Genomic DNA, 288,358 nt, shown 5'->3' on the forward strand with positions numbered 1-288,358 from the left:
CTGGAATTAAAGCATCTTCACTGGGGGGGGGGGGGGATTTTGGCCTTCCATTACCATCCATTTGGAACTACTTCCAACAGTGCAGTGTTACCAGAAAGGGGGGGGGGGTGTACTTTAGGGTGACCGACGTTTTGAAGAGTCCTCCATTGTTTACTTTGTTGATACAGGGTTTCCCACAGGACTGACTCTGTGCCGCACCAAATGTATTTGTGGCGGTATTAAACGTATTCAAGGCAGACCGCCACAGATGAATGAAGGTATGGAGAACCCTTATGAGGGGGGGGGGGGGCTTTCATTGCCATTCATTTGGAACTACTTCCAACATAAACATATTCAAGGCAGACCGCCACAGATAAATGAAAGTATGGAGAACACTTATTGGGGGGGGGGGGGCTTTCATTACCATTCATTTGGAACTACTTCCAACATAAACATATTCAAGGCAGACCGCCACAGAGAAATGAAAGTATGGAGAACACTTATTGGGGGGGGGGGGCTTTCATTACCATTCATTTGGAACTACTTCCAACATAAACATATTCAAGGCAGACCGCCACAGATAAATGAAGGCATGGAGAACACTTATTGGGGGGGGGGGGGCTTTCATTACCATTCATTTGGAACTACTTCCAACATAAACATATTCAAGGCAGACCGCCACAGATAAATGAAAGTATGGAGAACACTTATTGGGGGGGGGGGGGCTTTCATTACCATTCATTTGGAACTACTTCCAACATAAGCATATTCAAGGCAGACCGCCACAGATAAATGAAGGTATGGAGAACACTTATTGGGGGGGGCTTTCATTACCATTCATTTGGAACTACTTCCAACATAAACATATTCAAGGTAGACCGCCACAGATAAATGAAGGTATGGAGAACACTTATTGGGGGGGGGGGGCTTTCATTACCATTCATTTGGAACTACTTCCAACATAAACATATTCAAGGCAGACCGCCACAGATAAATGAAGGTATGGAGAACACTTATTGGGGGGGGGGGCTTTCATTACCCTTCATTTGGAACTACTTCCAACATAAACATATTCAAGGCAGACCGCCACAGATAAATGAAGGTATGGAGAACACTTATTGGGGGGGGGGGCTTTCATTACCATTCATTTGGGACTACTTCCAACATAAACATATTCAAGGCAGACCGCCACAGATAAATGAAAGTATGGAGAACACTTATTGGGGGGGGGGGGGCTTTCATTACCATTCACTTGGAACTTTGTGCCGCACCAAATGTATTTGTGGCGGTATTAAACGTATTCATGGCAGACCGCCACAGATGAATGAAGGTATGGCGAACACTTATCAGTTGGCGCCATCCCCCGTATGGCCTGGCTGTGATGTCACGCTACTTACGCCGCCATGGCCATTCCAGATCCGGCTTAATCGCCTTCCGCTATCCGTCGTATTTGTTCACCAGGCGCAGGAAGTCGGCAAAGCGGTCAAGCTACGGCGAGCCAATTTGTGCACTCGGCAATCACACCTCCAGAGAATGTGATCATTAAGCACATTTATGCAAATAAAGGCGGTGGAAGGAAGGCGCGAGGGGATGTGCGGCGGCATAATCAGGCATGTAAGGTCACCAGAAATGATGGAGCAGCAATTCCGCTTCCCTCTCTCTCTCTCTCTCTCTCTCTCTCTCTCTCTCTCTCTCGCCCTCCACGGGACGATAGCGTGCCACCTGGCTCATCTATCACCGCTGGAAGTGCTGAGAGGCTGAGAGCTGCCAATAAACAGCCCTCGCCAAAATAAAATATAAATAAATAATAAAAATGGAGCAAAGTCCTCCAGAGAGAGAGAGAGCGAGCGAGAGAGCGAGAGAGCGAGAAAGAGAAAGAGAAAGAGAGAGAGAGAGAGGTTTCCTCACATCTCAGCTGTAAACACTGTGCTCATTTACTGTAATGGTCTGCAATAGTGCACGTGCACGTGCACGTGCGCGTTTGATTGCATTCCCATACAACAACCTGAATGAAAGCCTCTGTTGCCATGGAGACCAACATCCTCTTCCCCAAATGAAAGCACTTTCCCGTGACTATATTACCCCGCTTCCACAATATTCGGCGTTGACGGCGCGCTACGCGATTATGGAGTTGGGCCGGACGCCGTCCTGTCCCTGCAGAGCGTCATTATGTGGGTTTGTCTTCAAAAAGTGTGCGTTCCTGCCGTGGACTCGCAATTGGGAAGCTAGCTCGCTAAGCGTCATTAAACAAGAAAATACAAACACAAGAAGCGTAAACACGGGGCAGATGGCGGCGAGCAATTTGTCGTACAGACGCTGCCAGACCCTCGTAGCGCCGTTATTGTGTATCCAATGTGTCGACAATAATAACACTAGGCCCTCGTCAGCACTAACGGGGCACATGAAGACCATCCCAGACCACCTTTTGGAGACCCAAACATTCCTATGGATAGCATTGAAAAGGATCGACTGGTCCGCAAAGGTTGAATGGAAGCAACTGGACTTTGACTGGACTTCACCCCCCCAGTCTACATGAGTGGCGTCTCCCTGATTATGTTTCTGGTGGGGGCGTCCCCCGGGGCGGCCGCAATAGGGTTGTCGTGGGCAACAACCGCCTTGCATAACAATACGTCGTTCACCTGCCCCTTGGCAAAAACAGCTCGTTAGCGGCCACCCCATTCGTGGAATGACACAATCTTGGTGGGGCGGATGGCAGGACATTGTGGTAAGGAAAGGGGGTGGCGGCAACCCCCCCCCCCCTCTGTTTAGAGATGGATTTAAACCAATTATTATTGTGACTGGACTCTCCAATGTAGTTTTGTACTTTAACCAAGAAGCCCTTATGCAAAACCTTTAAACCAATTATTGTGACTCGGTCTCTCCAATGAAATTCTGTACTTTAACCAAGCATCCCTTATACAAACCCTTTAAACCAAGTATGACTGTGACTTGGTCTCTCCAATGTTGTTCTGTACTTTAACCAAGCAGCCCTTATGCAAACTTTTTAAACCAATTATTGTGACTTGGTCTCTCCAACGAAATTCTGTACTTTAACCAAGCAGCCCTTATACAAATCCATTAAACCAATTATTATTGTGACTGGTCTCTCCAATGAAATTCTGTACTTTAACCAAGCAGCCCTTATACAAACCCTTTAAACCAAATACTGTGACTCGGTCTCTCCAATGTAGTTCTGTACTTTAACCAAGCAGCCCTTATGCAAACTTTTTAAACCAATTATTGTGACTTGGTCTCTCCAATGAAATTCTGTACTTTAACCAAGCATCCCTTATACAAACCCTTTAAACCAAGTATGACTGTGACTTGGTCTCTCCAATGAAATTCTGTACTTTAACCAAGCATCCCTTATACAAACCCTTTAAACCAAGTATGACTGTGACTTGGTCTCTCCAATGTTGTTCTGTACTTTAACCAAGCAGCCCTTATGCAAACTTTTTAAACCAATTATTGTGACTTGGTCTCTCCAACGAAATTCTGTACTTTAACCAAGCAGCCCTTATACAAATCCATTAAACCAATTATTATTGTGACTGGTCTCTCCAATGAAATTCTGTACTTTAACCAAGCAGCCCTTATACAAACCCTTTAAACCAAATACTGTGACTCGGTCTCTCCAATGTAGTTCTGTACTTTAACCAAGCAGCCCTTATGCAAACTTTTTAAACCAATTATTGTGACTTGGTCTCTCCAATGAAATTCTGTACTTTAACCAAGCATCCCTTATACAAACCCTTTAAACCAAGTATGACTGTGACTTGGTCTCTCCAATGAAATTCTGTACTTTAACCAAGCATCCCTTATACAAACCCTTTAAACCAAGTATGACTGTGACTTGGTCTCTCCAATGTTGTTCTGTACTTTAACCAAGCAGCCCTTATGCAAACTTTTTAAACCAATTATTGTGACTTGGTCTCTCCAATGAAATTCTGTACTTTAACCAAGCAGCCCTTATACAAACTCTTTAAACCAATTATTATTGTGACTTGGTCTCTCCAATGTAGTTCTGTACTTTAACCAAGCAGCCCTTATACAAACCCTTTAAACCAGTTATTATTGTAACTGGACTCTCCATTGTAGTCTTGTACTTTAACCAAGCAGCCCTTATACAAACCCTTTAAACCAATTATTATTGTAACTGGACTCTCCAATGTAGTTTTGTACTTTAACCAAGAAGCCCTTATGCAAGCCCGTCTCCATAAAGATTCCTCTCCTACATACGATGGATTCATTCTAGTCCATTGCTAGCATGGAATGGATTCATTCTAGTCCGTTCCTAGCATGGAATGGATTCATTCTAGTCCATTGCTAGCATGGAATGGATTCATTCTAGTCCGTTCCTAGCATGGAATGGATTCATTCTAGTCCATTGCTAGCATGGGATGGATTCATTCTAGTCCATTCCTAGCATGGAATGGATTCATTCTAGTCCGTTCCTAGCATGGAATGGATTCATTCTAGTCCATTGCTAGCATGGAATGGATTCATTCTAGTCCATTGCTAGCTTGGAATGGATTCATTCTAGTCCATTGCTAGCATGGACGCATTCGGCAAGTCGAGCATTTTGTTGTCATTTTTCCAAAGTATGATGAAACCTTCTCTTGGCCGTGTCTCAGTGAGCCCATTCCGGCGCCATTCCGGCGCCATTTCTAACGCGTCCAAGTGCTGAAAGTGCAGGGAAGTTTGAAAGCGTCTGCCAAAAGCGGTGAGACTTAAGAGGGGTTCACCGGCGAAGAGCAAAGCCTCTCCAGGGCCCCTTCAAAGTCTCCCAGGAAGCCCCCCACCCCCCGTTCCCCCAAGGCCAGGGGAGGATTGTCTTCTTTTGTTTGGTCTTGAGCCAGGAGAGATCACAAAGTAACGTTTGGACCACATAAAAGTTGATTCTGTAGAAGGTGACAGTCGTTCCGCGTCACATCTGCTTTAATTAGACGCGAGCGCGTGGGAGGTGACGCTAGCTATACGCTAGCTATATGCGGCTTTAGCGACTAATGAATAAAACAACAAAAGCCCACGTTGCCAAACAACCTTGCCTTCTTTTCCTTATTCTTTGCTCTCCATCGCACCATGAAACACCCCGACTCTTCCCCCTCCCCCCTACCCCCCCGCCGCCGCCTTCGCTCCGCCGAGCCTGTAATTAAAGACGAGGGCCTGGGAGATGCTCATAGATAGCGAGAGCGTCTCACGTGCTGTTTTTCATCATAAAAATAGACGGCAGGTGAAAGAGTTTGACTTGAATACTCTGTAAAGTCAACTGTGGGGGTTGGAAAGACACGTAATTAAAGACGCTCGCTTTTATCCTGGTAAAAAGCCTTCTGGTTCGCATGAGAAATACATTTTTTTGTCATTTCTGAATTATAATAAACATAAGTACTAAGTACAAGTCAAAGCATTAGCAACGTTTAGCAATCCGGTTCTTCCGTATCTTATTTTCTTCTTTGTAAATACTCATGACTCAACTATGGAAACGTAGCTTCAATTAGGGACGCGCCAATTGTTTGGCCGACTTGCGTTACTTTCCCGCTTCCCACTCCTGCAGCCTGCAGCGATTCCGGAAGATCCACGAAGGGTGCCGTCTTGTCCTAACCTCCTCCCACGTTCCTCCGCAATGCACAGGCGGGCCCAAACGTAAACTAACATGGCCGCCGTATGGAACTTGGAACTTATCTGCCGACACGTGCCTTAAAAACGTCTCGATTTAATATTTAAGAAAAAATACTACATTTCATTTTTCCATTTAAAATGTATTTAACCCTCAGATGCACAAGGGGGTCAAAAATTCAAATATCTTATCAAATATCTCTCTAAAATTTTTTATCATTTCATATTCCAGTTATTCCTCAAAAAACATGTTTTTGATATCATACCATTCATTTTTAACTTACCTTTTATACATTTTAAGAAATTGTAGTTTTTGTGTTACTACCCCAACCTTCCATAAGTGGGTCAAAAATTTTGGACCAATTTTTTTGGGTTAGGGTTAAGCGGCATTGAACTAAGCTAGCTTAGCATACGGCAGATATCTGGTGCTAAACCAGGGGTGGGCAAACTTTTTGACTCGCGGGCCGCATTGATATAACAAAATTTCCGGAGGTGGGGGGGGAGTGGGGGGTGAGGGCAGACTATGTATTTTACACGTAACAGTCCACCTGGTATTATTGTATCTGTGAAATTGTCATGCAATCTGCTATTATTATTTATTATTTTATATTTATATTTAAATATTTAAAAAATAATAAAATATTATAATAATTAAAATAAAATTAAAATAATAATTATTATATTATTATTATGTAAAATATGCAAATATAACAATATTATGATATTTAATTAATATAATAATTAGCATTAATATAATAAATATAATAATCATAATAGTTATAATAATAATATAATAATAATATATATATATAATATATATTTTAATTTTTATTATTATTATGTGCTTGTGTCTCTTTTTTCAGGAGCACTTTGTAAACAACAGACCATGTCAAACAACGAAATTGATACAACCATCAAAAGGTTGGCTCAGGCCATGATGCCAGGTTGTATGTTGACTTTAAATGAAATACTTTGGAAAGATTGGGCGGGCCGTATTCAAACACTTGGCGGGCCGGATGTGGCCCCCGGGCCGTAGTTTGCCCACCCCTGTGCTAAACTGTCCCCAAAAGTCAAAGTCAGTCGTACAAAGTCTCTGATCAACGGACCTCCAACTCACAACCATCCAAAATGTACCTAGATGTGGTTTTCTACTTCTCCTGTAGAAAAGTACAAGTGCCAAGTACAGCGCCCCCTCTGGCTAAGAACTGAAAGTGAATCCATGTAGCCATTTGTGCTAATGACAAATGCAATAAGCTGCTGTAATATTTTCATTTTTAGTCTGTACATCATTCTCTTTGCTTTCTATGGCATTTATAGCCAATTATATAACCATAAACCAGCCAAAAGACCCCCCCCCCCCAACACTTTAGTTCCTCTTTCCCTCCAATTTGTCCTCGTCCTTCAGTGGAATTCTCCCTCGGCTATTTTTCTCAGGAAGTCAAATGAAAGCGGAGCGTTTGCGCCGCCACATTTCTTGCTACAATTAGCCGAGGAACCGCTGCGGGTCAATACCTCAGCCAATCAGCGATGAATTATTGATTGGGCATGTGTGTAGCGCGTCTGTTTAAGTCGGACGTTGGCCTCTCGTCCCGGTTGACTGCATGCCAAACGTAGCGAGACAGAATCCAGAAAATGAGTCGTTTTGCAGGGGATGTGGAACGCGTATCATTTAGCGTGTTTGGAACTAGCATGCTAATTCCTGCACCTTCCAGAATGTTCCAATGTTCCCCGCCATGTGAGTGACTATTGATGGACGCCACATGGACTTGGCAAGGACATCATGAAAGTCCTTTGCATAAAAAAGCGGCGGCGGCGGCGAGGCGGCGAGTGCGACCGTGTGGCGGGTTTACGGGCTAAATCCACCGCAAGGCGCCACTCGGTTTCGGACATCACATTGATCCCCGTGCGCAAAAACAAGCGAGTGACGCAGCCTCTGAGCCAATCCTAATTAACTGCTGCGGCGACTCCTGGGGGGGAATGGGGGCGGGGGCGGGGGCGGGCGGCGGCGGAAATGAAAATAGTCATTGTGTTTTTTGGCGATTATTTTACGGCTTGATGAATGGCGGCCTTTGATGGCGGTCACCGTGGTAACCTTCAGCCCCGGCTCTTTGTCACTGTCACGTACGCCGCGTCCCAGCAGCACCGACATCTGGGCCGCCAGCGTGTCCGCGTGGCCGGGGCGCCACTTTGGTTGTCGCCCAAAATCTAAAATGACAGCCCCGCCGCGCTGCGCTGCTCTCCCCCCGCCGCAAACAATGTTGAAAAGGATAAATGAGGTGTGTGTGTGTGGGGGGGGGGGTGTTGTCCAAGTATTTTGAGGCTTGAGGAGACCACGAGACGGCATCAAGCGCATTCATTTGGGAACGCCGATTGATCCCGCCGACTAAATTATTGACGACACTGTCCATCAAAAGTCAACAAGTGGCGGTCAAAGGCGCCGTTTTTCGGCCTTTTAAAGGTCGACTGGGGATCTCAATTTGGCAGCCATTTAATAATAGATGACGAGAAGATATCGGACAATGAAAAATACATGCGTGGAATTCACGTATTCACTGCAGGGATAACATTCCCGAACGGGAACGTAGGAGGTGACGTTTCAACATTAAATTCAAGTAAATTTATTTATTGTGTTTATTTAAATATTGTGTCATTTTATTGGCCGCTACATTTAATTCTATTTAATTCATAAATAAATATATTTATTTATTCATTCATTCAATTTATTAAATTTTAATAAATTATTATTATTACATTATTAATTATATTTTTAATACATTCATTCAATAAAATTAACTTAATAAAATAAATGTTACTGTACACTATATTTTCATTTGTTCTCAAACTGTGGTATACCACAGTGGTACACGAGTATAGTACACAGAACTCCGGTGATATATTACTTCAATAAAAGTACAAATACTGTACGTATATGGGAACTATATACATGGAATGTGTATGAAATAATCATAGAAATTATAGCAAATTTGGCTGGTCGATAATTTTGCTATAAATTATTGTCAATCATCGCTACTATTGAGAGTATTTCCTCCTGAATTATATGACATAATAATGCGAGTACATTGTAGTAAATGCAAAAAAAATATTTGTTTGTCAAGAGTATTTAACATTGTAATTGGAATGTGGAATGTTTTGAAATACAATCCAGTAAACAAAACATTGTTATCAGTTTCTTAGGATAGGAAACGGGAATGCTCCAAAAAAAAGTTGGACCCCAAAGCGATTCTTTCGGCGCAAGTGTGAACCTACCACAGGGATTCGGATGTAGCGGAACGCTTCCGGCGGCCGCGATGGAGTCGCAATAGATTAGGTGGGAAAAATAATATGGTGAAGCTTTCTCGGAATGTTACTCCACCGTACCAAATCCCTTTCCGGGCTCATGAAGCTTCCCAAGCAATATTAGACGGCTCCCCGGTGCCCACGGACGCCATGTTTGTCTACTCATGTGGAAGATGAGTTAAAACAAATCAGAAAATGAGAGTGAAGCAGTGGGGACGGCCCCAGCGGTTATCTACAGACGGGCTCCGGCTGCTCTGGCTGATACGGCCCCCGCAGAGGGGCGCCTGGCGTCAGAAGCGGGGCGTCGCTCCACTCCTGGGGACGCTCTTTAAAGGCTGTGTTGAATTAATTAGGGGAGCCGCGTCTCCTGGTGGCCTCCACTGAGTCAACATCACGCTGCGACCGGCGCCGAGGTCGAGATCTAAACAGCGCCCCCGCTCAGCTTTTTTTGGGCGCCCACCTAATTAAACAACTTGCAGGATGGGAAATGTCCGACTCCACGCTATCACGCCTGAACGCAGCACAGAGTGGAGGTGGGTGGGGATGAAGTGGAGATAAGGGGGGCCACGCGCCCTTTCATTTGGTGTTCTTTGAGGAGCACACAGTCACATGGTGGGGGAGCGGGGGGGGGGGCACATGGCGGTCCCCACTCCACGTCAGCCATCTTCATTCACGACACGTCATAATATCCTCCTGAACAAGCTCAACAATAAGTCATATTTCATCTATATAGTATATGATGATCCTATATACCTCTAATGTACCACATTGATATCATATATACCTCTAATGTACCACATTTATATCATATATACCTTTAATGTATCACATTTGTATCATATATACCTCTAATGTACCACATTTGTATCATATATACCTCTAATGTACCACATTTAATGCTCTACACACCTCTAAAATACCACTATAACATCATATGTACCTCTAGTATACCACATTTATATCATATATACCTCTAATGTACCACTCTTACATCATATGTACCTGTAATGTACCACTATTACATCGTATATACCTCTAATGTACCACATTTATATCATATATACCTCTAATGTACCACATTTATATCATATGTACCTCTAATGTACCACTATTACATCGTATGTACCTCTAATGTACCACATTTATATCATATATACCTCTAATGTACCACATTTATATCATATGTACCTCTAATGTACCACTATTACATCGTATGTACCTCTAATGTACCACATTTATATCATATATACCTCTAATGTACCACATTTATATCATATGTACCTCTAATGTACCACTATTACATCGTATGTACCTCTAATGTACCACATTTACATCGTATATACCTCTAATGTACCACTTTTACATTGTATATACCTCTAATGTACCACATTTACATCGTATACACACCTCTAACGTACCACATTTACATCGTATTCACCTCTAATGTACCACATTTATATCATATGTACCGCTAATGTACCACATTTAATGCTTTACGCACCTCTAAAATACCACTATTACATCATATATACCTCTAATGTACCACTCTTACATCATATGTACCTGTAATGTACCACTATTACATTGTATATATCTCTAATGTACCACATTTATATCGTATATACCTCTAATGTACCACATTTATATCATATATACCGCTAATGTACCACATTTATATCATATGTACCTCTAATATATCACTATTACATCATATGTACCTCTAATGTACCACATTTACATCGTATATACCTCTAATGTACCACTTTTACATCATATATACCTCTAATGTACCACATTTATATCATATGTACCTCTAATGTACCACTATTACATCATATGTACCTCTAATGTACCACATTTCCATCGTATATACCTCTAATGTACCACTTTTACATCGTATACACCTCTAATGTACCACATTTCCATCGTATACACCTCTAACGTACAACATTTCCATCGTATATACCTCTAATGTACCACATTGATATCATCTAAACCTCTGATTGTGAGAGTTAGGAGAAGGTTGCAAGGTGACGAGAAGGTAGCAAGGTGACGAGAAGGTAGCAAGGTGACGTGACGTCTAGACAAAGGTGTGAGGGCGTGAGAGGCGGGGCTAACGTGACGTGCCATTGTGTCGGGAAAGGGGACACATGGGATTTCATGGGATGAATTCTCCAGTCGGGATTGAGCAGGACGAGCTAATTGGCAGCCAATGAGGCGGACCCTCGCCGGTCCCGGTCCTCATCTCCCATCACGCTTTGCATAAACATGCAGGATCATTTGGATTTTCTAATGGATTTGCCTGGGAGACCTCGGCTCTGCCAACATTTCAATTTGTGCGGATACACGGGAAACATTTCCAAATGCAAAGAAAGGACTTTTTTCCTCGCCGTGTCCTCGTCAACACCGGCTGTCTCCTCCAGGAATGACCATTTGTTCCTGAGCGACCCATCATCGGGCGGGATTGACGGATACAAAGAACTGCAAATAACGTTGTTAAAGGGGTCTGGATTTTGAACTAGCCGGGGTCTGGAATTCCAGCTGGGCGATACAAACATTGGCCGAAAGCAACGCACCATGTGACCAGGAGGCGTGTCCTGTTGCTTGGCTTATTCACCTTTAAGACTGGGTAGGTTAGCTTTAGCCTGCCGGGATGCATTTAGAGGTGAAAACAACATGAAAAGCAAAGAAGATGGAAAGACAACCACAAGCGTTGCATACACATTACTCCCAATTAGCTACTACAACCATAAATACTAAAACACAGGCGCATAAAGTACACTAAAAGTATTCTCATCACATTTGGACTTTTAGTACCACAATATCTTTTTTCTCCAAAAATCATAACGTCATTTTGCTTTGTTTGTCTCCCATTTTTTTTTGTTGGATCACTCCAGGGTGTACCCCACCTCTCGCCCAAAGACAGCTGGGATAGGCTCCAGCATACTCGCCGGCTTGTTTTTTCTTGTAAAATGTCTTTGCATAAAAATACTTTATTGCCATAATATTTTTCCTCAATGTAAATTTCCATAAATTGCAACTTTATTCTTGTTTTGTTTGTTTCTCGTAATATTACTACTGTTACGTAGTATATGTCTTTTCTTTCATATTCCTCATAATATTAAGAATTTATTGTCATAAGATTGGGACTTTTTTGTTGTTAAAATAAGATTTTTTAAAAAATCATAATTATTCGTCTTTATTCTTGTAAAATTACAGCAGTTTTTTTCCATGGCTGACTATTTTTGTAATTGTGACTTTATTTTTATATTTAATATTTGATATTTGATATTTGATATTTGATATTTGATATTTAATATTTAATATTTAATATTTAATATTTAATATTTAATATTTAATATTTAATATTTAATATTTAATATTTAATATTTAATATTTCATATTTAATATTTCATATTTCATATTTTACATTTTTCCACAACTTTCCATACATTGCAACTTTATTTGTTTTGCTTGTTTCCCATAATAAAAAAAAATAATAATAAAATTTGTTTGAACTTAATACTAACTTAACACCTAATACTTAAAATGACATAATTTTTCCTTGTAATATTACAATATTATTCTCATAAAATTATGTAACATTCTCTTTAGAATACAACTTTTTCTATTAATATTTGGACTGATTTGTTGCAATTTTTAGTTTTCTTGTTAAAGGATATTTTGAGAATGTGCCACAGGCCCAAAAACGTAAGAATAGTCATCCGTAGTTTTCCGTCAGGACTTCCACGAGGTATTCATGGAAGAGCACACAGGCGTGCCTCGCTCTTTAAACAATGGTAATGTAGTAAGTAATCTCAAGGATTTGAACGGGATTGTCCTGAGAGGATGGAATTGGATCCTTTAACGAGGGAGAAGCATTGATTGGCTATTAGCACATCAAAGAGCAGTTGTTAACTAATTGAAAGCGGCTTTACAATGAAAACATTCGCCCAGAAAGTCAATTACCTTGGCAGATATGACGCCTGAACGCAGCGGCCGCTACACGCACACGTGCGCCGGATGATGGGATATCCGGTCGACTGGAAAAAAGATCGATAGATCGCAGCAAGAACTCTACTGATTGTCATTTTACACTCACTTCCAACTTACACAACTTCCACGCTGATGTTTTGTTGGGAAATCAGTCCACTCGGTTCCAACTCTGCGTGGGAACAAAAACGATCAAGGTCAAGGCAAAAACCTGGGTTTCATTTTGGAAAACCGGGTCAGGGACAGAGGCTCGCTGACCTCAGCGGACTTAGTCGAGCGGTGGAAGGAATACTTTGAGGCCCTGTCAAAAGCCCCTGGCTAACAACGGTTTGGTTCTGGACGAGGCTTTCCTCCGTCCTCCGTCCCCGGCGGCCTCCCAGAGACGTCAGTGGCGCCGTGCTAGGCGACTGGAAAAAAGATCGATAGATCGCAGCAAGAACTCCACTTCCACGCTGATGTTTTGGTGGGAAATCAGTCCACTCGGTTGTGGCACCAGTCCACTCTTCAAACTCGTCCTTTCAAGTCACCTTCCAACTCTGCATGGGAACAAAAACGATGTTGATTCTCAAGTTTGTTTGTGTTTTAAGGGGAGGTCAGGGCTGCTGTCGAGCATGGATGGATCGGGGGTCTCCTGGCAGGGCAAGCGGCACGAGGCTTTGCGGGGGGTCAAGGCAAAAACCTGGGTTTCCTTTTGGAAAACCGGGTCGGGGACAGAGGCTCGCTGACCTCAGCGGACTTAGTCGAGCGGTGGAAGGAATACTTTGAGGCCCTGTCAAAAGCCCCTGGCTAACAACGGTTTGGTTCTGGACGAGGCTTTCCTCCGTCCTCCGTCCCCGGCGGCCTCCCAGAGACGTCAGTGGCGCCGTGCTAGGCGTCCATGTCTTTGTTTACAGCGTCGCTTCAGACTAATGAGTCGCAGTCGCACTGACCGGGCGACTCAAAAACACAACAGCAAGTTTGATTAGGATGCGGCGGCCGACTCTCTCCGATCGATCGGGAGTGGAGGATCGGTCTTTATTAGTCGACAGCACGGACACGCGTTATAAAGTCGTCAAACGGGAAAAATGAGGATTTCTTGTGGCGTTCGTCGACATCATCACATTTGTCATTTCTTCACTTTTATTGAGTGCCGTGCTGGCACTTCTTCAAGGGACAGGCATTCATTTCTAGCCATCACAGCATTCATCTTCAGCCTCAATCAACCGCAGCTCTCACCCTGTCAGCGGGACTCGTGCAGTCTTGATGCTACAACCACCACTAGCTAGAGTTTATCTGTTACTATTTTTTATTATTTTATTGTATTTTTTTTTTAATCACAAAAAATAAAATGTACTCGTAAAAGCCATCCCCTAAATAAATGCCTTACTCCTCATAGATACCTGCATTACATCTTATTTTAACCATATGCCATGTTTATACTAAAACAATAACTTTCATTCATCATATAACATGATATGACATTGCTATAAATAGCCGACTCCACCAAGTAAATGCCGTACCTGCAACAAACGCATGTGCATACATCAAATTTATACAAAAAAAAATGTAAATTATTAAAAAATACACGATTTAGTACAGTATCTTTATAAAAGATGTGTTGTGATGTGAAATGAACACCTCCCTGCTAATAAACACCTTACCCCAAATAGATACCTGCATACATATTTTAGTCACATATCATGTTTATTTGTGAAAAATATGATATTTTGAAGTGGGTAATAGCCTAAACCTAAAACAAACACCTTACCTAAGTGTGTTGATAGAAATAACCACCGCCTCTAAGTAAATGCCTTACCTCAATAATATATTATATTATCATGTATTCATTTTAATTATCAAAGGAAATTTGTAAAAAAAAATATATATACATATATATATATTATTGAATGCTGTGTTGTTATTACAAAAATATGTCATATTAGTAAACACATATTGGAATCATGATTCATATTTATTGTCATATTTATTAGCAGAAAGAGTTTTGTTAAAAAACATAAATGTAATATTATATTATATTATTCATTCGTATCCATAAAAGCCCCCCGTATCACAACTTTCACTTCGGGGGGCCTGCGCCTTTCTGCAGTTGAGTAAATGAATGCTAACAATCACCACATGCTGCAATGGGCTAGCAGGTTTTTTTGTCCTTTTAGTTTGATGGGGCGCCACGTGACGCCGCTAGCAACGTTAGCAGCGCCGACGCTGACGGACGCGTGGCGGGCAGGAGAAAAAGGCGGAGCCCCCGCTGAGAGTTTGTCAGGCCTGAGGAGGAAATGATAGAGTTCTTGATGAAAGCTTTTAGTCACGCCGCGGTCAGCCTCTCAGAGGACGCGGCGGTGACATTTGCAGCACGTCCAACGCTCGTCGAGAGCGGCCGGGTCACGCCATACGAAAGGAAGTCATGGAAAGTTGGCGTTTTTTTCTTTGTTTTTGGGGTGGGGGGGCTGCAGAAACGCCTCTTCTGCATGTGTTCATCATCATTAACGTCGACCTGATCGATACGCTGATTGATAACTTGATGCGGCGCTAAAAGACTCTATTCGTTTTATTTCATTGTGCCCTCGGCCAAATGTTTTATCAATAATTGCTGCAGCCACGCGTGGAATGACAATGTGGGCAGCGTGCCGCACCCCTCAAACTTGCTGCCCATTCATTTTCTAACGGGTCATCTGTGAAGCGCTTCAAAAATAGCAGAGTGCACTCCTGTCACGTGGAGAAGATCTTTGACTCACGTTTAAGCGATACATTGTGGTCGTTACGTTTACACGACATAACACAGATTACCACTTGTTGTTTGTTTGTAAGACGGTACTCCATAATGGAGGGTCTTATATAGTGGTGGGGTCATACAGAGCAGGGGTCCCCAACCACCGGGCCGGGGACCGGTACCGGTCCGTGGCGCATTCGCAACTCACCGTCTCCCATCACACCAAGATGGGACCATCTCGTCTCAACGTAACAAGCTCAGGCCTCCCACTGAGGACCATTCAATTATTATTTATTATTTATTATTTACTACTATTTATTATTATTTATTATTTCTGCCGCACATTGCTGGCCCTTAAAAAAAAGACCCAAATCACACCGGTCCGTGGTGCAAAATTATTTATTATTTATTATTTATTATTTATTATTTATTATTTATTATTTATTATTTATTATTTATTATTTATTATTTATTATTTATTATTTATTATTTACTACTATTTATTATTATGTATTATTTCTGCCGCACATTGCCGGCCCTTAAAAAAAAGACCCAAATCACACCGGTCCGTGGTGCAAAATTATTTATTATTTATTATTTATTATTTATTATTTATTATTTATTATTTATTATTTATTATTTATTATTTATTATTTATTATTTATTATTTATTATTTATTATTTATTATTTATTATTTATTATTTATTATTTATTATTATTTCTGCCGCACATTGCCGGCCCTTAAAAAAAAGACCCAAATCACACAGGTCCGTGGTGCATATAGAGGATCTTTGATAAGGACTTTTGCGGAAGATTCTTTAAAACAACAGCCTGATCCGTCACGTGGAAAATCTTTGACGAACATGTTTGTAGTCCATTCTCAAAAACCATATATCATATCGAGGATCTTGGACCGGTGTTCTTGCGGTAGATCCTTACAAACACGAGGGTCCTGTCATATAGAGGATCTTCGACTAGTGTGTGTTTTTTACATTTTTGTTTTTTTTAGATTTTATTTGTGTCTTTCAGGCGGGCCGTGGGTGGACCATTTTGGAAATCCAAGGAAATCCAGCTGGAATAGGTGCAGATTCTGGAAGATCTAGATGAGCTTTGGGTTATTGTGTGTAGCTGCTCTATAGGAGTCACAACTCAATACAAAGGGCCCAAAATGAGCACACCAGGTCCTATTCAATGGAAAACTTTGGTCCTTCCAGGACCTGTGTCCAGGTCAGGTCCCGGAAGGACCAAGATGAGATATGAGAGCAGGAAAGGCGGTCGCTAACGATGAAGCGTGTATTTTGTCGGGACAACAATGGAGGTGCACTTAAGAAGAGCCGCTGTGATATTTTATTTCCTTTTGTGTGCGCGTGTGTGTTTAAAAGCCTGGGATTGATCGTTCAATCAAACGGACAGAGCGCCGTCAATTAGCGTGGGATTGTGAAAGCACGTCGGCGGCGTCAGTCGCTGCCAGCGCACTCGAGGCGACCTCACGTAGCGACGGAGAAAAAAAAGTTCATGAAAAGACAGCTGTGTCTTTTGAAAAGCCTTTTACCAGACGGCAGACTCCGGGCCTGAAATAGCTTTTTTTTTTGTTGTCGTTCATCGTGTCTTTCACTCACTCACTCACTTTTTTCACTTCTTTCTTTCTGGTGTTAACAGACCAAAGGCTTTTAAAATCAGAGCAACACCAATCAGTTTGTCTTCCTACGCTTTTTTAAATCACAAGCAGATTAAAGCGCGGTCGATGCTACGTTGCCTGGCAACCCCCGACCACACACACACACACACACGCACACACACACACACACACGCACACTGAACTTGAAAGCATCTTGACAAGATGATTGCTGATTATGATATTGCTCATCATGCCACACTTGCGGATGATTGACACATCACAGGTGGTCCTCGGGTTCCGTTCCTAGACCGTGATTTAAGTCGAGCATTAGTGTCACTGGGAACTAAATGATACCTGAATGAACTCCCAAGTCGCTCACACCGTTCACCGGGGGGGGGGGTCCCCCAACTTTCCCCAGTGAGAGCCACATACCCAAATATGAATGGATGCGACTTGCATGCTCATATGGCTCTTCAACACAACCAGGTATGATTTTTCACCATTTTGGAAATCCAAGGAAATACAGCTGGAATAGGTGTAAAATTCTGGAAGATCTAGAAAGCTTTGTGTGCGGGTTATTGTGTGTAGCTGCTCTATAGGAGTCACAACTCAATACAAAGGGCCCAAAATGAGCACACCGGGTCCTATTCAATGGAAAACTTTGGTCCTTCCAGGACCTGTGTCCAGGTCAGGCCCCGGAAGGACCAAGATGAGATACCAGAGCATAAATGATACCTGAATGAACTCCCAAGTCGCTCACACCGTCCACAGGGGGGGGGGTGCCCAATTTTGTTTTTAATGAGAGTCACATACCCAAATATGAACGGATGCGACTTGCATGCTCATATGGCGCTTCAACACAACCAGGTATGATGGAAGTAGCAGCGTTACTAGGTTCTGAGGACGGGGGGGGGGGGGGGCGGGGGGGGGGGGGGCGGGGGGGGGGGCGGGGGGGGGGGCGGGGGGGCTAGCCCCCTGGAGATGCACAGAATATGAATGAATGTAGTAGACATTAGGAAATCCAAAAAACAAATAACAAACAACAACCGGAATATATATTACAGTAAACCTCGGATATATCGGACTCGGATATATCGGAAATTTGCTCACAACGGACAGATAAAAAAGAACTGATTTTTCTGTAATGCATTTCCAATAAAAATTCATTGCATATATCGGATTTTTTATAACGGATTTCGCCTATTTCGGACAAAATCTCCAGTCCCGTTTCCATGAAATTTCCCTGGCATATATCGGATGGCCGCATCGTGGCGCTCCGATTCGCCGAATCGTGACAGGCTATCGCTATAGCGTTTGCAGCGTTGCCTGCGCGTCCAGGTACATTGGAAACATAGTCAAGGAAGTGCCTTTTTATAACGGATAAAATCCCATTTACGCATATACCGGATATAAATCCAATCCAATCCAATCCACTTTATTTATATAGCACATTTTATAAACAGAGTTTCCAAAGTGCTGCACAGACGAGTAAAAATAAAAAGTAATAATCCAAAACTAAAAGAGCATTTAAGAAATAAAATAATAAAATAGATATTAAAATATTAAAAACAAGAAACAAAGCAATAAAAGTATAAAAAATAGAACCAATTACAATAAAAACGAAGAACTAAAAGACACAGGACCATACGACTCACTCTGAGTTAAAAGCCAGAGAATAAAAGTGGGTTTTAAGACGAGACTTAAAGCTTTCGATATTGGGGGCCTTTTTTACTTGGGAGGGCAGAGAGTTCCATAGTTTGGGGCCGACCACAGAAAAGGCTCGGTCCCCCCTGGTCTTAAGTCTCGTCTTGGGCACCACAAGTTGGAGCTGGCCCTCGGACCTCAGTGACCGAGCTGGAGAGTAAACTTGGATGAGGTCCGAGATGTATTTCGGGGCCAGCCCATTCAACGCCTTAAAAACAAACAATAAAATCTTAAAATCAATCCTAAAACGAACAGGCAATAAATCCCATATATGCGTAAAACGGACATTTTCCGGTATACGCATATAACGGATTTCGCTTATATCGGACAAAACCAGTGGGAACAATTGAATCCGATATATCCGAGGTTTTACTGTATATGTAATATATATATTATATATTGACATCAGATCCAGATCCATCGGTAGTAGTGTATCTAGTCTCGAGGAGCGGTCTCAAACTCAACTTACCCGGGCTTAGTCTAACTTAGTCCAACCCTAACCTTGGAGTTACTACTGGCTGAGACGCCGTGTCAGTGGACGGATCCGATTTCTCCTGGAACTCCCAGCAAGGAGTTCAAACGATGGACCAACCTACCAGACTGTGTTCCGCTGGGGGCCGCCCCCGGTAGCTACCGGGGCACCGAGCCGATGGAGAGTCCCTGAGGGGACATGGCGGATCGGGAAGATCTGCAGCCGCAGCAAAGACAATCAGGGCTTGCAAGAGAATTTACGGGTCTCAGGTGGGTATTTACACGGATCTTCACCTGGATCCTTAAAGCCAGCCATCAGAGCATCAGACCGTCGGTGTTATCCCAATTATCCACAGCTGCCAGAGAAACAGTCTTGGGGTGACACTTCCTCCAAACGCCATGAAGAGACGGATCCTAACCCGTGCAGAGAGACGCCCCTGGGACGGCGCCCATGTGACACCATCTTAGGGGCTATCTACACGAAAACGTTTTCAGGCCAAAATACCTGAATACTAAATATGTCAAAATAAATAATGAATATTTAGACCGGCACGATGTCCTGATGCTCCAAAATGGCTAGCAGACGTCATTCCACTTTGCCCCAAGTGTAGACAAGACCTCGCAAGGCATAAACAAACAGACTTAGCTTCATTCTTTTTTTTTTTTATTTGGTGTGCCATGAGGTTCCATCTGTGTCTGTTCACAGCGCCACATGTTGGTGTTCCTTTTGTATGACATCATTTTAACCCACTGATCCGTTCATCTGGATGCAAACATTTACTAATCCCGCACAGCGTGCGTGCAGATTTTATTAAACCGCCAATTTCAAAATCCCAGGACAGGGCCTAAATTCACAGCCAGCATGTGTTTAGTTAAGGTTTTTCTTTTCAACACATCTTTCTTTTTCTCATCAGGCAGACAAAAAAGTGAGAACAAAATGGATTACTGATGATGAACACAATTCGAAGCTGAAAATAACGCTGATTATCAGTCAAAGTGCAAGTATTTTTTATAATGCCTCATATTAACTCACTAGCAAGATCTCATAGTGTATAGACTGGTCATATATTCATACATCTCATATTTCATATTATCTTGCAAACTGTATTTAATTGATTTAATAAACTCTGTTAATTTGTTAATACTTGGGTTGTTTATATTGTTTATTTTTTATATCGTGTATTTTGTACTGCTTAACTGATTCTGTTCTCTTGCTGCTGTGCAATGCAAATTTCCCCACTGAGGGACGAATAAAGGCATATTATATTTTATCTTATCCTAAAGAATAAAAAGCCAACGCCAACATTGAACTGTAATACCACTCCTGACCAGGGGCGGCAGAAGCGCGCCCTCAGTCGCAGAAGACAGCTTCTGAATGACGTTAGCAAAGCAATAAGTTCTTGTGGGGAGAAAGCGGCAGTGACAATACTCATCCAACAAATATATTCATCAAGCAAATATACTCATTAAACGGGAGGAAACTGTGAATGACTTACCACACCGAACGGGACAAACTCTCAATGATCGAGGACGAGGATACGAGGATACGAGGATACGAGAGGGTGAGTGTGTGCACGAGCAGCACCTGTCACGAGGGCTGCAGTCACGTGGTTACAGGTTCACCAAATTGAGCTAGAAATAAGTACTTTACTGTGTTTTGGGCTAAATAACACACTTAAGTGACGATATACTGTGTTTTTATTGCAAAATATCACAATCAAGTGTGAAATTGCTATGCTCTTGGCTAAATATGTCATCTTAGTAACAATATATCGTGTTTTCATGTCAGTAGACAACTTTTAGTTGGTGGATTGAATTCCGGTCCGCCACTTTTTAGACGTCCGTGTCAAACCAATACAAAACAATAAGAATTCCTTTTGTTGCAAAATATATAGCTTTCATGTCACAATATAACATTTTAGCGTGAAATCACTATGCTATGGGCTAAATATGCAATATTAGCATCAATATTTAATGTTTTCATGGCAAACTATAACGTATCGGTGTGAAATTGTTATTGAAATTGCTATGTTCTTTGCCAAATAAGTAATTCTAGTAACTATATTGTGTGTTTTCATGGATAAATCAAACAATGAGGTGTTAAATTACCATGTTCTCGGTCAAATATGCCATTTTAATAACAATATATAGTGTTTTCATGTCAGTAGACAACTTTGAGGTGTTGGATTGAAGTCCGTTCCGCCACTTTTTTGACGTCCGTGTCAAACCAATACAAAACAATAAGAATTCCTTTTGTTACAACATATACAGCTTTTATGTCACAATATAACATTTTGATGTGAAATCAATATGCTATGGGCTAAATATGCAATATTAGCATCAATATTTAATGTTTTCATGGCAAACTATAACGTATCGGTGTGAAATTGTTATTGAAATTGCTATGTTCTTTGCCAAATATGTAATTCTAGTAACTATATTTTTTGTTTTCATGGATAAATCAAACAATGAGGTGTTAAATTACCATGTTCTCGGTCAAATATGCCATTTTAATAACAATATATAGTGTTTTCATGTCAGTAGACAACTTTTAGTTGGTGGATTGAAGTTCGGTCCGCCACTTTTTTGACGTCCGTGTCAAACCAATACAAAACAATAAGAATTCCTTTTGTTACGAAATATATAGCTTTTATGTCACAATATAACATTTTGATGTGAAATCACTATGCTATGGGCTAAATATGCAATATTAGCGTCATTGTTTAATGTTTTCATGGCAAACTATAACGTATAGGGGTGAAATCGTTATTGATTGAAATTGCTATGTTCTATATGTAATTCTACTAACTGTATTTTTTGTTTTCATGGATAAATCAAACGATGAGTTGTGAAATTACTATGTTCTCGGTCAAATCGGCCATTTTAATAACAATATGTAGTGTTTTCATGGCAAAGCGGAGGTCCGAGGGGCCCCCATGTGTGGTGGGCTTGTTCTTCCACGCCAGGCTCCACTGAGCATGCCTGAAAGGAAGGGCCAATTAATCTGATTGATGAGTTGATTGTTATCACGTTTACTAAAGTGTCATTGTCGTGGTCGTTGCCCCCCCCCCCCCCCCCCCCCCCCCCCCCCCCCACACACACACACACAGTTGCTGGCAGACATATGTAAGCGTGCGCGTTGATCCAAGGTCTATCTCTTGCCGGGTGCCGAATGCGGAATGTTGAAGTATGACAAAGAGTATTTTCCTCCGTGTTTGACAGGGTCACCTGGTGGCGGCGAGGCTCTCACAGGCATGCCGTCGCCCGCCGATTGTGACAAATGTCCCTCAAAATGAGAGCGCGCTTGGCAATATATTAGCAGATTGCATCTCCCCCCCTCCCCGTCCCCGCCAAGGCCCAAACCCACCCAGCGAGAGTCACTGCGGCGTCCTCACCTGCCTCGGCCGTTATCTGCGGTAGAGAATAACACTTTGTCTGCAACGAGAGGGATTTATATGATGCTTAAGAAAAGAAATAGGAAGTGTGGGACATGCGTCCATTATGTACAAACGTAACACTCAACACAAGGACAGATGTGTTACACTCAAATAGACTTTTCTTTGCATTCACCTATCCATCTATACATCTATACATCTACTATAGCTATCATCTCTCCATCCATCTATTCACTCTTCCCTGCATCCATTCATCTCCCATCTCATCCTCTATATCGTCCCTGTGAAGGAAATGGTTGGATATAAAATGCAAAAACATTCGTCGAGCCTGAGTCTGATAAACTAAGCTAACCCGGCTAGCTTCCATTCACGCTCGGTTAGAGGCATTTTTCCGCCAACTCTCCCCGGTGCTTCAGGCCGCTGCATCAACATGTTTAGTTCGGGGGGTGACATTCCATCATGATTGAGCGGTCCGCCGGGGAAAAATACTTCCCCACACAAATGTTCCTTCTCCTCACGGTGACCTGTTTGGGAGAGGGACGGGAGGAAATATAGCTTCTTCATTCGGGCTGGTTGTGTTTGATTTGTGCTGATTCGTGCTTAGTGTGACGACGGGGGCTTTAGCGGAGCATGTAGGTGGGTAGGCCTGTCGGGATAATCAATAAATCGATTAAATGAAAGATTAAAAAAAAAAGTCTGGCTTAGGTTGCACTGAGCCCCCCCCCCCCCCCCCCCCCCCCCTTCATATAATGCTGAATAATTCCCACGGCTAATATAATGTTGGTTATTTTTATTTTTGGACCGATAAAGCATCGAACCGTAACAAAAATATATCAAACCGGACTGTGCATTGCGTGTATCGTTGCACCCCTAAGAAGCACCCGGCTAATGCTAGCTCACTTAGCAACAGTCCAAATAAATTTTCAACACACGACACACTTCCGGGCTTCGAAATAACAACAGCACGATCATGATAGTTTGTTGAGGATTTTGAAGGCAAAAATCTTCCTTATATGGGCATGCCCAGTTAAGTAATGGCTACCGGGAAATGTATTTTTTCTGGCGTGAGGCAGAGCTAACGTGGTTTTGCTTAGGCAAACATCAGACAGAAGTGGTTGACGGTTCTGATTCCTGGTCATCAAGAGAAAAATAAGCTTATCTGCAAACGGGTTTGTTTTGTGAACACGTCGATAAGACGCTGGATTAAACTGTTGCGCCAGATTGTCGCTGAAGTCCCACACCTTTCCAACGTTACTTGGTTGTGTCGTCGAGCTGTAAGTAACAATTTATCACCGTCCTAAGTGTGTGTGTAATCGAGGAAAAGGGTTTCGGCAGCTGTCTGGAAGTCCTCAGGAGCGCTTGGGAGTGTGACCAATCACAGCGGAGTGAGTGGCTCCGCTGTGATTGGCTCCCTGCCGGGAGCAGGGAGAGTTGCAGAGTATGGAAGATACTTTGCATGCGGGTTATTGTGTGAAGCTGCTCTACCGGAGCCCACAAGTCAATACAAAGGGCCCAAAATGACTTCCTCTAAATGTAACTTTTCATCTGATGAATTTAGCATTTGTTTGTGGCATTGTTGGAAGGCTGGGGGAGTGTCTGTGGGAACAAGTCATCATCCAGGACATTCAGACTTTTAAGGCATTTTGACAAAGTACATGCACTAAGTACAAGACAAAGTATGCACTATACTGCATTAGGCCGGAACCATCATTTACTCGATTTAGTGGCGCACGTCCCTTTTGTGCCAAGTACTGCATGTCCTTTTGTCACAAAAGTCCACATTTTTCTGACATTCTGGCACCCAAAGTGAACATGTTGCCTTTAATGAAGACAATGTATTCTCTTGGTCTTCTGTCAAACATTGGACTCGCTTGTTGTGCTTTTCCAGGCGTTGTTTGAGTGTGTTAGCAGTGCTCTCGGGTAAATGGCTGCAAAAAAAGAAACACTCTCTGCCGTGTCGCCACCACCTTCAGCCTTTTATGGCATCATGGGGGAAAAGTCAATAGACAGCATCAGGCAGGCAGATTGAACTGCTGCAGTAAAGGAAGGATGCACTTTTCTGTCAACAACACACAACCTAAAAGATGGATGGATGGATGGATGGACGGACGGATGGATGGATGGACTGATAGATGAATGGACAGACCGACGGATGGACGCATGGACAGATGAACGGATGGACAGATGAACGGATGGATGGATGGATGGACGGATGGACGAATGGATGAACGAATGGATGAACGGACGGATAGATGGACGGACGAATGGATGGACAGATGGATGAACAGATGGACGGATAGATGGACGGATGATGGATGGATGGACGGACAGACGGATGGATAGATGGACAGATGGATGAACGGACGGACGGATAGATGGACAAATGAATGGATGAACAGATGGATGAATAGATGGACGGATGATGGATGGATGGATGGATGGACAGACGGATGGATGGATGGACTGATAGATGAATGGACAGACCGACGGATGGACGCATGGACAGATGAACGGATGGACAGATGAACGGACGGACAGATAGATGGATGGATGGATGGATGGACGAATGGATGAACGGACGGACGGATAGATGGACGGACGAATGGATGGACGGATGGATGAACAGATGGACGGATAGATGGATGGATGATGGATGGATGGATGGATGGACGGACAGACGGATGGATGGACGAATGGATGAACGGACGGACGGATAGATGGACGGATGAATGGATGGACGGATGGATGAACAGATGGACGGATAGATGGACGGATGATGGATGGATGGACGGACAGACAGATGGATGGATGGATGGATGGACGGACAGACAGATGGATGGATGGATGGATGGACGGACAGACAGATGGATGGATGGACAGATGGATGAACGGACGGACAGATAGATGGACGGACGGACGGACGGACGGATGGATGGATGGACGGACAGAAGGATCGATGGATGGATGGATGGACTGTAAATAGTTGCTGTAGCATTAAGGTTCCTGTTAGCGTACGCTAACATGTTATGTTAAGTCAAAGTATTCTGACAATAGAGTCATAATAACAGCAGAAATGGGAAAAATAACAGCAGCCAAAAAATATTTATATATAATATTTTCATATATATTATTTTCAAAATAAAAACAAGAAAAAATTGCATCAATTTTACAAGAATAAAAATAAGAATAATGTCATTGTAGTTGCATGGAGTTGAAACATGAAAAAAATGCTGTTTATTTTTTTAAGTTGTAGCATGAGAAACAATTTTTGGGGAAAATCCGGTTAGGGAAAAAGTTATAATATGGGAATAAAGTGGATGAGTAAGCTGTGTGCTAAACATGCTAAACAATGCGTTGCTTTCTGTGTTTTTCTGGGTTGAAACATGGATGACCAAGCGGTACAATCTCCCGCTGATGCAATTCTCCCAACTTCCGCCCCAAATCCAGCTATTTTAGTCCATCGCCAATCCCCGAGGGACTGAACGAGGAGCAGTTTAGTGGAAAATGTGACTCAATCATTGCATTTTGACTTCCAAATATTGCCGTTTTGTGACTAAAGCGACATAGTGTTCTCCCCGGGACAGATTTGCGGCCACATGGTTGATTTTGGTGACCAAATTGCAGAGTAAAACCTTTTGTGGTTTGTTATGTTTGCGTTTTTTTTGTACAAAATGGAACCATTTTGAGACAAAATGTAGTCTTTTATGGACAAATGTTTTGGTCATTTGTGTGAAGTATTGCATTTTAGTGGACAGGGATTGTTGTGTTTCTTGTTTTTGTGGCAGAGTGATCCCTCGCAGCTGTCTTTTTACAGTTCGTCATGTCTGGAGAAAGTTATATGCAGTAAAAATACACAATCTATATTTAGATTTTATTTATTTTGAAAGTCAATTTAAAAGGGATTAAAGCTTTATGTTGGTATTCCTTGTTGGCTTTTTCGTTATTATTTGTTGTTTTTGTTTATGTTATTTAGTTTCTGCAAACGAGGCACGGATGGCCCCTGTGCCTCACTTTGGGACCCCCTACCTTTGTGGATCTTTGTCGGGGTGGGGCTTGTGGCGTGGGCGAGCGATGACGGTTGAGGAGAGAGAGGCTGGTCAGCGCTAATGAGCCTCTGTTTTGCTCAAATGAGCAGTGCTCAAGCTAATCAACTAATTAACAGACTCATCGTTCATCCCAATCAAACAAGCTAGCATTAGCATTAGCATGGTATCATTGTTAATATGGTAGTTAGCATCTTAGCATTCAACCATTTTATAAGCATAAACTTACATAAAGACCAAGCACTAGCATGCCGGATGTTAGCATGTTAGCTTTTTTCAACGATATGAATTTACATTACACCTGAGTGTTTCCATTTTAGGTGTTAGCATGCTACCTATTAGCATGTTTGCTTTTGTGCTATTTTCAAAGGTACAAACCTTTCATGTTCAGTGGTAGCATGCTAACAGATTGTATTACTCGTATGATAATGTTAGCATTTAAGCAATTTTCATATGTGTAAACTTACATAAAGACCAAGCACTAGCATGCCGGATGTTAGCTTTTTTCAAAGATATGAATTTACATTACAGGTGAGTGTTTCCATGTTAGGTGTTAGCATGCTACATATTAGCATGTTTGCTTTTGTGCTGTTTTCAAAGGTACAAACCTTTCATGTTCAGTGGTAGCATGCTAACAGATTACTAGTATGATAATGTTAGGATTTATGCAATTTTCATATGTGTAAACTTACATAAAGACTTAACATGCTAACATTTAGCATGCTAGCATCAGCATTTCAGTTCGGGTGACCCCTGATTTCGATGCTTAGGCTCCATTTTGACTTGCTTAAACTTACTTAAATGTTGTCTGTTGTTGCTCATAACCGTATGATAAAGCGCTAACATATTAGCTCGCTAGCTGTTCGTCCCGTTTTAGACTCCCGAGAGAAGGGTTTCCCTGGAAGACCAGCGTTTCGTACCACGTGAACACAGGAAGTGTGTTTTCCCCGCGAAAAGTGTACTTGTCCGCGTCGAGCTAACTTAAGCGGATGCTAATCGTTGAAACTTCGGGCCTTTTGTCTTCCTGACGCTGACGCTTGATCACGGAGCAAAGTAGGAGCTTTGCTTTTTTCCTGTTTGGGCGGAGGTCTGTGGGATCAACGTAATCTTTGACGCCTCCCTGATTGCAGCTTTGTCTCGGGGTCGTGTGAGTGGCACCCGGCGGCGGAGAGAATTTCATTTGGGAGAGTCGGCGCCGGGCAAAGTTTCTCGGCGGCAGATAAAACGGATGAAAATGAGTTCTTTTTTCAAAGCGGAGGTGTCCGTGTGCGTGCCAGCCAGTGTCCTTGCGGCTGAGGAGGCTCGTCATGTCTCATCAGTCGCCGTGACAACCGTCATCAGCATCAACAGTGACATCATCGTTGCAGGGAAACGTTGGTTTCTATTCTTTTTTTCCGCCAATGTATTCCATCTCCGGCGCCGGACTTTGATGCTGTGCAGGCGCTGATAAATAAAACAGGAAGCTTCTCTTTCTCCACAGTCGCCGCTCCAGCACGCCACGCCACCGACACGATTGGTCCTCTTGCACAAAGTCAACAAACGACATCTTTTATTTCATCACGCTATATTATAGACGCTATGTTTCACTTTAAATACTTTTTTGGTTGCCAAAAATACCAAAAATAGCTATCCTAGAGTCAATATATCTAGAGTATATCTATCCTAGAGTATATCTATCCTAGAGTATATCTATCCTAGAGTATAGTATGTATCCTAGAGTATATCTATTCTAGGATATATCTATCCTAGAGTCAATATATCTACTAGAGTATATCTATTCTAGAGTAGAGTATATCTATCCTAGAGTATATCTATCCTAGAGTATAGTATATATCCTAGAGTATATCTATCCTAGAGTCTATATATCTAGAGTATATTTAGAGTATATCTATCCTAGAGTATAGTATATATCCTAGAGTATATCTATCCTTGGATATATCTATCCTAGAGTCTTTAGATCCTAGAGTATATCTATCCTAGAGTATAGTATATATCCTAGAGTATATCTATTCTAGGATATATCTATCCTAGAGTCTTTAGATCCTAGAGTATATCTATCCTAGAGTATAGTATATATCCTAGAGTATATCTATTCTAGGATATATCTATCCTAGAGTCTATATATCCTAGAGTCTATAGTATATTCTAGGACATATATCTATCCTAGAGTCTATATATCCTAGAGTATATCTATCCTAGAGTATAGTATATATCCTAGAGTATATTTATCCTAGGATATATCTATCCTAGAGTCTATATATCCTAGAGTATATAGTATATCCTAGGATATATATCTATCTATCCTAGAGTATATATTCCTAGAGTATATAGTATATTCTAGGATATATATCTATCCTAGAGTCTATATATCCTAGAGTATATCTATCCTAGAGTATATAGTATATTCTAGGATATATATCTATCCTAGAGTCTATATATCCTAGAGTATATCTATCCTAGAGTATAGTATATGTATATCCTAGAGTATATTTATCCTAGGATATATCTATCCTAGAGTATATCTATCCTAGAGTATATCTATCCTAGAGTATAGTATATGTATATCCTAGAGTATATTTATCCTAGGATATATCTATCCTAGAGTATATCTATCCTAGTGTCTATATATCCTAGAGTATATCTATCCTAGGCTATATCTATCCTAGAGTCTATATATCCTAGAGTACATAGTATATCCTAGGATATATATATCTATCCTAGAGTATATATTCCTAGTGTATATATCTATCCTAGAGTATACGTATATTCTTAGTGTATATATCTATCCTAGAGTATATATTCCTAGTGTATATATCTATCCTAGAGTATATCTATCCTATGATATATCTATCCTAGAGTCTATATTCCTAGAATAAATATAGTATATATGCTAGAGTATATCCAGTGTATAATATGATATTTGTGAGTATATGTAAGTGGAGTACATACTAATGTGATACTTGAGTGGCATCCATGCAGTACACTGTGAGATACGACGCCGTGTACACAGTAATGTGATGTTTTAGTAGTAGTGTCTACTGTGAGTATTTGTGAGTGGATGCTGATGAGAGAGGCGGAGGATGCTGAGATGTTTCCACACTGTTGTGTTTCTATGGCGATGCACCCCCCCCCCCCATCCCAAACACGTGAATATGTCTTTGTCTTCATCTGGCGTCCTCCACTTTGACTTTGGCAAGCGTCTTGTCTTTGTCCTCTTTGGAGGAGCCAGGACCGCGTGTGGACGCCAGGATGAAGAAGAGGGCGGAGCTTAACGTTTGTTCTCATGAAGACAAGGACCGCGTGTGGACGCCAGGATGAAGAAGAGGGCGGAGCTTAACGTTTATTCTCATGAAGACAAGTCCCGCTCGGAGGACGGTGGACATCCTGCCAGCTTTTTTCAACCGACTTTGACGGCGACGGCGTCCTCTGCTCGTCCCGAGGGACGCCTCCGTCACACGGAGAAGGAAACATACAGTCGCAGGGCAACCAATACTTGTATAATACTCGTACAATACTTGTACAATACTACTCAATACTACCATAAAAATAACAACAACGTCTGCTTGGACATTGGTCAACGATATTTTACCACACCGCTCCTGAACTAACCACCAGAAAGTAGATGATAGCATATTCTTCAGCTTATAGTATGGAGTACATCATGTACTACCTGGGACTGTATATCCTCTATATATTTGGCAATATTCATTGGTAATAATGAAATGGATGATATTCTATCAAATAAAAGACGTTGCTGCCGGATGCCACAGAAATGGCCGCCTGTGGCTACGGAATCATACATGGGATGGAAATATTCTTATTTTATCACAAGAGCTGCTTCCTGACACACAAGTTAATATCCTGGCATAAAATATCTGCAATAGTTGACAATGAAAAGTACACAATATGTATCATATATTGCCTTTAAAATGCTTAATTTCACCACAAAAGGCAATATTTGGCATACAAATGATACATTTGGCCAAAATATTTTACCATTTGTCAATGGAAATTATACATTTGGCCAAAAAAATTAATATTTTTACAATTAGCATAGCTTTTCATGTCAAACAATCTAATATAGCTTTATTATTATTATTATTATTGTTGCACTTCCGTCCCCAAATGTAAACTTTTTAGAGACCTTAGAGCATTAGTGGGATAAACTACATGTTTATGCTCATACACTATATTATTTACACTATATTTACACTATACATTTCTTTCCTTCTTTCTTTCTATGCAGCATTCTGTGATAAAATTATGACCAAATATGGCATTTAAGGGCCAAATATGATGTTATATATATATGATATATATGTATATATACACCGTATTTTCCTGACTATAAGTAGCACTTTTTTTTCAAAGGTTGGCTGTTCCTGCAACTTATACTCCAGAGCGACTTATAGTCCAGAAAATACGGAAAAAAATATATATATAATATATATTGATATATATACAAATATGGTATTTTGTGGCACAATATTATGATTGATAGGGAAAATATGTCCAATGTGTATATATATATATATATATATTTTTTTTTTTTTGTGGGGGGGGTAATAGAGCATTCCATGATAACACATATATAATATCTGTGTCCAAATGGCATTTTGGGACCAAATATGTTTCAACGCCATGTTACGCGTTTTTTGGCGGCAAGTACTTTTTCTGGAGTATATTGTTATTTTTATAAATATGTCATTTGGGGGCCAAATATTATGTTTCAACAGCGTTTCTGCAGCCTAATACAACATTTATGGTCATATATATATATATATATAATATATGTTGATATATTTACAAATACAAGTATGGTATTTTGTGGCCAAATATTATGTTTGAAAGGGAAAATAGATGCTTCTGCAGTATTTTGTTGCCCAATGTATATATATATTTTATATTTTTTGGGGGGGGTAATAGAGCATTCCCTGATAACACATATATAATATCATTTTTGTACCAAACATGCCGTGTTACGTGTTTTTTTTTTTTTTTGGCACCAAGTACTTTTTCTGGAGAATATTATTATTTTTCCAAATCTGGTCTTTTGGGACCAAATATGTTTGGGAGGAAAATACCAAGCTTCTGCAGCATTCAGAAAATATTGCACTTTTACTGCTAAATATGTATTTTTCCACATCGCATATAAAGAGGAAATTATTTAGCGTGTATTGTTTCCAAATGCAACATTTGAACCCAATTATGAATCGGAGTCGCTAAAATAAAGACATTGTTGAATCCGTCAGACAATCAGTCAGTCTTGTCGGCTCTCCCCCTCCTGGTGGGTGGGAGGAGGCCGGATGGAGGCGGGAGAGGCTGTGATGCTGAGGAGGGAGGAGGGATGCGGGGATGCGGGGAGGCGAGGGATGCTGCTGAGTGGGTGAGAGTGGATGTCGGCTGCCTCACACGGTGGAGGGTGTAGCCTGTCGTCGTGGGAGCGGTCTGCTCCTCCGACGTCACACCGCTTCTCTCCACGGACGGCGGAGGATGAGGAGCCTCTCCTCCTCCTCGCCCGGCATCGCCGCCACATCGCCGAGACACTCTGCGGGGATAAGCAGCGTCGCGCGTCGCGGGGGGGCGGGAGAAACGCGCGGACAGACAGCGGGAAAGATGCTCACGCTCGCCTTCTGCCTGACTTTTTGCGCCTTCTGCGGAGCGTCTGCCGCCAACAACTGTGAGTAATTGACTCTTTTAGGAGGGGGGGGGGCTTCACCTGTGGGTTGCACGGGAAGAAAGATGCTCTGATGGTCGGCATCCAGCATCAGCAGCAGGAGATCAACTTTGGAGAGCATGAATAAGTTAGCATCCTCATGTAGATGCGGACACAGGTGGACGTCTCGTGTTGCCGCTGCGGGTGACACTGTGTTGGAGTGCATGTGTTCCGGTGGCCTGGGGGGGTGTGTGTGTGTGTGTGCGGGGGGGGGGGGGTCATTATGTAGGAGTGCATGTGTGCAGGCTGGTGTTGAAGAAGTGCTGAGTGGCCACAAAACACCGCAGAAGGTTACTGTTATTGGTCGATGCAGACGGCCTAATGATGCTCCCACGGCGACGCTCCTTCTCCTTTGTATTTATTTATTTATTTATCTACCCCCCCCCCCCCCCCACAAGCCCAGCTAAATTTCATTTATGTTGATTTGTTGGCGGCTTTGTCTTATTTCAGCCACTTTGACACGGTAGCATCCGTCCCCGCTCAGATAATGAAGCCCACAGAGCTTTGCCAAGGTAACGGCCCGCTCCGCTAATAGCAAACACCACCAGATATGCACGCAACAGGAAAAAACAAAAGATAAATGAGCTTTTTTTTTTTTTTTTTATTGAGTCTAACCTTGGTGTCGGAGATTGGATCAATAAATAAACAGCACAGCAAAATACAAGCCACCCTAAAACACACCGTAAAGATGACTCCACTCCTCCGTAGAATGGCTGCAAAAGCAATAAAAGCTTTATGACTTCTGTCACAAAGGTTAGCTTTATGGCGTGTACGTGTACGCGGCTGTCAGGTGTGTGTGGGGGGGGGGGGGGGGGGTGAAAAAAAAATTGCCACAACTCAAAAACAGCGCACTTGAAACAGACATTTTTTCCCATTGCTGTAGAATGGAACAATGGAAATGATCCGTTCCGGGGTCAAACTACGGCCTTTGTTGATGATGCAGGTGTTAGCGTTATTATTAATTTTGATACAAGTGTAAAAAGAAGTTAAGTCATTCAATCTCAGACTTTTTTCAGAAATCAACCCATTCGGTACTGGCCTTCGGTATTTCAGACAGCGTTGACCGATCTTCCAAGGCACACAGAATATCGACTTCTATGGCTGTAAACACATGGAACATACCAAAAGAAAGATTTGACTCCTGTCTTTCATCAGGAAAAAAAAATTCTTTCTAATGTTTTTCCGTTCCTTAGTAATCAGCAGTAGAACATAAGTTAGTTTCAGGGAAATATCAGTTCCCAACTAAAAAAAAAGTGAGATTTATTTAAGCATCATATTTTTTGCTTTTGTGACAGCTCAAATATGTAACCAACTATGCCAACATAAACAATCCAAGAAATGTTGTTTTGGTTGTTTTTATGGATAAAAATTGCTGAGGTGAAATCCATAAGTGGGGAGATGCATCATCGCCTCGTTTTACCTCTCGCCCAAAAGTGGTATATAAATACGTTGTTGGGATCGGGCGTCTTTGGGATTGAAAGAGTTAAGCACAGTATAAACTTAAAAATAGTTTTGTTGATGTTCAGACAATTTTGATACAGTTTTACCTCGGTTAAAGTCCGCCCCGGTTAGTGCCTTTTTCTGTTAACATCCAAAACCGTTGCTAAAATTTTGCCTTTAGCGTCCGAAATACCGTTCGCCATCTTGGATCACGCACCCAAGACGGACTCTCGAGATACTTGCACATGACGGTGCAATGCATTGTGGGTCCCGGCCGCCATTTTAGGACTACAATGTTTGTTTTTATAGACGTAACAAACACATGGGGCGCACCAAAGAGAAAGGTGATGGGCCGTACCAAGACAAGGGTGCAAGACTTGTCTCTCACACCCTGGAAATATAATATATTTGTGGCTGAATACTGCATTTCCCTCACTAAATATCATGTTTTTGCAGTGTAATATGTACAGTTGTTATGGTCGTACTGTACTTTTGTTGCCAAATACAGTAAACAACGATGGAAAATAAGGGAGGACATTTTGATGGTTTTGATGATGTTTATGGTCTGCATTTTGTCACAGCACTTGAGATTAAATATCAGGCTTATTTGGTTATCATGAAAATAAAATAATCGGACTGGACTAAATCAGGATTAGGGTTAGAGCCCAGGGTTGGACTTAAGGCTCCGTGTTTTGGTCCAAGTTAGGGATTAGAGCTTGGGTTGGGGTTTGGGTCATGGTTTGGGTCATGGTTTGGGTCATGGTTTGGGTCATGGTTCTGGTCATGGTTTGGGTCATGGTTTGGGTCATGGTTCTGGTCATGGTTTGGGTCATGGTTTGGGTCATGGTTTGGGTCATGGTTAGGTGATGCAGGTTTGGGTTACAACTATTGGTTACAGTTACTGGGTAGAGTTAAATGTTACAGTTAGCATGTGTAGTTAGCATTGACTTAAGGGTCCGTGTTTTGGTCCAAGTTAGGGATTAGAGCTTGGGTTGGGGTTTGGGTCATGGTTTGGGTCATGGTTTGGGTCATGGTTTGGGTCATGGTTAGGTGATGCAGGTTTGGGTTACAACTATTGGTTACAGTTACTGGGTAGAGTTAAGTGTTACAGTTAGCATGCGTAGTTAGCATTAGTCTGGCTAGTTAGAAGTAGAATGTGTGGCTAGAATGGGGTGTTCCAGTCAGCGTGTGGAGAGGTAGCATATCCACTCAATGTTTATTTACAGTCAGTATGTCGACTTAGCGGTTGCATATGCGGTTAGAATGGACATTTATAGTGAGATTTAGTATGCTAAGTTAGAGGTAGCATGTCTAGTTAGAGTTAGCATGTGTAGTTAGAGGTAGCGAATGCATGTCCAGACAGAGTTAGCATGTGTAGTTAGAGGTAGCGTATGCATGTCCAGACAGAGTTAGCATGTGTAGTTAGAGGTAGCGAATGCATGTCCAGACAGAGTTAGCATGTGTAGTTAGAGGTAGCGTATGCATGTCCAGGTAGAGTTAGCATGTGTAGTTAGAGGTAGCGTATGCATGTCCAGGTAGAGTTAGCATGTGTAGTTAGAGGTAGCGTATGCATGTCTAGTTAGAGTTAGCATGTGTAGTTAGAGGTAGCGTATGCATGTCTAGGTAGAGTTAGCATGTGTAGTTAGCGGTAGCGTATGCATGTCTAGGTAGAGTTAGCATGCGTAGTTAGAGGTAGCGTATGCATGTCTAGGTGGAGTTAGCATGTGTAGTTAGAGGTAGCGTATGCACGTTCAGGTAGAGTTAGCATGTGTAGTTAGAGGTAGCGTATGCACGTCCAGATAGAGTTAGCATGTGTAGTTAGAGGTAGCGTATGCACGTCCAGATAGAGTTAGCATGTGTAGAGTGAGATGTGACAGTTGGCATGAATAGCTCGAGGTAGCATCTATACTGTAGCTAAGAGGACAGTTATAGTTAGTGTTAGCATGTTAAGTTAGAGGTAGCGTGTCTAGTGAGGGTTAGGATCTATAGGTAGAGTGTTAGAGTTAGAGTTAGCACGTGTTGTTATCGGACAGGTAGCATGTGTATTTAGTGAGGTGTTTGAGTTAGCATGTCCATTTCGAGGTAGCGTGTCTAGAGTGAGGTGTTAGCATGTCCATTTAGAGGCATCATCATGGATGGACTGAGTTCTTCCAGAGGAGAATCAGGCTGCCATCATTTGTACCAAGCTCCTTGTTTAGCCTCACATATCTCCATGTGTGTCGCCCACCGTGTTTCCTCATTTGAATTTGTAATCTGGAGCTTGGCAGCTTCTAGCATGTTCTCTTGGGGCTTCAAAAACATGGAGGGAAAAATAAGGTGGTGACCTTTCTTGACAGCTTCAATTCCCCAAATGTCCATGTCTCATGCCTCCACTATGATACCATACCGCCACTATGATACCATACCTCCACTGGGACATCACATGTCCACTACGATACCATACCTCCACTATGATACCATACCTCCACTATGATACCATACCTCCACTATGATACCATACCTCCACTATGATACCATACATCCACTGGGACATCACATGTCCACTACGATACCATACCTCCACTACTATACCATACCTCCACTATGATACCATACCTCCACTACGATACCATACCGCCACTATGATACCATACCTCCACTATGATACCATACCTCCACTGGGACATCACATGTCCACTACGATACCATACCTCCACTACGATACCATACCTCCACTATGATACCATACCTCCACTATGATACCATACCTCCACTATGATACCATACATCCACTGGGACATCACATGTCCACTACGATACCATACCGCCACTACGATACCATACCTCCACTATGATACCATACCTCCACTACGATACCATACCTCCACTTGGACATCACATGTCCACTACGATACCATACCTCCACTACGATACCATACCTCCACTACGATACCATACCTCCACTACGATACCATACCGCTACTGTGACATCATATGTCCACTATGATACCATACCTCCAATATGATACCATACCTCCACTATGATACCATACCTCCACTACGATACCATACCTCCACTACGATACCATACCGCTACTGTGACATCATATGTCCACTACGATACCATACCTCCACTATGATACCATACCTCCACTGGGACATCATCATGCGTCCATGATGATATCATGAATCACGTGTCCACTGCGATATCATGCGTCCATTGGGACATGATGTCCTCTGGCCATCAAGCGTCCCCTGCAACATAAGGCGTCCACTCCGATATGAGCGATATCAAGCGTCCGCCGTGACATCATGTGATGTGAGCGATCTGCTAGTCGGTGTCTGATGCGGGGACGTAGACGCCACTCTCGCTAAAGCGGGAATTTGGCAGCGACTGAGCGCCCCTCGCTGACGGACGACAGCCGGCTGCTCCTCAAATGCGAGCCGTGATGGCGTCTGACACGTCGGCGGCGTGATGAATCGCCGTGGCGCTCCCAGGAGCTGCCCTCAGATTTAGCAGGCGTAAACAACAGCGAGGGGGGGGGGCGGTTGACGGTGGACATGCGTCATGTCCCCTTTGTGCCATTTTTACAGTTTTTTTTTGGGGGGGGGGGGTTGCCAAAGTGCGGTGGCGCATACATCAGCGTCTGACAGCACGGGAGATCATTAACACCTGATTGGTCGACCTTTACTGTAATTGACGAGGAGCAGGAGAGTTATTAGACCACGTAGTCAATCAATGATTCCTCCATGACTGTCCACTCCAGTGGAAATTGATTTCTCTTAGTGGGGCAGAACATCGCCAGGACAAAGTGATGAAGTAAATACCCGTGGATAATTTCACTCAGTGTGTCCACGCTATCTCCTCTTATAATATATATGTAATATCATTATCATTATCATGACAATAACTCAGTACTAATCATTTTATTCAGGTCAGATTGAATTGAAATTTCTCACACAGCCCAACAAGGCGGCAAAGTCGCAAAATTTGGTACACCCATTCAGGAGACCGACTAGCACACGTGTGTCAAATTTGGTCAAGATCGGTTGACAAACATGGCCGCCACGGTGTAAAACGTGGACTGGACTTTGTGTACCAACTTTAACATCGCGGCTGGTTGTGGTTTGTTTTGACGTTGCCGTATTTCATAATGTATTTCATAGCATATTTCATAGCATATTTCATACCATATTTCATACCATATTTCATACCATATTTCATACAGTATTTCATACGGTATTTCATAATGTATTTCATAATGTATTTCATACCATATTTCATACCATATTTCATACCATATTTCATACGGTATTTCATAATGTATTTCATACCATATTTCATACCATATTTCATACCATATTTCATAGCATAATTCATACGGTATTTCATACGGTATTTCATAATGTATTTCATACCATATTTCATACCATATTTCATAGCATAATTCATACGGTATTTCATACGGTATTTCATAATGTATTTCATAATGTATTTCATACCATATTTCATACCATATTTCATACCATATTTCATACCATATTTCATACGGTATTTCATACGGTATTTCATAATGTATTTCATACCATATTTCATTGCATATTTCATACGGTATTTCATAATGTATTTCATACCATATTTCATACGGTATTTCATACGGTATTTCATAATGTATTTCATACCATATTTCATACGGTATTTCATACGGTATTTCATACGGTATTTCATACGGTATTTCATAATGTATTTCATACCACATTTCATACCGTATTTCATACCATATTTCATACCGTATTTCATACCGTATTTCATATGGTATTTCAGATGGTATTTCATACCGTATTTCATACCGTATTTCATAACATATTTCATACCGTATTTCATACAGTACTTCATACAGTATTTCATACAGTATTTCATAACATATACTTAACTTTATAAAATGTACCCCTTTTATTTGAGTAAATCTGCGCCATTTTTCTGGTACATTTCCGACATTATTCTTGTACTTTGTACTTCCTTGAGAATGAACAACTTTATTGTCATACATTTCGTTTACATTTTACTGGTGTATCTTGTATTCTCATGACATCAAATAAGACACCAACAAGGGAATTGAACCATTTTGAAAGAATTGCTGTCATTTTTCCAAACGTTCCACCAATATAAGACGATAAGATTGTGTGTCATGGAAAGGAAATGTGGATGGGATGTGGATCTTTGGAACGCCATGTGATTCCGACTTTGAGTCGCTTAGATCGAGAGCCGCTGTCGCCGCCGTCGTCGTGTCCTCGCTGCGAGCATGTTCTCCATGAAACACATGAAACACGTGGACCTTCTGCGGCGAGGCGCCCCCCCCGTGATATTTTGGCAAAGAAGGCGTATTGACGAGCGACCGCTTCCTTGAATCGAGGCGGCTAATTGTCAGCCGATCCCTCGGCCGGCAGAGCAGAGGTCACCCGCCACCGGAGCCCGGCGGTTCACACGAGGTATCGAGTGGGCCGTGGTCGATAAAGCACGCGGGGTGGGGGGGGGGGGGGGTAGGGGTCCGGGTTACGCCGCCGCGTTACACGATACTGTTGCTGTGCCCTTTGATGTTATCCACGCTGCGGTTTCCATGCAGCTAGCTTGTCGTAGCGTAGCTCACCCGCCGCCAGCCGCCCCCCCACCGAGGTCATGTGACACTGTGTCGTTCCTCGACTTTAATGGACTCAACCCGAGTCTGCGTACCCCGACGTTATGGCTCAAATGGGCTTGTTTGTTTCTTAATAGTTCAACTTTACGCTACATTTTTTATTATAATATTACCAATTTATTCTCATAAAATTGTGCCTTTTTCTTCATATTTTGACTGAATGCTGTTTTTTAATTCATCTTCTAATTCATCTTCCCCACAACCTAAAATATATATCAAGTCTATGCTACTAAAATGGAGATTTTTGGGTTTACACCTATGTAAATTTTTCTTCAGTCTCGTAATATTTTGACTTGAATATTGTCAAATTACTGCTGATTTTTGTCTAAAAAAATTTTTTTGTTGTCTTGTTAAATTCAGACTTTTGTTCTCTCGTACATTTGCAACTTTATTCTTGTAAATTTTCGGTTTTATTTTTGTAAAATTTACCACTTTCATTTTCATAAATGTGTGCTATTTTTCTTGTACATTCGTGACTTTATTCTTGTACATTTATGTTTTCTTTTGTTGGTCAAAGTTAATGACTTTACATTTATAAATTCACAACTTGTTTTTTTACTTTTACGGGTTTATTGCCGTAAATTTATGTCTCTATTCTCGTAAAATTTACCACTTTTATTTTCATAAATTTGCACCATTTTTTCCATACATTTATTGTAATACATTTATGACTTTTTTGTTTCTTGTAAATTAACAACTTTCGCTCATAAATTTACAACTTTTTTTCTCTTACTTTTGCGAGTTTAGTCTCATAATTTTATGGTTTATTTTTGTAAAATTGCGCCTTTTTTCCCGTACATTTAGGAATTTATTGTTGAACATTGATTACATTTTGTTTCTAGTAAATTAACGACGTTACGCTTATACATTTACAGCTTTTTTTCTCTCATTTTTACAAGTTTATCTTGTAAATATATGGCTTTATTTTCGTAAAATTGCACCTTTTTCCCGTACATTTAGGACTTTATTTTGCTTTTATTTTTTAAAATCTTACTTAATTTTTCTCATAAATGTTTGCCTTTATTCTTGTAAAATGTACAACTTTTATTTTTGTAAATTTGTGCCCTTTTTCTTGTACATTTATAAACATTTTTTTCTCTTTCAGTCATTCTTCCTTGTTTGTTTATGTTAGCTTAATTCGTGTATGGCGCTAACTTATACTGCATATGATAATATTAGGACTTTATTACGACTTTAAGAAAGCAACACCCTTTTTGTTTCATATTTCAACTTTGCAGCACTAAAATGAAATTATTTATCCTGATAATTGCAGGTCCTTTTCTGCTGAGATTACAATATTTTTTCTTGTATTATTGCCAAATGACGTTCTATTTTCAAGCTGTGTGGCGAGCCCGCGAGCCCGCGGCGGCCTAAAGAGCGCTAATTGTGCAGAACAATCATTTTCATCGGTTTTGTCCCGAATAACGCAGGTCCGATAAAACCTGGCGCGGGCTGAAATCTAAATGGCGGGGTGTTTGTTTCACTTCCACGGAGCTGCCGGGCGTCTCCTGGGCTTTGCTTTGCAACGCCATGCAGAAAAAAGGAAAGAAGGAGCGTATCTGCGGGTCACTTAGAGGTTATTGTTATTTCCCCGGTTCAATAAAAGACGGCTGCTTGGAAAGAAATGTCTTCCAGCCAACTTTATGATTGCACCTGTGCATTTAAGACACGCAATTGATCCGCCCAGAGCCGAGGATTAGTCCGCTCCTCCTCGCTACGAGCCCGTCTCTATTTTTAGACTTTTTTTTTTTTTTTTGTCATACACTCAAACTGTTTCCGGAGACTGGATAGCTGCGAGGAAAAGCTCTTCTTCCTCGTATATCTGCTGGAGCAGGATGCTGATTTGATTTTGGACGTGAAATATTCATCCAATGTGGGCAACCAGAGGGAGAGGTCTGGACTCTGGGGGCGACGCCGCAGCGTTACCGACACGCCGCAAACGCTTAAGGGGAAGAATGCAAAGCCACATTTGTTGTCCCCCCCCCCCCAAAAAAAGCTCATTTCTAACATTTCCGTTGTTTAGTAATCAGCAGTAGAACATAGGTAAGTTTCAGGAAAATATCAGCTCCCCACTAAAAGAAAGACAAAAGCATCTTATTGTGAAAAGATACATTTATGTGAACTATATACTTATATATAGTATAGATATAGTATATATAATATTGTGTTCTATGGCTATATAATCATGCCCCCTCCCCCCCCAAAAAAAAGCCAAAAAGCTAATTTCTAACATTTTCCGTTGTTTATTAATCACCAGTAGAACATAGGTAAGTTTCAGGAAAATATCAGCTCCCCACTAAAAGAAAGACAAAAGCATCGTATTGTGAAAAGATACATTTATGTGAACTATATATTTATATATAGTATATATAATATTGTGTTCTATGGCTATATAAACATGGACCCCCCCCCAAAAAAAAAGCCAAAAAGCTAATTTCTAACATTTTCTGTTGTTTATTAATCAGCAGTAGAACATAGGTAAGTTTCAGGAAAATATCAGCTCCCCACTAAAAGAAAGAGAAAAGCATCTTATTGTGAAAAGATACATTTATTGTATTTGTATATACGTCTTTGGTCATCAAAATGTGGTCACCGTCTGCAAGCACGGCGCAGTACTAAAGGGCAACATAAAGAACATGTATCTATTTTTAGCTTTAGCTATAGCTTTATAACATCTCTTTGTTATTGTTTAAAAATGTATTTCAATATTATAATATATAATTTAACGACCATGCTGCCGACGCTAGCGCCATGTGTGCTACCCATGACGTCTACAACCTTACACGATTTATCGCGATGCATTTTATTTTGAAAAGCCTCCCCCGTTCTTCTGGTCTGGTACTCGGCCGCCGCCGTGCTCCGTGTCACGGCGCTTCATTTGCTTCCAAGATTTCAGGAAGCTGGCGTTGAAAATCCCAGAGGTCAGCTTCAGAGGGTTTATCCCCCCGGGAGCAGCTTTTTGCCGACAAATCGCCCCCCCTTCCTTCCGTAAGTCGCGGTGATCCCATGTTTGGCAGGATGCAGATTGGGAAGCGGAGCGGCGACGAGCTCTTCAACTCAACGCACACATGGCGCTACCGTGGGCGGCGCGGTCGTTAAACAAGCGCCCCTCATCCTGCCGATGAAGACCGATGAAGACCGATGAAGACCGATAAAGACCGATAAAGACCGATAAAGACCGATGAAGACCGATGAAGACCGATGAAGACCGATGAAGACGGTCGACGTTGAAGTGGCTCCACGAGTCCGCAAATCACGGAAGACGTCACGGACACGTTTGAAGAATACAAAGCGCGTCTATCCACTCGGGTCAGCTGGCGGAGACCAGAGTCCAAATGTTACGAACGACCTGTGGATGCTGCATTTGAGACCGCTGGGAAATCTCACCACTCAATCTGTCTGTGGAACATAAACTACAAACATGGCTGCCGACTCCTCTTGGCAGCAAAGATTTTTGGATCACATTGAAATACAGATTTAGTTATAAAGCTATAGCTAAAGCTAAAAATACATACATGTACTTGATATGTTGCGCTTTGGTCCTGCGCCGTGCTTGCGGACGGTGACCACATTTTGATGACCAAAAACTTATTTATACTCTTTTTGGGTTTTTATGTTCTCATAGTTCACACAAATGTATCTTTTCACAATAAGATGCTTTTGTCTTTCTTTTAGTGGGGAGCTGATATTTTCCTGAAACTTACCTATGTTCTACTGCTGATTACTAAACAACGGAAAATGTTAGAAATTAGCTTTTTGGCTTTTGGGGGGCAGGGGGGTCCATGTTTATATAGCCATAGAACACAATATTGTATATACTATACTATATATAAATATATAGTTCACATAAATGTATCTTTTCACAATAAGATGCTTTTGTCTTTCTTTTAGTGGGGAGCTGAGATTTTCCTGAAACTTACCTATGTTCTACTGCTGATTACTAAACAACGAAAAATGTTAGAACATGTTTAGATAGCCATAGAACACAATATTGTATATACTATATATATATATATACTATACTATATATAAATATATAGTTCACATAAATGTATCTTTTCACAATAAGATGCTTTTGTCTTTCTTTTAGTGGGGAGCTGAGATTTTCCTGAAACTTACCTATGTTCTACTGCTGATTAATAAACAACGAAAAATGTTAGAAATTAGCTTTTTGGCTTTTTTTTTGGGGGGGGGGGGTCCATGTTTAGCCATAGAACACAATATTGTATATACTATATATATACTATATATATACTATACTATATATAAATATATAGTTCACATAAATGTATCTTTTCACAATAAGATGCTTTTGTCTTTCTTTTAGTGGGGAGCTGAGATTTTCCTGAAACTTACCTATGTTCTACTGCTGATTAATAAACAACGAAAAATGTTAGAAATTAGCTTTTTGGCTTTTTTTTTGGGGGGGGGGGTCCATGTTTAGCCATAGAACACAATATTGTATATACTATATATATACTATATATATACTATACTATATATAAATATATAGTTCACATAAATGTATCTTTTCACAATAAGATGCTTTTGTCTTTCTTTTAGTGGGGAGCTGATATTTTCCTGAAACTGACCTATGTTCTACTGCTGACTACTAAACAACGGAAAAACTTTTTTTTTTGGCTTTTTGGGGGCTGCCGCTGAAGACGTTCATTGAAATGAATATTACTATGATATGAATAAAATATTACAATAATAAAACCCAACATGTTTTATCAATGACACACGTCAAACGATTTAGAAAGTAGGAGGAGCTTCATTTGACATCCGGAGGGCAACGACGCCTCCCCCTGCGCCTCCTCGCGCCAACGCTTTTATTCATCACGTTTCCCATTATGGAATCATTTCATGTGCTCTCTGTACTTCAATGAATTATGAATACATATACTGTATGTTTTAATATTTCACTGACTTTTTCTCCTCGTGTTGCTCTTTTATTTCCTTTGCACAAAAGCACATTTGCCTTTGAAATTGAAATGCGCTATGCAAATAAACGTCGCCCGTAGCGCTATCGCCCGAGCGAGGGCAAAAGTGTTGGGACGCAAACGCCGTTTATGCAGGAAACGGGAAGAAAAAAAATGCAATTTTTCTTCTCCCTTTTGCAGGTGAGGCAGCTTCCGCATTTTGGAGAAGACTTTTGATAAGATTTCGAGAAACATTTTGGTCCATTTGGGGATGTCAGAGGTCACTTTTGTTTTGGACTTGATAGAAAGCAAAGGGACTTAAGACGTTTCCCTGAGGAACCCCAAAAGCCCAAATTGTTGTTACATGGGATGGATCAAGGAAATCATGTACGTGACTTATGACTACAGTATAATTATATAGTAGTACAGTGGACAGAAGTATTCCACTGATATATTCCACCAGTGTATATATATATGTATATATATATGTATATGTATGTTTTCATTACATTATATCATTAATGTTTAATAAAGGCTTAAAAAATACTTTGCAAACACTCAAATTAAAGTAAGATTCACGGTATTATAATTTTTCTGAAGTACTCAAATGTGCTCTTTTAAAATATTTTTATTGAGAGGAAGTTAAAAAAAACAGCCATTTTTAGTTATTTCAACTAAAAAGAATACAGGAAAAAATATATAAATATATTAAAAAAATATATAATAATATAAAAAATATATATATATAATAATATATAACAAAAATGTATCTCTAAATACATTTAGACTATTTTGTTGGTTAAAAAAAGACGCAAAATGCAAATCAGTAGCTCAATCAGTAGCTTACATTTATGGAGATTATTTAAGGACGAAGGGGAAATATTTTTGGGAAAAAAAACACAAAAATTGGGGAAAACTGACACCAGAATATTAGGGACATATGAACAAAAATCTGAGATTTTGAGACAAAAAAAGAAGAAGAAGAAGCAACGCCTGAAACGACGGAGTGTTACAATTTTGCGAGCTTTTTAAGAATAAAGTTTTGAATTGAATTAAAAATGGCAGCTGGGAAAAGACAGGAGGAAGTGAGCTTGACTAAAAGCTTGCCTGAAGCGACACCAAACTTCTTCCTTCCAAGTTCCCACGTATTCCTGCAACGGGATTGGCCGTTTGGGATTGCTAAAAACGTTTAAAGTTGTCTTTGGTGTTGAATTGGTTAACGTGGAATCCCACCTTGGGGGAACAGCGGGGGCGGGGGGGGGGTGTAGCTGTTGTTCCCCGTTGTGGTCGGGATGGGAATACGGAATCCCAGGTGTGGTCGCGGCCTCGAGGCATCACGCTCCAAACGAGGAAGCGATAAGAAGAGCGAGCGGGTCTGATCCGGCCCGGATCAAAGGTGGGATGCGTTACTTTAGCCGATGTAGCGGCGGTAGCGTTGGCGTGATGATAACCCCCGGATGTGTCAAGATGGCCGACGGCACGCCAGCGCTCCGTTTTTCCCCAGCGAACATCTGCAAGCGCCGTGCGGCTCCGCCAACAATTTGAGTCCCGGGATAAGACGGCTTGATCCACTTTAGTCACACTTGGAATCGGGATTAGCGTGTGTGTGTGTGTGTTGGGGGCGGGGGCGCGGGGGGGCCTCTCTCAAGCGCTTCCAATCAAAGCGGGTCAGCGGGAATGCGGCGGGAGGCTGTCAGCGTGGCGTTGTTCATCAGATGGACGGCCTGTTGCCCCCCCCCCCCCGTGTTCCGCCTGACCGAGACTAATTCCGCATCTCGTAGCCTGCTGCCGAGGCCTCACGGGCCGAGGCGAGCGAAGCCAAGTGATGGAGTGATGATTGGAATCAAGCTGGCGCCAGTTTTCATTACACTCCTCCACCGTGCAACAACTCACTTCATCCCAGCCGGGAAGTCGCTGCTCTTATTGCGACGGGGGGTGGGGGGCATCAGACACGGAGATTGACGGCCTGTTGGATTGCGGCACGGGACGCTGATGTGCACACGTTGAAGGGTCATCGCGCGGGTTAATGGAGCGTGTGAAGCGTCTGGGAGAAAGCGGGATAAGCGTTGTTATTCTCCCTAATCCTCCCTTTCTACGCCGCACCACGCCGACGGGTAAACACGCACTTTGGGTCGACACGCTGAACCCATGAACCCATGGACCGCTGAACCGCTCGCCCGCTGAGTTTTACCTCCACGTTGGGGAAAAGTGGTTCAATCCAAGTCAGGGATGGAAAAGGAAGGGGGGGCTGGGGGCCGTGTACACGCATGGAAACATGGCGTCCGTCACGTGCTCGCCAGGACAGACGGCCAATTCATCATCACTTCCAGGGTCACAGGGGTCGTCATTCAGGGAAATAATTATTGGATATAATAACAATAATAATTGGAATATTATTGGAAGTCATGGAAATAAAAAGAATCTGTTCCAGGGTCAAACTGGGGTCATCATTCAGGAAAATAATTATTCAATATAATATTATTATGATTATTATTAATAACAATAATCATTGGAATATTATTGGAAGTCATGGAAATAAAAATAATCTGTTCCAGGGTCAAACTGGGGTCGTCATTCAGGAAAATAATTATTCAATATAATATTATTATGATTATTAATAATAATAATTGAAATATTATTGGAAGTCATGGAAATAAAAATAATCTGTTCCAGGGTCAAACTGGGGTCGTCATTCAGAAAAATAATTATTCAATATAATATTATTATTATTATTATTATTATTATTATTAATAATAATGATAATTGAAATATTATTGGAAGTCATGGAAATAAAAATAATCTGTTCCATGGTCAAACTGGGGTCGTCATTCAGAAAAATAATTATTGAATATAATAATAATAATAATAATAATTGAAATATTATTGGAAATCATGAAAATAAAAATGATCTGTTCCAGGGTCAAACTGGGGTCGTCATTCATAAAATGTATTGTAGAATAGGGTTAGAACATTAGAATTGTTAGCATGCCAACATTAGCAAAGTAGCACTTTCTGCCGTTTTTGACTATCAACATACTCAAGACACTCAACGCTACCATGCTCGGTGTTGCACGTTATCGTTAGCATGCTAGCATTAGCATAGTAGCATTTTATGCCTTTTTATGACCATCATAGTAGCATTTTATGCCTTTTTATGACCATGCTAGCTTTTATAACATTAGAATATTTAGCATACTAACATTAGCAAAGTAGCGCTTTCTGCCATTTTTGACTATCAACATACTCAAGACGCTCAACGCTACCATGCTAGGTGTTGCACGTTAGCGTTAGCATGTTAGCATTAGCATAGTAGCATTTTCTGCCTTATTATGACCATGCTAGCTTTTATAACGTTAGCATTGTTAGCATACTAACATTAGCAAAGTAGCGCTTTCTGCTGTTTTTGACTATCAACATACTCAAGACACTCAACACTACCATGCTCGGTGTTGCACGTTATCGTTAGCATGCTAGCATTAGCATAGTAGCAATTTCTGCCTTTTTTATGACCATGCTAGCTTTTATAACGTTAGCATTGTTAGCATACTAACATTAGCAAAGTAGCACTTTCTGCCGTTTTTGACTATCAACATACTCAAGACACTCAACGCTACCATGCTCGGTGTTGCACGTTAGCGTTAGCATGTTAGCATTAGCATATTAGCATTTTATGCCTTTTTATGACCATCATAGTAGCATTTTATGCCTTTTTTATGACCATGCTAGCTTTTATAACGTTAGAATTGTTAGCATGCTAACATTAGCAAAGTAGCACTTTCTGCCGTTTTTGACTATCGACATACTCAAGACACTCAACGCTACCATGCTCGGTGTTGCACGTTATCGTTAGCATGCTAGCATTAGCATAGTAGCATTTTCTGCCTTTTTTATGACCATGCTAGCTTTTATAACGTTAGCATTGTTAGCATACTAACATTAGCAAAGTAGCACTTTCTGCCGTTTTTGACTATCAACATACTCAAGACAGTCAACGCTACCATGCTCGGTGTTGCACGTTATTGTTAGCATGCTAGCATTAGCATAGTAGCATTTTCTGCCTTTTTTATGACCATGCTAGCTTTTATAACATTAGAATTGTTAGCATACTAACATTAGCAAAGTAGCGCTTTCTGCTGTTTTTGACTATCAACATACTCAAGACACTCAACACTACCATGCTCGGTGTTGCACGTTATCGTTAGCATGCTAGCATTAGCATAGTAGCATTTTATGCCTTTTTTATGACCATGCTAGCTTTTATAACATTAGAATAATTAGCATACTAACATTAGCAAAGTAGCGCTTTCTGCCGTTTTTGACTATCAACATACTCAAGACACTCAACGCTACCATGCTCGGTGTTGCATGTTATTGTTAGCATGCTAGCATTAGCATAGTAGCATTTTATGCCTTTTTATGACCATCATAGTAACATTTTATGCCTTTTTATGACCATGCTAGCTTTTATAACGTTAGAATTATTAGCATGCCAACATTAGCAAAGTAGCGCTTTCTGCCGTTTTTGACTATCAACATACTCGAGACACTCAACGCGACCATGCTCCGTGTTGCACGTTATCGTTAGCATGCTAGCATTAGCATAGTAGCATTTTCTGCCTTTTTTATGACCATGCTAGCTTTTATAGCGTTAGAATTGTTAGCATACTAACATTAGCAAAGTAGCGCTTTCTGCCGTTTTTGACTATCAACATACTCAAGACACTCAGCGCTACCATGCTTGGTGTTGCATGTTAGCGTTAGCATGTTAGCATTAGCATAGTAGCATTTTCTGCCTTTTATGACCATGCTAGCATTGTTAGCATAGTAACATTAGCAAAGTAGCACTTTCTAAAATAGTAAATAATGAAAATAAAAGGTAAATAAATGACCAGTGGGATGGGATGTTCCTGTGGGAAATAATGGAAATGGAAATTATTGAACTCTTATTTTTATTTGTTGTTGTTGTTGTTATTATTATGATATTAGTGGCATACTGTATGTTTGTGTGTTTGTGTGTTTGTGTGCGGTACGTATGCAAATGCGCCACCAGAAGGATTTCAAAGGCTTCTTCTAATACAAGCAAATTAGCGTGGTGTGTTTATGGGCTGCCAGCTCATTTGCATTGTTTACTGCCACTAAAAATAAAGTCTTGTCACTTTCCAGATAATTGCAACGCTCCTTTGGTGTCCGCACTGCCGCGATCGTCCTTCCTGAGCTCGTCGCAGTCGTCGGCGGGCTACGCCGCCCACAACGCCAAGCTGCACAGGCGAGACGGTGAGACGCCCGACGTCCTTTTTTTCATACTTTGGTATCTTTGGCATTGAAGTCCTCATCATTCCTTCCTTGCTTCCTTGCTTCCTTGCGTCCTTGCGTCCTTGCTTCCTTGCTTCCTTCCCTCCTTTCTCCCATTTGAAGGCCTGGCGCGAGCATGACTCCGTTGGTGCGATTATTAGCATCATTGACTGGTGTAACAAAACAACCTTAAAGCTCTTAGTTTGAAAGGATACCCGACCCCGGATGTTGCGGATAGCTGAGGTCAAAGGTGAAATCTGCCACCCGATTCTCATGAAAAGATTTTTATCGACGGCGTTAAGCGCCGACGCTAACCTCTGCAAGGTGATCCTGCAGCGGTGACTCGGCTTCAAACCGCAAGCCTCCACAAAATCAATCCTCCATCGATTAACTCGCGTCATATTTTTCTGTTTTTGTTTTTTTTTTTTTTGTTACCGTCAGAGGCGGGCGGATGGTCGGCGGCGGCGAGCGACAAAGAGCCGTGGCTCCAGCTGGACCTCAGGGAGCAGACGGAGGTGACGGCGGTGGCCACGCAGGGATGCTACGACAGCTGGGACTGGGTCAGCTCCTACCTGCTCCTCTACAGCGACACGGGGCGGGTCTGGAGACGCTATCGCCATGACGACGGCACCGAGGTGAGCCATCGGGGGGCGGGGCCTCACTTTGCGCACGCTAGGCGAGGAACGGCTGACATTTCTATCTGGCTCGTCCATCTTTCCCTTTCATGTCACGCCTTCCGTGTGGGCAAACATCACGCCGTCTTCGCGTTGCGTGTCCCACTTCTGTCAGGACGCGCTAACGAGCCGGTCCAGTCTTGTTTTTCACCCGTCAATCACATTAGCGGCGCTGTAATTGGCCGACGGCGCCATGACCAAGTTGATTAACCGATGGCCGCCTCTCCTTTGCCCCGTGTTGAATAACTTCTGTTGTGTTTTTGTGGAAGCCATGCGGGGCGATCCAAGCGGCTAGCTTAGCCGACAGTGGCTAACTGGCGCGGAGACACGCTTGGGGAGGAGGACGTTTAAAGGTCATTTGCAGGCTTCGCTACACGACTTGAAGCTCTGCCAGCTATCCCGTCAGTCAGCTACCGGAGCCATAAGTTTCTTCTGGGCTAACCTAGCATGATGTTGGTGCTAAAATGCGAGTTAAATGCCGGAAAGTCGATGTTAAAAGTTCAGCTAATGCTTCAAATGAGCACATCAGTGTAATTATTACGTGTTGTATGTCATCGTAGGTCACGTTTGTTGACATTTTCACACTTAGAGCTGTCATGCTAACTTTTACTGGTCAGTGTTAGCATTATTAGCGTGCTTACATTAGCACGGTGGAATTGTCTCCCACTTTTGTGAGTATTAAGATATGCAAATATACGCAAACGCTATCATGCTAACTTTTACTGGTCAGTGTTAGCATTATTAGCGTGCTTACATTAGCACGGTGGAATTTTCTCCCACTTTTGTGAGTATTAAGATATGCAAATATATAAGCAAACGCTATCATGCTAACTTTTACTGGTTAGTGTTAGCATTGTTAGCATGCTTACATTAGCCTGGTGGCATTTTCTCCCACTTATGTGAGTATTAAGATATGCAAATATACGCAAACGCTATCATGCTAGTTTTTACTGGTTAGTGTTAGCATTGTTAGCATGCTTACATTAGCCTGGTGGCTTTTCCTCCCACTTTTGTGAGTATTAAGACATGCAAATATACGCAAACGCTATCATGCTAGTTTTTACTGGTTAGTGTTAGCATTGTTAGCATGCTTACATTAGCCTGGTGGCATTTTCTCCCACTTTTGTGAGTATTAAGTTATGCAAACATACGCGAACGCTATCATGCTAGTTTTTACTGGTTAGTGTTAGCATTGTGAATGTGCTAACATTAGCTTAGTAGCATTTTATGCCTTTTTTATGACCATGCTAGCTTTTATATGATAACATTAAAATTGTTAGCATGCTAGCATTAGCATAGTAGCATTTTCTGTCTTTTTTATGACCATGCTAGCTTTTATAACATTAGAGTTGTTAGCATGCTAACATTAGCAAAGTAGCACCCTCTGCCGTTTTTGACTATCATCATACTCAAGACACTCAACGCTACCATGCTGGGTGTTGCATGTTAGCATTAGCATGCAAGCATTAGCATAGTAGCATTTTCTGCCTTTTTTATAACCATGCTAGCTTTTATAACGTTAGAATTGTTAGCATGCTAACATTAGCAAAGTGGCACCTTCTGCCGTTTTTGACTATCATCATACTCAAGACACTCAACGCTACCATGCTCGGTGTTGCACGTTATCGTTAGCATGCTAGCATTAGCATAGTAGCATTTTCTGCCCATTTTATGAACACACGCAGACACTTTGTCTTAATATTGTGACTTTATTTTAACTTTATTGTCATAAGATTATAACTTTTCCCCCCACAATAACTTTATTTGTTGTTTTGTTTGTTCGTCATAACATTACAACTTAACTCTTTAACATTTCACATTCATGCTACTAACATTTTTAATTGCGGTAGCAATATTAAAATAGTCATCCAATATTTCAGGAATAAAAGAGAAGCGTGAGCCCGTCCTTCCCCAAAGGTTTCAAATGACGGAAATTGAAAGTCGTGAAAGTACGTACGTCGCCAACGCTTGTGTCAAAACCTCTCGGAAGGTGACATCCGGGCGAGGACATCCTAACAGCTTCCTGCTCACGTTGTCACATGTCAACATGTCATATCGTTGGCGCCGCTGAGGGCGCAGGACGTAGCCTCGCGTGCGAGCGTCGTTACGAGCTTTGCGATTCGGGGAAAAAGACTCAGCTCTGCTCTTTTGTCACTTTTATGTTTTGGTCATTTTCAAAATATTTCAACTTTCTTCTTTGATAATCTCAGCTAATTTTCTCCTCCTAATATCATGACTTTATTCCCGTAATATTACAGCTTAATCCCCAAGAATAAAATAAAAAATGACAACATTATTTTTGTGCTGTTTCTTGTAATATTATCATAAAAAAATAACATATATATTTAATACATATTAATATATAACAGTATAATTAATAAAATAATATGAAGTATATAATAAAATTATATATTAATAGAAATGACCTTATTTTTGCTCATAATATTATAAGTTTATTCTCAAAAAATTGGGGCTTTTTTATTTTTTAGAATACAACTTTCATTAGAATATTTTTAGAAAAAAAATTCTTTAATATAATTTAATATATAATAATTATAATAATAATAATTTAATTTTATATTTCAGCTTTATTATTTTTAAATGGCATTATTAGTCCCCATAATGTTACGATTTTCTTTCTCCATAGTTTACTATTTTTTTCTTAAAATATTGACTTTATTGATTAATTTTTGCTGATTTTTTTGTTGTTGTTTTGAACTAATATTTCTTAAATGTGACGGTTAAAAACGCCCACACAAAAGAGGACACTTTGGCCATCACGGCTAAAATAGGTAAAAGCTGCCAGCGAGGAGGTGAACAAAGGGGCGCTAATGAGATGGCCCCCACCTCGCCGCTTATCGCCACTCCCAGCTAATGCGGCGCCAAATGACCTGCGCTAGAAAATGAGCTCCATAATAAAGGCTAAAGGTTGCAGCAGCATTTGAAAATGGCTATTTTGCTGATTGATTGATGAATAAGTTTGTCCTGAAGGTTATTGAAATCCTTTTACAGCGTTATCTAAAGGCCGAAATGTCAAAGATGCACTTTTTGCAGTGCGTTTAAGTGCTCTCGGTTTATGAGGGATCTCTTTTGGCTCGTATAAAAGTTAAAAGAAATAAATATTTCAAGTAAAAGCTTTGACCGTCAACCAATCAATCAGGCTGCCGAATGGCTCCATTGTTCTTCCAAGCAAGACATTTTGGACGCCCGTTTCTGCTCCCAGTGAAGCGGCGGCCATTAAAGACTGGACGGATTTCCTTCCCTCCGTCTACCAAACGGGCTGGATGACAAGAGGCTTCAGTCTGTGCATCCGTCTCCACACCTGGGCACGTTGGTTCTGGAGCAGAATGACCTGTCAGTCATTCAGTCTCTTTGTCCTAGTGGGGACAGGCGGGGCGCGGGGCGCGATGCGCTAGCGAGTAGTGTTGTGCGTCTATACGATTGAATACTTTATTCGTGACTGTTGTATATCAAACAAAATCTTTTAAATAAATAACGTCATTTCCAGACTATAGAGTGCACGCTATTTAAGCTGTACACATGCTAACAGTTAGCATTTTAGCTCCTCACAAGATAGCACTCGGCACCAAAAGTACCCAAGCAGGTCTGTAGTGTCCCTCATGCTATGTCTGTATTTGTGGGTAGACATGACGAAATTATGCTAAAATGCTAACATGATAACAGGTAGCATGCTAGCACCTAGCAAGATAGCGCTCAGCAACAAAAATGTCCAAGCAGTTCTATAGTGTCCTGATATCATGCCATGTTTGTATTTGCGTTTAGAGGCATGAGGACATGTGCTAAAATGCTAAGATGATAACAGGTAGCATGCTAGCACCTAGCAAGATAGCGCTCAGCAACAAAAATGTCCAAGCACTTCTATAGTGTCTTGATATCATGCCATGTCTGTATTTGCGTTTAGAGCCTCTATATGCTAAAATGCTAACATGATAACAGGTAGCATGCTAGCACCTAGCAAGATAGCGCTCAGCAACAAAAATATCCAAGCAGTTCTATAGTGTTCCGATATCATGCCATGTTTGTATTTGCGTTTAGAGACATGAGGATATGTGCTAAAATGCTAACATGATAACAGGTAGCATGCTAGCACCTAGCGAGATAGCGCTCACCAACAAAAATATCCAAGCAGTTCTATAGTGTTCCGATATCATGCCATGTTTGTATTTGCGTTTAGAGACATGACGACATATGCTAAAATGCTAACATGATAACAGGTGGCATGCTAGCACCTAGCAAGATAGCGCTCAGCAACAAAAATATCCAAGCAGTTCTATAGTGTCCCGATATCATGCAATGTCTGTATTTACATTTGGAGACATGAGGACATATGCTACAATGCTAACATGATAACAGGTAGCATGCTACCACCTAGCAAGATAGCGCTCAGCACCAAAAATGTCCAAGCAGTTCTATAGTGTCTCGATATCATGCCATGTCAGTATTTGCGTTTAGAGCCTCTATATGCTAAAATGCTAACATGATAACAGGTAGCATGATAGCACCTAGCAACGTAGCACTCAGCACCAAAAATGTCCAAGCAGTTCTACAGTGTCCCGATATCATGCAATGTCTGTATTTGCATTTAGAGACATGAGGACATATGCTAAAATGCTAACATGATAACAGGTAGCATGCTAGCACCTAGCAAGATAGCGCTCAGCAACAAAAATGTCCAAGCAGTTCTATAGTGTCCTGATATCATGCCATGTCTGTATTTACATTTAGAGCCTCCATATGCTAAAATGCTAACATGATAACAGGTAGCATGCTAGCACCTAGCATGATAGCACTCAGCACCAAAAATGTCCAAGCAGTTCTATAGTGTACCGATATCATGCCATGTCTGTATTTACATTTAGAGCCTCCATATGCTAAAATGCTAACATGATAACAGGTAGCATGCTAGCACCTAGCAAGATAGCGCTCAGCAACAAAAATATCCAAGCAGTTCTATAGTGTCCTGATATCATGCCATGTCTGTATTTACATTTAGAGCCTCCATATGCTAAAATGCTAACATGATAACAGGTAGCATGCTAGCACCTAGCAAGATAGCGCTCAGCAACAAAAATATCCAAGCAGTTCTATAGTGTCCCGATATCATGCCATGTCTGTATTTACATTTAGAGCCTCCATATGCTAAAATGCTAACATGATAACAGGTAGCATGCTAGCACCTAGCAAGATAGCGCTCAGCAACAAAAATATCCAAGCAGTTCTATAGTGTCCCGATATCATGCCATGTTTGTATTTGCGTTTAGAGCCTCCATATGCTAAAATGCTAACATGATAACAGGTAGCATGCTAGCACCTAGCAAGATAGCGCTCAGCAACAAAAATATCCAAGCAGTTCTATAGTGTCCCGATATCATGCCATGTCTGTATTTACATTTAGAGCCTCCATATGCTAAAATGCTAACATGATAACAGGTAGCATGGTAGCACCTAGCAAGATAGCGCTCAGCAACAAAAATGTCCAAGCAGTTCTATAGTGTCCTGATATCATGCCATGTCTGTATTTACATTTATAGCCTCCATATGCTAAAATGCTAACATGATAACAGGTAGCATGCTAGCACCTAGCAACATAGCGCTCAGCACCAAAAATGTCAAGGCATATACTGTCTTGATATCATGCCACGTCTGTATTTACATTTAGAGCCTCCATATGCTAAAATGCTAACATGATAACAGGTAGCATGCTAGCACCTAGCAAGATAGCGCTCAGCAACAAAAATGTCCAAGCAGTTCTATAGTGTACCGATATCATGCCATGTCTGTATTTACATTTAGAGCCTCCATATGCTAAAATGCTAACATGATAACAGGTAGCATGCTAGCACCTAGCAACGTAGCGCTCAGCACCAAAAATGTCAAGGCATATACTGTCTTGATATCATGCCATGTCTGTATTTACATTTAGAGCCTCCATATGCTAAAATGCTAACATGATAACAGGTAGCATGCTAGCACCTAGCAAGATAGCGCTCAGCAACAAAAATATCCAAGCAGTTCTATAGTGTCCTGATATCATGCCATGTCTGTATTTACATTTAGAGCCTCCATATGCTAAAATGCTAACATGATAACAGGTAGCATGCTAGCACCTAGCAAGATAGCGCTCAGCAACAAAAATATCCAAGCAGTTCTATAGTGTCCCGATATCATGCCATGTCTGTATTTACATTTAGAGCCTCCATATGCTAAAATGCTAACATGATAACAGGTAGCATGCTAGCACCTAGCAAGATAGCGCTCAGCAACAAAAATATCCAAGCAGTTCTATAGTGTCCCGATATCATGCCATGTTTGTATTTGCGTTTAGAGCCTCCATATGCTAAAATGCTAACATGATAACAGGTAGCATGCTAGCACCTAGCAAGATAGCGCTCAGCAACAAAAATATCCAAGCAGTTCTATAGTGTCCCGATATCATGCCATGTCTGTATTTACATTTAGAGCCTCCATATGCTAAAATGCTAACATGATAACAGGTAGCATGGTAGCACCTAGCAAGATAGCGCTCAGCAACAAAAATGTCCAAGCAGTTCTATAGTGTCCTGATATCATGCCATGTCTGTATTTACATTTATAGCCTCCATATGCTAAAATGCTAACATGATAACAGGTAGCATGCTAGCACCTAGCAACATAGCGCTCAGCACCAAAAATGTCAAGGCATATACTGTCTTGATATCATGCCACGTCTGTATTTACATTTAGAGCCTCCATATGCTAAAATGCTAACATGATAACAGGTAGCATGCTAGCACCTAGCAAGATAGCGCTCAGCAACAAAAATGTCCAAGCAGTTCTATAGTGTACCGATATCATGCCATGTCTGTATTTACATTTAGAGCCTCCATATGCTAAAATGCTAACATGATAACAGGTAGCATGCTAGCACCTAGCGAGATAGCGCTCAGCAACAAAAATGTCCAAGCAGTTCTATAGTGTCCCGATATCATGCCATGTCTGTATTTACATTTAGAGCCTCCATATGCTAAAATGCTAACATGATAACAGGTAGCATGCTAGCACCTAGCAACGTAGCGCTCAGCACCAAAAATGTCAAGGCATATACTGTCTTGATATCATGCCACGTCTGTATTTACATTTAGAGCCTCCATATGCTAAAATGCTAACATGATAACAGGTAGCATGCTAGCACCTAGCAGCGTAGCGCTCAGCACCAATAATGTCAAGGCATATACTGTCTTGATATCATGCCACGTCTGTATTTACATTTAGAGCCTCCATATGCTAAAATGCTAACATGATAACAGGTAGCATGCTAGCACCTAGCAAGATAGCGCTCAGCAACAAAAATGTCCAAGCAGTTCTATAGTGTCCCGATATCATGCCATGTCTGTATTTACATTTAGAGCCTCCATATGCTAAAATGCTAACATGATAACAGGTAGCATGCTAGCACCTAGCAACGTAGCGCTCAGCACCAATAATGTCAAGGCATATACTGTCTTGATATCATGCCACGTCTGTATTTACATTTAGAGCCTCCATATGCTAAAATGCTAACATGATAACAGGTAGCATGCTAGCACCTAGCAACGTAGCGCTCAGCACCAATAATGTCAAGGCATATACCGGCCTGGTTTTCGGCCATGTCTGTATTTACATTTAGAGACATTTAGAGACACTTTTGTGCTTTTACTCCAATATCTAAACAACTAAACTGCAACATAAACATAAATAAAAGAAAAAATAATTTTTCCAAACACGCACGTTTGTAAAAGTACGGATGCTACCCTCGGTATCGATACTACCGTACATTTCCAGGCATGGCTTTGAATAAAAAAACCCAAAAGCAACAGTAGGCAGGTCGTCTCAATGCTTCTTTCTCTTCTCCTTGTTGGAGTCAAGATGAAGGCTGTCTTCCCCCCCCCCCCCCCCCCCCCCCAACCCCCCCGATGGGAAATATAAAGGAGCTAATGAAGCCGTCTGTTCCGGTAACTGCAGTAGCCCCCAACTTATCTAGCAGTCGTTAGTATTCCACAGCAACATTCCCGCTCCGTGACGCCTGCTGTTGGGAAGAACAGAAGAAAAGGACGTGTTGGTTGCGGCACGGTGACGTGACAAAGTGTGGAAAAAAACGCCTGGGGGTGTTGAAGATTATCCTTGGGGGGGCGGGGGGGGCCCTCGTGAGGCCGAGACAGACGTAACCTCTTCCATCCTCATTCCCGCCCCGCCGCTCGCCGGGCGGGGATGACTTTTCCACGTGTTATTTATTGGGAGAAAGTCACACGGGAACGCTCCCCGATGCTGCCGGCGACTGACGCTGCCGGCCGCGTTCCAACACGTCACCGGCCGCGCTTGGAGAGCCTGAGGGAGGCTGAGAGCTGGGATTTCATGACCTTGCCGGGAGTCGCACGCTCTTCCCCGGGGGGGCCGCCGTAGCGGAGCTAACACTGAACCGCCATTAGTGTCAAATAAGGCCAATTCGACAACAACTAAACCTTCTCGAGACAAACGTTTACGTTTCTAAACTCATTTTCCATACAGGAAATAACGTAAGCTAATTGATCTGGAATGTGGCCATCACTGTTGCATCATCACGTGCCATAACTGCCATATAAGTGTAAAAAGAAGTCAAGCACTGTGTACAAAAGGCCCTTTTGTGGTTTAATGCGACATTTTAAGCAAAGATTTTGCCTTAATGTATCATTTTTCATAAAAATATATGTATATTAATGCATGGCATTTGTTGTGGTATGTAGTATTCTGCACTGGTCACTAGGTGTTACAGTAGTAATGTTACATTGTTGATACAATAGCCAACACAGGAAGTACATTACAGTACAATACAGTACAATACACAAAGGAACTCTCTCAATGCTAACATGTGAGGCGATAGTATGTCTTCAATAGAAAGTGAAAATAAAAAACACACTATATATATATGTACTAGACAGGTATGGTACATATGACCATTCCTCCAGTAGAAAGTGAAAATAAAAGAATACACTATATATATACGTACTAGACAGGTATGGTACATGTGACCATTCCTCCAGTAGAAAGTGAAAATAAAAGAATACACTATATATATATACGTACTAGACGGGTAAGGGAACCTGTGACCACTCCTCCAGTAGAAAGTGAAAATAAAAGAACACACTATATATATATACGTACTAGACAGGTATGGTACATGTGACCATTCCTCCAGTAGAAAGTGAAAATAAAAGAACACGCTAAATAGGTACTAGACAGGTATGGGTACATGTAACCCCTCCTCCAATAGAAAGTGAAAATAAAAGAACACAATTTATACATACTAGACAGGTATGGTGACCTGTGACCACTCCTCCAGTAGAAAGTGAAAATAAAAGAACACGCTATATATGTACTAGACAGGTATGGGGACCTGTGACCATTCCTCCAATAGAAAGTGAAAATAAAAACACTATATATATACGTACTAGACGGGTATGGGAACCTGTGACCACTCCTCCAGTAGAAAGTGAAAATAAAAGAACACGCTATATATATACGTACTAGACGGGTATGGGAACCTGTGACCACTCCTCCAATAGAAAGTGAAAATAAAAGAACATGCTATATACGTACTAGACAGGTATGGTACATGTGACCCCTCCTCCAATAGAAAGTGAAAATAAAAGAACACACTATATATTTATGTACTAGACAGGTATGGTACATGTGACCATTCCTCCAGTAGAAAGTGAAAATAAAAGAACATGCTATATATATATACGTACTAGACAGGTATGGGAACCTGTGACCACTCCTCCAGTAGAAAGTGAAAATAAAAGAACACACTATATATATATATACGTACTAGACGGGTATGGGTACATGTGACCACTCCTCCAGTAGAAAGTGAAAATAAAAGAACACGCTATAGACTAGACAGGTATGGGTACATATGACCACTCCTCCAGTAGAAAGTGAAAATAAAAGAACACGCTATATATGTACTAGACAGGTATGGGGACCTGTGACCATTCCTCCAATAGAAAGTGAAAATAAAAGAACACGCTATATATATACGTACTAGACGGGTATGGGAACCTGTGACCACTCCTCCAGTAGAAAGTGAAAATAAAAGAACACACTATATATATACGTACTAGACAGGTATGGGTACATGTGACCACTCCTCCAGTAGAAAGTGAAAATAAAAGAACACACTATATATATATGTACTAGACAGGTATGGTACATGTGACCATTCCTCCAGTAGAAAGTGAAAATAAAAGAACACACTATATATATACGTACTAGACGGGTATGGGAACCTGTGACCACTCCTCCAGTAGAAAGTGAAAATAAAAGAACACACTATATATATACGTACTAGACGGGTATGGGAACCTGTGACCACTCCTCCAGTAGAAAGTGAAAATAAAAGAACACACTATAGACTAGACAGGTATGGTACATGTGACCATTCCTCCAGTAGAAAGTGAAAATAAAAGAACACGCTATATATATACGTACTAGACAGGTATGGGTACATGTGACCATTGTCCTATAAGAAGTGAAAATGAAAGAACCCACTGGAGACTAGACGGGAAGGGGCACGTTTGACTGTTGGTCGTACAGGAAGTGAAAGAAAAGGAGCTCTAGTAGCTTCCTCTGTTGGTGAATTTACTCTTGAACTTTCTTCCCCATTGAACTCCTGTTCAACCGCCTTCTATCATCCTCATTGCTCCACACCTCCACACCTCCACCCCCCCACACCTCCACACCTCCACACCTCCACCCCTCCACCCCCCCCCCACACCTCCACCCCTCCACCCCTCCATCCTGGATACAATAAACAGTCCACTGTGGACCTAACGTACTTGGGCTCCCCTTGGAAAGAAGAAAAAAGGTTATGAGGTTCTTTATTGGCTGGCTGTGGTCTGACATATGACTTTGGACCCTGAGGACGGACGCTGCCGCAACAATGATTTTTCCACTCAGCTCACTCCGTGTTTCCTTCACGTGGTTTGAGCCCAGGCCTTGGTCTTAGCTTGTTTAGCCGCCGGCAAGAACTCCGCTTGACTCTCCAGAGGCGAGGCAGGGCTTTGGATTGTTTCTGCGGCAGATCTCCTCTGCAGGTTGGTAGCCGGATGGTGCGTTCAATGGCAGGGCCCCGGCTTGCATACGTCTCCAGGAAGTTAGTTTCTTTAGAACCCTGAGGTTAGGCCCTGAAACCGAGAGCCCAGTCGATGCGTTCCGCAGCAAAGGTCTAGTTTGCTTCTGTGGTCACTTTGCCCACTGGCTTCTTTCGTCAAAGGAACCGAGGTTCGGCTCCATGAAGCTTCCTTAGAGGCAGGTTCTAATCTTGCTCCCAAAGGTATCAGGACCCTGGTGGTCTGTTCTGTGGCAAGGCCCCATCTTGTTTCAGAAACAGAAACTAGATTGGTTTCCAAAGCAAAGAGAACCCAGATTGGTTAGGTTGGACTCCACAGGGTTTTCTAAGTCCAAGGCCTGATTTTTCTTCTCTGGTCAGTCGGTTTTAGGAACCCTGCTTGGTTCTCATGCGGTTAACCTCTAGAGGGTTTCATTCATTGGCAGGGTTTTTGTCTGGTGTCTCGGTCTTAGTTGCTGAAGGACCACAGAGATAGGTCCATAGGTTTCTTTCGGTGGTAAACAAACGGTGGTAACAAACCATTTGGTGCTTAGTAACGAGGTCTTTGTTGAGCTCCTTAGTTTGGCAATCTGGGGATCAGTTTTTCAGCCCTAGCTTACTTCTCTTGTGGCTAAGTGTCCTTGGATCAGGGATCCTAGAAGTTAGGCTGCAAAGGGTTTTCCTCATTTGGTTTCTTGAGCAAGCCTCTTCCTTCTGTTAACTTAAACCTAAAACCTGGAAGTCTTTCATGTTCTACTGTTAATTCCAGTTTGCTAGCCATCGTAGCGGCATTCTGATGTCCCAGGATCCTGACTTTGGTTTGATTACCGTACTGTACCGCCGTATTTGTTATTTTCATATCCCCGACAACTGTTGACGATGAAAAAGACCAACACGGCGGCCATGCTGAGCCTAGCCAATCTTCACGTGTAGTGGTAGGTGTAGTTCAGACGTCTGACCCGTTTTCAAGCAGCGACTTCTTCTCTGTGGTCAACTAAATGCTGCTGGTGCTGCGAGGAAAAGATAAGCGCCATAAAAGTGTTTTTGTTTTGGCGGAGGAGGAAGCCAGGCGCTCAAAACTAAAGCAGAGAGCAACAAATCAACACATTAGGTCTCCATTGGAGAGAGGAGGAACGTTCTGGAAATCGGGGAAGCCTTGGCAAGAAGCCCGATGTTGTCCTTAACGGCGACACGCCGGTCTTCCGTTATGGAGCGAGTGGCAGCCTGTCGTCTTTAACCCTTAGATGCACGAGGGACTGGACCCTACACTCTTCCGTAAGTGGATCAAAAATCACCCATACTAGAATCAATGCCTTTTTAGGACAATTTTGCTATTTTGGTTAGGAATAATCACTTGTATGAAATTTAGTATTATATTTAGGGGTTGATAAATTGCTAAGAATCAAAGGTTCCTATTGGATTCCATAGAAAATGCATGCAGGTCATTTTTGACCCAAAAAAATGGGTCCAAAATTTTTGACCCACTTATGGAAGGTTGGGGTAGTAACACTAAAACAAAAATTTCTTTAAATTTTTAAGTTAAAAATGTGAATGGCATGATATCAAAAACATGTTTTTTGAGGAATACCTGGAATATGAAATTATAACAATTTTTCATTAGGAAGATATTTCAAGAAAACAACCTGACCAGGTCATTTTTGACCCACTTATGGAAGGTTGGAGTAGTAACACTAAAACAAAAATTTTAAAATGTGAAAAATGTAAATGGCATGATATCAAAAACATGTTTTTTGAAGAATACCTGGAATATGAAATGATTAAAAAAAATTTCATTACAAAGATATTTCAAGAAAACAACCTGACCGGGTCATTTTTGACCCACTTATGGAAGGATGGGGTAGTAACACAAAAAAAAAATGTCTTAAATTGTATAAAAGGTAAGTTAAAATGTGAATGGCATGATATCAAAAACATGTTTTTTGAGGAATACTTGGAATATGAAATGATAAAAAATTTTAATTATGAAGATATTTCAAGAAAACAACCTGACCGGGTCATTTTTGACCCACTTATGGAAGGTTGGGGTAGTAACACAAAAACAAAAATGTCTTAAATTGTATAAAAGGTAAGTTAAAATGTGAACGGCATGATATCAAAAACATGTTTTTTGAGGAATACCTGGAATATGAAATTATAAAATTTTTTCATTATGAAGATATTTCAAGAAAACAACCTGACCGGGTCATTTTTGACCCACTTATGGAAGGTTGGAGTAGTAACACTAATACAAAAATTTCTTAAAATGTATAAAAGGTAAGTTAAAAAAATAATGGCATGATATCAAAAACATGTTTTTTGAGGAATACCTGGAATATGAAATGATAACAATTTTTCATTATGAAGATATTTCAAGAAAACAACCTGACCGGGTCATTTTTGACCCACTTATGGAAGGTTGGAGTAGTAACACAAAAACAAAAATGTCTTAAAATGCATAAAAGGTAAGTTAAAATGTGAATGGCATGATACCAAAAACATGTTTTTTGAGGAATATTTGGAATATGAAATGATAACATTTCAAGAAAACAACCTGACCGGGTCATTTTTAGGGTTAATGGCGTTGCCTCTGCTTTGCAGTCTGACTGCGAGTCTTTGTTTTCAGACGCGATCCCTGGTTGATTGAATATGTCACCTGGCTGGAATCAGTTAGCAGCATCATTAGTCTTTGCCGGAGACTCCATTGTCTCTTTGTTTTTTCCAGTCGGCGTCCCTTCGGCTTTGTTGCCTGCCGGAGATGAAAAAGACAAACGAGTCCTCGCAAACGCGCTCCGTCGTGTTGTGTTGACAAGAGGCGAAGTGGACGTGCGAGTGCAGACATATGAAAGAACCACATGATGATTCATATCTGTCACTTCCTAATAGAATAGACGCGTTGAGTTCAAAGACGCAAGGAAGAACTGGCCCCCAGGTTAGCCTTGATGCTTGTTTTTCTTCTTCCAGAAACAAGACTTGTGCTTGTTCTTGCGGCTCTTTTACATATTCAGCCTCTGCCGCCTCGTCTTAGTATCGACCACGTGTCGTAGCCTGACGTCGCTCTGTCTGATTCCCACAGAGATTTATCGGGAACGTCAATTCCGAGGGAGTTGTCCAGAACAAGCTGTCCCACTCCATGAAGGCTCGGTACCTTCGCTTCGTCCCCCTGGACTGGAACCCCAGTGGCTGGATCGGCCTCAGAGTGGAAGTGTACGGCTGTTCTTACAGTAAGTAGCATGCTAACCTGCTAGCTGGACAATTTTGGGGTTTTTTTTTAGATGCTAAATTGCACTGGCGATATTAAAAATAGATGACATGTAATTATGATTACGTTTCTTATGCTCTGCCGATGAGTGACATTGGGCATACCGATCACCCGGGTAAATTAACCCTTTTTTTCAGGTTTATTTATGATTAGTAGTATTGACCAGGAGTACCATGGAAAGTGGAATAGTCCCAAAAATATGTAATTACTTGGAGCGTCACGAGACGTCCAACTCATGAGACAAAACGATGCACGAGATCTAAACGGTATTACTGTCAACATTTTTGTAGACCGATTATTATAGTAGTAACACATGGTAATAATGCAGTACTTGTATGATGTTGGGGTATTGCTGTTTGTGACGTGTATTTTCTCACACGCAGTTGGTACTTTCTCAGAAGCTAGATGGGTTTCCAAAGCAAAGAGAAAACCAGATTGGTTAGGTTGGACTCCACAGGGTTTTCTTAAGTCCAAGGCCTGATGTTACTTTTCTGGTCAGTCGGTTTTAGGAACCCTGCTTGGTTCTCAAGCAGTTAACTCCCAGAGGGTTTCATTCATTGGCAGGGTTTTTGTCTGGTGTCTTGGTCTTAGTTGCTGAAGGACCACTGAGATAGGTCCATAGGTTTCTTTCGGTGGTAAAGTCCAAGGGTGGTCCTTTGGTGCTTAAGCTCCAAATGGTTTGTTTAGTGACGAGGTCTTTGTTGAGCTCTTTATTTAACAAAACAGTTTGGCAATCTGGGGATTGGTCCCCGTGGGGTTCTATCAGTTTTTCTTCTTTGGATGAAAAACTGGGATCAGGGGTCCTAGGTTAGGCTCAATGGGTTTTCCTAATTTGGCTTCTTGAGCAAGCCTCTTTCTGCTTAACTTTAACCTAAAACCTGGAAGTCTTTTATGTTCTACTGTTAAGTCCAGTTTGCTAGCGGCATCATAGCGGCATTCTGTCAAACATTTGTAGCATTTCTTGAAATGCCGGCTTTTCAACTGAGCATGACTTCTGTTGAGATGAATGATACACTATTAATTGATGATTATTTATTTATTTATTTATTTATTTATTTATTTATTTATTTATTTATTTATTTATTTATTTATTTATTTATTTATTTATTTATTTATTTATTTATTTATTTATTTATTTATTTATCACAAGCCATTTTTTTTTCTGAATGAGAATTTTTTTTCACAATTTAATCTCTCCAGGTCTTGTGGCATCCCTGGTAATTTCATAATCCATTCATAAATCCAACTTAATTATTTTTAATTAACTCGTTCAATACCAAATACGTACATTTTTATAAACCCGAACGTCCGTTTCTTTAAACGTTTTTTGCACGAGAGACAAAAAGAGTGGATGCCACCGCTCTCCGTGAATGCGTGTCACTTTGAGAACAATTTGAAGTCATACAAAATGGCCGTGGATTGAGTGAGGCTACGGATGTTAGCGTACGTCGCTAGTAACGGCTAGGTGGGCTCCGAGTGAGAGAGCAGTTGGCGAACCCCGTGTCTTCCACCGCTAACAAAGGCTGCTAATCTTATCCGATGAATTCGATGCTTTTTGGAGGTTGTTAGCTTAGCCTGCTGACAGTCACGCACGTACCGTACAGGTGAGTGTTGTCCAGCGTCCCGTTTGACACCGTTTGGACAGCCTTGAAAGTTCACCGTAGTCCGTCAAGTGTCGTCAAATGGCGTATTAAATGAAAGCTTTTTAACATGCTAGCTTTTGGTGTCTTATTTTGATGACTCTGTTGGCTACACAAGATGGTGGCCTTCACGGGTGGTCATTGCGTCGTAAATAATCGCCAAACTAACTGCTTCATCTTCTTGTTATTTACTAGTTTTTGTAACTGTCATGTCATTTAAAGATGGAGGCAACATGTTCCTATGCTAAACATGCTAACACCGTGCGGCCTTCTTATTAAACTATTTCAAATATAGTATAAAACACATCATATAATGTTTTTACATTTGTAGGACATCAACTGGAGCATTATGATGTTAGCTTTTTGCTACAGCCCGTTTCTTGGCGTACCTAATGAAGTGTCCGGTGCGTCTCGGTGATAACGGCGCCGCCAGTAAAAAGCAACGTAAAAGTGGTCCTTTCATTTGAAAACGAGGCTATAAAAGCGGCGAGCGTGGCTGGCAATCTCACAATGAGCGGTTTTACGACGTGCGGCCACGCCGCCGCCGCCGCCGCCGGTGTTACGCAAACATAAACGCGGCGATACGCTTCAGGTGATCACTTTTAGCCGTCAAGAGTGAGGAATAATAAGACGACGGAGCGTAACGGGAGCTCGTGACTGCGGCCCACGCCGACACTTTGGGGTCTCCCGCAAGAAGGATGATGGAAAAGGTGACGGCCAAAATGGCACCCGGCTGCGATTGGACGGTTCAGGATGTGAAGGATTGAGCCAGGAAGTGATGAGGGAGGATGAGCTTTTCTTCGCCACGCCGAGAGGGAAGACATTTGTAAACACAAATGTCATCTTCATTGTGTGTCCGTGTGCGCGCCTCCACATGGCTATTGTTATTATTTATGATTATTATCAGGCGTGCTGGTCTGCGCTACAGCAGGCGAAGCTTTCAAACAAAGACGTACGGGACGTGATGGATCGTCCTTATGGGAGAACCTAAGCGCTCCCTCTGCTCCGCTCGCTATCTTGCTATATCTGACTGTTGGCATGCTAACAACGGGACAGGATGTATGATCCTCATGGGTTGGCCTTATACTGGTACTAGCTGGCTATGCTCAAGTTGCTATCTTGCTATATGTTACTGTTAGCATGCTAACAACAGGACAGGATGTATAATCCTCATGGGTTGGTCATATACAGGTACTAGCTGGCTGGGCTCAAGTTGCTATCTTGCTATATCTTACTGTTGGCATGCTAACAACGGGACAGGATGTATGATCCTCATGGGTTGGTCATATACAGGTACTAGCTGGCTATGCTCAAGTTGCTATCTTGCTATATGTCACTGTTGGCATGCTAACAACTGGACAGGATGTGTAATCCTCATGGGTTAGCCTTATACGTACAGGAAGCTCACTGTGCTCAAGTTGCTATCTTGCTATATGTTTCTGTTAGCATGCTAACAACAGGACAGGATGTATAATTCTCATGGGTTAGCCTTATACGGGAAGCTCACTGTGCTCAAGTTGCTATCTTGCTATATGTTACTGTTGGCATGCTAACAACAGGACAGGATGTATAATCCTCATGGGTTAGCCTTATACAGGAAGCTCACTGTGCTCAAGTTGCTATCTTGTAATATGTTACTGTTAGCATGCTAACATTTCATCCCGTCTCCTTAGCATCTAACAACAGGACAGGATGTATAATCCTCATGGGTTGGCCTTATACAGGTACTAGCTCGTTGTGCTCCAGTTGCTACCTTGCTATATCTTACTGTTGGCATGCTAACATTTCATCTCGTCTCCTTAGCATCTAACAACAGGATGTGTAATCCTCATGGGTTGGCCTTATACAGGTACTAGCTCGCTGTGCTCAAGTTGCTACCCTGCTATATGTTACTGTTAGCATGCTAACAACAGGACAGGATGTGTAATCCTCATGGGTTAGCCTTATACAGAAAGCTCACTGTGCTCAAGTTGCTATCTTGCTATATGTTACTGTTAGCATGCTAACAACAAGACAGGATGTGTAACCCTCATGGGTTAGCCTTATACGTACAAGAAGCTCACTGTGCTCAAGTTGCTATCTTGCTATATGTTACTGTTAGCATGCTAACAACAAGACAGGATGTGTAATCCTCATGGGTTAGCCTCATACGTACAGGAAGCTCACTGTGCTCAAGTTGCTAAATTGCTATATGTTACTGTTAGCATGCTAACAACAGGACAGGATGTGTAATCCTCATGGGTTAGCCTTATACAGGAAGCTCACTGTGCTCAAGTTGCTATCTTGCTATATGTCACTGTTGGCATGCTAACAACGGGACAGGATGTGTAATCCTCATGGGTTAGCCTTATACGTACAGGAAGCTCACTGTGCTCAAGTTGCTATCTTGCTATATGTTACTGTTAGCATGCTAGCATTTCATCCAGTCTCCATAGCATCGAACAAATAGTCCTCATGGGTTGGCCTTATACAGGAAGCTCACTGTGCTCAAACTGCTATGTTGTTATATGTTACTGTTAGCATGTTAGCATTCAGGTCCCGTTACAATTCCGTTTGAAATAGGATCTGATGACAGGACATGATGTGTCATCCTAATTGGTCAGCTTTAGAACTTCATGTACGCAAGTTGCTGTCTTGCTAGCATTTGTTTCCGTTTTGAAATAGTACACGTCGTTATTTAGCGCTTACCCGACTCAAGTTGCTAAAGTGTTATCCGGTTAGATCAGCAAATTGAATCATACTTTATCATACAGGCACCATTTAGCTATGTGTTAGCATGCTAACTTTTAGTTTGTTCACATACGATGGCTTGGCGCACTCCGACTATCCATAGTTAGCATGCTACATGTTATGTTGGACTTGATCACTGTAGCACAAGATGCTAACATAATGGGCCCATGCAGGTTGTTAGCATGGTTAGCGCTGATGTCGGCGTGGTCCAATAGAAGATAACGATACCGTGATATTTGCTGTTTGAATCCCGCTAACAATGCTAATTAGGTAAACAAGGCCCCCCCCCCCGGGTAGCACAATGAACTTCATTCCAGCCACTTGCTTTGATTGCTCGGTTCAGGTTTGTAAAGAACCAGCTTGTACAAGAAAAAAAAATCTCTTGTTTGTCGCTCTCTTTATTCTCGCCCCTCCGTGGAGATCCAACTGCGGCAGGCGAGCCACAGGCGCACTCGACTCTCTTGCATAGCATTACTTTGTATTTATAGAGCGCACCGTAGCGCCCAGGGCTACACAAAGTGCTTCACAGATCACAAAACAAACAGGAGCGCCATAAAACAAACAAGGGGCCTGCAGAGTTAAAGCAGACGGTGGAGGGAAGATGCCCGCCCGCGCCCGAGAGTGGCGTGTTCCTCTCTGCGCCGCCGTGCACCTCCGGGAGGGAGGGAGGCCGGCTTCTGACGTTGGTTTTCTAGTCGCCGGCCCGCAGGGGAGATGTGAACATTAACACAGATAATGGCCCATTCCTTTGCCTCGTAGCCACAGCATATTGGAGACATTTTTCACCGGCTGGACTCTTTCACACCTTCAACGCGTGGATCCGCGCACGTGCTCATGCACATGCACATGCACAAAATGCACGAAAATTGTAGTTTATGGTGTTATATTTGTTATATTTTTAGATTTCGGTGCAAAACAACCCCTTTTTGTGGTTTATGTTGGTACATTTGTTACTAAAGAAAATAAAACAAATGTCTATTATATTGGCTTAAAGTAGTGTTGGGGTGACTATAGGGGTGTTATATCATGTCTTAAGAGCTCTAATAATGTGAAATAAGTGTATTTAGAAGGTGCTAAACAGGTTTTCTATGTCTAATTTTCTCTTACTATGTCTATTATATTGGCTTATAAGAGTTTCAAGGTGACTATAGGGGTGTTATTTCATGTCTTAAGGGCTCTAATAATGTTTTAAAAGTGTATTTTGTAGGTGGTAAACAAGTTTTCTATGTCTTATTTTTGTCTTACTATGTCTATTATATTGGCTTATAGGAATGTGAAGGTGACTATAGGGGTGTTATTTATTGTCTTAAAAAATTGTTATGTTGGTGCAAAACAACCCCTTTTTGTGTTGTTTATGTTGGCACAGTTGTTACTAAAGAACAAATGTCCATTATATTGACTTATAGGAGTGTCAGGGTGACTATAGGGGTGCTATGTCATGTCTTAAGGGCTCTAACAATGTGAAAAAAGTGCATTTAGAAGGTGCTAAACAGGTTTTCTGTGTCTTATTTTCTTTTACTAAGTCTATTATATTGGCTTATAGGAGTGTCGGGGTGACTATAGGGGTGTTATTTAATGTGTTAAGGTCTCTAATGATTCAAAAGTGTATTTTGTAGGTGCTAAACGGGTTTTCTATGTTTTGTTTTCTCTTATTATTATATTATATTGGCTTAAAGGAGTGTCAAGGTGACTATAGGGGTGTTATTTCATGTGTTAAGGTCTCTAATAATGATTCAAAAGTGTATTTTGTAGGTGCTAAACAGGTTTTCTATGTCTTGTTTTCTCTTATTATATCTATTATATTGGCTTAAAGGAGTGTCGAGGTGACTATAGGGGTGTTATTTCATGTGTTAAGGTCTCTAATAATGTGAAAAAGTGTATTTTGTAGGTGGCAAACGGGTTTTCTATGTCTAATTTTCTCTTACTATGTCTATTATAAGGGCTTATAAGAGTGTCGAGGTGACTATAGGGGTGTTATATCATGTCTTTAGGGCTCTAATAATGTTAAAAAAGTGTATTTAGAAGGTGCTAAACAGGTTTTCTATGTCTTATTTTCTCTTACGCCTATTGCTTATAGCAGTGTCAAGGTGACTATAGGGGTGTTACTTCATGTCTTAAGGGCTCTAATAATGTTTTAAAAGTGTATTTTGTCAGTGGTAAACAAGTTTTCTATGTCTTATTTTTGTCTTACTATGTCTATTATATTGGCTTATAGGAATGTGAAGGTGACTATAGGGGTGTTATTTATTGTCTTAAGGGCTCTAATCATTTGAAAAAGCGTATTTTGTAGGTGCTAAACAGGTTTTCTATGTGTTATTTTCTCTTACTATAGCTATTATATTGGCTTATAGGCGTGTAAAGGTGACCATAGGGGTGTTATGTCATGTGTAGAGGGCTCTATAAGTACATTAGTAAGTAGATTTTTGGAAGAAGTTACAATATGAGAATAAAGTCATCCTATTACAAGAAGAAAATTTCCAAAGAAATATTTGAAAATGTTTTTAAAAATGCAAAATGGGCAAAACAGGAAGATAATATCAGTATTGAGCTTTTGCCCATTTTTCCTGAGAGATAATTTCTTTGCATCTTTTACAAAATGTGAAATTGTCTGCAGGTACATGACACGCCATGCGCATGTCAGACTTGACGGACAACATGTGTCCTGTTTTGAGTTGTCACACCGTTGTGTCTCTGTCCCTGTCAGAGTCCTACGTGGCCGACTTTGACGGCAGAAGCTCTTTGCTGTATCGATTCAACCAGAAGTCCACGTCAACCATGAAAGATGTCATCTCGCTGCTGTTTAAAAGTCAGCGAGCCGACGGCGTCTTGCTGCACGGGGAGGGCCAGAGAGGAGACTACATCACTCTGGAGCTTCACCGAGGGAAACTGGACCTCTACCTCAACTTAGGTGAGATCAACATCCATCTTATTAGCCAAAGTATTGCCCTCGGCGATGCGGGAGTCAAGCAAGTGAAGTCATGGAGCAAAAGTGCTAGTCTGTGTAGCATTATAGAGTGTGCATACAAGACGCGGGGTAGCTAATAGCCTTTATCCACCACAATCAGCGGCTCTACCCGATTTTTTTAAAACATCGGTAGTTCCGCAAAACACATCAGACATCACGGATGCTGCAGAAAACCTAATGCTAAAATGCTAACGCTACTTACCATTGAAAGACGTCTTGAAGTAAGCTCTTTTCTTGAGAAACTTGGGACTATCCAGTCTCTACTTCCGGATGGGATTGGGAATCCAACTCATATGGCCGGATGGACCGTTTAGCAACTTCTAGAAAGTTAGCAGCACAAACCGGAAGTCATTCTACACACTCGGGAGTGTGACCAACCGCAGCAGAGTGGGCGTGGCTGGAGGCGGGCCGTGTGTGGAAGACATTAACAATACAAAAGAAATACAGCTGAATAGGTGCAGATTCTGGTAGAACTAGAAAGCTTTGTGTGTTGGTATTGCTGTGTACTGCTCTATAGGAGTCCACAATGAATACAAAGGGCCTAAAAATGTGCATAACGGGTCCTTTTTAAGTCTGCTGAACATTGAACAAAAGTATGGCGACTGCTGCAAAATGGATGATGGCTGGGATTGAATCAGCTGGGCTTCATCCGACTCCCTTTTGGATAAACGGAATTGGGAATTGTGTTGATTGAATGAAACCGTTACCGTCGGTAAATACTCGGAGCATATCTGTAGTCCGTGTTTGCTCGTCGCATCTTCAACACAAATGTCACTCGGAGTGGTACACGCGTCGGCGTGATGCGTGGTTCCGCCTCTGCTCTTCCAACTCAACAACCCCCCCCCTCCCCTTGTTCTCTCCAGACGACAGCCGACCGAGGTCGAGCAGCTTGTCCCGCGCGGCCGTCACCGTGGGCAGCCTCCTGGACGACCAGCACTGGCACGCCGTGCACGTGGAGCGCATCAACAAGCACGTCAACCTGACGCTGGACTCCCACACGCATCACTTCCAAACGCAAGGGGAGGCCCACTCGCTGGAGGTGGACTACGAGGTGAGGTCGCGGGGTGAGCCAAATCACCACGGAGCGCTCCGTGAAAAGGATTGCACTTGAAGCGGGAACACGGCCTCCGCCGCGCAGGGGCGAGGAGTGCTTCATTATAGTCGGCGTTCTATACTCCCAGCTCATTTTTTTTCCCCCACATCTATGGAACGCCGCTGAGGAAGCACGACTCCCGACATTTAATAGCCAAGGAAATGTATCAAGTATGGATCGCACACCTCGCTCCCGGTGCATTATGCATGCGGCCGAGTGAATATTCCGGATCCCTTTAAAGCCGCCTCCTTTTAAACGTAGTCAGCCGGACATAATGCTTTCAGCTCATGCAGCTAGCATTAATTAGCCGGCTAAAGCTGATAAAATCGCAACTGGTAAAAGAGACGTTTCAGCTGCGCTCGAGCGGGCGGGCATAAGTAATGGCCCAATTCCTGAAAAGCCTACCTTTTTTAATGAGCGAAAACGCCACGCCATTAATAATCGGATGCTGGAAGCGCCGCAGCCTGCCTGCCCGGAAAGCCTTTTGCTAAGCAGCTGGAGGGATTTGTTTCCAACTTCTAAGTAAGGGCGGGGGTGGGGGGTGGGGGTTGGCTTCCATATTCACGGAAGATGACTTGAGGTCAGGCTTCCTCCTGACCCGCTTGGGAATGTCAAATTCTTCTCTTCAACTCATCACGACAGCTGAGCTTCGGTGGAATCCCGCTTCCCGGAAAGCCCGGCACGTTCCTCAGGAAGAACTTCCACGGATGCATGGAGAACCTGTACTACAACGGAATCAACATCATAGACCTGGCCAAACGCCGCAAGCCGCAGATACACAGCGTGGTAAGTCGTTTTTCTTTCCTCTCGCAAATAACATGGCCGCCACCGTTACGCAAGAACCCAACAAAACCAGTCTGGGTGTGGGACCAGAACCGTGAATGGACGGTTCGGTTTTAGTTTTTTTGGCTCATTTTCACAGTTTTTTCAACATGGCTGTATCCTGGACTTTGGAGCACCTCAAGGTTCTGTCCTTGAACCACTTTTGTTCTGTGCTCAAATGTGTCATTTCTTACTCGTCATTAGCATCGTTAGCTTTTTATGGCGGAATACTTCAAAGGAAAAATCGTTTTATTCATTCATTCATTTTCTACCGTTTATCCTCATAAAGGTCGTGGGGGTGCTGGAGCCTATCCCAGCTGTCTTCAGGCGAGAGGCGGGGTCCACCCTGGACTGGCTGCCACATATAGACAAACCATTCCCACCCTCACTGATGCCTCTGGCTTTGGGTTGGGAACAATAGATCAGGATGAGGAAGTGGCTCCGGAATCTAGTCCGGACGCCTCCCGGACGCCTCCCTGGTGAGGTGTTCCGTGCATACCCAGTCAGGAGGAGGCTCCAGGGAACATCTAGGTCAGGCCGTAGGGATTAAGTCTCACAGCTGGTCTCCCGGTGGAACCGGAAGAGAGTCCATAGACTAGGAAGTCTGGGCTTCCCGACTGAGACTGCCGCCCCCTCCGCCAAGGAAATGAGACCACTTTTAAAGTCAACCAGGACTGGTTGGATTTTGGACTTGGAAGGTTCCAAAGACGCCATTACTTGATTGACAACGGTATCCATGATTATTCATTCATTCATTTTCTACCGCTTTTCCTCACAAGGGTCGCGGGGGTGCTGGAGCCTATCCCAGCTGTCTTTGGGCGAGAGGCGAGAGCCAATCACAGTGCACATATAGACAAACAACCATTCACACTCACATTCATACCTATGGACAATTTGGAGTGGCTAATTAACCTAGCATGTTTTTTTGGAATGTGGGAGGAAACCGGAGTACCCGGAGAAAAGCCACGCATGCACACTCCACACAGAGATGGCCGAGGGTGGAATCGAACCCTGGTCTAACCACTCGACCACCGTGCCGCCTCGTATCCATGATTAATGAGATATTATTTTCCACGTATTTGGGAAATAAATCATGGATTTTCATCAGTACTGATCTTTACAAGTGAAAATCCTACACCGGGGGTGTCCAAAGTGGGGCCCGGGGGCCATTTGTGGCTGTGCATGTTTTTTTAATGGCCCATGGTGCATTCTAAATATGATGAAATGAAAAATCAGCAGTACTTCTACAAGAACATAGTTAATTAGTAGTTAATTAGTAGTTAATTAAAGGAAAACTAATTGACATCATAATTCCGTGATCATATTTTAAGGGTAAATGACATCATTACAGACGAATTTTTAAAAACGCTCCTGAAGTTGTCATTTTTGGAATATGAGTTTTCATTTTTCACCGTATGGCCGTGATTGGAAAAAGTTTGGACGCCCCTCCCGTATCCCAAGCATGCGTTTGGGACATTAGAAAGGTCCAGTAGTCCCATTTTGGAATTTTCAGCCAAAGATTGGCTGGCCAAATCCTTAAAGCGTCCATCATTTCCAAGGCGATGGAGCGATGGGAGCATCCTCGTTTCTCCGGCAATCAGACGGCGACCCTCGCTGACCCCCGGCCGCCGGTCCCCGCCAAGCGGCGGCCTTTCAAGTGTGATTGGAGCATTAAAAGTCCTTTACGGACAACAAAAGCGGAGAGGCGGCGCTGCCGTGATGGAAGCTGGAATGGAATTTCAATGGGACAATCTCCCTGAGGTTGATGGAGGGGAATCTCATTGCCAGTCAAGGAGCTGTGATTGCTCCGCGCTGCCCTGCGGCCGGCGATAACGCCGCCGCACACTCCGACGGCGCCACGGACACCGCCGTGCAGGATTCCACCCCCGGCTTAAATTCAACTCATTTTGTTTGGGAACCCATAAATGAACTTGGGTTTTTTTTTTTGTGGGCTCACGTGGGATTTGGGAATTCTCTGGGCTTTCACATTCAGAGGACCTTTTTCTGCAACACGACCTTGACGACAACAAAGTCAGGTTTGAGAGAGGCTAGCTTCGCCGCAACGCCGCTACGATGCCTTCAAGGAACGCGGACGAGGTGATGACCCACCCCTCCACTGATGCATTACTCTTCCCGGAAAGTTGAGGAACCCTGGTGTCCTAGCTGGGAGGTCTGCGCGCTAACCACTAGACCACCGTGCCGCCCCGTATCCATGATTAATGAGATATTATCTTCCACGTATTTGTTGTTTGAGGAATGTCATGGGAAAGAAATCATGGATTTTCATCAGTGAAAATCCTACACCGGGGGTGTCCAAAGTGGGGCCCGGGGGCCATTTGTGGCTGTGCCTGTTTTTTTAATGGCCCGCGGTGCATTCTAAATATGATGAAATGCAAAATCAGCAGTACTTCTACAAGAACATAGTTAATTAGTAGTTAATTAGTAGTTAATTAAAGGAAAACTAATTGACATCATAATTCCGTGATCATATTTTAAGGGTAAATGACATCATTACAGACGAATTTTTAAAAACGATCCTTATCACTCATGAAGTTGTCATTTTTGGAATATGAGTTTTCATTTTTCACCGTATGGCCGTGATTGGAAAAAGTTTGGACGCCCCTCCCGTATCCCACGACCTTGACGACAACAAAGTCAGGTTTGAGAGAGGCTAGCTTCGCCGCAACGCCGCTACGATGCCTTCAAGGAACGCGGACGAGGTGATGACCCACCCCTCCACCGATGCATTACTCTTCCCGGAAAGTTGAGGTCATAAAACGGCCACAAGGTGGCACAATTGATGACGGAGAAATGTCACATGACAGGAAGGAGGAAGAAGTGTTCACGTGTACACGTACACGTAGTACACGTAGTTCAGCTGGATACTCATTTTATTCACGTACTAAATGACCCATATTCATACTAGTTTTCAAACATGCATATCAAATATGTACATATCAAATACTAAATGAATATGAATGGCAGATACTAATGTGAAATACTAATTATGTTTTTAAATATACATAGCATGCTAATTATATTTTTGGAATATGTCCTGTATATGATATACTACTTATAGCAAATACTATGATATCATATAATATGATATACTACCCATAGCAAATACTAATGATAGTTTTGGAATATGTACTGTATATGATATACTACTTATAGCAAATACTCATGATATGATATTATATGATATGATATACTACTTATAGCAAATACTATGATATTATATGATATGATATACTACTTATAGCAAATACTCATGATATGATATTATATGATATGATATACTACTTATAGCAAATACTCATGATATGATATTATATGATATGATATACTACTTATAGCAAATACTATGATATGATATTATATGATATGATATACTACTTATAGCAAATACTCATGATATTTTTGAAATAGGTACTGTATAGATATACTACTTATAGCAAATACTATAATATGATATTATATGATATACTACTTAGAGCAAATACTAATGATATATTTGGAAAAAGTACTGTATATGATATACGAGTATATTAATACTAGTATTTGGTATGTATGTTTCTAATATTGATATAATATTTCCAAATGATCATTATATTTCAGTATTTGTTGGATATGAACCTACTCTAATTCATATTTTATATATAAAAATTATATATATATTTGTATTTTTTTAGCGTGTGTTTTAAAATAAAATGATCATTTGTATTTGACGGAGTGTAAAAATGTAATTAGTATGTAATATTCATATATTTTTGGTGAACTGAACTGCTTTCTATCATGTTTGGCGAAGCCCGTCAACTTTCCCTGACACCATTTGGGCAATATCTACACACCCTGCCCCCCCCCCCCCCCCCTTTCATCGGGGTATTGATTTTTCTCTCCAATTAGCGCCTCCCGGGAATGAGGGGGGTGTCGGAGACGAGGCGTCTTCCCGAATCGTGCGGAAGTGTGAAGCCGATGTCAGCGGTGCAATTAGCAGCAGCCTTTCATTTTACAAGCATTGTTACCAACAGCACGCACTTCAACGTAACATAACATAAGTAACGTAACGTAATGTAACATAAGTAACGTAACATAACATAACGTACGTAATGTAACATAAGTAACGTAACGTAACATAACGTACGTAATGTAACATAAATAACGTAACGTAACATAACGTACATAATGTAACATAAGTAACGTAACGTAACATAACGTACGTAATGTAACATAAGTAACGTAACGTAACGTAACGTACAATGTGTAGATTACTGACAATTTATGTACCATATTTTCCTTGAGTTCCATTTATTTGATGAAATATATGTAGCTTCTACGTTTGAAATATAGCTTCTAAGCATGGGCTAGCGCACTAGCATCCCGCTAGCGAGATAGCTTGCTAATGTTATTGTGTGAAAACAAACAAATAAACAAAGAGAGCCTTTCTATTTCATGTAAAGGAATGACACAGATATACCAAATACTACTGCATACGGTATACGCACTCAAATTCGGTTTAAAAAGAATATTGGGAAGCTAGTGGAGGATATGGCTAGCTAAGCTTTTAGCGTTTATCAACGAAACATCGTCTTAATGTGTCGTAATTTGCCTTAAAGTGTTGTTTCAACGTGCTAAAGCTCGGCGTTAAGACTGTTCCCCAAAGTTTCCAACTGATGTTTTACGCCTTTCGTGAGCTAACACAAGCTAAAGCTAGCCAGACGCTGATTGTTTTTACAAAAACAACGTAGTAAGATGACAATATTTTGTACAAGTACTGCTTATTGTTGCAGTTTTTTTCCATTTTGTTGTTAACGCGTGTATTTAGAATGTGCCGTGGGCCAATACAAAACCGATGTGGCCCACCAACGGGGCCCGGGCCGCAGCTTGGAGACCCCATTAGCGTACATGAGCGCCTTCCCAAAGGGGACGAGGAATATTGGAGAAAAGGCTTTGGATCAAAGCGATCCAAGCCTGGTTGAAGCAGTTGGAGGTTAATTATTTCCACGGGAGTGAGAGAGAGGCTGGCGACCATATATGGGCGTGCACGTCACATGATTTCCATACAAATAGCGTCCACGCTCACATGAGACGCGGCGTCCTAAAATAGGCGTAAATTGGAGCCTTTGTCCCGCTGTAGGGCAACGTGACCTTCTCCTGCTCGCAGCCCCAGATGGCGGCTTGCAGCTTCCTGAGCGCCAACAGCAGCTTCCTGACACTCCCGGCGGCGGCGGTGGCGGGGGCGGCGGCGGCGGACCCCGGGGGCTTCTCCGCCCGCTTCCAGTTCCGGACGTGGAACCCGAAGGGGCTGCTGCTGTCTGTGCCGCTCGGGCCCGGCCCCGCCCCCCAGAGAGCGCAGCTCCACATCCAAAAGCGGCGCCTCCAGCTGACCCTGCACGCCTCCGGGCGAAAATCGGAGGTCTCGCCAGGTGAGGCGTAAATAAAGGAAGTGATCCCAGGCGGCGAATAACTCTTGTGTCCCGCCGCAGATTACACCGTCAGTGATGGATTGTGGCATTCCGTCAGTCTGGAGGCCAGGAATTTCCTCATCAGTCTGACGGTGGACGGCGAGCCGTCATCCCAGATCGAAGTGGCGGCGGCACCGCTTCAATCCGGCGGCGCTTTTCACTTTGGAGGTTTGTGGAATTTATTTTTTTTTTTTTCAGTGGAGAACTCCTAAACCTTCATGACGCTTTTTCCAGGATGTCCCACCGCCGATTGCCAGTCCGCGTCTCCGGCATTCCAAGGATGCATGCGGCACATCTCCATTGGCGGGCAGCCGGTCAACCTCAGCCACGTGCAGCAAGGCATGCTGGGAAGCTTTCACCATCTTCACTTTGACACCTGCGCCATCACGGACAGGTGAGGACTCGCTTTTTCTTTGGCTTTTTACATCACGCGGACGTTGTTAACCAAAACACCGCATCAAAACATGGTTGCTAACGCCAATCGGAATCGATGCGGGCGAACTAAACAGCCTCCCTCGCTGAATAAATACTTCCTGAATTCCTGGTGCTCCCTTTTCCGTTCTTTTTCCTGAGATGGTTTAGTCCAGGCGCGTGATTGGCTGAAATAACCTCCTCCTGTACCTCGTGCTCCCGACATGCCGGCTAGGCCAAAACACTTCCCGTCAAAAAAAGAAAAAGACGATCCAAGATGGCAGCGGGAGCAAAAGTGGGCCGTTGACTGCAGACAGGAAGTGGCGCGGCGGCACTCTCCCCGACGGCGGCGAGCGCGCTGACAGGAACATCCAATTAGGCGGCCGCAAAAAGCGGGTGACAGTCTTCCCTGGCAGAGGTCTATGCTAACGAGCCGCTCCCCCCGCAGCCCGGCGTGCCGCACGCCATCCCTCATTAGCCCGCTCAGCTGCAGGGCCGCTGCTTAGCAGGTGCGGCGGGGCCGGCGCCGAGGTCCGGATGCGGGCGGGATGAGACGAACTGGCAAAGCCGCTGCTGTCTTTTTTCCGCCTCGTTACCTCCCGGGGGAATATCGCGCCGTTCCAGCTTCCGAGCTTTGGACGCAAAATGGCGCGCCGCGGGACAGGATGACACCGCCGATGAAGCTAAATGCGCAGAAAGTCACGTTTTTTTTCCTCATCAGCACTTTTAACGAGCTCATTAGAAAACATTGAACGGCATCTCGTGTGGGTGGGAATGCGTGGAGCGTGGCGTTGTGTGTTCTAGCGGACCGCCGCCGTCATCGTGTACGCCCTAACGACTGCAAAGTCGGGGAATAATCACGTGTAATCGAGGCGAGCACACGCTGGATGGCTTTTAAGGGCACCGCGTTGTTTATCGCCCGTTACGAAGTCGCACTTAGCGTCGACATCTCAGGTGTACCCCCCCACTGAGTCTCTGCCCACTTTCTTTTCAGCCTGGACTTGAGGGAGCGTGCACATGAAGGTTTTGCAGGCGTGCACGAGGGTCTAAACATTAAAAAAAAAACCAGTCAGCAGGACGTAGTGCAGTTCCATCAACAGTAATCCCAGTAATGTGTCTTCCAGGTAGCATTAATCAGGCCTGGATGCTAATGCAATGCTAATACCTGGGCTGCTGTATGCTATTAATCATGTAAAGTCAATTAAGGACAATTGTATGCTTCCAACAGGGATTCAACCCTGAGACCTTTTGTATGTAAAGCAGACGTGATGAGCACAACACCAGGGGGGGGGGGCGGGGGGGGGTCCAAACTTTTTCCAGGATCTTAAAAGTCATCTGAGATTTGGAGAATGAAGCTGGAAAGAGAACAAAGTAGTTTTAGTACATTTACATGAAAAAATGATTCATTATTATGAATTATTACGAATGTTGTGAATGAGTTGTTGTGAATTACTATGAATTTAATTATTATTAATTATTATTGATTAAAGTATTATTATTAATAATTAAATCATTACTGATTATTATTAATTATTATTAATTATTGTTAAATATTATTAAATGTTATTAAATATTATAATGTTTTATTTATTATTTAGTATTATTAATTATTATTTGTTATTAATTTTTAGTATTTATTGACCTTTATTAATTATTATTAATTAGTATTATTAGTAGTATATCATATGCAGTACTTATTCCAAAGATATCATTAGTGTTTGCTATAAGTAGTATATCATATACAGTACTTATTCCAAAAATATCATGAGTATTTGCTATACGTAGTATATCATATCATATTATATCATAGTATTTGCTATAAGTAGTATATCATAGTACATATTCCATTGTTATTATGAATTATTATGAATTGTTATGAATTATTATGAATGGTATTAATTATTATTAATTATTATTAATTATTATTAATTATTATTAATTATTATTAATTATTATTAATTATTATTAATTATTATTAATTATTATTAATTATTACCAAGACCAGTGCGCCCCCTTTTCATTGCTGTCTAAGCTAGGCCTGTCACAGCAACAAATTTTGCTGTTCAATAATAATAATAATAATAATTTTCCAACACATGACGACATAATCTGATCAATTTTTTTCGTTAAAATCATCCACTCGGCTCTCATATTTTATGTCAACATAAGCGGTTGTTGACCTTTGCCCAGGACCAATGCGCCCCCTTTTCATCGCTGTCACGGGAACAAATTTTGCTGTTCGATAATTGTGCTACAAATTATCATCGAGACGCTCGGTTGCGTCCACGCCATCAACACGCCATCAACACGCCATCGCACGCTGCTGGCTCCTGCAGTCGACAGCGGAGCCACCGGGGTCTCCCCGCCCGGATGGCACGGAGACAACAAACAAAAATAGCTGGTAATTAGGCCGCCATCGGATCTGCGCGGCGTCCGATGCCTCACTTAGCAGAAAGTGAAAGTGTTTGAAATTACAGACGCTGGCTTTGAAGCCTCGCCGTGTGAGAGCAGAGGCCGTGAGAGGCGGCGTCAATCAGATGATGTGTGGCTCCGTCTTTGTGCCCAAATCCAATAAACGCCTGTTCGCCAGTCAAGGTGAGAGCGCTTCTTTTAACGAGCATCAGCCTCTTGAACAAACGTGGACAAGGACGCTGCACGAATTATTGCTCAGCTTTTGGGAGACGTCCAAAAAAATGGGGAAGAGTGATGGCCGGTAAGGGAGTGGGTGGACTTGGCCAAGGACAGCGTGGAGCCGCGCATAGGAGATAGTACTGGAACACGCTTATGTCGACGACATACGTAAGCGCTTGTCCAAAACTAGCCTGGACTGCTTAGCGATAAGGATGACGTTAATAATACTCCATCACATGACGACATAAACTGATTCTTTTCGTTAAAATCATCCACTTGGCTCTCATATTTTATGTCAACATAAGCGGTTGTTGACACAAGCAAGCCTAGACGGTGGTTGTGTTGCTGTTTGGTGATAACGATGACGTTAATAATACTCGACAGAAACTGATCCATTTCGTTATAATCATCTAATCAGGTCTCATATTTTCTGTCAACATAAGCGGTTGTTGACAACATAAGCGGTTGTTGACATAGCCAAAACCTAGCTCAGACAGCTGCTTCACGATAATGACATTAATATCGATACAACATATCGCCATAAACACACCAACATGACCCCTTTTGTTGTTGCATTTAATGTCAACATAAGCGATTGTTGACACAAGCAAGCCTAGGCGGTGGTTGTGTTGTTGTTTGGTGATAAGGATGACGTTAATAAGACTCCAACACATGACGACATAAACTGATTCTTTTTTTTTTCGTTAAAATCATCCACTTGGCTCTCATATTTTATGTCAACATAAGCGGTTGTTGACACAAGCAAGCCTAGACGGTGGTTGTGTTGCTGTTTGGTGATAACGATGACGTTAATAATACTCCAACACATGACGACATAAACTGAACCTTTTTTTTCGTTAAAATCATCCATTAGGCTCTCATATTTTATGTCAACACAAGCGGTTGTTGACAACATAAGCGGTTGTTGACATAGCCAAAACCTAGCTCAGACAGCTGCTTCACGATAATGACATTAATATCGATACAACATATCGCCATAAACACACCAACATGACCCCTTTTGTTGTTGCATTTAACGTCAACATAAGCGATTGTTGACACAAGCAAGCCTCGACGGTGGTTGTGTTGCTGTTTGGTGATAACGATGACGTTAATAATACTCCAACACATGACGACATAAACTGAACCTTTTTTTTTGTTAAAATCATCCATTAGGCTCTCATATTTTATGTCAACATAAGCGGTTGTTGACAACATAAGCGGTTGTTGACATAACCAAACCCAGCCTGGACTGTTGCTTCGCGATAATGACTATAATAGCGATATAACACGTCGCCATAAACACACCAACATGACCCCTTTTGTTGTTGCATTTAATGTCAACATAAGCGATTGTTGACACAAACAAGCCTAGACGGTGGTTGTGTTGCTGCTTGGTGATAAGGATGACGTTAATAAGACTCCAACACATGACGACATAAACTGAACCTTTTTTTTCGTTAAAATCATCCATTCGGCTCTCATATTTTATGTCAACATAAGCGGTTGTTGACAACATAAGCAGTTGTTGACATTGCCAAACCCAGCCCAGATAGCTGCTTAGCGATAATGACAATAATAGCGATATAACACGTCGCCATAAACACCCCAACATGACCCCTTTTGTTGTTGCATTTAACGTCGACATAAGCGATTGTTGACACAAGCAAGCCTAGACGGTGGTTGTGTTGCCGCTTGGTGATAAGGATGACGTTAATCAGACTCCAACACATGACAACGTAAACTGATCATTTTTTTTCGTTAAAATCATCCACTCGGTTCTCATATTTTATGTCAACATAAGCGGTTGTTGACAACATAAGCAGTTGTTGACATCGCCAAACCCAGCCCAGATAGCTGCTTAGCGATAATGACAATAATAGCGATATAACACGTCGCCATAAACACACCAACATGACCCCTTTTGTTGTTGCATTAATGTCGACATAAGCGATTGTTGACACAAACAAGCCTAGACGGTGGTTGTGTTGCTGCTTGGTGATAAGGATGACATTATTAATAATATAACACATGTTGGCATAAACACACCAAAATGATCCTTTTTGCTGTTGCATTTTTTGTCGACATAAGCGGTTGTCCACATAACCAAACTGAGCCCAGACAGTGGTTGACACAACATTGCTGACAGAGCAAACGTGGCATCTGTAAAGCTGACATACAATTGTATTATTATTATTATTATTATTATGATGATGATGATATGCGTACGGAAGCGGCGTGTGGTTATTTGGGATGAGGCGCCAACCCCGTTCCGAGTGCCCAGTCTTTCTTGGACTTGAACATTTTAATCCGCACGTGGCCTGGATGTGGCATTTTAATCTTTTTTGGGAGGGGAGAGGAAAAATGAAGCCAGACGTCTTCCTTAAGAAGAAAAGATGACGGCGCAGTATTTGGTGCCGTTAAAAAGTGAGGCGGAAAAAATGATGATAGGCGAAAAAATATGGCGGACCGTCTAAGGTGGAACGTTCCCGCAGGAAATCACGGAGGTGGGAATATGTCACCTTCATAAAAGTGGACCAGAAACGTAGAAGTCACATTGTAGCGCCACCAACTGGCGTACGTGTGGAAAATGTAGCATGACTTGTTGTTGTTGTTGTTGTTGTTGTTGCGTTGCAGGTGTGTTCCTAACCAATGTGAGCACGGGGGCCTCTGCTCACAGATGTGGACTTCCTTCTCCTGCGACTGTTCCGGAACGGGATACTCCGGAGCGACTTGTCACGACTGTGAGTGCTTCATGAATCTGACCTACTTACAGCATATACATACCTACTTACATACATACCAACTTACGTACACGTACATATCTACTTACATACATACCAACCTACGTACACGTACATATCTACTTACATACATACCAACCTACGTACACGTACATACTACCTACTTACATACATACCAACCTACGTACACATACATACCTACTTACATACATACCAGAATACGTACACGTACATACTACCTACTTACATACATACCAACCTACGTACACATACATACCTACTTACATACATACCAACATACGTACACGTACATACTACCTACTTACATACATACCAACCTACGTACACATACATACCTACTTACATACATACCAACCTACGTACACATACATACCTACTTACATACATACCAACCTACGTACACGTACATACCTACTTACATACATACCAACCTATGTACACGTACATACCTACATACATACATACCAACATACGTACACGTACATACCTACTTGTATAGATACAAACCTACGTACAGGTACATACCTACTTACATACATACCTTCCTACGTGCACGTACATACCTACTTACATACATACCAACCTACGTACACATACATACCTACTTACATACATACCAACCTACGTACAATGTACATACCCACTTACGTACATATCAACCTACGTACACGTACATACCTACTTATATAGATACAAACCTACGTACACGTACATACCTACTTACATACATACCTGCCTACGTGCACGTACATACCTACTTACATACATTGATACCAACCTACGTACACGTACATACCTACTTACATACATACCAACCTACGTACACGTACATACCTACTTATATAGATACAAACCTACGTACAGGTACATACCTACTTACATACATACCTGCCTACGTGCACATACATACCTACTTACATACATACCAACCTACGTAATTTCTGATGTTATTTTTGGTAACATTATTTTGGGCAAAACTAATCTAATATTACCGTAATAAAGTCATAATCAGAGAAGATAAATTATTTTTTATATTAAATAATTTAACTCCAGAAATGGGAAAAACATATAAAGTCCAAATATTAAGAGGAAATGTTGCAAAAGACAATAAACTTGAGTTGAAATATTAAATAACATCATTATTGCCATTTTCTATACTGCTTATCCCCATGAGGGTCGCAGGTATGCTGGAGCCTATCCCAGCTGTCTTGGGGGAGAGGCGGGGTACACCCTGGACTGGTGGCCAGCCAATCCCAGGGCTCATATAGACAAACAACCATTCACACTCACATTCATACCTATGGACAATTTGGAGTGGCTAATTAACCTAGCATGTTTTTGGAAGATTGGAGATTCGAACCCAGGCTGTCCCGATCTCCTGACTGTGTGGCCAACATGCTAACCACTCGTCCACCGTGCGGCCCCAGTATGGATGTATATTTTGGATATGCGTGCAACAAGTCAAGCTGCCACGTTGCCACCGCGGTCCTAAATAGAGTTATTATTAATATTATTATTATTATAAGATTCTTTCCTACATGTGATGTTTTTTTGGGTTATGTTTTTTTTTGACATCCCGTATCATCACCTTGACATTTGCCATGCATACGCACGTATCTCCTGCCCTGGCATACTGATGTACTTATTCTTATGCGCGCAAACACATGCTTCTTTTTTTCTGGGGATGGAACATGACAGATGGGAACGTCGCCGGAATTAAAAATAGGCAGAAATGAGCGCGTATTAAAAGCACGGACAGGAAAGGATGACAAGTGAGAATAAGTCAGGCATCATAAACTCCCAGAGAGACGCGGGGAGTTCACATTCTCCCACACTGCTTCTTCTCGTCCCCAAGCTGGTGGGAAAAACGTCTCCGCTTTCCCAGGAGGAATCCCGGGAAGTCAATTCAGAAACACATGAAACTGTGTTTACAAATCCCAATTTAACATTCCTAAATGCCATAGGAGATGAAATATTCATATATCAATAAACACATCGTTTAAGTTAAGTTGATTTTATAAGAAACAAAAAGTTGTCATTTTTGGAAAACTACATTACGGAAAAAGTTCTAATGTTACAGGAATAAAGGGAATAGGAAATAATAAAATGTAAAAAATAAAATGTAAAAAAAATTTAAAAATGTCAAAAAAAATGTCCAAAAAAATGTCAAAAAAATGTCAAAAAAATTGTCAAAAATTTTCAAAAATTGTCAAAAATTGTCAAAAATTGTCAAAAATGTAAAAAAATGTTTTAAAAAATGTAAAAAAAATGTAAAAAAAAATGTAAAAAAATGTAAAAAAATGTAAAAAAAAAAAAATAAAATGTCAAAATAAAATATAAAAAAACAACAACAGCAGAAGTGGAAAAAACTGCTGTAATTTTACAAGCAAAAAGTCAAAATATAAAAAAAAAGAAATTGTAATAAAAAAGGAGAAAGTCACAATTTTAGGAGAATAAGATAATATCATGAAGAAAAATAATCTCATTTGAAATCTCAAAAAAAAAATATTCTTTTAAAGACATAAAATTATGAGGAGCAAACAAAGTTGTCATTTTTTGAAAAATTCCCTTGTGGAATTTCACATCCGGCTTCTGAGCTCCACGGCACCAGCAGTGCCTCTGACAAAGTGTGACCGACAATGAGTGCTCCTCCTCGGGCAGGCGAGGTGGACGCAGCCCCATCGCCTCCAGGTTCTCCTGAGAAGAAAGAAGAATGAAGAAAGTAAGCAAAGACAAACGCTGGATCGGCATCAAAAATCACATCAAGTCCCGAGTTGGCTGCGTTCCCTCCCCCCGCCCCTCCTCCCCCGTCCTCCCCCCTCTGTGCCGCACCGCCTTTCATTCTAATCCGCTCACAACTTTTCGGATATCTCGTTCAAGCAAACGCAAAGCTTCCTGCGTCGTGCCGCTGGTCGTATTATTCCTCCTTCCCTGCCGTCGCCTTGTGGGGAACGTTTCTCCTCCTCAACTCTAATGTCGATTTTTTTTTATTTGTATTTATTAAGCATTTTTTCTTGTAACATAATGACTTCCCCACCACCTCATTTTCCATAAATGGCAGCTTTATTTGTTGTTTTGTTTGCTTTTCATAATAATATTACTTGTTTTAAAAAAAAATATTGTAAAATATGACTTTTTTCTTGATATATTTTGACTTTATTCTCATCAAATTACAGCTATTTTTTGCTGCCTTTGAAAAAAATTTCAAAGTATTTCTTCTTCCCCAATTATGATTTTATTGCCATCATATTTAGACTTTATTCTTCAAACATTCCAATTTATTCCACAAATGCTTCATTTCCTGCTTTGTTTGTTTTTCGTAATGTTAGGACTTCAAAACACATTTTTTTTGCGACAAAAATGATGTTTATTTTCTTATCATTGTACTGCTTTATTCTTGTAAAATGACAACTTTTTTTTGCTTGGAATTATATTTTTGTCTTTGTTGAGAAATTACAGCTGTTAGATTGTTTTTTTTTATTATTTAGACAAAATACTTTGGGTCATTTTACACAAACCTGGCCCCTGGGCCTCACTTTGGACACCCCTTATCCAATACACATAAATATATAATGTAGCTAAACAACTCCTCACCCCCCCACCAGAACATTGCACACAGCCAAGAGGTCAGACCACAAAGCAGGCGTGGATGAAATCACAGGGGGGTCATGAAGGCTGGATATTATTTTTCATTTGTCGTTAATCAGACTATTAACGTTGGGAAATTGTCCTCCTGTGACTCGTAACCCCCCCCCCCCCCCGTCTCCCCTCCCAGCCACCTACGAGTCGTCCTGCGAGGCCTACAAGCTGATCGGCGGCTCTTCGGGCTTCTATTCCGTCGACGCGGACGGGAGCGGGCCCCTGGGGGCCGTGCAGGTGTACTGCAACATGACAGGTGAGCATGGCGGCCGGCATGGCGGACGCTTGTTTTTGACGCCCTGGAAATATGTAACCTTGGCAAGGTCGAGGCAGGAGGCCGACGTCAGAGAAAGGAGATGAGACCCCCCCCCCCACCACCACCACGGCCGGTTTTAGCTTTACACTACAGAGATGTGTGGACTTGACCTCAATTAGAAAATCCATCCGGGATGCAAATAGCTCTCAGCGTGACGACCTGACGTGCGTAATGGTAACGCGAGGCGGCAGAGTAAACACTCCCCGCGCGGCAAGCTAAGACGCCATGAAGTCCTCGTCTAATTTTACTCCACAAACAAAGGATTACATCCACCAGTTGGAAACACGCTTTCTCTTCTTTTTCCACCGAGGGAGGGGGCGGGTGCAGGCGGGGTGGGGCTGTCAGGTGCAGAGGGGAATTAATTAGTGTCATTGTTTTTTTGTTTTTTGTTTTTTTCCCCTGCACGGATGCAAAATGTCACCCGGCTGCACAGATGGCTCTACTGCGGTGACGCTGAGATACGTCTGCATGACAGCCAGTAACCCCCCCCCCCCCCAACCCCCCACGCTGACATTCACCCCAGAAACACCCGAGCACATTTACGGCCTCTTTATTATTGAACAACACCAGAAGGCAATGCGGTCCTGGGACCCACCACAAAATGACCACGGCGCCGCTTTTATTTTCAAAAAGGGGAAATGACGACGCTTCGGCTCCGTGCTTAGCTAGCATTCCTTATCCCCGCCTTTAGCTCACGATGTTTATACAAAAACGCTCCTTTTCGCTTGCTATTGCGTGACCTTTTTACTTTGGCGAAGCAGCTACACTCGTCCCAAATTATTATTATTTCAAAATATATTAGGGCGCTGTTTCCTGCTTGCCTATGCCACGTTATTGGTATAAAAATATGCTTATTTCACGTATTTTGGGTCGAAATGAAGCATTTTCAAGCCTAAAAATGGCTAAAGGAAGTACATTCAGAAGTAAACGTAAAGACACGTTGCGATATGCGGTATAAGAACAGTAAGTAAAACGGTCCCGATGCTAACATGTGTTAGCCCATCTTATGTGTCTTATTTCCTCCTATTATGTTTATTATATTGGGTTTTATTTTTAGTCTAGAGGACTATAATAATTCTAAAAACTGTCATTAACAGGTTTTCTATGCTCTCACTCGGGTCTGGAAGCAATTAATGGACATAAAGCAGGAAGGAGTGTAGTAACTGGTAGCACGAGTCCTGCTACCGCAACGTAGACGCAGATGTTGCTTTTTAAAATTCCTTTATTTTTATTTTTATTTTTATTTTTATTTTTATTTTTATTTTTATTTTTATTTTTATTTTTATTTTTATTTTTATTTTTATTTTTATTTTTATTTTTATTTTTATTTTTATTTTTATTTTTATTTTTATTTTTATTTTTATTTTTATTTTTATTTTTATTTTTATTTTTATTTTTATTTTCCTAGTTTAGCATTTTTGAGGGCCTTAACATGCATGAAAACTCAATAAAATTTGCAAGCACATCAGGTCCGGTGAAAAAATTCAGGTCCCAAATTTCCAAAACTCACGTTAAATTTTGAAAAAAATTGCCCCAGCACATCAATTGTGCGACTGCGACTTTTATACCCGAAATAAGAATAGTTAACAATAGATCCATGCAGCTAGCTCAGCCGCCAGTGTTCGTTACGGTTTTGTGCGATGACGTGGTGTAGTGTTTCCTTTTACCGGTTTGTCGTTTCTTATTTTTTTCACTCGGAGATGACACTTTGCGACTTTTATACCAACGTAATAATAGTTGCTGCGTGCGGCTAGCCCGGCGTACAGCGTTTGTTACGTTTTTGTGTGATGACTTCGTGTAGTGTTTCCTTTTACCGGTTTGTCGTTTCTTATTTTTTTCACTCGGAGATGACACTTTGCGACTTTTATACCAACGTAATAATAGTTGCTGCGTGCGGCTAGCCCGGCGTACAGCGTTTGTTATGTTTTTGTGTGATGACGTCGTGTAGTGTCTCCTTTTACCGGTTTGTCGCTTCTTATTTTTTTCCGCTAGGAGATGACACTTTGCGACTTTTATACCAACGTAATAATAGTTGCTGCATGCGGCTAGCCCGGCGTTGCTACTAGCCTTTGTTACCTTTTTGTGTGACGAAACTCATCGAATGTTGTGTTTCCTTGCACCAGTTTCTAAGTTTCTTACATGAATGGAGACGACACTTTTCACCAGTTACATCAAACGTAACGATTATTGGTCCAGGTCCAGTCGGAGTTTTAGCATTTGAGCTAAATCTCTACCAACCGTGGAACCCGTGGAAGCCATCTCGGTCTAATACACTTTCCCTTTGGCTAAAGCTGTCAGTATTTGTCAGGAAGCGAAGGACACGACAGGAGGCTTTGCTGTGCTAAGCTTTCCAGACAAAGTGCCACGCGGCGTCCTGTCAGAGCGGACGGGGACTTGGGCGAGGACCAGAGATGCAGTATATAGTCTGGCCCGGACAATGTAATGAACACGGCAGCTGTCCGTCCACTCGACGCGTCTCTCCGCTGGCAGGACCTCCAAGATTCATGAGCAATTCGTTTATGAGCGCACTGAGAATGAGATGGTCCGACCGAGCCAAGTCATCCCGTTATGAAGCTCATAGATGCAATCGGCGATTCACGAATACTGGATGGACCGCAAGTTGATGATTGAATCGTCCGACAGACGCAGTCACTCCCACCTCCAAAATGACTTTTTTATACTCGTGCGTTTGCTTCCTGGTCACAGAGGAACTCGTGTCTTTCAGAGGAGAAAGTTTGGACGGTGTTGGCCCACAACAGCACCGCCCCGGTTCGAGTCCAGGCCTCGGCGCTGAGGGCGCCTCACGCCACGGCGCTCCACTACGGCGCCTCCGCAGAACAGCTGCAGGCCATCGTGTCCAGGTCGGAGCACTGCCAACAGGAAGTGGTTTACAACTGCAAGAGGTCCCGCCTCTTCAACGCTAAAGGTGACCATTTTTTTTTTCCTTTTGTAGTCTTGAGTACACGCTTTGCATGCTGCTAGCATGTTGCGCACGCGGTTACCCAATTGGGTATCCCTTGTTTCATGTAAGCACTGTAATCCCTGGAAGCTAATCAGGTAGCACTTGACTTCCTGGAACATACCCGCATCCTGTAAACCAACCAGGTAGCACTTTGGTTAGCGTTTTAGTCTCCATAATCCAATTAGCTAGCATTCTTTGTTCTGTTTGGGTAGCCTTACTCCATGTGACCATTTTACTACCTGGAACCTAATCAGGTAGAACTTTACTTCCTGGAACATACCCGCATCCTGTAAACCAACCAGGTAGCACTTTGGTTAGCGTTTTAGTCGCCATCGTCCAGTTAGCTAGCATTCCTTGTTCTGTTTGGGTAGCCTTACTCCATGTGACCATTTTACTACCCGGAACCTAATCAGGTAGCACTTTACTTCCTGGAACATCCCCGCATCCTGTAAACCAACCAGGTAGCACTTTACTCCATGCATGTACACACTTCCTGCCCAAAAAGGAAGCACGTTACTTCCTGTAAAATGCAGAGAAAGCACTTTGTTCCTGATTTGTGTAGTCAGGTCGTTGTCGTTTTTTGATCTCCAACCAAAAGAAGGTGGCACTTTAGATTTTATTTGTTTTAATTGGATTTGACTTGATTAGATAGAACATTATTGATCCTTTGGGTGTGAGCCCTCAGTGAAATGAAGGTTCCACGAGCAGCAACACCCTAACGGAAACAATGTTAGCGCTGCGAGCCTAAACGGGTAGCTTTCTTGTAAGCCTTAACCGTAATTGCGGCATATTTTACGGTATAAAATCAAATCTGGCAGTACTTTACCACTTTTAACTTACCAAGGTAGGACTTTACATACTATTACATTGTCAGGTTGAACGTCTGCTCCACGTGTTAGCATCATTTGGCTATTCAGGTCAGCCTTAACTGAAGAGAGTAGCATGCTAGTAGCAAAGTTGGCATGCGTGTTAGTAATGTTAGCATCAATTTGGGTAGTCAGTTTAGCCTTAACCAAAGAGGGTAGCATTTTACAGTCTATCGGGTAGTACTTGACCACCTTAAACTACCCAGGTAGGACGTCTAACTTCATCAAATAGTACTACTTCGACACATATTAGCCTGAACCAAAAAGTGTAGCATTTTACAATCTATCAGGTAGCACTTTACCACCTTAAACTACCCAGGTAGGACTTCTAACTTCATAAGATAGTACTACTTCGACACATATTAGCCTGAACCCAAAAAGTGTAGCATTTTACAGTCTATCAGGTAGCACTTTACCACCTTAAACTACCCAGGTAGTACTTCTAACTTCATAAGATAGCACTACTTCGACACATATTAGCCTGAACCAAAAAGTGTAGCATATTACAGGTAGCACTTTACCACCTTAAACTACCCAGGTAGGACTTCTAACTTCATAAGATAGCACTACTTCGACACATATTAGCCTGAACCAAAAAATGTAGCATTTTACAATCTATCAGGTAGTACTTGCCCGCCTTAAGCTATCAAGGTAGGACGCTAACAACTGGAACTTTAGCACTTCTCCTCCAAAGGCAAGCGTGTTAGCAATATTAGCATCAGTTGGTTAGCACTTTACGCTCTTAACTGTACCTAGTCTACCCTCCGTACGGAAACTACTGTAACCAAACGTTCAGGTAGCAATGAGGACGCTTTCTTCCTGTGAGCTAATCAGAAACCAAACAAGCTAGCATTTAGCTTACATCTCTTGTTCCGAAGTCTGATCAGGACAAGCTAGCTGTGGTGTAGCTCGACTCGACAACAACTTTCACTCAGTTGGACGCCAAGATGTTGTTTTCCTTCAACTCGGGCGTCTTCCCCCGCGTAGCAGGTCCCCAACGGCCGCTTTGTGTCTTACGTGACTGAGCTGGGAAGACGCAAACAACATCTCTCTGCGACGACGCCATCAAACGACTTTTATGGACGTTTATGGCGCTAATTTACAGGAAAGACAATCAACAACAGCTGTCCCGACCAGCCTGCCGGGTTTTACAGATGCCTTCACGTGCCAAGAACATCTGAGGCTGCGTCCCGCCAAACTCCGAGCTAGCCGAGCTGGGGGGGGGGGGGGGGGGGGGGCGCACATAACGTGACCTCCTTCTGCTAGCTTTTCCCGTCGCTTTAGACGCAGATGTTCTCCAGGCGTTTAATATCCACGTAGCGACGCTAGCTAGGCTGAGGATAGCAGGTGTTTGTCGCCTGGTGTCTGTAATGACTTAGGTTTGTCTGGGGGGGCCACGCAGTCGTCATTAGGATGACAATGAAGGAGTAATTAGCATCTACGGTAGCGTCAACATCCTGATGCTATATTTAGAGGCAGTCGGCTTTGGCGCTAATGATATTGTGCGCCGCTAACGTGTTTTTGTCTTTATTGTGCGAACGCAAGCAAACCCATAATTTGTGCATCGGGGAAAATAGTTTTGCATCCGCCAGATATTGTTTTCACACCTGTTAGTTCAAAAGATTACGCTAAAAACACAGCGACGGTACTTTGTAAACAGCTAGCATGAATTTTAATCACGACTTTAATGAAGTTTTCACACCTCATTATTTTATTTGGTGTTATTTTTAATTTGATTGATTGATTTATTTGTATTATTATTGTTGCTGATCCACTCGTTTTTGTTCATTTTCTAGCAGCTAGCAAAACAAAAAGTACCTTTGTTTATTACGTTTCAGTTTAAAGACTTACCAATGCTGAAACATCTTACCTTTTTTGATGGAACATAAGAAATGAACCAGAAAAAAACAGCAACCCGCCACGGCACTGCCTCAAGTCCTTCACGTCCTCACCGGACGCCTCCCTGGTGAGGTGTTCCGGGCATACCCATCTGGGAAAAGGCCCCGGGGCAGACCTAGGACACGCTGGAGGGGATTAGTCTTGTTTTTAGTCTTATGGGAACGCCTTGGTGTCCTCCCGGTGGAGCTGGAGGATGTGGCCGGGAACCGGGAAGTCTGGGCTTCTCTACTGAGACTGCTGCCCCCGTGACCCGGACCCGGATAAGCAGAGGAAAATGGATGGATGGATGGATGGATGGATGGTTGGGTGGATGGATGGATGGATGGATGAATGGATGGGTGGTGGATGGATGGATGGATGGATGGATGGGGGAAGGATGGGTGGAGGATGGATGGGTGGAGGTTGGATGGATGAGTGGAGGATGGATGGATGGATGAATGGATGGATGGATGGGGGAAGGGTGGATGGATGGATGGATGGATGGATGGATGGTTGGGTGGATGGATGGATGGATGGATGGTTGGGTGGATGGGTGGACAGATGGATGGATGGTTGGGTGAGTGGATGGATGGATGGTTGGGTGGATGGATGATGGATGGTTGGGTGGATGGATGGATGTGGGAAAGATGGATGGATGGGTTGACGATGGATGGATGAATGGATGGGGGAAGGATGGATGGCTGGATGGTTGGGTGGATGGATGGATGGTTGGGTGGATGGATGGACGGATGGATGATGGATGGATGGTTGGGTGAGTGGATGGATGGATGGTTGGGTGGATGGATGATGGATGGTTGGGTGGATGGATGGGGGAAAGATGGATGGATGGGTGGAGGATGGATGGATGAATGGATGGGGGAAGGATGGATGGCTGGATGGTTTGGGTGGATGGATGCATTGGTGGATGGTTGGGTGGATGGATGGGTGGATGGATATGTGTGAATGTGTAATTGTCCCAGAGAACGTATGAAAGAAGAGGGACCGCCTCCAACCATCCAGTAAACCCCACCCCACACAGCCAGGCCGACCCCCCACCACCAGAGAACCACCGCCCCCATGGGGTGGGCAAAGTCAAGGCCGGTCCCCCAAGAAACCCGCCCCTGGAGACCCTACCGCGAGCCTGGGTAGGGCATCCAAGGCACAACAGGCGGGGCACCCAGAGTTCCCAGATCCACAATCCAAGCCCTGAGCCGATATGGAATATACTTTAGTACATAAATGCCCCCTTTTCCTCTTCCTGGTGGATCTTTGGACCGATGTATTCCGGAGCGGTTCATCATCCGGAAAATGCAGTATTTATTTCTGGCCTTTGCGTCGCCGGACCGCATTTGCTGGAGGTGAGCCTTTTTACTGGCTAAGCAGAAAAGTACGCCCAGAAGTTTGGGTTTTTATCTTCCAGCCAACGGAACAGCAGGCGTGGAAGTGATTAGCTAGCACTTTGTATTTGGGGGCTTTTCTAGCATTGACCACCCAGATCGTGTGATAAACGGCGGCGGCGGTGGCCAACAGGAGCCCTTAATTCATTCATTTGCCGTCGCCGCTCTTGAGCCCTGCCAAGGTTATCGCCACATCTCCGACAGGAAGTATCGATTGTCGCGTTTTCTTATTTTCCGCCCCCGTTCCGGCGCCTGATTAGTCTTTTTAGAAGGAGCGTCCAAGTAATGAAGCCAATCAAGGATGGCGGCGGCGCGGCGCTAAAAGACAACACAGTGTTTTATATTGCAAATGTTAGCTTGCATGCTAATGGCGTGACTTCTGCTCTTTGCTTACAAAGGAACTTTTTCTCATTTTGCTCTTAATAAGGCATCGGGCTGTTAGTCATAGGTCATTGCATCCTATTCCGAGGTGATTTGGGAGGGAATTGCTGCTGTCTGAGTCCCGCTGCGTGACTTGGACTAATATGACTTTTGTGGCCATACATAAACGCGGCGCTAATGCACGCTGGATAGGCGGAGAGCAGTGCGGCATGTGGCACTTGATTATGTTTAGTGACAAGAGGCTTAATGGGCTTTTCCCCGCATGGCGCCTTCATTTCCAATGCAGGGTTACGCCAGTGAGGGATGATTGAGGCCGCGGCACTTAACCCCGCCGAGCGGCCAATGAAAGGTCATTTTTTCTCCGCCGGCCGGCTTTAGCTTCAGTTCCGCTCACAGGGGGGGGGGGGGGCGCTTGGGTAACGCTAGCTGGTGACGCTAGCCTTCGTTAGCGACAACCTCGTGTGGGGGCTGGATTTCTAAGATGCAGCAAGTCCTGTTCCGCGTCTTTTCGCTATGAATATTTGACCGCTGAATGAAGCTAGCGCACGCCGTTAAAGTTTAAACCGGTTCCAGATCTCATGGCTTCTGTCCAAAAGCATTTCCTGGCATGCTGAGTGCTTTAAAGTCGTGTCGCTGAATGCGGAATCTCCCGAAAAGTGCATTTTAACCACAGGATATCTTGTCAGGAGACGGGAAAAGTCAGCTTGGGATACTTCGGAGTAGCACAGGACCACCGGTGGATTAGTAATTGATAGCTTCAGGCTGATGGCTTTCTCTACCGTTTATTATCAACATTTGCAATAAAAGTGGCTTAGATGAGATGCCGCTCCAGAGGATGGATGGATGGGTGGATGGATGGATGGGTGGATGGATGGTTTGGTGGATGGATGGGTGGATGGTTTGGTGGATGGATGGATGGGTGGATGAGTGGATGGTTTGGTGGATGGATGAATAGATGGATGGATGGTTTGGTGGATGGATGGATGGATGGATGGGTGGATGGTTTGGTGGATGGATGGATGGGTGGATGAGTGGATGGTTTGGTGAATGGATGGATGGATGGTTTGGTGAATGGATGGTTTGGTGGATGGATGGATGGTTTGGTGGATGGATGGATGGTTTGGTGGATGGATGGATGGTTTGGTGGATGGATGGATGGTTTGGTGGATGGATGGATGGATGGATGGTTTGGTGGATGGTTTGGTGGATGGATGGATGGGTGGATGAGTGGATGGTTTGGTGAATGGATGGATGGATGGATGGATGGTTTGGTGAATGGATGGATGGATGGGTGGATGGATGGTTTGGTGGATGGATGAATAGATGGATGGATGGTTTGGTGGATGGATGAATGGATGGATGCACGGATGGATGGATGGATGGATGGATGGATGGGTGGGTGGATGGATGGATGATGGATGGATGTATGGATGGTTGGATGGTTGGATGGTTGGATGGATGGATGGATGGATGGATGGATGGTTGGATGGATGGATGATGGATGGATTTGTTAGATTTTTCTAAATATGTATTATTTGTATGGATTTATGGGAATTTTTGACATTGTTGCTCTTCACTGTACACTGGCTACTCTAAAGTATACCAAGTGTACTTCCTGTAGTCAAACTGTAGAAGGATCTGTAGACAACACTTCCTGAACCGGTCCCAGGTCAAAGACTCCAATTAAGGATTCACCTTGAGAAAGCACGCAGCTGTTTTTTTCTTTTCTTTTCTTCTTTTTAACGGACGCAACGCTGAGAACGACAAATTCCGATCAAGTGTAACAATACGCCAGATGGTGTCCGGATCCGGACTCTGGAGGCTGCGTGCTGATCTTTGGCCCGTTGCCCAGACATAAGGTTGAAACCTCCGTTTTGTCCTTGTGTTACAACTGGGTCAAGCTAGCTAGCTAGCTAGCGGGGGACGTCTGCTGGGAATCAGAGCGCAACCCTGCTGCTGCTTAGCATACTCCACGGTGGACGTCCTTCCCCGTCCTCACGTCAGACTTGGACGTCTTACGTGTCTTTACATCATGGCGTCAACAACAACACTGGCGTATCAGCATAGGTTAGCATAAGCAAGGTTAGCATAGTAGCATTTTTAGCCGTTTTCATTGGTAGTTATCATGGGTGTTAGCATGCTAACATTACCATGTTAGCGTTGGTAGCATGCTAATATTAGCATAGCATTTTGAGACATTTCCACGGGTAGATTTTCATGCTAACATTAGCATGTTATCATGCCAACATAATTCTACTAACATACAAACAAGTAGCGCTATTATGCTAGGTGTTTTCATGGTCAAGGAATCTAAATACGGTATGAAAAAGTTAGGGCACCCCTGATAACTTTCCAGATGTTCCTTTCCAAATCCCTGGTTGTTGGGATCCAGGTAAATATTCCAGGTAAATATATCATATGGCAGACCAACACCGGGATAGATGGGAAGGGAAGTGAACTTTATTGGATTGTACGATGTTGTCATAAACAATCAACATTTTAAAGCTTATCATCTTGTGGTGTTGCTAAGATAAACAAAATGTCTGCCTTCTTCTAGACGGCAGTCCGCTGTCCTGGTGGTTGGACCGTCACGGGGAGAAGCGCAGCTACTGGGGAGGTTTCCTGCCAGGAATCCAGCAGTGCTCCTGCAGCCTGGCAGAGAACTGTGCCGACATGAACTACTTCTGCAACTGTGACGCCGACGCCGACTCGTGGTAGGTCACGCTAACTCACCCGTGATAGTGATAGTGATAGTAATCTGCCATGGAAACTGCTGTTTGGGGATGCTGGTTGTCCATGATGGAGAGAAGCCTCCTTGGCTTGATAATTGGATGGATGGATGGATAGATAGATCTGCTTAGTCTTTCATTGGAGGACAGTGATAGTAATCTGCCACAGAAACTGCCGTATTGTTGGAGATGGTAGATGATGCTGGTTGTCCATGATGGAAAGGAGCCTCCTTGGCTAGATAATTGGATGGATGGATCTACTTAGTCTTTCATTGGAGGACAGTGATAGTAATCTGCCACAGAAACTGCCGTATTGTCGGAGATGGTAGATGATGCTGGTTGTCCAGGATGGAAAGGAGCCTCCTTGGCTAGATAATTGGATGGATGGATGGATCTGCTTCGTCTTTCATTGATGGACAGTGATAGTAATCTGCCACAGAAACTGCCGTATTGTTGGAGATGGTAGATGATGCCGGTTGTCCAGGATGGAAAGGAGCCTCCTTGGCTAGATAATTGGATGGATGGATGGATCTGCTTAGTCTTTCATTGGAGGACAGTGATAGTAATCTGCCACAGAAACTGCCGTATTGTCGGAGATGGTAGATGATGCCGGTTGTCCAGGATGGAAAGGAGCCTCCTTGGCTAGATAATTGGATGGGTGGATGGATCTGCTTCGTCTTTCATTGATGGACAGTGATAGTAATCTGCCACAGAAACTGCCGTATTGTTGGAGATGGTAGATGATGCCGGTTGTCCAGGATGGAAAGGAGCCTCCTTGGCTAGATAATTGGATGGATGGATCTACTTAGTCTTTCATTGGAGGACAGTGATAGTAATCTGCCACAGAAACCGCCGTATTGTCGGAGATGGTACATGATGCTGGTTGTCCAGGATGGAAAGGAGCCTCGTCAGCGTCCTTTGCTCTTCCATAGACGCCAGGCTGTCCAGCTCAGTGTTAACTTAGCATGATGCTAAAGTGTAACGTTAGCAGTGTGGTTAGCAGGGCACCTGTGTGTTCCAAATTGTCAGTCACGTCCAACACCCGATGGCGGCACCTCTGACACGTATATAAAAAAGCGTTTTGGAAATACCAGAGTACATAACGCGGGCGCTTTAGGAATGGTAAAAAGCCGCATTCTGCAATAATCCAGTAATTGATTCATCTGTTCATTCATCTTTAAAGTGGCTCCACTTTTGAAGCCGTAGCTTATACATAATAATGCAATCATCAAACTATTAGAAGTTTCAGGGCAAGCAAAGCTTCATTAGAATTTTCCCGCTTTAAAGCGCTTGAAGTGTCTTTGCATTTGCGTGCGTTGGAGTTAATCCACTCCAAAGCCGATTCGGCATTTGCCGTTTGCATATTTCCACGGGCGCTTGTCTCCCCGCTGATAAATGGCTTTAATGTCTTTGCTCTGCCTCCTGTGCTAACGCCGGAGAATGGCCGCCCTTATCTCCCGCTCCCGTCGAGGCGTCCCGTCCCTCGGGGGCGCCCCCCCCCACCCCACCCCCCACCCTGGTTTGTGGCGGTTTGCTGATCGCCCGCTTTGTTCCACGTCTGTCACAGGTCCAACGACACGGGCGTCCTCTCCTTCAAGGACCACCTGCCAGTCAGCCAGGTCGTCATCGGGGATGTCGGGAGGGCCGGGTCGCAGGCCGTCTACCACGTGGGGCCTCTGCGTTGCTATGGAGACAGTAGGTGATCACACTGGAGGCGGGACTGGGGGGTCAAAGACACCCCTTTTACTGCAACTGGCTTGGCCTATTGATGGATTGATTGATGGATTGATTGATTGATGACAAAAAACTGTAAAACATAAGGAAATAATAATAACAAAATACTCATCAAATAAAAGTGAATAATAAGAAAAATAATATTGAATAAAGTCATTAAAATGACTAAATGAATAACAAAAATATTCATAAAAAACTGTAAAAATCAAAAGGAATGAATAATAATAAGAAACATTTTCTTAAAAATGAAATTAAATTAATCAAAAGACTAAAAAATAATCATACAGTAATCATTCCAAAAATAAAAAGAAGAAAAGTAATCATAAAATAATAATCATAGAAATAAGAATTTTGAAAATTAAATAAAGATTTTTAAAAATGAAGTAAAGAAGAAAAGGAATAATAAGATAAACATTAAAGAGAAATAATTAAATAGATAAATAATACTTAAATAACAAAGTACTAGCGTACAATAGTAGTATTCACAAAAGAACAATTCTAAAAATAAATGTGTACTTAAAAAAATATTTAAAATAAAATCAAACAAATAAAAAATGAAAAATAATTATACAGTAATAATCCCAAAAATAAGAATAAAGAAGTAAAAAGAATAAAAAAGTCATAAAATAAAAATCCTAAAAATGAAATAAAATAGAAAAAATAAGAAGAAATATAATCTTAAAATAAAAATCCTAAAGATATTGTGTAATAAATAATGAAAAAATAATCATAATCACAATCAAATCAAGCAAATAAATAAAAATAAAACAAACATGATGCTCATAATACATTTATTACATACATACAAAGTTACTTTATGTTGATATTTTGTACATTTGTACAAGACATTTTTCCTTTAAAATTCTTTTTGACTTTTGTGGTATTGCAAAAATGTATTTTATTCATTTTTTTATTTATACAGTATATATATTTTGGTGTATTTTAATGGTTTTTTTTTTCAAGAAAAAAATGAATCATACAAAAATAAAATGAATAAAAAGAAGAAAATGAATCCAAATAACAAAATATGTATTTTAATGTTTTTTTATTTGTACAACAGCAGCATGCATCGGATGTTATTTCAATCTTTTCATCGTGTCTGTGATCCTCCTCGCTGTTTCCAAGATGCGGTTCCAAGCTCCTCCGTGTTTCCTTGACGACTCCAGTGTATATTTATATGTCTATTTATCTACATATTTATGTACATATTTATGTACATATTTGTTTGCCTCGTTCCCTCAGGGTCCATGTGGAACGCCGCCACGTTCTACCAGGAGTCGTCCTACCTCTACTTCCCCACCTCGCCCGGCGAGCCCGCCTCCGACGTCTCCTTCTACTTCAAGACCAGCGCTCCTTCTGGGGTGTTTGTGGAGAGCCTGGGCCTCAAGGACTTCCTCCGAGTGGAGCTGAGCTGTGAGTCCTCGCCGACGACAACGTTTTGAGCCAAATGCTGTGACGGGAAGCTCTCGTTAAAGCCCAATTCCCGCCATTGTTATAGCGTTCCCATCGACGTTATTGTGGAATATAGAAATATATACGCGTGTGTGATTTTGCATAGCGCTAAAAGCGCAGGGAGCTGTGGCGGCGCTCAAGCGTGACCTGGATAAAGGCGGCTGGAAGCGGGCCTTCCGAGTGTAGAGCATCGTGCCGTGAGAATGTACGTAAATAATGAAGGAATGCGCTCGGGCCCTGCGAGCTTGTTCTCGTCTGGCGCGGTGACGAGCGCCGGGACGAGCGCCGGAACGAGCGCCGGGTGTTTTCCCATTCAGAGGAGCGAGTGTGAGCTCCGCGGCGGATGCTTTGTTGCAGCGGAGGTGATGTTCTTCATTACACACAGCTTTGTCGACAAACCTGACGGGGGAATTGTGTTGTGTATTCACATCGGGAGCAACACGCAACACGCTTCCTATTCTAATACATATATTCCTCGACATTCCCGATGCGCGTTTGTCTTTTGCAGCTCCCTCCACCGTGTCCTTTTCCTTCGACGTGGGAAGCGGCGCGGCGCTGCTGTCGGTCAAGTCCCACGTTCCGCTCAACGACAGGCAGTGGCACCACGTGAGGGCGGACCACAACGTCAAGGAGGCCTCGCTGCAGGTGGACCAGCTCCCCGCTCGCTTCCTGGCCGCCGCCCCCGCCGACCAGCAGCTGCCCTTAAAGCTGAGCAGCCAACTCTTTGTGGGTACGAGCGCCCCCGTCCCGTCCCGTCTTAAACATGGCCACCAAAATACTCACCCGTGTAGTCCTGCCGCAAGGCATGCTGGGTAACTTGTGCTATTTTTACTTGATTGCCAAATACGTGGAGGAGGTTGTCTTGGTCTTTTCTACAGCAGAATCCCTGGTCAAAGATCCTCTATATGACAAACCTCCTGCTGTCTTTAACAACAAACAAAAAACACTTGTCAAAGATCCTCTATGGCAGGAGCCTCCTAAAAATGCTAGTCAAAGGTCAAAGATCTTCTATATAACAGGAGGTTTCGCCTTTCTAGAGGACCTATTACCAAAAGAAATCCCACTAGTCAAAGATCCTCTATATTACAAAACCACCTGTTGTCTTTAACAACCTATTGAAAAAAAAACGAGTCAAAGATCTTCTATATGACAGGAGCTGCCTGAGAAAAAAAACAATCAAAGATCAACTATATGATAGGAGCGCTCTGCTGTTTTTGAGGTCCAATTGTAAAATAAAAAAACAATACTAGTCAAAGATCCTCTATGTGACAGGAGCCACCTGTTAAAAACACTCGTAAAAGAATAACACTCGTCAAAGATCCTCTATAAGATACGAGGTTTCTGCTGTTTTTCAGGACCAAATGCAAAAAAAAAAAAATACTCGTCAAAGATCCTCTACGTGACAGGAGGGCTTTGATTTGATTGCCAAATACGTGGAGGAGGTTATCAAGGAACTGAACACGGACGCTCGTGATAGCCATCGTTTTATCGTTCACAGCTCAGATTGTGGCTGCCGCCTCGCTACCCAGCATGCCTTGGGGCGCTTGGAAATAGGAGTTGAACCCTCTAAGCGCCAACAAATATAATGGAGTACTTACGAAATTTGGACTTTAACAATTTGTTACGTTTGTTTGTTGGTAATGTTTACGAAAAATGATCCGATATGTTCGTTGGACTTTGAAATCACCTTTAATGTTTAGCAAAACATTGTACGTTACTTTTTTTGGACTCAAAAATTGGCGATGTATTTTACGAAAACAACTGTGATACATTTGTTACACTCTAAAATTACTTCCAATGTTTACGAAATAATGTACAAAATAATAGCTGGACCCTAAAATTGATTTGAATGCTTAGGAAAACAACGTACGTTAAGTTCGTTAAATATGAAATTGGCTTTAATGTTTCCGAAAACAATATACACGATAATAGTTGGACTTACGAAAACAATTTGTTACGTTTGTTTGTCGGTAATGTTTACGAAAAATGATCCGATATGTTCGTTGGACTTTGAAATCACCTTTAATGTTTAGGAAAACATTGTACGTTACTTTTTTTGGACTCAAAAATCGGCGATGTAGTTTACGAAAACAACTGTGATACATTTGTTGCACTCTAAAATTGCCTTCAATGTTTCCGAAAATACGTTATGGTCGTTTGATTTTGGGTCTGTAACTCTAAAATTGCGTTCAATGTTACGAAAATAACGTAAATAACGAAAAAAAATAACGAAAATAATAGCTGGCCCCTAAAAGGTGGGGCGTCAGCATCATCTAACTAACCAGCCGGTGGTCTTGGCAGGCGGGACCACGTCGCTGCAGAGGGGCTTCTTGGGCTGCGTCAGGAGCCTGCTGGTCAACGGGCGGGGCTTGGACCTGGAGGAGCGCGCCAAGATGACTCCGGGCGTGAGCGCCGGCTGCCCCGGCTACTGCAGCGGCTCCAGCAGCCTTTGCCACAACAGGGGGCGGTGCATCGAGAAGAGCAACGGCTACGCGTGCGACTGCTCGCTGTCGGCCTACGCGGGGACCTCCTGTAACCAAGGTAACGCTCCATTAATCTCGCCGCGGGAGGGAGACGCTCCATTACCTCTTGGCCATCAAGATGCTAAGCTAACGTACCCGCGCTTGCTGTGCGATGAAGGAAGGAGCATTTTAGCTCGAGGGACTCATCCCCGTCTTCTTCTTTTCTTGCAAAAAGACAAATGGCAGCAAATTGGAGTCCCCTGCTGTGCAAAAGATACTTTTACAAATCCATCATCTCCTTCGCTTTCAGAGAAGAGGGAATCAAACGCTCGCTTAAAAACTTCTGGCCTTAAAACTAAATCTCCTTCCCTCAACGATTTGATGCCGGCTCTGACTCGCCCCCAGCAAGATGACCCCTGACCCCTGACGATGAGGACGGTGTTGCAATGCAGCGTTAGCACAGTAGCACCACGCGGCTATGCTAGTGTTGCTAACGTACGTACGCGTGCTACAGTAGGGTACACGTGGAGCTGCTGGAGCACGACAGACGCGGTCGACAGAGATCCTCTATGTGACAGGAGACTCTAGTCAAAGATCTTCTATATGAGATGAGCCTCTCGCTAGTCAAAGATCCTTTATATGACAGGAGCTGCCTGGTAAAAAAGAAAACGTTATTCAAAGATCCTCTTAATGACAAAGAAATCACTTGTCAAAGATCCTCTATATAACAGCAGCCTCCTGCCAAAAATCACTTGTCAAAGATCATCTATATGACAGGAGCCTCCTGCCAAAAAAACTAGTCAAAGATCCTTTATATGACAGGATCTGCCTGTTTAAAAAAACATTATTCAAAGGTCCTCTCAATGACAAAAATCACTTGTCAAAGATCCTCTATATGACAGGAGCCTCCTTCCAAAAAAGCTAGTCAAAGATCCTTTATATGACAGGATCTGCCTGTTTAAAAAAACATTATTCAAAGGTCCTCTCAATGACAAAAAAAAAAAAATCACCTGTCAAAGATCCTCTATATGACAGGAGCCTCCTTCCAAAAAAGCTAGTCAAAGATCCTTTATATGACAGGAGCTGCCTGCAAAAAAACAAAAGAATAACAAAAGACGACTCAAAGATCCACAATATATGACAGGAGGGCTGTGCTGTTTTTAAGGACCTAAAAAAAGCTAGTCAAAGATCCTTTATATGACAGGAGCTGCCTGTTAAAAAAGAAAACGTTTTTCAAAGATCCTCTTAATGACAAAGAAATCACTTGTCAAAGATCCTCTATATAACAGCAGCCTCCTGCCAAAAATCACTTGTCAAAGATCCTTTATATGACAGGATCTGCCTGTTTAAAAAAACATTATTCAAAGGTCCTCTCAATGATAAAAATCACTTGTCAAAGATCCTCTATATGACAGGAGCCTCCTGCCAAAAAAGCTAGTCAAAGATCCTTTATATGACAGGGGCTGCCTGCAAAAAAACAAAAGAATAATAAAAGACGACTCAAAGATCCACAATATATGACAGGAGGGCTGTGCTGTTTTTAAGGACCTAAAAAAAAGCTAGTCAAAGATCCTTTATATGACAGGAGCTGCCTGTAAAAAAAATAATAATAAAAGAGGACTCAAAGATCCTCTATATGACAAGACGGCTGTGCTGTTTTTAAGGACCTAAAAAAAAACATCCTCTGTGCAAGGATGACACACTCCTAGTGTACTACTGTGGTACTACTGTGGTACTAATGTGGTACTACTGTGGTACTTCCATGTGTTGGCACTTCCAGATTTTAATCATAATGATAATCCATGATAGCACAAACCTAACATCATAATGCATGATCATACAACGATCATAATACACAATAATACGAGTGTCATTCCAACAGCCGACACTAGATGTCGCCATTACTCTGCTTCTTAACACTTGGCCACGTGGTCATCAATATTGGTTTGATTTCTTTAGTATTTTTGCATTGTCCCATGGAATATTGTAAAAAAAAAAAATCAAGTAATTTTGTAAGAGTGAAGTGCCAATATTATGAGAACAATATAATAATAATAATAATAATAATAATAATAATAATAATAATAATAATAATAATAATAATAATAATAATAATAATAATAATATTTTTGAGTTTGTGGATAAAAAGTCATGCTTGTGTTGTCATGAAATGTTGTGCAGTTGCTGGTCACGGGGGGGCGGGGTGGGGGTGTCAGACATGACTAACTGATGAGTCACGCATGCTATGTAATTATGTCACGGTAAGACCAGTATCAGTAGTAGTACTCCATAGTACAATAGCAGTACTCCAATCCGCTTAGCGTAGCCAGCATCCCTCCTGTGCTCTAATTCATCTAATTCATCTCGGGTCACCTTGATGACATTTCCCCGCCATCTTGTTGCAGCGCTGCGAGGATTAAGCGAAGCTTCTTATTTCTCTGCAAGGCTGAGTCCAATCATCTTCCTCCTTTCTCTCCTCTTCCCTCCTTGGTCTTTTTACGGCCCCGTTGGGCTTCATTGACTTGATTTTCCACGACCCGCTTCCTTTATCTCGGCCGGCCATTTGGTCGCTAGCGTGGCCCTAACGACCCGCCGTCTCACGCCGTTGGCCGCCGCCCTGCGAGACCCGTTGTTGGCTTTCTACTGGACGCCGCGTTACTCGGGAGCCGCTATGCTCTGGACCACCTGATGGCGCTCCATCATGGCCTGGCCCTTCATGCTACTGTAGTACAATCCTGTACTACCTATGTACTACACTACCTTGGTGCTTTCTACAGCAGAATCCCTGGTCAAAGATCCTCTATATGACAAACCTCCTGCTGTCTTTAACAACAAACAAAAAACACTTGTCAAAGATCCTCTATGGCAGGAGCCTCCTAAAAATGCTAGTCAAAGATCTTCTATATAACAGGAGGTTTCGCCTTTTTTAGAGGACCTATTACCAAAAAAAATCCCACTAGTCAAAGATCCTCTATATGACAAACCTCCTGCTGTCTTTAACAACAAACAAAAAACACTTGTCAAAGATCCTCTATGGCAGGAGCCTCCTAAAAATGCTAGTCAAAGGTCAAAGATCTTCTATATAACAGGAGGTTTCGCCTTTCTAGAGGACCTATTACCAAAAAAAATCCCACTAGTCAAAGATCCTCTATATTACAAAACCACCTGTTGTCTTTAACAACCTATTGAAAAAAAACCGAGTCAAAGATCTTCTATATGACAGGAGCTGCCTGAGAAAAAAACAATCAAAGATCAACTATATGATAGGAGGGCTCTGCTGTTTTTGAGGTCCAATTGTAAAATAAAAAAACAATACTAGTCAAAGATCCTCTATGTGACAGGAGCCACCTGTTAAATAAACACTCGTAAAAGAATAACACTCGTCAAAGATCCTCTATAAGATACGAGGTTTCTGCTGTTTTTCAGGACCAAATGCAAAAAAAAAAAAATACTCGTCAAAGATCCACTACGTGACAGGAGGGCTTTGCTGTTTTTGAAGACCATTTGGAAAAAAACACGTGTCAAAGATCCTCTATGTGACAGGAGCTGCCTGAGAAAAGAACAATCAAAGATCAACTATATAATAGGAGGGCTCTGCTGTTTTTGAAGACCAATTGCAAAAAACACTTGTCAAAGATCCTCTATGTGACAGGAGCTGCCTGAGAAAAAAACAATCAAAGATCAACTATATAATAGGAGGGCTCTGCTGTTTTTGAAGACCAATTGCAAAAAACGCTTGTCAAAGATCCTCTATGGCAGGAGCCTCCTAAAAAATGCTAATCAAAGTTCAAAGATCTTCAATATAACAGGAGGTTTCACCTGTTACCAAAAAAATCCCACTAGTCAAAGATCCTCTATACGACAAAACCTCCTGTTATATGCAAAGCAAACCCCAGCCGGACGTCTCCGTCCACTCGCCTCGCCTGGAGACAAAATATGGCGGTTGACGTCTTTATGTGGGGGGGGGGGGGGTTAATGATGATGAGGATATCAATCAAGCGTGGCTTCACGGCGTGACGACAGTTGTTCGATTCTCATTTGCGGGCGCTGTCGCGGGCGGCAAACGGATGGTTGAGGGGAGAAGAGGAGGCGATGGCGTCCGCTGGCGTCCGCTGGCGTCCCCGCTTCTGATGCTTCTTCCGCCGTGTTTCAGAAGTGTCGGTGTCCTTCGACAAGGAGTCCTCGCTGACCTACACGCTTCAGGAGCCCTTCTCCGTCATGCTGAACAAAAGCTGGCGGGCGGAGAGCGGCCGCGCCCGCGAGGACGTCTCCTTCAGCTTCATCACCTCGCAGTGTCCCGCCATGCTGCTGTCCGTCAGCACCCTCAGCCGCCAGTACGTCGCCGTCATCCTGGCCAGGAATGGTACGTCGGGAAACGCTCCACGTTGGCGGCTTGAAACTTGATTTTAATTCATTTATTATTTTTTTAGATACATGTTTTAGCTTTAGAGCTTTCGAGTAATGAAATAGCACCCCTATAGTCACCTTTACACTTGTATTACCCAATATAGTAGACATAATAAGAAGAAAATAAGACATAGGAAACATGTTTACCAACTTATAAATACACTTTTAAACATTAGAGCCCTCTAGACATGACATAGCACCCCTATAGTCACCTTTACACTTGTATTACCCATTATAGTAGACATAATAAGAAGAAAATAAGACATAGGAAACATGTTTACCACCTTATAAATACACTTTTAAACATTAGAGCCCTCTAGACGTGATATAGCACCCCTATAGTCACCTTTACACTCCTATTACCCAATATAGTGGACATAATAAGAAGAAAATAAGACATAGGAAACATGTTTAACACCTTGTAAATACACTTTTAAACATTAGAGCCCCGTTGACATGATGTAGCACCCCTATAGTCACCTTTACACTCCTATTGAGCAATGTAGTAGCCATAACAAGAGAAAATAAGACATAGAAAACATGTTTATCAACGTTTAAATACACTTTGAAACATTGTTAGAGCCCCGTTGACATGATATAGCACCCCTATGGTCACCTTTACACTCCTATTGAGCAATGTAGTAGCCATAACAAGAGAAAATAAGACATAGAAAACATGTTTATCAACATTTAAATGCACTTTGAAACATTGTTAGAGCCCTGTAGACATTAAATAACACCCCTATGGTCACCTTTACACTCCTATTGAGCAATGTAGTAGCCATAATAAGAGAAAACAAGACATGGAAAACATGTTTATCAACATTTAAATACACTTTGAAACATTGTTAGAGCCCCGTTGACATGATATAGCACCCCTATAGTCACCTTTACACTCCTATTGAGCAATGTAGTAGCCACAACAAGAGAAAATAAGACATAGAAAACGTGTTTATCAACGTTTAAATACACTTTGAAACATCGTTAGAGCCCCGTTGACATGATATAGCACCCCTATGGTCACCTTTACACTCCTATTGAGCAATGTAGTAGCCATAATAAGAGAAAATAAGACATGGAAAACATGTTTATCAACATTTAAATACACTTTGAAACATCGTTAGAGCCCCGTAGACATTAAATAACACCCCTATAGTCACCTTGACACTCCTAATGACCGATTTTGTTGCCATAACAAGAGAAAATAAGACCTAGAAAACATGTTTATCACCTTTTAAATACACTTTGTAACATTGTTAGAGCCCTCGAGACATGAAATAACACCCCTATAGTCACCTTTACACTCCTATTAGCCAATATAGTGGACATAATAAGAGAAAATAAGACATAAATAAGGTAACATTGACTGACATGTTAGAGAGAAAATGTCTGACCACTCGTATTAGCCAATGAAGAAGACAAAGTAAGAGTAAACAAATGTGTTGCCTAGCAACATTAGTGAGGAGTCCAGTGAGTTAGTTTCGCCATTTAGCATTTAGGCTAAGAAAGTGGAATGAGGCTGTAGTCAACTGAAAGTGAAAGTGGCACGCAAAGAAATGTGCGCGGGGTTGATGTCCCTCTGCCTTTTCAGGGAGCCTCCAGATCTGGTACCGCCTGCAGACGGACAGGAAGCCGGACGTCTTCCGCCCGACCTCCGCCAACCTGGCAGACGGGCGTCTCCATCGTGTGAGAATCCACCGAGTGGAGGACCAGCTCTACGTCCAGGTGAGGCCATGTGGTTGGGGAGGGGCGGGGCTCCTGGACGACACCCAGTGGTGTTTATGGGCTGATATGATGCTGATGTAGAACTTTTTCCAACAGCTGGACCAGGATATCCACAGGAAGTACACCCTGTCCTCGGACGGAGACCCGGTCTTGATGAGAACGTTGACGCTGGGCAGAGTCCTCGGTAAGTCGGCCATCTTGTGTGTGCGGCGGCGTTGAAGGTGAAGGCGAGCGTCTACGTCGTTCCAGGATGGGAGGCTTTCAGCGAGGAGGCCATGGAGGCGGCGTCCAGAGGTTTCGTAGGCTGCCTCTCGTTGGTCCAGTTCAACAATGTGGCTCTGCTCAAGGCGGCGCTGACCAACCCCGGAAGCTCCTTGGTCAGCGTGCACGGCCCCCTCGTCCAATCCAACTGCGGCGCTCTGGCTGACTCCTCCTCCCGATCTTTGCAAGGTGTCGCTCTGTTTTTACGCGGTGTTGGGTTTCTCATTTAAGAAGGCGGGAATTGGAAAAACCGAGTTGGACATTTGCAAGATGAGCTTGGAAAATCTGGGAGAAAAAAGTTATAAATTTATGAGAATAAAGTTGTAATTTTATGAGAAAAATGTCATAAATTTACAAGAATAAAGTTGTAAATTTATGAGAAGAAATTACAACTTTATTCTCTTAAACTTATGAGAAAAAAGTCATAAATTTACAAGAATAAAGTTGTAAATTTACGAGAAGAAATTACAACTTTATTCTCTTAAATTTATGACTTTTTTCTCATAAGTTTACTAATTTCGTCTCATTAATTTACAACTTTATTCATGTAAATTTACAACTTTATTCTTGTAAATTTATGACTTTTTTCTCATAAATTTACAACTTTATTATTGTAAATTTATGACTTTTTTTCCTCATAAAATTACAACCTTATTCTCGTAAATTTATTCTCATAAATTAGTAAACTCATGAGAAAAAAGTCATAAATTTAAGAGAATAAAGTTGTAATTTCTTCTCATAAATTTACAACTTTATTCTTGTAAATTTATGACTTTTTTCTCATAAGTTTACTAATTTCTTCTCATAAATTTACAAGAATAAAGTTGTAAATTGTAAATTATTATGACTTTTTCTCATAAGTTTACTAATTTCTTCTCATAAATTTACAAGAATAAAGTTGTAAATTTATGAGAAGAAATTAGTAAACTTATGAGAAAAAAGTCATAAATTCACGATAATAAAGTTGTAATTTTATGAGGAAAAAGTCATAAATTTACGACAATAAAGTTGTAATTTAATGAGAAAAAAGTCATAACTTTACGAGAATAAAGTTGTAAATTTATGAGAAAAACGTCATAAATGTATGAGAAAAAATTCATAAATTTATGAGAAAAAATAATAAATTTACGAGAAAAAAGTAATAAATTTACTAGAATAAAGTTGTAAATTTATGAGGAAAAAAGTAATAAATTTACTAGAATAAAGTTGTAATTTTATGAGAAAACAGTTTTACATTATGTGAAAAAAGTGGTAAATTTGTGACGTTATTTTGTAAATCTCATGTTTTTTTCCAAGGTGGCCGTAATACTATGTTGTACTTCTTGAAGGGCATCCGGTGTAAAAACGAAGCCGAATCAAAGAATGTGTTGTGAAATGTTTGGTGTTTGCTGCTCGTGTCGTCTGTTAGCGTCGGCTAGCATGCTAACGTTGTTAGTGTCACCCTACAGAAGAAAACAAACGTCCGATTCCAACAAACGTCTCCATTTTGCAGATCAAACGGTGACGGCAAATAACGGGAAGGAGCAGCGTGACACGCGGAACGATGTGGCCGTCATAGCAGGTAAAAGTCTTTTTCCACGCCAACAAACGCGACTCGAGGAGCGGCTGCATTTGTCCGGGATTATTTGTGTGCATGTTGTGGACAAACCAGGACATCAAGACTCGCCTGCCGCCTGCTGATAAGCGTCGGCAGAGTAATCCTTCACGTTTAAGCCAATCGATTGATAGGCGCGGAAAATATGGATCGTGGCGCCACCGTGTCGACGATGCGTCACAGCATTTCCTTCAAGCTTTTCCTTGGCGTATGAATGAGCGCTAAATCGGTCCCAGTATTGGTTATTTATTATTCATCATCACAAATAATTATTTTTTCGTGTTTCTTCATATGGCTATAGATATTCTTTGTAATTAAGATTGTTTTTGTAAATATTAGCTGTAACTTAGACGTATGCTTAGCATGTGTAGCACTAAAAATGGCTAAAAAAAAGAATGGCTACAATGCTAACATTAGCATGCTAACATGCTAACGTTTGCATACAGCCCCAAGCATGACCAAGTGTCTGCGTGTGTTAATACTTCTGAAAATGTCCAAAACAATGCTACTATGCTCATATTAGTGCTAACATGCTAACACCTGACATGATAGCACTAAGGTCTTATATAGGTCTTTACCCTTGAAAACAGCGAAAATGCTAATATGCTCATGTTAGCATGCTAGTGCTAACATGCTAACACCTGACATGATAGCACTAAGTGCTTTTATAGGTCTCTACCCCTGAAAACAGCTAAAATGCTAATATGCTCATGTTAGCATGCTAGTGCTAACATGCTAACACCTGACATGATAGCACTAAGTGCTTGTATACGTGTCTACCCCTGAAAACAGCTAAAATGCTAATATGCTCATGTTAGCATGCTAGTGCTAACATGCTAACACCTGACATGATAGCACTAAGTGCTTGTATAGGTCTCTACCCTTGAAAACAGCTAAAATGCCAATATGCTCATGTTAGCATGCTAGTGCTAACATGCTAACACATGACATGACAGCACTAAGTGCTTATATAGGTCTCTACCCCTGAAAAAAGCTAAAATGCTAATATGCTTCTGTTAGCATGCTAAAGTTAGCATGGTAAAAAAACGGCGGAATAAGAAAAAAAACATTTTGAGCCCAAGAGCGTCCATCTGTGGGTGTGGCCTCACGTTAGCGGACACAACGTAATTGGCTGACGGCGTAACGAGCCGCTTGTGTTCCCCAGGAGTGGTCGCGGCGGCCGTCTTCATCGGGGCGTGCGCTCTGGCCGCCACCGCCCGCCTCCTCTACCAGCGGCGACAAGCGAGGACGAGCGAGGTCAAGCGGGAGGGCGTGGCGTCGGCCGGGGGCGCCGGCGGCGTGTACATGGACTACAGGACTGACAGGCGCCCCCACGCCTCCGTCAGGGACAACATGAAGGAGTACTACATCTGATCCAGCGAGATTCCACACAAAGGACGGACGGACGGACGCCTCATTGACCCCAACAAGCCAGACAGGAAGTGGAAGTGGCCCCTGTCTTTGCCAACATGTACAAAGTGGAAGATGAACGTCTCGGCCCGGAGCGCCGTGGCGAGAAGCCGCATTTCAAGGTGACGCTACCTGCGGGGGGAGCGCCCCGTGCGCACGTGGTGGCCCTCGGAGAAGGAAGAAGGTCAAGGCTAAGCTAACGTTTTTGGCTCGGACATCAAACTGTGGAGCGCCACTTAAATCCTGGACGGAACGGCTCTTTTGTTGACCTTGTGGGCGGAGCTCTACCCCCTTGGTGCTGGGGGGCGTGTCGTTCCTTTGATGACGTGCTCCTTCTTCTCCTCGTCTTACTATTATTATTTTTCCAAAAGATGATGTATCCTAAGAGTATCATGAGGACTTAATAAAAGGATTCTAATATGTGAAGGAAGTTGTACTGTGTGGACTAGGTACTATTCAGGGTCTCAGCCTAGACCGGAGCGTCTGACCAAGACCCAGAAAAGGACCAAACATCAGCAATGAAACACCTTTGTCTTGTCCTGAACCACCCCTAACCAAGACCTAACTCTCTCACCTCTCGCCGGGTGTCGGTGTCTTGGCGGGTCTCGGCGGGTCTCGGCGGGTCTCGTGGGTCTCAGCAGTTCTCTGCGGGTCTCGTGGGTCTTGGCGGGTCTCGGTGGGTCTCGCTGTGTCTCGTGGGTCTCGCCAGGTGTCGTCGTTGTCATGGGTCTCGGCGGGTCTTGTTCGGTCTCGGCGGGTCTTGTTCGGTCTCGGCGGGTCTCAGTGGGTCTCGGCAGGTCTTGTGGGTCTCAGCGGGTCTCGGCGGGTGTCGTTGGTGTCATGGGTCTCGGTGGGTCTCGGCGGGTGTCGGCGGGTGTCGTCGTTGTCATGGGTCTCGGCGGGTCTTGTTCGGTCTCAGCGGGTCTCAGTGGGTCTCGGCAGGTCTTGTGGGTCTCGGCGGGTGTCGTTGGTGTCATGGGTCTCGGTGGGTCTCGGCGGGTCTCGGCAATTCTCTGTGGGTCTCGGCAGGTCTTGGTGGGTCTTGGCGGGTCTCGGTGGGTCTCGGCAGGTCTCATGGGTTTCGGCGGGTCTTGGTGGGTCTCGTGGGTCTTGTGGGTCTTGGCAGATCTTGGTGGGTCTCGGTGGGTTTTGGCGGGTCTCGGCGGGTCTCGGCAGCGGCGACAGATCATTAAAAGCGGTCTCTGTGCTTATAATCCGAGCTACATGAGCTAGCCGGTACGCTAGTGTGTCTCTTAATTTTGGCATCGTTCCCGGCAGCCATTTTTGCAGTTTTTTTGTAGTTTGTTGTTAAATTGTAGTTTCCGAAGGGCCCCCGAGCCGCACTTTGGACCCGCGAGGTAAGGTGATAACGTTCAAAGTAACGAATGAAAGAAAATGGTGGTTCATCGCGTCCCCTCGACTGGCCCCAGTTGGGGAAGGTACCAAGGGCGCTCCTCCAGAAGTGGTGTGTGATATATTCATGGGCTGGGGTTCCCCTCGCTAGCTAGCTGCGGGTAAAAAAAGACATAAAAAGAAAGAAGTCCCATCCCGAGGTGGGATAATGAATGCATGACTTTGGAATGTGACTTTGAAACATCTTGTCTTCCACTGGAGTCCATCCAAGGTCCAAACCCTGGAGGACGCGAGCAGCGGCGTGAAGAAAAGTCAACCTTGATTCCGCTTTGTGACGGCAGCTAGCTTGAGGCTATGCCGCGTCCCGCGGTGGAAGCAACATGGCCGCCGGGCCGGTGGTCGCCGTCTCTTCATGGCTTCCATCAGAGGGCGCCGTCTGCGTCGATGAGGAGGGCCGTGCCAGTAAATTGGTGGGGAGGCGATCACGCCCCCCCCCCCCCCCCACCCCCACCCCCCCCCGGGTTGAAGATGGCGGCTGGTAACGAGTCTGAAGCTGCTACTCGTTCATGGAAAAAAAAAAAAACTCTCGCTAGCTTCCCATGCCATCTGTTGTGACTCCAGGGCTGCCCCCCCCCCCCCCCCCCCCACGCACACACCAGACAAGGCTGTTTTTAGCTTTTAGACAACAGCCCCCCGCCCCCGACGCCTCAGAGTTAACGAGCTGTGGCGTTCGGGATGCTCTTTCAAGCCACTTCCTGCTTCAGCGACTGGAAAACAGTGGAATGCAGCATCCGTCGTGGGAGAGCATCAGAAGCCTGAAGGTTCGCCGTGATGAGAAGATCCCCGCCACGCTCATGTCCAAATATGGAACAAATATGGAACAACTATGGAATGATGCTTCCTCGGGATCGTCTTTTGGCGTCTGCAGGATTGAAAGCATGGGCTTTTATTTTGGGCCTCGTTAGTTTACATTTACGAGGAAAAAGACACCAATCTACGACAAAATCGTGAAATTGTGTGAAAAAAGTTGTAAAAATTCAAGAATAAAGTCTAAAATAAATTTATGAAAAAAGGTAATGTCGAAAGAATAAAGTCAAAAAATTACGAGAAAAAAAATTGTTAAAAGTATGACCAAAAAGTCTTATGAGGTGTGATGCTTTTTATTTATGATGTGGCAGTAAAACAAACATTGACGTTGAAGATAGTAATGATGCTACCATGCTAACGCCTAGCTGTCCTGGGCTATGCCTGCCTCTAACTTGCTAACCCAAATGTTAGCAAGACATTAGCGGAGCGACAGCTTGCATGTCAAAAAAACGGTGGTTAGCTGGGATGCTCCTATGCCGAGGTACTACCGTATAAATGTCATAAAAAAGTAACTCGCTTCTCTCCGGTCGTCCACGAACTCCGACAACAGCGACAGTTTACTTCACTGACCTTTTCCATTTCTGCTCATTTTGCCGCTGCCTTTCCTTAAAGTAAACCCATCAAAGTGATTTACCCCCCTGTGTCCCCGAGGGGCCGCCGTAATTCTGGGAAATTACGTTCAACAGGACAGCGTTTGTCATAGTAGATTATTTGTATTCATGACTTCCAACCTTTTATTGATCAGGCTGTGTAAATACGAGCTATCGTTGCCTGTAATGCATGTGCTCGCCGCTAGAGGGTAGCCTTTTACCAATGTGTAAATGCCAAACAAAGCATGGCTGTGTAAATACGAGCTTCCTATTATTGCCTGTAATGCACGTGCTCGCCGCTAGAGGGTAGCCTTTTACCAATGTGTAAATGCCAAACAAAGCATGGCTGTGTAAATACGAGCTCTATTATTAGGCTTCGATGCAAAGGTTCCCTCTGGAATCAATTAGGCCGTACTTCACTGACGAGAACCCGTAGATAGATGGCTAGTATAGATGGCTGGTATAGATGGCTGGTCCAGCCCTGGAACACAACCCAGGATCTCTGCAGAGGATCATCTTGAGTCCAGCCAGAGTGCAACACTGCCATCTGCTGTCGCCATGGTGAAGTGCTACACCCCCCCCCCCCCACTCTCTCTCTCTTTGCCAACACCATCAGCATGGCTGATGGGCTTGTGGCGTCTTCACCTGTCCTCGACCGCTTCGGAAGCTCCGACTGATTAACGGGAGCAGGCGGCACGGCATCGCTAATCCGCCTTCAGATTGATCTGGCATCCGGCAACACGCACCCAACGCCGTCGGCGACAATTTGGAGCGTTAAATTACTTTCAGACTTTTTCTTCTCTTTCAGATGGAAAAGTTCAAAGGCTCTTTCAGAATTTTTAATAAGAGCTGCTGGAGCTTTTGTTCAATTCCTCTCATTTGGGGCTTCTAAAAATAGCCTTGGTGATATGTCTCCGCTTTATGGACGTCCTTGTGTTTGGGATCCAACAGGACGGATTTACCATTTAGTCTTTTTCTACCGCTTAGCCTCACTAGGGTGGGGGAGCTGGAGCCTACCCCAGCTGGAGGCTGAAATGGAGTTTCATTGATTTCATTTCACTTATTTCATGTCTGATGGAAATGTGGTTAAAACGGTAAATATGGATTAAGATAAATTAACATTTCATATTTTCCAAAAAAACATTTGGAAGGAAAGGTATTTTTTTTATTGGATTTTTGATTTTTGAAATATTTATTAGTAAAACATTTCATATTTTCCAAGACAAACATTTTCATGGAAATTTTGCATTTTTTATTTTTTATTTTTATTATATGATTTTTATTTTGTTTATTTAGTCTTTTATTTTAGTTAAAAAAGTAAATATTTATTCATTAATAAAAATAAAATGTATTTTCTAAGAAAAACATTTGGATGGAATTTTTTTAACTATTTTATATGTATGTTTTATATATGTTTTTAAAAATATATATAACAAAAAACTGATGGAGATTTAGCATTTTGTAATTGATTTTGTAATGTATTTAGTCTTTCATGGAAACAGTGAATATATATTTATTAGTAAAAAATAAATTTTAGAAAAACATTTTAGTGGGGATGTGTTTAATGAGTCTTATTTATTTAAAATATTTTATTTTAATCAACATGAATTCTTGTTTTGAATTCTTGTTATGAATTGTTAGATTAGTCAATGCATGGAAAAACTATTTTCTAGATGAATGGATTACAAAAATAATGGTTTAACCCAGCCCCAGTCAGCATGCTTTAAAAAGGCTTTAAAAAGAAAGCGCCAAACGATTGCGACGGACCGTGTGCCGAGTCCACATTTATTTAGTCCATACACACATACATATTTAGGATGTACAAGTTGCGAGCTGATTGGTCGCCGACTTCCTCACTTGAGCCAGAGGTATTTGTCGCCGACGTCCGCGTTGAAACCAGGAGCGTATTTCTTCCCGGGAAGCTGAAAAAGAGACGGACGTAAGAGACGCGTGGCATCGATGATGTCACATGTGGCGTCCACGTACCGATCGATAGGCGTAGTATTTTTCATCAAAGTCGTGAGCGCCGATGGTGATCTCCGGGAGGAACTTGGGTATGTGGGTCAGCGTCGCCACCCCCTGTTTGTCCTGAACACTGCGAGGAGGAGGAGTGGGAGGAGTTTTGTTAACATTAGCATTTTTCATTTGAACAACGGCGTCCTCACAGTATTCTCATGTGGTGGTAGGAGACGTCGTCCTGATCCAGCCACGGCCCCTTTTCAAACTTCAAGTACTCGATGTCCTCCGCCACCTGACAAAGACGTAAAGATCCGGCTCAAAGTCCCAAAAGAAACTTCCCAACGTCTTACCTTCTCCACGTCCTGGGCTTGGGTTGCGTTGTACATTAGCAGCTCTGACTCTTCACTGGAAAACATTCAAGAAAAAAAAAAAACACGTCACGATGTTGGCTCTGTTCATTTAGCCGTGCTGATAATCACGGCTTAGCAGCCAGGACACAACTTGTGGACTAACCTGATTTTTGGCAGGAAGGACTTCTTGTAGCTGTCCTCGATGCTCCTCAGGTACGCCAAGTCCACGTTCTGAAGGTGCGGCTTGGGAGAAAGACGCCATGTTTAAAAAAAAAACATCCAAACTTCTGTTCCCTCTCGACCGGGCGTGTACAAACGTTTGTTTAGCGGGTTTTTTTTAGCCATTTGTTTCACACTCTGGGGTATGATGCCCAATTTGGCTCGTGAACATTACCCAAAATATGCGACTTGCGTCCCTCATATGCATTTCCCCGTGTGGGTACAGAAATAAGCAATTTTTTTTATGAATTATGATATAAATGTTATGCCACATAACCATATTGAATGGTTGCATTTCCTTTATAACGCAGCAAGCGACATTGTCTGTGAGCGGCCACCATTTTATTCATATTTACATTATAGCCGTCTGTGTCTTATTATGTATTGTGTAAAACTAAGACAGTAATAAAGTTATAAACGGCAGTGTGCTAGCATGCTAGCTCATCAAATCTTACCGTCCTGCATTCCCACACAGTATCAGCATTCCGGAGCAAATATAAGGTGAAAGGAAAAAGGTCCCGCCCTTACCCTGCCGCTCTGTTTGAGCTTCCGCTGCACCTCCTCGGCAGGCACGTCCACGTAGATAACGAGGTGCGGGGGCAGGAACTCGCAGATGCTGATGTGTTTAATCTCCTCGTAGTGCTGCACGCCTGCAGGAGACAAGACGGCGTTTTCGACTCACAAGGACAAACCAAAACGTGAGGCGGAGAATGACGTGCGGCGACACATACACGCCTTCCTGATGTAGCCCTGCTTGAACATGGCATCCAGGAAGACCATGTCGCTGAAGGGGGAGCGCTCCAGGATGACTCCTTGGCCTTGAACACAGAGGAGGAACATTTGAGTTGTCGTGAGGAGGCAAGAAGGGGGATGCGGTCTTTGGTCTTGACCTGTGGTGAGCAGGTGTTCGATGGCGTCAGAGTACTGAAGCAGCCTCATGGTGTACATCCACAGCTGCAGTCTGTAGCTGTTCCCGTCTGAAGCTTTGGGGTCCTTGTAGAACTTCTCCAGGCTGCACATTCCGTTGAAGTCAATGGAGAGGGGCTCCTTCTCCCCGGTCATCTTGTCCAGGTAGAAGGTATCGGCCTCGGGCATGTAAAGCATCCCTGGCAAAATGCAAAGAAAGTTAGCGAGGCTGCTGACGCCTTATTTTGCATTCTGTGTGAAAGGCCGCCCCTACCCAGCTTGTCGGCCAGCTTCTGCGCCAGCGCTCCTTTCCCTGATGCCAGGTTGCCGTCCACGGAGATGATCTTGCTGTACTGACTGAAGCGCGGCGTGGTCCTTTCCCCCAGCATGTAGGCCCACCAGCCATACACCAGATTCCTGGACGGGGTGGTGTGCACGGACGCCTGGAGGACAAACGGCGTATATGGTATATTCTATAACATCTATACAGCTGGGATTGACTTAATTGGAAACATGTTGAGAAGGGACAGCTTCCTTGGTTAACATCTAACATGCAACATGATGTGCTGGTTCAATAATTCGATAATAATATCATGTCCAAGTAGCAATTACTCGCATAAAGCCGACATTAAGCTGTCGAACGTTGTTTTGTTTCTAAACTGTAGTGATGTGAAAGCATAACGTAAACAAGCAACCTTTTCTCAGGTGCTTAACTAGCTAGCTATATTGTGTTATCAAACGCAGATAATGTGATGGACCTTATCTAATTTAATTAATATAATCAACTCCCTCATCAACAAAGTTATACCTTATAAGTAGCATTTGGACATTATTTCATGTGTAGTGTTTTAAAGTCATAAATTTGCAGATTTGGCCTGATCGCGATACCGCTAGCTAACATGCTAGCTTAGCATGTCCTTGTGAGAACGAAGTCCCCAAAAAAGGACTAAAAATCGGTGCGTTTTGTCTCGGTACCTTCTGGGCGACATTAGCTGATCTCAATGCGGTTCTCCCCGAAGGTATGACCAACCGGATCGCCCTCAGGGCCATGGTTAGGTGTCCTCCAGAACCCTCCGACCTGACCCGAAGTACCACTGGTTAACCGGCCACTGAAGTTTACGTCACATATTTGGGGTCCTTTGCTACGTGTTGTCTGACATTTAGGTGTCCACGTCACTGCCGGTTTTTAACAGAATTTGTCAAATTGTTTTATAAAAGCGTTAAAATATTTTATTGATCCAAATTCAAACGGTTTAAATAAAAATAAATAAACTTTGCATTATTAGATAATAAATACATCGTGTAATAAATCCGTGGTGTGATTCCACATTTTCACCTGCAGGAGGTAGTATTTCTTCGTCTACCTTCGACAATATCAAAATAACTGCATCCATATTACAAATAAGGATAGCGCAAATTTATTTGTCACGCTTTTGGGGAAACTTTTGTGGCATTTAAATGTTTCAGATCATCAACCAAATGTAAATATTAGTCAATGATAACACAACTTAACACAAAATTCTGTTTTGAAATTAAACCTTTTATGATAAAAAGGGAGGAAAACATATCCAAGGCTCCATGTCCCTGTGTGAAAAAGCCACATTGATTCAGCTTAGGACTTGGACTTTGCATTTATCACAGCAAGTCTTCCAGGTCCTGAAGCAGCAAAACCGCCCCAGACCATCACACTACCACCACCATATTTGACTCTTCTTTTTCTGAAATACCAGATGTGATGGGACACACACCTTCCAAGACGTTCAACTTTTGTCTGGTCAGACCAGAGTATTTCCCCAAAGGTTTTGGGCATCATTAAGATGTTTTACCAGCCTTAATGTTCTTGGAACTCTGCCATGCAGGCCGTTTTTGCCCCGTGTCTTTTTTTTAGTGTGGAGTCATGAACACTGACCTTAACTGAGGCAAGTGAGGCCTGCACTTCTTTGGATGTTGTTGCGGGGTCTTTTGTGGCCTCTCCTATAGGAAGGTTCACCACCGTTCCATGTTTTGGCTATTTCTGGATAATGGCTCTCACTGTGGTCGGCTGGAGTCCAAAAGCTTTAGAATTTCCCACCCCGCGTTTGAACTGCATTAAACATGATGTGTTGGGCAACCAACGGCAGCTTGAGCGCATGTTGTCATATTAGCAATACAAGCTGAGGCGTCTTATGCGCACAATGGCTGTCAGCTCATGCCCATACGTTGCAGATGAGATGACGTGTTGTGTGTCGTATCGCCGTGTTCTCCAACGTTCGGAGTGCCTGCAGCCCAGCTTGGCTCGTCGCAGGTCTTATTTCATTTCCTGTGGATGTAAATCCTCCCTGGCCGTCTGTGCGTTTCCATGTGGAATGCATTGTTTGTCCTGCAACCACAGACAAGGAAAGTGAGGGCGATGCTTATGTATATTATAAAGTTATACTGTAGCGGACACATCCTCTTAACAACTACTTATTCAAGTATTTTAGTAATGTAAAGCTGTGATTTACTTTTTACGTACTTTTTTAGCAAAAACAGATGAGGTACAAAAGTTTCCAACAGTGTTTTACGCTTATAACCTCTCACAAATAAATTAACTGCAGTATGTTGATTGAGTTTTAATTGAAGTGACTTAAGATGGTTTTATGAAGAATATTTGATGTACACAAGCTCAGACCACTACAATAGACTCATCAAGACATATAATCATCCAAGCTTTAGCATGATCAGCCATTGTAGCCTAGCTTCAAAGCAACTTTAGAAAGTAGGCTGTGCTGTTTACGCTAAGAGGAGGGTTCGACTAGTTCTTCCCCCCACCTCCTCCTTGCTCTCCTTCTACCACAAGGCGACAACTATTCCACTCCCCCGCCATCAACACAACACCACCGTCGACCAAAGTCAGCCACATTAACCGACTGGGGAAGCTGTCAACAGGAAAAGTAACCACCGTGAGGAACTTTAGCTTTCTGCTTTGCCATCCTACCGCACCAACATGGCGTCCGGACACCGACTTGACTGACTTCACGGTGGAGAGACGAGGGAAGGTCGCCTCCACAGCGGCAGCGGTGCTTGTGGATGAACCGGGAGTACTTTCGAAGTTTGTGAGCCAAACGGCACCATGTTGGCCACCGCGGGGACTTACGCCAACAAGAAGAGGAAGAAACCGGTCCTCAAACAGTAAGTTGTCAAACTTGGTATTGCCAGGGCAGACATTTTTAAGCTGTCGGTCATGCAGATATGGCTGCTTCGACTTGAAAACTGAATTACTGTTAATGCAGCTTTAAACTCATTTCGAGTGTTGTTCTTTAAAATAAAATAACGATCGCTTGTGTGACTTTTGTGGTTGTTAAATACTTTTTGACGTATTTGTAACAGACTGTCAACCAAGAAGAGCGTGTTAAGGTGGACTGTCAACTTTCGTTGTCTACATGGCACTCAAAGTTGACTCTACATTCTGTAAAGTACAACAAATCATTCGCGGTGGAGGATGTTAGTGTTTTTTATGGGCGATACGTTGAGTTTTGTGTTTGTGAAAGTGAAGTTTGGAGGTGTCGGGAGGTCCGGTCCACCTTAAGAATGGTCTGGCAGCGGCGAGCATTAATCACAATCAAGTTGAAGAGTCTGCTGCTGCTCTCACGCGATGCACCGAGGAGGGCGGGGCCGCCTCGCTCTGTTATTGTAATCTGATAGCGCCCCTCCCCTCCCCCTTTCACTGTGCACTAGTCCAACTTTTTTTTTTTTGAAACATTTCACCATCCTCTGCTTTTAAATGCACTATTGTGGATATTGCAGTATGCCTAAGCCTTATATAAGAACCGTTTTGCATACAACTGTGGTACATTTCTAGTGGATCGTTTTAAATCCACGAAAGGTGCAATCTCAGACACCCCTTAAAAGGATAGCCTTGGTTAAGGCCATGAATCCGTTCCAGAAGGTCCTAGTCCAGGGGTCGGCAACCTTTCCTATCAAAAGAGCCATTTTACTAAAAGGGAAATAGACTGGAGTCGCAAAACATAATTCAAAAACAATATCTTATGAACTTTCAGAACTTTGAAAGCGACGTGATCACATCCAAAGCGAAACGCGAGTCTCCCATGATTTTGATTGACTGCCAGATTTAGAGGGAATTTTGGGGTATCAAAGTAGTTCCGAGGAGAAAAAGCGGAGAGTACTTTTTCGAGTACTCTTGCTAGTATCGGATCTTGCTAATATAGAAGATAAATGTACATAAATATCTGTGTAAATTAAATTACATTTTAATTACATTTTGATTAAATGTTAATTTAAAATATTTCTTTTAAATATTAATTTAAATTATATTTAATGTTAAATTAGTTATTATTAAATTATGTTAAATTATTATTTAACATATTTAATGTTAAATTATATTTTAAATGTTAATTTAACATATTTATTTTTATTAACATTTAAAATAATTAAAATTATTAAAATTATTAATTTTAATTTCATTTAATTACTTTAATTAAATTATACTGTTTACATTTGTTGACAAACATGTTCACTCTGGCCCCAACAAGTTCGGGTGTTAAATACTTGACCATTGCGACGGGAGCCACAACAAAGAGGTTGAAGAGCCACATGCGGCTCTGGAGCCGTGGGTTGCCGACCCCTGTCCTAGTCAAACCCCAACGAGCGGTAACCAAAGCAAATTTTCCCATAGAAAATAAGTCCAAATAAGTCCAATTCATCTGTTCCAGACACCCACAAAATACAATCTATAGGCAGTTTTTAATAATTATAGTTTCACATGCAGAAATAATAACTGTTGCACCAAGGAGAATGATTGACAACGGTCCAAAACCAATCAGGACGCAGAAGAAACACAGCCTGTCACTATGCATTATGTACCTGGAACGCAATCGTTGCAGCCGGGTTCTACACATGTGCGGAACGCGTCTACATCCAGTCCACCTGTTTTTCCGGCAGTCACATGTTGGACAAGTGTATTTTCCATTCCAACTCCTTTTGACATTTATTTTTTAAAAAGCGACAAATCTAGTGACCTTTTCTGCGGTTGTTAGGGAGGAATTTGGTATTTGAGGACTCAAAAGTGAAAGTATGTGTTTTGTGTTCAGCGGGTGCCGTTGACAGGTCCGCCCCACCCACAGACAGTCACAAGCCGGCAGGAAGCAGTCAGCTTCCGAGCCGCGAGGCCACTCTGGTTGAGTTCTAAAACGCAAACATTTCTTAATCTTCTGTTAGAGAAGAGTTTCTATGTCATTGTTAGTCTATTGCTACTCCTTATTTGTCAAATTAAGTAGATTAACTTCCAAGGGTAAATGTCATTGATTAGTCTACTCTATTGCTATGTTCCCAGCTGAGTCATGTTAATAAAATAAACACAGCACCATCTGTTATTTGCTCATTTAAGAAGTTCTCAATTGCCAACGTGTGATGGGAGAACCCTGAGAGACACTGGTGGAGATTAAATAGTATTTTATTTTGATGAAATTATGTCCAACTTTCAATGAACAAACCAGAAATGAATGAGATTATATATATATATATATATATAGATGATGATGCCATCTAGCAGCTTCTCTGACATCCAATAGCTACTTTTCTTACTGAAAAGGTGGCAACGCTGACTCTACAGTCCATCTATTTTACAGCAGCAAGCAATATATGTAGGAATTCTCCAGATGAATCCATCACTCCACTCTGCTTATTGTTGTTTACATTGAAAAATCACTGTTTAATTCTATGTATTTAAATGTAACTGGATATGACGTTAATGTCTGCGCTACGTGCATTGCGCACAATTCTATGGAGTTCAGTCATGGTGGGTGTTGACGGAAACATCCGCATGCTAGCCAAGTATTTGCTAGCCGATTATTGACCGTTTCTGCTCACACATTGAAGAAAGAACTATTCCTGCATGTGACGTTGCTGTCATAAATATTTGCTCAACGAGGAAGTGACATAATCCTTGGCACCAACCGCACCGACCTGTCGTCACCTGAGCAGAAATGAGCTTTGACGACAATCCAATGTAATATCGGAATATTTGTCACCACAGTCGACAGTAGCCACGTTTACATGAGGAGTTTTTCTCTTTCCGAAAACAATGGTATACATGGAGAGAATCTCTTGTTTGCATGCGGCGCTATAATCCAACAGAATAGTCAATAGGGCATGCGCAGTAAAACGTAAACATCAACATCACATGATACCGACTTCCCCGATTTTTTTTCTTCCACTTGTTGGAATAACTCCGTATTGCCAGTTTTTTGTTCATCCAGTCTTGAAATTTAGTTTGGATCAAAAACAAACATTCCGCAACAGTCCAGTGCCGATTGCTCGCCTCCATTTTTAAAACTAGAGAACATCTCGAGCTGCGCGTTATGTCTTATTTGAGTATGCGCTGAAAGAACGCACCCGGGTTAAATTTAAACAGGAAAAGATCAAATTCAATCTTGCTAATATTTTATAATGAAACTCGGGACACGTTTTATATAGTTATGTATTTTCTTTTTTTTTAATAAATCTGGACTTGTGAATGGCGTATAGAAGGGTTTAGATTCTGTTCCACAGATGGCGCTAATGCACACAAAAGCTGCTTGCCAACCGCCAATAAATAACAGAAGAAGAAAAACACCACGAAGAAGAACGCAGTCTGACAACTTTCCGTTTGAGAGGTTACAAGGTACCCCAATCGGATTGGGGAAAGGAATATTCCACCCCCGTGAATCCGATTATATATTCATTCAGATTGGCACTTTTCTTTCGGAATGAGGTCTACACAAAAGTTCAATTCTTTCCGTTTGAGCAAATAAAGCCAATGCAATTGGACTATTTGGGTCCATGTATACGTGGCTATTGTCCTGGTGTTTTCTTGTCATCCCAAATGAGGAACATTCAATAAGTCTAGACGAGCCTGGGAAAGCGGTTGACAACAGACTTATGCTCGTGCCTTCTTTCCTCGTCTATGGTTTGGTGTGTCAGGTGGTTCCGTCAACGTGTTATCGATTAGCTGGGTCAGTCGGTCCGGAGAAACAGGAAGTTGAAAAAAGAAATTGTGCATCCCTGGAGAATTTATCTTTACGACCACATTCCTTACCACCCCACAGTGTGTTTCCATCATGTTGAAGGTAGATGCTTACATTGACTAGATACTAGTGGGTTGACTGATGGCTTGATCACCCTTTGATGAGGGTGTCTAGTTCTGAAAGACCGAAACAACCACTGCTTCAAAGGTTTTGAATGTCTCCCAAAATGTATATTCTTCCCATGGTTGAGATAAAGCTCCCATGCCATCGGCCATTTCATAATAAAATGTCATTTCCTAAATATGTTAAATGATTACTGTGTTGGTGGTAGCGTCCATCCAATGTGATTTATGTCAAACATTTGTATTTGGACAGGCGTATTAGGCCCAGAGAGCCTGACGGACGATGATGTTCCCAAGGAGCCAGCACGACCCACAGTGCAATCATATTGCCGGGCACATGTCCAGGCCTTTCCTCGGTGGTTTCCTCCTGTGCGTGCTAACCAGAATTCCTTGTAACCGAGGCCCTGATTTATATAAACAAATGGCCAAGTACCACTCGGGGATGCGCAAAGACTTGTTTGCAGATGAGTGAGACACAACTCTTTAGCCTCTTTTTTTTGGCCTAGACCTCGAATTGGCCTCCGATTTTATGATTTGGGGGTGACGGAAGAAAAACATGGTGTGTTCTAAATTCAACTATTCTAAAAAGCCAGGAATGGGAGAGTTTAACATGAAAGTGAAGGGAAATCACATTTTTCCTGAATGGGACCATCGAGCAAAAGAGACTATTAGGACGCCTTTATGCTAATTAAGGAGCTGATTGAAAACATCAATTGAAGGATAAGCACCTCATCTTCACGCTAATGTAGCTTTGGTCGTATCAGGCCTTAAAGTGAAAACCTAGCGGTCGTAAGAAGACCAGCTCCTATTTAGCATGCAACATAAATAAATAATAATAATAATAACCAGCACAAATAATAAATCTTCACATGTAAACACTTTTGATACACAACATAATCATCAGATTTACCTGGTTACTGACACAACAATGGATGACCTGCGCTCTGGCTGTTCTTGTGAGGCGTTTGAGTGCATAAAGTAAATCTGAGTTGTCATTAGTTAAGCTAATATTTATTCATATTCTTTTTTTAATTGTCAGAAATGAATTAAAGAATAAACAATTGCTGTTTCTGGAGTTGACTATGGCCTATTATTAGTCATAAATATGCATATTTAATCAAATTATATATACACCCATTCTGCCCCCCTACAAAGTAAACCATATAAAATGCCTTATTTCCTCTCACTATGTCTACGATATTGGGTAATAGGAGTCTAAAGGTGACTGCACGGCGGTCAAGTGGTTAGCGCGCAGACCTCACAGCTAGGAGATCCGGGTTCAATTTCACCCTCGGCCATCTCTGTGTGGAGTTTGCATGTTTTCCCTGTGCATGCGTGGGTTTTTTTCTGGATACTCCGGTTTCCTCCCACATTCCAAAAACATGCTAGGTTAATTAGCCACTCCAAATTGTCCATAGGTATGAATGTGGGTGGGAATGGTTGTTTCTACAGGCTGGCCACCAGTACAGGGTGGACCCCGCCTCTCCCCCAAAGACAGCTGGGATAGGCTCCAGCATACCGGCGACCCTAGTGAGGATAAGCGGTGAATGAATGAGTCTAAAGGTGGCTGTAGGGTTGCTGTTTCATATCGAGAGGGCTCTCCTAATGTTAAAACCTATTAGGGGATCGTCATAATTATGAAAATGTAACTGATCCTACTTTGCGGAAACTCACCTATCACGGTCGGGTCTGGAGGCAATTAACCGCCATACACGAGGAATTACTGTATCATATAGAAAACACAGAGACGTAAAACACTGCCCTGTGGAACTACCAGTTGGAGTGTCGCCATGCAACATGATGGACGCCAACGCTTGCATAGGGTGATGTGTACGTTTGTGGCCGCGTTACTTAAAATGACTCCGAGTCATTTTTAGCCGGTGCGATCAGAAGAATTCTAGCAGCGGTTTCTGCCGTCCACGCCGTACGTTTGCACCGCCGGTCTGCCAAATTGCATACGGCCAGACAGCTCCCAGCGTGTGTGCACGGATCCCAAAATAAAAAGGTGGCCTGTGTCTGTGAAGATGTGGGACGGCGTGCTCTGAGGTTTTTTTTTTCTGCACGACCAGCAGCTGGGCTCGGACTCACAAAGGCACCATTGAGCCGGCGCCGTAAACGGGCAGCGGTCGCCGCACGGGAGCATTCCTCCGCAGATCTGGTCATCCAGATTGTCTTTTTACGAGCTCAGTGGATTTTTCTCTGCCTCGTCCTCTGTGACCTGCATTTTATGACACCGCTTCAACACGCTGGCTTACTGCAGGGGGGAGGAGTGACAAGCAGCTACAAACGGGGGATTCTCCTGAAAGGTCGACTAGGGAATGACAATATTCACGGGCGTACTAGCGACAGTGCAGCAGTGACTTGGAGGGTCCCGATTTTAGGTTGTAAACAAGTCACCTCCATGGCATTAACCCACATGTGCGCTTCAGTGCTCTTGCAGCGTTTGGCCTGCTCCCGCAGAGTGACTAAGCAGCTCAGGGTTTAGTGTTTTGGGGTTTTTGGGCTTCTGACCAAAAGCAATTGCATGTTGGAAGGACGGCTGGTTTATAAAAGCTTGCTCCGGATTACAAAGAGACATGCAGATGAAACATTCCCTGATGTTTCCATGACTGGCAGGCAAATGTTCAAGACTGTAAATTACATGCAAACACTGCACGCCTTCTATATCCAGGTTCTCCCAACCCCCGGGGCGCTCGGAGAGAGTGTCCGACCACAGTGCACCTTGCTGGGCCATGCCATGTGGCTCCACCCACTCTATATCCAGGTTCTCCCCTGGTTCTCCCAACCTCTCTGGGGCACTCGGAAAAATCAGCAGTTGTTTTGCTGGAAAAAAAGCTGAAAATGTCCGGAAGAAAACAAAGAATAAAGAGAAAAATGTTGCATTCTAACGAGAAGACAAGTCACAATTTTTTGTGAATAATATTGTAACATCAGGAAAAATAACGTCATTTTAGGAGATTTCAGTTGACTGGCATATATTACATATTACATTTTTAAGTCATCATTTTATGAGAAACAAAACAACTCATAAACTTGTCATTTTTGGAGGATTAGAAAATGTCCTACCTTTTTTAATAGAGTCAAAATATGATGGGGGGGGTTGTAAATACTGAAAGTAAGTTTACATGAAGGAAGTTGCAATAGTTGGAAACCCCCCCCAGCATAAAAAAGGGCTATGATTTTCCAAGAATAAAATGAAAAAATTGCATATTCTAATGAGAAGAAAAGTCACAATTTTTCAAGAATAATGTTGTTATAGGCGGCACGGTGGTCTAGTGGTTAGCGCGCAGACCTCACAGCTAGGAGACCAGGGTTCAATCCCACCCTCGGCCATCTCTGTGTGGAGTTTGCATGTTCTCCCCGTGCATGCGTGGGTTTTCTCCGGGTACTCTGGTTTCCTCCCACATTCCAAAAACATGCTAGGTTAATTGGCGACTCCAAATTGTCCATAGGTATGAATGTGAGTGTGAATGGTTGTTTGTCTATATGTGCCCTGGGATTGGCTGGCGACCAGTCCAGGGTGTACCCCGCCTTACGCCCGAAGACAGCTGGGATAGGCTCCAGCACCCCCCGCGACCCTCGTGAGGAAAAGCGGTAGAAAATGAATGAATGAATGAATGAATGTTGTTATAACATCAGCAAAAATGACATAATTTTAGTGGAATTAAATTGAAATATTAAAATATTAAAGTCATAATATTATTGAAATATTAAAATGTTAAAACAATAATTTGACAAGAATATAATAACAAATTTAAAGAGGAAAATGTAACAAAAAGTATGTATAATGTATAATTACAGCATTTGATGGAGTATATCTCGACAGTGGGAGAAAGTTTGGACACCTGCGCCTCAGTGACGCCCTAGCAAACGCCCAGAAACCTGCCGATGGGGGTTACGATCCACATCACTTCCAAAGTGCTTCCGAATGAATGCCGCCTTTTGTTTCCTCCTCACCATTTCCTACATGAGACACATTCTGCGCTATGGAATGTACAGCCAGAGTCTTTGGCTTCAGGCTCAGGTCATTCCAGACTGCAGCTAAAAATGCATATCCCATGGTGCAATGCTTTTGTAGCAGAGCTGGCGTGTGTTTACTTTGCTGGTATCAAATGATACATGAAGCACGAGCACACTGACGGCTCTCGGTTCGGCTGCACAAACCAGGCTACGACCGAGAACAAGATTTTTCCGCTAGCCAACGCTAACAACGTCGTGTTGATGCCTCAATCAATCATCTCATGTCGTGCAGGAACACCAGCTCACCAACTTTCCTCCATCCGCAGGAAAAAGGTCCCAGACGGCAACGAGGTGGTCAAGTCCAACCCGTCAAAGCGCCACCGAGACCGGCTCAACGGGGAACTGGACCGGTTAACGGACCTGCTGCCCTTCCCCGACGACGTGCGATCCTGCTTGGACAAACTGTCCGTCCTGCGTCTCAGCGTGGGGTACCTCAGGGTCAAGAGCTACTTCAAGGGTGAGTCCACTAAACCATGGCGGTCCAAAGTGTGGCGCCCATGGCACATTTCATTAAAAAAAAAATATAGGAACAAAAACGTTTTGGCAAAAATCAGCAGTTGTTTTGCTGGGGGGGGGGGCCGCTGTAATTTGACAAGAATAAAAGAAAAAATCTTGAAAAAATCTTGAAAAAAATCTTGAAGAAATCTTGAAAAGAATCTTGAAAAAAATCTTGAAGAAATCTTGAAAAAATCTTTGGAAAATTTCGGAAAAATCTTGAAAAAAAATCTTGAAGAAATCTTTAAAAAATCTTGAAAAAATCATGAAAAAAAATCTTGAAGAAATCTTGAAAAAATCTTGGAAAAATCTTGGGAAAAAATCTTGAAAAAATCTTGAAAAAATCTTGAAAAAATCTTGGAAAATGTAACATTAACAGCAGGTACAACGTGTTGATACACTGAGTTGTTTTGCGTCCATTAGTAGGAATTCTTTGGCACCATGAAAACCATTTTTTTGCGTGAGGCATTATTCTCCCCCCTTGTAAACCCCCCACCCCATGCATGACCCACACGCAGCCCCAGGATCACGGTATCAGCCGGGTCCCGAGTGATAAATATTTGCAATACGTTCCCATTTGTCTCGTAACGACACTCAAGGAAGGAAGAGGACGAGGAAGGAGACATTAAATCTACCCAATGAGCCGACTCGCATACAATACGCTGGTTTGTCCTTTTTGTCAACATTGCATGGCGAATGGTATCACACACACACATACACACACACACACACACATCAGTTCCCAGCAAATCCCCTCTCCATTTACATAGCTTGCTTTGCCCAGAAGTAGTTTTCCGGACAAAAAGCAGCAGTCATGTTGGAGCTAAAGTAAACGGCAGCCCTAATCGAGTTTGATGCCGACGACTGCAGCAGGAGTGAAACCGTGGGAAATGCAAACGCCCAAACATTTTTATGACAAAACGGTCATTGTCATTCATTTGGAATGAATTCCAGGTCATTGTTAAACTAATACTGTCGCTGTAAACATAAAAAAGAATGAAAATGCTTGATATAATATAACGCTTTTGAATACCCTTTGTAACGCAAATGGTGCAACAGCACTCGAGTCCACCATTGTTTTGCTTTGTTGTACAGTGGTACCTTGGTTAGCGTCATTAATCCATTCCGAGAGGCCCAACTCAAACCAGAACGTACTCTAACCAAAATAAAAAATACCTTTTTTTTTGCATTCGCCTGCTTCTTTAGCATCCAAAATTCCATCCACTTTGCTTATGCCGCCATTTTTTAACAAGAGTACGCTGCTGTTTTCCAGAATCAACCGCCAAAGCACCGGTCGATAGTCCTCGATTTATCAGGAATCCCGTACTGTATGAAACGGTACTGTACTCTGTCAAAGAGGAGTGCACTGCTAATTTGGGAATGCAAAACCACAAAACACTAGTCAAAGATCATCTATGTATCAGGAGTGCTTTGCTGTTGTGAGGAAATCTAACGTGTATGTGTAAAACTAAGAAAGGCCAAAAATTAGAAAGTGGGGTTCGGCAGTAGTTCGGAGCGCTTGGGATTGTGACCAATCACAGCAGAGTGGGCGTGGAGGCGGGCCATGGGTGGAATAAATTAAAACAGACCGTTTTGGGGAAAAATACAGCTGGAATAGGTGCAGATTCTGGAAGATCTAGAAAGCTTTCTGGGCGGGTTATGTGTGTCTAAGGAGTCCACTTAATACAAAGGTCCCCTTTAACCGAAAACCCTTAACCAGTATATTAACTCATTTGCTATTTGTACGTTTTTTTTAAACGTAAAATCCGTCTTTTAGTGTGAAAATTGTTCATGGTATCATTTTCTTAATAAAATAATGTCCCGTATTTCCAAAACTGATATAAATTTCCATAAAATCTGATGTAGTTATTTACAATCGCTTATTCACCGGGAAGTATTTGGCCCGCGAGCCGCCATTTGGTGCGTCGCAGCGATGTTGCATTCGCATGCACGGTGAAGACGCCGTGTCTAGCCCAAAGGCTTTTGTTGTGTGTCTGCATGAGATCACACGGGCTTCCTCTTGCAAGCCCCTCCAGGTCCCAACACCGGCGAGGGATGGGTGCTCGTGTGGGGACATGTCTGCAAACCCCCTCCGAAAAAAGAATCGCGAAAGACAAGAACAAAGACGGCGCGGGAGATATTTAAAGAGGCGATGGTGTGCAACAAGCTATTTCGGGCTTGACGGCGGCGTAGCGTGACTTTTTGAAAGCTCGCCGCCGCTGACATATTTGTGTATTGGTTCTCATTGAAAACATCCCCAGCCTGTTAGCAATCAGAGGCCATGTGCTACGCTAGTGTCAGGGATCCGTGAAGCATGTACACACAACCCCAAACACAAGCGCGGTAAAAGGATTGTTGTGTCCTGGCGACTCCCAGGAGGTCGTCTGCACGTCTTGTTTGGACCTCTCGGGCCTGGATGTGTGTGTGTGTGTGTGTGCGGGGGGGTCCCGCGTAAGGATGGCGTGAGAATCCCAGTAACCACTAGGAGACACTTTTCATCCTGCCTTCATTGTTTTCCAAAAGCCCATTCCCATATATCTCCTACGCCAGGGGTGCTCATTAAGTCGATCGCGAGCTACCGGTCGATCGCGGAGGTGGTACTGGTCGATCACTGGTCGATCGCAGCGTGACATTAAAAAAATATCATCCCAGCATCAATGCCGTCACTTGATTGACATACAGGGCAGCCATTCAGATGACAACTGAATGTTGCCCTTCGGGCGACCAATCAAATCAAACGACGTCTCTAAGTGCAGCAGAACTTACGATGTCAGCCTATCATCCATCCCCGTTACTTGATTGACATACAGGACAACCAGTCAGATGACAACTGAATTTTGACCTTTAGGTCACCGCTCATGCGTAAACAACGATGCAAAGTGCTAAGCTAGTCGGCGAATTGCGAGATTTTAAAGCCCTCGCTAAAGTTTATGGTCACTAAAATGAGTGAAGGAGCTGGACCAAGTAAAAAGGCAAAAACTGGACCAAGTAAAAAGGCAAAAAACATATCACTTCCATACGGATATGGAATATTATACGGATATTGTGATACGGATATTATCCATGACTGATAAACATTTGGAAGTGTGCTTGAGGCTGGCTATCAGCAGCTACTGTCCGGACTATGCATCCCTGGCTGGTTCAATTCAGTGCAAGTCATCAAAGTAAACTCAGGTAATTACAAAAAATGTTAATAGTTAATTATGTGTGTTTTGCAATATTGGCTCATTTGGTTATGTAAGGTACATCAACATACATTGTACGTACAAATAATCCTCAATACATTTGAAAATAAATAGATGTTTTGCATTTTTGTAGTGGGTAGATCATTTTGACTCGCTCATTTTAAAAGTAGCTCGCATGCTGAAAAAGTGTGAGCACCCCTGTCCTACGCTGACGGGAATGGTGCTCCTCTCTCCGTTGGAGGCGTCCACAAGCTTTCGTTTTCGTTTTCCAGTTCTTGTCTTACTTTCCTTACACTTTCAAGGAATGTCCTGCAAAAGCAAAACCACGACTGCAGAGTTTCAGTCTTTCTGGCTAACTGTCATACAAGTGGAAAAATAAGTTAACCGCGTAAGACAGGGGTCCCCAATCGGCAATGTGTGGCAGAAAAATACAGCAAACAGTTTCTCTACATTGCATACCCTTGGCATGTCTGACAGGAAGTCGTTTTGGTGGCACGTGAAAAGCGTATTTTTCTGTGAAATAAAAACTTCCGAACTTCTGAATCGTACCACTTGTACCACAGGATGGTTTGACTTTGGAGGTTCCTGTGGTTGGTGTTTGGGGTGGTATCTGTGGTGGCCTTTTAGCGTTGTTTTTATATGGGAGGGGGACTGATAAGAATCGTCCCAGTGACGCATGTTGGCCGTTGGGTGTTTTTTTTTTTTTTTCCCCCTCTGCCTTTGCAGAAGCCGAGGTGAAACCTGATTGGGCGTACAAAGAGCAGAGATCCTAAGGCTAGATGTCACAGCGACTTGGTTGCTCTTAGCGACTTAGTTGTCGCTTCATGTTCTGCTGCTTGCTAACATTAGCAAATGAGTAAGTTATTAAATAAATAAGTCATACATTTTTTTTTTATTTGTAATTTTAAAAAAAAAGTACAATTGCAGACGCAGCAGCGGCACGACACAGCGGGGGGAAGTGCCAAGTATTTGACTTGTTCAGCCATTTTTATGCGTTTATGCTTGCTCGTTTAGGCAAAAATGTGTAAAATTGGCTTATAACGTGCGATCCTGTTTGGACAAACTGTCCGTCCTACGTCTCAGCGTGGGGTACCTCAGGGTCAAGAGCTACTTCAAGGGTGAGTTCACTAAACCATGGCGGTCCAAAGTGTGGAGCCCGCGGCATATAAAATATATATATATATATATATATATATATATATATACAGTGGGGCAAAAAAGTATTTAGTCAGCCACCAATTGTGCAAGTTCTCCCACTTAAAAAGATGAGAGAGGCCTGTAATTTTCATCATAGGTACGCTTCAACTATGAGAGACAAAATGAGAAAAAAAAATCCAGATAATCACATTGTTTGATTTTTAAAGAATTTATTTGCAAATCATGGTGGAAAATAAGTATTTGGTCACCTACAAACAAGCAAGATTTGTGGCTCTCACAGACCTGTAAGTTCTTCTTTAAGAAGCTCCTCTGTCCTCCACTCGTTACCTGTATTGATGGCACCTGTTTGAACTGGTTATCAGTATAAAAGACACCTGTCCACAACCTCAGACAGTCACACTCCAAACTCCACTATGGCCAAGACCAAAGAGCTGTCAAAGGACATCAGAAACAAAATTGTAGACCTGCACCAGGCTGGGAAGACTGAATCTGCAATAGTTAAGCAGCTTGGTGTGAAGAAATCAACTGTGGGAGCAATTGTGAGAAAATGGAAGACCTACAAGACCACCGATAATCTCCCTCGATCTGGGGCTCCACGCAAGATCTCACCCCGTGGGGTCAAAATGATAACAAGAACGGTGAGCAAAAATCCCAGAACCACACGGGGGGACCTAGTGAAAGACCTGCAGAGAGCTGGGACCATATTAACGAAGGCTACCATAAGTAACACACTCCGCCGCCAGGGACTCAAATCCTGCAGTGCCAGACGTGTCCCCCTGCTGAAGCCAGTACATGTCCAAGCCCGTCTGAAGTTTGCTAGAGAGCATTTGGATGATCCAGAAGAGGATTGGGAGAATGTAATATGGTCAGATGAAACCAAAATAGAACTTTTTGGTATCAACTCAACTCGTCGTGTTTGGAGGAGAAAGAATGCTGAGTTGCATCCAAACAACACCACACCTACTGTGAAGCATGGGGGTGGAAACATCATGCTCTGGGGCTGTTTTTCTGCAAAGGGACCAGGACAACTGATCCGTGTAAATGGGAGAATGAATGGGGCCATGTATCGTGAGATTCTGAATGAAAACCTTCTTCCATCAGCAAGGGCACTGAAGATGAAACGTGGCTGGGTCTTTCAGCATGACAACGATCCCAAACACACCGCCCGGGCAACGAAGGAGTGGCTTCATAAGAAGCATTTCAAGGTCCTGGAGTGGCCTAGCCAGTCTCCAGATCTCAACCCCATAGAAAATCTTTGGAGGGAGTTGAAAATCCGTGTTGCCCAGCGACAGCCCCTAAACATCACTGCTCTAGAGGCGATCTGCATGGAGGAATGGGCCAAAATACCTACAACAGTGTGTGAAAATCTTGTGAAGAGTTACAGAAAACGTTTGATCTCTGTCATTGCCAACAAAGGGTATATCACAAAGTATTGAGATGAACTTTTGTTTTTGACCAAATACTTATTTTCCACCATGATTTGCAAATAAATTCTTTAAAAATCAAACAATATGATTATCTGGATTTTTTTTTCTCATTTTGTCTCTCATAGTTGAAGCGTACCTATGATGAAAATTACAGGCCTCTCTCATCTTTTTAAGTGGGAGAACTTGCACAATTGGTGGCTGACTAAATACTTTTTTGCCCCACTGTATATATCATGGAACAAAAATGTTTTGGCAAAAATCAGCAGTTGTTTTGCTGGAAAAAAAGCTGAAAATGTCCGGAAGAAAATTTAGGAAAGTTGAAATCGTTGGTGGAAACGATTTTTTGTGATTAATGTTGTAACATCAGGAAAAATAACGTCATTTTAGGAGACTTACATTGACTCACATATATTACATATTATATTTTTAAGTCATAATTTTATGAGAACAAAAACTTGTCATTTTTGGAGGATTAGAAAATGTCCTTACTTGACAAGAATAGAGTCAAAATATGATGGGCGGGGCATAATTACTGGAAGAAAGTTTACATGAAGGAAGTTGCAATAGTTGGAAAAGTATTAGTAATAAAAGTAGTTAAAATAAATGACCTGCAAAAAATGTGACTTATACTCCAGTGCGACTTATGTATGTTTTTTTCTACCTAATTATGCAATATTTGGACTCCGGAGTGACTTATAGTACAGAAAATATGGTAATTTTAGTACTTTTTATAACGTAACTGCAGCTAACTGCGATTTGTGGCAGTGAACGACCGTGGTGATTTTTTTTTTTTTGCAGCAAAGCGGTTTTTCGCTCATGTCTTCCAGCGGAAACAGCTCGCTAGCGAGATAAGGCTAAGAAACTGGGTCAAAGCGTCAGTCGGTAGGACTCTCCGTGAATAAGTCCACTCCAGTTTCTTCTTCTCCTCGAGACGTCGAGACGTGTCTGATCACCTCACAAATGTCTCCTCCAGTCAAGTCCTGCAAGCAAAGGTCCAAAACGAGGACCAAATGCTCTTGGACCGAGCGCCCCGACCGGTGCCAGCTGCTATTCGCCGCCCTTTTCCCTGCTCACATGCGTGAGAACACCAATCTCTGTACAGGATCAGCTGGAACTAAATGCTTTCAAATCAAGATAATATCCTCCTTTGCATGGCCGGCATGCTTTATTCTCTCTCTCTCTCTCGCTCGCTCGCCCAGTCTGGCGGATCTCCAAATTGTGACTGCATTTCCTCCCCCTCGTCTTCTCTTCCGAGCGAAGATGTGCCCCAGCGACGTCCAGCATGCTAACCCAGTGCCTTGCTGGGCCAGAGGTTGCGTCAGGAAGGGCATCCAACGTTAATATGTTGCCAAACCAATCATCCATTCATTCATTTTACACCGCTTATCCTCATAAGGGTTGCGGAGGGTGCTGGAGCCTATCCCATGCAAAACATGCTAGGTTAACAATAGAAACAACAAATATATAAAAAATAATAGAAACAATAGAAACAACAAATATATAAAAACATATATAAAAAATAATAGAAACAATAGAAACAACAAATATATAAAAACATATATAAAAAATAATAGAAACAATAGAAACAACAAATATATAAAAAATAATAGAAACAACAAATATATAAAAACATATATAAAAATAATAGAAACAATAGAAACAACAAATATATAAAAATAATAGAAACAATAGAAACAACAAATGTATAAAAAATAATAGAAACAATAGAAACAACAAATATATAAAAACAATAGAAACAACAAATGTATAAAAATAATAGAAACAATAGAAACAACAAATGTATAAAAAATAATAGAAACAATAGAAACAACAAATGTATAAAAAATAATAGAAACAATAGAAACAACAAATATATAAAAATAATAGAAACAATAGAAATAACAAATGTATAAAAAATAATAGAAACAATAGAAACAACAAATATATAAAAAATAATAGAAACAATAGAAACAACAAATATATAAAAATAATAGAAACAATAGAAACAACAAATATATAAAAATAATAGAAACAATAGAAACAACAAATATATAAAAACATATATAAAAATAATAGAAACAATAGAAACAACAAATGTATAAAAAATAATTGAAACAATAGAAACAACAAATATATAAAAATAATAGAAACAATAGAAACAACAAATATATAAAAATAATAGAAACAATAGAAACAACAAATATATAAAAAATAATAGAACCAATAGAAACAACAAGAAAAGAATAAAAGCATGAAAATAAAAGATGAATTATGAAGGACTGCCATCCGTCACCTGAAGTATCACAGTATCGCTCTTTTGATTTGAGAATGGTTTCTAGCGAATGAAGAGCTGGTATCGGAAGGATCGCTATTTCAGTATCACTTTGGACACGCCTCTTACGATGAATTTAGAAATGGTCCTTCATGGTCTAGAACGACAACTTTGGTGTGCTTCCTCGGGTCCAAACAAAGCAGGAAACCATCTATTAAAATCCTCTCTACTCCCCACCCCCCTGCCCCCCGCCCCCCAAGAATGTGTGTGAAAGATGCTGGCAAAGATCCACGAGGCATCCAGCCCATCTCGCAGGACTTCCTGTCGGCCGTGCACGGAGCAGCACCAGAAACTGTCAAGCGGTGAATAATGGAAGGCAGCGGGTTCAACGCCAGGGAAGCAAAAGTCAAATGAAAACAAACAGGAGGCCCCCCGAGAGGCCCACTTACTCACGCGAGCCCTGACTGGAGGGGCGAGGGCGGGGGGCGAGGGCGGGGGGGAATTTGGTGGATTTTCCAGATATGGACTCGAACCAGAGCGGTGTCTTTCTGTAGGGATTTTCATCCAGTGATGACATGGTCACCGTGCTGAGGGGGCGCAGTGCCTCCACTCTCTCTAGATAGATCCGGCCCTGGCGTGACCGGATCCCATGGACCACTTCCTGGGATGTTCCTCCAATGAAGCAAATATTCTTTCACCTTTTGTGAGATTCAGCTTCAATATCATCCGTCCAGCTAGCGTCAGGCTAGCTAATGTTCATGTTGGTGGAACAGCCACACATAAATAGTGTTTTGGAGGACAAGACATAATTACACGCCGCAACGTTTTTCTTAAAGTTTAGCGTGTGGCTAATTTATGGCTAATCTCGTGACATCTCCTTTACGTCAGAACTACGACTAATTCTTTAAATGCTGCGCCGCTCACGAGTTAGTCTGGAGAGTAGCTCTTTCTTAGGCAGGAGCCAACCACAAACTATTGGTGTACTCACAGTTAGCCTGTCAATCCGTGGGATATTGTGTATATACCAGGGGTGGGCAAACTACGGCCCGGGGGCCACATCCGGCCCGCCAAGTGTTTGAATACGGCACGCCCAATCTTTCCAAAGTATTTCATTTAAAGTCAACATACAACCTGGCATCATGGCCCGAGCCAACCTTTTGATGGTTGTATCAATTTTGTTTTTTGACATGGTCTGTTGTTTACAAAGTGCTCCTGAAAAAGAGACACAAGCACATAATAATAATAAAAATTCAAATAATAATTATTATATTATTATTATAACTATTATGATTATTATATTTATTATATTAATGCTAATTATTATATTAATTATATATAATAATATTGTTATATTTGCATATTTTACATAATAATAATATAATAATTATTATTTTAATTTTATTTTAATTATTATAATATTTTATTATTTTTAAAATATTTAAATATAAATATAAAATAATAAATAATAATAGCAGATTGCATGACAATTTTACAGATACAATAATACCAGGTGGACTGTTACGTGTAAAATATATAGTTAATTTCTGTATATATTTTACCTACTATGTTACATTTAAGTACATTTACCAAGAGAAACTAACCCAGTTAACCCCCCCTCCTCCAGGTGACACTTGGGAGAGTCCAATCAAGGTGATGATATGCAACCAATCACCTCCAAAGAAAGGAGAACCTGATGAGAAATTGGAAACCAAACCAATAACTTCTATATGAAAAACTAACTCACTAATGTGGTAATGAAACAAGTTAATTGGCAAATGTAATATAACTAAAGTACCAGAATGTTTATGTGTAAATAACAGAAGAAAACTATATACACAAAAATAGAAAACAATAGGGAGGATTGGCAGCTCCCTCACAATGAGTTTGAAAAAAAACAACAACAACATTTTAATGTTTTCCCATAAGGCATTGCATCTGAGCAACGCGTTCATTGAGGTGCTGCAGTGACGTCAGCTTCCCTCCGGGCTTTGGGCTGCAGATCCTCTCTGTTGTTTGGATTCTGGTTTATTCATTCATTCATTTTCTACCGCTGATCCTCACGAGGGTCGCGGGCGGTGCTGGAGCCTATCCCAGCTGTCTTCGGGCAAGAGGCGGAGTCCACCCTGGACTGTTTGGATTCTGGTTTATTAAAACTTATAAATACGTCTTTGGTACGGAATGATTGAATTCATTATGTTTACATTTTTCGCATCATTAATGCACGCGCATCACGTAAGGCCACACCTCTCCGTTTTGACCGCTAAGTAGCCAAGTCTCCGAGGAGCAAAGGAGTTGAACTCGGCGGAATAATGAACGAAAAGGATCTGTGTGTTTTTTTTCCGTCCCACAATAACCGTCAGATAAGCAGCCCCGCCCATGGCTGTGATGAACAATAGTGGCACCAGACACCAAAGTAAACGTTGCAGGCGTGATCCTGGCCCGAGTAGCTGGATTGGAGCACAATAAGGAGCTTCGGAGCCAGCGGTGTCTTGTTACTTCTTCTTCTTCCTCACCTCTCAGGATGCCCCACGAAAGAAGGGATTAAGAGACCAGCTTGCTGTTTTTGTCTCAAACAAGCCGAGGCACATTTTTCTAGCCCTTCCGCCACAGAATGGGCCGATCGCACGAGCTACGCCACCAGTCAAACAGCTCGGCTTCTTGCATTTCCACGCGTTGACACTTCCTGTCGTGTCTCTGTCTCGCAGCTACGCTCAAGAACAACACCGCCGATGGCTTTCCTGGTGCCAGCCGGACCAATGGGAACACCTTGGAAAGCCGAGGCTTCTCTGAGGCGGACCTGCTGCTCCAGGTAGTAGACCGCTACTAGCGCTACGCATGTTGATACATACTATAATAATAATAATAATAATTATTATTATTATAATAATTATAATAATTATAATAATAATAATAATTATTATTATTATAATTATTATAATTATTAATTATAATAATTATAATAATTATAATAATTATAATAATTATAATAATTATAATAATTATAATAATAATTGTAATTGTAATTATTATAATTATAATAATAATAATAATTATTATTATTATTATTATTATAATAATTATAATAATTATTATAATTATTATAATTATTATAATTATTATAATTATTATAATTATTATAATTATTATTATAATTATTATAATTATAATTATTATAATAATAATAATAATAAAGGTGTCCGGTTCTTCGATGTTTTACATTTGACATGATGATAGGCTTATGATATATTATTATATTATTATATTGTTACTAGCAACTTTTTTCCTTCAATTACACTTCTTTGATTGTTTTTACATTTCTGTTCTTGTTTTTTTGAAATATAATATTTTTACAATATTTCAACTTTTTTGGTGTAATACTATCCCTTTAATCTCATAATATTTTGACTATATAAATAAATAACAATAATAAATTAATAATATAATATATACATATATAATATATACAGTATAATAGATAGACAGACTTCTTTTATTGTCATTGCACAATAACACAGCAGTGAAATTGCCAACAAAATGTCGTTGCCTGGCTCCTGTATAATACTAGAGATAAAAAAGACGATAAATAATAATAATAAAATAATAATAATAATAATAATAAAATAATAATGTGGACAATAAATAGATGACATCAAATATGAACAACAATGTACAGCGTAAACAGTAATTTGTACAAATAATTTAAATAATCATCTAAAATGTTATTATGATGTATAATAATTAACATTAATATTTTTATATAATATTGCAATAACCTAATTTTCCTAATGTGCAACTTCATTCTTTGTTTTGTTTTTGTTTTTTTATAATATTAGTGTTTTTTTCCCTTAATATTTCAAGTCTATGCTAAGTCATTTATGTCATCAAATTTTCAACTTCATTTTTTTTTTTTTGTCTCTTGTCATATTAGATTTTCTTTAATATTTCAACTTTATGCATACATATTTCAACTTGAATATAAATGGTACATGTTTTTCCTCGGAATCTTATCACTTTTTTCCTCATAAGATGACAGCTTCTTTCTTGCAATATTTTTAATTTACTTCTGAATATCATAACCTTTTCCCGACTTAATTTTCCAACATTTGCTAATTAGTTTTGTTAATCAATATTTGGCATTTCAACTTTAGAGAACTAGAAAGCACTATAAATTAAAAAAAAACCTCAAAAAATGTTTTATAATTATTAATATTAATCAATTAATATAATTAGCATGTTAGCATTAGCAAAAGTTAGCATGCTAACCCAGCATAATAGCGTCCACCTAAGAAAATGTCGACTTGATACAGCAGGACGCTAGGATCAGCATCTAACCTCAGCATTCCACTTCTCCTCCGCGCAGGCGCTCAACGGCTTCGTGCTGGTGGTCACGTCGGATGGGGTGGTCTTCTACGTGTCGCCCACCATTAAGGAGTACCTGGGCTTCCAGCAGGCGAGTCTTTTTCGTTTAGGTTTTTGTCTCTTGGCGCGTCGGCTCACCTGGTCTCACCTGGTCTTGTGTCCTCAGTCGGACGTGGTCCACCAGAGCGTGTTCGAGCTCATCCACACGGATGACCGCGGATCCTTCCGACAGAACCTCCACTTTGCTCTGAACCCGCCCGACGTCGACGGGGAATGTACGTACCCGGGTCCTCATCTTGTTCGAGAGCGGCGTCGATCGGTAGCTCCATGTTGTTGTTCGATGTCGCCAGGTCTGGACAATTACATGAGCACGGAGCTCTACAATCCCAACCAGCTTCCTCCAGAGAACTCCTCCTTCCTGGAGAGGACTTTTGTGTCCCGCTTCCGTTGCCTCCTGGACAACTCGTCAGGCTTCCTGGTAGGGAACGACTTTGACACCAGGACGCAAGCGCTTGCACGCTTCTGTGACTTATTGGCGCGGTCTTGGTTGTGTGCCAGGCTCTGAAGTTCCAGGGTCGCCTGAAGTTCCTGCACGGCCAAAACCTCTTCAGGGACAACGGGACGCGCGTCAAACCGCAGCTGGCGTTGTTTGCCGTGGCCACGCCCGTGCAGCCGCCGTCCATCGTGGAGATCCGCTCCAAGATGTTGCTCTTCCAAAGCAAACACAAGCTGGACTTCACGCCCATGGGCATCGACAATCGGTGCGTTAGCACGTTAGCATGTTAGCACGCGCTCGCCACTAGCTAATCTCGCGTCTCCTTGCAGGGGGAAGATCATTTTGGGCTACTCGGAGACGGAGCTCTGCATGAACGGCTCGGGATACCAGTTCATCCACGCCGCCGACATGATGTACTGCGCCGACAACCACCTGCGAAGTACGCACGCCGTTCCACGTCCGCTACTTCCGCCGCTTCCGCCGCTTCCGCCACGCCGCTAGCTTGTTTGTTTTTGACTTTTTTGACAGTGATGAAAACCGGAGAAAGCGGCCTCACGACTTTCCGCCTCCTGAGTAAATCAGGAAACTGGGTCTGGGTCAAGTCCAACGCCAAGCTGTTCTACAAAGGAGGAAGACCCGACTTCATCATCGCTTATCAGCGAGCCATCGTGTGAGTTTGGTTTTGGATTCGATTCATATTTTGGCGTTTGGTTGCGCAATCATCAGTTTTCCTCCTAATTTGACCTTGCATTGACCCTCGTGGCGCTCCCCTGCCGCACCGTGGGGGGCGTGGTCAGCATCCTCTCAAGTCTGCGTGTTGATGTTGTTCCAGCAACGCCGAGGGCGAGGACTACCTCCGCCAGAGGAGGCTGCAGCTGCCCTTCAGCATCACCACGGGGGAGGCGGTCCTGTACAACACGGGTCCCACCGTGGACCTGTCCGAGACGCGCTTCAACCAGCAGTTCGATAGCAGCGACGCGGACGGCGGAAAGGAAACGGAGGCCCCCCAGAGTCTGCTGGACTGCTTCCTCAGGCAGGACAAGTCCGCCTACAAACAAACCCCCGAAATCCCGCTCCCTGTGGACCAGGTCTTCATGGACAGCCGAGCGCTGGTCAGCGTTCCCAGCGACGCCTGGCAGGTGACGGGCGTGGCGGCCACCGCCGGCGCCGCCACCGTCGTGGTGAAGGAGGAGGCCAAGCAGTCCGTGATGGCGGTCATCGACGCCCTGCAGGAGATGGCCCAGAACGGCGACTTCTGCGCCGCTTTGGAGAACATGGAGGTCAGCGAGGCGGAGCTGATGGAGTGGGAGGAGACCCTCAAGAGGCTGGGCCAGGACGGCGACAGGCGGGAGAGCGTTCGCTCCGAGCTGGACGGCGTGCTCATCGACGAGCTCTTTGAACACATCGATCCCGTTTTGTTCAAGGAGAAGGGCGAAGAATGCCCCACCCCTTGCCTGAAGGCGGTCGTCAGCGGCCAGCGGGACCCCTTCACGCAGGGGGCGGCGCAGCAACAGGAAGGGATTTACCCCCAAATGAACGGCGTGTACGCGGCGGATAACGTACACGGACATTTAGACGGCGGCTTAGCGGGATTCAAACTTTCCCACTGTGGACCCCTGCCTGACGCAGCCCCCCCGCACCCGTCCCCTCTTCAGCAGCTGCAACTTCAGGACATTTTCACCCCGGAGATAGAACTACCGCAACTCACCGTCCCCGACGGGTCACGTGACGCCGCGGCGCTCCACTTCCTGGGCTTTGAGCAGCGGCAAGGTAACGCCCTGCCTGTCAATCAGCCAATGGCAGCCATGATCTCGTGCGGTAACTTGAACGCCTCCACTTTGCCCACGAATCGCCCGCAAGCCGACCCGGCCTCGGCCCCGCGCAGCCGCCATCCTCAGCAGTGGGCGCAGGGCCCATACGTACCGCCCCCCTCCGGCGCCACGCACAAGAGACACAGGCCGACGCCCACTCCGGAAAGCCAAGCGCTCCCTCGCCTTTGGCCGAGGAGCGTCAACGGACTGGACCACGCCCAGCAGGGGGGGCTGGCGTGCGGGCAGTCGGTCAGTCACAGCAGCTGCATGTACACGCAGCCCTTCGCCTGCGGCCCGGCGGGGGGCGACACCCTGGCGCTCGCCCAGTCCTCCCTCCAGAGGGCGGCCGCCACCGGCCTGGACCAGAGCCCCCCCCGGGGCTCCTGTTACTTCCAGTGGGGGCGCAGTCAGCCCGTGGTGGGCACGTCGTCCATCAGCCAGGACTCCGCCCACATCAGTCCCATGACGTCCAACATGGCCTCCTCGGAGCTCGCCCCCAACCTCCAGTGCTACCAGGAATGACGCCCAGGTACATGCTAGTTTGACAACCACCTTAGCTAACACAGAACCTACGCATGCGGTCAAGGCAAATCATATCTATAAATCATATTTACAAATCATATTTAGAAATCATCAGACTCGCGAGCCAATCCTTTTAAGGTAAGAACTTAATAATACGCATAATGCTGCGCTACTCCAGGGTGTCTAACATGCGGCCTGGGGGCCATTTACGACCTGCAGCTATTTTTTTTTATTTTGAAAATACAATTAAACAAGAACATAAAAATGCAGTAATTTTATTCCAAGTCAAAATATTCAGACAGTAAAGTCCTAATATTATGAAAAAAACATTTTATCATACTGGAAAAAAAGTTATTTTATGAGAGTGAAGTTATATTATAATAATAATAATTATAATCATTCATTCATTCATTTTCTACCGCTTATCCTCACGGGGGTCGCGGGGGTGCTGGAGCCTATCCCAGCTGTAATAATAATAATAGTATTATTGTTGTATAATAAAAGTATTATTGTTATTATTGCCACCAAAATCTGTTATCATAACAGGCTTGGTCCTCATAATATATTAATAATAATAATTTTTATTATTATTATGATTATATATTATTATATATTATTATTATATAATAATAGTTTTATTATATAATAATTATTATTATTACTATTATTATTAATAATAATTATTATTATTATTATTATTACCACCAAAATCTGTTATCATAACAGGCTTGGTCCTCATAATTATAATACTAATGATTATTATTATTATTAATATATTATCATGAGGAATAATTATTGAAGGATAAGCAGTAGGAATCATAATAATTATCATTATTATTAATGATAAGTATTAAATAATATAATAAAATAAATATAAAATATTAAAAAAATATAAAATATATAAAATATTTAAAATATAAAATATTAAAAAAATATATTTATTATAAAATATAATAAAATAAAATAATATAAATAATATAAAATAATAAATTATTATATTATTATGAGGAATAATTGTTGGAGGGTAGGCAGTCGGAATAATAATGATTATTATTATTATTAATTATAGTTATTAAATAATATAAATAATATAAAATAATAAATTATTATTATATTATTAATATGAGGAACAAGCCTGTCATAATAACAGATTTTGGTAGTCGATAATTGTGCTACACATTATCAGCCATAATCAATATAATCAACATTTTTTGAAAACATTTAGTCATCGTTGCCATAAGAGGTGTCATTCACATTTGATCCACTAGGTGGTACTCAAGTATCGTGTACCTCTACATCACTTTCACTGAGTTCTACACTTCAGGGATTTGTGGCATTTACGTTGTCAGGAAGTCGCCCACTAGCCAAGGAACTGTGATGCGATGCTGAAGTATTTCTTGACCGTTGAGTTGAGTGTTGGCGGCGGTCCGGGCTCCTCGGAATCAAGTTTGAATTCTTGCTTTTGTTTTTTTTCTCTGCAGACTTTGCTCATCGGAACAACCCTCATGCAGTTTCAGCGCTTATTCGCCGATTTCCCCGTCCCAGGAATATTCAACCTGTAAACAATGAAGACCTGTGAGTGCCTTTGCCAGAAACACGGAACAGCCAAAGATTTCGTTTTGTTTTTGTTTTTTTTACATTTTTATTCTACAAGGGAAACCAACGTTGTTGCAATTTTATTGTATAAGAAAAAGACGCTTAAAAATGTTATGTAACTTGCTATTAAGACAATTGTGCTAAAATGCTATGCTAAGCTATGTATTTAGTGTGCACACTCACTTGCATTAGCTACTATGTATGTCACCGCAGTCACAAGCACGTTCAGTGGTGCCTCGGTTAACATCACTAATCCATTCCAGAAGGTCCAACTCTAACCAAAACGGACTCTAACCAAAGCAGACTTTCCCATGGGAAATGATATAAATCCAATCAATACCTTCCAAACACCCAAAAATGTTAACACAAAACCCATTTTATAGACAATAATTATAGTTTTATGTACATTTGACGCGACTTTGACCTCGTGTTGTTGGAAAAACGCCCCCAAGTTTCAAAATAAATGCATTAAACATTGGGGGGGGGGGGGTCTTGCACCCTTGTCTCGGTACCGTCCACGCAAGATGACAGGACGCCGTTTTGGATGCTGAACAAGCGGGCGAACGCAAGCCAAGGCAAAACATGTTGGTTGTTAACCAAAAAAAAATGCACTAACCGAGGTGCCACGGAATCACCGCTTTTTTGTTGTTTGTGTTTCGGCTAAATAAGACTTCTGAAAACATTTGGAGGGATTTGCAGCTTTTGGCTGGACGGTTTTCACGTGAATGGGAAACTCGGACATCCGCTTCTCGAAACGGGAAGGTCAGTTTACGGTCTGAAGAGCTCGGTCGGGTAAAATAAAGTTCCGTTTTGAGATTTTCCGCGAATTTCGACCAAGTTGCAGTCGTCACGCGCTACCTCGTAGATTTGACCCAAATCGTCGTGACGGTTCTGTGACTCGCTGGTTGAATGTCGCGGCGAGTCCGAGAGAATCGGCCATATGTTGGCGGGTTTTTTTGGACATCAAAAACCTATAATAAAAAAAAAAAGTAAGAATAAGGGCAAAAAAAGTTGCAATTTGATAATAACGTTTTATGATTGAATTAGGTTGCAAAAATGTTACGAGAATAAAGCCAAAATATTCTGACAAAGTCATAATTATGCGAATTTCATGAGGAAAAACGGCCAAATATTGTAATCTTATAAGAATAAGAGCAAAAAAAAGTTGCAATTTGATAATAACATTTTATGATTGAATTAGGTTGCAAAAATGTTACGAGAATAAAGCCAAAATATTCTGAAAAAGTCATAATTACAAAAATTTCATGGGGAAAAACGGCCAAATATTGAGAAAAAAATTGAAAAACGAGAAAAAGTTGAAAAGTTTTTTTAAGAGAGTTGAAACATTTAGAAAAAATGTTTAAAAAATTTTTAAAAATCAAAAAACTACCTTTCATTTTTCGTGATGAGGCCCCAAATACATGCTCGCACTTTCCCTAGCTTGTGCCTTCTTGCCATATACAATATATATGTATATTATATATCATGCACACACATCTAATCTCGTCTTTAAGGGAACATTTCCTTCAGTGAATAGAGCCTTACTGTACCCCAAAGTGCACTTCCACGAATAAATAACAATGCCACAAAAGTGCTTTCCTCCACTGTGAATTCTCTCCTGTCATCACGACATCACGGACAACATGGCAGCTCTTGACCACCGCGCTCAGTCGGTCAGTATTGAAGACTTATTGATCACTAATCACTATCTCCTGTGGACTGCGTGTGGAAAAACTACACATCCTTAAGGGACGTCCTGTTGGCAACTGGAGCCACTAAAGCCCCGCCCGGAGCCTTATTTTTGTTGTATTCTTTTTTTTTCATTGTGTAACCTCCATTATGACATTATTATCATGTCTAATAATAATAACCAATGTTGTCTTGTGTACTGTATTTTTTAATGAATATACAGAAAATATATGCATATAATCATTTAAAATGTGTACTGTGTGGCTTTTCATTCACTGTGGTACAATTCAGAAAACAGTCATCTTCGTTATAATTTCTAATTATTATTATTATTATTGTTATATGTCATTTCTTTTGTTGTTTACCAATGATATGATTAATTATGTATGTGTGAAGTATTTGAATTTCACTATTTGGCACCGTGATTATGAATCGTAGCTTGCGGATATCATAACATTGGTATGTCTGTTAAAGAGTACAAAGTTAGCAATCGTTAGCCACTTCTCAGCAGTCATTCCTGTGTCGCATCATGAGCCCTTCACAATAAAAGTTTTCACAGACGCCGCCACTCGAAATAATTTCCGGGCAGGTAGACACGTCAAACACTAGTTTCCTGCCTTCCACCAACCAATGAGGCTTCTGTATCGTATTTCTGATTGGTTCAATCACATGTCAATCAAATTGACCGGAAAAGGCGGATTGTGTTGTGCTACATGGCGAAAACGTCAAACTACAACGTTTAACATTTCATGTAAATATAACGAATTAATGTTTTATTTCTTTATTTTCTTTGATTAGTGGGGAAAGTAGTTATTTACACACACGTTGAGGATTCTGAACTACAAAACGAGGATGACAGGAACGACACGTTCTCATTCAAATGTTAGTTACTATATAAAATGTCTTCAAATATAAACATATTATCTGTAGCGACTACATTTTCATACAACTCTTTGAAGGGAATAATGTAAATATATAACAGCCATTATTGTTTACGTACAATTGTCAGCTTTTTAACAATGTTAAGCTGCAATGATGATTTACATCCACAAGAGGGCGCCAGTCGATCATCATCGAGTCTTTCGAATGATAACAGGTGACACAATGCGCAATTCATTATGAAATTGTTTAATTTGCTTAATAATATTTTTACATAATTGTAACTTTGTCTTGTATATAAATAAAATACATCTCTATTGTATATATCTGTGTTTACATTGCCATGGTCCACGCTATGTTACGTATATTGGTGACGTTAACTTTACGCTTTATTTCACTTCATCCAACCCGGCTGTTTAGTTTTATCATTTTTTTTATTTACTAATTCATTTCTAGTAAATAGAAATGAAATTCATTTCTAGTAAATAGAAATGAATTAGTGGGGGAGTCGTGGCAGGAAAAAAGTGTGGCCCGTACGGGGATCGAACCCGCGACCTTGGCGTTATTAGCACCACGCTCTAACCAACTGAGCTAACCGGCCAGTGTGGTCTGTCGAAGAAGTATATTCATATATATACCCACAAATGAATAGAATTGCCGCCATGTTAACTGAAGTGCTGTCAACGGTAATATGCTAACTGTTATCATGGTGACATCTAGCATGGTAGCGCTAAGCATGATGTGTATGTTTATACTTGCGAAAAGGCCGATTTACAGTCACATGCTTGCACTTATCAAGATAATACGAAGCGCGGATGTATGTTTATGGCAACAAGAATGGATAACATCTTAACTGTTATCAATGTAGCACCTTCCATATTAGTATATATGTAAGTTTAAACCTACAAAAATGACTTCAAATGCTAGCATGCCAACTGTTGGAATGCTATCAGGGCTAGTTAATGCTAACTTTCTACTTGTTAGCTTATACCTGCATAAAGACAAAAATGGTAACATGGTAACTTAAGCATGCTAGCAATTCCGACACGTTAACTCTTATCAATCTAGCACCGAGCATGATAGTGCTAAGTATCCATGTAAGTTTACACCTACAAAAAAGGCTAAACGTCTAGCATGCTAACTGTTGGAATGCTATCAAGGCTAGTATGCTAACTGTTAACATGCTGGCACCTTGCTTGATAGTGTTACACACGTATGTATGGAAATTTAAAACTACAAAAAATGCTAACTTTCTACCAGTTAGCTTATAGAGAGATAGTGCTAAGTAGGCCATGTGTGTGATTTTATAGCAACGAAAATGGATGAAATGCTGACATGCTAACTGTTAGCAAGCTATCTCTAAATATCTATGAAAGTTCTGACCGAGAAAAAAAATAATGGCAAAGATGCTGTTAACATGCTAACACCTAGCATGCTAGCGCTGAGCATCCATGTAAGTTTACAGCTGCGGCGAAAACGCTGGCACGCAGGCAATGCTTCGGCGCTGACTGTTGGCATGCTAACACCTGGCGAGATAGTGCTAGCTAGCCATGTAAGGCTGGAACGCTTGGTGAGATGAGCACCACGCCCCCCCCCTCGCCACCCCTTGTCCCTCGATATGTCGGCTCCGGCCCTGCACATACGCCGCAATGCTACAGCTTGTCATGCCGTGTGACACGCGTGTGTTTTGACAGTGGACAAAGACACACAAGATACGAATCCACGCTACAATGCAAACATTGGGGTCACATGACCTTAGGGCACACACACAAACACACACACACACACACACACACACATACACAGAAATACACACAAAGTAGGCCAGTGCAGCCAAAGGCTTGTGTGAAAGCTTCATGTCAACAATGACGTCAGCTGATGATGATGATGATGAAGCTTGAGAGGCAGACTTTATTCCTGGAAAATGACTAATAATTTTTTTTAATTTTGCTGTTTTTTTTTAAATTTTCTAAATATTTCATATTTCAACAGTTTTTGTACATTTTCTTCTTGTCGTGTTTTGACTTTATACCCGTCACGTCAGAGCCCTAACCTTTGACCCCTGACCCACATTCTCACATCAGACCTTCACCTCTCAGCTCCGCCTCTCATTGGCCCGGGAGAAGGCCTCGTGCACGCGCTCTCGTCCTCGCGCCAGGCCCGGTGTTTCCAGGAGAGTCTCGCGCACACACACACACACACACACATAAGCCCCGCCCGCCGATCACGTCCCGCCGTAGCGAGCGAGCGCGCACGTCTCACCCAATCTGTGCCGGGCGTGCCCGCCGGTGGAATGCGCGCCCCCGCGGAGCCCCATCCCTCCTCCCTCCCCCCTCCCTTCACTGCAGCTTGCATCCCGGCCGCTTTACGGGCAGCGCCGATGTTCGCTGATTAAAATGTAAAATGTAGATATTTCACCTTCACTTTATGCACTTTTTCTCCGGGGGGGGTGGGGGGGTTCCTTCAGGATGTATGGAGCACTTTGAGCATCTTCCGTGACGCCGCTGTTCGCGTGGAACAAGTGCATCCGTGCAATGGGACAACTATTGCGGATTATTGTGGATGCTTTAGGAGTCCTTTGAAGGCCACTTGGCGGCTTTTTGCTTTTTTTTTTTTTTTTTAAAATGCATTTCTCACGGCCTTGATTCGTTGGATTCATGCAAAAAATTGTCCATGTAGCGCAAAAAAGGGCAGAAAGAGGCGCAGAGTGTTTGCGGGTCACCAGGCTTACATAAGCACCGAGCGTCATGTATGCGGGACGCAAGAGGAGAAAACCCGTCCAGAGAGCGTAAGTCCTATTTCGTTTTTTTAATTTTTTTTGTTTGCCTAAAAATGTCTGCAGCAGCTGATGTCATTTTCTATGCGAAATGTGCAAAAAGTGCGGCATTTATTTATTAATGTGCTACCATCATTTTTTTAAAATGTGCATCTTTGCCATTGGGATCGAAAAAAGTCAATTCCCGGGTGAAAGGGGACATTTATCGAGGAGGAAACTCGGTTTGCGGTCGCCGGTGACGGCAGGCCGAGGATCGCTGGAGGCCTGCTGCCGTGACCTTCACCACAAACCTCCCTTAGCGTATACCGGATGTAGAGACGCAAGGGGAAATCTATTTCTCTTATTTCCTTCTCGTTGTTATTTGTTGATTGTTATTTAGTCGCGTTCTTCTCGTTGTGGGTAAACAGTGGCCCTAACGATGCAAATAATCTCGCAGATTAACGGATGGAAGGGATTGCGGGATTTCAGGGAGGCGTTTTCAGACTCAAACGCAACAAGAAATGAATGAAAGTGTCATTTGAATCGATAAAGCCAAGATGTCCATCAAAATATTTACATTTCTCACAGAGTTAGTCTCGTTTCATCTCGTTTTATATCGTTTTATGTGGAAAAAAACGAAAAGAAAAAAAAAAGAAAAATGGCGGCGTTTAAATGTTGTTTTCCTTTCTGGGTGTAAATGTTTTTCCGGTGAAGGATCGCGCTTCAGCGAACACGTGACGACAAAGATAAAGGGCAGCAGAGCAGGTCAAGCACGCCGACATCCATCACCCACGCAGGATAAACACGTCCTGACCCCCCACCCCCACCCCACCCACCCATATCTGACCACATGTGCAATAATATCAGCTACACTGTAGACCTGGATTTCATATTTCATATCTACCTATTTCTTATCTATATATCAATATATTAAATGTATTCCATTTGGAGAAATAGGTGACAGGAAAGGTTTGAATGTTCCAAAAATCAAGTCCAAATATTCCAGGGATAAAGTCATCAATAATTATTAATTATTATATAAATAATATCAATTAGAAAATTGATAAAACAGCAAAAATGTGTGTGTGTGTGGGGGGGGGGGTTACCATAGTTACTAGAATAAATGTGTAATTTACCAGAATAATAGTGTCATAAAAAGAAACATCATGTTGTTATTTTTGGAAGATGTTGTGGAGGTTGGGCAAAAAGTCAAAAATGAGGAAAAATTAAGAAAAAGTACACAGATGATTTACTTATTCACCATGCCCCCCCCCCCCCCAAGAAAGCTTGACTATTCATGTCTATTGATATCTAAATGAAGCCAGGATGTTGATTTTCCGCTTATAGTTCCTGGGCCTCTAATCTAAAAAAAATGGATACCAATATTTTATTGTAAATATACTTCTATATGTAATGTGAATGTAGAATTATTTTGAAATAATTATAAAAATTACATTATATAATTACATATTATTGTATATTATAATTATAAAAACAAATACTCGAAAAATCATTTTTTTAAGTTTTTAAATTAACCAAAAAGGTTTATGTTTGTGCTTGTAATTTAGTCGTATTGATAATACTATGGATATCAATATTTTATTGTAAATATACTTCTATACTTAATATGAATATAGAATTATTTAAAAATAATTATAAAAATTATATCATATAATTATATATTATAATTATAAAATACCAATAATAGAAAAATCATTTTTTAAAGTATTTAAATTAACCAAAAAGGTTTATGTTTGTGCTTGTAATTTAGTCGTATTGATAATACTATGGATATCAATATTTTATTGTAAATATACTTCTATACTTAATATGAATATAGAATTATTTAAAAATAATTATAAAAATTATATCATATAATTATATATTATAATTATAAAATACCAATAATAGAAAAATCATTTTTTAAAGTATTTAAATTAACCAAAAAGGTTTATGTTTGTGCTTGTAATTTAGTCGTATTGATAATACTATGGATATCAATATTTTATTGTAAATATACTTCTATACTTAATATGAATATAGAATTATTTAAGAATAATTATAAAAAATATATCATATAATTATATATTATAATTATAAAATACCAATAATAGAAAAATCATTTTTTAAAGTATTTAAATTAACCAAAAAGGTTTATGTTTGTGCTTGTAATTTAGTCGTATTGATAATACTATGGATATCAATATTTTATTGTAAATATACTTCTATACTTAATATGAATATAGAATTATTTAAAAATAATTATAAAAATTATATCATATAATTATATATTATAATTATAAAATACCAATAATGGGAAAAATCATTTTTAAGTATTTAAATGGACCAAAAAGGTTTATGTTTGTGCTTGTAGTTTCATCGAAGCTGACAAAAATAATCAGATGGAATGATGTAACGCAGGGGTCCCCAACCGCCAGGCCGGGGACCGGTACCGGTCCGTGGCACATTTACTACCGGGCCGCACAGAAAAATAATTTATTAACGACTGACCGTCTCCCATCACACCGAGATGGGACCATTGCTGTTAGCCCCGTCGTGTTATTTTATATTTGTCCGTGTCTTGGTTTCGGTCCGTGTCTTGGTTTTGGTGGTCCCGTCAAAGCGGAAGTCAAGTATCCTACAACAGCGAGTCTGAACGGACCCAAAAGTTTTTCTCTGGTCCGGCAGGGTGAAACAGCCGCCGGCCGAGGGGGCCAAGTCCAACCCGTCCAAGCGGCACCGGGACCGTCTCAACGGGGAGCTGGAGCGCTTGGCCGGCCTCCTGCCGTTCCCCGAGGAGGTCACGGCCAGCCTGGACAAACTCTCCATCCTCCGCCTGAGCGTCAGCTACCTGCGAGCCAAGAACTTCTTCTCCGGTACGTACTTGAGACCAGCTTGTTGGCGGACCGAGTCAGAGGACTCGGGAAAAAGACAAGACTTTGGTTCAAGACCACTCCAGTAGGTGGCCGATACCAAGTCCTGGCCTAACTCGTTTGCTGCCTAAATGGGACAGTCAGCTAGAGAAACTAAAACTAGCATCTGTACACTGAAGATTAGCATCAAAGTCTAAAAACTAGCATCTATATACTGACAATTAGCATCTATAGTCTGGAAAACTAGCATCTATAGACTGACAATTAGCATTTATAGTCTGAAAACTAGCATCTATAGACTAACAAGTTAGCATCTATAGTCTGAAAAACAGTTAGCATCTACCACAACTAGCATCTACAGACTGACAATTGGTGTCTCCCACCTGAAAACCAGCATCTATGGACCAACAATTAGCATCTATAGCCTGAAAACTAGCATCTATAGACTAACAATTAGCATCTACCACAACTAGCATCTACAGACTGACAATTGGCGTCTCCCACCTGAAAACCAGCATCTATGGACCAATAATTAGCTTCTATAGCCTGAAAACTAGCATCTATAGACTAACAATTAGCACCTATAGCCTGAAAACTAGCATCTATAGACTAACAATTAGCATCTAGTATCTGAAAACTAGCATCTCTAGACTGACAATTAGCATCTACCACCTGAAAACTAGCATCTCTAGACTGACAATTAGCATCTATCGCCTGAAACTAGCACTTTAGATTGACGATTAGCATCCAAGACTAGAAACTAGCATCTGTAGACTGAAAATGAGCATCTAAGTATAAAAAATAGCACGTGTAGACTGAAAAGTAGCATATATAGTCTAAAAGCTAGCATGTATTGATTATCAACTAGTATGTATAGCTAAAAAACTAGCATGTATGGATTACAAACTAGTATTTATAGCTAAAAACTAGCATGTATGGATTACAAACTAGTATTTATAGCTAAAAACTAGCATGTATTGATTATCAACTAGTATGTATAGTCTAAAAACTAGCATGTATGGATTACAAACTAGTATTTATAGCTAAAAACTAGCATGTATGGATTACAAACTAGTATTTATAGCTAAAAACTAGCATGTATTGATTATCAACTAGTATTTATAGCTAAAAACTAGCATGTATGGATTACAAACTAGTATTTATAGCTAAAAACTAGCATGTATTGATTATAAACTAGTATGTATAGTCTAAAAACTAGCAAGTATTGATTACAAACTAGCATGTATAGGCTACAAGCATGCATGTATGGCTTGCTAACTAGTATTTATAGGCTAAAAACTAGCATTTACAAATGAAAAACTACAATTTTTATTGACAAAAAGTGGTCCTTTTTGACAAGAAAAATAGCATCTATGCCAAAGAAGGTATCTTTAGTCTTAAACTGGCATCCATAGACTAAAAAGTAGCTTTACTACAAATGTGTGTATTTAGACTGAAAACTAGCATCTATACTTGCATCTTTAGAGGGAAAACTACAGACTAAAAAAGAGTATTTTCAGACCAAACACTGGCATCTTTAGACTAAAAGGTTGCATTTGTAAGAACTAGTCTAGAGGACTAGTATCCTTAGACAAAAGACTGGCATGGAGACTAAGAAACTAGTACTTATGGGCTAAGAAGTACCACAATCAGAGGTTGAAAACTAGCATCTATTGACTAAGAACTAGAATGAGCATACTTCTAAACTGGAATCTACGGATGAAAAAGGGTTTTCTGTGCGGCTTGAACGAACCCAAACGGAGCTGGACCCAAAGGTTTCTGCCATTTCATTTGAAGGACTAACGGGGGTCACCTAGTCCACCAGAGCCTTTTGGTACTGAGTCGGAATCAACGACGACGACGCTAGGTTTGTTTGCCAGCGCCTTATCTTGAGGATGGCGTAGCGCGGCGCGGCGTGGCGGAGGTCCCTCCTCCAACCCGAAGGCGGCGTACGATTGGATTTCCCGGCAGCGATCTCCCGGGGAGAGAAGCTGCTGCAATGCGGCCGTCAGCCGCTCTTGAGGGATGAATAATTCATGGGAACTTTGACGTTTAAAGAATTCATGACGCGGAGGCAGAGCGCTGTTTGTTTAAGGCGACGGACGGGCGGGCGGGGTGGGGCCACGGCGATGGCGATGGCGATGGCGATGGCGGCGCCGAGTGCATGCGTGTGTTTGACGTAGAGACGTGTCCAAACAGAAACATGTCCTCCACCAGGTCTGAGGGTTTGGCTCGTGAATATTTCACGAGCGACCAGGAGGGGCGGCGTTCCTTCGTCTTTTTCTATTTCCGCCCTCCAATAACACGCGGATGCTCTCAGACCCGGCACGCTCAATTATTCATTCCGGATTGTTTGGCGCCGATGGGTCAAAGTGTCTTGGAAGACAATCAGACAGGTCCCCTCGTCTGACCGTATTAGCTGGACTACCCAGCATACCTTGGGGGCGCCAAGTTGCCGCGTGCTTATCTTGAGTCACGTCTTCGGACGGTCTCAGATCCGAGTCCTCTGGTCCGACTACGGTCCGCCAATCATTCCCAACAAGTAGCAGGTAGCAACGCTAATATCGGCTCTACAGCCCGTATACGTCTTTCTGGCTCTCGGGATTGGCGTGTCGTCATAGGGCACATAGGGTACAACTAGGGTACAACCAGGGTAAAGTTACGGTACAACTAGGATACAACAACTGGGGTACAACAACTGGGGTACAACGAGGTTACAATTAGGGTACAACTAGGATACAACCAGGATACAACCAGGGTACAGTTACAGTACAACTAGGGTACAACAACTGGGGTACAACTAGGGTACAACTAGGGTACAACAACTGGGGTACAACTAGGGTACAATTAAGGTACAACTAGGGTACAACCAGGGTACAGTCACGGTACAACTAGGGTACAACAACTGGGGTACAATTAGGGTACAATTAGGGTACAACTAGGATACAACCAGGGTACAGTCACGGTACAACTAGGGTACAACAACTGGGGTACAATTAGGGTACAACTAGGGTACAACTAGGGTTCAATTAGGGTACAAATAGGATACGAACATGGTACAGTCATGGTACAACTAGGGTACAACAACTAGGGTACAACAACTGGGGTACAACTAGGGTACAACTTGGGTACAATTAGGGTACAACTAGGGCACAGCTAGGGCACAACTAGGGCACATAGGACCGTATTAGCTGGACTACCCAGCATACCTTGGGGGCGCTAAGTTGCCACGTGCTTATCTTGAGTCACGTCTTCTAACGGTCTCAAATCCGAGTCCTCTGGTCCAACTATGGCCCACCAATTATTCCCAACAAGGTGACGATATTTGGGAATAAAATAGAGAAGAGAGAGTCGGAAAAGTAAAACAAAAACTGTTGTTATTTTATGAGAATAAATTCCAAATATTATTTATAATATTATTATGATAATATAATATCATTTTTTGGTAGCATGGAGCTGAAATAATTAAAGAAAGCCTCGGTGATGACTCTATTATCCAACCCGGCAGCCATCTTGGCGGTTGTCAGGCGCTGTAATGGCTGAGGGTGGGGGGGCTTAAACACCATTACGCCATGCAAGACCCCCCCCCCCCCCCTCACCCTACCCCGCCCCACCCCCCACCCCGCTCTCGTCTCCACAGCTGTTGTCTGCCGTTTGGACGGCGAACTGTCAGATGCGTCGGCCCCGTTGGAGACGTTTGGTTTGATGCTTATTCCAGGCTCGTGTGCGCTGGTGTGCGTTTGTGTGTTGGTGTGCGTTTGTTGTGCGTCGGTGTGCGCTCCCGACTGCCGAGCGACACCAGCGGCGGGATTAGGATTACGGAGGAACAAAGACAGGAGCCTCCAGAAGACGGTCAAAGTCCATTTGCTGACTAATGTGCGGCGTTATCCCGCCCGACAGATGGCTGGGACGTTTGTCAGGGTTGGCGCTCCGCCCGGCGTCCCCGTCCTCGCGACTTGTGGCGCCGGCGCGCGTCTGCGTGGAGATACGTAGTACAAGTACAACGTAGTAGTATAATAATACGTAGAAGTACAAGGTCCAGATTTCACCTGCCTTCCGTCTGCCTTTTCCTGCTCCTCGTGGGATTTTTCCACCACCGCGACTCCTCAGAGGTCTTGATGAGATCCAGGATGACATATCTAAGCCAATAAGGGCTTTCCTGGCTTTCCCAGAACCCCCCCACCCCACCCCCTTGTCTTAAAACCACAGTCACATGACCACAGCAGCGTAACTATTATTCTTCCTGGTGCACGCTGTGTTCCCTGAACTGCTCCTAGCAGGCGCTAACAGGCCAGGATGCTAAGAACTAAACGCTAAAGTGTAAAAGTAAGACTTGGGTCGGGATTTGAACGTTTCTACTCAGGTGGCAACGCTAACATCAGGAGGAAGGACATTCCACAGCCCAAAAGGCTCTACAGCACGCATACGTCTGTATGGCTCTTGGGATTGGCAGAAGACCGGCGTGTTGTCAGCGTAAATGTCTGGACGTAACTAGGGTACAATTAGGGTACAATTAGGGTATAACTAGGGTACAACCAGGGTACAGTTACAGTACAACTAGGATACAACAACTAGGGTACAACGAGGATACAACAACTAGGGTACAACAACTGGGGTACATCTAGGGTACAACTAGGGTACAGTTACAGTACAACTAGGATACAACAACTAGGGTACAACTAGGATACAACAACTAGGGTACAACAACTGGGGTACAACAACTGGGGTACAACAAGGGTACAGTTACAGTACAACTAGGATACAACAACTAGGGTACAACAACTGGGGTACAACAACTGGGGTACAACAAGGGTACAGTTACAGTACAACTAGGATACAACAACTAGGGTACAACAACTGGGGTACAACAACTGGGGTACAACAAGGGTACAGTTACAGTACAACTAGGATACAACAACTAGGATACAACAACTAGGGTACAACAACTGGGGTACAACAACTGGGGTACAACAAGGGTACAGTTACAGTACAACTAGGATACAACAACTAGGGTACAACAACTGGGGTACAACAATTGGGGTACAACAACTGGGGTACAACTAGGGTACAGTTACAGTACAACTAGGATACAACAACTAGGGTACAACTAGGATACAACAACTAGGGTACAACAACTAGGGTACAACAACTAGGGTACAACAACTGGGGTACAACAACTGGGGTACAACTAGGGTACAGTTACGGTACAACAACCAGGGTACAGTTACGGTACAACTAGGGCACAACAACTAGGGTACAACTAGGGTACAGTTAGGGTACAACTAGGGTACAATTAGGGCACAACTTGGGTACAACTTGGGTACAGTTACGGTACAACTAGGGTCCAACAGGGTACAACTAAGGTATAACTAGGGTACAATTAGGGTGTAACTATGGTACAACTTGGGTACAACTAGGGCACAACTAGGGCACAATTAGGGTACGACTGGGGTACAATTAGGGTACGACTGGGGTACAATTAGGGTACAACTAGGGTCCATCTACGGTACAACTACAGTACAATTAGGGCACAACTAGGGTACAACTACAGTACAATTAGGGCACAACTAGGATACAACTCGGGCACAACTAGGGTACAAGTAGGGTACAAGTAGGGTACAACTAGGGTACAAGTAGGGTACAACTAGGGTACAACTAGGGTACAACTAGGTCAACCAGATAGGAAGGTGTCATATTGTAGTCAGATTGTATTCTTTAGTCATCATTAATAGAATTTAGTTTAGTTTCAGGAAAATATCAGTTTACATTACACAGTAATGAGTGTTACAATATATTTATACAAGTATATATATATATATATATATATATATGCAAAATGTTGAGAATTTATTATTAAGTGATTTTTTTTTACACAATAATGCTCAAAAAAAGTACAAAAAACTGCAATAGTTGAGTGGTGATACCAGGCGGCGGTACTGTTTTGGTTCCCGGGTGAAAGATGGCGGCCATATGCATAATTAACATCCTTCCATACGCTGGAAGAGCAACGGCAGCAGCCATCAAACGCGTGGCATTAATAGAGCAGCACTAACCGCGCATACATGCCGCTGGATGGAGGCACACGTATGTAGGCATGAATTATGCACAACGTCATCTCAAGCATCGGGCCGCGCGGTGGGGAGTGGCTAATTCTAGTGATAACGAGGCCAACTGAACAGAGGCCACACGTTTACTCGGAATTCTACCCGACGTGTCCAAGTACTGTCATGTCATGGAATCATGTGGCGTTGGGGTTGGATGGGGACATTTCTTTACAACAATGTATACTTAGCTCAATGCTATGTTTTTTTTTTTTACATAAAACGGATGAAGTAATGAAGTAAAACACAAATATTATGCATTCAGAATTAAGACACTGAAATAATTGTACATATGTAATAGTATTCTACTGGTCACTAGGTCTTATTTCCTCCTACAATATTGGCTAATATGAGTGTAAAGGTGACTGTAGGGGTGTTATATTATGTCTGGAGGGCTCTAATCATGTCACGCCAATTCTAAATGAAATCACAGCAGTAGATAGGTAGCAGTAATTTTAGTAGTAGTAGTAGTAGTAGGCTCGAGCCTATCCCAGCTGTCTTTGGGCGAGAGGCAGGTTCATGTAACAAATGTAATTGATGTAATTGATGTAATTGATGTAGTAGTAGTAGTAATAGTAGTAGTAGTAGTAGTAATTGATGTAATGGATGTAATTGACTTCTTGGAAGGCGTGTCCCATCACATCTGGTATTTAGAAAGAGAAGAGTCAAATATGGTGGTGGTAGTGTGATGGTCCGGGGCTGTTATTCTTAGTTATTCTTGGTTATCTCCATAGTAGTAGTAGTAGTAGTAGTAGTAATTGATGTAATTGATATAATTGATGTAATTGACTTCTTGGAAGGCGTGTGGTATTTAGAAAGAGAAGAGTCAAATATGGTGGTGGTAGTGTGATGGTCCGGGGCTGTTATTCTTAGTTATTCTTGGTTATCTCCATAGTAGTAGTAGTAGTAATTGATGTAATGGATGTAATTGATGTAATTGACTTCTTGGAAGGCGTGTCCCATCACATCTGGTATTTAGAAAGAGAAGAGTCAAATATGGTGGTGGTAGTGTGATGGTCTAGGGCTGTTATTCTTAGTTATTCTTGGTTATCTCCATAGTAGTAGTAGTAATTGATGTAATGGATGTAATTGACTTCTTGAAAGGCGTGTCCCATCACATCTGGTATTTAGAAAGAGAAGAGTCAAATATGGTGGTGGTAGTGTGATGGTCTGGGGCTGTTATTCTAAGTTATTCTTGGTTATCTCCATAGTAGTAGTAGTAGTAGTAGTAGTAGTAGTAGTAGTAGTAATTGTTGTAATGGACGGAGTTTGCTTACATAAGGCGGTTGCTGTGACTGCCGTTTGTTTTTGTGCGTGAAGCCTCCCCCACACATGATCAGCATCCCTTCCTAACGCCCCCCCCCCCCTTCTCCACATAGACTGGTAGGGTTTAACCCCCTTTTAACCCCCTCCTCCCCGTCCACGGCCAGGAATGCGGCCACCGTAGGAGAGAACCCGGTAATCAGCGCCGACTCCGCCCAAATCCCATCACCTCCCCTCATAAGCAAATATGCAAGCATGTGACGGAGGAAAACCTCCAGAGACACGAAAGCAGCGGCGGGTGCGTGCCCGTGTTCATGTGTGTTGCATGCATCCGTGTGGGGGGCGGGGGCGGGGGTGGGGGCGGCGCTACGTGTGCATCGCGTGTTCGCTCTCTGCAGTGTTCAGGGGGTGAAGGAGTTGAAACGTTCTATATTTACTCGCTGCCATTCACACTCTGCTAGAATAATTAGCGCACAAACACACGGAGAGGCTTTCACCCCCCCAACCCCCCCATGTTGAGAAATTGTTGCTTCCTGTGCACATTGTTCTATTATTTCTATCCATTTTCTTGCATGGTAGCATACGTAGCATATATAGCATACGTAGCATTTGTAGCATATATAGCATAAGCATATGTGAGGTCTTCTCAGCTGAAGGCAGCTTAACCGCGTTTAGTTTGGACTCTGGGAACAGCCAGTAATCCCAAATCAGCCGACCTGAGAGGCCTGCAAGGTTTCGTAATGGATCAGGAGATCCCTGAAGTATTCCAGAACCTAAAAGGGGGTCAGCGTTTGGGTGGGATTTGCACCCAGACCCGACCATGAAGAGTGGAAGTAGGAATCCTAATTTATAACTAGAATGTTTTAGTAGTTAGAGCTTAAAAAACCTGGTTAAAGTCCTCTAGACTTAAAATAACACCCCTATAGTCACTTTTGCATTCCTATTATTCAATTTTTTTATTTTTTATTATTCAATTATTCTATTATTCAAGTTCACAGCACCTCCCTGTGGGAGAAGCTAAGTCCTTGCCACCGCCTCCACGACGGCACTGCAGGGATTCGAACCCAGGATCTCTTTAACCAACTAAGCCACAGCACCAGATCTGGATCTGGGTCCCTGAGACATTGAAAATAAATGTGAATGAGATTCCTGCTTAAAGCGGCAGCAGGTCACGTCTACACAAGAAGGGGGGGAATGGGAGGGGGGGGGGGGGGGGGGCTCTGTCCTGTGGCCTACATTCTCAACTCTGGCCAGCCTCCACAGCCCCACCGCGCAACACACAGATTTAGTTTTCATTTTGGCGCCCCTCCCTGCATGTCAGCCACTGGGTTTACTGGGTGCTGCAGTTGGGTACGTGATTCTCTGGAAGACCCCATAGACCGGGGGGGGGGGGGGTCCAGACCTCCCCAGACAAACTGAAGGCTTGTCTCGTCATCTTGATGGTCCCCAGACCAGAAGTTGAACTTCTTGGAAGGCGTGTGGTATTTAGAAAGAGAAGAGTCAAATATGGTGGTGGTAGTGTGGTGGCCTGGGGCTGTTATTCTTAGTTATTCTTGGTTATCTCCATAATAGTAGTAGTAGTAGTAGTACTAGTAGTAATTGATGTAATGGATGTAATTGACTTCTCGGAAGGCGTGTCCCATCACATCTGGTATTTAGAACGAGAAGAGTCAAATATGGTGATGGTAGTGTGATGGTCTGGGGCTGTTATTCTTAGTTATTCTTGGTTATCTCCATAGTAGTAGTAGTAGTAGTAGTAATAGTAGTAATTGATGTAATTGCTGTAATTGACTTCTTGGAAGGCGTGTCCCATCACATCTGGTATTTAGAAAGAGAAGAGTCAAATATAGTGGTGGTAGTGTGATGGTCTGCGGCTGTTATTCTTAGTTATTCTTGGTTATCTCCATAGTAGTAGTAGTAGTAATGGATGTAATGGATGTAATTAATGTAATTGACTTCTTGGAAGGCGTGTCCCATCACATCTGGTATTTAGAAAGAGAAGAGTCAAATATGGTGGTGGTAGTGTGATGGTCTGGGGCTGTTATTCTTAGTTATTCTTGGTTATCTCCATAGTAGTAGTAGTAGTAATTGATGTAATAGATGTAATTGATGTAATTGACTTCTTGGAAGGCGTGTCCCATCACATCTGGTATTTAGAAAGAGAAGAGTCAAATATGGTGGTGGTAGTGTGGTGGTCTGGTGCTGTTATTCTTAGTTATTCTTGCTTATCTCCATAGTAGTATTAGTAGTAGTAGTTACATGATCTGACAAGTTTTTATTCCGGGCCCAGAACCCGCCTGAGCCCTGATTGGTGCCGTGCTAAGAATAACAGCGCAGTCATCCCACTCAGTCGGTGACTGTCGGTGTTCATCTGGGCCCCGCCCCCTTTTATCAGGCTTAATACGGGCGGGTCAATGCCGTCCCAAAATAGCAGCGTTACATGATGGAGAGCTCTGCTATTGTTATGTCATGTGACCCGACAGCGGCGTAAACAAACGAGCGAACGCCTCGGCGTGCTGCGTAGCGCATCATATTTTAGCGTTTAAGCGTAATGAGCTTGTCCGTCATGCTAACGGTGACCCGAATCCCCGCGGCTGAAAATAAATCCCTCGTGACCGGCGGGTGAAAGTGGCGCCGTCTTTTTGCCTCGTCGTCGTTCAGCATCGCAACAACTCCAAACCTTTTGAGGCGGCTTGTGAGTTTCTGTTCTCCGGCGGCGGTGGCGCTCTGGGACGTTGCCAAGACGACATGTCGGGATTGGGAAGGGAATTGAAACGGCACAAGCCCAGAACATCCCCGCTAATCCCGTTGTAAATAGCATGATGCCACAAATTGAAAGTGGGCAAATATTTGATAAATATTCGCGCTTGCTTGGATGCTGGGGAGGTTTTTTTTTGGGGGGGGGGGGGGGGGGGGGCTCCAAAAAGCCGCCTGGAGGCTGCACAGGCATGCCCATATTCCACATGGAGACCCTGCAAAACACGGTTCCTTGATGTAACGCCCACTTTAAAATCTTTTAAAATAATAATAATAAGTAAGAAACGTATTATTATTATAATAAAAATTAGAGATTTTAAAATAAATATTATTTTTAAATATTTTAAAATAATAATAAGTAAGAAACGTATTATTATTATTATAATAATAATTAGAGAAGATTTTAAAATAAATATTTTTAAATATTTTAAAATAATAAGTAAGAAACATATTATTATTATAATAATAATTAGAGAAGATTTTAAAATAATTATTATTTTTAAATATTTTAAAATAATAATAAGTAAGCAACGTATTATAATAATAATAATAATAATAATAATAATAATAATAATAATTAGAGAAGATTTTAAAATAATATTATTTAAAAATATTTTAAAATAATAATAATAAGTAAAAACTTATTATTTTATAATGATAATAAGAGAAGATTTAAAAACAATAATATTATTTTAAAATCTTTTAAAATAATATTAATAAGGAAGAAACTTATTATTATTATTATTTTAAAAGATTTTAAACTAGTAAGATTATGATTTCATCATATAACTTTATCCCCAATCTAACTTTTGCTTGTTTCACATAATATGACCACTTAAAAGAAAACAACATATTTGTCTTTAATATTTGAATTTTTCCTCATAATATTACAAATTTATTCTCATAAAATTATATATTTTTTCAGTATTTTGTTTTTATTTTTGTAAAATTCCTGTTGATTTTGCTGTTGTTGTTTTTAGCAGCCATTTTACTTTCAGTCTCAGTCGTTTTAGTCACACTACTAGTCCGGCGGGTGTTCAACCTGCGGCCCACCGGGCAATTCCAACGTTCTTTTTTTGGAAATTGTAGACGGCAACATGGCTTGCAGTGTCGTTGTGGCACGTTTGAGTCGGCAAAATCGTCACATGCAATCTGTAGCTTGTACAAAAACACGGCCTGACACGTCAGAATGATTCCAAACACCTCATAGATTCCTGCCACAAGGCATGCTGGGTAGCTTGTGGTACTCTTTCTACCAATATTTTGAGGTAAACAGAGAAGTAAACAAGGATGAGGTAACATACTCTTGATATCCAATCTTGTATTGTTCACTCTTCATATTGTTGTTGCCGGACTACCCAGCATGCCTTGCGGGCATTTGGAAATAACAATTTTAAGTTAGTTACGTGTTGTGTTTACCGCAAGTTGTTGTTTATCACCAACATGGTAGTTATTTACATGAGGAATTAACTGTGTTTTTTGTTTTGTTGCACCGTGAGCAAGGATGTCGTTCTGTTTCTTTGGCTTTCCGGGTCCGGGTTGCGGGGGCAGTCAACATCACCCTGGACATTTAATGATCCTAATGTCATTTTATTTTAAAAAAAGGCTCCTGCAGGCGGCTGCAGTATGACGAGCTGTCAGATTTTCAGGGTCACGGCTCATCTGTCAGCTTTCATTCGTCAACCAGTCGGAGCATCCCGTACTTCCTGTTTCACAACGGTGCACTTTTTACGCTTTCAGCCTTTCATCCATATGGATACTGGCGTTGCGTTCTTTTTTATAGGAACATTTGCTTTGGTTAGAGTACGCTTTGGTTTGAGTCGGAGCTTCTGGAACGGACCGCGATATTTCCTAATCCTAATCCGTCGTTAGGACCGGACTACGAGGATACACGCCTTCACCCAACATCTCTAAAAATGAGGCGTTGTTGGAGCAGAGCCGTACAAGCTAGTAGCGAATATGGAGCACCCGTGTCAGCTTGTTTACATCAAACGATTCATTATTCATGTTCATACGCGCCCCCCCCCCCCCCCCCCCCATCCCCCCACGGAAACGGAGTGTAGTGAAACAATGAAGGACGTATACAAGGATGTATTCATGCACACCCGCCCGCACGCTGTAAGAAGGCAGACGGACATGTTACAAGCGTTATTTTCACTGGGCCTGATGAGGTTTTGTTTTTAGCTATTTCACGTCTTTGTGCAACATAGCATGCCCCCCCCCCACGGCGCCGCAACCCGGAAGTTGTGAGCAATTGAAATCACATGTTTTGAGTGTCTTTGTAGTAAATTCTATTTCCACGTCCAGAATTCCCCAGTGTCCTTGAACACATCATCATGTGAACAGCCCTGGTTCCAGTTGGAGGATTACGGAGGTGTTCATCCTGATTTTTGGTCATTTGGGGGTTTAATTTAATTTAATTTAATTTAATGAAAGTTGAACTTCTTGGAAGGCATGTGGTATTTAGAAAGAGAAGAGTCAAATATGGTGGTGGTAGTGTGGTGGTCTGGGGCTGTTATTCTTAGTTATTCTTGGTTATCTCCATAGAAGTAGTAGTAGTAGTAGTAGTAGTAGTAGTAATAATTGAAGTAATTGATGTAATTGACTTCTTGGAAGGCGTGTCCCATCACATCTGGTATTTAGAAAGAGAAGAGTCAAATATGGTGGTGGTAGTGTGATGGTCTGGGGCTGTTATTCTTAGTTATTCTTGGTTATCTCCATAGTAGTAGTAGTAGTAGTAGTAGTAGTAATAATTGAAGTAATGGATGTAATTGATTTCTTGGAAGGCGTGTCCCATCACATTTGGTATTTTGAAAGAAAAGAGTCAAATATGGTGGTGGTAGTGTGATGGTCTGGGGCTGTTATTCTTAGTTATTCTTGGTTATCTCCATAGTAGTATTAGTAGTAGTAGTTAGGCCACTTAGTAGTTAGGCAACAGTAATTTGTATTAATTTAATTGAATTTAATTTAATTGATTTTTAAAGTTGAACTTAAGTTGAAAGTTGCCTTTCTATTCGCTGAAAACTAGTGTAGCTATATATAGAGTTCTAAGGAAGTACTGCTGAGTGTCCACATGGGTACCTAGGTCCGCCGGCAGGACTCTAAGTGTCTTATGTTGTTTTTGAAAATAAAACGGCCAACTGAATACAGCCATCCTGACTGCCGTTATTCAGACGCCGCTTAAGTCACTTCAATCAGATGAAAGAAGAAGTCAACTCACCCTGAAGTTGTGTAACAATAGTCAAGAGTTCACAACTAGGGATGTTCCGATCAGGATTTCATCCTGCTGATTCCGATACCAGTCGTCCGTGAGTGAACTTGGCCGATATTGATATCCATCACATGAAGTGATGGTCCATTTTTCAATGTTTTTAAGTGGGAGGCGTAGCTTGCTCGGGCTAGGTGGGTCTGCCAAAAGGCCCTGGAGGGATGTCCAGATTCTGGTCGCCTACGAAAACCGAGGTGTACCAAAACCGAGGTTCCACTGCGGTGGAGTCATGTCATGTAAGGTCACTCGTGGCTTTCCACGCGTATTCCTTGTTATCTCCGTGGCCATTATGCTAAAATAAGCGCATTTGGGAATGCCAAGATGTTCTATGCAGTTGACTGGAAAGGCCGGCGGGTGACTGCCGCAGTGCTATTATGCCCACATGTATGTTATGGCAGCGGGGAATGTAAATTTTTCATTGCGTACACTTGTGCCCACTGAAGCTTGCTAACCAGATCTGCTCTTTGTCCTCCTCTGGCCATCCAAGAGGCTTTGTGTTGGCCCACTTTAAGACCGGGATTAAGCTACCTGAGTTTTATCATGTGTCGGCTAAACCAACAATAACACGCAGCATGAAAACATCATGTTTTTTATTTTTATTTTATTTTATTTTATTTTATTTTATTTTATTTTATTTTATTTTATTTTATTTTATTTTAATTTAATTTAATTTAATTTAATTTAATTTAATTTAATTTAATTTAATTTAATTTTATTTTATTTTATTTATTTTTTTGCAAACATGTTAATTCAATAATATTATTATGCGAGGAGACACAACAAAATATTTTAACTTAGAGAGACTTACATTGACGCCCTTTAACATCAAGGTTCGGGAATCAGATGTGGATCCATCCGTCCATCCATCCGTCCATCCATCCATAGTGTCCCGGGGGTGCTGGAGCCTATCCCAGCTGACGAGAGGCGGAGTACACCCTCTTTCTTTGGAATTCTTTCCATCCGCAATCCTTATCTGAGATACAAACACACGTCTTTCTGTTTTCTGTGTGTTATAAAGATATAAAAACAGATAAAAAAAGAGGCAGCTAAGTATACACGCCATGGGAATAGGTGGACCTATTCCTTCTGACAAAACCTCCACAAAGCACCAACACCGCTCCATTTACAAATACGGTAATAATACCACAGTATTATTTACAGTATTACTACGGAAAAAGTAATTCATTGAAAAAAATTGCCAAAAAGATGCTGGAGCCACAAGCAACATTTTGAAATAATCAAGGACGTGAAACCACAAAGACGAGATGACACCATGTCGTTCTCGGCCCATGCTGTGCTAGCAAGAAGAATCTTGCTAGCTAACACGGCGGCTAACGACAAGAGTGTCGGATTAAGTGGCATTCAGTCGTCAGCAGCCAGTCTCATTTGGGAATCAGGTCAAGGGGTGTCCGACCAAAGCCCTGTCCCGTGTGAAGGTCCGACCCCCGTGTGAAGGTCCGAGCCCCGTGTCGCACCGAGTCCGTACGCCAGGCCGGCACGCCCACGCGCCTTGTTAACCTCCTTCGGGGCAACAAAAGATCCGACCCAGAACCCAGTCACCCAATCATGTCGTACGTCACCCCCCCGGGTCAGAGGTCATCACGGGTCACGGGACGGTGCTCCCGCAGGGTCGGACATGAATGTGCTTGACCACCGCTCGGGTTCTCGTGTCTGACAACGTGGAGACCTCATGAGCGGACATGTTGCTTCTGACTGATTCCTTTCAATCCATCATTCTCAACCTGGGAACCGCGACCCCAAAGTGTGACGGGGTGTCTTCTGTAAATACTCCTGCAGGTGGCGACAACGCCCTTATTTGGAAGACTTTGGGTTACTTTCACTATTGTCCCAATCAATCAACAATTGAGTGCATCCCATAATCAGTTCCCAGTTCCACATGTCCAAAAGGAGTAGGAAGAAGCAAAGCTTATTAAATCCTACCCCTCCATCTGGTACTTTTACAATCACTAACTGTTACATTTGTTCACTTCCTGCTTTCCTAATATAGTTTAAGTGTTTAAATTTTTTTTAATTTATTTTATTAATTTTATTTTTTTAAACTTTTAAAATTAATATAATAATAATAGTAATATAAATATAAATATTATTATAAATATTTTCATGTAAAACAACCATTTTTTGTGTTGATGTTGCAGCATAGTCGTTTAGATATTTTGGCTAAATATAGAATATGGCTACATTTGTGTCAAAGTAAAAGTTATGCCTGAAATGTGTCTGCTTTTTTCCGTTTTTTAGTTGGGAACTGATATTTTACTCAAACTTACGTACGGTCTACTGTTGATTGCTAAATAAGAGAAAAAGGTAGAAACAAAGCGTTTTTTTCTGATGAAAAATGAGGATCTAATCTTCCTTTTGGTAGGTTCCATGTTTATATAGCCGTGGGTGGAAAAATGTGAAAAACATGAAAAATGTCCGCTACCGAGGTTTGACACCCAATGTCTTCCTGTGTCTCCCCCACCCGCAGTGGCGCTGAACAACCGAGTAACTCCAGCCGGCTTGAATAACGACGATGACAAAGCGTCGGGAGTGGCGGAGGCCAAGATTCCCGAAGGAGAGCTTTTGCTGCAGGTCAGTCCCGACGTAACGTAGCTAATGATACGTCGTCCTGGACCGACAACTTCCTCTCCGCTTGTGTTTTGTTATTCTTTTTTTTTGCTGACAAGTCCCCAAAAATCTATTTAGGTCACCGTCGGACGGCCGGGCCGGCCAGATCGTCGCGGTGGCTTTCCGCTCGACACATCTGGCGCCGTCTGCCGTGCACTCATGCGACAATAGCGTGGCGTTTGGTGCACAAGAACGGTCCGCATTGCTGGATGCCAGAAAAAAAAAAAATCTAATCTGCATCCGCACTAAAGCTCAGTGTTTGGAATCGCTTACAACGCTCCTGCATCTGTTCGCTCGCCGTACAGCCTGTCGGCCGCGAGGATTAGACCTCACTTTTCATTATTCATTCCACAAAGTTAGCCCAAAAGTACCCCCCCCCCTTTAAGAAAGTGAAAAAATACCGGGTGGGAAAACACTCCAAAAATGTGGAAAAAATGATGACAAAGGGGAAAAGTTGAAATTTGTGAGAAAAAAATGTGAAATATTTGGATAAAAAACAGATTTTTTTAAAAATAGCAAACATTTGAAAAAAAAATAGGAAAAATTTGATAAAAAGAAAAGAAAGAAGAGAGAAAAATCCTATTCTAACTAGGGGGGAAGAAGTTGAAATTTGTGAGAAAAAAATGTGAAATATTTGGATAAAACACATATTTTTTAAAAATAGCAAACATTTGAAAAAAAATTGGAAAAATTTGATAAAAAGAGAAGAAAGGAGAGAGAAAAATGATTTTCTAACGAGGGGGGAAGAAGTTGAAATTTGTGAGAAAGAAATGTGACATATTTGGATTAAAAAACAGATTTAAAAAAATGGCAAAAATGTGAAAAAAATTAGGAAAATTTGATAAAGAGAAAAAAAATCATATTCTAATGAGATGGAAAAGTTGAAATTTTGTGAGAAAGAAATGTGACCTATTTGGATTAAAAAAACAGATTTTAAAAAATGGCAAGAATGTGAAAATTTTTTGGAAAAATTTGGAAAATTAGGAAAAAAAATAGTATTCTAAATGTGAAATATTTGTATAAAATATGGGACAGCAAATTCACATTAGCACGTAATGATGTCATCAAATCTTACCTTGACACATTCCCACATAGTATCGCCATTTGCGAGCGAATATGAGGCTAAGAATACAGTATAGTGGCCTATCTGTGATAGCGTGGTGCGTTCAAGGACTGGCCAACAAAGTGGGACACTGAAACAGATCAACGTGGAGGACACTTTGCTTCGTGAAAAAATGGGTTTTGTAGTTAATTTGCTTGTTCATTTGAACATTTTATTTCCTGCCCCCCCGCCCGGCCCCCCAGGGGTGGAATGGCCCAAAGACTGTCTGGTGGTACGGTGGCACAAACAGATGACAGCAAACATCCGATCCGAAACAAGGTTTACGCCGTGCTCACTGACTCATATTGCTACTTTATAAAGGTCTACGTGCACCAGATCCAGGATCCAGGGTCCGGGGTCCTGGATCCAGGATGTCATGCTGGTTTTCTTCCTCTCTGGACTGGAACGTATGGTCGGACTGAGCCAAAACTCAACTGGCTGCCAGCTCGCTTTTCATCTGCCCGAGTCATTGATTTTCCAGTCCAGTTGCTCCCAATGTTGGCATTCCAGGAGGCCAAGGAAAACCTGATCCTGCTGTGGAGGTTTTCGTTATTGTGGAAAAGTCTACGGATTCTTCTGGCTCGCTCGTAATGAAATATGAAAGCTCATATGGAGAAACAGGCCGCATGGGGGGGGGGCTCTTTTCCTGCTCGCCCCCCTGCTTGATTTGTGAAGGCCATGGAGGTGTTTCTTTGGAGGAATATGGAATACTGGTCCTTCTGTCTGACGTTCATGGTGGTTAATTGGTTCCAAACCCGACCATGATAGATGAATAAATATTCGCCAAGTAGAATTCCTTCTTGATAGATGGAATATTTTTTAACACTATTCCAGACCACATTCCAGACATGAAATAACACCTTTACACTCCTATTACCCAATATAGTCCACATAATAGGAACCAATATAGACTCACATGCTTTAGCATTTGGAGACATTGTTCTTGTTCATGCCAGGACATGCCATGGCTGAGACATGCCATGGCTTTGACGGACGGACATGCCATGGTTGAGATGGACAAGACATGGCTGAGATGGACATGCCATGGCTGAGATGGACATGCCATGGCTGAGATGGACGTGCCATGGCTGAGACGTGCCATGGCTTTGACGGACGAACATGCCATGGTTGAGATGGACAAGACATGGCTGAGACGGACGTGCCATGGCTGAGATGTGCCATGGCTGAGACGTGCATGCCATGGCTGAGACGGACATGCCATGGCTGAGACGGACATGCCATGGCTGAGACGGACGTGCCATGGCTGAGACGGACGTGCCATGGCTGAGACGGACGTGCCATGGCTGAGACGGACATGCCATGGCTGAGACGTGCCATGGCTGAGACGGACATGCCATGGCTGAGACGGACATGCCATGGCTGAGACATGCCATGGCTGAGACATGCCATGGCTGAGACGGACAAGACATGGCTGAGACGTGCCATAGCTGAGACGTGCATGCCATGGCCGAGACGTGCATGCCATGGCCGAGACGTGCATGCCATGGCCGAGACGGACATGCCATGGCTGAGACGGACATGCCATGGCCGACCATGTGACCAATAAGTCTGACTTGTTCCCACTGAGGCACAGCCAGGACTTGTGGGGAATCCGGTTTGGTGGCTACAGGGTCTACTTTTTGCGGATGATGTGGTCCACATGCCATGTCTTTGGCTCTCGCCGGATCGTTTTGCAGCCGAGTGTGTAGTGGCTCGGAGTCCATGGTCTGATTCCGTGGTCTCGCGGCCTAGTCCAAGTCCTGAGCTGAATCCTATTGAGACCTTCATGCAGGCTTCATGCTGGAAAATCCTCCAATGTGGCTGAATGACAACAATCCTGGAAGAGACTCATTGCAAGTTAGCACAAACGCTTGATTGCAGTTGTTGCTGCACTTATTAGCGCTTTTTCACACAGGGACTTGGAGCTTTGGATTTGTTTTCCTCCCTTTCAGAATAAAAGGTTTCATTTCCACCTGCTTGTTGTGTTGTCATTGACTAATGTTTACATTTGGTTGATGAACTGAAACATTGAAGTCTGACAAAACCAGGAAACCAGGAAAAACCCCTTTTCCCACCACTGTGTATCTCCCATAGATATCGTTGAAGTTCACTGACTATTTGTTCTTCCCCTCAAGGCTCTCAACGGGTTCGTCCTGGTCATCACCGCCAGCGGAACCATCTTCTACTCCTCCCACACCATCCAGGACTACTTGGGCTTCCACCAGGTCATTGATCACTTTTCTGCTCAATCACACCCAAATAGGCGGTGGGGAACTGAGAAGGTTTTGGATGGACAGCTTGCGTGCAACATCTGCTGGAGGTTGCTCAGCATCCTGGGGTTCACACCCGGCATCCAAAAAAAGAAGATTAGCGATGTGACCTTTTCTGGTTTGGCCTTTTCTCTGAGTAGCAAGTCACAAGAGTTGAGAACACCCATCACTTATCTTGACCGACCACACGTTGGTTCTTCTCGCACGGCTACAAATATCCTGGAGACCACAGGAAGGGTTTGATTTAACAAAGTTGAAATGTGACATGAAGAGCAAGGAGTGAGGCTGACGTCCGTACGACGTATGGCGTACATCGCTTCTACCGAATATCAGCGTGGCAACGTTGCATCCGTTCATTTCTCAACGTCTCATATTGATGGGATCTCCATTGTTTCCCCAGACGGACGTCATGCACCAGAGCGTGTACGAGCTGGTCCACACGGAAGACCAGCAGGAGCTCAGAAGAAACTTGCACTGGGCGCTGAATCCGCCTCCTGCGGCGTCGTCCGCCATCAGCCAGGACTCACCTCAAGGTGCTTCGCCTCTTCTCAGCTTTTCACCGAAAATGGCGGCTTTCACTTCGCAACTAGGATGTCGTGGAAGAAGCTACGCCGTTAGCATCTTACATCTCACACAACCGCTACAATTACTACAACGCTAAGTACATACGTATAATATAATAATAGCGCTAAGCATGAGAGTGCTTCCCAGCATGCTTTGCGGTACATGCTTAGATGTTGGTAGATGTTTATGATTAAATATGAAGAGAAAAAAAGACAAAAAGAGAAAAAAAGAGGGGAAAAGTTGAAATTTGTGAGAAAAAAATTTGAAATATTTGGATAAAAAACATTTTTAAAAAATAGCAAACATTTGAAAAAAATTAGGAAAAATTTGATAAAAAGAGAAGAAAGGAGAGAGAAAAATGATTTTCTAACGAGGGGGGAAGAAGTTGAAATTTGTGAGAAAGAAATGTGAAATATTTGGATAAAAAAACAGATTTTAAAAAATTGCAAAAATGTGAAAAAAATTAGGAAAATTTGATAAAGAGAAATAAAATCATATTCTAATAAGATGGAAAAGTTGAAATTTTGTGAGAAAGAAATGTGACATATTTGGATTAAAAAACAGATTTAAAAAAATGGCAAGAATGTGAAAAAAATTAGGAAAAATTTGGAAAATTAGGAAAAAAAATATTATTCTAAATGTGAAATATTTGTATAAAATATGGGACAGCAAATTCACATTAGCACGTAATGATGTCATCAAATCTTACAAAAAAGTGACAAAGATTATTTTTAAGCAAGTGAAAAAGTACCGGGTGGGAAAACGTGACAAAAAAAATGTGAAAAAAAATGATGAAAAATTTTATAAAGAGAGGAAAAAAAAGAGAAAAAAGGTTGTATACTAATGAGGGGGGAAAAGTAGAAATTTTGTGAGAAAGAAATGTGAAATATTTGGATTAAAAAAAAAAAAACAGATGGCAAAAAAAATTGCAAAAATATGAAAAACCGAGGACAATTTTGATAAAGAGAGAAGAAAAGAGAAAAAATATCATATTCTAATGGGGGGAAAGGTTGAAATTTTGTGAGAAAGAAATGTGAAAAATTTTAATTAAAAAATGCAAAAATGTGAAAAAAAAATGAGGCAAAATTTGATAAAGAGAACAAAAAATCATATTCTAATGAGGGGGGAAAAGTAGAAATTTTGTGAGAAAGAAATGTGAAATATTTGGATAAAAAAAAAAACAGATGGCAAAAAAATTGCAAAAATATGAAAAACCGAGGACAATTTTGATAAAGAGAGAAGAAAAGAGAAAAAATATCATATTCTAATGGGGGGAAAGGTTGAAATTTTGTGAGAAAGAAATGTGAAAAATTTAAATTAAAAAATGCAAAAATGTGGAGAAAAAAAAATGAGGCAAAATTTGATAAAGAGAACAAAAAATCATATTCTAATGAGGGGGAAAAAGTTGAAATTTTGTGAGAAAGAAATGTGAAATATTTGGATAAAAAAAAAAACAGATGGCAAAAAAATTGCAAAAATATGACAAACGGAGGACAATTTTGATAAAGAGAGAAGAAAAGAGAAAAAATATCATATTCTAATAGGGGGAAAGGTTGAAATTTTGTGAGAAAGAAATGTGAAATATTTGGATTAAAAAAAAACAGATGGCAAAAAAATTGCAAAAATATGAAAAACCGAGGACAATTTTGATAAAGAGAGAAGAAAAGAGAAAAAATATCATATTCTAATGGGGGGAAAGGTTGAAATTTTGTGAGAAAGAAATGTGAAAAATTTAAATTAAAAAATGCAAAAATGTGAAAAAAATGAGGCAAAATTTGATTTAAAAAAATTTTGAAAAACAGATTTAAAAAAAAAATAGCAAACAATTGAAAAAAATAGGAACAATTTGATAAAAAGAAAAGAAAGGAGAGAAAAAAAATCATATTCTAATGAGTGGCAAAAAGTTGAAATTTTGTGAGAAAGAAATGTGAAATATTTGGATAAAAAAACAGCTTTAAAAAAATGGCAAAAATGTGAAAAAAAGAGCAAAGCGTGAAGTTGAAACACACATCAGTTTCAGTGCTTCAGAATCAGGCGGTTGAGAAGAACCCACAGTTCTTGGTCATGAAGCCCTAAGACAGGTCCTCAGGTCGGGTCACATGACCCTGTAATCTCCGGCAGGGGCTTATGAGGTGAAGTGGCCCCCGTCTGTATTTTGGTTTTAAGACGCTTACGCCTGTGCCTTGCTTTTTAGCTCCGGTATGAGTCGGGAAATATCGTGGCCACGACCCCCGACTCCGGCACTCTTCGGAAGGCTGCAGGCTGCACTTAGACCAGAAAGCAACAGCAGTCGGTGCAGATTTTGGGGGGAGATTACGAGGGCATCTTACGGGGGGGGAAAAATTGTGATCTTCTGAGTAAAAACATATTTTTTAGAACATTAAACATTAAAGAGAAAAGCTGTGTATTATTATGAGAGACAAAGAAAACCTTGAAATGGTTGAATCAGGGGTGTCCAAGGTGCGGCCCGCTGCTGTTTTTAACCCAACGATAACAAGTGGCGATTTTATGACAATAAGATCATATTATGAGGAAAAATACTGGCTAAAAAAGGTTGTGGAAAAGGTTTGAATGTGACAAAAATTAATAATAATAATAAGTTCCTCTGCATTCCCAGAGATGGAACCCGACAGCAGCTCGTCCTTGGTCACCTACAACCCCGAACAGCTCCCTCCAGAGAACTCGTCCTTCCTGGAGAGAAGCTTCGTGTGCCGCTTCCGCTGCCTCCTGGATAACTCGTCTGGCTTCCTGGTAGGTTTGATTTTGGGAGGATTCCCAGTCCAAAAGGTTTCAGCGGGAAGATCTTTCCACCCTGGCTCTCCTTTGCAGGCTCTGAACTTCCAAGGCAGGCTAAAGTTTCTACACGGACAGAACCAGCGTCAGGAAAACGGAGGAAAGGCGCCGCCGCAGCTCGCCCTGTTTGCCATCGCCACTCCTCTGCAGCCTCCATCCATCCTGGAGATCAGGACCAAGAACATGATCTTCCGAACCAAGCACAAGTTGGACTTCACGCCGTTGGCCTGTGATGCAAAGTACGCTTTGGAATTTCGTCTGTGGCACCTCGGTTTCGGCCATTTATACATGCATTATGATATATTTACCCCCCCCCCCCCCCCCCCCACACCCCCCAAGGGGGTTTGCTACGTTGTTGTTTCATAATTGCATCATAAATGCCCATTGTTGTCGTTTCTGTACAAGTACATGTATTAGCACTCGAGGCACCTGGTCTCTGAGGGCCCCCCAAGTAGGGCTTTACTGGACTGGCATTTTGCTGGGGGGAGTCATCTGGAGTGTTTGTGTCTTTAGGGGGAAAATCGTCCTGGGCTACACTGAGGCAGAACTCCGGGTACGAGGATCCGGGTACCAGTTCATCCACGCCGCAGATATGCTGTACTGTGCAGAGAACCATGTCAGAAGTAAGTTCGTCTTAAATTACATAACTTTTTATAAAGACCCGAGACCTGACCTGGACTCGTGACCAAAGACTTGAGACCAAGTCTCACCCCACCAAGACTTGACACTAGACTTGGACTTGTGACCAGAGACATGACCAAGTCTCACCCAACAAAGACTCAAAGACTTGAGACTTGTCTTGAGGTCATGACTAAAGACTTGAGACCTGACCAAGTCTCACCCCACAGAGACTTGAGACTTGTCTTGAGGTCATGACTAAAGACCTGACCAAGTCTCACCCCACCAAGACTTGAGACTTGTCTTGAGGTCATGACTAAAGACTTGAGACCTGACCAAGTCTCACCCCACCAAGACTTGAGACTTGTCTTGAGGTCATGACTAAAGACTTGAGACCTGACCAAGTCTCACCCCACAGAGACTTGAGACTTGTCTTGAGGTCATGACTAAAGACCTGACCAAGTCTCACCCCACAAAGACTTGAGACTAGACTTGGACTTGTGACCAGAGACATGACCAAGTCTCACACCACCAAGACTTGAGACTAGACTTGGACTTGTGACCAAAGACATGACCAAGTCTCGCTATACCAAGACTTGAGACTTGTCTTGAGGTTATGACTAAAGACTCAAAACCTGACCAAGTCTCACTCCACCAAGACTTGAAGCTTGACTTGGACTCGTGACCAAAGACTTAAGAACCAATGACCCATGATCATATATTATTCTAGAGTAGTTTTGAATGTGGTCCTGTTAAAAAGTTTAGGAGTCCTGGTCCAGCCCAGTCAGAGATTTAATACAGCTTTTGCTAGTAATCCCCTGGGATTACGCAGCAGATTGAGTAAAGCTGTAGAGCTGCCAGAGAAGAAAATGGGAGGGGGGGGGGGGCGTAAGCGCAACATCGCAGATAACTCAGAGCTAACACATCATGAGGACAAATACCAAACAGATATGCCCCCCCCCCCCCAGCACAGTTCAAGGGTCAGTGTACTGGAAGTCACCATGGCAAACAAAGAAACAAACACCGGGATTAGCACGACAGGACACCGCCCCCACTGATATGGCCCCCACTGATATGGCCCCCACTGATGGCCAACCTTTCTGTTGCAGTGATGAAGACTGGCGAGAGTGGACTGACCGTCTTCAGGCTGCTCACCAAGGAGAACCGCTGGAAGTGGGTGCAGGCCAACGCTCGGCTGGTCTACAAAAACGGCAAACCGGACTACATCATCGCCACCCAGAGGCCACTTTTGTACGTTTCAGAGGTGTCACTCAAAAGGAAACACGCTATTCATAAAGTGTCACATGTGACGAGATGTACGAAAAATGGAACCGTGACCTCATAGAACATTTGGTTTACCGATTTCACCTTGGGTGTTCGGACAATAATCCACTTCTCTTTTCCGTAGGGATGAAGAAGGAGGAGAACATTTGCGTAAACGCTCCATGCATCTACCGTTCACGTACGCGACAGGCGAGGCTTTGCTCTACCAGTCCAACCATCCCATCGCGGGCTTCAGAGACGGCGTTTCTGAGAAGAACAGCAGCAAGTCCAAGAAAAGCCGGACCGACCGGCTGCTCAGGGATGGCCTGGATCCAGGCTCGCTTCTCGGGGCCCTCATGAGCCAGGATGAGTCGGTGTACGTCTGCCAGGCCGCGCTGGAGCCCAAAATGTCCTTTCATAGCAGCTTCTTCGGAGACCAAATGGGCTTCTCCGAGTCCAAGCCCTCCAGCCTGCACAGAACCTGGGACACGCCGAGTAACGGCGGCGTGGATCCAAGTATCACGGAACCAGGAACCAGCTTTGACCCGCTACTTGCGACCCTCGACTCCCTGTCCCTGGAGGGCCAAGGGGTTGTGGACGCAGAGGATGGCGGCTGTTCAAACGGGGAGCTGTTTGGAGCTCTGGAGGGTCTGGGGTTGAGCGCTGAGGATTTGGAGCTTCTCCTGTTGGACGAGCGGATGATCCGAGTCGAGATGGACCCAGAACGTGTGCCCACCTTGGACGACCTGCTCACAAATGACGAAATTCTTTCATACATCTACGACTCCATTGAAGGAAAGACTGATCCTGCGGACCAGGGAGGTCAGGTGCCCCCCTGCAGTCCCTCGGCGAGAGCGACGACGGTGTCGGTACCGGAAAGCACGCTCGCCTCCGAAGCTAATGTGAAAATGCAGTTCCCTCACCACAAGCCTCCTCCGTTGGGGAAGGCTCCCATAGTCCAGTTGTCCCAGCAGATGCAGAAGCACCTCAGCATGTGCCCGGCTAAGGCGGTCCACCACTGGGGCCAGCAGAGCGAGCATTTAGCCAACACGGTAGTCAACGGAGACCTGCTGGGGCACCCTGAACCTGCCCCCAATGGACAATGGTCGGCCCAGGACATTCTCTTGAATGCGGGGATCGAAATGGAACAGACGGTTTTCAATGGCAAGACCTCGGAGCTGGACGGGGAGCTTCATCAGCAGCATCCGAGCTACCTTCAGAACCAGCAGCAGAACCAGGTCTCGCAGCAGTGCCATGCCAAACAGAAGGCAAGCAACCTCAACGGACTGTGCAGCATTCCCGGCACGGAGCAGTCGGCTGTCAAATCTCAATGGCAGGACTTTGGCTTTGGCGAGGATCTGGATTCCTGCCTGGAGAACAGCCAAAAACCCCTTGCAGACACCTCCTTGGATTCCTGCTTGGATTACGCCATGCCTGACCTTGACAATTCGGATTACCCTATTAACGGTGGCGGTTTGTTCGGGAGCGGCTCGCTCCAGCACAGGGCGGAGTCGGTGGTTTCGTCTTTCCAGGGGATTACCCACAAGCGGCAGCAGGAGCCCATCTCCGTTCCTTTGGCTCAGGTCATTTCCAGCCTGTCCCAGTGTCCGCCCCCCAACGCCTCGCTGGAGCAGATCCTGGCGGTGGGAAAACCCTGTCGGCAGCTGGACCATTACGGCATCGTGACCTCAGACGTGCCTCATGATGCCAAGGTAAGGAATCGCAGACATACCAGAAAGCGTCCTTATTGGTACTCCGTCCTAATCGGAATTGTCCGTGTTTCCTGCAGTACTACGATATTTTAAATGTACCACAACTGTTCTAAGTAACGTGACGTAACGTCAGATCAAAAGAAACTGATTCAGTCTTTCGGATGACGGCCATCATAACTTTATCGAAACAAAAAAGTACTGTTGTTGGCTGGCAGAGGCCATTTCCTGTCCATCCTACGGTCACCTACGGCCGCAGACGTGTTGTCATGTCAATCAATCTCTACGGCGCTTGGGTTCGTTCATACGCCTTTGTGTGTCGTCCGTACGGCAAACGTGTCTTTTGTACGTTTTTCTGGTTTTGGGTACATTTTGTATTTTTTGATAACGAGAATCTGAAAACGCCGCTGGGGTCCCTGACCACCAGGCCAAAAGGTCATGTGACCACCAGGCCAAAAAGGTATGTGTGCAAATGGGAGAGTTGTTTGGAGCCCTTTTGTTAACTGACAACAGTATATATCACCGTTCATCAGCAAGGTTTTGTTGCAGGGCGTAGACAGGTTGCTGAGAAAGTGGGCGCTTGGTGCTTCAATCTGCGTATTTCACTTTTTAGCGGGTGTAACAAGGTAAAACAATAAGTATTCCGTTCTTGGGATGAAGTATTTCCATCTTATTTGAAGGTACCAAACCCGCTTTGGTCGACCAGTGAAACACACGATGTCACTTCCTGTCTTCTGTTTGCTGCGCAGATGGAGAACGGCTGCATCCTGAGCACCGCTTACCCGCCCGGGTGCGCCGTGCCCAACGGGAACGGGGCGGCGCCCCCCGCCGTCCAGATGCCGTGCCCCGACACGCTGTCTGGCCTCCCCGACCCGCCCGCCACCGGCTTCTACCTCTGAGCGGCTGGCCCGAGCACGAACGAACGGCCAGAGACACACGATGAGCGGACCAGCCTTATTACATGCAGATCGGACCACAAACACGGAATAACACATTTTTTTATCTTTCTTTGGACATTTTCCATGTTTTCAGCGAGGAAGGTGGAACGTGGTTTTATCATAAGAGTCCTTTGTTTACTTGTAATGCAGTCCAGATGCTCACTATGTCCTACAAATAGATCTTCAGCCAGGAAATGATGGTGACGACAAATTCAGGGTTTTCTTCCACATAGTGAAGGAGTGGCAGATGAGCCAATAAGGGGGAGGGGCTTCAACTAAGAGGGGCGGGGCTTTATCTGCGCTTCATGAATGTACAGACACTCAAGCGGGGGAAAAAAGGAAATTTAGCGCAAGGTACAACTTTTACTTTATGTGTAACTCCTGTCAAATATTCCCACCGGCCACTTCATTAGGTACACCTGCACAGGCCAACGATTCCATCCGCTACGAAAAATGTGTCTTTATAGATATAATAATGCTCACTTTTGATGTTTGTGTTTGGGGTTTGCGGTGCAGCTTTGGCCCTCGGTCACGGTTAGCGTTGGGCGAAGGACCTTAAAAACGGTATCGTTGCTAGCTACGTCAATGACCTTCAAGTACGTACTCCATCCTGAAAACCGCCCTTAAACGCAACACGCCGCTTGGGACCGTACCTGAAAGACGCATCTCGTCAGAGCATAATGGCGCAACTGTCACGATTGGGCTTCAGTTCTTAGTTTGCCCTTTTTCCTGAGTTCCTAGTTGCCCTTATTTTGTAATAACTTCCTGTGTTGCTCTGTTCCGTCTTCAGTTGCTTTCCATTATCTCTGCATAGCAACGTTAAATATATTTTGACCTGCAATTGGGTCGTCATCTCTGCATCCTGGGGTCGAACCGTAAAGCTCTCAAGCCGGAATGTGACAGAATGACTCGACCCTCTCCAAGGTTCCACAAACCCCGGCTCCCGTGCCAAGCTGCGTGACGGCCCAGATTCCACATAATGGAAAACAACTGAAGACAGAACACAGCAACACAGGAAGTTAATACAAAATAAGGGCAAAAAGGGTAAAACCCAATCGTGACGGCAACCCCGGTAACGTTTGCAACAGTCGGTCATCTGACAGTAGCGGAGGGGTTAGCATTTTTGAACGACAAAGGTCATGACTTGATGAAAGGTCGTTCTCAAGGAGAAAGATCCTCACTTTGTCGCAAGGACACAAGCGGGATGCAGGATTCAAACTGCGAATCTTTGGGTTACTGATTAGCTGCTGGTGCCTAAAACCCAAAGTCCTGGTGGCACACCGCCCTTAGCTTGACATGCTAACTACGTATTTGGAACTTTTGAAGTTACTTGACTGGATCGTGTATGCGGATTTGCACCAGCGTGTCACGGTCCAAACGTCCCACCCAACAAACAATCTTCTTAGCGGCGGTACCGTTGCGTCAAGTCGTCAAAAGTGAGCATGGTTTTCGGTGAAGACGCACTTTTTGTCTTCTTTGCTCCGTCACGCAACAAGAATGTAGCGCTTCACGCCGTTTCCTTGTTGAACGCTGGTCCACTACGGGATCCTAGGAAAGAAAAACGAGGCTTTGGACAAAATTCCTGCACTTTATTCCGAGCAGCTCTGGAGTCACGGACGCGGAGGTGAAGTGGGGCGGGGGGCAAACCAACCCTGATTGTTTCTTTTGTTTTGTGTTGATTTCTGAAGCGATCGATCGAAGCGACGGTCCCCACGACGCACTTGGGTACAATGGTCTTCATCGTCCCCCCGTTGAAGTGTACCCCATGACCACGTAGAGATGTTTGTTTTTGACGATGCGGATCAGCGTTAACTGATTTCGGGGCCCATGTCGGAGGGCTGGGGAGCCAGCGTTTGAAAGCATTTAAAGCGGCCGACTTGGAGGGGCGGGGGGAATTCCTTTCGGGTAGAGGAGGGGGAGTGAAGAATGAAGGGGGTCACCATGCATTTTCTTGAAAGACCACGACCAAGGTGGAACGCAATGAGCTGATTGTTCTGATTTGGACACCATTGGTCCCACAAGAACCGACTGAAGAATCTGATCTGGGGTCAGACTGCGGCCGTGGTGAAAGCTCGGTTGACGTTCTTTTAGTCCCTTTTAAAGATAAACGATACGGTCAAAGACTTCATGTTGCCTTTTTAAAACAAAAACAACAATAAAACACGCTACCGTTCATGATGATAACTTCATCATTACAGATTTTTATAACACTTTTAGCAAGCATTTTTACGCTCCCCGGGGGGACCGCCCCCTCCCGACGCAATGGCTGCCCAGGGATCGGAGTCGTTGCTGGTTGGGGGATTATTGTTAGGAATATTGTTACTGCTGATTGGAGGTCGTAGAGGCAAAAGGGGGTGCAGTACTGGGGGCCACGCGGTCAGGACAGGGAAAGACCTGGGTTGGACTCTGGGTACTCCGGTTTCCTCCCCCATTCCAAAAACATGCTAGGTTAATTCATTCGTAAGGCGTAAGGCGGGGTACACCCTGGACTGGTGGCCAGCCAATCCCAGGGCACATATAGACAAACAACCATTCACACTCACATTCATACCTATGGACAATTTGGAGTCGCCAATTAACCTAGCATGTTTTTGGAATGTGGGAGGAAACCGGAGTACCCGGAGAAAACCCACGCATGCACGGGGAGAACATGCAAACTCCACACAGAGATGCCCGAGGGTGGGATTGAACCCTGGTCTCCTAGCTGTGAGATCTGCGCGCTAACCCCTAGACCACCGTGCCGCCCGCTAGGTTAATTGGCCACTCCAAATTGTCCATAGGTATGAATGGTTGTTTGTCTATATGTGCCCTGTGATTGGCCGCCCACCGGTCCAGGGTGGACCCCGCCTCTCACGCTAAGACAGCTGGTGTAGGCTCCAGCATACCCCAACCCCAGTGAGGATAAGCGGCATAGAAAATGAATGGCTGGATGGAAAATGGGGTGCAGTACTTGGATGCAATCAGCAGGGGTCTCAGCTACTTTCCCGTCTGGAGAAGGACAGCATGCCCCCCCCCCCCCCCCCCACAACCCCCAATCCAGCTATGCTATAAAACAATACCTGTGCGGGAAAAAGGCCACTGTTGCAATATTTGCCATGAAAAATGAATATGATAATAATACTCCACAATCATTGGCCCATACTACAGTAATCCCTCGCCGGCTTCAAAACAAAACATCGGACAAATCCTGAGGCTGTCACCTCTGTTATAAACGTCAACAAAGTACCCATTTGCTGTTTTTGATCATCAAAAAGTCCGGGGATATCATCGGAAATCTCGAGTCACTTAGAAAGTATTCCTGTTTCTAAATAAGGAATCCTAACATGCGGACATTCCCTCATCCCAGTCAGGTCAGGAACCAATTAACGGCCATGAACGAGGGATTACTGTAGCTGATGGTGAAAGGGGAAGGGGGGGGGGTAGTATAAACCAGGCATCTACTACAAAGATTGTATCAATCTTGGCGTTTTCGCACTCGTCTCCTAGTTTCACCAAGCAAGCGACTTGTGGGCGGGGCTTAAGAGGAAGAGAAAAACCAAATGTGAGGATTCCGTGGAGATCCCTGCAGGACGGACACAGTTGTGAATGTTTCTTATTCCTACTTTTAAAATCTTTTATTTGTGGTTGTTTTGAAAGAAAACGGCCGTGACGATGCGAGGCGACGAGAGGAGGAGCAGGAGGAGTAGGAGGAGACGCTGAAAAGAGATTTTTCCATTTGTCATGTCAGTACTCGTGCTATGAATACCGTTCTTGTTGTCTGTTTTATGTGAAACACGCGTGTCGTTCAGATGGACGTCCTTCTCTCTCGTTTTTTTTTTTTTTTCTACAGCAGAAGTGTTTGCTCTATTTAATGTGACTTGTTGACGATGTGAAGACGTGTCGTGTACATACATCCAAATGCAGCATCGACAATGACAGGCGTGTACATACCGTAGTTTTGCCGTCACTACTGTAGCTCCATGCACTGTTTTGGCAAACAACACTTGTCCCTTTTTTCTTTCTCTCTTTCTTTGTTGTTCTTTTGGTTTTGGGATAAAAAAGACGTGTAAATAGTGCTGATCACCAGAACAACACACTGGACACGACGACAGCCTGGAAACGGTGCCATACTGCTGAGTCTTCTAACGTGTAGGCGATGAAACACGCGGGGAGGGAAGGTGGACACGCTAAGGACGGGGTCGGGTGTTTTCGGTGGGCAGGTTTGTCCTACGTGCTTCTTTCCTTCTTGCTAATACATAAAAGATCTCAGTGATCACGTTGTGGGGGGAGGGAGGGGGGGGGGGGGGGGGGGCAAAGAAACACACCAACATGTCGCGGGGCGCCCTGCAACCTTTTGTCAGTGACGACTTACCTGTGGAGCCCCAACACGTGACGGTGCTTTGTGTAGCATTTTAACATCAATAAATCATTGCCACATCACCTTCACGACTTTCATTGACGGCGCCGCTGGCACCCTTGGACGGGAATGGGGAGGGCTGCCTCGTGGGCACGAATCGGAACGCCCATCACCAAAGCTGTGGCTCGTACGATGGCGGCCTGCGGCCTGGTGTGAAACCCTAACCCTAGTTGGAAACCGAAACCCTAGTGGGAAACCCTAACACTAGTTGGAAACCCTAACACTAGTTGGAAACCCTAACCCTAGTGGGAAACCCTAACCCTAGTTAAAAACCCTAACCCTAGTTGGAAATCCTAGCCCTAGTGGGAAACCCTAACCCTAGTTAAAAACCCTAACCCTAGTTGGAAATCCTAGCCCTAGTGGGAAACCCTAACCCTAGTTGGAAGCCCTAACCCTAGTTGGAAGCCCTAATCCCCCCCAATTTCAAACCCTGGTGTGAAACCCTAACCCTAGTTGGAAACCGAAACCCTAGTTGGAAACCCTAACCCTAGTGGGAAACCCTAACCCTAGTTAAAAATCCTAGCCCTAGTGGGAAACCCTAACCCTAGTTAAAAACCCTAACCCTAGTTGGAAATCCTATCCCTAGTGGGAAACCCTAACCCTAGTTGGAAGCCCTAACCCTAGTTGGAAGCCCTAACCCTAGTTGGAAGCCCTAATCCCCCCCAATTTCAAACCCTGGTGTGAAACCCTAACCCTAGTTGGAAACCTTAACCCGAGTTGGAAACCCTAACCCTCGTGGGAAACCCTAACCCTAGTTGGAAGCCCTAACCCTAGTGGGAAACCCTAACCCCCCCAATTTCAAACCCTGGTGTGAACCCCAAATCCTAGTTGGAAACCGTAACCCCAATTTCAAACCCTAGTTGAAAACCCCAATCCCCAAATTCAAACCCTAGTGGAAAACCCTAACCCGAGTTGGAAACCCTAACCCCCAATTTCAAACCCCAGTTTGAAACCCTAACCCCGATTACAAACCCTACTGTGAAACCCTAGCCCTCGTTGGAAACCCTAACCCCCAATTTCAAACCCTGGTGTGAAACCCTAACCCGAGTTGGAAACCATAACCCCAATTTCAAACTCTAGTTGAAAACCCCAATCCCCAATTTCAAACACTAGTGGGAAACCCTAACGCTAGTGGGAAACCCCAACCCCCACATTTCAAACCCTGGTGTGAAACCCTAACCCCGATTTCAAACCCTAGTTGAAAACCCCAATTTCAAATCCTAGTGTAAAACCCTAACCCTAGTTGGAAACCCCAACCCCCAATTTCAAACCCTGGTGTGAAACCCTAACCCGAGTTGGAAACTCCAATCCCCCGATTTCAAACCCTAGTGTGAAGCTCTAACCCTAGTTGGAAACCCCGACCCCCAATTCTTAAGTGACGTTAAACATCTTTCTCAGACAGACATGAACATTTAATGACATTTCCAACAAAGTTTGGATGCTTGGTACAAGCTATTGACTCACCATGCTAGCTGCTCTTGATGCTCCTGTCGCCATCGTCCTTGTCCTCGTCCTTAGTTCCTTGAACAGAAGATTCATTTAGCCGGTTTAGCTGCTTCAATTGTTTTAACAGGTTTAGCCGCCTGTATTGTTAATTTGCAGTTAGCAAGCAGCTCACACAGTTAGCCAGTTTGCGAATGAGATTGACAATGGTCTACAGCCAATCATGACGTAGAACACAATGGGCGGGTTCTCCCTGAGCCAATACTGTTGTGACTCTTGCCTGTTGTAGTTCCTAATATGTTGCCTGTTGTGGCTCAGGCCAGCTGGAGCCGTACACGGCTTCAACATGAGTATACAGCACCCTCTACCGGCAGCAGTTGTAAATACAATAACATACAACACCAAAGACGCTGTGTTGGGCAGGTTACTTTAAAAAATTAGTGATAGTTACTAGTAACTTCTAAAAAAAAAGTAACTGAGCTACTAACTGAGTTACTCCACTACAAAAGCAACGACACCAGTAAAAGTAAATATTCCCCCCACAGCAAAGACGGGTACCATTACAGAGGTTTCCATTTATTGCAGTCGACGGGGTTTCTGTGGGTTTGAGTTGCTCACACAAGACGTGGAACAAAGTATTTTTTCGGGGACATAATGTACATTTTACCTTTGACTTCAACGAAGTTAAAGTAGTGTCTGTAATTCCATTTGGCAAACGCTGTTTGAACGTGCTCCAAACACCCACCCACCCAAGTTTTCTGATTGGCTGAAGACGCAACCTTACTAAATTTTAGTCAATCCTCATTGCTTATGTGCTCCTAAACACCCGCCTACCTAAGTTCTCTGATTGGCTGAAAATGCAACCTTTCTAATCCTTAGCCAATCCTCGCTGCTGATGTGGTCTAAACACCCGCCCACCCAAGTTTTCTGATTGGCTAAAGACGCAACCTTTCTAAACCTTTGCCAGTCCTCGTTGCTTATGTGCTCTAAACAACCGTCCACCCAAGTTCTCTGATTGGCTGAAAACACAATCTTACTATTGCTTATGAGCTCAAACACCCGCCTACTTAAGTTCTCTGATTGGCTGAAGACGCAACCTTTCTAAACCTCAGCCAATCCTCGTTGCTAATGTGTTCTAAACACCTGCTTACCTAAGTTCTCCGATTGGCTGAAAACGCAACCTTTCTAACCCTTAACCAATCCTCGCTGCTTATGTGATCTTAAACACCCGCCCACCTGAGTTCTCTGATTGGCTGAAAACGCAACCGTTCTAAAGCTTAGCCGATCCTCATTGCTTATGTGCTGTAAACACCCGCCCACTTAAATTCTCTGATTGGCTGAAGACACAATCGTACTAAACCTTAGCCAATCCTCATTGCTTATGTGCTCAAAACACCCGCCTACCCAAGTTCTCTGATTGGCCGAAGACGCAAACACTGCCGTTCAGTGAGAGAGCTTGATTTTGTATTTTAGTTTTCTTGTTAAATTCCATTTTAGAATGCTATATTTGATTGAAACGTCACCCGATCCAACACCTTCATCCTCTAGCCAGCAAACAGCCCCCTTTGAGGGCCAGTCTTCGGTTTTTAAGCCTTTATTTAAACAATATTCCAGCCAGTCTTCCATAAAACAGATTTTTTTGAATTGAGAACAGTAAATATAATTGTTTACATATTGAATTGTTCTTCCAGACGCTGACCTGCATGAGAAGCTCATGCACCTCCATGGTCCTGTTCAAGAACTCCGACAGATTGGGGTGTTTGCACCTTGATATAAAATAGTTTAGCTTTTAGCAGACATGGAGAGAAGGATGTCCATCAACAGTCCTTTTATTGTAAACAAACAACCGTAAACAACAGTTCATGTTGGAGAGTAGAGCCGCTACTGGAGAGGTGGCTCGGGCATCCATCTTCCCGGACACCTGGTGAGGTGTTCCAGGCATGTTGGCGAGCCCGGACCTCCCCGACGAAGACACCCGCCACCTGGATAGATGTCTTGATCACAATAAACGGATGCGGTAGTTAGAATAGAAAACATCGTGAGCCAATAAAAAAGACGCAGGACCCAGACGGCTGCATGATGATAATCCAGAGGAAGTGGGGGGGCTTACCTGCAAGGGGGGCCATGAGGATGCTGCCTGGGGGAGCGCTGCGGAGGCTTCCCCTCGACAATGGGGACGACTCGTGTTTGAAAGGATTTAGCACACGTCGCTGACACCCGGCTTGGAGGCGCCGGTGCGGACGTCTTAAGAACATGCTAGCTTCCGCCGTGGGGCGGCTAATATTTGAGAATGGGAAAAGTGCGTCAGAGGAGATGAGCGGAAGGCGGTGGCGAGTCCGTGCGGATGAGGAGCGGGTCGGCAGCCACGCATCCGCGGGACTGGGAGAGAAAGCAAGGCGACATATGGAGGCGGTGGCGTTAGGGGCACAGTGCGTCAATACCTGCAGGGGTGAGGACCAGCGCCTGGAGGAGGTCCGACAGGGACACGATCCCTCTCACCACATCCTCCATGTCCACCAACACCAAACGGTGGACCTGGTCAAGCCACCACACGTGCATGCAGCGTTACTGCTCAACTTGGGCTCACGTTTCCTTCAGGCCATCTAGTTTGCCGCCTAAACGGGCGTACTGCGTTTACGACGCCCTTTTCTCGGAAAAGAAAAAGCTTCCAACCTCAGCCCCGGCGATGCGGTCGATGATGGCCTCTAGAGTTTCGTGGGGGTAACATTTGAGCACGCCCTCCTTCCAGCAGGCTCGGGAGGAGACCGCCTCCCTCATGGTCATGTTCAGGTTGTTGTAGTTCTTCTGGGCCGCCAGGTTCTTCAACGCAAACACACAATGAGCCGCGGTCGCCTCGCCGGCCGTCGATACCGATGGAGGACGTTGACACTTACAATGACGTCGAACCTGGAGTAGAGCGCCACCACTTTACCTGAAGAAGAAAGAAGACTAATTAGCGGAGGCGGCAGACGACCACCACGCATCTCAGCAGACACCGTGGAAGACCACCTTGCTCGTTGACGACAGGCAGAGCAGACACTCGACGCTCCACAAAGATGCTCAGAGCGTCGTAGACCGACGCCGATTCTTGCACCGTCGCGATCTCTTTGAAGGTACCGATGGCCAGCTCACGGATCTGCTTCTGCAGGAACCACGGCTTGGGAATCATGGAGCCCTGATGGAGGCGATGGGAGAAGAACTTCTACCAGCTTATTGTCATCCATGCAGGTCATTGTACTCTCAGGGCATCTAGACCGTTCATCTTGCCCTGGAAGACCTTGGGCCTCTCATGCCAGCAGGATCCATCACTTCATCACAAAGACTCGATAGGACAGCTGTAGTCTAAGCTCCTGTCCTATCAAGTCTTTGAGGGTCAAGTGATGAAACCTGCCGGAATGGGAGGCAAAGATCTTGTTTGGGACAACCCGAGGGGTCCAGTTGTCATCCCCTCTGAGGTATGTAGATAGGACATCTCTCATCAAGAGCTGTCCTATCAAGTCATTGAGGGTCAAGTGATGAAACCTGCCAGAATGAGATCTGTCAGATCTCATTTGGGACAACCCGAGGAGTCCAGTTGTCATCCCCTCTGAGCCAGATAGGACAGCTCTCTTCAAGAGCTCTCTTCAAGAGCTGTCCTATCAAGTCTTTGAGGGTCAAGTGATGAATCCTGCCGGAATGAGAGGCAAAGATCTTGTTTGGGACAACCCGAGGGGTCCAGTTGTCATCCCCTCTGAGGTATGTAGATAGGACATCTCTCATCAAGAGCTGTCCTATCAAGTCATTGAGGGTCAAGTGATGAAACCTGCTAGAATGAGATCTGTCAGATCTCGTTTGGGACAACCCGAGGAGTCCAGTTATCATCCCCTCTGAGCCAGATAGGACAGCTCTTGATGAGAGCTGTCCTATCTAGTCTTTGAGGGTCAAGTGATGAAACCTGTCGGAATGGGAGGCCAGGATATCGTTTGGGACAACCCGAGGAGTCCAGTTGTCATCCCCTCTGAGCTAGATAGGACAGCTCTTGATGAGAGCTGTCCTATCAAGTCTTTGAGGGTCAAGTGATGAAACCTTCCGGAATGGGAGGACAAGCATCGTTTGGGACAACCCGAGGAGTCCAGTTGTCATCCCCTCTGAGCCAGATAGGACAGCTCTCTTCAAGAGCTCTCTTCAAGAGCTGTCCTATCAAGTCTTTGAGGGTCAAGTGATGAAACCTGCCGGAATGGAAGGCCAAGCATCGTTTGGGACAACCCGAGGAGTCCAGTTGTCATCCCCTCTGAGCTTGATAGTACAGTTCTTGATGACAGCTCTCATCAAGAGCTGTCCTATCAAGTCTTTGAGGGTCAAGTGATAAAACCTGCCGGACTGAGAGGCCAAGATCTCGTTTCAACAACGTGAGAAATCCCACAGGAGCGCTGAGGAACATCAGTGGTGTTTACTTACAAATATGTGCAGGAACTTGAGGATGCGTTTGTGCGTCAGGATGTGCAGGACGTTTCCCGACGCCGGGTCGATGACGGGCAGTCGGTGGATTTTGTTCTTCAGCAGCGAGTAAATGGCATCGAAGAGACTGCGGGGACGAAAGCATGCCACTGAAAGCCACGTCCAAAAACTTGGTCTGAAGGGTCACCCCCAGCCAGACGGGGTCCCTACCTGGCCCCCGGGGCGATGCTGATGAGGCGGTCGGTGGAGTACTGAAGATAGATCTCTGGCATCGGAAAGGAGAAAGACGCCAACATGAGAATGGAAGCTACAACGACATAGTTGTGTCATGCGGGTACATGCCTCGCCACGTCTCGATCTTGTGTTCTTCCAGCTCGTAGATCTGAACCTGAAGGACACGTAGACATCATCATCTTCGTCATTCTACCCGCCATGTTTTTCCCAACCCCCCCAAACCAGGCGGCTCACCAGAGGAGACTTGTAGTAGCGATGAAGAATGTTGATGAAGTCAGTGATGGTCAGCATGCCTGCACACAAACGCCATGCAAACCAACTAACTCCAAACTAACTCATCAGAAGAAAGCTGATATCTTCTAAAAAGATCAATCATGGATCCAAGATGAGAAGTATTTCTACAGAAGCTCGTCCTACCGGGTGCCTTCCAAATGTTCCAAAAGGAGGAAAGTGCGTCTCACCAACAAAACTCTTCCGCTTGCTGTCCCAAAGTGGTGCTGCTCTCACGCCGTTGGCCACCAGGGCGAAGAACGCCTTCTTTACCTGCACAGGAACACACAAAGCCAACATCCAATACCTGCAAGCTGTCCTATCTAGTCAGACTACACATCATCTATCTAGTCTTTAGGCATGACCTCAGGAAGCCTGTACTGATGACGCCAAATGTCTTCTCAGACAACATGAACTGATAGGACAGCTCAGCTCAGACTAGAGCTGTCCTATCTAGTCAGACTAAACATCAGCAGACGAGCTCTGTCCTATCTAGTCTTTAAGCATGACCTGATGAAGCCTGTTCTGAGGTCAAATGTCTTCTCAGACAACATGAACTGATAGGACAGCTCAGCTCAGACTAGAGCTGTCCTATCTAGTCAGACTAAACATCAGCAGATGAGATCTGTCCTATCTAGTCTTTAAGCATGACCTGATGAGCCCAAATGTCTTCTCAGACAACATGAACTGATAGGACGGCTCAGCTCAGCCTAGAGCTGTCCTATCTAGTCAGACTAGACATCAGCAGATGAGATCTGTCCTATCTAGTCTTTAAGCATGACCTGATGATGCCTGTACTGATGAGGTCAAATGTCTTCTCAGACAACATGAACTGATAGGACAGCTCTAGGCTGAGCTGTTTAGTCAGACTAAACATCAGCAGAGGAGATCTGTCCTATCTAGTCTTTAAGCATGACCTGATGAAGCCTGTTCTGAGGTCAAATGTCTTCTCAGACAACATGAACTGATAGGACAGCTCAGCTCAGACTAGAGCTGTCCTATCTAGTCAGACTAAACATCAGCGGACGAGCTCTGTCCTATCTAGTCTTTAAGCATGACATGATGAGGCCAAATGTCTTCTCAGACAACATGAACTGATAGGACAGCTCAGCTCAGCATAGAGCTGTCCTATCTAGTCAGACTAGACATCAGCAGATGAGAGCTGTCCTATCTAGTCTTTAAGCATGACCTGATGAAGCCTGTTCAGATGAGGCCAAATTCCTTCTCAGACAACATGAACTGATAGGACAGCTCAGCTCAGCTCAGCATAGAGCTGTCCTATCTAGTCAGACTAGACATCAGCAGATGAGAGCTGTCCTATCTAGTCTTTAAGCATGACCAGATGAAGCCTGTTCTGATGACGCCAAATGTCTTCTCAGACAACATGAACTGATAGGACAGCTCAGCTCAGACTAGAGCTGTCCTATCTTGTCAGACTAGACATCAGCAGATGAGATCTGTCCTATCTAGTCTTTAAGCATGACCTGATGAGGCCAAATGTCTTCTCAGACAACATGAACTGATAGGTCAGCTCAGCTCAGCATAGAGCTGTCCTATCTAGTCAGACTAGACATCAGCAGATGAGAGCTGTCCTATCTAGTCTTTAAGCATGACCTGATGAAGCCTGTACTGATGACGCCAAATGTCTTCTCAGACAACATGAACTGATAGGACAGCTCAGCTCAGCCTAGAGCTGTCCTATCTAGTCAGACTAGACATCAGCAGATGAGATCTGTCCTATCTAGTCTTTAAGCATGACCAGATTAAGACTGTTCTGATGAGGCCAAATGTCTTCTCAGACAACATGAACTGACCTAGAGCTGTCCTATCTTGTCAGACTAGCTAATTACTGTTAGCGTTTCAACTGATGACTGCTCGGATGAGAGGCCAAACGTCTTCTAAGACAACGTGGACTGGACAGCTCAGCTCAGCCTAGATCTGTCCTATCTAGTCTTTAAGCCAAATACAGTCCAGTTGCATGGATTGAATGCTCTGAGAACCAAGGACCCGGATAGAGCAGCGATGTCCTGGAACAAGCATGGCGGCATCAAGAACCAAGACGTCCAGCACCTGCAGGGTGGTGTCAAAGATGACCAGCTTGGAGCTGGTGGGAATGGCGTCGTAGCAGCTGTGGTGCTTCATGAAGTTCATGTAAATGAAGGCGTCTCGCTCCAGGCCTGCAGGGGGCGCTTGGACACCCGTTGATGGGGGGCCAGCGGCTAGGAGAGAACACACAGATGAGGGTGCTGGTTTGAAACCAGCCTGAAGTCTTCATTACCTCCAGTCGCCATGAAGGCACTGTCCCTCTCGTCTTCGTCCTCGTCCTCGTCCAGCTCCATCTCAAATAATGCCACCTGGGACAGGGGGCAAGCACATTTGGCCAAATCATTAGAAACACCATCCTGCATACTAAATACCAGTACCAGTGCCCGGGGGCCAGGGGGCCGGAGGGAGGAGATCTGCAGGAAGTGCTCTCTGACACCAAACGTCCACCCCGCCCCCACCCCCCCCCCACGCTGACTTGCACCAAGCCAGGCATATTCGCTGTTTTGCTTGCTGTGCTTTTACGCCCCAAACTTGTCCCCCCTTGGGACAGCTGTTGTCACCACATGTCTATTTTTGGGACCCCCCTAACTGACGGGCCCTTGGAATTGTCCTAAAACCCGTGGGCCCCCCCCCCCCCACCTGTCTTGGCAGACTTCCACGATGCTGCAGCTCCAGTACTGGCTGTCCTGATTGTGTCGGCGTACACAAGGCAGGACAGGAATCCTAGGATCCGTGCCTTGATCCTCTTGGGCCTGGTCTTAACCGGGAGAGTCCAAACACCCCCCCGTCACTACGAACTCTTGACAACCTGACCGGGATCGGCTGTCAGTGATGAAAAGCTGAGTTGGGTCTCAAATGCCAGTCCGGTACACAACTTTCACCACTTGACCCGGGGGGGTCCGCATGGGAAACACCAACACCCACCAGTACTTTTCAGTGTGGATAATTCTACTGGGATCTGGACTCCTCTGCAATGGGAGACTTGATTCTGCCTTGATGACTCTTGCAAGAACTGATTGAGGTTCTTGGGATCAGGAACACTAACAGTCTATGCATACCTCAACTAGAAGCCCAACCAGACAAGGTCTCACCTCTGCAAGATGGTCCATGTTTGGGTGGTCTAGCTGGTTTGCAAGTGTGCCAACGCCTCACACCCTCGACCCACGGTGCGCCGGACACATCTGGAAGGTTGGTAGTTCCCCAGGTTGGTGAAGGAGAAGAAGAAGAAGAGTTTGAACCAACCGAGCCCGACAGTCTGGGCAAGGCTGAGGTCTAAATCTGGATGGAGCGGTTGGGAGGTCTGCGGAATTCACTGCAAAATAAGGGGAGGTGAGAACAGGGAAAGGGGAGGGGGCTAAGCTAAAAACAGGCAGGACATGAACACATTAGGAGAACTTACAGGCTCGTGCAAGGGATTGGATTGCACTGAAGGAATTTTGCTTTAAATCCAAGAAAGCCCCCGCTTTAGGCTAGCATTTCCATGTCAACAATATGCAAAGTAACGTGGATATACTTAGTAGCTAGTAGCTAGTGTACAGCTGGTGTTATTAGCATAGCTTTACCTTCCATCATTGTGATGTCATGTTTAAAAAGAATTCCTACACGCACTGACATTCTGAAGAGCTGTTCATTTACTGGTGGTAGTGATATCATGGTCTGGGGCTGCACGAGTGCTGCCACAACTGTGGAGCAGCTATTCATAAACAAATGTAAAAAAAAAAAAAAAGAATTCCTACACGTACTGTGACATTCTGAAGAGCTGTTCCATCAGTGGTGGTTGTCTGGGGCTGCACGAGTGCTGCCGGAATTGTGGAGCAGCGGTTCATAAAAAAAAAAAATCCTACACGTACTGTGACATTCTGAAAAGATTTCATTTACTGGTGGTAGTGATATCATGGTCTGGGGCTGCACGAGTGCTGCCACAACTGTGGAGCAGCTATTCATAAAAAAATAAAAAATAAAAAAGAATTCCAACACGTACTGTGACATTCTGAAGAGCTGTTCCATCAGCGGTGGTTGTCTGGGGCTGCACGAGTGCTGCCACAACTGTGGAGCAGCTATTCATAAAAAAATGTAAAAAAAAAAAAAAAAGAATTCCAACACGTACTGTGACATTCTGAAGAGCTGTTCCATCAGAGGTGGTGGTCTGGGGCTGCATGAGTGCTGCCAGAATTGTGGAGCAACGGTTCATGAAAAAAAAATCCTACACGTACTGTGACATTCTGAAGAGCTGTTCATCAGTGGTGGTTGTCTGGGGCTGCACGAGTGCTGACAGAATTGTGGAGCGGCGGTTCATAAACCAAAAAAAAAAAGAATTCCTACACGCACTATGACATTCTGAAGAGCTGTTCCATCAGAGGTGGTGGTCTGGGGCTGCACGAGTGCTGACAGAATTGTGGAGCGGCGGTTCATAAAAAAAAAAAATCCAACACGTACTGTGACATTCTGAAGAGCTGTTCATCAGTGGTGGTGGTCTGGGGCTGCACGAGTGCTGCTGGAATTGTGGAGCGGCGGCTCATAAACCAAATAAAAAAGAATACCTACACGTACTGTGACATTCTGAAAAGATTTCATTTACTGGTGGTAGTGATATCATGAGTCTGGGGCTCCATGAGTGCTGCCAACGCTGAGGAGCTGCGGCTCATTTTGAAAAAAATGAGTTCTAACACGTAATGAGACACTTCAAGTGTCTTGCTGAGAAAGATGAAGGTGACGGAGTGGACAAGTCAGTCAGTTTGTAGTAAGATGTAGTAAGATGTAGAATCCACTACATCAGGGGTGGGCAAACTACGGCCCGGGGGCCACATGCGGCCCACCAAACGTTTGAATCCGGCCCGCCAGTTGCTTTTAAGTATTTCAACTTTTAACATACCAGCTGGCAACATGACTTTCAAGTCGGATGTCTTATTCAGTAAAAAAAATAAAAATAAATCGTAGTTTGATGTGGTCTGATGTTTAAAGTGCTCCTGAAAAAAAGGAAACAAGAACATATAGCTGATAGTATGACAATTAAAATTAGACAAATAATTCAAGGCGTAAAATTATTAAAATTATTAAAAAATATGTACAAAATATTAAAAAATATTAAAAATTATAACAAATTATTAAAAATTATAACAAATTATTAAAAATTATTTTAAAAATATTAAAAATCATTAAAATTATTAAAATTATAAGCGTAAAATCATGTGTGTTAAATATATGTTCTGGCCCCCCGCACAATTTTGTTAACTCAATGCGGCCCATGAGTCAAAAAGTTTGCCCACCCCTGCACTACATCCTCCACAGCGTGTGAAGAAAATGTTAGTGAAACAAAGAAAACATGGCCGTGCAGGAGGTAAACAGCGCGTACAGTACGCAGTAGGCAGGGATTGGTGTTGGGGGGCTCCAGCCGCTTTATAGTACGGTACTATTAATACATGGGCTGCCTGTCAGATATTAATAGTTTCCAAGCACATCCTGTTGCTCCCTCTGCATGCCACTGGCTCTTCTTGTGCAAATACTAAATCAATCAATACAAATAAACATTGATTGGTTGGGAGAGGAGCTTTTATTTCTTTTCCAAGTGTCATCCTGAGCGACATTTTAGCTGTTGTCTACTTAGTAACAGAAAGACAAGCTCTTTTAATATGACACCCGTTATGCTAGGAAGATATTCACACCATTTTTTTTTTTAAATGTCTCTGGAGAGCGTGGCGTGCAAAGACGGCATTGGAAGTGGACCTTTAAAGGCTTCATATAAATAATCCGCATGGGTGGTTTGGTCTCGGTTGTGATTGGATCCACTTCAACAGCAGAGGTAGCCGGAATAGTTCTAGCCATCCAATCCGAAGGCACGAGAGGACCGCGACATGAATTCACCGACACCTCTTTATCATGCGTGGAGGCGTAAACGGAAACATAACAAAACCCCGCCTACATTGCAAACATGTCAATTCAACTCAAGTTACGTGGTGTCTTTGAACGCAACCCTTCATGGCCCATAAAGTGTGATTCTGCTACTATTAGACTAGCGTTAGGCAAATGGAGTTTCAGTTTTTTAGCTCAATTTTCTTTTCATTTGACAGTCTTAATTTTTACTTTTAGGGCTGTCATGATTAAAAATGTATTAGTCATGATTAATTTGTTTGAAAACTGTGATTAATCTGAGCTATCAAACCATATGACAGCCTTAATAAAATATCAACATGTCTGAAACTGATATTGTTATTGTATTTTGTCATTCATTTTATTTAAATAAATATAAATTTATATAAATAAATTTTATATAAATAATTATTATATAAAATTATTTTTAAATATTTATATAAATAAATATAATTTTTTAAAATCATTGGACAGCTTATTTTATTAGGGATGTCATATGATTAAATATGTGTCATCACATTTTTGTGTAATCACATAGCAAAGAGGCTGTTGTGATGTTCGGATTGTCCCTGAATGCATCTTGCGGTAGCGACCATGAGGAAGTCCCACCCTGAGGCTGAACGGACTGGAGATGCGTTTGGGAGTTGGAGATACGCACAGTAGACGATGCTGGTCTTGTGTTCCAGTCGGGATAAATTACTAACGAGCGTGAGACTTAACGGGGAGGCGTGGCTTGCCATGATGCGTTAAAGATGTTAAAAAACGTAGGGAAAATAGTCAAATAAAGGAGTTATTGCCAATAACGCTCTATTTTTGACAGCCTGATATTTGATACGTTTGACCAGGATGACGACGGCTTCCGGTAGTGTCGGAATGCTACGCCCCCTCTAGGGGTCCCCCTCTAGGGGTCCCCCTCTAGGGGTCCCCCTCTAGTAACGGAAGGAACAATGAATGAGGTGGACTTGAGGCGGTACCTGAGGACCTGAGAGACGGAAAAGGACCCGGTGTTTGGTCTGTCTGGTGTCGGTCAAGGATGACAGGAATGAATGGCGTGTGTAGCTCAAAAGGTGGATTTGACTCCTGGAAGACCCACGTTAGGACCACCAAAGTACACACATGCCATACTTGCTAGAATACAACAGTGCGGTCCTGTTCAGTGTATGAACCCCTCCCATTCGGTGCGGGTGTGGTGGGTGTGGACGCCTCACAGGCTGGGCTGAGGACTGGCGCAGGCGCTGCTGCCGACACTGGACCCGGGACTGGACTGCGAGGCGGGCGCGTTGGGGACAAAGGTGTCCGTGTCGGCAGGATCCGTCTGGTGCTGATGGATGACCACCACCCTGGAAGAACAGCATGCAGGGGTCAGGAAGTGGTCACATTTCCAGCTCCGAAGAAGCACCCGTGTGCACACCTGGGTCTGGGCGGATTGACGGGTTCTTCTCTGTGGTGGTCCAGCTTGGAGATGTAGCTACACTTGGACCACTGCGTGGACGCAGACGCTATCAGGTTGAGGTTCTGACTCGAGGATGCTAGTGTTTTTATTTACCGTGTGAGCAGGATCGCTGGTACCCAAATGAACTCCTTTCTGACACCAAGTCCTGAGCAGATTGACACCTGCACAAAAACACAACGGCTGTAGCTAGCTGCCACTCGGGCGGCGTCATCTTGAAACATGATCCCTCCGCATCAAATAGACTTTATCGATATGAAGAATATGCTTGATTTTCATATCGTGCTTAAAAGAAATATCGATATATCACCCAGCCCTAGCATAGGGGTGCTATATCACGTCTAGAGGGCTCTAATAATGTTAAGTGTATTTTGAAGGTGGTAAACAGGTTTTGTATGTCTTGAGGTCTCTTATTATGTCTACTATATTGGCTAATAGCAGTGTAAATGTGACTATAGGGGTGTTATATCACGTCTGGAGGGCTCTAATAATGTCAAAAAGTGTATTTTGAAGGTGGTAAACAGGTTTTCTATGTCTTGATGTCTCTTATTATGTTTACAATATTGGCTAATAGCAGTGTAAATATGACTGTAGGGGTGTTATGTCATGTCTAGAGGTCTCTAATAATGTTTAAAAAGTGTGTTTAGGGGGTGGTAAACAGGTTTTCTATGTCTTGATGTCTCTTATTATGTCTACTATATTGGCTAATAGCAGTGTAAATGTGACTATAGGGGTGTTATATCACGTCTAGAGGGCTCTAATAATGTTAAAAAGCGTATTTTGAAGGTGGTAAACAGGTTTTCTATGTCTTGATGTCTCTTATTATGTCTACTATATTGGCTAATAACAGTGTAAATATGACTGTAGGGGTGTTATGTCATGTCTAGAGGTCTCTAATAATGTTTAAAAAGTGTGTTTAGGTGGTGGTAAACAGGTTTTCTATGTCTTGATGTCTCTTATTATGTCTACTATATTGGCTAATAGCGGTGTAAATGTGACTATAGGGATGTTATATCACGTCTGGAGGGCTCTAATAATGTCAAAAAGTGTATTTTGAAGGTGGTAAACAGGTTTTCTATGTCTTGATGTCTCTTATTATGTCTACTATATTGGCTAATAGCAGTGTAACGGTGACTATAGGGGTGTTATGTCATGTCTAGAGGTCTCTAATAATGTTTAAAAAGTGTGTTTAGGGGGTGGTAAACAGGTTTTCTATGTCTTGATGTCTCTTATTATGTCTACTATATTGGCTAATAGCCGTGTAACGGTGACTATAGGGGTGTTATGTCATGTCTAGAGGTCTCTAATAATGTTTAAAAAGTGTGTTTAGGGGGTGGTAAACAGGTTTTCTATGTCCCGATGTCTCTTATTATGTCTACTATATTGGCTAATAGCGGTGTAAATGTGACTATAGGGATGTTATATCACGTCTGGAGGGCTCTAATAATGTCAAAAAGTGTATTTTGAAGGTGGTAAACAGGTTTTCTATGTCTTGATGTCTCTTATTATGTCTACTATATTGGCTAATAGCAGTGTAACGGTGACTATAGGGGTGTTATGTCATGTCTAGAGGTCTCTAATAATGTTTAAAAAGTGTGTTTAGGGGGTGGTAAACAGGTTTTCTATGTCCCGATGTCTCTTATTATGTCTACTATATTGGCTAATAGCAGTGTAAAGGTGACTATAGGGGTGTTATGTCATGTCTAGAGGGCTCTAATAATGTGAAAAAGTGTATTTTGAAGGTGGTAAACATGTTTTCTATGTCTTGATGTCTCTTATTATGTCTACTATATTGGCTAATAGCAGTGTAAAGGTGGTTATAGGGGTGTTATGTCATGTCTGGAGGGCTCTAATAATGTTAAAAAGTGTATTTTGAAGGTGGTAAACATGTTTTCTATGCTCCAAGTAGAGAAATATTCAATTTAGAAATAAGAAATCCTGCTTTTACCCCCCATTAAACCAGGATTACTGTACATTTAGTGATGATAATGTTTGGTATCGCTTATTTGATGTCGGAGCCAGCATATAAACCACATGGGATCAAACCTTTACTCCTGTTCTTCCAGTACTTCCGTTCCCACTGGTCCAGCACCATGTTGAGGTAGCGCGGACACTCGAAGAAGCGCAGGTAGCGAGATGTCGACGGCGAGGGGAAAATGCGTTCAAACTCCCCGCGGCGGTTGAACTCGTCCTCCGTCTCGGCGAGTACGCGGACGTCGCTGGGGGTCATGACGTCCAACACTGTCGCCAGGAAGTCCTGAAAGATTGCGAGCATGACGTACCGGCATAAGACACATTTGATTTGATTCACTTTGGAGTGTTTGCGTACCTGGTCAGCAAAGTGCTGTTTGAGGTAAAAAGCCCGCTTGACCTTCTCGTCAACAGAGACCTCCGGGTGGGTGGTCTCCCTGCTCCCACCACACAGACTGCAGGTACAACAACACACACACACACACACACACACACAATGGCAACACAATCAGCAACATATTCACTGAGGCAGGTCACTGGTGAAGCACAAAGACCTGCTGCTGGAGCTGGACGTGCTGCCGCTGGGAACGTCCTCTCGTTGAGGGATACGGAAACCCGCCAGGTTCAGAAGGTCTCGGACCATCTGGCCCTTCACGGCGACATCCAGCGCCGTGTTGGAATGGAGGCTAACATACAAAACATTCCCCAACAATGGTCGATGCTAAATGATTGGACACCACGCGCCACAGTAGCAACCCCCCCGTGGACCCTGGATGTTACCTGGGTGAAATGTTGACCTCCAGGATCCAGGGTTTGAGGTTCTCGTCCAGCATGATATCAAAGCCGAACAGCTCGTGACAGCTGTACGGCGTCCGCACGTGCATCTTGAGCAGGGAGTTGACGTACGGTTCTGACCTGACGACACACACCAGACGCTGAGTCGTGTCATGTCAACCATCTTGCAGCTGCGGTCGACTCTCTTACGCGATGATGGTTTTGATGACGATGTCCTTGATCTTCTCCCAAATCACCGTGGTGTCCACTCCCCTGGAGCCCAGATACTGCCACAAGGCCTTCAGAGCCCTAAAGCATGCAGATACAAGACTTAGACTAGCGGGCACGTCTGAATATGGAAATCTACCATCTCTGTTTGCTGATGTTCTTTTGGCTACTTTTGCTGATATTCCTTTGGAAGCAATTGCTGTTATTCCTTTTGCTACGTTTGCCGATATTATTTTGGCTACGTTTGTTGATGTTCTCTTGGCTACTTTTGCTGATATTATTTTGGCTACGTTTGTTGATGTTCTCTTGGCTACGTTTGCTGATATTATTTTGGCTACATTTGCTGATATTCCTTTGGCTACGTTTGCCAATATTCCCTCTGCAACACTTGCTGATATTCCTTTTGCTCAGTTTGCTGATACTCTTTTGGTTACTTTTGCAGATGTTGTTTTGGCTACATTTGCAGATATTCTTTTGGCTACATTCATTGATGTTCTTTTGGCTACTTTCGCTGATATTATTTTGGCTATGTTTGCTGATATTCTTTTGGCTACATTTGTTGATGTTTTTTGGCTACTTTCGCTGATATTATTCTGGCTATGTTTGCCGATATTCTTTTGGCTACATTCATTGATGTTCTTTTGGCTACTTTCGCTGATATTATTTTGGCTATGTTTGCCGATATTCTTTTGGCTACATTCATTGATGTTCTTTTGGCTACTTTCGCTGATATAATTTTGGCTATGTTTGCTGATATTCCTTTTGCTAAGTTTGCTGATATTCCTTTTGCTAAGTTTGCCGATATTCTTTTGGCTACATTTGTTGATGTTTTTTGGCTACTTTCGCTGATATTATTTTGGCTAAGTTTGCTGATATTCTTTTGGCTACATTTGCTGATATTCCTTTTGCTAAGTTTGCTGATATTCATTTTGCTAAGTTTGCTGATATTCTTTTGGCTACATTTGTTGATGTTTTTTGGCTACTTTCGCTGATATTATTTTGGCTATGTTTGCCGATATTCTTTTGGCTACATTCATTGATGTTCTTTTGGCTAGTTTCGCTGATATTATTTTGGCTATGTTTGCTGATATTCCTTTTGCTAAGTTTGCCGATATTCTTTTGGCTACATTTGTTGATGTTTTTTGGCTACTTTCGCTGATATTATTTTGGCTACTTTTACTGATATTCCTTTTGGCTACGTTTGCCGATATTCTTTTGGCTACATTTGCTGTTATTCCTTTGGCTACGCAGCCATTTCCGTAAAGGCAACGGTACTAACATGCCGCTTACCAACATACTTATGCCGCATTACCATTTGTGTCCCTGGCAGGCCTTGTCGTTGCTGTTGGCCTGATACTCCGAGTTCTTCTTGTTCACGCTGTAGTTGGTCAGGTGCATGAACTTGTTACTCAGCGTCTTCATGGAGGACGAATACCTGCAGACACAAGAAGTGGGCTCCATAAAACCGCAGCAGCTTTTTGGTAAAACGTCAACTACGGAACGTTGGTTCGTGTGAGCGCTGACTTGCAGCTGGCGAATCGAACCAGTCCGTCTGAGAAGATGTAGATTCTGAGCGGGTCGTAGCAGGTCACGTAGACGTAGATGCGCAGGTCGAACTTGTTGCCGCTGATGAGGTAGGGCTTGTGCAGATACCTGAAACGTAGTACATCACCAGGCAGATGATGAACACAGGATCACTTCTTAAAGGAAACCTATTCAGATCATTTTTCGGCCCCTTTGTGTCGAGTTGTGGACACGGAGAGTGCACAGAGAGAGGCCGATCACATGTGTGATGAAGGAATTCTGACACGGATGATAAAGACTTTCATGGTTTTAGTTCCCTGAGTGACTTTTGTAGTAGGCTGCTCTTAACTATGTTCCATACACGGCCTAGACCGGGGGGGGGGGGGGGGGGGGGGGGGGCAGACTATATATTTTACACGTAACAGTCCACCTGGTATTATTGTATCTGTAAAATTGTCATGCAATCTGCTATTATTTATTATTTTATATTTAAATATTTTAAAAATAATAAAATATTATAATAATTAAAATAAAATTAAAATATAATTATTATATTATTATTATGTAAAATATTATTATATATAATTAATATAATAATTTGCATTAACATAATAAATATAATAATCATAATAGTTATAATAATAATATAATAATTATAATTTTAATTTTTATTATTATTATGTGCTTGTGTCCCTTTTTTCAGGAGCACTTTGTAAACAACAGACCATGTCAAACAACGAAATTGATACAACCATCAAAAGGTTGGCTCAGGCCATGATGCCAGGTTGTATGTTGAGTTTAAATTAAATACTTTGGAAAGATTGGGCGGGCCGTATTCAAACACCTGGCGGGCCGGATGTGGCCCCCGGGCCGTAGTTTGCTCACCCCTGGCCTAGACAATGGAATTTACGGTATCGTCCAGCAACATTTGTTATGATGGCAGGCCCGGTTGGAAGCATAGAACTCCATGTCTGGGTAAAATGGGTCACTTGGAAGTGAGGGATCAAAGAACATTGATGAGGACTTGTGTCCGTATTGTTGACTTACTTCTGGACCAGAAGGGACTTCTTGCGGGGCATCTGGCTCCATTTGTGAATGACCTGGATTCCGATTCCTCTGGCCGAGGCAGGCTGTTGGGACATAAATGATAAACGGTTGGTGAGTGGAATTGACTCTGGAGTTGCTTATCCATTAATTATGACTTTAAATCAGCTTCTTAATGAGTGGAAGACGTCTTTCATATTTTGTTATTCTTTCTGTTAATGGACTTTTTAAGGAAGTAAATTTTATTCCACTTCCTGTCATTCCAATTGCAATTCCATCCTGTGGGCAGCAGCCAATGAATTCCAAAGTCGGAATGTTGCAAGTGTGGGTGCAGAACTCTGTACGCGTGGTGTGAAGTTACAGGTTTGATGATCCACTTCTGCCTGGAGCCGTCCTTCCAGGCCTTGCGTAGCAGCAGGATGTCCTGAGGGAGGACGAAAGTGCGAGGGAAGAAGTTGAAGTCCTGTTTCCCAAAGCGGACCTGCATCTTGGACAGGTTCTTCCACAGCCGGTCCTTCCTGCCGATCTGGAACGTTCCGGGGAAGTGGTTCAACTGGGGAAAAAAAATGGAGGTGTCAAGTAAATGTAAGCGATATTCCGAGGAGCGGGAGGTGCTCACCTTCTGGTGCTCTTGAAGAGTCTTGAAGCACGGAGACTTCATGTGGTGGCCCCAGGAGCCCAACCAGTCGTGGCTTTCTAGACGACGGAGCGGAATCCATCCATCATTTTTTTATGTCATTTGATACCAACACTTAAAAAAAACATTCTTTTTTTAAACGAAAGGTGAAAAATGGCCTCACAGCTAGGAGACCAGGGTTCAATTCCACCCTCGGCCATCTCTGTGTGGAGTTTGTTCTCCCTGTGCATGTGTGGGTTTTCTCCGGGTACTCCGGTTTCCTCCCCCATTCCAAAAACATGCTAGGTTAATTAGCCACTCCAAATTGTCCATAGGTATGAATGTGAGTGTGAATGGTTGTTTGTCTATATGTGCCCTGTGATTGGCTAACCACCAATCCAGGGTGTACCCCGCCTTACGCCCGAAGACAGCTGGGATAGGCTCCAGCAACCCCAGCGACCACCATGAGGATAAGCGGTACAAAATGAATTAATGAATGAAAAATGGTGTTTCTTGTTTTGACATCCGTCCATCCATGCATCTTTTCCGCTTATCCAGAAGACGAGAAACAATGTGAATTTAAAGGGGACCTATGACGCTTTTGCCACCTGGACTTCCATATATGGGCGTGGCTGTAAGCCAGTTAAGCTATCTGCCCTCCCCCCCAAGCTCTGCTTCCTCCGCCCTCCCGTAAACTCAATACAAAGGGGCAGAAACATTAGCATAATAGATCTCCTTTAGTCAATAAAACGCTAAATTATTGAAAAAGTTGCATTTGTTTTTTCCGATTTATCGCAAAAATGTTCAGTACTAAAATATTGACACGACACTGCACGGGCTGCAATCGTACTAGCCACATGTGATCAGCGTTGAAAGGCATTTTTCGGCATATGCCGATCATGTGATTGGTGGCCGATCCCTACGTTTCATATTGATATTTCCCAATAACATATTTCAGAGCAGTCATCCTAGTAGAGTTCTATTTTTATATCACCTCGTACTTCGGTACGTGACCAAAAAAAATAAATAAAATAACAAAACAAAACAAAAAATATCTATGTTAGGAAAGCAGGAAGTGAACAAATGTAACAGTTAGTGATTGTAAAGGTACCAGTTGGAGGGGTAGGATTTAATAAGCTTTGCTTCTTCCTACTCCTTTTGGACATGTGGAACTGGGAACTGATTATGGGATGCACTCAATTGGAATCTGATGCATGTTCAAATGAAATTAAACCATTACCATTACCATTACCATTACCATATATCCTCCTGTTAATTCTAGTACGTGTCTTCCAGGTCTGAAAGTACATAAACTTGAATCGTGCAAACTCCAAGCTCCTTACTCTTGGTGATCTTGAAGTGCGACCTCCCGATGGTGTTCTTCACAACATTGGGCGTGACGGTGCTTAGTTTCCACTTTAACAGCCGTCTTTGCTCCTCGGGCAGCATTTCCACTGGAGGTCAGAAAACACAGAGCTGATCCCCGGCACGCTCCCGCTACGCAACAGTGGTGTGGAGACACGCCTACCTTGCTCGTCGGCCGTGCTGAAGTAGAGCGTGGGAGCCATGTGAGGGAACAGGCTGGGAACCAGGGCCGGTTTCCTCTCACGCTGGTCCTCCACCTCCAACGACATGGGCTCTTCAACACTGGAGGGACCATGGAGAAACGGAGAAGCAACGGTGAAATGGATGCACCGGTACGACGTGTGATGCATTCAAGTGTTTCCCGCAGGGCTCCAATCTATTTGTGGCACTTGTGGATACGCGGCACAGAAGATGAATGGATGGAGATTGACAAAAAAAATTGCAAGTTAACAAGAAAAAGGTGTAATTTTACGAGAATTAATGTCATATTATGAGATGTAACATAATTTGAAAATGCTGCGGAAAAAATTAAGTCAAAATATTAACAGGAAAAAAACAATACAATAATAATAAAATAATAAATATAAATACAATAATAGAATAAACTTGGATTATTAAGAGAAAATTTTAGTAGCATAACCAAACAAATAAAGTTGTCATTTTTAGGTGATCCAAAATCAATCATTATGAGAATAAAGTCATAATATTATGAGACATAACATTTAAAAGTAGTAATATTATTTAATAATGCTGCTGAAAAAAAATAAGTCAAAATATTAATGGGAAAAAAACGAGAAAAGTTGCAATTTTATAAAAAATAAATATAATAAATATAAATATAATGATCTTGGATTATTAAGAGAAAATTTTAGTAGCATAACCAAACAAATAAAGTTGTCATTTTTAGGAGATCCAAAATTATGAGAATAATTATGAGAATAAAGTCATAATATTATGAGACATAACATTTAAAAGTCGTAATATTATTTAAAAATGCTGCTGAAAAAAAATAAGTCAAAATATTAATGGGAAAAAAACGAGAAAAGTTGCAATTTTATAAAAATAAATATTATAAATATAATAATCTTGGATTATTAAGAGAAAATTTTAGTAGCATAACCAAACAAATAAAGTTGTCATTTTTAGGAGATCCAAAATCAATCATTATGAGAATAAAGTCATAATATTATGAGACATAACATTTAAAAGTCGTAATATTATTTAAAAATGCTGCTGAAAAAAATTAAGTCAAAATATTAATGGGAAAAAAAACAAGAAAAAAGTTGTAATTTTATAAAAATAAATATTATAAATATAATAATCTTGGATTATTAAGAGAAAATTTTAGTAGCATAACCAAACAAATAAAGTTGTCATTTTTAGGAGATCCAAAATTATGAGAATAATTATGAGAATAAAGTCATAATATTAAGGGGACAAAGATAAAGATGATTTCAGTTGAATGTTTAAATTATTGGACAACCAAAAATTGGGGAAAAACAGCGGAATTGATCCTTTTTCATCAATATCACAAAGCTGACATCCTTTCATATTTCCGTACGGGACCCTCGCTGGGAGACGTTTGGACACCTCCGATGTAGAATGATCATTTCGATATCGCTGACAAAGTCAGACTACGTTTGTTTGTTTTTTTCCGGCGATATCGTGACGACGCATTCTCACGAGCTAGGCTGATGCGTCCAACGGAATGTAAAAGCAAATACACTCACATGACGGTCATATCGGAGGAGAAAAAGAATAGAGAGATGAAGGATGAGTGGATGATATTCCCGTCTCCCTGCTCGCAAGTCAGCTTCCTTAACCTTTCCTCCACGTGCATCAACTACATCTGGCAGGCCGGAGCGCTGTGTGTCTACGTGTGCGTAACCTTGGTGACCCCTCAACAATCGAGATGGGGGCCACAATGGCCGTGGATCCGTCTGGCTTGAAGGGAGGAGCGCCCGCGAGTGTTGGGTGGGCACGCGGCGCCAACAACAAGGTGGTCCACAATGCTGCAGAGCTTTCCACCACGCTCTGCTGCCTTTCAGACCGCCTCGCACAACAATGGCCGCGGCAGAGAATGGACACACACACCCGACCCGTGGACGCCTGCTTTATGTCGTCCGGGTGGGCGGGGACCCGCCAATTAGACACCACCAGCAGGTACCGATTCATATGGGGAAATTTTCCCACGCTTTTGTCTTTTTTTTTACGCCACTTGGAGCTAAAGGTGTGCTAACCTATCTAGTCATCAGTGCTACGTTTTTTAGCACTACTATTTTTGGGACCTGATGATTGGGGCATGTCCTGCCCGATCGGCACCTTCAAACCAGCATCTGTACAGTATGTGAATCAGTACTGGTGATGAATACCAGTATGCATCATTCACCAATATTTTTTGCTGATGTCACGTTTGAGCAGAATGTCCGTTTTTTTGGGACTCCTGTGTGTCTACGCTTTCATGCTTTTTTTGTTTTTCCGGTTTTATTTTGTTTCTACATAAAAAAAATTTGGTCCACAAATGGCCCGCGTGCCGCACTTAGAACATCCCTGGTTTACATATTTCAGAGAGGTAGGGGGGTGTTAAAGGAGTGTATAGTAGCTTCCACAGCGTTAATCGTTTGGCAGCATTCATAAATACGTATTCAGGTTGGAACAATTATTATTATTATTATTATTATTATTATTATTATTATTATTATTATTATTATTATTATTATTATTCATTCATTCATTTTCTACCGCTTCACGAGGGTCGCGGGTGGTGCTGGAGCCTATCCCAGCTGTCTTCGGGCGAGAGGCGGGGTCCACCCTGGACTGGTGGCCAGCCAATCACAGGGCACATATAGTCAAACAACCATTCACACTCACATTCATACCTACGGACAATTTGGAGTGGCTAATTAACCTAGCATGTTTTTGGAATGTGGGAGGAAACCGGAGTACCCGGAGAAAACCCACGCATGCAAACTCCACACAGAGATGGCCGAGGGTGGAATTGAACCCTGGTCTCCTAGCTAACCACGCGACCGCCGTGCCGCCCGTTATTATTACAGCTGCCTTTCCACATGGAATGGGCGTGTCCCATTATGTGCATTCATTAGCTGCCTCTTTTTAGCTCTTCCATCTATTTTGAATGTTATTCGTTATTTTTGTGTGCGTGCTGAACAGGAAGCTGTCCTCACCCAGCGACGGGCACGGTGGAGGAGGTACCGTTGACGAAGGACGACTCGGAGCAATCTGAAAAGACGAATACAAAATGAGTCAGCAGGCCGCCATCACGAGGCCGCCGCCGCATTTTGAAGTCTTTACCGTCATCGCTGCAGACGTTCTCCTGCTCGTCGGGCAGCAGTTCTTCTTCACCTCCGTCCACTTGCATGACACACTCGGGGCTGGAAGCAGACACGCCAGACCAGTAAGGAGATTGGAAGACTCCCACCACGACAACAACGAGAACAACGAATCTTACCCCGCATCTTCAGACCGCCTCAGCGGTGGGCTGGAGGACGTCCGCGGAGACGTGGTGGTTCGCACGTGTCGCTGCTTGGTGAGGCGGATGGCGGAGATCTTGGTGGTGACAGAGCCCATCAAGGAGCCTGTGGGACGGCTAGATTGTTAAAATCATGTCTCCACCTGCCAGGCAGGTGTGGGTGTGATTACCTGGCGGTCCCGTCTGCTCCTCGTCCGGTGCGGCATCGACACTGTGGACGTTTGGCACATGACTGCTGTGGGATGCGGCGGCGGGAGAACCGAGTCCCCCACCTACATTTCCTGGTCTGTTTGGTGTACTTTGCGGGTCTTTGTGGCTGGCATCCAGAGGCGGAGAAACGGCGACCACTTGCACCGGATTGTCTGCGGCGGCTGATTTCAAGTGGCAGTTTAGTGCTGGGATGGCGTTGGTCGCAGCTTTTGCCACCTTATGGCTTTTGCTTGCATTTGTTAGCGCTCTCGCGCCCACTTTAGCGCCATCGAGGCCGGGTGGTTCCTTTCTGGACGCTGCCCCCTGCTGTTGGGAAGGAGTAAGGCGTACAGGAGGCACTGAAGGTGTGGTAGGGCTTTCAACGGCTTCAAGCTGGGGAGACAACAAAATGGAACACTCTAGAACAGGGGTGCTCACACTTTTTCAGCATGCGAGCTACTTTTAAAATGACCGAGTCAAAATGATCTACCCACTATAAAAATGCAAAACATCTATTTATTTTCAAATGTATTGAGGATTATTTGTACGTACAATGTATGTTGATGTACCTTACATAACCAAATGAGCCAATATTGCAAAACACACATAATTAACTATTAACATTTTTTGTAATTACCTGAGTTTACTTTGATGACTTGCACTGAATTGAACCAGCCAGGGATGCATAGTCCGGACAGTAGCTGCTGATAGCCAGCCTCAAGCACACTTCCAAATGTTTATCAGTCATGGATAATATCCGTATCATAATATCCGTATAATATTCCATATCCGTATGGAAGTCATATGTTTTTTGCCTTTTTACTTGGTCCAGTTTTTGCCTTTTTACTTGGTCCAGCTCCTTCGCTCATTTTAGTGACCATAAACTTTAGCGAGGGCTTAAAATCTCGCAATTCGCCGACTAGCTTAGCACTTTGCATCGTTGTTTACGCATGAGCGGTGACCTAAAGGTCAAAATTCAGTTGTCATCTGACTGGTTGTCCTGTATGTCAATCAAGTAACGGGGATGGATGATAGGCTGACATCGTAAGTTCTGCTGCACTTAGAGACGTTGTTTGATTTGATTGGTCGCCCGAAGGGCAACATTCAGTTGTCATCTGAATGGCTGCCCTGTATGTCAATCAAGTGACGGCATTGATGCTGGGATGATATTTTTTTAATGTCACGCCGCGATCGACCAGCGATCGACCAGTACCACCTCCGCGATCGACCGGTAGATCGCGATCGACTTAATGAGCACCCCTGCTCTAGAACAACATTTTGGACTATTTGTACTATGTTCTGGAGGGAGTACAGACCAAATCATTAGGAAGGTCAGAGAAGAAATGGTCACTAAAAAGATGCTTTGATAATAATAGATTGTCCTTGAACCTAAATAAATCTAAAATCATGCTATTTATCATGCAAATACAAATAGACGGTGTAGACATTGAAAAGATGATTCTGGGGATTACAATAGATGAAAATATGAGCTGGAAACCTCATATTACAAATATACAACATAAGGTGGCCAGAAATATTTCAATATTGAACAAAATTTGCTCTCAATCAGAAATCACTCCACACTCTTTATTGCTCTCTGGTTCTACCATATCTTACTTATTGTGTGGAAATATGGGCTAATAACTATAAAAGCAATCTTCACTCATTTGCTAAATGTACTGCAAAAAAGGCCAGTAAGGATAATTCATAATGCCGCCTACAGAGAACATACTAACTCCTTATTTCTAAAATCACAAATACTTCAACTTGCTGATATAGTTCATCTTCAAACAGCTAAAATAATGCATAAGGCTAAAAAATAAGCAATTAGCTAAAAATGTCATCCAATACTTCTCTACAAGAGAGGAGAAATATGATCTCAGGGAAGAAGTACATTTGAAACACTTAAATTAAAAACTTAAATTATATTAGAAAGCAGGAAGTGAACAAATGTAACAGTTAGTGATTGTAAAAGTACCAGATGGAGGGGTAGGATTTAATAAGCTTTGCTTCTTCCTACTCCTTTCGGACACGTGGAACTGGGAACTGATTATGGGATGCATTCAATTGTAATCTGATGCATGTTCAAATGAAATTAAACCATTACCATTACCATTAGCATTAGCATTAGCATTTGACACAAACCTAATCTTGAGTGGAATCAAAGAGACTCACCTGTAACTTGGTCAACTGCACCGTGGGACCTCCTTGAGGGACGTCTTTATGGTAAACACCAATCACGGTGTCCCCGCTGGGGCCGACCCGGGCGGCGTCACTACTGGCTATCGACCCGTTTGAATTCAGAAGGCTGTTCGTCTTTGGCGGCGGGGTTGCGGTCCTACTTGGCACGGCTGTGGACCGGCTCTGGGTCCTGGTGTTGTGACCCTGGGCCGGCGAGGCAACAGCGGAGGAACGAGAGGTCGGCGCTTTGGCGTTCTCTCGACAAGCATCAGGCACTCGAGCGGTTCTAACAGTCTTAAGGTTGACAGACGTGGTGGGGGGCGGGGCTGCGTCACAGCAAGGCCGGGGCTCCCCGCCTCCCCAGGGGGTGGACTTGTTGGTGGGCATGGCACTCCCAAAAGGAGACGATGAAAGCGATTCTCCGCTTTGACGGACACTTGCCTTCGCAGGCGTCAGCTCCGACTCGATGAGAAGTTCCTGGCAGTGTTTGCGGATGGGCTTTGATAAGTACCAACAGCCACCATCACTGCTGAGCCGCTTCAGTTGTCCACAAGGAGGACCGAGCCATAGACTCCTAGTAGGCCTCAACTTTTTGGAGCGGTCGGGAAGCAGATAGAATGGCGGGTCCTGTTAGCTTGATGATGTTTCCGCTAACGCTCCTAAATGGGAAAACATCAGCTTCAGATTGCATCAAAGTGTAAAGCGGGGAGGCCTCCCTTCCTTGGCCACTCCAGCCTTGGACGCTGTGGAACAAAACACACTTTAGGCTGGTTGCTAGCACACCTTAGTCACATGAAACGTTCTACAAAATGGCAAAATTGGCATAAAAAACGCATTATTTCTAGTATGGGTCATTTTTGACCCACTTATGGAAGGTTGGGGTAGTAACACAAAAACACAAATTTCTTAAAATGTACAAGTACAAAGTTAAAAATGTGAATGGCATGATATCAAAAACATGTTTTTTGAGGAATACCAGGAATATGAAATGATGAAAAATTTTCATTACAGAGATATTTCAAGAAAACAACCGAACCGGGTCATTTTTGACCCACTTATGCATCTAAGGTTTAAAGGGGAAGTGCACTTTTTGGGAATTTTTCCCATTATTCACAAATCCTTATGTGAAACATGAAGACATATTTCTTTTCCTTTTGCATTCTTACATGACAAAACGAGTTAATACGAGCTACTGTCGGCCACACAGCATGATGGACCCACCACCAAATGCTACTGTGGGTAGCAAGCGTTGTATAACTCCATTTGACTTTTAAATGTGATTTAGCATACTTCAAGCGACATTACTGACACCCAGTATAGTATCGCAGAATACTACATATCATCACAATGCCTGAATGCGTCTTCTGAATGCCTCAGATTTGTATTTTATTTTCATTTTGCCATTTTTATGCATGAAAATGGCCAAAAAAGTATATGCATATTTATAGTATATATTAATAACAATAGGGCATATATGCTACTAAGAACAGAGCAAAGCAACAAAAGTGGGAATGCGATATGGTGGGATTATCAAATCCAGCAGCCTGTCAGGGATTAGGTCACGTGCACAAAAGTTCCCATTCAATGGAACGAAAACCGGGACAATTGAATCACCAACAAGGCAGAAGAGGACCCGGGGGAAGCAGGACGTTTGGTCACTGCGGTTTTAATATGATAAATAAAATATACATGACCATATTGAAGCTGGCATTGATGTCCCAAAAGTTGCTCACGAAGACAAAGTTCCAGTGGAATGTTTAACGTGTTGCTGACGTCATGTCAGATTCAAGACGGTTACTTTACACAAAACTACACTTTAAAAGTCGTTGTACATCTTTAGGTTTTGAGTTTTAAGGTGTTATTTGTGTCTCGGAGAGCGGACTCTATCAGCAAAGCAAGCTAGCTGCCTGGCAAGCTACTTTCCACTAGCTTCCTTTGGTCTGTCGGGGCACCCCACGCCATAGCAACCACGAACACGGCTGTTTTATCAGAGGCATTTGTACAACATGCTGGTAAAATGTCTACAACTTACCTCCTTGGTCCTCCTAAAGGAGCCAGGCGTTGTTTCCTACTTTCACTTTTGTTTGTTTTCCAGGAGTGACTCGCTCACATGGTGGCAGGATACGGCCGTACGTACCCACGTACGTACGTACTACCGGAGTGACGCATCACGGCAAGCAAAAGATCGTCTATTTTCGGTTATGATTTTGCTCACGTTTCGGCGAGAGTGCCCCCCAACGGCTTCCGGAGTCACCGCAAGCACAGCAACCTCATCTGTTTTTATAATATATTAGAGTATTTTACTTACAGGGTTGCGTTAAAAAGTAAAATTCACACATAGAAGTACATTGTATGATTCCCCCCACTTAAATCAGTGTACTCATTTGTTTTATCTTTTGAATGAATGTAATGACAACAATAAAGTCATTGCAATGTTGGCTTGTAGTGCTAAGGTTGTGTCGCTAGAGGGCGACAAAGAGACATGTACAGTCCCTCCATCGTTGTCACTTTAACTCTTCATGACTTGACTCGGACATTAAAATTAAAAGACATTAAAAGTGCAATAGGGACGCTTATATTTTATTTATATTTCTTAATGTTGTATTAAGAAATGGACGTGTTATTGAAAACAATTAACCCATCTACAGTGCAGAATGACTCAAAATTATTCAAATTTTTATATATTTTGTGATTTAATTTACAATTTGGCTGCACGACGGGTGAGTGGTTAGCACGCAGGCCTCACAGCTAGGAGACCGCAGTTCAATTCCACCCTCGGCCATCTCTGTGACGAGTTTGCATGTTCTCCCCGCGCCAATCCAAATTGTCCATAGGTATGAATGTGAGTGTGAATGGTTGTTTGTTTACATGTGGCCTGTGATTGGCTGGCCACCAGTCCAGGGTGTACCCCGCCTCTTAGCCGAAGATAGATGAGATACGGGATAGGCTCCAGCTGGGGTAGACTCCTGCGATCCTCGTGAGGATGAATGAATGAAATTACAATTTTGAAAAAGTCACCCCCCCCCCCCCCCCCATTTTGCCTTTCCTTTTGTTCCTTCCATCCTCCATTTTCTAATCGGAATCTAATTGGAAAAACACCATAAAGTGGAGAATAAAGACATACATTTACGAGAAAAAAATGGTCAAAGTGAAGGACTCCTAAATTTCTCCATCCTCCCGTCCTTCCTCCTCGTCCTCTTATCTCCTCCCCTCTTTCTCGCCAGCAAGCCTGGGCTTGCAAGGAAGAGAGAGAGAGAGAGAGAGAGAGAGAAAGAAAAAGATAAAGAGAACCGCTACAGTCTCCAGGAGTTGAGAGTCAGCAGGACAACACTGGATGATCTTCTCCGTGGAATATTTCTCCAGCAGGTACATAACCAGAGGAGGACGTTTAGGAATTCCAGCCCGGCTGGGAGGACGATGGAGGAGCATTTTGTCCTCAGCATCCAGAGGAAAGGAGGAATAAAGACAAAAAGGTGCCGGCTAACTCTCTAGAAACTTTCCAAATATCCGACAGAGGACCACAGAGGAAAAAAGACGGACATTTCAGGAGTGAAAAGGACGGAGGAACGCCGCTCTGGGAAACGAATAAAGTTTGAATGAAAGCCGGAAAAGCTCACGTGTGACCGTAGAAGAAGAAAATCAACCTGATTAATTAACCTGATCAATTAACCTGACCCTCCAACATGGAGCATCCCCTGGCCATCCTCCTCCTCCTCTTCCTCCTCCACTTGGCGGCGGCGCCGGCGGGCGGCGTGACCCGGGTCCAGCTGGAGCGCTGGGTCCGCTCGGGCCTCCAGTCCCTGCAGTGGGACCAGATGGACCACTGCCTGCGTGCGTCCTTACGCTCCGAGGCCGAGTGCAGGCGCCTCGCCAACCTGCCGCCCTCGGCCGTGGCCGTGTACGCCTCGGAGCCACGCCGCGCTGCAGGTGAGAGGTCAAAGGTTGGAGGTTGGAGGGGTCAGCTTCTCATATTTATCATGCAGGCACAAAAGGACTGGCTTTGTTGTTGTTTACAATAAAAACATGACATCTTTTTATTTATACTTTTCACATTTCAATATTTGAAAAATATACTTCTCTATCTAGATAGGCCTAGGATTAGGGTAGACTAGGGCTGACTAAGTAGGCATAGACTAGACTAGAGCTGTCCTATCTAGTCTGACTAGGTAGGCATAGACCTAGACTAGAGCTGTCCTATCTAGTCTGACTACATAGGCATAGACTAGACTAGACTAGAGCTGTCCTATCTAGTCTGACTAGATAGGCATAGACTAGACTAGAGCTATCCTATCTAGTCTGACTAGGTAGGCATAGACTAGAGCTGTCCTATCTAGTCTGACTAGGTAGGCATAGAACTAGACTAGAGCTGTCCTATCTAGTCTGACTAGATAGGCATAGACTAGACTAGAGCTGTCCTATCTAGTTTGACTAGGTAGACCTAGACTAGAGCTGTCCTATCTAGTCTGACTAGGTAGGCATAGAACTAAAGCTGTCCTATCCAGTCTGACAGGGTAGGCATAGAACTAGACTAGAGCTGTCCTATCTAGTCTGACTAGGTAGTCATAGACCAAAACTAGGGCTGTCCTATCTAGTCTGACTAGATAGGCATAGACTAGACTAGAGCTGTCCTATCTAGTCTGACTAGGTAGGCATAGACTAGAGCTGTCCTATCTAGTCTTACTAGGTAGGCATAGACTAGACTAGAGCTGTCCTATCTAGTCTGACTAGGTAGTCATAGACCAAAACTAGAGCTGTCCTATCTAGTCTCACGAGGTGGGCATAGAACTAGACTATAGCTGTCCTATCTAGTCTGACTAGGTAGGCATAGAACTAGACTAGAGCTGTCCTATCTAGTTTGACTCGGTAGGCATAGTCATAGTCTAGAGCTGTCCTATCTAGTCTGACTAGATAGGCACAGACTAGACTAGAGCTGTCCTATCTAGTCTGACTAGGTAGGCATGGTCCTAGACTAGAGCTGTCCTATCTAGTCTGACTAGGTAGGCATAGACTAGACTAGAGCTGTCCTATCTAGTCTGACTAGATAGGCATAGACTAGACTAGAGCTATCCTATCTAGTCTGACTAGGTAGGCATAGACTAGATCTGTCCTATCTAGTCTGACTAGGTAGGCATAGAACTAGACTAGAGCTGTCCTATCTAGTCTGACTAGATAGGCATAGACCTAGACTAGAGCTGTTCTATCTAGTCTGACTAGGTAGGCATAGACCTAGACTAGAGCTTTCCTATCTAGTCTGACTAGGTAGGCGTAGAATAGACTAGAGCTGTCCTATCTAGTTTCATGAGGTAGGCATAGACTAGAGCTGTCCTATCTAGTCTGACTAGGTAGGCATAGGGTCAACAGGTGTGACCGATTGGCACCTTGGAACTCCAACTGAGCAGACGTGTTCTTGTCCTTGACATCATCTCCCAGGCCCCTCGGACAAAGTCCTGGCCATCCTCCCGGACTCCACCTCTTCCAGCGTCCTGACAGGCTCCAAATTCCGGGCTGCCTTCAGCGTGGGTCCAGTGGTACAAGGCAGGGAGAGCCGCCACAGGTACCCCCCGCCTTACCCGGCCTCCGTGGCCCACGATGCGGTGCTGGTGCTGGACCCCAGCCCCGGGGAGAACTTTGGACACCCGGTGGTCCTCTTCTATGTGGACCTGAATGTGACGAAGAGGAGATGCTCCCATCTGGATGGGATCTATTTGGGTGAGTCCATCTACAGAAGTCAGTCCAGATACTGTTGTCTACTGTCCACTAAAACACAATGGATAACAAAAGTGAAAGTACACCACAACAAAACCACAGAGGGGCTTCAGGGTTTCAGGATGGAACGTTTGGAAGGTTTGGACATCTCCTCTGCAAAAAGTGGAGCAAACCAGTGAAGGATTAGGGGCCGCCTGTGACTGCCAAGCCATATGCTGTACCATATACTCTACCATATACTGTACTTTTTACTCTACCATATACTCCACCATATACTCTACCATATACTCTACCATATACTCCACCATATACTCTACCATATACTGTACTATATACTCTACCATATACTCTACCATATAATGTACCATATACTCTACCATATACTGTACTATATACTCTACCATATAATGTACCATATACTGTACCATATACCTTACCATATACTGTACCATATACTCTACCATATACTGTACTATATACTCTACCATATACTCCACCATATACTCTACCATATACTCTACCATATACTCCACCATATACTCTACCATATACTGTACTATATACTCTACCATATACTCTACCATATAATGTACCATATACTCTACCATATACTGTACTATATACTCTACCATATAATGTACCATATACTGTACCATATACCTTACCATATACTGTACCATATACTCTACCATATACTGTACTATATACTCTACCATATACTCCACCATATACTCTACCATATACTCTACCATATACTCCACCATATACTCTACCATATACTGTACTATATACTCTACCATATACTCTACCATATAATGTACCATATACTCTACCATATACTGTACTATATACTCTACCATATAATGTACCATATACTGTACCATATACCTTACCATATACTGTACCATATACTCTACCATATACTGTACTATATACTCTACCATATACTCCACCATATACTCTACCATATACTCCACCATATACTCTACCATATACTGTACTATATACTCTACCATATACTCTACCATATAATGTACCATATACTCTACCATATACTGTACTATATACTCTACCATATACTCTACCATATAATGTACCATATACTCTACCATATACTGTACTATATACTCTACCATATACTCCATCATATAATGTACCATGTACTCTACCATATACTGTACTATATACTCTACCATATACTCTACCATATAATGTACCATCTACTCTACCATACACTGTACTATATACTCTACCATATAATGTACCATATACTGTTCTATATACTCTACCATATACTGTACTATATACTCTACCATATAATGTACCATATACTCTACCAAATACTGTACCATATGCTCTACCATATAAAGTACCATACCATATACTGTACTATATACTCTACCATATACTGTACCATACACTGTACCATATACTCTACCATATACTCTACCATATAATGTACCATATACTGTACCATATACTATACCATATACTCTACCATATACTCTACCATATACTCTACCATATAAACTATACTAGTTTATCACATAAAGATGGAGGATGATGGCCAGTATTCCCCCCAAAGTGTACTTTTCCTTGAAGTCATAGCATGACTAAATATGAACATGGTCCTTTATAGCATGACTAAATATGAACGTGGTCCTTTATAGCATGACTAAATATGAACGTGGTCCTTTATAGCATGACTAAATATGAACGTGGTCCTTTATAGCATGACTAAATATGAACGTGGTCCTTTATAGCATGACTAAATATGAACGTGGTCCTTTATAGCATGACTAAATATGAACGTGGTCCTTTATAGCATGACTAAATATGAACGTGGTCCTTTATAGCATGACTAAATATGAACGTGGTCCTTTATAGCATGACTAAATATGAACGTGGTCCTTTATAGCATGACTAAATATGAACGTGGTCCTTTATAGCATGACTAAATATGAACGTGGTCCTTTATAGCATGACTAAATATGAACGTGGTCCTTTCATCCTTCCATATTTCAGTACGTGGACCTGGCTGGAAAAGGTTTGGTCACCTCGGCTTTAAGTGGAGCAACATGAAGAAGTACTTCATGAGTATCCGGTCCTGGAATGCCAACATCTCAATACTTCAGATAGTAGTGCTGGTTTCTCCCGAAAGGTCGGCGAGCCTGCGAGTGTGTTTTATTTAGTGTGTGCGAGTAAAAACTTGTGTCCTTAACTGAAGCAGAAGAGACAGTGGAGGTTGGCTGGTTTTGAAAGCCCCCACCCCCCCACACACCCCCATCCCTTTTTTATAGCTCATTGCTTCATGCAAGACAGAGTCCTCGCCGGGTAGGAAGTGCTACTACCTTAGGTACACCCGTACTGGTTTTAGGTACATGAATGTAACGTGTACATTCATGATAACATGTAGTACTTATAGTATTTTGCCATATTTTGGTCATTTTAAGCATTTGTGTGAGTCTACTTTTGAATATGAGATCCAGAACCTGAATATACGGAGGATGAGCTACTGGTACCGGTCCAGGGTGTACCCCAACTCTCGCCCAAAGACACCTACAGGCTCCAGCATACCCTAGTGAGGATAAGCAGCATAGTGGATGGATGGATGGATGGATGGATGGAAGGAAGGAAGGAAGGAAGGAAGGAAGAAAGGAAGAAAGGAAGAAAGGAAGGAAGGAAGAAAGGAAGAAAGGAAGAAAGGAAGAAAGGAAGGAAGGAAGAAACGACGGAAGGAAGGAAGGAAGGATGGATGGAAGGAAGGAAGGATGGATGGATGGATGGATGGATAGATGGATGGAAGGAAGGAAGGAAGGAAGGAAGGAAGGAAGGATGGGTTGATTGATGGATGGATGGATGGATGGCTGGCTGGATGGAAGGAAGGAAGGAATGAAGGAAGGATGGATGGATGGATGGAAGGAAGGAAGGAAGAAACGAAGGAAGGAAGGAAGGAAGGATTGATGGATGGATGGATGGAAGGAAGGAAGGAAGGATGGATGGATGGATGTATGGATGGATGGAAGGAAGGAAGGAAGGAAGGAAGGAAGGAAGGATGGATGGATGGATTGATGGATGGATGGATGGATGGATGGATGGCTGGATGGAAGGAAGGAAGGATGGATGGATGGATGATGGAAGGAAGGAAGGAAGGAAGGGTGAATGGGTGGATGGATGGATGGATCTCCAGGTATTAGAAGCTCAGCTCGCAAGAAGACCAGACAGACAACTGTCCATGGACTAAGTCAGAATCGTGTTTCCCAGTCCGTACAGATTCCCATCAGTGTCCCTTCACATCGTTTAGCTTAGCCCCGTTAGCTTAGCTGTGTCACTACGCCAGAAAACTAGTTCTTCGTTGTTAGCCCCTACTAACTGTAGTTGGGAGTTTTTGGGAGAGAGGGACATGTGTGTGCATGTTTCACACAAGGATTGAGGATGACGGACAAAATTCCAAGCCGGAAAAGGCCCCCGGGCTGCACTTTGGACACCAACCTGGGTTAAAACATCGGGTATGACCTTGAACAGAGACACAACTTGGGTCCATATCTGACCCAAGTTAGAGGGATCCCCAAAGGTTTTTTCCAGGTCCGGTTTCAGTTGTGTGTTGAGTCCTGACTCCCCAATTAGTCCTCGTCAGTAGGCAGGTTTGTTGGGTATAATGGTCCAAGTCCTCAGACACTTGACATTTCCAGTTTCTCACAAGGGAATGTCGAGTGACATGTTCATGAAACGTGGGACAACGACCCTCTGACGACTCAGATCACATCCTTCCAGGGTGGAGATGGATCTGTGTAGGATAACTGATAACCAGAGGACCGATCCCACATGATCCTGACTGGCCAAAAACCCTCTCTTTGTCTTCAGGAGAGGAGTGCTTGACGCACGCCTTAAAAGGTCGATGCCAGAACCAACTGAAGCGCAGACAAACCGGACCCGAGAGACTCATCAGCCACCACGGGAACGCTTGGAGATTGGGCGGAAGTCCACGCGGCGGTATCTTTAGCAGCTCAGTCAGCGGAAGGCTCTGCGAGGTCCACTTCCTGCCACTGGTGGTCGCAGTCGGAGACAGCAACCAGACCCAGAGACTCCGATGTATCGGTACGTTTTACAGCGCTGGATGTGATGTCGTGTGTCCTTGTAGTAAACAAAAGGTATTTTGTACCGTTTTTTTCCAATAGATCACGCGGAATTTGCGAGGTGCCCTCAGCCGGCGCCCATGGGTTCCCCAAGTCTTCCCATCTCCAGCTGTGAGTTGAACAAAAACACCAGACGTTGTCACCAGCAGCCGCTCGCCACTCACCTCTCCTGCCGCCTCTACCAGACCTGCGACCACGCTGTGCTCATCTCAGGTAAGATGGTTCTCGCTGAAGTTGGAAGCACAGTTGACGTTTTGTTGGTACGCTTCAGGCGGGTGGCGGCAACACATGACATTCCAGCGTCATGTCCAGAATCTTCTACGGTTCTACAGAATGCTCCGAATCAATGGTTTCCACAAAGACCACATCAAGACCTTCTTTGCCAGCAGCGGACACATTCCAGGTGAGACTCCCATTCAGGGCTTCCATTTGCGATCACGTAAGTAACTTCATCCACGTTCTGCCACTGCAGATGAGCTGGAGGGCGCCTACTCGGCCACGGAGAAAGCAGTGATCCGTAACCACGTGTCGTACGTCTGCAGGAAACAACACTGTGCCGACTCCTTGGTGCTCTACCTGAACTCACCCACGCGTAGTGATGGCACCATGCTGCTGTGGGACAGCAACCTCAACGGCATTGTAAGAGCGTCACGGTCCATGATCAGGTTTGAGGTGGAGCGCTAGACGTTTGATGGCTTTCTCCTTCCAGGCTGATCTAAAGGAACGCTACTCGGTCAACGAGCTGTTGAGCGATCTGGCCGGCTGCCGGGCGGCCCGTGTTTTGATGTTTGTGGATCAGAGCAACAGCGCCGTTCTTTTCAAAAGGCTGCGAGGATCTCAGAAACATCTCAACGTAGTTGTGATCCAGAGCCAGAAACGGCAGAATCGGAGCCCAGGCTGGGAGGACAGCAGCTGGGCTCATATCGGTCCAGGAACCTGCCTGCTCGACCACCTGGAGAAGGTATTTTATTGGCGAGTGTTGATGGCGCCTATTCAGTTCAAGGAATAAACGGTTTGATGACCACATCTCGATTTGCAGAGCACTGGTGCATCCCAAGACAAGTGGGCCGGCCTTCTCAACATCACCCTGGCTGGAGCCCCCTGCAACGCCACGCCACCGCTAACGGACAGCGAGATGCGGCGGGAGTACATGGGATGCCAGAACCTGCCGACTGCACTGTGGCACAGGAAGTACCGGAGGATCAACTAAAAAAAATAAACTACACAAAAAAAAACCCCAGAAACCCTCAAAGACGGACCAGAGAAATACATGTTAGTGCGGTACAGGGGTGTCCAAAGCGTGGCACGGGGGCCCAAGGAATGGCCCACGGAACATTAGTAAAATACAGTTAAAGAAGAAAACGGCAACAAAACTATAAAAATTCACGAGAGTAAAGTCGAAATATCCGGAGAATAAGGCAATAATATGAGGAAAATATTGTCAGCTTACAGGAAGTCATCATTTTATCAGAATAAAAATCACAACATTATTAGGAAAAATATGTTTTTTAGATGCATAAAGTTGAAATATTTTTTGTAATATTCGGAAAAAGAAAAGAATAGTTCCAAGTTTTGGAGAAAAAAACTTGGAGAAAAATTGGATAATAACTTGCTACACATGCACACATGCTAAAATTAGCATGCTAACACCAAGCATGATAGTGTTCAGTGTTATATATGTTTATATATATATATATATATATATATATATACATAAACAGCTAGAAATGCTGCTATGCTAATGTTAGCATGCTGGCAATAAAAACATGCTAACACTTAGCATAATAGTAGTAAGCGTTCATACAAATGTCTAGCTATGAAAATGGCTAAAAATGCTATTATTCTAATATTAGCATGCTAACATGCTACTGTTAGCATGCTAACACATAGCATAATAGTAGTAAGTATTTATATAGTATATGTGCCTACTTATGAAAACGGTGTGCATACACACTTAGCACGATTATGCGAGGTCTTAGCATGCTAACGTTAGCAAGGTAATACCATTTTTAGTAGCATTTGTAGCCATTTCATAAGTCGATACTTAGTATATAAAGACTTAGGACGAGACTTAGGACATGTTAGCATACAAAGTATGCTAACATTAGCATGCCAACATTAGCAGCGTATCTACAGCGCACAGGTTGCTTTGCCAAATGTGAAATATCAAAGTCTCCATCAAGTCCGTCCTCTGGTTTTTCAGGATGGAGCCCTCGCTGGAAAAAGTTTGGACACCCCTGTGTTGGCGTTTGTCACATGCACGTGTAGACGGACAGTAGATGCGACGTGTGCGTGTGTGTGTGTGTGTGTGTGTGTGTGTACATGTGCGCTTTCTGCCCCAATGCTGAACTTGGACTGTAAGCATGGTGATGACAGCTCATCCCAAGGGAGGTGGGGGGTGGGGGGGGGGGGGTGTCCTGAACCTGAACACCATTTGTGTAGACATGTGTGTGTGTGTGGAGGTTCAGCAAGAGGACAGCCACCGTGGTAAGTCTTCAGCATTTCCACAACCCATCCTGTATTTGTCCATAGGCTCATTCTCTTGGTCGTACGTCGGTTCTGTTCTTGACTCGTGCAAAGTGGACGACAGGGATGTTTGAACACTGAAACCTACAACAATCCACTATTAAATGTATCCTAAATGTCCACCTCTGGGCTTGGTTCTATCTATCCTATCTCAAAGAATCACAGAACCAATGAGGTGTATGGAAGTGGCGGGACTGCAGGAAGCAAGGCACGCCAAGGACACGCAAGAGGAAGAAGCAGATTGGTGCGCGATGATCATGATTAAGATATGAAGCACTGAGACTGCCCTCACCGCTACACCGGCTGGCCATGGCTTTTTAATAACTTCCACTTCTCCCGAGTTGAGTGAGAGTGTGCTGAATCACTTCCTCACGTACACACTCGCAGTCTTTGCTTGCTTTCATTGCCGTGGACTCGTACCCGCGCTCACTTGTAACGTGCTAACCTCATGCTCGGTACAGAAACGCTAACACAGCAGTTCTTCTGGGAAGACCTTCTAGTACATTAGACTGGAGTCTAAGGGAAAACCCAGCTGTTCAGATTGTTCAGACTTGGTAGGACAGCCATAGCGACTAGGTAGGACAGCTACCTTTTTTAAACCATTTAATTATATTTTCCAAATATTTAAACTTTCTTCTTTAGTTGTTTTTTTAGTTTTTTTAATAAATTTTCTGCCGTTTGTACGCACAAACCATAGTCAGAACCCGGTCCCCAACCCGAAAGCATAGGGAAGTGACCCTCCCGTTCACCAGGGATGGGTCCCAACAGAAAGGTACCAAGCCGGGGGGACATTAATAAGCCCCCACATGCAGCAACTCCAGAGTGGAACAAGGTCCAGCCCCTCTTGAGGGGTTTGGCTCCAGAACCCAAACTGTGGATCAACTGTGAGTCCGACTATATCGATTCGGAATGTCTCAACCTCTGTCCCAAGAACCAGATTTGGCCGCCCAAGACCGGGTCTACTCATGTCACACCCAGTGCATCTCTAAGGAGATCCGTTCATCTAAGGATTCATGGCTGGTTCTGACCCATCCAGGAGGCTGATACAAACGCAGCCTCATCTCCGCATATCAGGTGGCATGGGTTTATCCTTCACAACCGCAGTTTCTTTACAACGTAAAACCCGCCATCCCGTCTTTGGTTATTTGCTGGGCTTTCATCCCTCACATGACACCTTCTCATAGGAACGCCCCATCTGTCTCCGTCAAAGTCGCCCTCAGGGGGCTCATATGGAAGTTTGACTCCAAACGCTAACATTTGACACCAGCACTCACGGCCCATTCAGGATGTTTTTACCAAAACAAGGCCGGTGACGCAACCAGCTCAGCCAATAAGGTGGGGCTTGACTCTTTCACACAAAGGTACCCAAAGGGTCCAATTCAGGCAGAAGCAGGTTGGATGATTTTTGGTAGCAAACCTGACTTTAGACGTAGGATGACTTTGTTTTCTTTTCCAGAAGACGAAGGTTTAAGACTAAAATGTTGAGACGGACGCCCACGTGGAGTTGCGTTCTTTGCAGTGATCATTGCACTGATGACCGCTATGATTGAACACCCTTGCAAGAAGCCTTTGGCTTAAAAGTACGCTATAAACGCATTTTGGAATAGCCGGTGTAGTGGTTAGCGTTCTGGACTCGGCTTCGAATCTCCACTAGTAAGAATCTTCGGTATTCGTCAGGAAGGGCAACCTTGAGTAAATTGTTGCCTTGACTTTCTGTTTCCTTGTAAATGTTCCGTCCCTTTAATCGAATTTCTCACAGAGTCAATAAATTAGCGCTGATGAATGCATGAATGTGTGCTTTGACGGTGATCTTCAGATTAGCCGGATTAGGGTGGGCGGTCCTCAGGGAGGATGCTAAGCTCTGCTTGGGGATGGGATGAACTCTTACTTCCTGTGTGTGAGATGATACCCACCACCACCAGAAAGTGTTTTGGACGCCCCCGAGCACTCATGTAGTGCGACGTGTGCCTCGGCGTATTTGAGGTTATGTTTTGCAACGATATTCAAGAGTCGCTCACGACAATAAATTCATATGCAGGTTTATGATTTTGGAACATAAAGGGCCAACATATATATTATATCCAGGTCATGGAATCCGTGCTAAGTCCAACACAGCGACAGTAGATCCAAATAACTTTGGTCTTGCTACTAGAGCCATCTGCCAGGGATTTGAAGCTAACTTTACCGATATAAATATTCCTTTCTTTCTCCATTTCACATCAATATTTGTTCCAGTTTATGGCTACAGAGTTACCGTGCTTCAACCAAACTAATATTTTTATATAAATATATATTATATTCAAGTGCATTTTCAGGGTAAAACGTAAACCGTTAGCCTGAATGAATTTTTTTTAATTAAAAAGGTATTTTCTTGAACGTTTATTCTCCTAATATTGCAAGTTTTCTATTGTTAATGTACGACTTTATCGTTTGATTATTATATTAAGTTTGTTTTTTCTCTTAAATACACAACTTTACTCTTGTGATATTTTGATACTTTGATATTTTTCTCATAAATGTTCAACTTTATTCTCGTCATATTACAAGTTTTTTTTTTCTTTAATTCATGACGTTACCCTTTGTAATATTACACATTTTTCTGTTAAATTTATGACTTTATTTTTGTAATATCACAAATGTTACTCAACGTGTAAAAGTACAACGTTGATCCAAGATTCAAAAGAGCAGTTTGCGGTATTTGACATTTCACGTTTGTTATAGAAAATGATAGAATCACTCGGCGTTACTGTAAAGCTAACGACTTAGCATATGTTAGTCGCGCTATGGATTGTTTTTACTGCGTTTCTGTGAAAAATATCAAAGTGACTCGGAAATCCTCCGACGTTCTGGATGTTGAACTCGCTGGAAAACGTTAAGTTTGTTGTCAGGGGCGTGTCTAAAGACCAAAGACCACTTCCAAGGTCACACCCTCTTCTTCGGTCGGAATCTTTGATCTTTTTACGAGCTTTCGGCCTGAATACGTGCATGCAGGCTGAATTCTATCATCTATAGCAGACATCTGGCAAACAAAACGTTCCCCTCAATCCAATATCGGAGATGGATGCAGCCCTGATCCAAAGACAAGAAGGGTCCATCTGGTGCCGCCATTTGAAGGATTAACGAGTGAATAGTCAACCGTGTTTTCCAAAGGCTGTGGGGTCCATGTGACCATTACATCTCCAAAGTGGAGTCCACTGGACAAAGCATCCAATTAGCAAGATATCAGCTAGAATCAGGTGTCAGGTTTATGCCTGTCAAAGCCAGATATGGATGGGTTCTAAGGTCTAATAAGGTCTAAGGTCTACCCGTAATCCTGCTGTTTCTGTTTTGTCAAGCTGTCACTGAAGCTTGAATCTCACTGCTGCGTACATCTTTTAGTCTCGAATCCACTTTTGGTGTCCACTTTTATAGACTCGACTACCATCCTGTCCGACGTAACATTATGTAGACCAGGGCTCGCCAACATTTTGGAGGCCGAGATCCCCAGTTATGTCCCCCCCAAAGCTAATAAGTGCTTAGGCCACCCTTAGCAACAACAACTGCAATCAAGTGTTTGTGATAACTTGTTGTCATTCAGCCACATTGGAGACTTTTCCAGCATGAAGCCTGCATGAAGGTCATGCCACAGCATCTCAATAGGATTCGGCTCAGGACTTGGACTAGGCCGCTCCAAGGTCTTCATGTGCTTTGGTGGACTTGCCGCTGTCTTTTACGTCATTGTTGCTTTCAGTTTGAGGTCCACCAACGTTCTCCTTCGGCACAATTCATGATTCCATTTATCACAGCAAAACAGCCCCAGACCGTCACACTACCACCACCATGTTTGACTCGTATTTTTTTGAAAAAAAGTAAAATTTTGCATATGAAAATGGGTTGGTTTAAAAAAAAAAGTTTGTCAGCTCTGGAACGGAGCATGCGACAGACGTACCTAATGGTGTGGCCACATTGCTTTGACATACAGTATGTACAGTATATACGCATCAAGGTAAATAATGCATGGCTCGGTCCGTGCCGTACTGTATAATGCATGCTGCCCGGGTCACAGACACAGATTCTCCACGTCTTTGCATGCTGCGCACACACACACACACATACACACACACACACACACACACACACACATGTTGCATAAGTGCTGTAATTGAATATTTCCTGGTATTAAATATATGCTCCTAAAATGACATTAATTTTCCTCATAATATTACGACTTTTTAAAAATGTTCCAACCGCTTCAGCTTTCTTCTTGTACATTTCCTTTTTGTAATATTATGACATTATTCCCATATTATACCTTTTTCCTCAACCTGATTTTCTAATACTACTACTTTATATTATTTTGTGTATCTTAATATCATGACTTCAAAAAAGAAATATACTTATCTTAAGGGGACATATTGTGCTCAATTTTCCACCCTTTGTATTGACTTGTGGTCTCCTATAGAGGAGCTGCACACAATAACCAAAGTCAATGTAAACCAAAGTCAATGTAAACCAAAGTCAATGTAAACCAAAGTCAATGTAAACCAAGGTCAATGTAAACCAAAGTCAATGTAAACCAATGTCAATGTAAACCAAGGTCAATGTAAACCAAAGTCAATGTAAACCAAGGTCAATGTAAACCAAAGTCAATGTAAACCAAAGTCAATGTAAACCAAGGTCAATGTAAACCAATGTCAATGTAAACCAAAGTCAATGTAAACCAATGTCAATGTAAACCAAGGTCAATGTAAACCACAGTCAATGTAAACCAAGGTCAATGTAAACCAAGGTCAATGTAAACCAATGTCAATGTAAACCAATGTCAATGTAAACCAAGGTCAATGTAAACCAATGTCAATGTAAACCAATGTCAATGTAAACCAAGGTCAATGTAAACCAAAGTCAATGTAAATCAAGGTCAATGTAAACCAAAGTCAATGTAAACCAAGGTCAATGTAAACCAAAGTCAATGTAAACCAAGGTCAATGTAAACCAAAGTCAATGTAAACCAAGGTCAATGTAAACCGATGTCAATGTAAACCAAGGTCAATGTAAACCAAAGTCAATGTAAACCAATGTCAATGTAAACCAATGTCAATGTAAACCAAAGTCAATGTAAACCAAGGTCAATGTAAACCAAAGTCAATGTAAACCAAAGTCAATGTAAACCAAGGTCAATGTAAACCAATGTCAATGTAAACCAATGTCAATGTAAACCAAAGTCAATGTAAACCAAAGTCAATGTAAAACAGTCTCATTTGTGTTGTTTACGTGGTAAAGTTATTTTCTAGTTATCATTAAAGTTTTTTTATAGTTAGATATTTGAGCTGTCACAAAAGCTTAAAAAATGTGTCGAAGTGAAAGTTATGCTTGAAATGTATGGTTTTACAAAAAGCTGCTTTTCTCCCTTATTTAGTTGGGAACTGATATTTTCCTGTTTAACTGCTGGTCACTAAAGAACCAAAAAGGTAGAAACTAACTTTTTTTTTTCCTGATGAAAGACTGGAGTCTAACTTTGGTGGGTTCCATCTTTATACCAAAGATCTTCTCATCCTTCCCGGATGTTCCTGTCTTGTTGGTCATCTAGAACAGGCGTGTGTGTGTGTGTGTGTGTGTGTGTGTGTTTTGCTATGAATGTTTGAGTTGTTTTTTTATTGAGACCTTACATCTAAAAGTGACTTCCTGGCAGCACAATAAATGTGCTGGTCCTACACACAAACACATCTGGCGTCTGGACTCTTTGCATTATTTAGGAACCTTTTACTATGATTTATTCACACGGGGACCAGATTGCGTGCGTGCGTGCGTGCGTGCGTGCGTGCGTGCGTGCGTGCGTGCGTGTGCGTGCGTGTGCGTGAGTGTGCGTGAGTGTGCATGCCACAAAAGCAGGAAACTGCAGACTGGAACCAAGGTGTGGGAATCACAGAGGTCAAAGTTTATGCAGACATATTGTGGCGAATCCCAACAGTAGGCGGGGTCCACCCTGGACTGGTGGCCAGCCAATGACAGGGCACATATAGACAAACAACCATTCACACTCACATTCATACATATGGACAATTTGGAGTGGCTAATTAACCTAGCATGTTTTTGGAATGAGTGGGAGGATAGATGGCCGAGGGTGGAATCGAACTCGGGTCTCTGAGCTGTGTGGCCTGCGCTCTAACCACTCGTCCACCGTGCAGCCACATATTAATTAAACAACTAAAATAAGTTTAAAAGATTAAATACATAAAAATAAATAATACAGTAAAAATAACGAAACAACAAACGACTTTGTCCAAATACGAAGACCCAAATGGCCGCCTATCTGTTTGGGAAGATGGCTTCTTCAGACTTTTTTGTGCGTCCTGTCATCATTGACGTCTCCACCAAATTTCACAACGATCCGTCAAACTGGTGGCGGGGGCTAATTTTTGAGGAGGGCGCTACAAAGAGAATTGGGACCCCTGAAGGGCCTTCAAACCGCTGGCACTGGTGCTGGTAATGGACCAGCGCCATACTGTCACCTAGTGGTGTTCTAAAGGTAACGCTGGTAGTTCAAGTAAGTTCCCTCCTCACACTCTATGGTTGTCATCACACTTTCCCACAGATTTTCTTAACATTGACTTATGACTGGCCAAAGTGGAACTTGAACCCCCTTTTGGGGACTTTGTCACATTGAATGTGGTTGTCAGTGCTACACGCACACACACACACAGACACACACACACACACTGACCTGACATGCTGCCATTTCCCAAGCCCGCTGCGTCTTTACGGTGCTGCCATGTCTTTTGTCGACATTCATCACGGCTCTTTAGCATATCAAGAGCAGTCATGGCAGCTTGTGGTGGGAGGCAGTCAGTGTGGGGGGGGGGGGGGGGGGGGGGCGGGGGTGTTTTTTTTCCCATCCACACACACAAATATACACTGTTTCTTTGCTGGAGCCTATCCCGACTGACTTTTGGGGAGAGGCGGGGCACACCCGGTATTATGACTTTTAAAAATATATATTTTTTTCTCATTTATCTGTGTAAAATTATGTATTGTTACATTATATAATATATTCTCTTCATATTTCGACTTAATTCCCGCTTTTTAAAAACTTTTTCCAACTATGCCACCTTTCTTGTTGTACATTTTCTTCTCACAATATTTAGATTTGATTCCCATAACCTGATATAAATAAATGTCCCTTTCCCCAAACTCATTTACTATTTTATTGGGTTTAAAAATGAAATTTGTCCTCATTATATTGCAAGATTACGCTCATGAAATTGTATTTTGTCATTAGAATACAACTTTTTTCACTAGCATTATCAGCGTTAGCAAGACAAAAGAGATGACCAAGCGACCAAACTATTATTATTGTTATTATTATTATTATTATTCATTTGTCGAAGTCCAAGGAGGGCCAAGGTACAGAACGTCCGTTGTCTGAGAAAGGCCACTAATGCCTCCTAAGCGTGAGTGGCAGCAGGGGACTCGCACAGAAAAGAAGCTTTGGTGACTTGACCCCCCCAACCCCCCCATCCCCGCTCGGGTCCTCATCACACAAAAAGCCTCCTCTTTGCCGCCTTGCCTCACTCCGAGGACAAAAAATATATACTTCTTACTTCCATCCTCCACCACCAAAATAACATTTCTTTTTTACCATTTCATATATTACACTTTTAATCTTGAATAAAAAATAAAATATTCTTTTAGAACATACATTTTATTCTCATTTTAAAATGAAAAAAAAATCTTTTTTATAGTATATTTTATAAATATACTATTTTATTCTCTTCAGATTATTGCCTTATAATTAAACAAAAAACACATAATTGATGTAAATTTTATTCACATAAGGTGATGAACTCACAATAAAAACAATCACATCGTCTCCCAGGTATATAGTTACGTGTGTGAATATATAAACGAGACCCATTAACTTTAACTGTCCTGTTGAAAGGTGTTTTATAAAAGCAAATACATTTACTTCCATTCATTTACAGTGCAGCCATGACCCATCCAATATGGCGGCGACGTTGACGTATCAGCGCAGTGGACAAAGCCACTCGATGCGGTCATTTCCGGCTGTGGTTCTCCCGAGCCGTGCCCAGTGTCTCGGGTGTTATCGCGGTGACTATTGAACCAGGCATCGTATTATGCTTTTGGCGGGTTTGGCCGCCATGATGGAGGGCAGAATCCACAACAAAGGCATTGAAACCATTCGGCGGCACACAGCTCGGCCATTTGTTGCTCAGACAGACTCAAGCTCGCCGTGAACAAAGACAGGTATGTGATGTGGGATTTATAACTTCTAATTTATAATTTATAACACCGGTTGTTGTGAATAAACCGGACAGTGAACAAGACTCACATTCGGCGACAGCATGTCGTCCATCTTTGATGTGCTGTCGTTGATTTCCTGGAGGAAACCAGCGGGTCCATTCGATGTGTGTGTGCTGCCACCTAGAGGCCAGCCAGTCAAATGGAAAGTAGTCTTATTCTTGTGGCTGTAGTTCACAGCGGGAGCCAACGTCGGCTTCCAAAGTAAAAGCAGACAGATGTCAATGTAAATAAGCAAGGTTTTTATTAGTAAAAACAAGATGGCGGCGGGATGCAGAGACACTAATTTGAACGCTCACAGCACAAAGCCATCATCGCTTTAGCGTCAACATAAAATCATCGAGTAAATGCCCGAGTACAAAATACGGTAAACATCCTTCCTGTGCGGACCTGGACCGTCCCAGCACCCGTCGCCTTCTACGTGAAGCACTACACACTTCATTCCGTGAAAGACACATTCTTACAAGCAAGTACATTCAATGATCGCAAACGCAGACCAACGATGGGACACGTTGATGTGGTCCTGGGAAGAGATTTACATGCACGGCGTCCCTGATTCTACTGGAAAGTTCTAGCTAAGACACCACAGCTTTTGGTGGAAGTGTAAACATGATACAAGCTAGGCTAAGTCTCCTTGGTGGCCTTCCAGTCTTCACTGAAGTCTGGGAATGTGTGTCAATTAATCCAGTTCATCCTGTAGACCGGAATGGACCAGTCCGTGCTCCCTTTGGGAACTGAAAGATCGCTTCATGTCCTTGGATATTGGGTAAAGGGTTCTGCGCATTTGAGCGGAGTCCAGTCGGCATTCAGCGCTCGTGTTGAGGATCAAGTCCTTCATGACGTTTGTTATGATGTTCTCCGTTGTTCCATTTCCCAAAGCCATTTTTGAACACCACCAATCTTCATCTCTTAAGTCCACGTCAGGGACTCTTTAATAGCGAAGGTGGACCGTGCCCACAAGAGCTAGCACCTCCTCAAATCCTGTCAGTGTCAAAGCCGTGTAATAGCCAACGTGGACCACCAAGTAGCTGGACCTAGCCACCTTGGTCTGTGACCGATAGACCATTTAACCACTTTTTTTTGGCCCATTTTGAGATGACAATCATGTTACAAACACAAAATTAAAACAGGTTCCTAATAAAACTGAAAATAAGTCAGATGATTTCCAAACAAAAGCTCCTGGTTAGCAGCCAAAGCTGATGTTAGCACCGCTAAAGCTAGTAAGAAGACGACTGGGATTAGCTGCTTGGCTAAGTCTTTTGTCTGCCATTTTTTTGCTATCTTTTAGCGCAGTTTGTACTAAGAGTACCGTGTTCCCGGACTGTCTGAAGATTGTTGGGCGGCTTTTGTTGGGCCTGGTTGGACCCCCTAAAAGGAGACGGAGGAGGACATCTACCAATTCCAAGGTGACCAGTACTCTATACGTATGTCATGTAAACAAGGGTTTTACCAAAACAATACAGACTATTTTCAAGAATGTTTTCGTTTTGAATGGGAAATTGTCCTCAGATGGGTCTGGGTCCGATGGACCGTTCACTACTGAGGCCTCATCAGTATGGGTCGAATACCTGAGCAGGTTCTTAGATGGTCAGTGTTAAGGACCAGAGACGGCGATCATCGATCTAAGCACATTTCAAGTGTACAGAAGCAAATTGCTCAGCAGATCCAAGGACAAGAAACGACCACAATGCACTTGGTCCTTTCGTCCTAGGAACCTTCTCCTCAGATGGGCATCATTCCGTATGACAGAAGACCACCAAAGCTCCATCAGTGCCATAACCTCGTCCCACATGTTGTCCCCAGTTGTCCTTTGGTAAAACAGCTGTTCAGACTTAAGGACCAGAGACATCACCCCTTTCCCTTAGTTCCTGCCGTTCAAGGTGCCTTGGGGAAGACCAAGGAAGTGCTGCCCAAGTTGCACCAGAAGTTTCTAGGACAGGAGACAAAGCTCTTGTCCTTCCTTGAGTACCTACATTCCCAGATAGGGTAGATGCCACAGGACTCAAGTCTACCAAAGGCTGGTCCCTGGGCAACAATACCGTCGTCTTTAGGCAAAGCAGTCCTGTTTGCCAGCGACAAGGATCACCCCGTTTCTTTTCAATGGCGTCCTCAGACTGGGACAGTGGATTCATTGGGTCTGATCCAAGTGTGGCCGAGAGACAGTCTGTTCAGTCCTTGAAATAACTGGCTGAGTTGAAGGACCTGAGGATGAAGATCCCCTGCTCCATTGGCAGCAAACCACCCAGGTACTGCCGAGCTGAAAGTAATTTCATCTCCAAAAGGGGGCGCTGCAAAATAAGTCTGGGAACCAAGGACCAGAGACCAAAGTCACTTCTTTGGTCCATGATCCCTCACAGTGTCTTTGAAACTAAAGGCTAACATCTTTGGACTGCAGGGACCTCAGTTACAGGATCAGAGGTATCGGGGAAGGCTGGGCACAGGGGCCAGATCCAGGATCACACCACCTCCAAAATCTGGTGGGCTTCCATTGAGAGCTTGTCACAGTGAGTTCCCCATACCGATGCTCACCAGTCCCTTGATGTTGGTTATGGGGCGAATGTCGTGCAGCTGTCTCCTTCGGTCGATAAACATCGCCAAACGCGTCGTGTCCAGAGGCGTCTTGGAGTAGTCTCCGCCGTGCGCGCCCCCGCGACCCACCCACGGATGCTGCAGGCAGGAAGTAGCGCTCGGCCTCTTCCTTGGATCCTGCTGGAGCGCCGCCGTCACGAAATCCCTCGCCGCCTGGCTCACACCCTGGAAGTAGTCATCCGGGAAGCAGAAGTCCAGGCGGCAAATGTTGACGCAGGTTTCCTCGGGCGACTCGTCCAGAAATGGCGACACTCCGCTGAGCATGACGTACGCCAAGACGCCCACGCTCCACACGTCGGTGGCGACGGACACCGGGGTGCCGCAGATGAGCTCGGGCGCCGCAAACTCCGGATTTCCGAGGAGCAGGTGGACGTAGCGGCGGTGGGCGGACAGCTGGACAGCGTCTCCCAAGTCAATGAGCTTTATGCAGGGGGTGGGAGAGTGGAGGTCCACCATGATGTTCTCAGGCTGGAGAAAAGAGGAGTCAGATGTCCCATCAAAGCAGAAGATGTAAAAAAAAACAAAACCGTATTCTCACCTTCAGGTCCAAGTGTGCAACTCTGCAGGTGTGAAGGTGCTGCAGGGCTTCTAAAATGTCGCTCATGAAGAAGGCCACCTTCTCTTCCATCAGCTCATCATGGGCCACCAGGTAATCCAGGAGGCGACCGTCCTCAAGCCTGGAACGTCCAACAAGATCCAAATATTGGCATGAGATCGTCATTGACGTCATCCTTTCCGTATTCCGTATCGGCATCATCTTACAGTTCCAGGACCAGCATCAGCGACGTGGGTGACTCGTAGGTATCCAACAGCGCCACCAGCTGGTGATTGTGGACATGCTGGAGGATGTCGGCCTCGTGCGCCGCCTGCTCCTTCTTCTGCATCTTCTTGCTCACAAACTTCACAGCAACCTGACAACAGATGCGGGCAGCGCAAACAACTTTAGAGAAATAAATACACAAATAATAATAATAATAATAATAATGCTGATGCAGGTAACTATTACTACTCGGTCACGGTAATCCATAAATTGATTAAGCCAACGCTTAAAAGGTCGATATTTATGAGGCCACAGACGGTGCAAAAGAAATGGCATCCATTTTAAACAACATACTGTACATTTAAGCTAACGTGGCTCACACAGCTACACGACACTTGACTACCATCTAGTGGCTCAAATGTCAATTACACCTCACATGACAATAATTCATGAAAAAATTGTGTCAAAAAATTTTGATAACATCGATTATAATTTGCAGCACAATTATCCACCAGCAAAATGTGTCTTAATGACAGGACTAATAATAATTAATTTTGCACCAAAATATACAAAAAATGCATCATAAAAATTTGTCTTTTTTTATACTTGCATGAAAAAATGACAATTTCCATTTTTCAGTAAAAAATAGAATAGTTAAATAATAAAAAATAATAATATTTGACACCAAAACATACACCATAAGACAGTAATGACTTTGCTTCCACCATCTTGAAAGGCATAATAATAACTTATAATAAATTATTATTATTATTATTATTTATTATTAAACAATAATATTTTTTTTAAATGCGGTAAAAGTGTGTGGATGCCTCACCTCCTTCTTGGTGGATTTGTTAAGACATTTTTTCACCACCGAGAAACGTCCTCTGGAGAAAGAGCACAAAGACGTCAGCCCTTTTCACCCCCCTGACCCCCCTCCCCCGTCGGTGTATGGGCTTCATTTGTTTACACCCCCTTTGAATTTTTTTACCTTCCGATCTCAGCCATCTCCGAGAAATTGGACTGAAAGTTTTCCTTCCATTCGATTCCCGCTCCGTCATGAGCCGTGTCTACACAGGAAACGTTAGCGTATTAGGTTAGCGTATTAGCAAGATGATGTTTGGCCCGCCACCGTTACATTTGGACCGCCACAGAATAGATTTGGAGACACCCCACACCACAACAGGATTAAGTGTCTCTAAACGTTTGACCTTGAAGGCCAGAATTCCGTGAATGTCGTGTGCATGCGTGCGGACATACTGCAGCTGGACAGAGAAACCATATTGGAGGGTTCCGACGGCGGGCCCACGCCCCAGCGGTTGGAAGCCCGCACTCTGAACTGGTAGTGCCCGCCGGGGATGAGGGTATCGATCTGAAGACACTCCTCCCGGCAGCTGGCCATCTGTTGCCATAACAACGAGTCTGGACAGGAGACGCGGTCTCAGCGTGGGACAGCGGGGAAAGGAAGCAAACAGGAAGTACACACCTTCCTGTCGGTACTCCACGGCGTAGCTGCTGACCGCACAGTGGGCGGAGGAAGCCGGCGCCGGCCAGCGGAGCATCACGGCCGTGCTGCTGGCCTCCTGGGCCACCGGCCTCCCGGGGGCTGCTGGGATACCTGGAAGACTCGCCGTGTCACCTCGTCGTCAAGCGGGGTGTCCGGCTAACGTGTGTTACCTTGCACTTTGATGGAGGCGGAGGAGGAGGCGGAGCCATGCTCGTTCACGGCCACGCAGGTGTAGATGCCCGTGTCCTGCGGCATCAGGTTGCAGATCTTCAACAAGATGTCCCCCGTGTCCCTGAAGACGAGGAGGTTGCGAACGTGAGGTTGCACGAGGAGAAGCCACCTTAGCGTCTCCGCTACCTGATGTCGATGGCGAAGCGGCTGTTGCTGGTCACCGGGTTCTGGTCGGGTCCTTTCAGGGTGACGGAGGGTTTGGGTCGCCCGCACACTTTGCAGCAGAGGACCACCGTCTCCCCGAAGGCGCACGCCACGTCCGAGAGCGGGACCAGGAACTCGGGAGCCACTGCGACGGCGGACACAATGTCAACGAGGAATAAATACATTCCAAGAAAAATTAGGGATGCTCCGATCTGGCGGGGGTCAGCTCGTTAAAAGCTTTCATTTAATACGGAATTTAAACCACAAACTCAAAGTATGGCGAGTTTTGGAGGCTTCACGGTGGGATCATCAGTCCAACGCCAGCTATCACTCGCCGTATGTGAGTCAGTCCAAACGCTAAGCTAATAACCTCCAACAGGAAGTCCACCTCCGTGCTAATTGGAAGTCCTGCTGGAGCTCCACCGGTGTCCCCTCACATCCCAAGTCTCCTAAAATGGCTCTGAAGTGAAATGCATTTGTGGAGAGTTGCATCATCACATCTTTTTCGACGCTAAGCGACGTTCTCGAAGCCGTAAACACATTCATTCATATCGAAAATGAGAGATTTTGTTGTTTTTGGACGGCAAACAAGCGGGCGAATGCAAGCCAAGACCAAATTTTGGATGCTAACCAAAACAGATGCTAACCAGGGAGGACGTAAACAGAGGTAATCCAAGTAATCCAAGTGATCGATATCGGCCAATTTCACTCATGGATAATCGGCATCGGAATTGGTGGAAGCGAACCCCGATGGAAGCATCCCTAAGAAAAATAAACCGGACCCAGACAAACGTAAGATGGCGGCGGTAAATGCTTATTACAATGAACATTTTGTCCTACCTTCTTGGATGAAGTTTGGGTTGAGAAGCTGGAAAGCAGATACTAGTATCAGGACACCATTTTATAACACGCACTTCAACACAAAACCTTGACCGCAATAAAGTCTTTCATATCATAACACAGTCATCGTATGAAAAACAAAACCAAAGTTATTTTTGAAAAAAAAAAGTTACCATGTTACGGGAATAAAGTTGGGGAGAAACAACATAAATGGAAAAAAGAGGAGGAAATAATATTTATATGATATTATTTTATTATTATATATTATATTAATAACATAATGATCCAATAATATTATTATTATAATCATATCCATTATTAAATATTATTATTAAATAGTAATATTATGTGAATATGTGAAAATATTATGGCAATAAAGTCATAATACCAGGAAAAAATTGAAATATTTATTAATATTAAATATTTATTTACAAAAGTTGACATTTCACAATAAACTCGTAATATTATTAAGAAAATGTTTAAAGTTTCAATATTATGGGAATAAAATCACAACACCAGAAAAAACCAAGAAGATGATTGAAGAAGGAAGCTGAAATATTTGGAACATAAAACAACGATCATAATGTAATAATTAATTAATAATTAATTCATAATAATTAAACATAATCATAATGTACTCCATAATGGAACAGGATCTATATTTTCATACCTCCATTCCTGTCTTTGGGTCCAGCTCATCGTCACAATCCGATTCATCGGAAGTGTGAACTTCCTGTTGGGAAAAATATGACCGGAAACGACGAAGAAGAAGAAAAAAGTGGAAGAAAGAGAATTATGGAATAGTGGGAATGATGGGTGGACGTATGGAAATATATATCTATATATATAATATATACAGTGGTGTGAAAAAGGGATGAATTTAAACCTATCAGCGTGGAAGAGGTTATGAAGCCATTTCTAAAGCTTTGGGACTCCAGCCAACCACGGTGAGAGCCATTACCCACAAATGGCCAAAACATAGAACCGTGGTGAACCTTCCCAGTAACTAAAGTTACCCCAAGAGCATCCAAGAGGTCACAAAAGGCCCCACAAACCATCACTTTTTCACACCAGCGTCTGTATGAAGCGTATAAAGAGTCAGGATGAAATGAAAAAGTGCGGTGAGGTAAATGCATGTTAAGTAGTACTGCAATAAGATGGTACTTTTAGCCTCGGCTTCCTTCAAAACTCACCTTTTTACCTGCAAGATTTATTCTTAAAGGGACAGTGACATCACAGCATGTTAGGCTTCACACCTATACAAAATACTACTTTGGTGTTAGTATTTAACAAAAAAAAACACAAGTCACCAAAGTCTACCTCTACTAGCCGTGCAGTGTGACAAACTACATATATTTCAAAACAAAAGTATTTTTCAAAAATCAGCGCATTCAAAAGTTTGGGAGCAAAAAAATGTAGAAAATATTAACAAATTAATTGAAATGAAAACAACTGGGATTTTTCAGTGGTTCTCAACTGTCGGCCATCTTTGTAGTTTTGATCATATCTACAGTGTATGCAACGCTACATGTGTAGTACTCGTAGCTAACTTTAGCTAGCTTAGCTAGCTTGAACTATTAATGCAGCTCAGCTACTTCCTGATTAGATACGCGAGACAGGAACGCCAGCTTGCGTCATCTCGCTAGCTCGCTAGCTGAACAAGCAACATGTTTTCCCTGGCTCGTCCAAACGGGCGTCAACACCACAAAGGGAAGAAAATCGTAATTTCCATCCCTGATGGCTAAGTTGTCCTCATGCTAATGCTAACTTCCTGGTGTTGATGGTTGAGAACCACAGAAGCTAAGCCGTGTAGTCGTGGGTGCACACACACGCACACACATAAGAAAAACACACGCGTGCACACGTGGTGAGCTAAAGTGCTGGGCGACAGGCACGCACGGGCCCCCGGCGGGCGGCGCCGTTACTCACTTTGCCCTTCGCCCTGGCGACAGGGGGCACGTTTTCTTTTGCCTTACGCAGCAGGAGGCCGTTCTCCTGACCTCTGACACCCAAAGTCGACGCCTCCTTGGCTTCGGCGCGCTTCCTGGCACGCAGCGTGTTCCACGACAGGGACTTCCTGTGCGGTACACCAACAACAGACATCAACGGGGAAGCGGAAAACGCCACGAGCGCTTGTTTGCGGCTGCAGAAAAAACATTCACGTCGTAAGTCAGCCCGAGTGGGGTACATGCCACCCATGAACTAGCATAGCATAGCATAGCATAGCATAATAATATTTGTTTAAATAGCAGCTAAGGCGTTGATGAAACGTGTGGAGGTCCAAACCGTTGATGTTAGTACAACTCATGACCACAACAGCTGAAAAGAAATCAAAACAGCAACGAAAGAGAAAACGAGATTGTGTCTTTTGCGGTCGGCGTCGTGTCAAATGTTTTAGGGTGAAATCAACAAAATAGAAACACATTTGGAACATTTTTTTTCAAATAAAAATGGGTCAAAAACTGGAAAAAGTTAACATTTTATGACATTAAACTTCATTATCTTATGATAAAATTGAATCTTATGAGACAAATATCAACAAAAATGTTTTTAAAATTCATAATCTGAATTATGAAGAAGCAGCAACACAAAATAAAGTTGGAATTTGTCGGAAAGTTTTAATATTATGGGACTAACGAGAAAATATTATGGGAATAATTTGGTCATATGAGAGGAAAACGTTAGAATATTTTAAAAAGTCAGAATAGTAAGAGGATTTTAAAATAAAAAATTAAAATAATGAAACATTTCAGTAGCAGAATTGAAATATTCAAATGAAAATATATTAAAAAATAGAAACAAAGAAGAAACAGATTTAGAACATTAAAAAATATTAAAAATGGGAAAAAAATGAAAAAAAAAACAGAAATTTATTTATTTTGAAAAACTCAATATGAGAATTAAATTTGGAACATTTTAAAAAACAGTAAAAATGGAAGTTGAGAAAATGAGAAAAAATGAGAAAAAATACTTGAAATATTATATTCAATAAATATTTTAATTTTAGAAATCATAATATCATGAGAAACACATGTGGAACATAAGAAAAATGAAGAAAGTTGACATTTTAGAAGAATAAACCCATAAAATTATGAGTAAAAATATATCAAATATATCATTTTAGCTGCAAAGACTTGAAATATTGCAACAAATATTATGAGAAAATAGACAAAATAAAGCAAATGATAGGAATGAAGTCCTACTATAATGCCAATAAAGTGACATTATTACCAGAAAAAAATGTAGCCAGATTATTATCGGTGAAATATTTGTCTAAAAATGTGAAAAAGAACCCAGATGGAAATTGTTTGCTCTGGTAGTTTATTTACAAATTGTTAAAAACTACAAAGTGGCGCGGAAATAAACGTCACGTCGCGTCACGTCGCTACCACATGCTGCACCCCCCCACCCCCCCAACAAAAAAAGGCATTATCATTTCCATATTTAAAATCCATGTGAAACGAGGCTCTACCAAAGATAATATTGCACAGCTTGACTTTGTCTTTAAATAGTGCAAAAGGAGCTCCTTTCCTCCCCTGGAGAAGTCGTGTGGAAGGTGTACAGTGAACCGCCAACATAAAGACCAGTCAACATCGTCCAATCAAAGGAATCCAGAAGACGACGAGAGGACGAAAAGAACCAAGATTGCCACAGACAACAACAAAAATCTCCACAGCGGAGAAGCGGCTCTGCTTTTTCTTTCCAACAGGAACAGAAAAAAAAGCAAAAAAAAAAAAAAAACAAAAACAAAAAATCAAGAAAAAGTGTTAGAACTGAAATAAGTCCGGTTTAGCTCCACATTGGAGAAGATTCTACTTCCGCACACCTCAAGGCTCAGAAAACAACATGGCCGACGCCCCCCGAGACACCCGAGCTCCGCCCCGCACCGGACCTCGCAGGAGCCGCCGGGTCCGAGTACCGTGACGGGCGGGGACTTACTTGATGTTGTCGGCGTCGGCCACCGCCGCCGGGAAGGACGTGGCGGAGGAGGAGTCCTTTAAAGGCTTGGGGGGCGGGCCCAGGACGTGACCCGGCACCCAGCCCTCGGCGGCGGGCGAGCGGCTGTCGGCGGGCCGGTAGACCAGGTACATGTTCTGCTGGTTGGCGGCCAGGACCTGCACCGTCTCGCCCTGGCTCACGCAGATCTCGTTCTCCTTCAGCGCCGAGTAGTCCTGAGTGACGCGCATGCTGGACGAGACGCCGTTGCAGCCGCCGTCGCCCTCCTGGGGTGGGGGGAGGGACGGGAGGGGGACAATGAAGGACAAGGTTAGGGTGCGACTACCAGGGCCGTGATGCCGTTACAGACGCCGTCCTGAAGGGGGGGCCGAGGGGCAAGGGCGGAGGTCAGGACGAAGGAAGAGGAGGAGGAAGAACAGCAAGGAAGTCAGTCATGGTTTTCCTCATCAACACAAAAGCTCCAATTAACGAGTGTCTTTAACAGCATCGTGGCTGGGGGGGGCAGTCCCCAAGGGGGCGGTCCCCAGGGGGGCGGTCCCCAGGAGCAAACCACCTCCATTGCAAATTTCCCCACTGAGGTACGAATAAAGTCAACAAATCGTATTACAACACATTTCGCAGCTGTGGCTGTAGGCGACCTCCACAAGATGGCAGCAGCACTCGGCAGCTTTAACAAGCTCTGTATGCGCTTTCGAATGTTTGCTGTGGAAGTCGTAACCTCGTTTACTGTGTCATCACATGACATTTAACATCTGTGGCTGTAGGCGACCTCCTGATGTAGCTTATATTAACTCCACAAGATGGCAGCAGCACTCGGCAGCTTTAACGAGCCTCTGCATGCGCTTTTAAACGTCGGCTGTGGAAGTCGTACCCTTGTTTACTGTCATCACGTGACATTTAACATCTGCGGCTGTAGGCGACCTCCTGATGTAGCTTATATTAACTCCACAAGATGGCAGCAGCAGCTTTAACGAGCTCTGCATGCGCTTTTAAACGTCGGCTGTGGAAGTCGTACCCTTGTTTACTGTCATCACATGACATTTAACATCTGCGGCTGTAGGCGACCTCCTGATGTAGCTTATATTAACTCCACAAGATGGCAGCAGCAGCTTTAACGAGCTCTGCATGCGCTTTTAAACGTCGGCTGTGGAAGTCGTACCCTTGTTTACTGTCATCACATGACATTTAACATCTGCGGCTGTAGGCGACCTCCTGATGTAGCTTATATTAACTCCACAAGATGGCAGCAGCAGCTTTAACGAGCTCTGCATGCGCTTTTAAACGTCGGCTGTGGAAGCCGTACCCTTGTTTACTGTCATCACATGACATTTAACATCTGCGGCTGTAGGCGACCTCCTGATGTAGCTTATATTAACTCCACAAGATGGCAGCAGCACTCGGCAGCTTTAACGAGCCTCTGCATGCGCTTTCAAATGTTTGCTGTGGAAGTCGTAACCTCGTTTCCTGTCATCACATGACATTTAACATCTGCGGCTGTAGGCGACCTCCTGATGTAGCTTATATTAACTCCACAAGATGGCAGCAGCAGCTTTAACGAGCTCTGCATGCGCTTTTAAACGTCGGCTGTGGAAGTCGTACCCTTGTTTACTGTCATCACATGACATTTAACAGCTGCGGCTGTAGGCGACCTCCTGATGTAGCTTATATTAACTCCACAAGATGGCAGCAGCAGCTTTAACGAGCTCTGCATGCTGCTTTTAAACATCGGCTGTGGAAGTCGTACCCTTGTTTACTGTCATCACATGACATTTAACATCTGCGGCTGTAGGCAACCTCCTGATGTAGCTTATATTAACTCCACAAGATGGCAGCAGCAGCTTTAACGAGCTCTGCATGCGCTTTTAAACGTCGGCTGTGGAAGTCGTACCCTTGTTTACTGTCATCACATGACTTTTAACATCTGCGGCTGTAGGCGACCTCCTGATGAAGCTTATATTAACTCCACAAGATGGCAGCAGCAGCTTTAACGAGCTCTGCATGCGCTTTTAAACGTCGGCTGTGGAAGTCGTACCCTTGTTTACTGTCATCACATGACTTTTAACATCTGCGGCTGTAGGCGACCTCCTGATGTAGCTTATATTAACTCCACAAGATGGCAGCAGCAGCTTTAACGAGCTCTGCATGCGCTTTTAAACGTCGGCTGTGGAAGTCGTACCCTTGTTTACTGTCATCACATGACATTTAACATCTGCGGCTGTAGGCGACCTCCTGATGTAGCTTATATTAACTCCACAAGATGGCAGCAGCAGCTTTAACGAGCCTCTGCATGCGCTTTTAAAGTCGGCTGTGGAAGTCGTACCCTTGTTTACTGTCATCACATGACATTTAACAGCTGCGGCTGTAGGCAACCTCCTGATGCTTTGAGTGGAATGGGATGAGCGGCTCTCGGGTGTGGAGCGTGTTTAGATGGGCGGTAGAGTTTCTGGTTGCAACTCACCCACGACGTTCCCCCGTTGGAGGTGGAAGCGGTCATCTGGCCCCGCCCCCTCTCGCCCTCCTTCTCGCCCGGCCCGACCGCCGACGAAGGCCGGCTGTGGGAGGACGTGGCCGAGCGGTTGCTGGCGGTGGAGCGCTTTCTGGTCAGCGAGGCGCTGGCCCCGCCCCGCTCCCGCTGGTACTCGATGGGGGACTGCAGCGCTGCGTTCAAGGACGCATCAAGGCGATGAAGCGACGGCAGACAACGGCGACGTCAAGGTCAAAAGGACGCTCGCTCACCCGACAGGAAGTTGCTTTGGGCATCCAGCAGGTCCTGGATGTGCCCGATCCAGACCTGCTTGATGTCCACGTTGGCGGCCTGCAGCGTGAAACGCTCCGACGAGCCGCGAGACGACAGGATGAACTTACACGGGTCGTTATCCGCGCTCTCCTCCAGGCCCAGGTAGGACACCTGCACACCACCTCAGGAGTTAGGAATCCAGGAAGTAGACACATCCCCTCACTTGTCAAAGATCCTCTCCTGCTGCGGTACCTTGATGCTCTTCTTGAACTGGTATCCGGGCGTGGACGAGCCTTTCCGGAGAAGCTCGCTGAAGATGACGATCTGCTCGAACAGGAAAACCCTGCGTTCTTTCGAGCGCGACAGGACGCCGGCGTCCTGCTCGGTCACGAAGAACGTCTCCTGCTGCAGGAGCTTGCCCTGACTGGTCAGCTTACCCTGCGGAGGAACCGTGGAGATCCTTTTAGGAGGTCCTGGATGTGTCAATCAAGTACAATGCTCTCCAATAGGAGACCTCTCAGGGAAAAATGGCGACCTACGTCGATTTGTGTCGTCTCGCCAGAACTACAAACTAAAGTAAACATGGAAAGTCTCCACGGAGGAAGACCTTTGCTTCCAGGACCGGCGTGGCTATCGTTGCCACGCCCACAAACGTACCTCGTAGCCTTGCAGTCGGCCTAAGTTCATCATGTCGTTGCACAGTTTGGGAACCTGAGACATCAAATCCACGGCTTTCTGTTCGGAGACACGCCACATTTTAGCACGAGACATTTAGGTCCCATGGGAAACACGGACGCTCCTTTTTTTTTTTTTTACCTCAATTTGTTCACAGTCCATTCCGGCTTTGGAGCTGTACTTGAGGAAATCCTGGAGCACAAGCAGGACGTTAGACTAGGACGCCTTGCGGTGTCAGCACAAAGTCCATCACGCACCTTCAGTAGTAGCTGGTATTTGGTGATTCTTTGGATTGGCTTGATCAGGAAGTCGCTGATGGTCAGTCGGGACTGGATGTCCTGCTGGACGCCCTGCGGGGATCAAACACGTGGCATCACAAGCATGGACAGCCCATGAGTATGTGGGAGTCTCCCAGGTGTCTTACTTTCTCTTATCATGTCTACTATATTGGGTAATAGGAGTGTAAAGGTGACTATAGGGGTGCTATTTCATGTCTAGAGGGCTCTAATAATGCAAAAAATCATTTAAAAGTTAATAAACAAGTGTGATGTGTGTTAGAGTATGTCTTATTCTCTCTTACTATGTCCACTATATTAGGTAATAGGAGTGTAAAGGAGACTATAGGGGTGCTATTTCATGTCTAGAGGGCTCTAATAATGCTAAAAATCATTTAAAAGTTAATAAACAAGTGTAATGTGTGTTAGAGTATGTCTTATTCTCTCTTACTATGTCCACTATATTAGGTAATAGGAGTGTAAAGGAGACTATAGGGGTGCTATTTCATGTCCAGAAGACTCTAATAATGCTAAAAATCATTTAGAAGTTCATAAACAAGTGTAATGTGTGTTAGAGCATGTCTTATTCTCTCTTACATGTCCACTATAGTAGGTAATAGGAGTGTAAAGGTGACTATAGGGGTGCTATTTCATGTCTAGAGAGCTCTAATAATGCTAAAAATCATTTAGAAGTTAATAAACAAGTGTAATATGTGTTAGAGCATGTCTTATTCTCTCTTACCATGTCCACTATAGTAGGAAATAGGAGTGTAAACGTGACTATAGGGGTGCTATTGCATGTCTACGGTGCTTTAATAATGTTCTACTAATGTTAAAAAGTGTATTTAGAAGGTGATGAACAGGATTTCTATGTACTATATGTCATATTCTCTTATTATATCTACTATATTGGGTAATTGGGTAATTGTCTTATTCTCTCGTACCATGTTCACTATAGTTTGTAATAGGAGTGTAAAGGTGACTATAGGGGTGTTATTTCATGTCTACAGGGCTCTAATACTGTTAAAATGTGTATTTAGAAGGTGGTAAACAGGTTTTTCAATTACTATGTCATATTTTCTCTTATTATATCTACTATATTGTGTAATAGAAGTGTAAAGGTGACTATAGGGGTGTTATTTCAAGTCTAGAGGGCTCTAATAATGCTAAAAATCATTTAGAAGTTCATAAACAAGTGCAATATGTGTGAGTATGTCTTGTTCTCTGTTATCATGTCCACTATATTAGGTAATAGAAGTGTAAAGGTGACTATAGGGGTGTTATTTCATGTCTAGAGGGCTCTAATAATGCTAAAAATCATTTAGAAGCTCATAAACAAGTGCAATGTGTATTAGTATGTCTTATTCTCTCGTACCATGTCCACTATATTGGGTAATAGGAGTGTAAAGGTGACTATAGGGGTGTTATTTCATGTCTACAGGGCTCATGAAATAACACGTTAATTAATGTTAAAAAGTGTATTTAGAAGGTGGTAAACCAGGTGTTCTATGTCATATTTCTCTTATTATATGTACTACATTGGGTAAGGAGTGGCGCCACAGGAAGTGCTAAAGGTCAGTGATGTCTGTTTTTTCTTCTTTATGATGCATTTGTACGACAAAGACTCCATAGACACTTCTAGTGGGATATGTAGGAGCGCCACTCCTCACAATGGGGTCTAAAGAGTAAGAAGGGTAAAAGGCGAAGACTTACGTCAAAATATGTATCATATTCGGCGACAATGAACTCAGACTTGGGTTTATTCTGGCAGTAGATGACATACATGTGCAGTCGTCTCTCCTGGCAAAGCAACACAAAGCAAAAGGTCAGGAGGCGGACCCTCACGCCAGACGCCCGACTCGCCTTCCCCCCCTCACGTGTTTGATGAAGAGCTCGGGGAGATGCTCGTGGTCGTCCAGACATTTCTCCAGCTCGCCCACGAAGAAGCTGCCGAAGAAGAGCGCCGCTGTTATTTGCTAAGCGGACGTAGGCGAACCGCCACGCCGCGGATAACCTGGACACTTACTCTCGGTGCCAGTCGGAGATCTGGTGGATGTTCCCAAACACAATCTTCTCTTTTCCTTTCATGTCCTCTGGGACGCCCTTCTCCTCGATCCTCTTCATGAAACCCTGCGAGGAGGAGGAAGAGTCCACGTGTCAGCCGGTCAGCACCGAGAACGTTCCAGCCATGAAAAGCCCAGAATTACCTCAACCACGATGCCCAAGTCTTTCACGTAGTCCTTCTCTGTCTGGATCAGCTCGTTGAGAACAAACCTAAACACAAACAGGAAGACGAATCATCATGTCCATCCGTCTATTATTTGCTTTGTTTGTGGAAGGGATACGACGTGGACTCACATGCGCCCCCTCATGGCTTTGGCTCTCTGCTCCAGCTCAGGGTTCCGGGGCTGCACGGGAGTGCTTTGTTCTGGGGGCGACAGCGGGGTGAATCCTGGGTAGGCTCCAGGTTCTAAGGTCTGTCGGAGAGAAAAGACGCACCTTGAAGACCTTCGTGTAACGTATTATTACAACGGCGAAAAGATCGCCGATGCCAACCGCTCTTTCACAATATTCAGATTTTAGCATCGACCCCCAGGTGCAAAACGTGCAACTTCATTCTCTCCGTTTTCTATATCACATCTTCAGATAATAACATATTTTCTTCAATATTTCAACTTTATAATTCTTATTAAAATGTAAAAAATATTAAAAATATATAAATATAATATATATAAAATACATTTTTCCTCAGAATATTATGACTCCTAAATTTTATAAATTTTATAAATTGACAATTTTTTCCAATTATGACTTTATTCTACTTTTTTATTCTAGTTTTATTTTTTTTGCTCTTGATTTCTTGTATAAAGGAATCGTTTACCACAAAGAGATTTCCTCCACTTATTATACATAAAAACCTATTTCTATCTGCGATTAAATCTGAGTTAATTATGGACAAAATGTGATTAATCACGATCAAATATTGTAATGGATTGACATCCCTAATTAATTAGCATCCATGGTTCTGCAGCCTTTAGTTTGGAGTCCTCACCCAGCTGGAGAAGATGCAGCATTCAGCCAGCAGAGGGCGACATTGCATCATTGCATCATTGCATCATTGCATCACATGCACACGCGGCAGCATCATCACATCCGGGTCAGACTCACCATCTTGGTTTTAACCAGCTTTTCTATGGCGCTAACCAGCTCGGCGGCACACGGCACCTCAGAGGACGACTGCAGAGACGTTAGCAAGGACGAGGACTGAGAGGAGGAAGACCAGAAGAAGAAGAAGAAGAAGAAGAAGCCATCAGCAACATCATGGGCGTGTTAGGAAGGTTGGCGGGAAGGACAGGGAGGAAGGAGGAAGGGAGGAAGGAATGTGGAGGGAAACTGACGTCTACGGCAGAGGGGAGCGAAGGGTAGCGTGAGTGGCGTTTACACCAATTCATCCCAATTCATTCCAGTTTCACTCCGCATTTGCAAATGAGGATATTTTTCCTCAGAATATTCCAACGTTATTCTCAAACTATGACTTCTTCTCGTTGGATCATATTTTGACTTATTCTTCTTAAAAGATTGCCGATTTGTTCACTTCTAATTTGAGAATGTGCTGCATTTGGGACGCCCCCCGCCTATTGGTCACCTTGTCGTCCTGGGCCGAGGGGTCCTTGATGATCTCCATGGGGGGAGGCAGGGGGGTGTGGGCCTCCTCGTCCTGCTCCTCCTCGCCGCCGCTCTGCATGCCAGAGGGCGTCTTGGAGAGGAGGTTGGCGTCCTTGCGCTGAGGAAGAGGAGGAGGAGGAAGATGTGACGCCATGCTTGATACAGTAAAAGACGCCATGATCGGCTACCTCGTCAATGACGTCATCCTGCAGGCCGGGGTCGGCTTGTCCCTTCCTGCTCTCCTCTCGCCCCGACCCGGGACCTGTCAATCAGTTGATCAGTCAGCATTCATGGAGGAGAAAAGGCGGGACGTACGGTACACCGCCAGCCAATGACAATCCTGCTACTGTCTTCCTTTGGGGAAAAATAATCGATACATTTCAAAAGCTAATGAGCGTCAGAGTCATCTGAGCTGCACGGCTAATGCTAACGTGAAAGTCAGCTGACATGAACGGACTCAACATGTGACGCCGCACAAAAGTACTTTCCTGTCCCGACTTCTCCTGGAAACCATGTGTACTTTTTTACGTCACGTTTCAACCCATAGGCTTTTTATGTACCTTTTTATGTACTATTTCACCCCCATACTTTTCATGTACCTTTTACATCCTATTTCACATATACTATAGAGGCTATTCATGTACCTTTTACTTCCTATTTCACATATATATATATATAGGCTATTCATGTACCTTTTACATCCTATTTCACATATACTATATAGGCTATTCATGTACCTTTTACTTCCTATTTCACATATATATAGGCTGTTCATATACCTTTTTATGTCCTATTTCACACATATATAGGCTATTCATGTACCTTTTTATGTCCTATTTCACCCCCATACTTTTCATGTACCTTTTACATCCTATTTCACATATATATAGGCTATTCATGTACCTTTTTATATCCTATGTATTTCACCCTCATTAGGTTTTTCGTGTACCTTTTACATCCTATTTCACATATATATAGGCTACTCATGTACCTTTTACTTACTATTTGACATATATATAGGCTATTCATGTACCTTTTTATGTCCTATTTCACATATATATAGGCTATTCATATACCTTTTTATGTACTATTTCACATATATATAGGCTATTCATGTACCTTTTTATGTCCTATTTCACATATATATAGGCTATTCATGTACCTTTTACTTCCTATTTCACATATATATAGGCTATTCATGTACCTTTTTATATCCTATTTCACCCCCATACTTTTTTCATGTACCTTTTACATCCTATTTGACATATATATAGGCTATTCATGTACCTTTTTATGTCCTATTTCACATATATATAGGCTATTCATGTACCTTTTTATATCCTATTTCACATATATATAGGCTATTCATATACCTTTTTATGTCCTATTTCACATATATATAGGCTATTCATGTACCTTTTTATGTCCTATTTCACATATATATAGGATATTCATGTACCTTTTACATCCTATTCCATGTCTAAGTCTTTGTGTATGTTTAAAAGTGTCGTGTCGCCATGGTGACCATCGCGGGATGGGCTGACCTGTCTTCTTGTGTTTGTTGTTGGGGAGCTTCTTCACCGAGCTGCCGTGACTGAGGCGGCGGACGGGACTGGTCAGCCATTTCCTCAGCGTGTTTCCAGAGCGTTTGGGTCCGGGCGAGTTGGACCGTAGAGAGCCGAGGGACGGCTGCGGCTGGAGGTTGGCCACCGACTCGCTCCTTCCGTCCGTGCCGCTGACGGGGTAGTTCTCTAACGGGACAGACGCAGAGGACATGACAAATACAGGTCGCTAGGAAGGTAGGTGGGTAGGTAGGAAGGTAGGTGGGTAGGTAGGAAGGTAGGTGGGTAGGTCACATGTTCCAGCATACTTCATAGAAGTAGAATATTTTCCCCAAAAAAAGCACAACAGGGTTAAAAAAACACAGTAAACAGACTTTAAGGTACTTTAAGTACTTAAATACACTACTTCCTGTCTGCGGAATTGCTCAACGTGTGCGATCAATGAAGAGCAGGCGTTGCGTCATCTTGGCTTCTTTGATGCCTGTCGCTCATCCGAGGGACAGGAAGGAGCATTTAACACACACACGCACACAAACACACACACACACACACACACACACACACACACACCTGGTTTCCCTGAAGTGTTGTTGAAGAAAGGCGTCATGTGACTCTTAGCGTATTCAGCAGAACTTGAGTGAGTGTCCTTGACAGCTGCTTGACAACACACACACACCCACACACACACCCACACACCCACACACACACAGCTGATAACACAACATTGTGCAAGAATGACACTCAGCACAGCGTTAACCCCTCCCACCAGACCGGGAAACAAACGTATGCTATTCATGATTGATTCATGGTTATGGTTAGAATATCCAAATCCGGCATCACTCCAACGATAAAGCATAATTCCTACCAAGACAGCGACTTAGCATCACTACGGCTAAAATAATAACAGTGGGTGGAGTGGCGTTGTTGGGTGGACTTCCTGAAATGAAAGCATGACACTTTCGTATTTCTAACGCTAAGACGTTCCACACTAATTACTCTTCCACTCCACTGTGGCATAGAAAACCCGTTTACCACCTTCTAGATACACTTTAACATGATTAGAGCTCCCCAGACATGAAATAGCACCCCTATAGTCACTTTTACACTATTACCCAAGGTAGTAGACATGAGAAAATAAGACATAGAAAACTTGTTTACCACCTTCTAGATACACTTTAACAGAATTAGAGCTCCCCAGACATGAAATAGCACCCCTATAGTCACATTTACACTATTACCCAAGGTAGTAGACATGAGAAAATAAGACATAGAAAACCTGTTTGCCGCCTTCTAGATACACTTTAACATGATTAGAGCTCTCCAGACATGAAATAGCACCCCTATAGTCACATTTACACTATTACTCAAGATAGTAGACATAAGAAATAAGACATAAAAAAACTGTTTACCACCTTCTAGGTACACTTTAACATGATTAAAGCTCCCCAGACATGAAATAGCACCCCTATAGTCACATTTACACTCCTATTACCCAAGATAGTAGACATGAGAAATAAGACATAAAAAAACTGTTTACCACCTTCTAGATACACTTTAACATGATTAGAGCTCCCCAGACATGAAATAGCACCCCTATAGTCACATTTACACTATTGTCCAAGATAGTAGATATGAGAAATAAGGCATAGAAAACCTGTTTGCAACCTTCTAGATTCACTTTGACATTGCTAGAGCCCTGTAGACATGGAATAGCACCCCTATAGTCACATTGAACCTCTTATTATTACCCATGATATATATATGATGTATATTATATATATATGTATATATCATAAGAGAAAAGCTTTTCTCATTCGAGTATGACTTTTTTCCTCCCTAATTTTTGAACTTTAAGGTGAAAAGCCGGGGGGGCCCCCAGGCAGACGCCCGGTTTGCCTGTCACCACGTCCCGCCTGCTAAGGCGGAGTCCCCGGCGAGAGCGAGGGTACTGGGGAAAAAAAGCCGGGGGCCAGAAAGACGACACACAACCACCCTTTTGTGTGGGTGGCGGCCCACACGTAAAAAGACAGACTGTGTGGAGCGTCGTCACTCCTATCTTTGAACTGAAGAGGCTTCTTGTCTTGGCAGCAGCCGCTTCCTATCACTCACCATCAACACACACACACACACACACATACACACACATACACATGCACACGCACACGCGGCCCATTCCTCCACTATGGCTAATATGCTGTGTATGAAAGGACCGACTCATCCTTGACTTTCCCCTCATTGGCCTGATTGCTCAACTACTAAATAATAATAATAAATACAATTATTCATGGAAATGATGACTTTTTCATGACTAAATATTACCATCATCAATAATTGCCGTTTTATGGACTCATATTGCACTTTTTTTGGCAATATTTCACATCCCGATGTGGTCAAATGTGCCATTTATCATACAAAATATATCAATATATTGATCAAACGGAGCATTGTGTTATGTAATTGTTATTTGTATGGATAAATATGACTCATATGTGGGAAAATATGCTACTTGTGGTAAACAAATATCAGCTAAGTGATGAAATATAACATTTTCTTATCAACTATTGCATTTTTATGGATGCATATTGCCAGTTTGTGGGTAAATATGCCATTTATATGACATATTGTTATCAATTATTGCATTTTTATGGATGCATATTGCCAGTTTGTGGGTAAATATGCCATTTATATGACATATTGTTATCAATTATTGCATTTTTATGGATGCATATTGCCAGTTTGTGGGTAAATATGCCATTTATATGACATATTGTTATCAATTATTGCATTTCTATAGATAAATATTACTAAGGGATGAAATTATTGCATTTTTATGGATGCATATTGCCAGTTTGTGGGTAAATATGCCATTAATATGACATATTGTTATCAATTATCGCATTTTTATGGATGCATATTGCCAGTTTGTGGGTAAATATGCCATTTACATGACATATTGTTATCGATTATTGCATTTTTATGGATGTATATTGCCAGTTTGTGGGTAAATATGCCATTTATATGACATATTGTTATCAATTATTGCATTTTTATGGATGCATATTGCTAGTTTGTGGAATAATATGCCATTTATATGACATAGGGTTATCAATTATTGCATTTTTATGGATGCATATTGCTAGTTTGTGGAATAATATGCCATTTATATGACATAGGGTTATCAATTATTGCATTTTTATGGATGCATATTGCTAGTTTGTGGAATAATATGCCATTTATATGACATAGGGTTATCAATTATTGCATTTTTATGGATGCATATTGCCAGTTTGTGGGTAAATATGCCATTTATATGACATATTGTTATCAATTATTGCATTTCTATAGACAAATATTACATATTTGTGGTGAAATATGCTATTATCGATGCACCATGTATTAGTTTATTGACAAATTATGTTATAATTCAGTTATGAATTATTGTATTTTTATGGAGACATTTTTCACATCCCAAATGAAAATTTAGAGACCAAAGTTGGAATTTTATTGGCAAATAGAGTATTTTCCCGGACAAAGTACTACTTTATTTCATAAATATGTCACCTTTTTGTTGCTTTTTATGGACAAATATTGAAATATTGTGGGCAGATATGCCATTTTTATTTAATATTTTAATATGCATTTTTTTGGGATGAATATGAAAATGTCCATTGAGGTTTTACATCAGCGTGTACACGCTTGGTTTTTGCGTCTGGCGTCTTGCCAAAGTGGAATCCGCTTGGGCGACAAGTCCGCCAGTCAAGCGGCCAAACCGGTTTGACTCCATTTCAATCCTGCCCCGTAAGCTCCACTCAACGCCGAGCAGACATGACCAAAGTCCAACCCCCGGCCCCGCCGAGGACGCCATCAGTGCCAAACTCAACTTCACTAGCGCCTCACCTTCGCTTATTTAGCACTGAGCCTCCATTCAGAAGGCACGGCTCGTACAAAAACACCATGTTATCTTTTATTATTACTCTATACTAACTTTCTTCTTTGGAATATTTGATTTTATTTTCATAACTTCAATCTCACTTTTTGTTTCTCAAAATGATACAACTTTTATCTTTAATATTTCAACTTTATGCTCCAAATATTACGTTATTTTTCTTCATAACATGTGGACATTATTCTTGTATAATTAGTCCCAATTTTACAATGTTTGATTTTGTTTGTAGGTTTTCTTGTTAAATTACGTTCATAAATTATTTTTAGTTGTTTTTAGATTTTATTCATATATTTTTTAGAATTTTTTTTTTTCAAAATGTAGTCATAAAAATACCTTTTAAAATACTTTTATTATGATGAGGTTTTCTTGGGCCAATAAAAAACCCTACAAATGGCCGCCGGACGCACTTTGGCCAGTCGGTGCTGTGGACTAAGGACTAAGGACTAAGGACTAAGGACTACGGCCTTTTCCTGAAACATCCCCACAAGCCCCCCCCCCTCCAATCCAAGCTGGGATGTCCTCACTAAGGAAGAGAAACCTGCACCCACACACACACACACACACACACACACACACACACACACACGCCTCTCCTGTCTTTGCATTCCACAGCGTTGTTTCGACGACGTCACCCACGACTATAGTTTCTGTTTCTTGTGCTGTTGCGCGCACGCACACACACGCGCGCACGCAACCCCCCCCCCCCCCAAAGTAGTTTTAAGCCCACCTGTGCAAACGCAGCAGCGGCAGCAGCGGTCAAGGATCCATGAACAGCAACTCCAGCCTTGCTTCATCCTCGCGCGCGCGCACAAACACACACACAGACATGTGCGTGCACACACACACACACTCACTCACTCACACGCGCGCACACACACACACCGTGACAAGCAGAGGTCGGGTCCATGTCGCGTGTGCGAGTGTAAAGAACACCAGTGGGAACTTCGGTAAAAAATGGGAGCAGAAGGGGGAGGAGCCGGTAGGAGGGTGGGGGGCGGGGAATAATGATTGACTTTAGTGCTAAAAAAAATAAAATTATATATATATATATATATATATATATATATATATATATATATATATATAATTAAAAAAAAAATATATATATATATATATATATTTTTTTTTTGCTTATTTTTATACGCCAGTTTTAAATAACTAAAAATGATCATAAAATGATAAAAAATGATTTTATTTCTCAGTTTCAGTTATTTCAATATTTCATTGGATATTATAATATTTCATTAAAAATGTCGTCAAACAACAATAAACCCCCAAAATAAACGTCATCAAGTCTGGCGTTTATATTCACTTGTTACATTAAAGCTACATTCAAGAAAAAGATCATTTTAGTACTCGCAATTTTATTTGTATAAAATTTAAAAACTGCATGATTATATATATATATATGTATATATATTATATATATATAACTTCTTACAAAAACGTCACAATTTTGTGTTTCAGACTGTTATTTGCATGTTTCATTTTTACATGGAAAACCTGCAATCAATAAAATGATGAAACCAATTTTTTTAAATGTACAAACTTAAAAACTTTCTAAAAAATTCTTTTGAATAAATACATAATAATGTAATAATTATGATGTAATAATTAAACAAAAACACTGAATTTTCAATACATAAAATTATATATATATAATAAAATAAAACATATACATATATATAAATAATATATATATATAATAAAAATAATTTGTAACAGCAAAAAAAGGCCTGATTTTATTTATTTATTTTATTTATACTTTTTGGGGGGGGGTATTCTATTTTAAATAATAATAATAATTACCAACAACCAGAACAATATTTAAGGTGTTAACAACAACAAATGTGCTAAAAGTGCTAAAAACGTTCTGCTATGGCGCACGCCTATAAAGCGTTGCGAAGGACCCAAGTTTCTGCAAAGCTCAGACAACAAAGTACTTCCGTAGGACGTCATCCAAAAAACGTCATCCAAAAAAGCTAAACGTCGCTAAAAAAAAAAAAAAAAAGTGTTTTTGACTCCTCACGACCTTCAAGTCATGGGACACACACGCGCACACGCACGCATTCATTCATGGCAGCCTCCTCAGGCTTCATGCAGACAGGAAGTGGTTGATTGAAAGACATCAGCTGTATGCCCTGATTGCGGGCTCTCAGGCACGCCGCATTACAAAGCAAATAATGCAACACGTCGTTTGGAAGACGAGTTACTGCATTCCTAAACAAGCTTGAGCCGCGTTGTAGTGCCCACAAGCCAACAGCAGGGGTCACTGTAGCACATGTACAGTAGCTTAGCATAAGCAGGCACCGCACTCCACCTCGGCCATGTTGGACCGGTTTGATGTGGAACAATCAAATATCTCGGGGATGAATTGGCACTGAGCACTCAAATCTGCATTTTCACTCCATATTTGACCAAAAAGTGCAATATTTGTTCATAAAAATGCAATCATTGACAACAAAAAGAGAGATGTATAGTTTTCTGACGGAAATAATAATAATTTTGCCAATAAAACACCACATTTATTCCCTGGAAGATTACAGCGGGATGTGAAAATTGTATGCTTTTCCACTAAAGTGCAATAATTGTCCAGAGAATTCATAACAAAGTCATATTTGGTCATTAAGTCTAACATAAATAGCATATTTCACCTTTAAAAAGCAATATTTGTGCACATAAATGCACAAAAAAAGTCATACTTTGACACAAAAATGTATATTTGTTTGTTAAATGTACACATTTTCTAACATAAATGATATATTTGATCATAAAAACGCAATATCTGTCTGTAAAAGTACAGATGCTCACAACAAAAATGATATATTTATTCCAAAAAGTAGCAGTTTTCCTATGGGAAATGTAGTATATTATATATAAAGTAGATTTTAAAAATGATATTTCCATAACAGTGGTAGTTTATAGACCACATTAATAAACCACATTGGGTCCCAAAAAGGTTACGATGCGATGTAACGGTTACGTTTTGTAGAAAAGGGCTATATTAGTCGATGAAAAGGACATATACTGTATAATATTGGATATGTGGCAATATCATAAACAGCATATTTCCCCCCCAAAATGTCATACATGTGCATAGAAACGCAATAGTTGAGATTAAAATGATATTTTGGCTGCTTTTAAACGTAACTAGACAGAAAGGTTATGAGTCTTTGACTATCCCCCCCCCGCTGAGAAATCAGCCCCGAGACGGGAATGACCTGAGGCGGGACGCGGCGTTGCTAGGTCATGCTAATATGGTCTGTTGACTCAGCGACCGGATGAGCGAGCGTCACGCTAAAAAACCGTCCTTCCTACCTTTCCCTGAGCCGAAGAAGCAGTCCATCTCCACGCTGGAGCGCGAGTGCGACACGCACAGCGCCGAGCTCGGCACCAGACCCTCCTGGGGCGGGGTGCGCTCCGTGGTCCGCACCAGGCACCAGCCGGGACGCTCGCTGGGCCGCTCCAGCAGCTCCACCGTCTGGCCTGCGCAGCGTGAATGGAATATTCCATACGGTTGCTATGGTTTCCACCATAAATACCATATATGTGATACTTTTGGAACATGGCTGACAATATTATAATGTACAATATCTGAGAACTAAATATCATATTTGATATCATATAAATGGCAAAGTTGTAAATCAAGTAAATGGAAGAGGGAGATGGCGTCTTACCGGTGCTGACTGAAATCTCGCTGCTGCATCCCGCCGTGAAGTCCTGCAGCACCACGGTCAGCTCACAACCACCAGAGAGCTACCAACACACAAAAATGGGGGGGTTAGCTTCTGCCGTCAGATTGGGGTCAAAGGTTGCAGGCACACATCCAGCAGATGGCGCCGTGGTAGAAAAACAGCCATTTTGGATTGTTGGGCCTCAGCGGAGGTCTGCTTCCGATGTCTCGGTTAGTCATGTGACGCCGTGATCCGACTTCCTGTCCCCGACCAAAACACCTGGTCTGTCTTTCCAAAAGGGTCACATTGAGACAAGCGTGTGTGCAAGTCCGGTTTAAGGTCGCCCGGCAACAGCCGCCATCACGCAGGTGTTTCCAAGTCCCCCCCCCCCCCACCCTCCAGAAAAAAACACATTGAGCAACAAAAAATCTTGTGTAAAAATTTTTTTAAAACTATTTATGTATCACAAATTATTTATTTTGGCAAGAAAAAAAATTTATGTTATGATTTTCATAGTGTATAATTATTATGACATTTTTACATGAAATAATTACAATTAAAAAACTATTTCTTACAATAAAAAAATACAGATCTTGATGATTTCATTAATCCACATTTACAATTATTATATTAAAAATAATGCAAATAATTCATTAAAACTAAGAATGTCAGGACTTTAAATAAATATTTCTAAAAATAATTTAAAAAATTATATTATTTATTAATATTTCTAATAATAACATTTCTAATAATAATAATATTTAATATTTAATATTTAATATTTAATATTTAATATTTAATATTTAATAACTAATATTTAATAACTAATATTTAATAACTAATAACTAATAACTAATAACTAATAACTAATAACTAATAACTAATAATTAATAATTAATAATTAATAATTAATAATTAATAATTAATAATTAATAATTAATAATTAATATCTAATATTTCTTCAAATAAAACCAAAATTAGAGGTGATGAATCACCAACTGACGTTTCTGCTTTTCAAATAAAACACTTCCTGAAAAAAACTTCGCTATTACGAGGGACGCCATATTGCGCAACACAACCGATGTTGTAACAGCGACCAGGAACAAACTGCAGAGTCGGCGTTCCTTTCGCCGATGCCCCAACAAACACTGCGCTCGCTGTGGCTGCTCGCCGTTCGTCGTCACGGCTCACATGACGGCCAGGAAGCAGGAAGTACACGCTTGTGAGGGTCATGTGCTCGGCAGCGCCCTCCGACAGTGAACAATGACGCGGCTGACGCGGCTGCAGGCGACCCCACCGCAGCACCGCTGTGTTGTGAAAGAACGAGTCTGAGGTCAAAGGTCGTATTCAGGTTCCCTTTCTTTAACGCACGCGTCCTCCGTGAGCTCCTCACGACGCCCGGGAGGGGGGTTTCCCAAATGTGGGCGTCAGCGGCGCCAACGGTGACATCTTGTTCCACTCGTCCCAGCGGGCGGGGAGAGCCCCCGCCGTCACCACGGCAACGCCAACGCCTGGGCTGTCAGCAGGCCATGTGACCAGATGTGCTCCACATGTCCGCGCCCCGCCTGGATCGGCTTACGCTGACACAGCAGGTCTTTCACGGCGCCAGGAAGAAAACGTGTTTGTGGCTAAGCTAGCGTAGCGACCGCAGCCAATCACGTTGGAGCATGTGATCCATGTGATCCATGTGATCCATGTGATCCACCGGCCTCAATGGCCACAGAAGCAGAAGACTTCTACTTCATTTAGCTCACTTCTATACACAGTATACACACACATACACACACACACTGTACTGTATATATTGTACTAGTGGGTATACACACAAACTGTAGTGTATATACTGTACTAGTGGGTATATACATATACACTGTACTGCATATACAAGTGGGTATACACACACACACACACACTAGTGTATATACTGTACTAGTGGGTATATACATATACACTGTACTGCATATACAAGTGGGTATACACACACACACACTAGTGTATATACTGTACTAGTGGGTACACACACTGTACTGTATACATTGTAATAGTGGGTATACACACACTGTACTGTATACATTGTCATAGTGGGTATACGCACACAAACTGTAGTGTATATACTGTACTAGTATACTGTACTGTATACTGTCTATACACATCCACTGTACTGTATATACAAGTGGGTATACACACACACACACACACCAGTGTATACATATACTCTACTAGTGGGTACATACACACAAACGAGTGTATATACTGTACTAGTGGGTATACACACACTGTACTGTATACATTGTCATAGTGGGTATACACACACACACAAACTGTAGTGTATATAATGTACCAGTACACTGTACTGCATATACAAGTGGGTATACACACACACACACTAGTGCATATACTGTACTAGTGGGTATACACACGCTGTACTGTATACATTGTAATAGTGGGTATACACACACTGTACTGTATACATTGTCATAGTGGGTATACACACACAAACTGTAGTGTATATAATGTACTAGTATACTGTACTGTTTATACACATACACTGTACTGTATATACAAGTAGGTATACACACACCAGTGTATACGTATACTCTACAAGTGGGTACATACACACACAGACACACAAGTGTATATACTGTACTAGTGGGTATACACACACTGTACTGTATACATTGTTATAGTGAGTATACACACACTGTAGTGTATATACTATACCAGTCGGTATACACACACTAGTGTATATACTGTCCCAGTGGGTATACACACACACACTAGTGTATATACTGTACAAGTGGGTATACACACACACACACACACACACACACTCTAGTGTATATGCTGTAGTAGTGGGTATACACACACACTGCAGTGTATATACTGTACTAATGGGTATACACACTAGTGTATATACTGTACTAATGGGTATACACACACTGCAGTATATGCTGCCCTAGTGGGTACACACACACACACTGCAGTATATGCTGCCCTAGTGGGTACACACACACACACACACACACACACACACACACACACACACACACACACACACACACACACTAGTGTATATACTGTACCAGTGGGTATACACACACTAGTGCATATACTGTACCAGTGGGTATACACACACTAGTGTATATACCGTACTAGTGGGTATACACACACTAGTGTATATACTGTACTAATGGGTATACACACACTGCAGTATATGCTGCCCTCGTGGGTACACACACACACACACACACACACACACACACACACACACTAGTGTATATACTGTACCAGTGGGTATACACACACACTAGTGGCCCGTTTGCTCCTTGACGTGATTTCTTTCGTATAAAAAAGCCATGAAAAGTCAGCTGAGCGTTTCTGTCAGAACTGGACGTGTTTTTGTGTACGTTAGAAATCAAATAAAAATGAAAATGATGGTTGCCGTGGTGATGCCAGCTTGTATCGTGTCCTGACGACAGGAATCAAACCCCCGATGTGAAAAAACTAAACCAAACTGTGGATGCTCGGGTTTCATCGTCTGGCCGTGGCGGCTAATGGCTTGTTTCCTGTCTCTCCGCCTGTCCTGCCAGGCGCGCGCACGCACACACACACACACACACACACACACACACACACACACACACACACACACCCTGTTTAACCATTAATACCCCCCCCCCCCACACACACACACAGTTTTACAACACGCTAAGTGAATGTCAACACGCTAGGCGACACAATCAATGATTAAACTTGATTTGACGTAGAAAAGGCGCCCAGAGACGCCAAGGACGCCACAACGCCGCATTTTACTCCATCTTTTGGAAAAGGGGCGGCCATGCAAATGTGGAGAAAGCAGCACAGACATTTAACGTCTGCAGACAACAAATGAGGCGACAAGGTGCCACGCCACGCCACGCCACGCCGCTCCATCGTGCTAAACGACTCCAAGAAGTCGGCGACGACTCGGACGAGACTAAAAGACTAAAAGTGCTCTACTCACTCGGCTGCTCTCCTTGAACAGTTTAAATCGCATCCACTTTGGCATGGCCGCCGCTCCTCGTCGTGTCTCGCTCTCTGACACTTTAGCCAGCAGACTTTTTTTTTTTTTTTTTTGGGACGCACTCATACACACGCCCTCCTCACACACACACACACACACACACACACACACACACACACACACACACACACACACACACACACACACACACACACACACACACACACACACACACACACACAAGCTAGCTTGCAGGATGAACAAACAGCTGGAGTGTTTGACGGGAGCGGCGCTGCTGCGTGTGTGTGCGTGTGCGTGTGCGTGCACGTGCGCGCGCATGGAGTCATACGTCCAACAGATGGTTGCATCTGATTCACGAGAACACGTGCAGAGCGTTTCAAGGCATTTAAACGCTCACGCATGACTTTCACATGGTCACACTTGGACTTCCTGTTGCGAGTGATGACACTTTCTAAAAATAGAATTGAACAAGAAATCTAGGAAAAACGACAAATGGAGAGAAATGTTACCAGTAAATAAATATCGCCAATAAATATCATGTTGTAATATTAGAAGGGAAAAAAAATCACATTTTTGTAGCAGAAAGTTGAAAAAAAACATTTTTTGTTGGATAAAGATAATAATAATACAAGAAGAAAACTAAAGAAAATAAACTTCTAATATTTAGAATATTATTATTATTATATATTATTTAAATAATATTATAATATTATTAATAAAGTCTTTTTATTTTTATTAATTAAGTCTTATTATTACAAGAAAAAATGTACCATAAAAAATGTAAATGTTGGAAAAAAACAAGTTAAATTTAATGATAATAAAGCCAATATATACTTAAAAAAAATGACATTTTTGTAGCAGAAAGTTGAAAAAATATTTTTTGTTGGATAAAGATAATAATAATACAAGAAGAAAACTAAAGAAAATAAACTTCTAATATTTAGAATAATATTATTATTATATATTATTTAAATAATATTAATAGTCTTTTTATTTTTATTAATTAAGTCTTATTATTACAAGAAAAAATGTACCATAAAAAATGTACATGTTGGAAAAAAAACAAGTTAAATTTAATGATAATAAAGCCAATATATACTTCAAAAAATCTATCTAAAAGTCTTAATTTTATGAGAATAATTTCATAATTTTAGTGACATTAATTTTAATTAAAAAAAAGAAAAAATATTTGGAATATTATGGCTATAAAGTCTTATTATTACAAGAACATAAGAACCATAACAACATTTTAAATGTTGGAAAATTAAAAAAAAGAAAAAAACAAGTTCAATTTTATGATAATAAAGCCAATATATACTTTAAAAAATCTATCTAAAAGTCTTAATTTTATGAAAATAATTTCATAATTTTAGTGACATTAATTTTAATACAGTAGACCTAAGAGAAAACAAGACCTCCAAGACATATAAATCTGGTTTACAACCCTTTAAAGACACTTTGAAATAATTAGAGCCCTCTAGACATGAAATAACACCCCTATAGTAAATGTATGTCTGGATTGTGTGACTTAAGACATTTTTTTTAGATGAAATAAAAATGGTCATTGATGAGTAAAAACATGCATAACCGATTTTGTGACATTTCTCTTTTAATTAACTATTAATTTTTTTTGTCTTTAAAATTAAAAATAGAGAGAAAATATGTGGGGGAAAAAAAACGCAAAAAGTTGTATTAATGTATGTCATTATTATATTTAAAAAAAAGTTTTTTAATTCAATCATGAAAGTGCTCCTTCAAAACCACATCGTCAAAACAAGGGCAGTCTCGTCTCGGTTTTCCGATTCGTGGTCCCGGGTCACATGGTCATTTTGTTGATCTTTCTTGTCCGAGCATCAAAAAGGCCGACAGCTTCACATTTTCCAAGAAAGACTCGGCCATTGCCAGAAGGAAGACAAACACGGCGAACAAGGAACGCACGCCATGTGCATGCAAAACACGGCAAACACACGCTTCCGTGTAAACAAAGACTTCATCGCCAGCCGAGACGAGATGCACGTCACAAAACGTGTGTGCGCTTCCATGTTGTGTACCGCGCTGACATTTAAGGGTCGGGCAGCGAGTGGGCGGGAGGTTGCTCAGTGAAAAGGCCACACTGTGTAATACTACTGTAGGAGGCCATGGTTGACACCAGTGTGTGTGTGTGTGTGTGTGTGTGTGTGTGTGTGTCATGGAGCCAGTCCTGTCTCATGCTGCATGGATCCAAGTCAAAAAAAAAAACAACAAAAACACACAAGTACATAAAAAGCCAAAGCAGTGCAATCCAAGCTACTAAAACTTTGCCATACCAAACTCCATTGAAAAAATGGCCATTTTAAGACTTTTCTGCATGTTTACAATTCAAGTTGCTTTACAAAAGACTCCATATAGTCAACTGAATCCTTCTAAGTTACTCTATACTTCCACTTGCATAATAACCAAAGTCCGCATATACACAAAGTCACACACACAAAGTCCACAAAGTCCACCTTTGCATGTACAATAATGTATGCACGCGTGCAAACTCAACGACTCCGAATTGGATCCCGAATTTTAAATGTAAAATTTCAACACTTGTGCAACATATCATAGTTCAGTAATGATGACTGTATCATTATGCATGATTCTAATCCAAAGTAGAAGCAACTATGCTACGGAAAACCATGCTAAAACAGTGCAATCAAAGCTAATGAACGCCGACACACCAAACTCCATTGAAAAAGTCACCGTTTTAAGCTTTGCTGCATGTTTGCAATTCCAGTTGACTTACAGAACAAATGTGTTCACGGTGAAAAGCGTGGCTGTGACCTGCTTTCTCGTTCTGCATGCACCCGAGCCCACTTTTCACCTCCTGTGACCCTCAAACACATTCGGAATGCTGAAGGAAGATCTTACTTGGAGGTGAGAGGCCGCTTGATAAGCCTTATCATGACACGTGCCCGCACACAACCCCAGCAGGTTTTTCATGGCCGACGGCATCTTTCAATTGGGCGACATGGCGGCAGACTTTTCACGCACGCGCACACGCGCAGCCAATCGAGCCCCTGCCGCTACTCTTTGTAGCCGCGTGGGAGACCCCGTAGCAACCTGGCAGCTGGTGTCAGCAGCTCGTTAGAACTTCCCATCCTACCTTGTCGCTGTCCACCGTGTTCTGCGAGGTTCTGGAGGCGATGGAGATGGTGTCCGGCTGGCTGGTGCCGTCTCCTTGGCTGTCTCCGTCTTCACCTCCATCCCTGAACAAATGACACGCCGCCATGATTTGCAAAACAACACACAGCAAAAATAGAAAAATGCTAATGTTAGCATGCTAACATAATCGTACTGACGTATTTTCAGATTCCAACATTTATACACATTTATGCAAACGTCATGCCAACGTATGCAAACATCATGCCAGGTGTTAGCACGCTAACATTAGCTTACTAGCGCGCTAACGCTGGCCTACTAGCATTTGTTGCCATTTTCATGAAAATGAACTTAAGCAGTCACTTACCATTGTCATGCCGGGTGTTAGCCTGTTAATGTTAGCATGTTAGCATGCTAACATAATCAAACTGACGTTTTTAGTATTTTCTGTTTTCAACATTGATACAAAGACTTATGCAAACTTCCCACTATCATGCCAGGTGTTAGCACGCTAACATTAGCATTACTAGCATGCTAACACTGGCCTACTAGCATTCTTTGCGATTTTCATGAAAATGAACTTAAGCAGTCACTTAACACTGTCATGCCAGGTGTTAGCATGCCAATGTTAGCATGTTAGCATGCTAACATAATCAAACTGACGTTTTTAGTATTTTCTGATTTCAACATTGATACAAAGACTGATGCAAACGCCCCACTATTTTGCCAGGTGTTAGCATGCTAACATTAGCATTACTAGCAGGCTAACGCTGGCCTACTAGCATTCTTTGCAATTCTCATGAAAATGAACTTAAGCAGTCACTTAACACTGTCATGCCAGGTATTAGCATGCTATCATTAGCATGCTAATATAACTGACGTTTTTAGTATTATCTGATTTTGATATTTATTCAAAGACGTATGCTAAGTGTATGCATGTTGTACTAAGTGTAGTGCATGCTAACGTTAACATGTTAGCATTGTCGGCATTCTTTCACCTTTTGCCGTTATTTCGAGGTTTGGCGAGCGCCGGCGTTTTCGGCAGCTGAACGGGCTCCTTCAGCGCCCCCTTCAGGTGGGTCATCCTCTCCTGGATCACCTCCCTGATGTTCTTGATCCACTCCTGCTTGGCCTCCACGCTGGACGCCTGCGTGACAGCGTGTTGACCAAACATATTCTCCTCCAGTCCATCTTCAACCAACCAATCGGCTACTTGCCTTCAGCACCGTTTTGTTGTCAGACGAGGGCGTCCTTCCAGCCCACAGAGCAAATTTACACGGGTCGCCTTCGATGTGCTCCGTCACCCCCAACTCGGACGTCTGCAAACGTACGAAGAGAAGGGCTAGCGTTAGTTTGCGGCGCTAATCTCCGACCAGGACGCCTCCAAAAACGCAAGTGTGCAAAATAAGCCATCGTTCAGATTCAAACAACAAATAGCTACTTTCCATACAACCATGGAAACGGCTACTATGCCAACATTAGCATGATAGCATTAGCACAGTAGCATGATGACATTAGAATGTTAGCATTGCTAGCATTTGTCTTGGATATGAATAGAGTACCTCAGAGCAGTTCCACTCACCAGTAGTCTCTGCTTGTACTGGTACTTGGTTCTGCCCGACGAGTCCTTGAACTCCTTGCTGAAGACCAGCGAGAGCTCAAACAGGAAGAGGTGTCGGTCCCGCCCCTTTCGGATGAGGGCGCGCGGGTCCCAGACCTGGAAACCGTCCTGCAGGATGAGCTCGCCCTGAACCTCCAAGTTCTCTTCGAAACCTGGAATTCAAGACGATCCATCCTGGAATATTTGCTTCCGCTCCCGATTGGGATGTCTAATATGGTACGGTCCGGGACATGGTTTGGGCCGTACCTTCCAACATGGCCAGGTGCATGGCGTCGTTGGCTCGCTTGGGGACGCTGAGCATGACCTCCAGACCGTCCTTGATCTCCCCTTTGCCCTCCTCGCAGCACGACAGCAACTCCTGCACGGCGGGGAGGACAACAATTGAGGAGCGCTCGTCGACGTCGCCATGACGTCTCCGGTCGTACCTTCAGGAGGAGCTGGTACTTTGTGATCCTCTGCACCGGCTTGATGAGGTAAGACGAGATGGAGTTGGCCAGTCCTCGCTGCTGTTGGATGTCCTGAACACACACACACACACACACACACACACACACACACACACACACGTTATTAGCATACTGAGGGTCCTCATAGTTTGTCTTCACTACCATATCATCCTACAAATATTCTTTTGAAACAACCTAATAACAAATAATAATAATGAATAATACTTATTTTCTATAAATAAATGAAAATAAACAACTATTATGATAAATTGTTGTAATAAATATTATAATATTGAGGAATCTAATCTAGCTAAAAGATAATAAACAATATCAAATAATGTTTAGGGCGGCACGGCGGTCTAGTGGTTAGCGCGCAGACCTCACAGCTAGGAGACCAGGGTTCAATTCCACCCTCGGCCATCTCTGTGTGGAGTTTGCATGTTCTCCCCGTGCATGCGTGGGTTTTCTCCGGGTACTCCGGTTTCCTCCCACATTCCAAAAACATGCTAGGTTAATTAGCCACTCCAAATTGTCCATAGGTATGAATGTGAGTGTGAATGGTTGTTTGTCTATATGTGCCCTGTGATTGGCTGGCCACCAGTCCAGGGTGGACCCCGCCTCTCGCCCGGAGACAGCTGGGATAGGCTCCAGCACCCCCTACGACCCTCGTGAGGAAAAAGCGGTAGAAAATGAATGAATGTTTAATGTTTAAAGCCAGGGGTGTCCCAAGTGCGGCCCTGGGGCCATTTGCGGCCCGCTGCTGTTTTATTGTTGGCCCGCGCCTCATTCTAAAAATAAAATTTAACAAAAAACTATTTTTACAAAACACAACAGCAAACATGGAAAAATCTGCAGTGATGTAACGAGAACAAGTGGTCATTTTATGAGAATAACTTGAGTAAAAATGTATGATCAAACGTTTGGGGGAATTAGGTTTAAATCCAATCCAGAAATAAAGTCAGAAATAAATACAGGAAAATAAAACAAACAAACAAAAGACAAAGCTGAGACGCAAGTTTTCTTGAAATGCATACTATGAAATATATGAAAAATATGAACTATAACATCTTAGCATGCCAACATAGCTTGTGTCCCTTGCATCCGTTACATAAGCCAATAGTGCCCTCTGCTGGCAAATACTGGGAAGGACAACTTTTGATTCCTTTTCTGTCTGTGCATGATGTTATTATGGTCATTTATGGTCATTTATGGTCATTTATGGTCATTTATGGTCATTTATGGTCATTTATGGTCATTTATGGTCATTTATGAGCATGCAAGCTAATAAGAGTCCTCACGTCAAAGAAGGTTCCGGCGTGTTCCAGGATGAGCTGGCTGGAGTCTGGTTTGTTCTTGCAGTAATCCACGTAGATGTGGAACTTGTCCGCCTGCAGGAGGAACGCGCTCACTGACTCCTTGTTTAGCATTCATCTCATGAATAAAAATACAAAATGCAATAAAATAAAAATAAAATAAATGCAAAACATATTTCCAAAAAAAAAATAAAAAAAATAAAATAAAATCTATGAATGAATAAAAATTACCCAGGTGACGAAGCAGTGTCCAACGTCTTCTGGAAGCTGCTCGTAGTTGACCAGCTCCTTCAGGAAAATGCTGCCAAAACAAAACCAAAGTCAGCAGTCATGAAAATCCTGGATCCGGTTCAGCTTTTTCTTTTTCTTCAAACTTGTCCTCCAAGCCACACAAACGCTGGTGGCTAACGCTAACCCTCCTTACAAATCCTCCCCCAAATAGGAAACATCTTTGAACTGGTGAAGGGAGCCAGTAGACGTTGCAGTCGGCCAAAGCGGCAGAAGAATTTGCTTATTTTGTCAACTCATGTCAGCTTTTAAATCATATTTATAACTTTGAAAAACAGCATTAGAGCCCTGTAGACATGAAATAGCACCCCTATAGTCAGATTTACACTCCTATTACCCGATTAGTGGACATAATAAGACAAAATAAGACAAAGAAAACTTGTTTACCACTTTTCTTAGTATAATTTAACATGATTAGAGCCCTCTGGACATGAAATAACACCCCTATAGTCAGATTTACACTCCTATTACCCGATTAGTGGACATAATGAGACAAAATAAGACAAAGAAAACTTGTTTACCACTTTTCTTAATATAATTTAACATGATTAGAGCCCTCTGGACATGAAATAACACCCCTATAGTCACTTTTACACTCCTACTACCCAATATAGCCGACAAAATAAGACAAAATAAGACATAGAAAGCCCGTTTACCACCATCCTAAGTATACTTTTTAACATGATTAGAGCACTCTGGACATAAAATAACACCCCTATAGTCACTTTTGCACTCCTATTACCCAATATTGTAGACATAATAAGACAAAATAAGACATAGAAAGCCCGTTTACCACCTTTCTAAATATAATTTTTAAAATGATTAGAGCACTCTGGACATGAAATAACACCCCTATAGTTACTTTTACACTCCTATTACCCAATATTGTTGACATAATAAAACAAAATAAGACATAGAAAGCCTGTTTACCACCTTTCCAAAATATACTTTTAAACATGATTAGAGCCCTCCGGACATGAAATAACACCCCTATAGTCAGATTTACACTGCTATTACCCAATATAGTAGACATAATAAGACAAAGAAGGGTGGAGGCTGTTGGAGGCGTGGCTTAATCCACATCAGGTACGTGACTTTTGAGCGGCGTTCCCCAGGGAGTGGTTCGCAGTCCCCCTGTTTTATGAAACACGGTATCAACACCGCCTTCCAAGTTCCTCACTTGTTGTGGAAGTCGTAGATCTCCTGCATGTTCCCGAAGATGACGTGCTCCTTGTTGGCGATGGCGGGCGGAATCTCGTCTCCGCCCCTGCTCATCTCCCACAGGTAGGTCTGGGCAACCAAGACACTCGTGGTTAGCATCCGCTACGGGACACCCGACGAACGCGGGTCACTTTCTCACCTCCAGACATTCCTGGAGGTCTCGGACGTAGGTCTTCTCAGTCTGCAGGAGCTCGGCCATGATGAACCTGAGACCGTCAACCAATGAGAGCTCAACTTGGCGTCCGACATCGAACACGTTACATTTCAGCCAAGAAGTGATCGGTACGTACTTTTTCACACTGTATGTATACTCTGCATGTACTCTAGACAGTATTACTGCGTATGGAAACGTACTCTTTCTTGCGCGCAGACTTCCTCTTCTCCTCGTTGACCTCGTGGCTGGGGTCACGCAGTTTGACCTCGGGGTCGTCTGTCAGGCTGGCGGGAATAATGTCCAGCTCCAAGTCCTTGTTGTCCTGGGAATTTTTTTTTTCACAAATTATTATGATTATTATTATTAATTATGAATAAGACATTAATTAAACAAAAACAAATAATAAACTATAAATTATTATATATTATATATATATTTATATATATATATATATATATATATATATATATATATAATTATACATAATATATGTATAATAATATAAATTAATATATATAAATTATTATCAAATGTCGTCTTTTTTCTGAAGATTTAAAATTAATAAAAAAAAATTGATTACATTAATTAATTAATCATACATTTTAAAATATATGTATTTAATTTTGTTAATAAAAAGCAATCCAAAACATTTTCATAATGAGTATGTTTTAGTAATTATGATTAAATTATTTAATTAGGAAAAATAATCAAATAATACTGTATATTTTTTAAAAACTGAAAATAATTTTTCAAAATTTTTTCAATAAACGAAATGAAAATTATTATCAAATGTCGTCTTTTTTTCTGAAGATTTAAAATTAATAAAAAATTGTAATTACATTAATTTTAAAATGTAATTAATCATACATTTTAAAATATATGTATTTAATTTTGTTAATAAAAAGCAATCCAAAACATTTTCGTAATGAGTATGTTTTAGTAATTATGATTAAATTATTTAATTAGGAAAAATAATCAAATAATACTGTATATTTTTTAAAAACTGAAAATAATTTTTCTAAATTTTTTCAATAAATGAAATGAAGTCCAATTCCTTGTTGAAGCCATGATTCATTATTCATTAGTAAGGTACACGTGGAGACACAGCTGCCCAATCCGGCCACTGTGACCACCCCCAAATGTTCACCCGCATTCACACACCAGGGTGGGGCAGCGCTGGAGGCAAGGTGACCTTGGGGTGTGTGGGGGAGGCAGAGGGGGGGTACAAGCTACAAGGTATTCAAGAAGATGAATACTAATGAAAGATGGTCCACCTCGGAGGAGACGCCGAGGCTCCTCTCCAGGGTCTCCTGGTACTTGGCCATGCGCAGGGAGAAGTCTCGGTAGCGGCGGTCCACCGTGCTCACCCAGCGCTTCAGCTCCGACACGTGGGCGTGGCCTTTCTCCACCAGGTTGTCGGCCAGCTGGATGAGGAGCTTCACCTTCTCCTTGGTTTGCTGGAGACACGGAGATCGGGAGAGTCCTCCTCCTTAACGCTTGTTGATGTACATTTTGAATGTGAACCAAAAAAACACGCTAAGCGAGGCGGATGCTAACCGAGGTTCCGCCGTACTGACCTTGGCGGTGAGTCGGAAGTGGCGGTGGTCATGAAGCAGCTGCTGCGTTTCCTTGCTGCTGTCGCCAGGTGAGGTGTGGGTGGCCAGGTAGACCTCACCTGTCTCCTGGATCCAGTCCAGCGCCTACACGGTCACACGCGGAGAAAAGCCACTCTTGAGGTCTTCAAACATAAGCCGGAGAAGCCCCGCCCCCTCACACCTACCTGCTTGGCGCTGCGTTCAAAAACAAGGTACTGCTGACAATGGTCAAGTCTTCTCTTCTTCAAAGTCCAGAAGTGGAGGACTCGGTTCTCCCTCTGCAGAAGCTCATTGAGAATTGCTGGAGGAAGGAAGAAGAATAAAGTCCACAATTGTAGACCTTATGGACCCAAATTCTTGCTTTCGTTGGTGGTGGGTCCACAGGGGGTGGACAGTTCTCACCAACCTTCCAAGTAGAACCGTGAATGTGGTCTTCAATCTCCTCACTATGTTCCTCAGAGTGGAACCTGACAGCTGAAATCTCTGAGCTAGCTTTGTATCCTTCCCCTAGACCATGATGTTGAACAATCTTTGCTCTCGGGTCATGTGACCATGGTGCAACCTGCCATTGGCCACCTTAAATATCATTTCTATGATGGCTCAAGGTCAAGGGTCAATGAGATTACCAAAAACAAATGTTGTGTTTGAATAATTATTGATAAAGTTATTTCAAATTTCTTCTTAAATTAATTCAGCAATTTTCCTCTTGGAATATTCTGAATTCATTCCCCAAATATTATAACTTTTCTCATGAAATTTGCGGAATTTTTCTTTGAATATTTTGACTTTATTCTTGTAAAATTATTACATTTCTTTTAATAATTTTAAATATTTTTTTATTTTATTTTCCATCTTTCTTCTTCCTGTTTCACTCATCTTATAATGTCTGTATTGTAATATTTTTATTTAAAATATTATGTTTTCATATTACTCATTTATATTACTCATTATATTATTCTTTTTATTTTTTATTTTTTATTATTATTTTTTTTTTTTTACTTTATTGCCATTATATTTTGACTTTATTCCCAATTTTTTACAAAATTTTTCCAAGCTAATTTTCCAAAAATGTGTTGGTTTGTCATAACATAACAACTTCAATTTTTTTTATGGAATATTTCAGCTTTTCTAACTAAAATGACTTTCTATTCCGATGTTATTCTCGTCAAATTCTGACCTTTGACCTGCTGCTCGGGCCCTCTGGGGTGACTGGCGGCTCCCGGCGTGCTCACGTTGTTCCTGTGGATGTACTTGAGGAAGACCTCGGCGTTCCTGCGGGCCAGCGTGCACGCCTGCGGGGCGGGGGGGTCATAGCGTCAATGCTAACCTTCTTACCTTCTTTGACCTTATCATCATATCTACTTATATCAAATGATATTGTATATTATTTATTATTATTATATTATTATTATTGCCTCCTTGGGGTCTTGGTCTGCCAAGATCTCCTGGTGGTTCACTGGTACCTTCCCCCGGAGCCCCGGAGCATGACTGCCCCCCCCCCTGTATGAGTACGCCGTATGAGTGCTGACCTTGAGGAAGGCTTCTTTCTGCTCCAGGTGTTTGCTGATGAGCGGCAGGAGGTGCTCGCACTCGGCCGGCGCTCCCACTTTCTCCTGACTGCCGCACCAGTCCTCGTCCCGCCGGTACTCCTGCTCCAGGCTCTCCAGGACGCTGCACACCTGGGTTAGACGCCCCCCCACCCGGTTAGCGTGGGGTTCTCTTCCACAAACGGACGACGTAACATCTCGTACCTGTTCCGACGTCTTGTAGAAGGCCACCGAGGCGTTGACCAGTTTGAGGCGGTCCTCCATCTTCAGCATCAGCTGCTGCCAGTGGACCGCCACCTTCTCGGCACAGCCGCGTATGGCGTCCGGGTCGTAGTGGCCGGCCTGAAGCATCATCTGAGACCAGGGAGGTGGAGGTGAGAAGACGAGCTACGTTCCTACCCCTCAAATGACTTTTCTCCTGTCATCCAAGAACTGAAACTCGGAAATCGGGTTAGACCTGAAACCTGGAGAGCACGTTAAACATAAAGTCGGAACGACGCCACCATCGGGTCAGCGCTCAGCGGCGCCTCTGGGACGTGGCGTGGTGAACACAGGAGGAAAACGTACACGGACAGTGGATGCTCAAGGAAAGGACGTTATACTGGATGATACAGTACAGTACATAGTACAAAGTACATAGTACATAGTACATAGTACATAGTCCATAGTACACAAAGCATAAGGAGACCATCTTGTTTTTACCTCAGCTTTCTGCTGGACCTGAAGAGCACTCTGATGGGTCTTCTGGAGGGAGTTGGCATGGAAGAGAGACTAGAAAACGAAGAGGAGAACAACGTTTACTCTTCTTACAATGGCGGACTTGTATCAATACCAATACATGCAGGGGTGTCCAGGACCAAGAATAAAGTCATTATTGGGAATAAAGTCAAGATATTGCAGGAATAAAGTCATGATACGGGAATGAAGTCAAAATATTGCAGTAATAAAGTCAAAATATTGCAGCAAATAAAGTCATAATATGGTAAAAAAAAGTCAAAATATTATGGGAATAACGTCATGATATGGGAATAATGTCAAATTTTGCAGGAATAAAGTCATAATACGGAAACAAAGTCAAAATATTATGGGAATAAAGTCATGATATGGGAATAATGTCAAATTTTGCAGGAATAAAGTCATAATACGGAAACAAAGTCAAAATATTGCAAGAATAAAGTCATGATATGGGAATAAAATCAAAACATTGCAGGAATAAAGTCATAATTTCAGAATTAATTCAAAATATTGCAGGAATAAAGTCATGATACAGGAATAAAATCAAAATATTTCAGGAATAAAATCGTAATATGGGCATGAAGTCAAAATACTGCAGGAATAAGGTCCTGATATGGGAATAATGTCATGATATTGCAGAAATAAGGTGATGATATGGGTATAAAGTCAAAATATTGCAGGAATAAAGTCATGATATGGGAATAAAGTCAATAATCTGCAAGAATACAGTCATGATATGGGAATAAAGTCAATATACTGCAGGATTAAGGTCATGATACGGGAATAAAGTCATGATATGGGAATAAAGTCAATATTCTGCAGGAATAAAATCATGATATGGGAATAAAGTCAATATTCTGCAGGAATAAAGTCATGATATGGGAATAAAGTCAATATACTGCAGGAATAAAGTCATGATATGGGAATAAAGTCAATATTCTGCAGGAATAAAGTCATGATATGGGAATAAAGTGAATATACTGCAGGAATAAAGTCATGATATGGGAATAAAGTCAACATACTGCAGGATTAAGGTCATGATACAGGAATAAAGTCATGATATGGGAATAAAGTCAATATTCTGCAGGAATAAAATCATGATATGGGAATAAAGTCAATATTCTGCAGGAATAAAGTCATGATATGGGAATAAAGTCAATATAATGCAGGAATAAAGTCAATATACTGCAGGAATAAAGTCAATATACTGCAGGAATAAAGTCATGATATGGGAATAAAGTCAATATACTGCAGGAATAAAGTCATGATATGGGAATAAAGTCAATATTCTGCAGGAATAAAATCCTGATATGGGAATAAAGTCAATATACTGCAGGAATAAAGTCATGATATGGAAATTGAGTCAATATACTGCAGGAATAAAGTCATGATATGGGAATAAAGTACTAATATCATGACAATAACACTTATGAAGCTATCTTTTTCACCTATATGACAAAGCTGAGCTGAAGTACATATATACTGTATATACTGTAACTGTACTGTACTGTAATAAGCATATGTACACGTGTGGCTCTAAGCAGATCTTTGCCCCCCCCCGACCCCCCGAGCCCCTCACGACAAAGCGTGCGTGGGCGTATCAAAGTATGAAAAGTGCACATCTGCTCCTGTTGAAAGTCAGACGCGGCATGCAGAAACAATTAGGACTAAAGTACAGTCTGCACTGGCACCCGTCCCCGTCTTATGTGTGCGCACGTGCACGTGCACGCACCTCGATGGCCATCTGGAACTGCTCGTGTTCCCTCTGCAGCTGCTCGGCCTCAGACAGCGAGCTGGCGTTCACCATGCTGGCGTTCAGCATGGACTCGCCGTTACGGATCCAGCCGAGAACCTGGAGAGGAAGAGGATGGCACATGAGCGACGGCGACATCAGCAGGTCCGCCTCGCTCCCAAACATCCATCTTTTTGTGGCGTCAGAATTCCGAGATGAGCGAAAGCGCGCTAGCAGAAGCACGTGGCCGTAAAAGCTCGTTAATAATTCAGCCGCATCCTTCCACAACGGTGGCGCTGCCTCGCCCGTTGGCTCGCCCGTTGGCTCCTTCCGGCCAAACACAAACCAACGCCGCGTGTCTCGACGCGTACCTGCTTGACTTCGGCCTGCAGGTGGCGCAGCTGCAGACTCTGCTCCAGTCGAGCGTGCGTGTGCTGAGCGCTCAGCTCCACTTCCTGCTGCTTCTCGTGAAGGAACTCCAGCAGCTCCTGGACCTGAGAGGCCAAGTCCATGTCCTTCTCCCCCGTCAGCTCGATGCCTGAGGCAGGATGAGACGTCAATACACTCATTGCTTTCATTGATGTTCAAAATCATGAAAATATTGCAGGAATAAGTCATGATATGGGAATAAAGTCCAACTATTGCAGGAATAAAGACAAAATATTACAGGAATAAAGTCATGATAGGGGAATAAAGTCAAAATATTGCAGGAATAACATCACAATATGGGAATGAAGTCCAAATATTGCAGGAATAAAGTCAAAATATTGCAGGAATAAAGTCATGATATGGGAATAAAGTTCAAATATTGCAGGAATAACATCATAATATGGGAATGAAGTCAAAATATTGCAGGAATAAAGTCATAATACGGTAATAAAGTCCAAATATTATGGGAATAAAGTCATGATATGGGAATAAAGTCAAAATACTGTAGGAATAAAGTCATTTTACAGGCATAAAGTCAAAATATTGCAGGAATAAGGTCATGAAATGGGAATAAAGTCAAAATATTGCAAGAATAAAGTCAAAATATTGCAGGAATAAGTCATGATACGGGCATAAAGTCAAAATATTGCAGGAATAAAGTCATGATATGGGAATAAAGTCAAAATATTGCAAGAATAAAGTCAAAATATTGCAGGAATAAGTCATGATACGGGGCATAAAGTCAAAATATTGCAGGAATAAAGTCATGATATGGGAATAAAGTCAAGAATAAAGTCATGATATGGGAATAAAGTCAAAATATTGCAGGAATAAAGTCACAATACAGTAATAAAGTCAAAATATTATGAGAATAAAGTCATGATATTGCAGGAATAAGGTCATGAAATGGGAATAAAGTCAAAATATTGCAAGAATAAAGTCATGATATGGGAATAAAGTCAAAATATTGCAAGAATAAAGTCAAAATATTGCAGGAATAAAATCATGATATGGGAATAAAGTCAAAATATTGCAGGAATAAAGTCACAATATGGGAATAAAGTACTAATATCACAAAAGAACACTTATGAAGCTAGCTTCATAAGCTAGTGCAGCTGTGGAGGCACCATGGCCTTCACTACTGGGATGGGTTCATTCAACTGGTTTGATGGATTTGCTGATCTACCCGAGGCTTGGACCTCCATGATGTACTGGTGCAGGTCTTGTCCTTGCTGCATGACTTCATAGGTCATGTTGTTCATGGCCGCCTTCCTCTCAGCGTGCCTCTTCAGTCGCTGCTCCGCCAGGGCGATGTCCTCCGCCCCGCCAGAGGGGGCGCCACCGGCGCTTCCTCCGCCGCCGCCGCTGCTGCTCGAGCGTGCCGCGTCACTCTGCTGGCGAGACAGGTCCTCGTTCCAGGCGTCCAACTCGGCGGTCACCTGAGTAAAGATCTCGTCTTGGCACCTCAAGGGCTCGGTGGAAGGTCGGAACGGAAAGATCTGGTGGATCTGTACCTCGATGGTGTACTGCTCAAAGATGCGCAGCTGGAGGAAGATGTCCAGTTTGATCTTGCGCTCGTGGAACAGCTCCTCCATCTGGCCCTGAGCCTCGTCCAGCTGCTGCAGCACCCCCTGGATGTGAGCGATGGAACTGCAGTGGGGCGTCTTGTTTGTGGACATGGCCGCGTCCCTGAGGAGAGCCGGACAGAGGAAGTTGTCGCCGCGCTCGTCGCCGAGGCTTTCATTCGCTCCTACCTGAGCTGCTGCATGAGCTCCTCCCCCTCCTTGATGACGTTGAGCGTGGCCTCCAGCGTGGCCGTCTGCTGCTGCTGGAACTGCTGGATCAGCGTCTGCACCGAGTCCACCGAGTCGCAGGTCACGTCGTCCAGCAGCTGCTTCTGGAGCTCCTCCATCCACGACCACAGCTGGACCAAAAGATGACGATTCACGATACGTGTCTACTATAGGGGTGCTATATCATGTCTAAAGGGCTCTAATGCTGTTAAAAAGGGTTTTCATTGTCTTATTTTCTGTTTTTATGTCTACTATAGGGGTGTTATGTCATGTCTAGAGGGCTCTAATGCTGTTAAAAAGGGTTTTCATTGTCTTCTTTTCTGTTTTTATGTCTACTATAGGGGTGCTATGTCGTGTCTAGAGGGCTCTAATGCTGTTAAAAAGGGTTTTCATTGTCTTATTTTCTGTTATTATGTCTACTATAGGGGTGCTATGTCGTGTCTAGAGGGCTCTAATGCTGTTAAGGGTTTTCATTGTCTTATTTTCTGTTTTTATGTCTACTATAGGGTGTTATGTCATGTCTAGAGGGCTCTAATGCTGTTAAAAAGGGTTTTCATTGTCTTATTTTCTGTTTTGATGTCTACTATAGGGATGTTATGTCATGTCTAGAGGGCTCTAATGCTGTTAAAAAGGGTTTTCATTGTCTTATTTTCTGTTATTATGTCTACTATAGGGGTGCTATGTCGTGTCTAGAGGGCTCTAATGCTGTTAAAAAGGGTTTTCATTGTCTTATCTTCTGTTTTATGTCTACTATAGGGGTGCTATGTCGAGTCTAGAGGGCTCTAATGCTGTTAAAAAGGGTTTTCATTGTCTTATTTTCTGTTATTATGTCTACTATAGGGGTGCTATGTCGTGTCTAGAGGGCTCTAATGCTGTTAAAAAGGGTTTTCTATCTTATTTTCTGTTTTTATGTCTACTATAGGGGTGTTATGTCACATCTAGAGGGCTCTAATGCTGTTAAAAAAGGGTTTTCATCGACTTATTTTCCGTTATTATGTCTACTATAGGGGTGTTATGGCATGTCTAGAGGGCTTTAATGCTGTTAAAAAAGGGTTTTCATTGTCTTATTTTCTGTTTAGGGGTGTGATTTTCTAACTATAGGGGTGTTATGTCATGTCTGGAGGGCTCTAATGCTGTTAAAAAAGGGTTTTCACTGTCTTATTTTCTGTTTTTATGTCTACTATATTGGGTAATATGACTGTAAAAGTGCCTATAGGGGTGTTACGTCATGTCTAGAGGGCTCTAATGCTGTTAAAAAGGGTTTTCACCTCTTTGGTGTGCGTATGGAAGGACACCGACATGTCCAGCAGCAGCTTCCTGTGCTCCACACGCCGCACAAAGTCCTGAATCCGGACCTCCAGGTGCCGCGCCGCCTTGTAGATCTCCTCCGGGTCGCACTCGCCCGTCTGGGCCAGCTGCTCGGCCGCCTCCAGGAGCTTGTCGGCGTTGGTGTACGTGTTCTGGAAGCAGCGAGGGGTCGTCCATGTTACTAAGAATAATGCTATTATTTTCCCAGTCGCCGTGGTAACCGTGGTCAAAACAAGCGTCCTGACCTGAGCGACGTCCTCAAAGTCGTCGTGTCGTTTCTGCAGGGCTCGAGCTCGGTGAAGAGACTTTCCCACGCCCGTGTGTTTGCTGAGGAAGGCCTCGCCGTGGTTCTCGATCCAGTCCATCACCTGACGTACACACGCAACGCACCGCCTTACTTTTCATGGATCCTACCCGTCTCACGTGACACCCTGTCCTTTCTCTGCCGTGTGAGGCAGCCGAGGCACCAACAATTTACATAAGACTTTCACGTGGACTGGATGGACCCTAAAGTCCACCTCCTGGGTCACATAAGACCTTCACGTGGACTGGATGGACCCTAAAGTCCACCTCCTGGGTCACATAAGACCTTCATGTGGACTGGATGCACCCTGAAGACAGGAAGCAGCCGTGTGTTTGGTACCTGCTGGACGTCCTGCTGGAAGACGCACAGCTGCAGCCGCTGGTGCAGTCGGACCTTTCGATGCTGCCAGATGTTCTCCAGACGACGCTGGTGGTGGAGCACTTCATGGACCACGTCCAGGATACAGTGGACCTGAACAGCAGTGGAGAAATGTCAAAACTGTAAGTTGGGGTGACTATAGGGGTGTTATTTCATGTCTACGGGGCTCTAATCATGTTATAAAGTGTATTTAGAAGGTGGTAAACAGGTTTTCTATGTCTTATTTTGTCTACTATATTGGGTAATAGGAGTGTACAGGTGGCTATAGGGGTGCTATATCATGTCTAGAGGGCTCTAATCATGTTAAAAAGTGTATGTGGAAGGTAGCAAAGAGGTTTTCTAGGTCTTATTTTGTCTTACTATGTCTATTATATTGACTTAAAGGAGTGTCGGGTTGACTATAGGGGTGTTATGTCATGTCTAGAGGGCTCTAATAATGTTAAAAAGTGGGCGTGGAAGGTGGTAAAGAGGTTTTCTATGTCTTATTTTGTCTTACTATGTCTATTATATTGACTTAAAGGAGTGTCAGGGTGACTATAGGGGTGCTATTTCATATCTACAGGGCTCTAATCATGTTAAAAAGTGGATGTAGAACTTGGCAAAGAGGTTTTCTGTGTCTTACTATTTCTATTATATTGACTTAAAGGAGTGTTGGGGTGACTATAGGGGTGTTATTTCATGTCTACGGGGCTCTAATCATGTTATAAAGTGTATTTAGAAGGTGGTAAACAGGTTTTCTATGTCTTATTTTGTCTACTATATTGGGTAATAGGAGTGTACGGGTGGGTATAGGGGTGCTATATCATGTCTAGAGGGCTCTAATCATGTTAAAAAGTGTATGTGGAAGGTAGCAAAGAGGTTTTCTAGGTCTTATTTTGTCTTACTATGTCTATTATATTGACTTAAAGGAGTGTCGGGTTGACTATAGGGGTGTTATGTCATGTCTAGAGGGCTCTAATAATGTTAAAAAGTGGGCGTGGAAGGTGGTAAAGAGGTTTTCTATGTCTTATTTTGTCTTACTATGTCTATTATATTGACTTAAAGGAGTGTCGAGGTGACTATAGGGGTGCTATTTCATATCTACAGGGCTCTAATCATGTTAAAAAGTGGATGTAGAAGTTGGCAAAGAGGTTTTCTATGTCTTACTATTTCTATTATATTGACTTAAAGGGGTGTTGGGGTGACTATAGGGGTGTTATTACATGTGTAGAGGGCTCTAATCATGTTAAAAAGCGTATGTGGAAGGTGGCAAAGAGGTTTTCTATGTCTTATTTTGTCTACTATATTGGGTAATAGGAGTGTAAAGGTGACTATAGGGGTGTTATTTCATGTCTAGAGGGCTCTAATCATGTTCAAATGTGGATGTAGAATGTGGCAAAGAGGTTTTCCATGTCTTATTTTGTCTACTATATTGGGTAATAGGAGTGTAAAGGTGGCCATAGGGGTGCTATCCCATGTCCAGAGGGCTCTAATCATGTTAAAAGGTGTATGTAGCAGGTGGCAAAGAGGTTTTCTATGCTCTAACTACCAAAACATTCCATGCATAAAGAAGGAATCCGACTCAGCAGGAATGGAATTATGAATTATCTGGAACCAACGAAGCCCCGTAAAGGAGGGATTAGTGGAAGTCACTCACAGCTTTGGAGTAATTGGCGGTGGCCGTCATGGACTCGGAGTTGCCGGGACTGAGAGGTCTTTGGAGGACGTCCAGGAGGGCTTTTCCATCCTGACTCACCTGGAAGACACGGAGGAAGTGGAAAAGGACGACTTTCTATTCACCACTCGAGCAGCAGTGATGCGTTCAGGCGAGACGTGTACCTCGGTGTAGGCCTGGGTGACCTGCTCGTAGAGGCTCTGGTGGCGGTGGATGGCCAGCTCCAGCTCCTGCATCTCCGAGGGCAGCCCCCCCTCGCTGCAGACCTTGCACCAGGCCTCCACCTCCGACAAGAACTGGAGTACACAGGGGGGAAAAATATCTCAAAGTGCCGCCAGGGGGGCAACTTTATATTTTTATATAATTTTAATATTTTTTAATCTAATATTATGAGACACCAAACAAAACAAATCAAGTTCACCTGCTCCGCCTTCTGATGGAAAACGGCCGACATGGCGAGGATGGTGGAGCGCTCGTCCAGAGCGGCGGCAAAGCTCTTCCAGTCCTGGTCCAGCTGACCCGAGATCTGTTTGATCTGCGTGGAGGCGTAGTGGCCCGCCTCGGCCAGGCGGGCGGCCACCGACATGATCCTGCTGATGTTGACGTAAGCGTTCTGGAGGGAGGCACAAACAACATGGCGTCTAGCTCGGGCGGCCGCGACGGAGCCGGGGCGGGGCCTACCATGGAGTTCATGGCGAAGTGGTTGTGTTGCGTCTGCAGCTCGGCGGCGTGCTGGTACGCTCGGCCGATCTCGGTGTGGCTCTGCAGGAACAGCTCCTTGTTGTGGTTGATCCAGTCGAACATCTGAACGCACGGGAGCCAACTCGTTAGCCTCAGACGTGCTAACGAGTGTTTACATCCAAAACATGTCCTCATTATTATTATTATTCATCGGCCGCTACCACTCACCTTCTCTGCGTCCTGCTCAAAGAGGCGCAGCTGGAAGCACTGGTCCAGCTTCAGCTTCCTGACGTGCCACACCTGGTGGAGATGTTGCCTGGTGGAGTGGAGCTTGTCCAGCAGACTGGCCACCTGAGAAGACGCCACACTGGGCTTGTCTCTCCATGGAAAGCATCTTCTGTATCTTTGACCCTCCAGAGAGTGTTGATAGCTTCATGGGACA

The 288,358-nt window shown here is 42.9% G+C and overlaps 8 protein-coding genes, 1 long non-coding RNA gene and 1 other non-coding gene across 22 annotated transcripts in view; 4 read left to right on the top strand and 6 right to left on the bottom strand.

The window, feature by feature from the left end:
- Positions 1-32,222: 32,222 nt before the first annotated feature.
- LOC131135543 (contactin-associated protein-like 5) lies at positions 32,223-115,214 on the top strand. Its single transcript, XM_058081577.1, has 24 exons — positions 32,223-32,504; positions 49,741-49,851; positions 50,311-50,504; positions 64,742-64,889; positions 72,002-72,205; positions 73,126-73,313; positions 73,998-74,141; positions 79,315-79,603; positions 79,664-79,810; positions 79,877-80,036; positions 85,322-85,428; positions 89,225-89,344; positions 92,130-92,330; positions 99,446-99,602; positions 101,185-101,312; positions 102,594-102,764; positions 103,312-103,533; positions 105,105-105,344; positions 109,419-109,628; positions 111,264-111,397; positions 111,494-111,581; positions 111,647-111,847; positions 113,151-113,219; positions 114,418-115,214. The coding sequence occupies exons 1-24, from the start codon at positions 32,318-32,320 to the stop codon at positions 114,624-114,626; spliced, it is 4,029 nt and encodes a 1,342-aa protein (XP_057937560.1). The 5' UTR covers positions 32,223-32,317; the 3' UTR covers positions 114,627-115,214.
- Positions 115,215-119,228: 4,014 nt separating this feature from the next.
- On the bottom strand, positions 119,229-122,046 carry ndufa10 (NADH:ubiquinone oxidoreductase subunit A10). Its single transcript, XM_058082988.1, has 10 exons — positions 121,882-122,046; positions 121,181-121,349; positions 120,891-121,106; positions 120,732-120,818; positions 120,529-120,650; positions 119,945-120,024; positions 119,782-119,836; positions 119,638-119,723; positions 119,459-119,567; positions 119,229-119,394 (listed from the first exon to the last, which is right to left on the bottom strand). Exons 1-10 carry the CDS (start codon positions 121,954-121,956, stop codon positions 119,326-119,328), a joined length of 1,068 nt encoding a protein of 355 aa, XP_057938971.1. The 5' UTR covers positions 121,957-122,046; the 3' UTR covers positions 119,229-119,325.
- Positions 122,047-123,661: 1,615 nt separating this feature from the next.
- LOC131136296 (aryl hydrocarbon receptor-like) lies at positions 123,662-150,946 on the top strand. 2 transcript variants are annotated; one of them, XM_058082987.1, is made up of 11 exons: positions 123,664-124,056; positions 132,298-132,488; positions 143,274-143,377; positions 144,929-145,018; positions 145,094-145,202; positions 145,278-145,405; positions 145,486-145,688; positions 145,753-145,862; positions 145,952-146,093; positions 146,256-147,763; positions 149,238-150,946. In XM_058082987.1, the coding sequence occupies exons 1-10, from the start codon at positions 123,998-124,000 to the stop codon at positions 147,754-147,756; spliced, it is 2,637 nt and encodes an 878-aa protein (XP_057938970.1). In that variant the 5' UTR covers positions 123,664-123,997; the 3' UTR covers positions 147,757-147,763; positions 149,238-150,946. The 2 variants fall into 2 exon arrangements, with proteins under 2 accessions (XP_057938968.1, XP_057938970.1); XM_058082985.1 differs by having other exon boundaries at positions 123,662-124,056; positions 145,094-145,405.
- LOC131136298 (uncharacterized) lies at positions 148,751-191,421 on the bottom strand. Its single transcript, XR_009131724.1, has 4 exons — positions 191,326-191,421; positions 190,680-190,736; positions 171,746-171,910; positions 148,751-149,312 (listed from the first exon to the last, which is right to left on the bottom strand). It is a non-coding gene; the product is annotated as an uncharacterized LOC131136298 (long non-coding RNA).
- Positions 152,448-152,521, bottom strand: trnai-aau (transfer RNA isoleucine (anticodon AAU)). Its single transcript has one exon. It is a non-coding gene; the product is annotated as a tRNA-Ile (tRNA).
- Positions 154,306-188,642, top strand: LOC131136295 (aryl hydrocarbon receptor-like). The gene is made up of 11 exons (XM_058082984.1): positions 154,306-154,708; positions 157,364-157,551; positions 173,423-173,526; positions 176,800-176,889; positions 177,335-177,467; positions 180,116-180,249; positions 180,328-180,530; positions 180,805-180,914; positions 182,019-182,160; positions 182,318-183,884; positions 184,631-188,642. The coding sequence occupies exons 1-11, from the start codon at positions 154,668-154,670 to the stop codon at positions 184,778-184,780; spliced, it is 2,862 nt and encodes a 953-aa protein (XP_057938967.1). The 5' UTR covers positions 154,306-154,667; the 3' UTR covers positions 184,781-188,642.
- Positions 191,422-192,476: 1,055 nt separating the features above from the next.
- prkag3b (protein kinase, AMP-activated, gamma 3b non-catalytic subunit) lies at positions 192,477-200,046 on the bottom strand. 7 transcript variants are annotated; one of them, XM_058082376.1, is made up of 15 exons: positions 199,859-200,045; positions 198,737-198,957; positions 197,878-197,953; positions 197,670-197,818; positions 195,791-195,872; positions 195,564-195,622; positions 195,438-195,483; positions 195,306-195,360; positions 195,096-195,222; positions 193,668-193,833; positions 193,553-193,590; positions 193,332-193,478; positions 193,100-193,193; positions 192,769-193,037; positions 192,477-192,652 (listed from the first exon to the last, which is right to left on the bottom strand). In XM_058082376.1, exons 2-14 carry the CDS (start codon positions 198,752-198,754, stop codon positions 192,904-192,906), a joined length of 1,191 nt encoding a protein of 396 aa, XP_057938359.1. In that variant the 5' UTR covers positions 198,755-198,957; positions 199,859-200,045; the 3' UTR covers positions 192,477-192,652; positions 192,769-192,903. The 7 variants fall into 7 exon arrangements, with proteins under 7 accessions (XP_057938359.1, XP_057938358.1, XP_057938357.1 ...); XM_058082375.1 differs by having other exon boundaries at positions 199,627-200,045; XM_058082374.1 differs by having other exon boundaries at positions 199,388-200,045.
- A 71-nt stretch (positions 200,047-200,117) lies between these two features.
- Positions 200,118-218,512, bottom strand: ttll4 (tubulin tyrosine ligase-like family, member 4). Of its 2 annotated transcripts, XM_058082370.1 has the most exons (21): positions 218,377-218,512; positions 216,339-217,087; positions 214,145-214,556; positions 213,954-214,080; positions 213,797-213,876; positions 213,670-213,724; positions 210,648-210,766; positions 210,463-210,573; positions 209,123-209,199; positions 208,865-209,056; positions 208,507-208,589; positions 207,460-207,588; positions 207,248-207,370; positions 205,918-206,016; positions 205,714-205,848; positions 205,488-205,619; positions 205,292-205,388; positions 205,009-205,219; positions 203,059-203,126; positions 202,924-202,994; positions 200,118-202,852 (listed from the first exon to the last, which is right to left on the bottom strand). In XM_058082370.1, exons 2-21 carry the CDS (start codon positions 216,729-216,731, stop codon positions 202,717-202,719), a joined length of 2,850 nt encoding a protein of 949 aa, XP_057938353.1. In that variant the 5' UTR covers positions 216,732-217,087; positions 218,377-218,512; the 3' UTR covers positions 200,118-202,716. The 2 variants fall into 2 exon arrangements, with proteins under 2 accessions (XP_057938353.1, XP_057938354.1); XM_058082371.1 differs by lacking the exons at positions 213,670-213,724; positions 213,797-213,876; positions 213,954-214,080; ... (1 more) ...; positions 216,339-217,087; positions 218,377-218,512 and adding an exon at positions 212,215-212,363.
- Positions 218,513-219,660: 1,148 nt separating this feature from the next.
- si:ch211-67e16.11 (uncharacterized) lies at positions 219,661-228,550 on the top strand. The gene is made up of 8 exons (XM_058082495.1): positions 219,661-220,271; positions 221,775-222,053; positions 225,915-226,148; positions 226,229-226,399; positions 226,458-226,589; positions 226,659-226,825; positions 226,896-227,147; positions 227,226-228,550. The coding sequence occupies exons 1-8, from the start codon at positions 220,028-220,030 to the stop codon at positions 227,394-227,396; spliced, it is 1,650 nt and encodes a 549-aa protein (XP_057938478.1). The 5' UTR covers positions 219,661-220,027; the 3' UTR covers positions 227,397-228,550.
- Positions 228,551-237,215: 8,665 nt separating this feature from the next.
- The window catches only part of kalrna (kalirin RhoGEF kinase a), a 72,779-nt gene continuing 21,636 nt past the window's right edge, over positions 237,216-288,358 (bottom strand). The window contains exons 8-68 of one of the 5 annotated variants that reach the window (XM_058081189.1): positions 288,145-288,267; positions 287,917-288,039; positions 287,657-287,848; positions 287,400-287,531; positions 287,218-287,316; positions 285,543-285,674; positions 285,145-285,267; positions 284,860-285,051; positions 283,553-283,722; positions 283,313-283,487; positions 282,985-283,237; positions 281,741-281,907; positions 281,370-281,489; positions 279,605-279,673; positions 279,107-279,256; positions 278,885-279,034; positions 278,533-278,647; positions 277,541-277,656; positions 277,338-277,460; positions 277,035-277,217; positions 275,961-276,082; positions 275,746-275,812; positions 275,566-275,675; positions 274,329-274,398; positions 274,083-274,172; positions 272,764-272,856; positions 272,585-272,696; positions 272,300-272,490; positions 271,935-272,036; positions 271,716-271,864; positions 270,722-270,824; positions 263,574-263,652; positions 263,215-263,382; positions 255,933-256,139; positions 254,577-254,650; positions 254,369-254,506; positions 253,891-253,986; positions 253,081-253,199; positions 252,930-252,996; positions 252,749-252,852; positions 252,600-252,669; positions 252,436-252,522; positions 250,705-250,797; positions 250,589-250,639; positions 250,430-250,507; positions 250,025-250,210; positions 249,772-249,943; positions 249,494-249,693; positions 247,018-247,301; positions 245,008-245,155; positions 243,749-243,811; positions 243,079-243,106; positions 242,221-242,383; positions 242,034-242,155; positions 241,843-241,974; positions 241,617-241,778; positions 241,348-241,426; positions 241,192-241,243; positions 240,359-240,507; positions 240,135-240,273; positions 237,216-240,064 (exon numbers count right to left, since the gene is read on the bottom strand). In XM_058081189.1, coding sequence (XP_057937172.1) covers positions 239,507-240,064; positions 240,135-240,273; positions 240,359-240,507; positions 241,192-241,243; positions 241,348-241,426; positions 241,617-241,778; positions 241,843-241,974; positions 242,034-242,155; positions 242,221-242,383; positions 243,079-243,106; positions 243,749-243,811; positions 245,008-245,155; positions 247,018-247,301; positions 249,494-249,693; positions 249,772-249,943; positions 250,025-250,210; positions 250,430-250,507; positions 250,589-250,639; positions 250,705-250,797; positions 252,436-252,522; positions 252,600-252,669; positions 252,749-252,852; positions 252,930-252,996; positions 253,081-253,199; positions 253,891-253,986; positions 254,369-254,506; positions 254,577-254,650; positions 255,933-256,139; positions 263,215-263,382; positions 263,574-263,652; positions 270,722-270,824; positions 271,716-271,864; positions 271,935-272,036; positions 272,300-272,490; positions 272,585-272,696; positions 272,764-272,856; positions 274,083-274,172; positions 274,329-274,398; positions 275,566-275,675; positions 275,746-275,812; positions 275,961-276,082; positions 277,035-277,217; positions 277,338-277,460; positions 277,541-277,656; positions 278,533-278,647; positions 278,885-279,034; positions 279,107-279,256; positions 279,605-279,673; positions 281,370-281,489; positions 281,741-281,907; positions 282,985-283,237; positions 283,313-283,487; positions 283,553-283,722; positions 284,860-285,051; positions 285,145-285,267; positions 285,543-285,674; positions 287,218-287,316; positions 287,400-287,531; positions 287,657-287,848; positions 287,917-288,039; positions 288,145-288,267 — 8,184 coding nt within the window. In that variant the 3' untranslated portion in view covers positions 237,216-239,506. Of the gene's footprint in view, positions 240,065-240,134; positions 240,274-240,358; positions 240,508-241,191; positions 241,244-241,347; positions 241,427-241,616; positions 241,779-241,842; positions 241,975-242,033; positions 242,156-242,220; positions 242,384-243,078; positions 243,107-243,748; positions 243,812-245,007; positions 245,156-246,040; positions 247,302-249,493; positions 249,694-249,771; positions 249,944-250,024; positions 250,211-250,429; positions 250,508-250,588; positions 250,640-250,704; positions 250,798-252,435; positions 252,523-252,599; positions 252,670-252,748; positions 252,853-252,929; positions 252,997-253,080; positions 253,200-253,890; positions 253,987-254,368; positions 254,507-254,576; positions 254,651-255,932; positions 256,140-256,520; positions 258,895-260,623; positions 260,805-263,214; positions 263,383-263,573; positions 263,653-267,573; positions 267,746-270,721; positions 270,825-271,715; positions 271,865-271,934; positions 272,037-272,299; positions 272,491-272,584; positions 272,697-272,763; positions 272,857-274,082; positions 274,173-274,328; positions 274,399-275,565; positions 275,676-275,745; positions 275,813-275,960; positions 276,083-277,034; positions 277,218-277,337; positions 277,461-277,540; positions 277,657-278,532; positions 278,648-278,884; positions 279,035-279,106; positions 279,257-279,604; positions 279,674-281,369; positions 281,490-281,740; positions 281,908-282,984; positions 283,238-283,312; positions 283,488-283,552; positions 283,723-284,859; positions 285,052-285,144; positions 285,268-285,542; positions 285,675-287,217; positions 287,317-287,399; positions 287,532-287,656; positions 287,849-287,916; positions 288,040-288,144; positions 288,268-288,358 lie in introns of those variants that run through there. The other 4 variants (XM_058081194.1, XM_058081191.1, XM_058081193.1 and 1 more) reach the window with 4 other exon arrangements.

Source organism: Doryrhamphus excisus, chromosome 9 (assembly GCF_030265055.1).
Source record: "Doryrhamphus excisus isolate RoL2022-K1 chromosome 9, RoL_Dexc_1.0, whole genome shotgun sequence".
Classification (NCBI taxonomy): Eukaryota; Metazoa; Chordata; class Actinopteri; order Syngnathiformes; family Syngnathidae; genus Doryrhamphus; species Doryrhamphus excisus.

What these genes read in the sequence shown, in the direction of transcription:
- LOC131135543 (XM_058081577.1), top strand. Translation starts at nt 32,318, where the DNA reads ATGAGGAGCCTCTCCTCCTCCTCGCCCGGCATCGCCGCCACATCGCCG. An exon ending in GGTGTACTGCAACATGACAG is followed by an intron (nt 89,345 to 92,129) that starts GTGAGCATGGCG and finishes CGTGTCTTTCAG; the next exon opens with AGGAGAAAGTTTGGACGGTG. An exon ending in GGGGACCTCCTGTAACCAAG is followed by an intron (nt 105,345 to 109,418) that starts GTAACGCTCCAT and finishes GCCGTGTTTCAG; the next exon opens with AAGTGTCGGTGTCCTTCGAC.
- ndufa10 (XM_058082988.1), bottom strand. Translation starts at nt 121,956, where the DNA reads ATGGCCCTGAGGGCGATCCGGTTGGTCATACCTTCGGGGAGAACCGCA. An exon ending in CAGCTAATGTCGCCCAGAAG is followed by an intron (nt 121,350 to 121,881) that starts GTACCGAGACAA and finishes TTTGTCCTCCAG; the next exon opens with GCGTCCGTGCACACCACCCC. An exon ending in AGCTCAAACAGAGCGGCAGG is followed by an intron (nt 120,025 to 120,528) that starts GTAAGGGCGGGA and finishes CTTTCTCCCAAG; the next exon opens with CCGCACCTTCAGAACGTGGA.
- LOC131136296 (XM_058082985.1), top strand. Translation starts at nt 123,998, where the DNA reads ATGTTGGCCACCGCGGGGACTTACGCCAACAAGAAGAGGAAGAAACCG. An exon ending in AAGAAACCGGTCCTCAAACA is followed by an intron (nt 124,057 to 132,297) that starts GTAAGTTGTCAA and finishes CTCCATCCGCAG; the next exon opens with GAAAAAGGTCCCAGACGGCA. An exon ending in ACAACTCGTCAGGCTTCCTG is followed by an intron (nt 145,406 to 145,485) that starts GTAGGGAACGAC and finishes GTTGTGTGCCAG; the next exon opens with GCTCTGAAGTTCCAGGGTCG.
- LOC131136295 (XM_058082984.1), top strand. Translation starts at nt 154,668, where the DNA reads ATGTATGCGGGACGCAAGAGGAGAAAACCCGTCCAGAGAGC. An exon ending in AGCCAAGAACTTCTTCTCCG is followed by an intron (nt 157,552 to 173,422) that starts GTACGTACTTGA and finishes CCCCACCCGCAG; the next exon opens with TGGCGCTGAACAACCGAGTA. An exon ending in GCCACCCAGAGGCCACTTTT is followed by an intron (nt 182,161 to 182,317) that starts GTACGTTTCAGA and finishes TCTTTTCCGTAG; the next exon opens with GGATGAAGAAGGAGGAGAAC.
- prkag3b (XM_058082376.1), bottom strand. An exon ending in CAAGCGGAAGAGTTTTGTTG is followed by an intron (nt 195,623 to 195,790) that starts GTGAGACGCACT and finishes GTTTGTGTGCAG; the next exon opens with GCATGCTGACCATCACTGAC. An exon ending in GCTACTACAAGTCTCCTCTG is followed by an intron (nt 195,484 to 195,563) that starts GTGAGCCGCCTG and finishes CGTGTCCTTCAG; the next exon opens with GTTCAGATCTACGAGCTGGA.
- ttll4 (XM_058082370.1), bottom strand. Translation starts at nt 216,731, where the DNA reads ATGCCCACCAACAAGTCCACCCCCTGGGGAGGCGGGGAGCCCCGGCCT. An exon ending in GAACGTCTGCAGCGATGACG is followed by an intron (nt 213,725 to 213,796) that starts GTAAAGACTTCA and finishes TCGTCTTTTCAG; the next exon opens with ATTGCTCCGAGTCGTCCTTC. An exon ending in GTCATCAAAACCATCATCGC is followed by an intron (nt 205,849 to 205,917) that starts GTAAGAGAGTCG and finishes GTGTGTCGTCAG; the next exon opens with GTCAGAACCGTACGTCAACT.
- si:ch211-67e16.11 (XM_058082495.1), top strand. Translation starts at nt 220,028, where the DNA reads ATGGAGCATCCCCTGGCCATCCTCCTCCTCCTCTTCCTCCTCCACTTG. An exon ending in GGAGCCACGCCGCGCTGCAG is followed by an intron (nt 220,272 to 221,774) that starts GTGAGAGGTCAA and finishes ATCATCTCCCAG; the next exon opens with GCCCCTCGGACAAAGTCCTG. An exon ending in CCACGCTGTGCTCATCTCAG is followed by an intron (nt 226,400 to 226,457) that starts GTAAGATGGTTC and finishes GGTACGCTTCAG; the next exon opens with GCGGGTGGCGGCAACACATG.